This window comes from Alosa pseudoharengus, unplaced genomic scaffold (genome assembly GCF_046254945.1).
Source record: "Alosa pseudoharengus isolate Yale_2024_CS ecotype anadromous, Long Island Sound unplaced genomic scaffold, YU_APseudo_1.1 YU_APseudo_1.1_scf_13, whole genome shotgun sequence".
Classification (NCBI taxonomy): Eukaryota; Metazoa; Chordata; class Actinopteri; order Clupeiformes; family Clupeidae; genus Alosa; species Alosa pseudoharengus.
The window spans coordinates 160,738-449,095 of NW_027468598.1; the positions used below are offsets into that span (position 1 = coordinate 160,738).

Sequence of the window (288,358 nt, forward strand, 5' to 3'; positions counted from 1 at the left end):
TTGAGAGGTTGTTTGCAATGTTGTTGAAGGTTGTTAATTATGTACTTACTACAAGGTTGTTGGAATTGTTTTTTATTGCAATTATATCCCAACCATATTTCAAAGTCCCTCTGATGTTTTAGCCATGTTATGCCTAGGATATTGCAATGCTATTATATATTTATTACAAGTGTTTTGGAATGGTTTTGCCAGGTTATTGCAATGATGTTGCATTGTTATGATATACTTATTTCAAGGTTCTTGGAATGGTTCTGCTAAGTTTTTGCAAGGTAATCACAATGTTATACAATACTGATTTCAAGGCCCTTGGAATGTTTTTGCTATATTATTGCAATGATATTGAGAGGTTGTTTGCAATGTTGTTGAAGGTTGTTAATTATGTACTTACTACAAGGTTGTTGGAATTGTTTTTTATTGCAATTATATCCCAACCATATTTCAAAGTCCCTCTGATGTTTTAGCCATGTTATGCCTAGGATATTGCAATGCTATTATATATTTATTACAAGTGTTTTGGAATGGTTTTGCCAGGTTATTGCAATGATGTTGCATTGTTATGATATACTTATTTCAAGGTTCTTGGAATGGTTCTGCTAAGTTTTTGCAAGGAAATCACAATGTTATACAATACTGATTTCAAGGCCCTTGGAATGTTTTTGCTATATTATTGCAATGATATTGAGAGGTTGTTTGCAATGTTGTTGAAGGTTGTTAATTATGTACTTACTACAAGGTTGTTGGAATTGTTTTTTATTGCAATTATATCCCAACCATATTTCAAAGTCCCTCTGATGTTTTAGCCATGTTATGCCTAGGATATTGCAATGCTATTATATATTTATTACAAGTGTTTTGGAATGGTTTTGCCAGGTTATTGCAATGATGTTGCATTGTTATGATATACTTATTTCAAGGTTCTTGGAATGGTTCTGCTAAGTTTTTGCAAGGTAATAACAATGTTATACAATACTGATTTCAAGGCCCTTGGAATGTTTTTGCTATATTATTGCAATGATATTGAGAGGTTGTTTGCAATGTTGTTGAAGGTTGTTTATTGTGTACTTACTACAAGGTTGTTGGAATTGTTTTTTATTGCAATTATATCCCAACCATATTTCAAAGTCCCTCTGATGTTTTAGCCATGCTATGCCTAGGATATTGAATGCTATACTTATTACAAATGTTTTGGAATGGTTTTGCCAGGTCATTGCAATGATGTTGCATTGTTATGATAATACTTATTTCAAGGTTCTTGAAATGGTTCTGCTAAGTTTTTGTAATGACAATGCAAGGTTATTTTCAATATTATTATGTACATATTACAAGGTTGTTGGAAATGTTTTTTATTGCAATTATATCCCAACCATATTTCAAAGTCCCTCTGATGTTTTAGCCATGTTATGCCTAGGATATTGCAATGCTATTATATACTTATTACAAGTAATTTCGAATGGTTTTGCCAGGTCATTGCAATGATGTTGCATTGTTATGCTAATACTTATTTCAATGTTCTTGGAATGGTTCTGCTAAGTTTTTGCAAGGAAATCACAATGTTATACAATACTGATTTCAAGGCCCTTGGAATGTTTTTGCTATATTATTGCAATGATATTGAGAGGTTGTTTGCAATGTTGTTGAGGGTTGTTAATTATGTACTTACTACAAGGTTGTTGGAATTGTTTTTTATTGCAATTATATCCCAACCATATTTCAAAGTCCCTCTGATGTTTTAGCCATGTTATGCCTAGGATATTGCAATGCTATTATATATTTATTACAAGTGTTTTGGAATGGTTTTGCCAGGTTATTGCAATGATGTTGCATTGTTATGATATACTTATTTCAAGGTTCTTGGAATGGTTCTGCTAAGTTTTTGCAAGGTAATCACAATGTTATACAATACTGATTTCAAGGCCCTTGGAATGTTTTTGCTATATTATTGCAATGATATTGAGAGGTTGTTTGCAATGTTGTTGAAGGTTGTTTATTATGTACTTACTACAAGGTTGTTGGAATTGTTTTTTATTGCAATTATATCCCAACCATATTTCAAAGTCCCTCTGATGTTTTAGCCATGTTATGCCTAGGATATTGCAATGCTATTATATATTTATTACAAGTGTTTTGGAATGGTTTTGCCAGGTTATTGCAATGATGTTGCATTGTTATGATAATACTTATTTCAAGGTTCTGCTAAGTTTTTGTAATGACAATGCAAGGTTATTTTCAATAATATTATGTACATATTACAAGGTTGTTGGAATTGTTTTTTATTGCAATTATATCCCAACCATATTTCAAAGTCCCTCTGATGTTTTAGCCATGTTATGCCTAGGATATTGCAATGCTATTATATACTTATTACATGTAATTTGGAATGGTTTTGCCAGGTCATTGCAATGATGTTGCATTGTTATGCTAATACTTATTTCAATGTTCTTGGAATGGTTCTGCTAAGTTTTTGCAAGGAAATCACAATGTTATACAATACTGATTTCAAGGCCCTTGGAATGTTTTTGCTATATTATTGCAATGATATTGAGAGGTTGTTTGCAATGTTGTTGAAGGTTGTTAATTATGTACTTACTACAAGGTTGTTGGAATTGTTTTTTATTGCAAATATATCCCAACCATATTTCAAAGTCCCTCTGATGTTTTAGCCATGTTATGCCTAGGATATTGCAATGCTATTATATATTTATTACAAGTGTTTTGGAATGGTTTTGCCAGGTCATTGCAATGATGTTGCATTGTTATGATAATACTTATTTCAAGGTTCTTGGAATGGTTCTGCTAAGTTTTTGTAATGACAATGCAAGGTTATTTTCAATAATATTATGTACATATTACAAGGTTGTTGGAATTGTTTTTTATTGCAATTATATCCCAACCATATTTCAAAGTCCCTCTGATGTTTTAGCCATGTTATGCCTAGGATATTGCAATGCTATTATATACTTATTACAAGTAATTTGGAATGGTTTTGCCAGGTCATTGCAATGACGTTGCATTGTTATGCTAATACTTATTTCAAGGTTCTTGGAATGGTTCTGCTAAGTTTTTGCAAGGAAATCACAATGTTATACAATACTGATTTCAAGGCCCTTGGAATGTTTTTGCTATATTATTGCAATGATATTGAGAGGTTGTTTGCAATGTTGTTGAAGGTTGTTTATTATGTACTTACTACAAGGTTGTTGGAATTGTTTTTTATTGCAATTATATCCCAACCATATTTCAAAGTCCCTCTGATGTTTTAGCCATGCTATGCCTAGGATATTGCAATGCTATTATATATTTATTACAAGTGTTTTGGAATGGTTTTGCCAGGTTATTGCAATGATGTTGCATTGTTATGATATACTTATTTCAAGGTTCTTGGAATGGTTCTGCTAAGTTTTTGCAAGGTAATCACAATGTTATACAATACTGATTTCAAGGCCCTTGGAATGTTTTTGCTATATTATTGCAATGATATTGAGAGGTTGTTTGCAATGTTGTTGAAGGTTGTTAATTATGTACTTACTACAAGGTTGTTGGAATTGTTTTTTATTGCAATTATATCCCAACCATATTTCAAAGTCCCTCTGATGTTTTAGCCATGCTATGCCTAGGATATTGAATGCTATACTTATTACAAATGTTTTGGAATGGTTTTGCCAGGTCATTGCAATGATGTTGCATTGTTATGATAATACTTATTTCAAGGTTCTTGAAATGGTTCTGCTAAGTTTTTGTAATGACAATGCAAGGTTATTTTCAATATTATTATGTACATATTACAAGGTTGTTGGAAATGTTTTTTATTGCAATTATATCCCAACCATATTTCAAAGTCCCTCTGATGTTTTAGCCATGTTATGCCTAGGATATTGCAATGCTATTATATACTTATTACAAGTAATTTCGAATGGTTTTGCCAGGTCATTGCAATGATGTTGCATTGTTATGCTAATACTTATTTCAATGTTCTTGGAATGGTTCTGCTAAGTTTTTGCAAGGTAATCACAATGTTATACAATACTGATTTCAAGGCCCTTGGAATGTTTTTGCTATATTATTGCAATGATATTGAGAGGTTGTTTGCAATGTTGTTGAAGGTTGTTTATTATGTACTTACTACAAGGTTGTTGGAATTGTTTTTTATTGCAATTATATCCCAACCATATTTCAAAGTCCCTCTGATGTTTTAGCCATGTTATGCCTAGGATATTGCAATGCTATTATATATTTATTACAAGTGTTTTGGAATGGTTTTGCCAGGTTATTGCAATGATGTTGCATTGTTATGATAATACTTATTTCAAGGTTCTGCTAAGTTTTTGTAATGACAATGCAAGGTTATTTTCAATAATATTATGTACATATTACAAGGTTGTTGGAATTGTTTTTTATTGCAATTATATCCCAACCATATTTCAAAGTCCCTCTGATGTTTTAGCCATGTTATGCCTAGGATATTGCAATGCTATTATATACTTATTACATGTAATTTGGAATGGTTTTGCCAGGTCATTGCAATGATGTTGCATTGTTATGCTAATACTTATTTCAATGTTCTTGGAATGGTTCTGCTAAGTTTTTGCAAGGAAATCACAATGTTATACAATACTGATTTCAAGGCCCTTGGAATGTTTTTGCTATATTATTGCAATGATATTGAGAGGTTGTTTGCAATGTTGTTGAAGGTTGTTTATTATGTACTTACTACAAGGTTGTTGGAATTGTTTTTTATTGCAATTATATCCCAACCATATTTCAAAGTCCCTCTGATGTTTTAGCCATGCTATGCCTAGGATATTGCAATGCTATTATATATTTATTACAAGTGTTTTGGAATGGTTTTGCCAGGTTATTGCAATGATGTTGCATTGTTATGATATACTTATTTCAAGGTTCTTGGAATGGTTCTGCTAAGTTTTTGCAAGGTAATCACAATGTTATACAATACTGATTTCAAGGCCCTTGGAATGTTTTTGCTATATTATTGCAATGATATTGAGAGGTTGTTTGCAATGTTGTTGAAGGTTGTTAATTATGTACTTACTACAAGGTTGTTGGAATTGTTTTTTATTGCAATTATATCCCAACCATATTTCAAAGTCCCTCTGATGTTTTAGCCATGCTATGCCTAGGATATTGAATGCTATACTTATTACAAATGTTTTGGAATGGTTTTGCCAGGTCATTGCAATGATGTTGCATTGTTATGATAATACTTATTTCAAGGTTCTTGAAATGGTTCTGCTAAGTTTTTGTAATGACAATGCAAGGTTATTTTCAATATTATTATGTACATATTACAAGGTTGTTGGAAATGTTTTTTATTGCAATTATATCCCAACCATATTTCAAAGTCCCTCTGATGTTTTAGCCATGTTATGCCTAGGATATTGCAATGCTATTATATACTTATTACAAGTAATTTCGAATGGTTTTGCCAGGTCATTGCAATGATGTTGCATTGTTATGCTAATACTTATTTCAATGTTCTTGGAATGGTTCTGCTAAGTTTTTGCAAGGTAATCACAATGTTATACAATACTGATTTCAAGGCCCTTGGAATGTTTTTGCTATATTATTGCAATGATATTGAGAGGTTGTTTGCAATGTTGTTGAAGGTTGTTTATTATGTACTTACTACAAGGTTGTTGGAATTGTTTTTTATTGCAATTATATCCCAACCATATTTCAAAGTCCCTCTGATGTTTTAGCCATGTTATGCCTAGGATATTGCAATGCTATTATATATTTATTACAAGTGTTTTGGAATGGTTTTGCCAGGTTATTGCAATGATGTTGCATTGTTATGATAATACTTATTTCAAGGTTCTGCTAAGTTTTTGTAATGACAATGCAAGGTTATTTTCAATAATATTATGTACATATTACAAGGTTGTTGGAATTGTTTTTTATTGCAATTATATCCCAACCATATTTCAAAGTCCCTCTGATGTTTTAGCCATGTTATGCCTAGGATATTGCAATGCTATTATATACTTATTACATGTAATTTGGAATGGTTTTGCCAGGTCATTGCAATGATGTTGCATTGTTATGCTAATACTTATTTCAATGTTCTTGGAATGGTTCTGCTAAGTTTTTGCAAGGAAATCACAATGTTATACAATACTGATTTCAAGGCCCTTGGAATGTTTTTGCTATATTATTGCAATGATATTGAGAGGTTGTTTGCAATGTTGTTGAAGGTTGTTTATTATGTACTTACTACAAGGTTGTTGGAATTGTTTTTTATTGCAATTATATCCCAACCATATTTCAAAGTCCCTCTGATGTTTTAGCCATGCTATGCCTAGGATATTGCAATGCTATTATATATTTATTACAAGTGTTTTGGAATGGTTTTGCCAGGTTATTGCAATGATGTTGCATTGTTATGATATACTTATTTCAAGGTTCTTGGAATGGTTCTGCTAAGTTTTTGCAAGGTAATCACAATGTTATACAATACTGATTTCAAGGCCCTTGGAATGTTTTTGCTATATTATTGCAATGATATTGAGAGGTTGTTTGCAATGTTGTTGAAGGTTGTTAATTATGTACTTACTACAAGGTTGTTGGAATTGTTTTTTATTGCAATTATATCCCAACCATATTTCAAAGTCCCTCTGATGTTTTAGCCATGCTATGCCTAGGATATTGAATGCTATACTTATTACAAATGTTTTGGAATGGTTTTGCCAGGTCATTGCAATGATGTTGCATTGTTATGATAATACTTATTTCAAGGTTCTTGAAATGGTTCTGCTAAGTTTTTGTAATGACAATGCAAGGTTATTTTCAATATTATTATGTACATATTACAAGGTTGTTGGAAATGTTTTTTATTGCAATTATATCCCAACCATATTTCAAAGTCCCTCTGATGTTTTAGCCATGTTATGCCTAGGATATTGCAATGCTATTATATACTTATTACAAGTAATTTCGAATGGTTTTGCCAGGTCATTGCAATGATGTTGCATTGTTATGCTAATACTTATTTCAATGTTCTTGGAATGGTTCTGCTAAGTTTTTGCAAGGTAATCACAATGTTATACAATACTGATTTCAAGGCCCTTGGAATGTTTTTGCTATATTATTGCAATGATATTGAGAGGTTGTTTGCAATGTTGTTGAAGGTTGTTTATTATGTACTTACTACAAGGTTGTTGGAATTGTTTTTTATTGCAATTATATCCCAACCATATTTCAAAGTCCCTCTGATGTTTTAGCCATGTTATGCCTAGGATATTGCAATGCTATTATATATTTATTACAAGTGTTTTGGAATGGTTTTGCCAGGTTATTGCAATGATGTTGCATTGTTATGATAATACTTATTTCAAGGTTCTGCTAAGTTTTTGTAATGACAATGCAAGGTTATTTTCAATAATATTATGTACATATTACAAGGTTGTTGGAATTGTTTTTTATTGCAATTATATCCCAACCATATTTCAAAGTCCCTCTGATGTTTTAGCCATGTTATGCCTAGGATATTGCAATGCTATTATATACTTATTACATGTAATTTGGAATGGTTTTGCCAGGTCATTGCAATGATGTTGCATTGTTATGCTAATACTTATTTCAATGTTCTTGGAATGGTTCTGCTAAGTTTTTGCAAGGAAATCACAATGTTATACAATACTGATTTCAAGGCCCTTGGAATGTTTTTGCTATATTATTGCAATGATATTGAGAGGTTGTTTGCAATGTTGTTGAAGGTTGTTAATTATGTACTTACTACAAGGTTGTTGGAATTGTTTTTTATTGCAAATATATCCCAACCATATTTCAAAGTCCCTCTGATGTTTTAGCCATGTTATGCCTAGGATATTGCAATGCTATTATATATTTATTACAAGTGTTTTGGAATGGTTTTGCCAGGTCATTGCAATGATGTTGCATTGTTATGATAATACTTATTTCAAGGTTCTTGGAATGGTTCTGCTAAGTTTTTGTAATGACAATGCAAGGTTATTTTCAATAATATTATGTACATATTACAAGGTTGTTGGAATTGTTTTTTATTGCAATTATATCCCAACCATATTTCAAAGTCCCTCTGATGTTTTAGCCATGTTATGCCTAGGATATTGCAATGCTATTATATACTTATTACAAGTAATTTGGAATGGTTTTGCCAGGTCATTGCAATGACGTTGCATTGTTATGCTAATACTTATTTCAAGGTTCTTGGAATGGTTCTGCTAAGTTTTTGCAAGGAAATCACAATGTTATACAATACTGATTTCAAGGCCCTTGGAATGTTTTTGCTATATTATTGCAATGATATTGAGAGGTTGTTTGCAATGTTGTTGAAGGTTGTTTATTATGTACTTACTACAAGGTTGTTGGAATTGTTTTTTATTGCAATTATATCCCAACCATATTTCAAAGTCCCTCTGATGTTTTAGCCATGCTATGCCTAGGATATTGCAATGCTATTATATATTTATTACAAGTGTTTTGGAATGGTTTTGCCAGGTTATTGCAATGATGTTGCATTGTTATGATATACTTATTTCAAGGTTCTTGGAATGGTTCTGCTAAGTTTTTGCAAGGTAATCACAATGTTATACAATACTGATTTCAAGGCCCTTGGAATGTTTTTGCTATATTATTGCAATGATATTGAGAGGTTGTTTGCAATGTTGTTGAAGGTTGTTAATTATGTACTTACTACAAGGTTGTTGGAATTGTTTTTTATTGCAATTATATCCCAACCATATTTCAAAGTCCCTCTGATGTTTTAGCCATGTTATGCCTAGGATATTGCAATGCTATTATATATTTATTACAAGTGTTTTGGAATGGTTTTGCCAGGTTATTGCAATGATGTTGCATTGTTATGATATACTTATTTCAAGGTTCTTGGAATGGTTCTGCTAAGTTTTTGCAAGGAAATCACAATGTTATACAATACTGATTTCAAGGCCCTTGGAATGTTTTTGCTATATTATTGCAATGATATTGAGAGGTTGTTTGCAATGTTGTTGAAGGTTGTTAATTATGTACTTACTACAAGGTTGTTGGAATTGTTTTTTATTGCAATTATATCCCAACCATATTTCAAAGTCCCTCTGATGTTTTAGCCATGTTATGCCTAGGATATTGCAATGCTATTATATATTTATTACAAGTGTTTTGGAATGGTTTTGCCAGGTTATTGCAATGATGTTGCATTGTTATGATATACTTATTTCAAGGTTCTTGGAATGGTTCTGCTAAGTTTTTGCAAGGTAATAACAATGTTATACAATACTGATTTCAAGGCCCTTGGAATGTTTTTGCTATATTATTGCAATGATATTGAGAGGTTGTTTGCAATGTTGTTGAAGGTTGTTAATTATGTACTTACTACAAGGTTGTTGGAATTGTTTTTTATTGCAATTATATCCCAACCATATTTCAAAGTCCCTCTGATGTTTTAGCCATGCTATGCCTAGGATATTGAATGCTATACTTATTACAAATGTTTTGGAATGGTTTTGCCAGGTCATTGCAATGATGTTGCATTGTTATGATAATACTTATTTCAAGGTTCTTGGAATGGTTCTGCTAAGTTTTTGTAATGACAATGCAAGGTTATTTTCAATATTATTATGTACATATTACAAGGTTGTTGGAAATGTTTTTTATTGCAATTATATCCCAACCATATTTCAAAGTCCCTCTGATGTTTTAGCCATGTTATGCCTAGGATATTGCAATGCTATTATATACTTATTACAAGTAATTTCGAATGGTTTTGCCAGGTCATTGCAATGATGTTGCATTGTTATGCTAATACTTATTTCAATGTTCTTGGAATGGTTCTGCTAAGTTTTTGCAAGGAAATCACAATGTTATACAATACTGATTTCAAGGCCCTTGGAATGTTTTTGCTATATTATTGCAATGATATTGAGAGGTTGTTTGCAATGTTGTTGAGGGTTGTTTATTATGTACTTACTACAAGGTTGTTGGAATTGTTTTTTATTGCAATTATATCCCAACCATATTTCAAAGTCCCTCTGATGTTTTAGCCATGTTATGCCTAGGATATTGCAATGCTATTATATATTTATTACAAGTGTTTTGGAATGGTTTTGCCAGGTTATTGCAATGATGTTGCATTGTTATGATAATACTTATTTCAAGATTCTGCTAAGTTTTTGTAATGACAATGCAAGGTTATTTTCAATAATATTATGTACATATTACAAGGTTGTTGGAATTGTTTTTTATTGCAATTATATCCCAACCATATTTCAAAGTCCCTCTGATGTTTTAGCCATGTTATGCCTAGGATATTGCAATGCTATTATATACTTATTACAAGTAATTTGGAATGGTTTTGCCAGGTCATTGCAATGACGTTGCATTGTTATGCTAATACTTATTTCAAGGTTCTTGGAATGGTTCTGCTAAGTTTTTGCAAGGAAATCACAATGTTATACAATACTGATTTCAAGGCCCTTGGAATGTTTTTGCTATATTATTGCAATGATATTGAGAGGTTGTTTGCAATGTTGTTGAAGGTTGTTTATTATGTACTTACTACAAGGTTGTTGGAATTGTTTTTTATTGCAATTATATCCCAACCATATTTCAAAGTCCCTCTGATGTTTTAGCCATGTTATGCCTAGGATATTGCAATGCTATTATATACTTATTACAAGTAATTTCGAATGGTTTTGCCAGGTCATTGCAATGATGTTGCATTGTTATGCTAATACTTATTTCAATGTTCTTGGAATGGTTCTGCTAAGTTTTTGCAAGGAAATCACAATGTTATACAATACTGATTTCAAGGCCCTTGGAATGTTTTTGCTATATTATTGCAATGATATTGAGAGGTTGTTTGCAATGTTGTTGAGGGTTGTTTATTATGTACTTACTACAAGGTTGTTGGAATTGTTTTTTATTGCAATTATATCCCAACCATATTTCAAAGTCCCTCTGATGTTTTAGCCATGTTATGCCTAGGATATTGCAATGCTATTATATATTTATTACAAGTGTTTTGGAATGGTTTTGCCAGGTTATTGCAATGATGTTGCATTGTTATGATATACTTATTTCAAGGTTCTTGGAATGGTTCTGCTAAGTTTTTGCAAGGAAATCACAATGTTATACAATACTGATTTCAAGGCCCTTGGAATGTTTTTGCTATATTATTGCAATGATATTGAGAGGTTGTTTGCAATGTTGTTGAAGGTTGTTAATTATGTACTTACTACAAGGTTGTTGGAATTGTTTTTTATTGCAATTATATCCCAACCATATTTCAAAGTCCCTCTGATGTTTTAGCCATGTTATGCCTAGGATATTGCAATGCCATTATATATTTATTACAAGTGTTTTGGAATGGTTTTGCCAGGTCATTGCAATGATGTTGCATTGTTATGATAATACTTATTTCAAGGTTCTTGGAATGGTTCTGCTAAGTTTTTGTAATGACAATGCAAGGTTATTTTCAATATTATTATGTACATATTACAAGGTTGTTGGAAATGTTTTTTATTGCAATTATATCCCAACCATATTTCAAAGTCCCTCTGATGTTTTAGCCATGTTATGCCTAGGATATTGCAATGCTATTATATACTTATTACAAGTAATTTCGAATGGTTTTGCCAGGTCATTGCAATGATGTTGCATTGTTATGCTAATACTTATTTCAATGTTCTTGGAATGGTTCTGCTAAGTTTTTGCAAGGAAATCACAATGTTATACAATACTGATTTCAAGGCCCTTGGAATGTTTTTGCTATATTATTGCAATGATATTGAGAGGTTGTTTGCAATGTTGTTGAGGGTTGTTTATTATGTACTTACTACAAGGTTGTTGGAATTGTTTTTTATTGCAATTATATCCCAACCATATTTCAAAGTCCCTCTGATGTTTTAGCCATGTTATGCCTAGGATATTGCAATGCTATTATATATTTATTACAAGTGTTTTGGAATGGTTTTGCCAGGTTATTGCAATGATGTTGCATTGTTATGATAATACTTATTTCAAGATTCTGCTAAGTTTTTGTAATGACAATGCAAGGTTATTTTCAATAATATTATGTACATATTACAAGGTTGTTGGAATTGTTTTTTATTGCAATTATATCCCAACCATATTTCAAAGTCCCTCTGATGTTTTAGCCATGTTATGCCTAGGATATTGCAATGCTATTATATGCTTATTACATGTAATTTGGAATGGTTTTGCCAGGTCATTGCAATGATGTTGCATTGTTATGCTAATACTTATTTCAATGTTCTTGGAATGGTTCTGCTAAGTTTTTGCAAGGAAATCACAATGTTATACAATACTGATTTCAAGGCCCTTGGAATGTTTTTGCTATATTATTGCAATGATATTGAGAGGTTGTTTGCAATGTTGTTGAAGGTTGTTAATTATGTACTTACTACAAGGTTATTGGAATTGTTTTTTATTGCAATTATATCCCAACCATATTTCAAAGTCCCTCTGATGTTTTAGCCATGCTATGCCTAGGATATTGAATGCTATACTTATTACAAATGTTTTGGAATGGTTTTGCCAGGTCATTGCAATGATGTGGCATTGTTATGATAATACTTATTTCAAGGTTCTTGGAATGGTTCTGCTAAGTTTTTGTAATGACAATGCAAGGTTATTTTCAATATTATTATGTACATATTACAAGGTTGTTGGAAATGTTTTTTATTGCAATTATATCCCAACCATATTTCAAAGTCCCTCTGATGTTTTAGCCATGTTATGCCTAGGATATTGCAATGCTATTATATACTTATTACAAGTAATTTCGAATGGTTTTGCCCTGTCATTGCAATGATGTTGCATTGTTATGCTAATACTTATTTCAATGTTCTTGGAATGGTTCTGCTAAGTTTTTGCAAGGAAATCACAATGTTATACAATACTGATTTCAAGGCCCTTGGAATGTTTTTGCTATATTATTGCAATGATATTGAGAGGTTGTTTGCAATGTTGTTGAGGGTTGTTTATTATGTACTTACTACAAGGTTGTTGGAATTGTTTTTTATTGCAATTATATCCCAACCATATTTCAAAGTCCCTCTGATGTTTTAGCCATGTTATGCCTAGGATATTGCAATGCTATTATATATTTATTACAAGTGTTTTGGAATGGTTTTGCCAGGTTATTGCAATGATGTTGCATTGTTATGATAATACTTATTTCAAGGTTCTGCTAAGTTTTTGTAATGACAATGCAAGGTTATTTTCAATAATATTATGTACATATTACAAGGTTGTTGGAATTGTTTTTTATTGCAATTATATCCCAACCATATTTCAAAGTCCCTCTGATGTTTTAGCCATGTTATGCCTAGGATATTGCAATGCTATTATATATTTATTACAAGTGTTTTGGAATGGTTTTGCCAGGTTATTGCAATGATGTTGCATTGTTATGATAATACTTATTTCAAGGTTCTGCTAAGTTTTTGTAATGACAATGCAAGGTTATTTTCAATAATATTATGTACATATTACAAGGTTGTTGGAATTGTTTTTTATTGCAATTATATCCCAACCATATTTCAAAGTCCCTCTGATGTTTTAGCCATGCTATGCCTAGGATATTGAATGCTATACTTATTACAAATGTTTTGGAATGGTTTTGCCAGGTCATTGCAATGATGTTGCATTGTTATGATAATACTTATTTCAAGGTTCTTGGAATGGTTCTGCTAAGTTTTTGTAATGACAATGCAAGGTTATTTTCAATATTATTATGTACATATTACAAGGTTGTTGGAATTGTTTTTTATTGCAATTATATCCCAACCATATTTCAAAGTCCCTCTGATGTTTCAGCCATGTTATGCCTAGGATATTGCATTGTTATGATAATACTTATTTCAAGGTTCTTGGACCTTATGTGAAAACGAAGAAAAACTGAAAAGTTCTAAAAAAAATCAAACCAATTTTGTTACACTTTTTTGCACTTGTTCGTGCATTTCACATGTCTAGACGTGAAATAAAAAATAATTTGGATAATATCTGACATATTTTGAAATTTGTCAAAAATCTGTCTTTTGTCCTGACCCCGGACCTTATGTGAAAACTAAAAAAGTCTGAAAAGTGAGAAACAAATCAAAAAATTTTTTTTCACTTTTTTTGCCCTAGTTCATGCATTTCACATGTCTAGAAGTTAAATAAAAAATGATTTGGATAATATCTGACATATTTTGAAATTTGTCAAAAATCTGTCTTTTGTCCTGACCCAGGACCTTATGTGAAAACTAAGAAAAACTGAAAAGTACTAAAAAAAAATCAGACCAATTTTTTTTCACTTTTTTTGCCCTAGTTCATGCATTTCACATGTCTAGAAGTGAAATAAAAAATGATTTGGATAATATCTGACATATTTTGAAATTTGTCAAAAATCTGTCTTTTGTCCTGACCCAGGACCTTATGTGAAAACTAAGAAAAACTGAAAAGTACTAAAAAAAAATCAGACCAATTTTTTTTCACTTTTTTTGCCCTAGTTCATGCATTTCACATGTCTAGAAGTGAAATAAAAAATAATTTGGAAAATATCTGACATATTTTGAAATTTGTCAAAAATCTGTCTTTTGTCCTGACCCCGGACCTTGTGTGAAAACTAAGAAAAACTGAAAGGTACTAAAAAAAATCAAACCAATTTTGTTACACTTTTTTGCCCTAGTTCATGCATTTCACATGTCTAGAAGTGAAATAAAAAATGATTTGGACAATATCTGACAGATTTTGAAATTTGTCAAAAATCTGTCTTTTGTCCTGACCCCGGACCTTATGTGAAAACTAAGAAAAACTGAAAAGTACTAAAAAAAATCAGACCAATTTTTTTTCACTTTTTTTGCCCTAGTTCATGCATTTCACATGTCTAGAAGTGAAATAAAAAATAATTTGGACAATATCTGACATATTTTGAAATTTGTCAAAAATCTGTCTTTTGTCCTGACCCAGGACCTTATGTGAAAACTAAGAAAAACTGAAAAGTACTAAAAAAAAATCAGACCAATTTTTTTTCACTTTTTTTGCCCTAGTTCATGCATTTCACATGTCTAGAAGTGAAATAAAAAATGATTTGGACAATATCTGACATATTTTGAAATTTGTCAAAAATCTGTCTTTTGTCCTGACCCCGGACCTTATGTGAAAACTAAAAAAAACTGAAAAGTACTAAAAAAAAATCAAACCAATTTTTTTCAACTTTTTTGCCCTAGTTCATGCATTTCACATGTCTAGACGTGTAATAAAAAATAATTTGGACAATATCTGACAGATTTTGAAATTTGTCAAAAATCTGTCTTTTGTCCTGACCCCGGACCTTATGTGAAAACTAAGAAAAACTGAAAGGTACTAAAAAAAATCAAACCAATTTTTAAAAACTGTTTTGCCCTAGTGCATGCATTTCACATGTCTAGACGTGAAATAAAAAATAATTTGGACAATATCTGACAGATTTTGAAATTTGTCAAAAATCTGTCTTTTGTCCTGACCCCGGACCTTATGTGAAAACTAAGAAAAACTGAAAAGTACTAAAAAAAATCAAACCAATTTTGTTACACTTTTTTGCACTAGTTCATGCATTTCACATGTCTAGAAGTGAAATAAAAAATAATTTAAGCCAATATCTGAAATATTTTGAAATTTGTCCAAAATCTGTCTTTTGTCCTGACCCCGGACCTTATGTGAAAACTAAGAAAAACTGAAAAGTACTAAAAAAAATCAGACCAATTTTTTTTCACTTTTTTTGCCCTAGTTCATGCATTTCACATGTCTAGAAGTGAAATAAAAAATGATTTGGATAATATCTGACATATTTTGAAATTTGTCAAAAATCTGTCTTTTGTCCTGACCCCGGACCTTATGTGAAAACTAAGAAAAACTGAAAAGTACTAAAAAAAATCAAACCAATTTTGTTACACTTTTTTGCACTAGTTCATGCATTTCACATGTCTAGAAGTGAAATAAAAAATAATTTAAGCCAATATCTGAAATATTTTGAAATTTGTCAAAAATCTGTCTTTTGTCCTGACCCCGGACCTTATGTGAAAACTAAGAAAAACTGAAAAGTACTAAAAAAAATCAGACCAATTTTTTTTCACTTTTTTTGCCCTAGTTCATGCATTTCACATGTCTAGAAGTGAAATAAAAAATGATTTGGATAATATCTGACATATTTTGAAATTTGTCAAAAATCTGTCTTTTGTCCTGACCCAGGACCTTATGTGAAAACTAAGAAAAACTGAAAAGTACTAAAAAAAATCAGACCAATTTTTTTTCACTTTTTTTGCCCTAGTTCATGCATTTCACATGTCTAGAAGTTAAATAAAAAATGATTTGGATAATATCTGACATATTTTGAAATTTGTCAAAAATCTGTCTTTTGTCCTGACCCCGGACCTTGTGTGAAAACTAAGAAAAACTGAAAAGTACTAAAAAAAAATCAGACCAATTTTTTTTCACTTTTTTTGCCCTAGTTCATGCATTTCACATGTCTAGAAGTGAAATAAAAAATAATTTGGAAAATATCTGACATATTTTGAAATTTGTCAAAAATCTGTCTTTTGTCCTGACCCCGGACCTTGTGAGAAAATTAAGAAAAACTGAAAGGTACTAAAAAAAATCAAACCAATTTTGTTACACTTTTTTGCACTTGTTCGTGCATTTCACATGTCTAGACGTGAAAAAAAAAAAATAATTTGGACAATATCTGACATATTTTGAAATTTGTCAAAAATCTGTCTTTTGTCCTGATCCCGGACCTTGTGTGAAAACTAAGAAAAACTGAAAGGTACTAAAAAAAATCAAACCCCTTTTTGTTACACTTTTTTGCACTTGTTCGTGCATTTCACATGTCTAGACGTGAAAAAAAAAAAATAATTTGGACAATATCTGACATATTTTGAAATTTGTCAAAAATCTGTCTTTTGTCCTGATCCCGGACCTTGTGTGAAAACTAAGAAAAACTGAAAGGTACTAAAAAAAAATATAAACCAATTTTGTTACACTTTTTTGCCCTAGTTCATGCATTTCACATGTCTAGAAGTGAAATAAAAAATGATTTGGACAATATCTGACATATTGTGAAATTTGTCAAAAATCTGTCTTTTGTCCTGACCCCGGACCTTGTGAGAAAACTAAGAAAAACTGAAAGGTACTAAAAAAAATCAAACCCCTTTTTGTTACACTTTTTTGCCCTAGTTCATGCATTTCACATGTCTAGAAGTGAAATAAAAAATGATTTGGACAATATCTGACATATTTTGAAATTTGTCAAAAATCTGTCTTTTGTCCTGACCCCGGACCTTATGTGAAAACTAAAAAAAACTGAAAAGTACTAAAAAAAAATCAAACCAATTTTTTTCAACTTTTTTGCCCTAGTTCATGCATTTCACATGTCTAGACGTGTAATAAAAAATAATTTGGACAATATCTGACAGATTTTGAAATTTGTCAAAAATCTGTCTTTTGTCCTGACCCCGGACCTTATGTGAAAACTAAGAAAAACTGAAAGGTACTAAAAAAAATCAAACCAATTTTTAAAAACTGTTTTGCCCTAGTGCATGCATTTCACATGTCTAGACGTGAAATAAAAAATAATTTGGACAATATCTGACAGATTTTGAAATTTGTCAAAAATCTGTCTTTTGTCCTGACCCCGGACCTTATGTGAAAACTAAGAAAAACTGAAAAGTACTAAAAAAAATCAAACCAATTTTGTTACACTTTTTTGCACTAGTTCATGCATTTCACATGTCTAGAAGTGAAATAAAAAATAATTTAAGCCAATATCTGAAATATTTTGAAATTTGTCCAAAATCTGTCTTTTGTCCTGACCCCGGACCTTATGTGAAAACTAAGAAAAACTGAAAAGTACTAAAAAAAATCAGACCAATTTTTTTTCACTTTTTTTGCCCTAGTTCATGCATTTCACATGTCTAGAAGTGAAATAAAAAATGATTTGGATAATATCTGACATATTTTGAAATTTGTCAAAAATCTGTCTTTTGTCCTGACCCAGGACCTTATGTGAAAACTAAGAAAAACTGAAAAGTACTAAAAAAAATCAGACCAATTTTTTTTCACTTTTTTTGCCCTAGTTCATGCATTTCACATGTCTAGAAGTTAAATAAAAAATGATTTGGATAATATCTGACATATTTTGAAATTTGTCAAAAATCTGTCTTTTGTCCTGACCCAGGACCTTATGTGAAAACTAAGAAAAACTGAAAAGTACTAAAAAAAAATCAGACCAATTTTTTTTCACTTTTTTTGCCCTAGTTCATGCATTTCACATGTCTAGAAGTGAAATAAAAAATAATTTGGAAAATATCTGACATATTTTGAAATTTGTCAAAAATCTGTCTTTTGTCCTGACCCCGGACCTTGTGAGAAAATTAAGAAAAACTGAAAGGTACTAAAAAAAATCAAACCAATTTTGTTACACTTTTTTGCACTTGTTCGTGCATTTCACATGTCTAGACGTGAAAAAAAAAAAATAATTTGGACAATATCTGACATATTTTGAAATTTGTCAAAAATCTGTCTTTTGTCCTGATCCCGGACCTTGTGTGAAAACTAAGAAAAACTGAAAGGTACTAAAAAAAATCAAACCCCTTTTTGTTACACTTTTTTGCCCTAGTTCATGCATTTCACATGTCTAGAAGTGAAATAAAAAATGATTTGGACAATATCTGACAGATTTTGAAATTTGTCAAAAATCTGTCTTTTGTCCTGACCCCGGACCTTGTGTGAAAACTAAGAAAAACTGAAAGGTACTAAAAAAAAATCAAAACCAATTTTGTTACACTTTTTTGCCCTAGTTCATGCATTTCACATGTCTAGAAGTGAAATAAAAAATGATTTGGACAATATCTGACATATTGTGAAATTTGTCAAAAATCTGTCTTTTGTCCTGACCCCGGACCTTGTGAGAAAACTAAGAAAAACTGAAAGGTACTAAAAAAAATCAAACCCCTTTTTGTTACACTTTTTTGCCCTAGTTCATGCATTTCACATGTCTAGAAGTGAAATAAAAAATGATTTGGACAATATCTGACATATTTTGAAATTTGTCAAAAATCTGTCTTTTGTCCTGACCCCGGACCTTATGTGAAAACTAAAAAAAACTGAAAAGTACTAAAAAAAAATCAAACCAATTTTTTTCAACTTTTTTGCCCTAGTTCATGCATTTCACATGTCTAGACGTGTAATAAAAAATAATTTGGACAATATCTGACAGATTTTGAAATTTGTCAAAAATCTGTCTTTTGTCCTGACCCCGGACCTTATGTGAAAACTAAGAAAAACTGAAAGGTACTAAAAAAAATCAAACCAATTTTTAAAAACTGTTTTGCCCTAGTGCATGCATTTCACATGTCTAGACGTGAAATAAAAAATAATTTGGACAATATCTGACAGATTTTGAAATTTGTCAAAAATCTGTCTTTTGTCCTGACCCCGGACCTTATGTGAAAACTAAGAAAAACTGAAAAGTACTAAAAAAAATCAAACCAATTTTGTTACACTTTTTTGCACTAGTTCATGCATTTCACATGTCTAGAAGTGAAATAAAAAATAATTTAAGCCAATATCTGAAATATTTTGAAATTTGTCCAAAATCTGTCTTTTGTCCTGACCCCGGACCTTATGTGAAAACTAAGAAAAACTGAAAAGTACTAAAAAAAATCAGACCAATTTTTTTTCACTTTTTTTGCCCTAGTTCATGCATTTCACATGTCAAGAAGTGAAATAAAAAATAATTTGGACAATATCTGAGAGATTTTGAAATTTGTCAAAAATCTGTCTTTTGTCCTGACCCCGGACCTTATGTGAAAACTAAGAAAAACTGAAAAGTACTAAAAAAATCAAACCAATTTTGTTACACTTTTTTGCCCTAGTTCATGCATTTCACATGTCTAGACGTGAAACAAAAAATAATTTGGACAATATCTGACATATTGTGAAATTTGTCAAAAATCTGTCTTTTGTCCTGACCCCGGACCTTGTGAGAAAACTAAGAAAAACTGAAAGGTACTAAAAAAAATCAAACCCCTTTTTGTTACACTTTTTTGCCCTAGTTCATGCATTTCACATGTCTAGAAGTGAAATAAAAAATGATTTGGACAATATCTGACATATTGTGAAATTTGTCAAAAATCTGTCTTTTGTCCTGACCCCGGACCTTGTGAGAAAACTAAGAAAAACTGAAAGGTACTAAAAAAAATCAAACCAATTTTGTTACACTTTTTTGCACTTGTTCGTGCATTTCACATGTCTAGACGTGAAATAAAAAATAATTTGGACAATATCTGACATATTTTGAAATTTGTCAAAAATCTGTCTTTTGTCCTGACCCCGGACCTTGTGTGAAAACTAAGAAAAACTGAAAGGTACAAAAAAAAATCAAACCCCTTTTTGTTACACTTTTTTGCCCTAGTTCATGCATTTCACATGTCTAGAAGTGAAATAAAAAATGATTTGGACAATATCTGACAGATTTTGAAATTTGTCAAAAATCTGTCTTTTGTCCTGACCCCGGACCTTATGTGAAAACTAAGAAAAACTGAAAAGTACTAAAAAAAATCAAACCAATTTTTTTCAACTTTTTTGCCCTAGTTCATGCATTTCACATGTCTAGAAGTGAAATAAAAAATGATTTGGACAATATCTGACATATTGTGAAATTTGTCAAAAATCTGTCTTTTGTCCTGACCCCGGACCTTGTGAGAAAACTAAGAAAAACTGAAAGGTACTAAAAAAAATCAAACCCCTTTTTGTTACACTTTTTTGCCCTAGTTCATGCATTTCACATGTCTAGAAGTGAAATAAAAAATGATTTGGACAATATCTGACATATTTTGAAATTTGTCAAAAATCTGTCTTTTGTCCTGACCCCGGACCTTATGTGAAAACTAAAAAAAACTGAAAAGTACTAAAAAAAAATCAAACCAATTTTTTTCAACTTTTTTGCCCTAGTTCATGCATTTCACATGTCTAGACGTGTAATAAAAAATAATTTGGACAATATCTGACAGATTTTGAAATTTGTCAAAAATCTGTCTTTTGTCCTGACCCCGGACCTTATGTGAAAACTAAGAAAAACTGAAAGGTACTAAAAAAAATCAAACCAATTTTTAAAAACTGTTTTGCCCTAGTGCATGCATTTCACATGTCTAGACGTGAAATAAAAAATAATTTGGACAATATCTGACAGATTTTGAAATTTGTCAAAAATCTGTCTTTTGTCCTGACCCCGGACCTTATGTGAAAACTAAGAAAAACTGAAAAGTACTAAAAAAAATCAAACCAATTTTGTTACACTTTTTTGCACTAGTTCATGCATTTCACATGTCTAGAAGTGAAATAAAAAATAATTTAAGCCAATATCTGAAATATTTTGAAATTTGTCCAAAATCTGTCTTTTGTCCTGACCCCGGACCTTATGTGAAAACTAAGAAAAACTGAAAAGTACTAAAAAAAATCAGACCAATTTTTTTTCACTTTTTTTGCCCTAGTTCATGCATTTCACATGTCAAGAAGTGAAATAAAAAATAATTTGGACAATATCTGAGAGATTTTGAAATTTGTCAAAAATCTGTCTTTTGTCCTGACCCCGGACCTTATGTGAAAACTAAGAAAAACTGAAAAGTACTAAAAAAAATCAAACCAATTTTGTTACACTTTTTTGCACTAGTTCATGCATTTCACATGTCTAGAAGTGAAATAAAAAATAATTTAAGCCAATATCTGAAATATTTTGAAATTTGTCCAAAATCTGTCTTTTGTCCTGACCCCGGACCTTATGTGAAAACTAAGAAAAACTGAAAAGTACTAAAAAAAATCAGACCAATTTTTTTTCACTTTTTTTGCCCTAGTTCATGCATTTCACATGTCAAGAAGTGAAATAAAAAATAATTTGGACAATATCTGAGAGATTTTGAAATTTGTCAAAAATCTGTCTTTTGTCCTGACCCCGGACCTTATGTGAAAACTAAGAAAAACTGAAAAGTACTAAAAAAATCAAACCAATTTTGTTACACTTTTTTGCCCTAGTTCATGCATTTCACATGTCTAGACGTGAAACAAAAAATAATTTGGACAATATCTGACATATTGTGAAATTTGTCAAAAATCTGTCTTTTGTCCTGACCCCGGACCTTGTGAGAAAACTAAGAAAAACTGAAAGGTACTAAAAAAAATCAAACCCCTTTTTGTTACACTTTTTTGCCCTAGTTCATGCATTTCACATGTCTAGAAGTGAAATAAAAAATGATTTGGACAATATCTGACATATTGTGAAATTTGTCAAAAATCTGTCTTTTGTCCTGACCCCGGACCTTGTGAGAAAACTAAGAAAAACTGAAAGGTACTAAAAAAAATCAAACCAATTTTGTTACACTTTTTTGCACTTGTTCGTGCATTTCACATGTCTAGACGTGAAATAAAAAATAATTTGGACAATATCTGACATATTTTGAAATTTGTCAAAAATCTGTCTTTTGTCCTGACCCCGGACCTTGTGTGAAAACTAAGAAAAACTGAAAGGTACAAAAAAAAATCAAACCCCTTTTTGTTACACTTTTTTGCCCTAGTTCATGCATTTCACATGTCTAGAAGTGAAATAAAAAATGATTTGGACAATATCTGACAGATTTTGAAATTTGTCAAAAATCTGTCTTTTGTCCTGACCCCGGACCTTATGTGAAAACTAAGAAAAACTGAAAAGTACTAAAAAAAATCAAACCAATTTTTTTCAACTTTTTTGCCCTAGTTCATGCATTTCACATGTCTAGAAGTGAAATAAAAAATGATTTGGACAATATCTGACATATTGTGAAATTTGTCAAAAATCTGTCTTTTGTCCTGACCCCGGACCTTGTGAGAAAACTAAGAAAAACTGAAAGGTACTAAAAAAAATCAAACCCCTTTTTGTTACACTTTTTTGCCCTAGTTCATGCATTTCACATGTCTAGAAGTGAAATAAAAAATGATTTGGACAATATCTGACATATTTTGAAATTTGTCAAAAATCTGTCTTTTGTCCTGACCCCGGACCTTATGTGAAAACTAAAAAAAACTGAAAAGTACTAAAAAAAAATCAAACCAATTTTTTTCAACTTTTTTGCCCTAGTTCATGCATTTCACATGTCTAGACGTGTAATAAAAAATAATTTGGACAATATCTGACAGATTTTGAAATTTGTCAAAAATCTGTCTTTTGTCCTGACCCCGGACCTTATGTGAAAACTAAGAAAAACTGAAAGGTACTAAAAAAAATCAAACCAATTTTTAAAAACTGTTTTGCCCTAGTGCATGCATTTCACATGTCTAGACGTGAAATAAAAAATAATTTGGACAATATCTGACAGATTTTGAAATTTGTCAAAAATCTGTCTTTTGTCCTGACCCCGGACCTTATGTGAAAACTAAGAAAAACTGAAAAGTACTAAAAAAAATCAAACCAATTTTGTTACACTTTTTTGCACTAGTTCATGCATTTCACATGTCTAGAAGTGAAATAAAAAATAATTTAAGCCAATATCTGAAATATTTTGAAATTTGTCCAAAATCTGTCTTTTGTCCTGACCCCGGACCTTATGTGAAAACTAAGAAAAACTGAAAAGTACTAAAAAAAATCAGACCAATTTTTTTTCACTTTTTTTGCCCTAGTTCATGCATTTCACATGTCAAGAAGTGAAATAAAAAATAATTTGGACAATATCTGAGAGATTTTGAAATTTGTCAAAAATCTGTCTTTTGTCCTGACCCCGGACCTTATGTGAAAACTAAGAAAAACTGAAAAGTACTAAAAAAATCAAACCAATTTTGTTACACTTTTTTGCCCTAGTTCATGCATTTCACATGTCTAGACGTGTAATAAAAAATAATTTGGACAATATCTGACAGATTTTGAAATTTGTCAAAAATCTGTCTTTTGTCCTGACCCCGGACCTTATGTGAAAACTAAGAAAAACTGAAAGGTACTAAAAAAAATCAAACCAATTTTTAAAAACTGTTTTGCCCTAGTGCATGCATTTCACATGTCTAGACGTGAAATAAAAAATAATTTGGACAATATCTGACAGATTTTGAAATTTGTCAAAAATCTGTCTTTTGTCCTGACCCCGGACCTTATGTGAAAACTAAGAAAAACTGAAAAGTACTAAAAAAAATCAAACCAATTTTGTTACACTTTTTTGCACTAGTTCATGCATTTCACATGTCTAGAAGTGAAATAAAAAATAATTTAAGCCAATATCTGAAATATTTTGAAATTTGTCCAAAATCTGTCTTTTGTCCTGACCCCGGACCTTATGTGAAAACTAAGAAAAACTGAAAAGTACTAAAAAAAATCAGACCAATTTTTTTTCACTTTTTTTGCCCTAGTTCATGCATTTCACATGTCAAGAAGTGAAATAAAAAATAATTTGGACAATATCTGAGAGATTTTGAAATTTGTCAAAAATCTGTCTTTTGTCCTGACCCCGGACCTTATGTGAAAACTAAGAAAAACTGAAAAGTACTAAAAAAAATCAGACCAATTTTTTTTCACTTTTTTTGCCCTAGTTCATGCATTTCACATGTCAAGAAGTGAAATAAAAAATAATTTGGACAATATCTGAGAGATTTTGAAATTTGTCAAAAATCTGTCTTTTGTCCTGACCCCGGACCTTATGTGAAAACTAAGAAAAACTGAAAAGTACTAAAAAAATCAAACCAATTTTGTTACACTTTTTTGCCCTAGTTCATGCATTTCACATGTCTAGACGTGAAACAAAAAATAATTTGGACAATATCTGACATATTGTGAAATTTGTCAAAAATCTGTCTTTTGTCCTGACCCCGGACCTTGTGAGAAAACTAAGAAAAACTGAAAGGTACTAAAAAAAATCAAACCCCTTTTTGTTACACTTTTTTGCCCTAGTTCATGCATTTCACATGTCTAGAAGTGAAATAAAAAATGATTTGGACAATATCTGACATATTGTGAAATTTGTCAAAAATCTGTCTTTTGTCCTGACCCCGGACCTTGTGAGAAAACTAAGAAAAACTGAAAGGTACTAAAAAAAATCAAACCAATTTTGTTACACTTTTTTGCACTTGTTCGTGCATTTCACATGTCTAGACGTGAAATAAAAAATAATTTGGACAATATCTGACATATTTTGAAATTTGTCAAAAATCTGTCTTTTGTCCTGACCCCGGACCTTGTGTGAAAACTAAGAAAAACTGAAAGGTACAAAAAAAAATCAAACCCCTTTTTGTTACACTTTTTTGCCCTAGTTCATGCATTTCACATGTCTAGAAGTGAAATAAAAAATGATTTGGACAATATCTGACAGATTTTGAAATTTGTCAAAAATCTGTCTTTTGTCCTGACCCCGGACCTTATGTGAAAACTAAGAAAAACTGAAAAGTACTAAAAAAAATCAAACCAATTTTTTTCAACTTTTTTGCCCTAGTTCATGCATTTCACATGTCTAGAAGTGAAATAAAAAATGATTTGGACAATATCTGACATATTGTGAAATTTGTCAAAAATCTGTCTTTTGTCCTGACCCCGGACCTTGTGAGAAAACTAAGAAAAACTGAAAGGTACTAAAAAAAATCAAACCCCTTTTTGTTACACTTTTTTGCCCTAGTTCATGCATTTCACATGTCTAGAAGTGAAATAAAAAATGATTTGGACAATATCTGACAGATTTTGAAATTTGTCAAAAATCTGTCTTTTGTCCTGACCCCGGACCTTATGTGAAAACTAAGAAAAACTGAAAAGTACTAAAAAAAATCAAGCCAATTTTTTTCAACTTTTTTGCCCTAGTTCATGCATTTCACATGTCTAGAAGTGAAATAAAAAATGATTTGGACAATATCTGACATATTGTGAAATTTGTCAAAAATCTGTCTTTTGTCCTGACCCCGGACCTTGTGAGAAAACTAAGAAAAACTGAAAGGTACTAAAAAAAATCAAACCCCTTTTTGTTACACTTTTTTGCCCTAGTTCATGCATTTCACATGTCTAGAAGTGAAATAAAAAATGATTTGGACAATATCTGACATATTTTGAAATTTGTCAAAAATCTGTCTTTTGTCCTGACCCCGGACCTTATGTGAAAACTAAAAAAAACTGAAAAGTACTAAAAAAAAATCAAACCAATTTTTTTCAACTTTTTTGCCCTAGTTCATGCATTTCACATGTCTAGACGTGTAATAAAAAATAATTTGGACAATATCTGACAGATTTTGAAATTTGTCAAAAATCTGTCTTTTGTCCTGACCCCGGACCTTATGTGAAAACTAAGAAAAACTGAAAGGTACTAAAAAAAATCAAACCAATTTTTAAAAACTGTTTTGCCCTAGTGCATGCATTTCACATGTCTAGACGTGAAATAAAAAATAATTTGGACAATATCTGACAGATTTTGAAATTTGTCAAAAATCTGTCTTTTGTCCTGACCCCGGACCTTATGTGAAAACTAAGAAAAACTGAAAAGTACTAAAAAAAATCAAACCAATTTTGTTACACTTTTTTGCACTAGTTCATGCATTTCACATGTCTAGAAGTGAAATAAAAAATAATTTAAGCCAATATCTGAAATATTTTGAAATTTGTCCAAAATCTGTCTTTTGTCCTGACCCCGGACCTTATGTGAAAACTAAGAAAAACTGAAAAGTACTAAAAAAAATCAGACCAATTTTTTTTCACTTTTTTTGCCCTAGTTCATGCATTTCACATGTCAAGAAGTGAAATAAAAAATAATTTGGACAATATCTGAGAGATTTTGAAATTTGTCAAAACTCTGTCTTTTGTCCTGACCCCGGACCTTATGTGAAAACTAAGAAAAACTGAAAAGTACTAAAAAAAATCAGACCAATTTTTTTTCACTTTTTTTGCCCTAGTTCATGCATTTCACATGTCAAGAAGTGAAATAAAAAATAATTTGGACAATATCTGAGAGATTTTGAAATTTGTCAAAAATCTGTCTTTTGTCCTGACCCCGGACCTTATGTGAAAACTAAGAAAAACTGAAAAGTACTAAAAAAATCAAACCAATTTTGTTACACTTTTTTGCCCTAGTTCATGCATTTCACATGTCTAGACGTGAAACAAAAAATAATTTGGACAATATCTGACATATTGTGAAATTTGTCAAAAATCTGTCTTTTGTCCTGACCCCGGACCTTGTGAGAAAACTAAGAAAAACTGAAAGGTACTAAAAAAAATCAAACCCCTTTTTGTTACACTTTTTTGCCCTAGTTCATGCATTTCACATGTCTAGAAGTGAAATAAAAAATGATTTGGACAATATCTGACATATTGTGAAATTTGTCAAAAATCTGTCTTTTGTCCTGACCCCGGACCTTGTGAGAAAACTAAGAAAAACTGAAAGGTACTAAAAAAAATCAAACCCCTTTTTGTTACACTTTTTTGCCCTAGTTCATGCATTTCACATGTCTAGAAGTGAAATAAAAAATGATTTGGACAATATCTGACATATTTTGAAATTTGTCAAAAATCTGTCTTTTGTCCTGACCCCGGACCTTATGTGAAAACTAAAAAAAACTGAAAAGTACTAAAAAAAAATCAAACCAATTTTTTTCAACTTTTTTGCCCTAGTTCATGCATTTCACATGTCTAGACGTGTAATAAAAAATAATTTGGACAATATCTGACAGATTTTGAAATTTGTCAAAAATCTGTCTTTTGTCCTGACCCCGGACCTTATGTGAAAACTAAGAAAAACTGAAAGGTACTAAAAAAAATCAAACCAATTTTTAAAAACTGTTTTGCCCTAGTGCATGCATTTCACATGTCTAGACGTGAAATAAAAAATAATTTGGACAATATCTGACAGATTTTGAAATTTGTCAAAAATCTGTCTTTTGTCCTGACCCCGGACCTTATGTGAAAACTAAGAAAAACTGAAAAGTACTAAAAAAAATCAAACCAATTTTGTTACACTTTTTTGCACTAGTTCATGCATTTCACATGTCTAGAAGTGAAATAAAAAATAATTTAAGCCAATATCTGAAATATTTTGAAATTTGTCCAAAATCTGTCTTTTGTCCTGACCCCGGACCTTATGTGAAAACTAAGAAAAACTGAAAAGTACTAAAAAAAATCAGACCAATTTTTTTTCACTTTTTTTGCCCTAGTTCATGCATTTCACATGTCAAGAAGTGAAATAAAAAATAATTTGGACAATATCTGAGAGATTTTGAAATTTGTCAAAAATCTGTCTTTTGTCCTGACCCCGGACCTTATGTGAAAACTAAGAAAAACTGAAAAGTACTAAAAAAATCAAACCAATTTTGTTACACTTTTTTGCCCTAGTTCATGCATTTCACATGTCTAGACGTGAAACAAAAAATAATTTGGACAATATCTGACATATTGTGAAATTTGTCAAAAATCTGTCTTTTGTCCTGACCCCGGACCTTGTGAGAAAACTAAGAAAAACTGAAAGGTACTAAAAAAAATCAAACCCCTTTTTGTTACACTTTTTTGCCCTAGTTCATGCATTTCACATGTCTAGAAGTGAAATAAAAAATGATTTGGACAATATCTGACATATTGTGAAATTTGTCAAAAATCTGTCTTTTGTCCTGACCCCGGACCTTGTGAGAAAACTAAGAAAAACTGAAAGGTACTAAAAAAAATCAAACCAATTTTGTTACACTTTTTTGCACTTGTTCGTGCATTTCACATGTCTAGACGTGAAATAAAAAATAATTTGGACAATATCTGACATATTTTGAAATTTGTCAAAAATCTGTCTTTTGTCCTGACCCCGGACCTTGTGTGAAAACTAAGAAAAACTGAAAGGTACAAAAAAAAATCAAACCCCTTTTTGTTACACTTTTTTGCCCTAGTTCATGCATTTCACATGTCTAGAAGTGAAATAAAAAATGATTTGGACAATATCTGACAGATTTTGAAATTTGTCAAAAATCTGTCTTTTGTCCTGACCCCGGACCTTATGTGAAAACTAAGAAAAACTGAAAAGTACTAAAAAAAATCAAACCAATTTTTTTCAACTTTTTTGCCCTAGTTCATGCATTTCACATGTCTAGAAGTGAAATAAAAAATGATTTGGACAATATCTGACATATTGTGAAATTTGTCAAAAATCTGTCTTTTGTCCTGACCCCGGACCTTGTGAGAAAACTAAGAAAAACTGAAAGGTACTAAAAAAAATCAAACCCCTTTTTGTTACACTTTTTTGCCCTAGTTCATGCATTTCACATGTCTAGAAGTGAAATAAAAAATGATTTGGACAATATCTGACAGATTTTGAAATTTGTCAAAAATCTGTCTTTTGTCCTGACCCCGGACCTTATGTGAAAACTAAAAAAAACTGAAAAGTACTAAAAAAAAATCAAACCAATTTTTTTCAACTTTTTTGCCCTAGTTCATGCATTTCACATGTCTAGACGTGTAATAAAAAATAATTTGGACAATATCTGACAGATTTTGAAATTTGTCAAAAATCTGTCTTTTGTCCTGACCCCGGACCTTATGTGAAAACTAAGAAAAACTGAAAGGTACTAAAAAAAATCAAACCAATTTTTAAAAACTGTTTTGCCCTAGTGCATGCATTTCACATGTCTAGACGTGAAATAAAAAATAATTTGGACAATATCTGACAGATTTTGAAATTTGTCAAAAATCTGTCTTTTGTCCTGACCCCGGACCTTATGTGAAAACTAAGAAAAACTGAAAAGTACTTAAAAAAATCAAAACAATTTTGTTACACTTTTTTGCACTAGTTCATGCATTTCACATGTCTAGAAGTGAAATAAAAAATAATTTAAGCCAATATCTGAAATATTTTGAAATTTGTCCAAAATCTGTCTTTTGTCCTGACCCCGGACCTTATGTGAAAACTAAGAAAAACTGAAAAGTACTAAAAAAAATCAGACCAATTTTTTTTCACTTTTTTTGCCCTAGTTCATGCATTTCACATGTCAAGAAGTGAAATAAAAAATAATTTGGACAATATCTGAGAGATTTTGAAATTTGTCAAAAATCTGTCTTTTGTCCTGACCCCGGACCTTATGTGAAAACTAAGAAAAACTGAAAAGTACTAAAAAAATCAAACCAATTTTGTTACACTTTTTTGCCCTAGTTCATGCATTTCACATGTCTAGACGTGAAACAAAAAATAATTTGGACAATATCTGACATATTGTGAAATTTGTCAAAAATCTGTCTTTTGTCCTGACCCCGGACCTTGTGAATAAACTAAGAAAAACTGAAAGGTACTAAAAAAAATCAAACCAATTTTTTTCAACTTTATTGCACTAGTTCATGCATTTCACATGTCTAGAAGTGAAATAAAAAATAATTTAAGCCAATATCTGAAATATTTTGAAATTTGTCAAAAATCTGTCTTTTGTCCTGACCCCGGACCTTATGTGAAAACTAAGAAAAACTGAAAAGTACTAAAAAAAATCAAACCAATTTTTTAAAACTTTTTTGCCCTAGTTCATGCATTTCACATGTCTAGACGTGAAATAAAAAATAATTTGGACAATATCTGACATATTTTGAAATTTGTCAAAAATCTGTCTTTTGTCCTGACCCCGGACCTTATGTGAAAACTAAGAAAAACTGAAAGGTACTAAAAAAAATCAAACCAATTTTTAAAAACTTTTTTGCCCTAGTGCATGCATTTCACATGTCTAGACGTGAAATAAAAAATAATTTGGACAATATCTGACATATTTTGAAATTTGTCCAAAATCTGTCTTTTGTCCTGACCCCGGACCTTATGTGAAAACTAAGAAAAACTGAAAGGTACTAAAAAAAATCAAACCAATTTTGTTACACTTTTTTGCCCTAGTTCATGCATTTCACATGTCTAGACGTGAAACAAAAAATAATTTGGACAATATCTGACATATTTTGAAATTTGTCAAAAATCTGTCTTTTGTCCTGACCCCGGACCTTATGTGAAAACTAAGAAAAACTGAAAAGTACTAAAAAAAATCAGACCAATTTTTTTTCACTTTTTTTGCCCTAGTTCATGCATTTCACATGTCAAGAAGTGAAATAAAAAATAATTTGGACAATATCTGAGAGATTTTGAAATTTGTCAAAACTCTGTCTTTTGTCCTGACCCCGGACCTTATGTGAAAACTAAGAAAAACTGAAAAGTACTAAAAAAAATCAGACCAATTTTTTTTCACTTTTTTTGCCCTAGTTCATGCATTTCACATGTCAAGAAGTGAAATAAAAAATAATTTGGACAATATCTGAGAGATTTTGAAATTTGTCAAAACTCTGTCTTTTGTCCTGACCCCGGACCTTATGTGAAAACTAAGAAAAACTGAAAAGTACTAAAAAAAATCAGACCAATTTTTTTTCACTTTTTTTGCCCTAGTTCATGCATTTCACATGTCAAGAAGTGAAATAAAAAATAATTTGGACAATATCTGACATATTTTGAAATTTGTCAAAAATCTGTCTTTTGTCCTGAAAACTAAGAAAAACTGAAAAGTACTAAAAAAAATCAAACCAATTTTTTTCAACTTTTTTGCCCTAGTTCATGCATTTCACATGTCTAGACGTGAAATAAAAAATATTTGGACAATATCTGACAGATTTTGAAATTTGTCAAAAATCTGTCTTTTGTCCTTACCCCGGACCTTATGTGAAAACTAAGAAAAACTGAAAGGTACTAAAAAAAACATTTTTTTTCACTTTTTTGCCCTAGGTCATGCATTTCAGATGTGAAATAAAAAATATTTTGGACAATATCTGACAGATTTTGAAATTTGTCAAAAAATCTGTCTCTCATCCTGATCGCAAACAATAAGAAAATCTGAAAAATACAAAAAAAATCAGACCATTTTTTTTTCAAATTATTTCCCCTAGTTCATGCATTTCACATATCTAGACGTGAAATAAAAAATAATTTGGACAATATCTGACAGATTTTGAAATTTGTCAAAAATATTTCTCTTGTCCTAACTGCAGACCTTATGTGAAAACTAAGAAAATCTGAAAAGAATGAAAAAAATCAGACCAATTTTTTCCCACTTTTTTTGCCCTAGTTCATGCATTTCACGTCTTGACGTGAAATAAAAAATAATTTGGACAATATCTGACAGATTTTGAAATTTGTCAAAAACATGTCTCTTGTCCTGACTGCAGACTTTATGTGAAAACTAAGAATATCTGAAAAGTAAGAAAAAATTCAGACCAATTTTTTTCACTTTTTTGCCCTAGGTCATGCATTTCAGATGTGAAATAAAAAATATTTTGGACAATATCTGACAGATTTTGAAATTTGTCAAAAAATCTGTCTCTCATCCTGATCGCAAACGATAAGAAAATCTGAAAAATACAAAAAAAAAATTTTTTTCAAATTATTTCCCCTAGTTCATGCATTTCACATATCTATACGTGAAATAAAAGCAATTGTATTCCATTTTCCTTTCAAAATGTTTCTGTTTTAGCCATGATATTGTAAGATTATTCCTAACGTACGTAACGTCCATACTTATTCAGGATTCTTGGGTTGTTTTTACCATGCTATCGCAATGATATTGCAATCTTATTTCATTCTTATTACAGTTTTGTTGGAATGGTTTTTATTGCAAGGTAATCACAATGTTATACCATACTGATTTTAACCCTTTAGGCGCCAGAGGTTTTTTTCCGAAACGATCAATTTTGACATCTTCATTTCAACAGGCTATATCTTAAAAGTGATAAGAGATAGAGACTTTCTGTAAATCAGAGAAATATTAAGGATGACCAAAAGTTTATGTAGAGATTAAATGTTTATATCTAATTTGCATATTATGACGTCATATGGTGGCGGCCATCTTGGATTATAGAATTTTCATGAAAAGTTGCATGTTTGAATGATAAAATGCACCACTTCTTTCCCCCCAAAATGTCCCTCACCTTCTGTATGCTATATTACACAATACTGAATGCTCAGGTAAATAGTAAGTAGTGAACAAACTGTGTAAATCATTACTAATAAATGGCAGAAACAAACCAAATGCATGTAGCGGTAGACTGGCCTTTTGCTGTAGAGATTTTCCATTTACTACATACAGTAGGCACTCTGATTCCATGTATGGGGCACATATATATTATTCAGATGACACACAAACACAAGTAGACAAGACCTGTTTAGTTCAAAAGACTTTTTTTGTAGTAGGCCTTTTGCTGTAGAGATAATGACTCCCTATCCCTATCCATACAGGGCCGGCATTCCCATCATCTTGTGATAGACTATGCATGACCTAATGTGTGTGTGTGTGTGGGAGAGGCAGAGGGAGAGAGCGTGTCACCACCTCCACCATGCGAGCAGCATGGCCAGATATGCCTTGTGCGCGCCGAGTGGAGAGAATTTGCGCAGCTCGGACTAGGCCTACTGTCATTCTCATTGCGACTCCCCACACTGCCACTACGTTCCCCCCTAACTGTCCTATGAGCACTTCGACCTCGTCTAACATACCCAGTGGCATTAGACAAAGGCTCCACCACGTTACTGTCGCCGCGATTATGGAGAGGCACACGTTCAGAAGACAGAAGCTAGAAGCTATTAGGCTGGACATTAGGCTACCTCCAGCCTCGTTCGCCACACCACTAACACCCTGCTAACTTCCCGATGAACACTCCGAACACGTGAAACATTATTCCCACCAGTGACATTGGGCAAACGATTCAACGTTTGTGCTTGGTGTAAGCTAAACTATGGAGTAAACTCTCACTTTGTCCAGCTGCATCATTGCGAGGCAGGGACGCATCTGAAGCCTCACTAAACGAATCACCGTCATTTTCTGAAGGCAGATATTCCCCTTCAGAATCAGGGTCCGCGAATAGAAGACCCAACACTTCTTTTCAGGTAAACTTTTTTGATGCCATTAGACGATAATCTAATGCAAATACTCGCTGACGTTGACAATATCGCTTTGACAAAGTGGCTCACACGCACACTAGCTCCGGTATTTCACGCACTGATTCAATGGGCTGTAGCTAGAAAGTTTTGTTTAAAGCGTGCCCTTTTTTCGACTAGGGGATGACATATGACATGTCTGCCATCTAGTGGAGTAGAAGTTGAATGAAATATGACACCCTATTTGACTAAATTGGCCGTTTTATTCAGTACCGCATCTTGTCGACTATAGTCGACTGTGGCGCCTAGAGGGTTAAGGTTCTTAGAATGTTTTGCCATATTATTTAAAATAATATTGCAAGGTTATTTGCAATATTTTTATGTGCTTATTACAAGGTTGTTGGAATGTTATTTTTATTGGAATTATATTCCAACTGTATTTCAATGTCCTTCTGATGTTTTAGCCATGAAGGTTATTTGCAACGTTATTAAATACATATTGAAAGGTTCTTGGAATAGTTTTGCAGGTTATTGCAAGGTATTCACAATATTATACCATACTTGTAGTAAGTAAGAAACATTGCAATTTCATAGCAATAACATTGCAAAAACATCACAAGAATCTTGAAATAATTACATCAAATGTTTATAGCAAATAACACTACAATATCATTGCAATAACATGGCAAATCCATTCCAACAACCTTGTAATCAGTTATATTTTACATTAGTGTAGTAAGCATTTATAACTTACCACACCAATACAAGATATGTTTGAAATAACATTATACATGCTTCATTGTGTCCAGTTCTCAATGCTTACAACACCAATTCAAGATATGTTTGAAATAAAAATATTCGTCATTCTGACCTGTAGTGTAGTGAGCATTTATAACTTACCACACCAATACAAGATAAGCTTGAAATGACATTGTCATGCTTTAAACACTGTTTAAACACAATTTTGTTATCTGTTCTAAGTACTCACGACACCGTTTGATATGAAATCATACATCCAACATTGTGAACTCACGACAGCACCACCATTTGAAATAACATTATACATGTTTATTTTTGTCCAGTTACAAATGCTCAGTATATATATTTAAATATATTTATATATATTTGAAATGACCTAACATTCCCCAGGCTTAATTATAACATGCTTCACTGTGTCCAGTTACTAACTTACATTAGTGTTGTGAGCATTTATCTTACCACACCAATGCAAGATATGTTTGAAATAACATTATTTAATGTTATCTGCTCAAACTACTCACGACACCACAAATGTTTCAAATAACATTATCAGTTATAAATGCTCAGTACACCAATGCAAGATATATTTGAAAAGGCAATTATACATGCTTTATTCTGACCTGTTTAGTGTAGTGAGCATTTATAACTGACCACATCAATACAATACAAGTTTGAAATAACATCATACATGCTTCATTGTGTCCAGTTATAAATGCTCACTAAACCTTTTCAAGATATGTTTGAAATGAAATTATGCATTCTTCATTGGTATCTGCTGAAACTACTCACAACACCACATCAGGAATTTTTTTACCTAACGTTACTCAAGCTTAATTATGACATGCTTCACTGTGTCCAGTTATATCTTGCATTAGTGCAATGCGCATGTATATATAACTCACTAACCACACCAATGCTTACCACACCAATGCAAATTATGATTGAAATTACATTATACGTGCATCATTGTGTCCAATTATAAATGCTCACTACACCAATGTTTGAAATGACATTATACATTCTTCATTCTGACCTATTTTGTGTAGTGAGCATTTATAACTTACCACACCAATGAAAGAGAGATTTACAATAACATTATACATGCTTTATTGTGTCCTGTTATAAAAGCTCACTACACTTATTCAAGATATGTTTGAAATGAAATTATACATTCTTTATTGTGCTCAAGCTACTCCCAACACCACAGTAGGAATATTTTGACCTAACATTACTTAAACTTAAATTGATCAATTAATTATGACATGCTTCACTTTGTCCAGTTATAAATGCTCATTACACCAATGCAAGTTATATTTGAAATGTCATTATACATTCTACATTATACATTCTTCATTCTGATCTGTTTAATGTAGTGAGCACTTACCACACCTATTCAAGATATGTTTGAAATGAAATAATACATTCTTCTTTGTTATCTGCGCAATTTCATTTTGATAACATGGCAAAACCATCTTAAGAACCACTAGAATGTAATGCCAGAGGAATTACAGTAGTGGATGGAAAGCTGCTGGCTTAATGTTGGTGGAGAAATTCCTTGAAAAAAAAACATTAAATCACTTAATCTTTGAGTTCATACAAAACCTCATACCAAAAGACCTTGTGTGTCAAGGCGTTCTTGAGATATAACACTCAAGGTGTTTTTGACCTTGACATTTGACCTTTGACCTCCAACATCAATTCACTTTATCTTTGAGTCCATACAAACACTCATACCAAATTTCAGGCATGTATGTCAAGGCATTCTTGAGATATCGCACTCAGAGTGTTCATTGACTTGACCTTTGACCTCCAACATCAACTCACTTCATCTTTGAGTCCATACAAACACTTGTACCAAATTTGAAGAATATGCGTCAAACCGTTCTGGAGATATAATGCTCAAAGCATGAGATATGGCTGTGACTTTTATTTTGACACAAGGGAAACACTTAAATAGGATGTGTAGTTTTAGGGAGCACCAGATTGTATGTATTAGAAGCTGAGACGGTTGAATTCACAGGTGACACCTGTGTCAGTGTTCTAATTAGCCCGGGAACTACTCTGGGAGCTTAACAAGCGCAGCTGCCTTTAGGCCATTATGACATCACAGCCTTTGAAGTTTATGGGGGGAAAATGAGCTTTTTAACATTTTTAATCCCCTATTTCTCAAAAAGTATAAACTTTTTAAAAAATCTGAAAAAATACATCTCTTGCCCCACTCCAGACCTTCAGAATGGTTATTTCAAGATGTCTGTACGTTAAGCGGTTAGAGTCGGATTAATTCTTGAGGTAAAAAGAAAAAAAGGTTATAATAAGAAGAAGAAGCCAGGAGATTTCAAGATAGTGGATTCCATCCACTATAATGAAATAATCTCATAATAGTGTTGAAAATAACCATCCAATATTATTAAATGTCATGTCAAAAACATCCCAAGAAACTTGAAATGACCCAACGTTTCAAATAACCTTCCAATATTATTGCAATAACATGGCAAAACAATGCCAGAGTAACAATTTTATAGCAACAACATCCCAAGAACCTAAAAATGAATTACATAATAAAGTTGCAAAATACAATATCAACATGGCAAAACCATTCCAACAACCTTCTAAGAGTTTAAATTAGAGTGTCAATGTCAAAAATGATATTTCAATGATGTTGCAAGGATATTTGCAATGCTATTCCACACAAGGTTGCCATATTATTGTAATGATAATTGCAATGCCATTTACGATTTCCATACTGATTTCAACGTTCTTGGAGTGTTTTTGCCATGGTAATGCAATGATATTGTAAGGTTATTTGCAACATTATTATGTTACAAGGTTGTTGGAATGTTTTTGCTATGTTATTGCAATTATATTCCATACTTATTTCAAAGTTCTTCTGATGTTTTAGCCATGACATTGGAATATTATTTCTAACGTTATTCCATACTTATTCAGGATTCTTGGGTTGTTTTGCCATGTTATCGCAATGATATTGCAAGGTTGTTTGCAATAGTATTATGTACTTATTACAAGGTTGTTGGAATGTTTTTTCCAGGTCATTGCAATGATGTTGCCTCGTTATTATATACTTATTTCAAGGTTCTTGGAATGGTTCTGCTAAGTTTTTGCAATGATAATGCAAGGTTATTCGCAATAATATTATGTACTTATTTCAAGGTTCTTGGAATTGGTTTTTATTGCAATTATATCCCAACCATATTTCAAAGTCCTTCTAATGTTTTAGCCATGTTATCGCAATGATATTGCAACGCTAGTATATACTTATTACACGTTTGTTGGAATGGTTTTTGCCAGGTCATTGCAATGATGTTGTATCGTTATGATAGTAGAACCATTCCAAGAACCTTGAAATAAGTCTAAGTTTTTGCAAGGTAATCACAATGTTATACCATACTGATTTCACGGTCCTTGGAATGATTTTGCCATATTATTGCAATGATATTGCAAGGTTGTTTGCAATATTATTATGTACTTATTACAAGGTTGTTGGGATTGGTTTTTATTGCAATTATATCCCAACCATATTTCAAAGTCCTTCTGGTGTTTTAGCTATGTTATCGCAATGATATTGCATTGCTATTATATGCTTATTACAAGTAATTTGGAATGGTTCTGCCAGGCCATTGCAATGATGTTGTATCGTTATGATATACTTAAGGGTCTTGGAATGGTTCTTCTAAGTTTTGGCAAGGTAATCACAATGTTATACCATACTGATTTCAATGTTCTTGGAATGTTGCAATGATATTGCAAAGTTAAAATGGATTTTACTGTGTCTATTTCTTCGATACTTTGTACAAAATCTAAGCAAGAAAAGGCAAATAAGATTAAACAAATAATATTAATATTTTGATACGACAGTCTATGGGGTTTGCTATTCTGAGTACCGTTTTGGTCAGTCTATTGTTTTTCGGTGGTGAGCGACGCAGAGACAGGCGACACTGAAATGCACCGCGATGCAAAGCAACCCGACGCAGAACCATAAAATGGTCACGACGCTATAGGAGTGGCGGCGTAGCTACGCTGTGGACTTGATGAGGAAGCATGTTGAGCCCTTTTCACCACCATAATGCTCGGTGTCCCCTGTGTCTGTGTCGCTCACCACCAAGACAACTGTATGACCGAAATGGTAGTATGGTGGTATGGCCATAGACTGTCGTGCCAAAATATTAATCTCATTTGCTTGGCCTTGACCCTAACCCTAACCTTGCTTATATTTTGTACAAAGCATCGAGAAATAGACACAGTAAACCAGCAAATAAGTCTGAGGTATCTGCCAGCCATTTTAAGTTATGTTAAGAAACCATAGACAGTATATGATAAACACGGCTCTGACACCGACTATCAACACACAGGACAGGTTGACCAATCACAGTCCTTGCGATCTATGTTGCCTCGACGCGAAGTTACAATTTTTTGGAGGTGCACTTCGAGCTACGGCGGAGGGGTCGGAAAGGGTCTGCGGGGGTACGCCGTGGTCTAATCTGTTGCTGAGTTTTACCTTGATGTCAATTGCTGTGTCTTCAAAGAAATTCACCTCACACACTAGAGGGCGTATTTATCCCGTGTTAGTCTAATCTTGAAACGGACGTGGTTTAAGGAGAAACTACAGTGGGTCCCAGTTAAAAATTGACACTTCATTCACGATCAAGGTGATTCACGCAGCTGGGTGAAATGTAAGTACAACTGCAGCCGCTTGGGGGCAGCATAGTCCGCTGTGGCGTTCCACGGTCGAACCAGACGGCGCATTCGACAGCAAGGGCTGTGATTGGCCGAGTTTTCAGTGCGTTTCTCTGTGTTTTTAGCAGCCCCAGCAACATGCTAGTGCACTGTAGCCTAAGCTTTGTACATAATGTTAAACATAGTTTTGGATTCAGTGGCAAGATTTCTTGATTGTACAGTGCCTGTCTCTCAGTAGGCTAATGTTTTAAAATGAGAGCTTCGTCAGCTGGCAGTAGGCTACTTTGTGGGTAGTCATGAGAAGTTCGCTTGCTAACAGAACATAAATATGCTGCCCAGAAACCTTGTGAATAGTTCTGATTTTTTTTACTACACTAACGAGGTTGAAATATAGCCTTTGCCTACAGCATCTCCTTAACAGTAATGTTAACAAAATGACAGCATTCATATGACAAAGAAAAACAAATTCGGTCACTCAAGACTGTGCCACAGCAACCAGTGTAGGCTACAGTCCTACACAATAGGCCTACTCAAAGCAGATAGCGTTGTCTGACGGTCGAGTGGGTTAATGCACGTATTTCAGGTCTGCAACTTTCAGGCAGTTCTGATTTGAATCTAGGCAGGAGTAGAGCCATATAAAGGCCTAGGCCTATTGTTATAATTTTTTGCAAGGTGTTGCTCCTGGCAATACTTGTTTATAAGACGTTTGGTGATTAATTGATAGCTGTTTTTGGGACACGTTAAACGTTCTGTAACGATTTGATAGCGAACCACACAGTTGTCCAATCAAATGGTTTATTCACTGGGAACGAGAGCCGGGACACAGATAGACACAGAACACAATGCAAACAGGGCAGGTCAAGCACGCACACACACTACACATACAGGGGAGGACGCAGCCTCCCACACAAAAAGGATCACACACGAGGGAGAACTAAAAGGGAAACATGTTACAATAAAGACGCTAACATTACACACAAAACTAAGGAGAATAACGACATAAACCCCCCAAATGTTCGCTCTCATATCCCAGGATCCCCTGCGCGGGAGAACGCTAACACTGTCTTTTGCGCCGACGTTACATAGCTCCCCCAACAAGCCATTGCTGTCCTCGGCAATGACCACGAGGTAGCCACATGCTAACGTCGGCGCGCGTCGCCCGCCACTCAGTTCAGTGCGACAGTACCGCCAACTCAGGTGGGGTGCACGCGCCGCAGGAGCTCACTCAACGGGGCGCCACGCTGCTAGCAATCCAGTTCGGGCGTGCTAGCAGCCACGTGGCCGACCCCGCTCGTCACCAGCTCCCTCTCAGCAGCCGCCCTCAGGCTGCCCTTTCCGCGGCGTGTCACCACGGCACTCCTCCTCTCCAGACGGGGCCCTAGGTGGCCTTACAACCGTCGACACTGTACCAAGCACCGGGGTTCGAGGGGGGCCAGATGAAGCTGCGCCAACGCCACTCCGCTCCGTCGAGTCGCCGACCAGGACAGACAGGCACCGACTCCACAGCAACCGGACCGCGCTGAGCTCTCCCGCTGCAGCCACCGTCCTCGGCGTCCCTCCTCGTGTTGCCATCTCGCAGAGCCGTACTGCTCTGTTCCCGGCCCGTTCCACTCCTTCGCGGCCTCGGCGAAGGCACGACCCCCGAGATGGTCGTGTTATCGAACTCCACACACAAACTTTTTCAAAAGGCGCCGGCCAACAGGCCAACTAGAACGGGCGCCCACACAGCACGGTGCCTCTCACACGCACCCAAAAGTTTTTTTTTTTAAAGTTCAGACGGCATTTCCGTCAAACCTGCCCCACCGTCGTGAGTTCGCTGCCCTCAGCGGCTCCGCCAACCGTCCATCGTCTAGGAACCTCTTCCTCGCCGCACTCCCTCGGCTCTGCACACGCGTCGCGGCTCGCCGTGGAGTCAGCGCCTAGGCCAGCGTCATCTTCTCCGCGACCACTTCATCTGGCCAGATCTCCTCCCATGGAAGCAGGCAGGTCTCGGCGATAGCTCCTCTCCTCCGGCGGCGGTAACGATAGAAGGCCTCAAGCTCTTTAGTAGCCCTTACAAGGGCTCTCTCTGGATCCTCTTGCGTGGGCCTCCACCCAGCGGTGAGGTCTCCCGCTCCCAGCTTCTCTCGCTGAGCGGAGGCCATGTTCGAAAGTCGCTTCTGACACCAATGTAACGATTTGATAGCGAACCACACAGTTGTCCAATCAAATGGTTTATTCACTGGGAACGAGAGCCGGGACACAGATAGACACAGAACACAATGCAAACAGGGCAGGTCAAGCACGCACACACACTACACATACAGGGGAGGACGCAGCCTCCCACACAAAAAGGATCACACACGAGGGAGAACTAAAAGGGAAACATGTTACAATAAAGACGCTAACATTACACACAAAACTAAGGAGAATAACGACATAAACCCCCCAAATGTTCGCTCTCGTATCCCAGGATCCCCTGCGCGGGAGAACGCTAACACTGTCTTTTGCGCCGACGTTACAGTTCTTTATAATGAGCGCATACGGGGAGTAAAATGACTGTTACGCACTGTTACAACCGTAGGCTACAATGATTGCAATACAAAAATATGCGAGTGTTAGTTTAGTTAGTTTTGTGATGTTTTGCACTTTTGCCTCATGTGTTTTCAGGTTTGAGGGTTTTTTGGCAAGATTGACCTTGGTTAGACTCTGCATATGTTATTTCTCTGTATAAATAAAGTAAATTTTCGACACACGTCTGTTATTAGTTCAATAACAAGTGTTGCTTGTTAAAACATGTGACTAGTGAAACTCAAATGATTTTAGAAATATTTAGCCAAAGCCAAAAAGTGTTAGAGAGAAGGAGAGACGCCGGTGCAGCTCAGATGTCTTCTTAATTTTCTTTATTCTTTAGTAAAAGGTGCAGAACATTATTAAACTTTGACTAACGTTTCGATGTTCGTTAGTCAAAAACATCGACACATCGAAACGTTAGTCAAAGTTTAATAATGTTCTGCACCTTTTACTAAAGAATAAAGAAAATTAAGAAGACATCTGAGCTGCACGCCTCCACGCCATTTTGAACGGCCCACACGTCAGTCCCTCAACAACGAGAGAAAACTTCCCTTGTGTGTGTGTAATGTGTATCACACCAAATTGGCTCACCATACCTTCCCAACTATGCACAGTATCCCATTAGCTGCATGCCATCAGGCTATTTACAATTTTCTATCGCGTAAAGTTAGTGAACACGTTATCAAAATTAACGCAGGCACAACTAGGCTACTTGTTGTTTTCTTTTACTCGGCTATCTATATATGGTTATCAGCACACAATGTTGGGCTAATTCACTAGTTATGGATATCACAAGTTTAAACAACGAAAACAGAAAGGATGGAGGCAGCAAAGCTAGAGGAGTTATTCCAGATGGGCAAGAACAAGGTAGGCAATTGGTGTGCTTGTCAGAACGTTAGATTACAGCTGTTTAAAGCCAGACGTCACCGTACGCTAGAACAAAACTAAAGGTAACTTTAGCTATAGGGCTGTATCAATTTGTCCAAATGAATAGGTCATCGTAGACGTTGTTGTTGTATTATTGCATGTAGATATTGTTATGCTATGTAGGCTACTTTTTTTGCAATGCACGGACCTAAAACCGGGAAACGGACAAATATTGTACACGCGTGAATTTGTTTTTGCAGGGGTGGGGGTGGGTGGGTGTACGTACCATAGCTCTCTCTCTCTCTCTCTCACACACACTCACACTCACACACTCACACTCACACACACACACACACACACACACACAGTACCTTTCTTAGCCACAGTTAATTTTAGTGGTGATATGTGTTTTATGTGATATGGACATTGTTATACACATTATTGACTGCAGTTTATTCTCATCAATGTCAGTCCATGAATGCATATTGATCAGTTGTTAACTAATACTGTAGGCCTAGAAGTTGCATTTGAAAATGTTACTGTTGTAGGCTGTTTGTTTTTTATTTCAGCCACACTGTTTTTAAGTGGTTAGGACCATTATTTCACAGCAATTTTGAATAAGCCATACTGCAATACCGATTTCATGGTTGCACCATGCACATGTTCGCCGATTATGTGGCCCTCAGTAACCTATAAATTCAATGATGTGGCCCTCTATGAAAATGAGTTTGACACCCCTGCTCTAAAATATCTGTCCTGGCCTGGTTGCAACGGATTGTGGCCAAACGACAGAAGCGCGGAGAACCCTCCTTTACCAAAAAGTGTTAGTTTGTGCCCGCGCTCCCCCACTGCTTGTGAAAGAAGGGGGTTGTGGAGGGGGGCTTAACGTGAAAAAGCTTAATGTCTCAAAACGGCAACAAGTCATAATGGTAGGCTACAGGAAGTGGGGGGAGGGTATGGGATGACCAGAGCCGTCTTCGCTGTGCTATTCAGAAAGCATCTTCTATTGTCTTTCCAGGCGCACACAGCTCGTTATAGCCTATTGAGTGCCTTAACAGATAGGCTCTGCTCTTGGGTTTGGCCTCACAGCGAACTCAACCTTCTTGTTGCTTGCAGTTTGTTCAATAAAGCGATGCAGATTACATTATTTATTTCTGATTAATTGCGTCTTTTGATGTCTTTTGCAACATCTGCTTGTTAGGCTGGGCTCCCTCGCCAGCAAGAATTTTTTCTATGACCCTCCAAAGTGATTGAGAAAAAACACATGACCCTCCCCAGTCCCAACAATTTAGGCTATTGATGCCTTCTGTAGGCTACTGAGTCAATTTGGGAGCTTGCATGCTACGACTCCTTCCTTGAAATGCCTTGAAAAGGCTGTCGTTTGCACAATTTCACAAATAATCACCGGGACCGAAACAAACCTGTCAACTTTTCCCGGGTTTATCGCGTATTTTAACTTTTTCCTCGCTGTCTTAGGAGGAGCTGCAGGGCCGTCGCAAGGGGGTGCGAGACCCTGTGCGAACTTGACAGATGCATGAACTTACGTGCATGAAATCATGCGATAGCTTACTTTACACATAGCCAAGGCTACCGTCGGTGCATTTTAATAGTAGCCTATAATAAGCTACACCAGCTTGTCTTTAAGAGGGGAAATTGTATAGCCTATAACATTAGCTGAGTCACATATTTGGCCATATGGTGTTTATCATAGGCTACATCACGAAACCAAATAGTGTAACAAAGGCGAACACTTTAACAGGGGAAATTAATTGGGCATGAATCGTGCTGAACGGTATTTGTCAATGAGCAGAAACACACACGACATTCAAACTGCTGATAAGATGTGCACTATGGAAACTGGTCTGTAGGCTAACATGGACAAATAAATGACACTGACTCGCCATATCTTGCTTTGCCGCAAACTCAGCAATGAAATCATAGGCCAGTTTGCAGGTAGCATAACGTCTTTTTCAATTCATAGAAGGGAGAGCCCAGTCTCTTCTGTGACATTGAGGTGCGCAAATAGTTTTTAATAGCCTGTTCAACTTCGAAAAGCTTCGTTCATCCGATGCCAGTCACAATTTCAAATTTCGGGAAGCTTCGTTCAATCTTTTTAAGTTTTAAGTGCAGTTTGGAATTATATCTCGAGCCTATTATAAGGTCCAGTGCGTTATGTCCTGGGATTCGGACGTGCTTTTTTTATAGACGGTTATGAGGAGCAATATGAGTCTGAACTTCGTGTCATTCAGACTCAACCCTCTTGCTTTGATATCTTTTTCGTTGTCGTTTGAACGTCGGCAAGCAGGCATGTTGCGGTTGCAATTTAAGTGAAATTTCTTCCTACAACATGCAACATGCTTGTTAGGCTGGGCTACTTTCAATGTACTTGTACAGGTAAATGTTCAACAATTGCTGGTGTACAGGCTATAATCAATTAGCTAAATCATTTGTCTAGCTGTTTAAAAAAAAATTAGTGCTACATTCAAACGCAAAAGGTGCTTTGATATCTTTTTCGTTTGAACGTCGGCAAGCAGGCATGCTGCGGTTTCAATGAATGAGGATAATTGGTTTTATCTACGGATTTATTTTTTGCATTATTTTGAATATGACTCGCTCCAGTCTAGTCTCAACAGCACGTCTACTTTTTCCACAGTTCTAACACACATATCCCCTCTCGCTTTCTCTCTCTCCATCCCTGCGCACGGTGCTTTCTTAAAGGAGCTGCACCATCTTACAACAATTGCATCTACATTTTCATATTAGAATGTTTTGTCAAGTGTAAGCTTAAACTACCGTTATCAATTTAAGTTCCCGTGCCCCCGCTGAAAGTCTCATGCGCTTATCGTTACACTATCAAATCTATAAGTAACCGTGACAAATAGGGTATAAGATATCACGCTATTGTATTATCATATATGTTTAGTAATGCCTCAGCTTTCTCTGATTGTTCTACTGACTTGGAAACTGCATCATGGAAGCAGTAAGTCAAGTCGCATCAAAAATAGTAGTGGCAGAACTCCAAAGTGACACCTTGTGGTTGTTTGTGTCAACTGCAGTTTGTGCCATTTCTGCTGAGAAAATGGGGTGCGTGATTCCTGAAGGAACCCGTCCAAACTTAACTGGGACCCACTGTAAACCATAGTTTGCAGGATGAGACCTATATTATATATATTATATAGGCTCCATTATAACTGATACATAGGTTATACACTCTGTTATACACTGTAAGATATTGCTGTAAATTTAAAGCCAATTTTCAACACTAAAATACTGTTTTCATGGTAAACAGTTCAGTACTGTAGTTAGGAATGCATTGTGGGCTGCTTAACTTGGAGCAACAGGCCCTTTTTTATTTGAAATTACAAGCAAAGTGTTTGCTTCCATCCTCTGTCATCCAGACAATTATTGAAGATTTTCAGGAAATACATGATATAAGCCAGTCACATTTGCTTTTAAAACTAAAAGACAAGTTGATTACACTTGGGATTTCTGAAGCTGACACAAACAATGTGATTGAAGTCATGAAAACTGAGGATCTCTGTAGGACCTGCAACACTCAGCCTCTGAAAACTGGTAAAGAGTGTTTTGCCCAGTATGTTCCTATTAAACAGACAATTGATTCTCTGTTCCATTACCAATCAGTGCAGGAACAATATAAGCAAGTACACTCCAGTATTGGTTCTAAGAATATTCTTAAGGTTGTGTGGGATGGCAAAAATATGGCTGAGAATGTGCTCTTCCAGACTGAGAGCTCATCACTGAGCTTGATTCTGTATCAGGATGCATTTGAAATGGTAAACCTACAAGGATCTGGAAAGAAAAAACATAAGATACTTGCGGTGTATCTAACGCTTGCAGATTTAATGCCACATAACAGATCCAGCACTGATCAAATGTAACTTGTTCTTCTCTGTAAAGAGCACGATTTTAAGTATTTTGGTCAAGACTTGGTTATGGGCACCCTCGTCAATGACCTTAAAGATCTTGGTGCTTAAAGATGGTGTTTCCCTGTCTGATGAAAAGGTCTACAAGGGAACTCTGTGTGCCATTGCAGGTGACAACCTGGGCTCACATATCATAGGAGGCTTTGTGGAGAACTTCAGCAGGAGTTCACACTTCTGCAGATACTCTGTGTTTAATATGCTCAAATACTTCCATGTATGTCTGCCAGGGTTGCCTCCATGTCTTGGCCACGATCTTTTTGAAGGCATTGTATCCTCTGATCTGGCACTGTACATTAACCATCTTAAGGTGGATAAAATGTTTAGCTATCTTGAGTTAAATCGACGAATAAATCAGTTCAAGTATCTTGGTAGGGATGCTAATCGTCCCCTTAGAATTATAGGGTTCTATCTACGTTCTGAGTAGTTCTGAGATATTGAGCTTCAAAGTCTTAGAATTCCATAGACCTATACTGATAAGTGGAACAAACCTCTTCAGATATAATGTCCAAAAATGCATACAACTACAAGAAACACCTCACCTTCTTAAGTTGTCACAGAATAAGAATATGTAAATAACTCAATTTTGACAAAAATGTCAGATAGAACCTTATAATTCTAAGGGGACGAAATGACAAACTGTGTGAAGTTAATCCAGAGGGTGGGAAACTTGGGGGACTTGCTGTGCAGAATTGGTATTTGCTGAGAATGTTGCCTGTTTTGATCGGAGACAAAGTACAAAATCCAGGTGACAACAAAGTATGGCAGTTGGTTTTGCAACTAAGAGAAGTTGTGGACCTCAGTTGTGCACCTGCAATTTCAAATGGCCAGATAGCCTATACCTAAGAGTTCTGATTTATGAATATTTGCATTGCCGAATCCAAACCTTTCCTGACAACCCACTGAAGCCCAAAGATCATTATGTCAATCATTATCCTGAGCTCATTATCCAGTTTGGGCCACTTATTCGCCTATGGACTTTAAGATTCAAGAGCAAACACACATATTTTAAGCAGTGTTTGAGAAAATTGCGCAACTTTAAGAATCCATGTTCTACTCTTGCAGAGAGACATCAGCTTCTGCAGGCCTTTCTGAGTGCTGGTACCTTCTTCCCTCCAAGTGTTTCCGTGGAGAGGGGCACACAGTTTTTCTCAGATGACTACAATGATGTAATCAGAGAGGCAGTTGCACATCATAATTTTGAGTCCACAAACATTCTGATAGCCAATGAAGTGACTGTGAAGGGGACAACATACAGAAAGAACATGCTCATTGTGATTGATGATGATGAGGGGCTAAGGATTCAGCAGTATATTTTATTGCTGAAAAGTATCATGTCCTGCATATTCCCGACATGGGAGTTTACAGCCTCACACTGATGCAGATGCTACTGTTGTATTAACCACCAGCAAGGACTTACTCTCCACTCCCCGCACCAGACTCAAGACCTTTGGTGACAGGGCTTTCTGTGCAACTGCCCCTACCCTTTGGAACACCCTGCCCCCTCCTATCCGTTCCGCCACTTTTCTGACACAGTTCCAAAAGCACCTCAAAACACACCTCTCTTGCCTACCCTCCCTAAACCCCCAACCTGCCCCTATCCCCCTACTCCCACTCTTGTAAAGCGACCTTGGGTATCTTGAAAGGCGCTATGTAAATTGAAGTTATTATTATTATTATTATTATTAATCAGGATAAATTGCTAGATTACTATCCCTTGCCTGAGTATACTGTCCATGGCACACCACTGATAATTCTTCACCATTCTTTCCCTCTAGTCCAGAATGATGGCGAACATGAGTGAAAAAATCAAAGAGATAATCTGCAAGACTTTGCCAAATCTGTCTGAAGAGACCCAGTTGAAAATAATATCGAAACTTCAGAACTGAGGCTTGGAGTCAAAAGAAGACTTAAAATATGTTCAACAGGAAGACATTGCTGATCTGTTACCTGTTATCCAGCGCCGAAAACTCCTGGATGCATTCAAATTAGGTAATGTATGGTTAATTTAGTGTGGCAATCTCTTGTTATATTCTCTTGTTTATTCAGCTGTGGAATTTATTATTCTAAAACTACATAATGTACCTTTAAACTTTTCAACATTCCAGGTCCCTTGGGAACAAATGGCACAGGAAGTTCGTTCTGCATTTTGCAGATGGCAAGAGACCTAAACCAGTGGAGCGACTCCAGATGGTACGAGTACTCGCGGATGAAATGAGAAGATATGAAGTTTGCTCTCAACGAAGGCGGTCACATTTTTCTCTCCCTCCCCTCCCTTTATCTTCCCTGCTGTGCTTCTTTGTCTTGTGTAGTCTACTGTCTCATACTTTGAGAGACTCTCTCTGCACTGCTCTCCAACTAAAAAAATCATGGATTTGATCAACTGGTCTCTCAACGCAATTGACACCATCTTCTCGACGAGAAGCTTGGGTTCGGGGGAACCCGACTGCCCTGCCGTTCGCAGCTGGCTACTCGATGGACGCGTGGGAGAAGTGGCGGGTCGTGTGCCTGGCGGCTCTTTCTGTGGAGGACATTGAAGATATCTACCTATTCGGAACCATGATAACAGGTCTTATGCTGATTGGATTAGGCATTGCCCTGGTTTATCGAGGAAATCTAAAAACGGTAACAGCTGTTCAAAGCCCCGTAAGGCTGCCCGTTATGATTGAAGCAGTGGGCAGAGCCGTCGTCACCCAGACTGGGACTATCAAGCATTTGATGGATACCAGGATGGATCAGATGGATGCTAGGTTGGATACTAAGTTGGATAACATCATGGAGAAGCTCACTGCTTTACAAAGGCAATTGGACCAGAATGGACTAATAGGGTAGACGTGTAAACTGGAATGCGGCTACCCGCCCCAAGACCAAACAACTACAATCTTATCTGCTTTTGGCGCCCCTTAACCAGCACTGGCCTTGGCCAAGGCCGCTGCTGGAAAACAACTCCCCCGGAAGAGCACTGCAGCGAGACGCTCTTGCATCCCTTTCCCCACCCCCCACAGACACCTGCTGATTGTGGACTCTGACTGGGACATGACCAAGGCTGTCTCCATAGCAACTTGCTGTGTTATCGCTTTGACAATCCTGCGGACTGAGGCACTAAGACTTTGGGCACCAGGCGGAGCGCTTCACCAGGCCTACACATACATCTAACATATATACAGACATGCATTCACCCCCCCCCACTACCCCCCATCCCGCGCCTTCGCCGCTTGTACCCCCCAGTCTGTCAAGCGGGTCTGTGACCAGCGGCGAAATGGCTGCAGGACCGGATGGCTGCCTGCCTGCACTGGTATCCCTCCACCCACCCACTCCCTCCCCCTTGTTGCAAGCCGTGTGTCTCTCATGTTGTGTAAAGTGTATGTGCTAATGTTGCTGAGGTGTTTTTTTCCTGTTCCCACACTGTACTCCCCACAGGAGCATAGTCTGGGGGTTGCCTTTTTTTTTCTCCTCCCCTCTCCTCATGTTATGCTGTATTCTTCCTCAATGCCCTGTCTTCCTGTCCTGTCTACCCCCCTTGTCATATTATGTATGTTTGTGTAATGTATGGACAGGTTGATGGTTAATTTCGCTGGTTACTTGTGACTATGTGACAATAAAGGCCTACTACTACTACTACATTAACCCCACTCACGCACAGTGCCTAACTGTGGTTCGAAATATCATCAGGCAGTACCCAAAGAGTTTTGCTGATATTGCACCAGATGGGTCACTTCTGTGTGGAGGTTATACATCACCTTTGATTTAACCCTTAGAACCCGATTGACGCAAAGTGCGTCAAAAAACACACCCTTTCTTCTCTGTTACATTGCTCCGGAACGGTTCATCGCAGCGAGATGAAACCTTTATTGCACGACAGAGCAGAAGTGGGGCTTTCCAACGAGACTACACACTTGTCTGTACGATCAAGTATGAACATTTAAAAAAATCATGAAATTAAATCAAATTGCATCATATTTACAGTCTATACTTCTCTGCATTCACCTGCACACACATTACTCTAGTTTGAATTACTCGCGAACCCGTGATCACATCGATATGGCAAGCATATCAGATGAAAGAGGGGGCACAGGGCTATCCATTGGTACCATGTTAATCGATCCTTCTGGCTTATAAAATCAGACGAAGTGACTGCAAAATAATAACGTCATGTACACAAACCAACCATTACTCTCGTTTGAATTAGCTACTCGCGGACCCGTGATCGCATAGATATGCCACGCATGTCAGATGAAAGAGGAGACTCAGAGCTATCATTTGATACCAAGTACATCCTTCTGGGTTATAAAACAGACGAAGTGACAGCAAAATAATAACGTCATATAGCTGGACTTACCCCACGTTTTTGTCTGTTCTTGTGGCAAAGCATGTTTAGAATCCAATGCTATCATGTGTTTCTCTATGGCAAAGCATGTTCATATTCCGGTTTTGAGATCCTAGCAAATTCCTGCATGGCATCCAATTCAAGGCTCACATTGCATCCCAATTTGTTCAACAAATAAACACCTTTTTTGCCTTTACTTTGTTCATGGCAATGCAGTAAAGAGTTGAGAATTATTATGACTGCATACACACAGGCACGCAGGCTAACACGCAACCTCGGGTCAAGTCAGGTCAGATCAGTTCGTGTCACAGATATGGAGCGCAGAAAGGTCATTTTTCATCACTAAATAAAAAATGGCATTTATTTCCGTAAATCACACAGCAAATATTTCTGTAAATTGCTCAGCCCCAGAGTATCCCTCCAACATGGCAATAATATTGCCCGATTCAGGACAGTCTGCCCTACACACACATGAAATGCATGTAGAGCTGTGAGCTTGCAGTGGTGAGATACATGTCGAAATATAAGAATTTTTATAATGCTAGTATTAATACATGAAATGATGGCAGATCTGAATAGCCTAAACTCTCCTGAAAAAAACAATATATAATATATGTGTGTGGCTCTTACAATGACCAGAATAAATCCTTATGAATAAAGGTAGTGAAAATGCCCTAAAAACAGCTTAGGGTTCTAAGGGTTAAGTCAAAAACCGCATTGAGAATGTGAACCGTGACGGAAGCTTCTCACGCCGCCGATCCTGTACAGGCAAGAGGGGTCCATCTGATACATATCGTCCATCTGATACATACGTACAGGCGCGCCTTCAGGTGTACGTCCGTACGCACTGTGCGTACCACCAGGCTACTCAACAAGGAGAGAAAATTTCCCTTGTGTGTGTGTGTGCGTAATGTGTATTCACCCCAATTTGGCCCACCATACCTTCCCAACTATGCACAGTATACCATTAGCTGCATGCCATCAGGATATTTCAAATTTTTTTATTACGTAAAGTTAGTGAACAGGTTATCAAAATTAACGCGCACACAATTTGTTTGAGCAGGAGACAGACTACGCACGCAGGCACGCAACTAGGCTACTTGATTTCTTTTACTCGGCTATCTATATATGGTTATCAGCACACAATGTTAAGCTAATTCACTAACTCAATACTCATCATGGATATCACAAGTTTAAACAACGAAAACAGAAAGGATGGAGGCAGCAAAGCTAGAGGAGTTATTTCAGATGGGCAAGAACAAGGTAGGCAATTGGTGTGCTTGTCAGAACGTTAGACTGCATTACAGCTGTTTAAAGCCAGACGTAACGGTAACGCTAGAACAAAACTAAAGGTAACTTTAGCCTGTATAGGGCTGTATCAAGTTGTCCAAATTAATAGGTAATTGTAGACGTTGTTGTTGTATTATTGCATGTGGATGTTATGCTATCTAGGCTACTTTTTGCTGACCAATGCACAGACCTAAAACCGGGAAACGGACAAATATTGTCCACGCTTGATTTTTTTTTTTTTGGGGTGGGGGTGATGGGTGTGCGTACCATAGCATTAATTCCTGCAGGCGCCCCTGCATACGTACACGATTTCAACCCCAGAAGAAACTGATGACTCTCTGGAGCAGCACCGCCAGAGACTGGAGGAGATTTACAAACAGGAGGATGCAGGTGAAGCAGAAAGAGCAGAAGTGAAAAATCTAATGGAGCTCACATTCTCTCAACAACGTTGTCATATAAATGCACTTCCACCACCAGACATTGAAGATGTGAAAAGAAAGCCTTTTCTTTTCACGCCAAGGTATATATACGCACATTTTGAGCTGCTCACAGACATCAATGAGCTTCGGAGCTTTGAACTCAGTATGGAGGAATGTGGAAGAGCCATCACAGAATACTTCAGGGGAAAACCTACCAACAAAGATGTCAAGGATATCCTCTCTAATGGTGAAGATAATGAGATGGCACTTCGTGTTTTTCAGTTCAGTTAAATGTAAGTTTTATTTTTTCTTTCTAACACTATGTTTTAAAGGGTGACTCCCCCATCAGTCTTAAGTGTCCAGACACCTAATGTGTATACTAGTTTTGGGGAGTACTACTACATATGTGAAAATAGTAGTATAAATTATTTTGTGGCTCAGAGGAAGCTGCATCTAAGATGATAAGTTACCTCCAGTTGCTAAATTGCATTATGGGTAAAGTGGGTGCAAGTTTTTAAAAAGTATTTCACCTGTCTTTGCCCTACTATGACACTGTTGAACATATGATGATGATCAAATCAATACAGCAGAAACTTATCAGATTATGTGCAGTTTCTTCTGGAGCCACAAAAGGGTTCATGCTACGTTTTAGACATTTGCAGTAGAACTCTACAAGACCTGTACAAATGGTTACCCTTTAAATTTTGATTGCCAAATCTATTTAGCAGTTTGACTGTAGCTACTTCAGAAGCCTACCCCATCCTACCTCTACCTACCTACCTCTAGGTTACTCTCACCTACCTGTAGTGTGTTTATATTTTTTCTTATTATGGTAGGCATAATGTATTTGTTCCCTACAGATGTCTGCCACTGCAGCTGACGTTGAGACAACTCTCAGTCTTCCTGCAAGTCCTCGCCTGATACTGCCTACTGTATACATACATTTAATTTAGATTCATTGATAGGCACATTATATATCATTTATCTCGAGTTTAGAAACGTTTCCACAAAGTAACATGCATTCCCATGTTGCTATGACTTGAAGTTTCAGGTGCAAAAATGGCAAGTTACAATTAGAAGTTGGATAATCACCTTTGAGGGCCGTGTAATCTCTGAGGGCATCACACCAACATTTGCAAAGGGACTTGCTGCTGTGTTTGCACTCTACTACATATTCAACCTTCAGTATCAAGATGAGGCAGCCTGCATTCTGGAATTCATTCAGAGGTAAACCCCTTTTATTCCTTGTCATTATTGGATATATCCAAATGAATGTGTTTGTATTTTTTGCATAAAATTGTATTATTACTGTAAATTTCAAGCCACAACACACACACACACACACACAGACTGGGTATTTTGTTGGACTATAGGCTTTAATCTAATTCCATTTGATGAACAATTCATTGCATTTATTTGAATGTACACGAAACAGTGGGTGTGTTCGAAAGGGGTAAAGTTGCTGCCTTTTAAGATATCTAACTGAGGAGCAAGGCAGCAAGTGCGGTTCGAAACCGAAAAAACAAATTCTGCTGCCTTTTAAGATATCTTAGAATTCCCAAATAACGGTCATTTTTGGAGGCAGCATCGATGCACACTTCATGCTCCCTCCTACCCATAATCCCTTGCGGCAACGTCTGAAACAGCTGTGAAAGGTAAACAAACATGGCGGATGACATCAGTAATGGCTGCTGAATCTGTTTAAAATGTCATTTGTGTGACCTTATTTTGCTTAGATTTGTAGATAAGAGATGAAAAAACAACAACTTACTATCTGATTATGCCATTGTTGTAACCATTAATAGCGTCTGGTCTGATATATCTGCCGGCCGTAAAACTAATTTATACCGTTATAGCCTGCTAGCTTACGTAAGCTAATTTAGTTTAACGTTTAAGTTTCTTGCTGTTGTTTGGAATAATGCTGCAGAGAGGAACAGCGGCAACCAAAGTGATGGTCATCTCTACTGGATCCACAACAACTAGCCTAAGACTATTTTTTAAGATGTAAAAACACAAGCCTACCTCACAGGACCATTTTAAGAGGTATAAACATAAGCCTACCTCACAGGACAATTTTAAAAGTTTTTTTTATTATTGATGTATAACATTGATCTTAAGTTTATTTTCCAAATGTTGCCAATTCTGCATATGTTCAAAATGTTATTATTAAAGTATTATTTTCAGACAGCAGAGAATACATTGCAGATAACATAATGTAAATCTTTTAAGTTTACTTTTCAGGAAATGTATCTCACGGGACCATTTTAAGAGGAAAAACACAATCCTGCATGTGGGATTTTTTTTTAAAATGTGGCAAAGATGCTTGTTTGCTGAATGTGTTCTTACTCATGTCATCAAAAAGGTCTTAATGTTCCTTAAATAGTCTTAATAGTGTAGTATAATAGTATAGGGTTCCAAATATTGCTAATGCAGCCGTGGCCTACTGGTTAGCACTTCGGACCTGTAACCGGAGGGTTGCCGGTTCGGACCCCGACCAGTAGGCACGGCTGAAGTGCCCTTGTAGGCACCTAACCCCTCACTGCTCCCCTAGCGCCGCTGTTGATGCAGGCAGCTCACTGCGCCGGGATTAGTGTGTGCTTCACCTCACTGTGTGTTCACTGTGTGCTGAGTGTGTTTCACGGATTGGGATAAATGCAGAGACCAAATTTCCCTCACGGGATCAAAAGAGTATATATACTTATACTTAATGATGTGTATTTGTTGCCTTGGTCCTTTTCTTAGACCCATTGTGTTATTCAAGGTAAAGCTCAAGTTACTGGCCCCAGCCGTGGGGCAAATGGCTGGGGCACCTGCACAGTACGCCGGCGACCTGGGTTCGATTCCCGCCCCGTGGTCCTATCCAGATCCCACCCCGACTCTCTCTCCCACTCACTTCCTGTCACTCTCCACTATCCTGTCGTATTAAAGGCATAAAAGGCCAAAAAATATACTTAAAAAAAAGCTCTGTTACTGTTGGTAAGATAAATAACTTATGACAAGAATTTGTCAGTGTTCAAACATTATGTCTTAAATAAAAAAAAGTCAACTACATTATGCACTTCACGTTTGGTAAGGGTTAGGGGCAGCCTCTGATTTTAGTTTATTACCATAGTCTAAAGCAGACACTACTAGGCTGTTTCTGTTTACTACTAAAAATCTCTTCTCCGCATCGTCCAACAGGGCTCATTTCCATTTTTTCAATTTTTTGAAAGTAGCAATATTCATTGAGGACTTCTCAGAACAAACACCAAACACACTGGTACAAACAAACCGATGGAACATTAGGCGTGTTCGACTTGAGGCAGATCTGACTTGGTCTGGCTTTCTACGTAAACGTGATCTTCAGAGGCTAGCCGGGAGGACAGCTCATCCCGGACAGACAGGCTACAGTCTGCCTGACGTGACTCGCGGGAGACATCACGGGAGATATCGCGGAATTTTGTTTGCAATAAATACAGCAGACCTTTCATTCTTACTCATTAAAATGAGCATGATGACTGACGAAATAAATTCTTATGATGTAGTTTAAATAAACCACTGTTGTCATACTAACTGTGGTCTGTAACTGAACAGGCCTGCTTTGTAGCACATAAATTCAATATCAAGTGTTTTCCCTATGTGTGTCTATTTAACCAATTTAACCATCTATTTAACCAACAGCAGAAAATAACAGAATATCCAAACGTTTTCAGTAGGCTAGCCTACCATTGTTGCAGAAATCACGTATAAGAAGGTATCCCTTTGATTTCTGTTTATTTTCGCATATTCCAACATAAGGAAGCACCATGAGACTCTCGTCAAAATCGTCATGAGGACATTCCTCCCAAATGGCCCTATCACGTCTTTGAACTGACGTCATGAGGGCGTGTTTTAGCTCGTGCAGCTCGTGGAAGGCAACTGCAAGATCTGACTGCAGGCTAAGACTCCCGCGATATTTTAAGGTCATGTGACATGGTGTCACGGTGGTAAGTCCCTCCCCGGCTGACAGAAGTCGGACAGAATTTCTAACCAGCAAGCATTGCGTCCATCCCAGTATGCATTGTGTTCAACCCAGCATGCACAGATCTGCCTCAAGTCGAACACGCCTATTGACTGACTGTGTGTCGTCGCAGCACAGCATGCGCAGGAAGTAGGGTCATATTTCAGCAATACTTTCACGTATAGAAACCAAATTTAGTATATGGACTTGGGACCCTATTTTGAGGACACACAATAAATTTACCAACTTTCGACCACTAGGGGGGTGCTAAAGTTACAGGGTTTTAGCTCATATATCAGCAATGCTTTCACATAGGGAAACAAACTTGGTTCATAGACTCAGGACCACATCCTGTGGACGCACAATAAATGAAGTGACCATTGACCACAACCCAGATAGCAATTTCCTTTGGGCCGGATCTGCATAAAAGCCTTTAGATCCGCCTGTAGCGGACATACGGTATCTGGCTGTGGGCCAGATCTGCTCCTGATAGAGGTTTCAGCTCTGCTAGTAATGCTGTTTTATCACCGGTTTACAGATTTGTCCCAGGTCCGATTTCCGCAACTCAACTGGAAGTCAGGAAATGCGTTTAAAATACAAAACACTGATTTGGCCCAAACCTGTGATACGGATATGAGCCGAAGGACCATTTTTTCACAGCTGACCCAGGTGGTGATGATATTAATTAAGGTGCTGATTCTGCTAAATTGACTGTCCTTTCCCTAGCCTACTTCATTGTCAACTGGCTGCTAAAGGAAAAAAAAGGTAGGCCTATTTTGGAATGGCACAAATTTAGAAACCATGGGGGTGCACTATGTTTCCATGGCCACTTCATTTCTACAGTAAGGCTGGAAAAGAAGATATAGTTGGCTCAATATTGATCATATGCTCGTTTCATTATTTTTATTATTACCTAGCAGTGGTAAAAGTAGTCTTGTTGTTTGTGTCAGATCAAACAGTGCTATGAGACAACCCCATATTCTTGCCACGCATGCAGAAGTCCAAGCAGTAACGTTAATCAAGGATCTTTGGTTTGCGCACTAACAATCTTTTGACATGATTTGCCAGCCTGGGGTTGGACTAGGACACAGCCCAACTTTTCAAAGGATCACTGATGATAAAAAAAACGAGTGTAATTGTGACTTAGCCTATTTTCAAAAAGGAATAAATGGCTAATGTTTATTTTGTGTTGTTTCAGATTGACAATGGAGATGACTGAAGAAGACAGCCAGAATATCGATGGGAACAGTGGAATTAACACAACTTAAACTTTGTCTGGGATTGCACTTCTACAGCCAGGTTGTTGAATAAAAAAAATAAGACACTTATTTGTAAAGTTTTTTTTACCCCCCTATTGTGTTTGTAGCCTAGCTTATGTTTATTAGTTGAGCTGTTGGGAAAACGTTACGCACTTTAGCCTGGGTGAACCTATAACGAACATGTTAGCAAATGTGTAGCAAACAGATTTTTCAGGATAATTAATTACCAATCACATTTCACATGTCAAATAAAGCCAGCTGATATCTGATAAACGGGTCCGTACCACACACAATAAGCGGACCCGTATTGCATATGATAAGCAGATCTGGAACACGTCAGTAACACAGACTATCATAGGAACTGGGCCAGTCTTAGCCCTTATTGGAACCAGATCCGTCAAACGGATCCAGACCAGTTTTGGACCGATGTGCGTTTGGACGCCGGATCAGGTCCATTATGCAGATCTGTGCAGGACGTTGTGGTAGGTGTGGCCCAGTTCCGTCCCAGTGTATGTTGGCTATCTGGGAAGGGGCATTATAATTAGCAACACTTTCTCATATTGACACCAAACTTGGTACGTGGACTTTTGACCACATCCTGAAGACGCACAGTAAATGTAGTGATGTTTGACTATTAGGGACCATATTAACCAATGGATTTTCAATGGGACAGATACAATAATGGGAAGCAGAGGACTAATACAATGACAGAACTTTGAGTTTGGAGAAATCGGAAGCAGAAGACTAGGGATCGACCGATATATCGGCCAGCCGATATATCGGGCCGATATTTGTTTTTTTTACGTGTATCGGCATCGGCCGATAAGCGGCTGCGTTAGCCGATAGTTTTTTCCCCCGCATTATTTACATACAGGCGTCCACAGGCAGGTCTGTGTTGCTGGAGACGCTGCAATTCACGTGCAGACTGCCCCTCCCCCAAGAGAAGAGAGCTGAAAGCCTGCTCTTCAAGACAACAGTAAACTTTAAACTTTCAAAGCATCTTAACTGTTTGACTTAGCTGAAATATTGCCATACACTTTGAAGGTGGAAGCAAGTTTGTGGGTCCAAATGGAAAATGCGAATGATATAGGTAGCCTACTTTATTTAATGCTTAATGCCTCGTTTATAAAACTGCTTGCCATTGTATTTAGGTAGCTGCAAATAGCAAAGTTGTGGGCTAGGCTATCCATATGCATGTGGTAGCTAGCTGTTACAAACACTGATCATATGTAATGCCAACGTTGTTCCGTGGTATTTGTGGGAGTTTTATTCAGCGACCACCTGGCTGAGTGTTGGACGCGTGTGGTGTGTGTCTCCCTCCCTGAATGCCCCTCTTCTATAAAACTGCTTGCCATTGTATTTAGGGAGCTGCAAATAGCGAAGTTGTAGGCTATCCGTATGCATGGGGTAGCGGTGGTCAATCATATGATTAAGTAATGCCGACGTTGTTCCGAAGTATTTGTGGGAGTTTTATTCAGAGACCATCTGGCTGAGTTTTGGACGCGTGTGGTGTGTGCGTCTCCCTCCCCCTCTCCCTTCGAGCGGGCGGAGTTGCCATCGCAGTGATATCAGAGTTTTAATAATGAGAGACGTGTTATATGTAGTTGAATATTAATTTGTGTTGTTTAGAGCCGTTTGCTAATGTTATCATTATCAATCCAGTTCAATGGTGGTTCGTCAGCTACCAAACAGAAGTTTGTGTGTGCGTCTGGTCTCACTCAGTGGGACACACGCATCACAGCGATATGAGAGTGCTGCGCTACCTGAAGGAGAGATTTTAAAACTGAGAGATATGTTTTTATACCTTTTGACGTTGATGCCGTTTAGAACAGAAACATTTGACACCACGTTATTTTCCTCTGCTGATTTATGTTCTGTGGTTGACAAATCTGGCAGCTTTTTTTAGAAAAATATAGACATAGAAAAATTGAAACCATGCAGTCTTAAATTACAAATCAAGCACTTTATTTCAATAGCAATTTTTCAGGCTTATTGTTTTCTTAAATTATTTAAATGTGTTGACAAAGGACATTTTGTGATGACCTGAATTAAGTCTTATAATATGTCAGCAAGCAATGCATCATCAAGGCTGTCTTGTAAGTTGTGGGCTAGGCGTTTGTATGATGTAAATTGAGGGAGCAAAATAAAAGCAGTATCGGCTCCAAATATCGGCTCAAGAAAATCGGCAGCCTGTATCGGTCATCGGCTTAGGCTGATGGAAAAAAATCGGTATCGGCACTAAAAAATCCATATCGGTCGATCCCTACAGAAGACAGATACAATGACAGAAATTTGAGTTCTGAGAAATGGAAAGCAGAGGTCAGATACGATGGAAGAACTTGAGGTTTGGAGAAATGGAAAGCAGAGGACAGATACAATGGCAGAACTTTGAAAGCAGAGGACAGATACAATGAAAGAACTTGAGGTTTGGAGAAATGGAAAGCAGAGGACAGATACAATGGCAGAATGAGTTTGGAGAAATGGAAAGCAGAGGACCGATACAATGAAAGAACTTGAAGTTTGGAGAAATGGAAAGCAGAGGACAGATACAATGAAATAACTTGAAGTTTGGAGAAATGGAGAGCAGAGGACAGATACAATGAAAGAACTTTGAAAGAAGAGGACAGATACAGTAAAAGAACTTGGAGTTTAGAGAAATGGAAAGCAGAGGACAGATACAATGAAAGAACGTGAAGTTTGGAGAAATGGAAAGCAGAGGACAGATACAATGAAAGAACTCGAAGTTTGGAGAAATGGAAAGCAGAGGACAAATATAATGAAAGAACTTTGAAAGCAGAAGACAGATACAATGAAAGAACTTGAAGTTTGGAGAAATGGAAAGCAGAGGACAGATACAATGGCAGAATGAGTTTGGAGAAATGGACAGATACAATGAAAGAACTTTGAAAGCAGAGGACAGATACAGTAAAAGAACTTGGAGTTTAGAGAAATGGAAAGCAGAGGACAGATACAATGAAAGAACTTGAAGTTTGGAGAAATGGAAAGCAGAGGACAGATACAATGAAAGAACTTGAAGTTTGGAGAAATGGAAAGCAGAGGACAGATACAATGAAAGAACTTTGAAAGCAGAGGACAGATACAGTAAAAGAACTTGGAGTTTAGAGAAATGGAAAGCAGAGGACAGATACAATGAAAGAACTTTGAAAGCAGAGGACAGATACAATGAAAGAACTTTGAAAGCAGAGGACAGATACAGTAAAAGAACTTGGAGTTTAGAGAAATGGAAAGCAGAGGACAGATACAATGAAAGAACTTGAAGTTTGGAGAAATGGAAAGCAGAGGACAGATACAATGAAAGAACTCGAAGTTTGGAGAAATGGAAAGCAGAGGACAGATATAATGAAAGAACTTTGAAAGCAGAGGACAGATACAGTAAAAGAACTTGGAGTTTGGAGAAATGGAAAGCAGAGGACAGATACAATGAAAGAACTTTGAAAGCAGAGGACAGATACAGTAAAAGAACTTGGAGTTTAGAGAAATGGAAAGCAGAGGACAGATACAACTAGAATTGCGGTTCCGAGGAACTGCAAGAGTGAGTTTGATCAGGGGATTGGAACTCGGCCTCATCCAAGGATTCCAACGGTACCTCATTTATGAAAATCGGACATACGGGTCAAAAGTTACATGCACACACCTTCATATACACAGACAGCCCAGCCCATTAGAGCTCTGCCAGATGGCTCAGAACTCTGCCAGGTGCAAGCTTAAACAATTAGAGCTGTGATGTCACAATCGAATTAGAATCCTTGAACATTCCGCCATTCATTTCAATGGGGCCCAAAAACGCCGAAAAACGGGAATACCGCGAAAACGACAACGGCCAGCGACACGAAAGTAACAAGCAAGTTACACCGGTTCGGGCCTGAATTTTTGGAGTTCGAACTGCGTCGATAGCTCAAACGGTCTAGGAGCAGTAGTTCGGCCAAAAAGTGGGTGAACAGGAATAATAAATAACTAGAATTGCGGTTCCGAGGAACTGCAAGAGTGGGTTTGATCAGTGGCACGGAACTCGGCCTCATCCAAGGATTCCAACGGTACCTCATTTATGAAAATCGGGCACACGGATCAAAAGTTGTCTGCATTAACGCAACATCCAATAAGCTAAAACGCATAAATAACATGGTTGCTATGCTGGTTGCTATGGTGGTCGCTAGGTTGACATTACAGGGGTGGTTTCTAGGTTGTTGCTAGGGTAATTAGTTAGTTGCTAGTAAGCCATCTTAAGCTGACTGCATAAAGTGATTATTTTAAGAGATACATTTTCAAACCAGAACTGTGTATAGGTCATGGTTAAAAACGTATCAGAATCTCAGAAATAATCACGTAATGCAGCCAGTTTAAGATTTTTTAAGAAGTCAGATTTTTTAAAGGCAATCAAATTTCTGCTGACTCTCTTCCGGCTGCGGTTAAAGGCCAGCGCCTCCTGAGAGGCCTGAAGGGTCAGTTCTGAGGTTGTTGGCTGCTGGAACCGAAAAAAGGACTGCATTTTCTTAAAAGACAATGTGACTGAAGTGCGGGCAAAGTTTGCACAGAAATGTACGATTTTTCCCACCCTCATCGACCTTGTCATAAAACTTGTTTAAATGATCACACGACGCCTCCTTGCTGCTTTGTTGTCTACATCAGCATTTCTCAAACTTCTTTGACCTGAGGCCCAGTCAAGGCATACTTTGGGGTCATAGGGCCCACCTACATGACCCCACCCCCTCCTCCCAACCCCTATCAAATTGTAATGATATCACAATTATTATTTTTATACTATATTGCTATACATGCACTTTAAAACAGTCAATGTTTAAAGTGCTAAGATTGTTCACAAAAGTTTGTGAAAGCATGCACATCAGAGTACTGCTTTACTCAGGGGCGGAGCTACGTGGTGGCCAGGGGGGGCCACGGCCACCACTGGTCAAAGCTTGGCCACCCTGCTGGCCCCCCCAGCTCCGTTCAGTGAAAAGTAAAAAAAAAAGATTGCTGCCGTTTTCAACGGTAGCCTACTTTGAAAGGAAGTGTAGCCTACGGTTCTAATCAAATCGTGAGTAGGCCTAGTGCAGCAGCAGCAGGGGACAATTCAAGTCATCTGTTAAAAACACTTGACAGTAGACTACTACTTACTTAACCTCAGTGACAACAGGTGAGTTGATGATGACTTGGAACATTAATGTTAAAATGTGACACTAATCATAGCAAAGTGAGCTGCGTTGGGCTGTTCTTGTTAGGTAGGCTCTGACATTGACGTGTGAGGCTGATCAAAAATAAGCGGATGCCCGCGGTAACTCTGTTACAAAAATATTTTGATAATATTCGGGTGAAATGCAAGCATATTAGGCACATATCTCCGGATGGCTCCAATAAAAGTAGGCTAATAGTGTCTAGCCTAGGCTACTTTATAAAAACATAATTTGCTGACTGCGTGTGGTTCTTGCCATAGCTGGTCAGGCAGAGGCAGGCTGCTGCGTTGCCTGAGTTCTTTGATACATTGCTCCGGTAATTGCAACGAGATGAAACCTTAACTGCGTGACAGAGCAGAAGTGGGGCTTTCCAACGAGACTAAACACTTGTCTGTGCGATCAAGTATGAAAATACAAAAAATCATGAAATTAAATCAAATTGCATCATATTTAGTTTACCTACGCACCCACACTCTCGTTTGAATTAGGCTACTCGCGAACCCGTGATCGCATAGATATGGCATATCAGAAGAAAGAGGAGGCACAGGGCTATCCATTGGTACCAAGTATATCAATCCTTCTGGGCTATAAAAACAGACAACGTGACTGCAAAATAACATCATGTACAAAAACCAACGCTTCACAGCCATTACTCTCGTTTGAATTAGGCCGTACTCACGAACCCGTGATCGGATAGATAGCCTATGCCACGCATGTCAGATGAAAGAGGAGACACAGAGCTATCATTTGATACCAAGTACATCCTTCTGGGTTATAAAACAGACGAAGGGACATCAAAATAATAACTTCATATAGCTCGACTTACTTACCCCACGTTTTTGTGTGTTGTTGTGGTGGCAAAGCATGTTCATAATCCAACGCTATAATGTGTTTCTCTATGGCATAGCATGTCCATAATCCGGTTTTGAGATCCTAGCAAATTCCTACATGGCATCCAATTCAAGACTCACATTGCATCCCAATTTATTCGACAAAGAAACACCTTTTTCCCTTCACTTTGTTCATGGCTCATTGTTCTTGTTTGTGTATGGCACTTACAATGACCAGGATAAATGCTTCTAACTAAAGGTAGTGAAAAAGCCCTTAAAACAGTCTAGGGTTCTAAGGGTTAATGTCTTGATTCAGAGCCATGTTACTTACAGCCAAGTACTTGGAGTGGATAACAGAAAGAAATATAGTTTTGCCATCAGTATAAGATTAAATATCTGCATACCATATTTGTAGTATTTATTATTGTTCTTTGAGTTAACATCATTTGAATATGACTGATTAAGTAAGGTGCATTATCATAATGTACTTTTTATAGCATTGGCCTATTTATGGAAAATGTGTTGGAGTGGACAACAAACTGTTCAGGTTGTCTGTGAATGGACCTGTGTATCAGTTGGCTTTACACAATTCATTGCCATTATTAAAACAGGGTATCCTAATCTTCAAAACTTTTTGAGTAGTTTTCATATTGTAGTTTTGATTCCCAAGTGCCACCCCAATAAAAAGTCTGGACCCAGCTGGCCCCCCCTATAAAATAATCCTGGCTACGCCCCTGGCTTTACTAATGTAAAATATAATTAGGCCTACACTAGTTTCTTTGTTTTTGCATTGTTGCATGATGCTTGCATGAGAAATACTTCTCAAAACAACAGCAATTATATGGGTGCCGTTGTTTTGGGATGTTTCCCTCATGCAAGCATCATACACTGATAGAGTATATATATGCTATTTAATTACATTTCATTTGAATGCCTGAATGTAAGAATTCAGGAAACACAATACCAGCTTTTAAAATTTCTGTTGTTTACTAGTTTATGTAAATCACATAACACATGAACTGTTCATACTACTGATAGCCCATTACTGTACACAATAACATCAGGCGTCTTGTTTACACATTTAAACCATATTTGCACTTCGAATTTCGCTTCCAAACTGTAATAACTACATCTACGAAGTCTAAAGAAGATAACCATGTAGTCTGTTCATAGATAAGATCAATTTTGACAGAACTACAGACTTCGTGAAAGCAGCCTATAGCCCTACATAAAAGGCTCCATTCACTTAATTGCAAAATCGCGGTTGGTCTGTTTACACACTAAAACCATATTTACACTTCGAAATTCGCTTCCAAATTGTAGTAACTACATCTACGAAGTCTAAGGAAGATAATCATGTAGTCTGTTCATAGATAAGATACATTTTGACAGAACTACAGACTTCGTGAAAGTAGCCTAGAAGCCCTACATAAAAGGCTCCATTAACTTCATTGCAAAATCGCGGTTGGTCTGTTTACACACTAAAACCATATTTACACTTCGAAATTCGCTTCCAAATTGTAGTAACTACATCTACGAAGTCTAAGGAAGATAACCTTGTAGTCTGTTCAACGATAAGATACATTTTGACAGAACTACAGACCTCGTAAAAGTAGTACCTAAAATTAGTGTGATAAATGGCCATCACGTAGCCTAAAGCATATAGCACTAGCATATGACAACAGCAAATAGCTAACGTTTACGTTAGCCTAACTTACTTATCGTTGACGTTGACCCGACACGTTTCTAAGTTAGACCATAGACTGATAAGGACATCCATCAAAATTCCGTGTGTATCCTGTGTATCTTTCGTGCTGCTATCCTGTTGCCTTTTCCCTGTTGTTCCGGCAACAAGGTTTTTACGCGATATTTGCCACATCCCAGAGAGTAGCCTATATGCCAAGTTGGTAAACTAGTTATTAGCCGTAGTGGGTAGTGGTAGTTGATATTGTTTTCATTACGGCTGTCTGTTTAATTGCGCTTAGACTGGCCTTGGTGTCGTGAGTTTTTAGAGGGGGTGGTGTTTTTAAGTGTAGCTGGACTAAGTAGATTGTTAACGTTAGCTTTACTGAACTCAACTGTTTTTTTTCTGGAGCTGCGTCCGCACTTGCTGTAAGTTTTAATTGTATGGGAGTCTCGTGTTGTTAAGGGATTTGTTTATGTAGTTGTCATAGTTACAAGTTGGTAAACTAGTTATTAGCCGTAGTGGGTAGTGGTAGTTGATATTGTTTTCATTACGGCTGTCTGTTTAATTGCGCTTAGACTGGCCTTGGTGTCGTGAGTTTTTAGAGGGGGTGGTTTTCCGCGTGATCAATTAGGACTAGCATTTAAAGTGGTTATTGTGCTGGAGCGTCAGCGGAGGCGTCAGCGCTCGTGTGCAGCCGTCCTCGTGTCAAGACTTACTCGTGTCAAGACGAATCGAGTCTACCTGCGACGAGTCCACCGAGCAAGGACACAAGCAAGGCACCTCTCAGATAAGTTTTACTCTTATCTCACCTTGTCTTGTTAGCTGACAATCCTTCTAATAATGTGCCTTCAACATATCCCTGTATCCGGTCAGGTTAATAAGCGTACTGGTGTTGAAAGGCAACAATCAGTTCAGCAGGCTTGTCCTACTTTTTCTGTAGGGTTGTGGAATTGCCAATCTGCAGTGAATAAAGCGGACTTCATTCCTGCTCTGGCCTCACAGTTATCTCTTCAATTGCTTGCGCTTACAGAGACGTGGATTAGGCCGGAGAATACTGCCACGCCTGCAGCGTTGTCGACCAGTTATGCTTTTTCGCATACCAGTCGTTCGTCTGGTAGAGGAGGCGGGACAGGCTTTCTCGTCTCTGATGATTGGAGGTTTACACAGTTGCTGCCTGCTCAGGTCCACAACTCGTTTGAATATCATGCCATCATGATAACTGAACCATACAAATTATACTTGGTGGTTATTTATCGCCCTCCAGGACAACTTGGGAACTTTGTGAACGAGTTGGACATTCTACTGTCTGCTATTCCAATGGATGCATGCCCATTATTAATCCTTGGCGATTTTAATATTCATTTGGATAACTCGTCTGCAATTGACTTCCTGTCCTTACTCTCCTCATTTAATATCACACGTGTCCACAGTCCTCCTACTCACAAGGCTGGTAAAGATCGATCTTGATTTAATTCTGGTACGTAACTGTAATACAGACAAAGTTTTGGTTAATCCATTACATGTATCGGATCATCACTTTATCAGATTCTCTGTGCGTCTCCTGGATAACCCAGCAGCTCCTCCTCCGATAATTTCGTTCCGGCGTAATCTCAGAAGCCTCTCAAGTGACCATTTTGCAACATTAGTAACATCTGCTTTACCTACTCCTAGCTCATTCTTGACACTTGAGGTTAATGACGCTACAAAGACTCTCTGCTCTACACTGGCATCTTGTCTGAATGCAGCATGTCCTCTTTCCTCAAGACCTACTCGTTCTAAACCTCGCCATCCATGGCTGACGAACAGTATAGTCTCAGTACGAAAGGAACTTAGAGCTGCTGAAAGGAAATGGCGTAAATCCAAAGATGGAAATGATCTTAGTAACTACCAGTCTTTGCTGTCATCCTTTTCATCCACTGTTACACTTGCAAAAAAGGCATTCTATCAAAGCAAGATTGAGAGCGCCACTGACAGTAGACAACTTTTTTCTACTTTCAAATCTCTCCTCAATCCTCCACCACCACCATCAACTACTTCACTGTCAGCAAATGACTTTGCAACATTTTTCACTGAAAAAGTTGCTAAAATAAGTGCTCAGTTTGATGCTCCTATAAGGAGGGCTTTGCCTTGTGTTAGTACGACCCCATCATTTGACTCTTTCTCTCCTCTTGATGAGGAAGCAGTCTCTCAATTGCTTCAGCGATGTCATCCAACAACATGCCCATTAGATCCTGTGCCGTCCACTCTTCTACAGTCTATCTCACCCGCTGTTCTACCAGCAGTCACACATGTATTTAATGCTTCTCTCAGTTCTGGAATAGTTCCTTATTCTTTTAAACAGGCTAGGGTTACACCTCTGCTAAAGAAAAGTACACTTAATCCAACTGAGGTGAAGAACTACAGACCTGTCTCCCTTCTTCCTTTCTTGTCAAAGGTTTTGGAGAAAGTGGTCTTCAAGCAAGTTTGTGACTTTCTTCATCAGAATAATCTACTAGACCCTATGCAGTCTGGTTTCAAGAGTGGTCATTCTACTGAAACTGCTCTTCTGTCTGTGACTGAAGCATTGAGAGTAGCTAAGTCCTCTGCTCAGTCATCAGTATTAATTCTACTAGATTTATCTGCAGCCTTTGATACTGTTAACCATGACATTCTCCTATCTATACTATCTGAACTGGGAATTTCTGGAAAAGCTCTTGACTGGTTTGAATCTTACCTTAAAGCGCGTTCTTTCAACGTGTCTTGGCAGGGACAGGTATCTAAGTCTCATGCCCTCACCACAGGTGTGCCTCAGGGATCAGTATTAGGACCCTTGCTTTTCTCTATTTACACCACTTCCTTAGGTGATACCATTCGCTCCCATGGATTTGACTATCACTGTTATGCAGACGACACTCAACTTTACCTGTCTTTCCCACCTGATGACTCTAGTGTTTCCCACCGGATTTCTGCATGCCTTAAGGATATTTCAGCCTGGATGAAAGATCGGCACCTTCAGCTTAATCTCTCAAAAACAGAGTTTTTGGTGTTTCCAGCTAAAACAGCTATTCCCCAACAGATTAACATCCAGCTTGACTCAACTTCACTGACCCCAACTAGATCGGCACGAAACTTGGGCGTTGTAATTGATGACCGACTTAGCTTCTCTGAGCATATAGCTTCTATTGCAAAATCATGCCGGTTTATGCTTTACAACATTAGGAAGATCAGACCTTATCTGACACAAGATTCCACACAACTTCTTGTTCAGACCATGGTCATCTCTAAGCTGGACTATTGTAATTCACTATTAGCTGGCTTACCCGCTTGTGTAACAAGATCATTACAGCTGATTCAAAATGCTGGAGCACGCCTGGTCTTCAATCAGCCAAAGAGGACACATGTAACTCCTCTCCTAGTTACTCTCCATTGGCTCCCTATAGTAGCCAGAATTAAATGTAAATCTCTCACTTTGGCCTATAGGACACTAACTAGATCTGCTCCTAGTTATTTTAATTCAATAATCAAGCCTTACATGCCCAACCGCCCACTGCGGTCTTCTGGTGAGCGTATGTTGTGTCGACCAGTCATAAAAACTGGGTCTAATTCCAGACTCTTTTCTTCAGTGGTTCCATGTTGGTGGAATGAACTGCCCAGTGCTCTCCGTTCCTGTGGTAGTTTTGGGTCGTTTAAGAGGGGTCTAAAGACATTCCTATTCAACATATACTTAGTTGTTTAAGCGCTTATGTGTTATGGTTTATATAATGTTGTTTTTATTTTAATTGGGCTGTTAATTAATTTGACATTATTGTTTATTATTGATATTCTCCTTAATGTAGTCTTAGCATGTTATTGTTTTTATATTATTGATTGAATTGACATTATTGTTTTATTATTGCCTTTCCCCTTTTTTACATTGCTTTTTTTATTAGGCTATTGATTGAATTGATATTATTGTGTACTACAACTATTCTCCTTACTATATTTGACCTAGATTTTAATCTGTTCCCTGTTCATTTTTAAATATTATTATGTTGTTTTGTATTTATATGTCGCTTTGGACAAAGGCGTCTGCTAAATCCATAACCATAACCATAACCATAACCATAACCATATGCCGCGGACTTCCGTTCGGATGCTTCCGGACTCTTCAGCCCGTAGCAGAACTTCCGGTTTACGTTGACGTTAACTTTAGCCAGAGCCCGCTTTCTCTGCTTTAGCTATGGCGTTTTTCACAAGATCATTGCAGGACCTGCCGAGGATAACGGTAAACGATGTTCACCGAATCATCCAGGCCACATCAAAGACACCAACGGCAAACAGAGATAAAGGATTTAAACTGTATGTGGCCAGCTATATACACAACTACGAAGGTAAGTTAACAAGCCACTGTTTTGAGTTTATCAAACGACGATAGAAGCTATACTAGCTCATTGACTTTTTACTAGCCAAAGTTAGCACAGTGAAGAAGTAGTGTTAACAACGTAAGCAGAGTGATAGGTTAACGTCGTGAATCATTTGTGTTTCTGAAAATGCGATACCCTAACCTCCATGTTAATCACAGTTTCAAACAAGGAGTCAGGAGGAGGACAGGTCACGGTTAGGTCGGAGTGCTTCCGATCTATGAGGAAAAGCCAGAAGCCTCACTGTCTGAGTGTAAGGGAAAGTCAGCCTGCAGGTTCAGTTCAGGTTCAAAAGAAACAGGTTCCTGTTTGTCAAAATCATGTTTCTGTGAGTTATATCATTGCTGTGAATTAGATACAGATAAAACACAATCATTGCACTATATTAATCATATGGTACCTGAGATATCATGTGATATGAATACAGGTTGTACCAGAAAGAATGTAAAATGAATGACTCCCACAGAAGCAAGATTTTGTTAGGAGTTAGCAACTATCGTTACTTATTCTGCACTGCTATTTTAAAATGAGTAAAATGAGATTAATCCTTATCAATCCTATTACATTTGACATGGTCAACTCCAGGCTAAATTGTATCAATCCCTGTATCACTTTACATATTTTAAAGTTCACTAACAAATTTTCACTAACAAAAGTTTCACTAACAAAATGTAGTGTGTGAAAGGCTGTCTGTTTTTAATTGCAGTTTTAGCTGGTACATTTTTTCTAACAAATATTTGGGTTTGTAACAGATTGTGCTAAGGGATTCTAAGCCGGTGGTGTTGGAGAGATGCCAGTGTACCTGTGTGGCCGGTACAGCTTTGTGCTGTCATGTGGCAGCTCTACTGTATCAGACGGCACACTACTCCCAGCTGAGGCTTACATCAGTTCCCCCAGTGTTCAGCTGCACAGAAACTGAACAAAAGTGGCACAAACCAAGGACCCTGGTAGCAAGCCTTTCAAAGACTTTCATTTTAAGTATTGATATCTCTTGAATGTTTCTCAAACATGTTTGTATTTTGATGCAGGGTATTAAACCTGGTCCAGTTAATGACATGGTCATCATATCAGCCAGACCAAGAGAGAGGAGGCTTGCAGAAGGAATAAGGTATGTGTTGTTGTCTACTACTACTATTACTTCTTAACTCATTGAGTGCCAAAAACGTAATATTAAGTTATTGTATGTGTTCATAGCTATAACAGAGAATATGCTGTGGCTGTACAAAAATCATCAACAATGGTTTAGATTGCTGGCACTCTAGGACAAAGCTCCCGAAAACAGCTTGGCATTCAATGAGTTAATTATAACACATTTGTGACCCGCTCTAGCGAAATGAGTCGGAAGTCGCAACGTTCTATTTTGAGATATGGCCGCTTACAGTAATTAACATTGAAAATATCGATTTTTTTTTTTTTACCTTATATGAAAGAAAAGGTCTTCAAAATTAATCTCCCAAAGTTTCATCACCACAGTAATTGCGAAAATGCACTTAAATTGCTGTTTAAGTTGACTTGCAACTCTTAATCTCACAAAGAATATCTCGAATAACGCTGTTTTACCAGCCGGCTCAACAGAGGATTTCGCACGAGGATTTGGGTATTCCCTGAAACGTCATGATCTCAGTTATCCAAATATGGTGTGAAAACGTCAGTCCCTTCTTATTAAACCTATCAAAATGTTCACAGAGTCTCCTCAGTTGCCAATAGGAAGCCCTGTTTACAGCCTTGTGCGACGCGATTGGTCCACCTACCATCCTGTCAGATTAGCAGTGCTACTGTAGTCTAATGCTAGCAACATTTTCTCCAAAATATCTCCTTAAAAAGTTTGCGTTTCACTTAATACTTTGTATTCAACCTCGTCATTTTTATAGTGTAGTGTAGTGTATACCGTGTGTTTAATGTTTAGGGTCATGTCGTCATTTAAAGAAAGTGAAATAGCTAAAGCATTAAACTCCGTTGACGCCTCCAATTTGCGCTCTGCTGCTGGCCAGGAAGACTGGATAAAGCTGGTGAATGACTACTTTGGATGTAGTGATGTGCCATCTGATGACACTGACAGCGATGAAGACAGTGACTTTGACTCACGACCGACTTTGGAGCTTGCTACCCATACTGGCGACGACAACGACGACGACGACAACATTGAGGACTTCTCGAGCGAGCAGCCTGTCACTGACATAGGCGAGGTGGAGAGGGTTATGTCCACCTGTGAAGCAGTGTGTGTGGGTACGGTGAATGAAAACCGAGAAGATGAGATCACAAAAATTCGTGCGTTTTCTTGCAAAGGTTGTAAACTAAACAATGGGCAAGAGTGTTTTAAATCTTTCGAGGAGGACTTCGTTTTCGACCTTCGATTATCCATGGCGTCTCTTTCTGAATACGAGAAAGACCTTATTCTTCTGGGGAAGATCAGCTGTCACTTCCAGAATGATAAATTCACGTGTTCGACGAAGAAAATCCAGCGAGAGCGTCAACATCAAAGGTCGGAATATTACTTGGATGGAAAAAGAATTTGCCGTGAAACATTCAAGTTCCTACATTGGTAAGTAGGCCTAGCTTTACAACCATTACACTTATGCGACTGATCAGAAGTATGTTCTTGATTTTACTGACAGTAGCTTACGTGATGTTCCCGTTAAATTTCAGCATCAGCCAGAATAAACTGACAGCTCTGCTGAAACACTACAAGGAACACGGCTTGACCCCACGAGTTAAAAAGTCTGGAGGTCGCCAGAGAAGAGATCAGAGACTGCTCACACATGACGACATCTGCCGTGTTGTTTCGTTCATCGTGAACTTCGCAGAGCTTCACGCATTGGTTCTCCCTGGTCGCATTCCCGGGTATAAACGTTTCGATGTGAAGTTGCTGCCATCTCATCACACCAAGGCGACAGTTTTCCGTGCTTATGAAAGCGCAATTAAGGCAAGAGGTAGGTGTTATCCAATGTCGTAGTGGTACAATAAGAGGGGGGTAAATGTAGTAGGCTATGCAGAATCAGATGTTTAAAAAGACATGCAGAATATGTTTGATGATGGAAGCTTATTGCTGTGATATTAATCCTGTAAGGCCTGTATACTTGTAAACTTACTCTTAATTATAGTCTGATGGTTTCCAGGACTTAGTGGGTTCAATCTTAAATCAGGATAATGCAGTGGGATTTGGCAATGTTAATAGTTGCATTTGGTACATAAACTCTATTAAGATGTGGATAAACTGTGTTTACTTGCGTTTAGCTACCACTACATCCTTGCTTATTACTGAGCATTTGTGTGCTGAAATTATGTAAATAAGCCTACACTGCAAATAAGCCTATGCTGAAAAAACATAAGTAGATCTACCTTTGATTACAACAGCATTAAAAAACTGAGATGTTGAAAACAGTGCATTGATACAGAAATTAAGCAAGCCTTTCTCTATTTTGTTTTATCAGAACATCGTGTGGTGAGTCTTGTGACCTTTCGACGCCTGTGGAAGACCCTTGTGCCCTACATTGTGCGTACAAAGCCAATGACTGACTTGTGTTGGCAATGCCAAAAGAACAACTCCATCATTTACAAGTCCGCTAACCTGACTGAGGCAGAGAAATCCAGTCGCTGCAGAAAACAGGAGGATCACCTTGTGAAAGTCACCCTAGAACGTTCACTCTATCAAGAGATGGTCCAGAAAGCTAGGGATACCGTGAAAAACAATGCCATTCATGAACTCTGCCCATGTGATCCATGCTCCCAAGACATCACGATGCATTATTCCTTCGATTATGCACAGCAGGTGCATTATCCCTCTGACCCTCTTCAGCCTGGTCCCATGTATTTTTTGACACCCCGCAAGTGTGGCTTGTTTGGCATCAACTGTGAGGCCATTCCCAGACAAGTGAATTACCTTATTGATGAATGTGTATGCATCACAAAAGGAGCGAATGCTGTGGTGTCATTCCTTGACCACTTTTTCAAGCATTATGGCATGGGTGAAAAGGATGTGGAGCTGCATTGTGACAACTGTACAGGACAAAACAAGAACAACACTGTGCTGCAATACCTGCTGTGGAGAGTGCTTCATGGTTTGCATGAAACAATCACATTAAATTTTCTCATAGCAGGACATACAAAGTTTGCACCAGATTGGGCATTCGGGCTGGTAAAACAAACGTATCGCAGGAAGATGGTTTCCTGTCTGAATGACATTGTAGATGCTGTTAGAAGTAGCACACAGACTGGAGTCAACATCGCACAACTTGTCGGGGGAGAAGATGGGAAAGTCGTTGTGAATCAGCGTGACTGGCAGTCATTCCTCAAGCCATTCTTCCGACCTCTCCCTGGTATAACCAAACACCAGCATTACAGGTATGTAGATTACATCAATAACGTGCTGATATATGTAGGTAATTGTTAAAGTGTGTGCGTGTGTGTGTGTGTGTGTGTGTTTGTAAGAATGGATGATTTACTCATTTTTTTTCTCAAACTTCTGTATTTTCAGAATGAGCAAAGACTATCCTGGCTGGGTGTTCTACAAGGAATTTGCCAATTCTGAGGAACGTGGAATATGCCTGCTCAAAGAGGATGCACCACCAATGCAGAGACCCCTTGCTGTCAAGCCTCCTGGTTTGGATTTGAAACGTCAGGACTATCTTTACCAACACATTCGTGAGTTTTGCACTGACAATACAAAGGACATTACATGCCCAAAACCAGCTGGGGAGGTGAGCTGTTTCACTGAGAAAGAACCTAAGAAACGTAGAGTTGAAATATGATTTCAACTATGTGTCTCTGTGTTTATGCCACACACACTCTCTCACTAACTCACTGACTCTCTCTCAGTCTCCCTCTCTCTCTCTCTCTCTCTCTCTATGTAGATACATGTATATAGTCAATGTCTCTCTGCCACACACACACACAGACACACACACACACTGAACACTCACTCACTGACGTTTTGCCACTCTCTCAAAGGCTTTAAAGCGAAAAAATGTAGTATGTCTGTACTGACTCTCTCTCAGTCTCTCTCTCTCTCTCTCTCTCTCTATGTAGATACATGTATATATAGTCAACGTCTCTCTGCCACACACACTCACTCACTCACTGACGTTTTGCCACTCTCTCAAAGGCTTTAAAGCGAAAATGTAGTATGTCTGTTTTGACTCTCTCTCAGTCTCCCTCTCTCTCTCTCTCTCTCTCTCTCTATGTAGATACATGTATATATAGTCAACGTCTCTCTGCCACACACACTCACTCACTCACTGACGTTTTGCCACTCTCTCAAAGGCTTTAAAGCGAAAATGTAGTATGTCTGTTTTGACTCTCTCTCAGTCTCCCTCTCTCTCTCTCTCTCTCTATGTAGATACATGTATATATAGTCAATGTCTCTCTGCCACACACACACACACACACACCGACATTTTGCCACTGTCTCAAAGGCTTTAAAGCAAAAATTTAGTATGTCTGTACTGACTCTCTCTCAGTCACTCTTTCTCTCAGTCTCCCTTTCTTACACACACACACACACACACACACACACACACACACACACACACACACACTGACATTGTGGCACTGTCTCAAAGGCTTGAAAGTGAAAATATTGTATGTTTGTAAAATCTTTGGAGGTATTCATCAATGTTCCTGTTACACATCCAGACTACTGTGTATTTTAGTGTATTTTAGCTACACTACTGTAGCTAAAATGTATGTATGTTTGTATGTGATATTTGATCTACTTGTGTTTTTATAGTCCTTTTTAATATATATCTGTTCTGTCTTTTGTGGTTTTGGACATGAGTCTGTCAAATCAGCTGAATTGAATTGTATTGAATTTAAATGAATTGAATCTCTGTAAAAATCGCCTTAAATTATTATTGAATTATTTGATAAATATTGAATAATGTGTAATAAATATTTTGAAATTATTGATGTTTCAGTCTGATTTAATAGCTTTTTCTAAGTATCTAAATGCCTTTAGTAAAATCATGTTGTAAAAAGACTGGATGCAGCTCTGGATGCCAAGGATTACTGAAGAGGTCATCAAAAAACGGACGGAAAACTTTAAATGCGATTATCTCGGGTTTTCAGTTGGAAAAAGGTGCTGCCACGCCATAATTCAAATGAATGTAACTTCATAACCATTTAAGATAGGACTTTGACCAATACATCATTTTAAAGCTTATGTTCTCATCTTTCCAAAGATACCAATATCTCAATTTTGAGTTCTTGGTCACTGTGACTCATTTTGCTGGATCAGGTCACATTTGTTTGTCTTTTTTTCCACAGAAGCAACTTGTATAAAGGAGTCAGCTGCCCTCTGCCAGACATCTCCACATTAAAAGTTCAGGAGGCATACCATGGACTTAGTGCAGATGAAGCTCCCATGATCACAGCAATGGCACTCTCCAGCAATGTTCCTCTGGTTGAGTCGATGTTCGGTCCGGTGCAGGAGGGAAGTGTGCTGTCCTATCAGCTACCAATAAGGACAGTCCCCATTACCCTTCCCCTCCACAGCTGCCACTGTCATATTACAGACTCGGACCCTCTACCTGTTCATTTGTACTTTCTGAACACCAGCACCATCATTTGGTATCCCTCGCGACATCTTTTGAGACAGCACACCAAGTTGAAAAGAGCACACAAGAGCAGAGTTCCTGCGTTGAGTGGCACCAACTGAGGAGGTGCCGCATCACATCTACCAAATTTAGAGAAGTTTGCCACACCAGGGGGGAAAGTTCTGCTGAGAACCTTGCAAAAAGGCTTCTGGGATCGTGTCATCAGACTGCTGACATGCGGCGGGGTCTTGCCTTGGAGCCTGTAGCAGTAGAGGAGTACTGCAAGGTAAGGGAGGTCAACCACTACCCATGTGGGTTCCTGATCCACCCTGAGGCACCATGGATGGGGTCAACACCTGATGGAATAGTGTATGATCCTGTGGGGCAGCCAGTGTTTGGGCATTTAATTTCTAATAGGCCAAACGTAGCTAGCTATGTGGACTGCCCTTACATTATGATAAGGGATGGGACACAAACACTGAGACAATCCCATCCTTATTACTGGCAGGTGCAGGGACAAATGTTGGTTTCAGGGTGTGACTGGTGTGACTTTGTCGTTTACACAGCAGATGACATGTTTATCCAGAGAATTCCCCGTGACATGGAAGTCATACAAACCATTAAAGAAAAAGTTGACTATTTCTTTTTTTATTTCTACCTCAATGCCTTTTTGGCAAACTAACGAATTGATGGCAGTGTAAATGTTTTTGAAGCTACTGTGTAGGAAATAAATTTCAACCTCATCAGTGAAATGTTGCTGCATTGTGTTTTTATTTGTGATGTAATGTTTAGGGTCAATGAGTAATAAATTACTTGGATCTAAGCATTTCGGTGTTTTGTATGGCTTAAGTTTTAAAAGGTAAGAGACAGTAATTAAAAATGAGACCAAACAAAAGCAGATTGACCAAAGAAGTATTTTAACAAAGTAGCAAAAGGTGTATACAAACAAATATAACAATATTTAAACAAATATACACTCAACTCTATAAACAACTCTATAAACTGATAAGATTAAGGAATTGAAAGGGGTTTAAAAAAGGATTCTTGAACAAAATTAAGCTTTTTAAATGTACATGTTAGAAAGACCTCAGACCTCAGGCTTCTTTGCCCAAGCTTTTACCAGTGGCCCATTTTCATAGTTGGTAAGCAAACAAGCCACTGTGTAGAGTTGGTTAATGCTCCCAAAAACCCGTAGGGGAATCACTGAATCAAAGAACTTGTGCTCCTTGACCCGGCGAATGGAGCGTTCAACATGCACCCTTAAACGGGCTATGGCCTGTGTCTCCGTAACCTCAGAGGCAGACATCTGAGACCTGCCAGAGAGGAAGGGTGGCCTGTAGACCTTGCAAGGCACAATGTCATTGATGAGGAAGCCCCTGTCTACCATGACAGCCATCTCAGGTTTGAGCAGACTGAGGACACCAGACTCACGGGTAATCTGTTTGTCGCTGATAGACCCAGCAAACAGCGCGGAGACGAATGTCACTGGCCCATGTGGCGCGATCCCAATGAGCCCCTTCAGAGTGCAGTGGGACTTGTAGGAGGAAAATACCTCACTCTGGAGGAGAGGGGAAGATGGGCATTGACACCTCAGCTCAGTGCAGTCAAGGATGACTGTGGTGTCAGGGTAGTCCTTAAAGTCTGCAGGCAGATTTCTCCGTATCTCGTCTTCGGGTATCCAGATCCTCACTGAGCCGAGTACTGTGAACAGGAAGTTGCTCCAGGTTGTTATAATTCTGCTGACCGTGGACTGATGGATACTGTACCGGTCAGCAAGGTCCCGTTGCTTGGACCCAAGGGCAAGGTAATTTAAAAATAAGAAAAACTCGTCAATGGGCTGCAGGGAATGGGTAGCGTTTGACTCTGTGAAAGCTCCTCTCTGTGCTTGTCGAACACTGACCATGGATGGTAGAGAGTTTGCAATCAAGCCCCAGAAACGCATCAGTAGATCATATGATGCAAACCTAAAGAAATGGAATACAGATACAGATAATAAATAACTGTGCATAATTAACTACACAAAATGTACACAAATAACTTGAATTAAATGTACCTGGGTGGCGGTGTTACTATTACACCACAAGAGGTTTTTCTGACAGAACACACATACTGCAATCCCCTACATACAGTGTGCTCCTGACTCGTTGCTTATAATCGTCATAACATTAACATAACATTAGTGGTGTAGTCTACGTGATAGTAAGTATACCCACTTAAAAAGCATCACCACCTCAGTATACCCACTTAAAATAGGCAAGGATATGTATCTAGAGTAGACCTACCTTGTAAAGAACCTGATATCCTTGTCCGAGGCCGCAAAACGGTGGATGCCGAACCGCTGCCTCAGTGTAAGGCCCTCGATCTGTTGGCGTAACAGGCGAATTTCCTCCCGGAGAGACGTATTTTCCTCCAACACCAAATCAACGACTGCAGCTTCAGGTTTCGACGCGTAGTCGTGTTGCATGAGGACGTCGAATGCTACGTGATCCTGTGTACCCTCCCGGTCATCCTCTGGCGGCGGTCTTTCCCTTCTCTCCCAAACTCCTGGTCTTATAGGTGGAAGGGAGAAGTTGTTCCACTCAAATAACACAGGAACAGAGCCCCTTTTCAACAGCCGTCGACCTGTTTCTGCTGCTGGTTCACGGATGTCTTCAGTTTTGAAGTGCCGGCTACACACCCGGGTGTGAGGCGTTACACTAAATTTGTCCCTGCGGATAGCGACAATCCACTTACGCCTCAGCTCCTCATCGGCAGGAAAAGTAAAAAAACTAAGTACAGTATTGTACTTTGCAGATGCCTGGCACTGTGGTACACAGCAGTGTTCGGCAGTTGAACCAGACACTTTCTGGTATTTAAAAGTTGACTTTTTCATGTCTTGTCAACTAACGTTAGCGTAGCAGCTACCTACCAAAACAAGTAGACGCCTATGCTACCGGAAGCAATCGCGGTGGCTGACATTTCAGCGGAAGGACGTCACAATAGCCTTTGGCATAAAGCGAGTTGTTGTTTGGTGGGTCAGGTGACGAGCCGTCGAATCACAGCACAGCACCCAGAATGCATTGCAACACACCGTCTAGAAGGGACTCAGCGTTAGGTCGGCTTTAAATAGCATACAGAACCTATAGTAATATAATGTTGTCTGTAAGCTCCACAGATCGTGGCAAGACAATTGAATTGATTGTGGACTTCTTGCTGGGCAACAATGAGTAACTTGATTAGTAATGCTGCGTGGATATGCATGATATCTGTATGAAAGTGTGTTTCTCAATGTAATAATCTATACAACTGTACACATGACTAAGTTCAAATGGAGCTAGCTGGGTATAGGACTGGGCTGAATGGATTGGTGAAATACTTTATTTATTTATTTTTTTAATGACCTATATGAACATGGTTTGGCTTTAAAAAAAAAGAGGAGACAGCGCGAACTGGGCTTCATTCAAGGATTCCAACGGTACCTCATTCATGAAAATCGGACATACGGGTCAAAAGTTACATGCACACACCTTCATATACAATAATCCAGCTTGACTCAACTTCACTGACCCCAACTAGATCGGCACGAAACTTGGGCGTTGTAATTGATGACCGACTTAACTTCTCTGAGCATATAGCTTCTATTGCAAAATCATGCCGGTTTATGCTTTACAACATTAGGAAGATCAGACCTTATCTGACACAAGATTCCACACAACTTCTTGTTCAGACCATGGTCATCTCTAAGCTGGACTATTGTAATTCACTATTAGCTGGCTTACCCGCTTGTGTAACAAGATCATTACAGCTGATTCAAAATGCTGGAGCACGCCTGGTCTTCAATCAGCCAAAGAGGACACATGTAACTCCTATCCTAGTTACTCTCCATTGGCTCCCTATAGTAGCCAGAATTAAATTTAAATCTCTCACTTTGGCCTATAGGACACTAACTAGATCTGCTCCTAGTTATTTTAATTCAATAATCAAGCCTTACATGCCCAACCGCCCACTGCGGTCTTCTGGTGAGCGTATGTTGTGTCGACCAGTCATAAAAACTGGGTCTAATTCCAGACTCTTTTCTTCAGTGGTTCCATGTTGGTGGAATGAACTGCCCAGTGCTCTCCGTTCCTGTGGTAGTTTTGGGTCGTTTAAGAGGGGTCTAAAGACATTCCTATTCAACATATACTTAGTTGTTTAAGCGCTTATGTGTTATGGTTTATATAATGTTGTTTTTATTTTAATTGGGCTGTTAATTAATTTGACATTATTGTTTATTATTGATATTCTCCTTAATGTAGTCTTAGCATGTTATTGTTTTTATATTATTGATTGAATTGACATTATTGTTTTATTATTGCCTTTCCCCTTTTTTACATTGCTTTTTTTATTAGGCTATTGATTGAATTGATATTATTGTGTACTACAACTATTCTCCTTACTATATTTGACCTAGATTTTAATCTGTTCCCTGTTCATTTTTAAATATTATTATGTTGTTTTGTATTTATATGTCGCTTTGGACAAAGGCGTCTGCTAAATCCATAACCATAACCATAACCATATACACAGACAGCCCAGCCCAGCCCATTATAGCTCTGCCAGGTGGCTTAGAACTCTTCCAGGTGCAAGCTTAAGCAATTAGAGCTGTGATGTCACAATCGAAATTTGAATTCTGAACATTCCGCCATTCATTTCAATGGGCCCAAAAAACGCAGAAAAACGGGAATACCGCGAAAACGACAAGGGCCAGCGACACGAAATCAACAAGCAAGTTACACCGGTTCGGGCCTGAATTTTTGGAGTTCGAACCGCGTCGATAGCTCAAACGGTCTAGGAGCAGTAGTTCGGCCAAAAAGTGGGTGAACAGGAATAATAAATAACTAGAATTGCGGTTCCGAGGAACTGCAAGAGTGGGTTTGATCAGTGGCACGGAACTCGGCCTCATCCAAGGATTCCAACGGTACCTCATTTATGAAAATCGGGCACACGGATCAAAAGTTGTCTGCATTAACGCAACATCCAATAAGCTAAAACGCATAAATAACATGGTTGCTATGCCGGTTGCTATGGTGGTCGCTAGGTTGACATTACAGGGGTGGTTTCTAGGTTGTTGCTAGGGTAATTAGTTAGTTGCTAGTAAGCCATCTTAAGCTGACTGCATAAAGTGATTATTTTAAGAGATACATTTTCAAACCAGAACTGTGTATAGGTCATGGTTAAAAACGTATCAGAATCTCAGAAATAATCACGCAAAGCAGCCAGTTTAAGATTTTTTAAGAAGTCAGATTTTTTAAAGGCAATCAAATTTCTGCTGACTCTCTTCTGGCTGCGGTTAAAGGCCAGCGCCTGCTGAGAGGCCTGAAGGGTCAGTTCTGAGGTTGTTGGCTGCTGGAACCGAAAAAAGGACTGCATTTTCTTAAAAGACAATGTGACTGAAGTGCGGGCAAAGTTTGCACAGAAATGTACGATTTTTCCCACCCTCATCGACCTTGTCATAAAACTTGTTTAAATGATCACACGACGCCTCCTTGCTGCTTTGTTGTCTACATCAGCATTTCTCAAACTTCTTTGACCTGAGGCCCAGTCAAGGCATACTTTGGGGTCATAGGGCCCACCTACATGACCCCACCCCCTCCTCCCAACCCCTATCAAATTGTAATGATATCACAATTATTATTTTTATACTATATTGCTATACATGCACTTTAAAACAGTCAATGTTTAAAGTGCTAAGATTGTTCACAAAAGTTTGTGAAAGCATGCACATCAGAGTACTGCTTTACTCAGGGGCGGAGCTACGTGGTGGCCAGGGGGGGCCACGGCCACCACTGGTCAAAGCTTGGCCACCCTGCTGGCCCCCCCAGCTCCGTTCAGTGAAAAGTAAAAAAAAAAGATTGCTGCCGTTTTCAACGGTAGCCTACTTTGAAAGGAAGTGTAGCCTACGGTTCTAATCAAATCGTGAGTAGGCCTAGTGCAGCAGCAGCAGGGGACAATTCAAGTCATCTGTTAAAAACACTTGACAGTAGACTACTACTTACTTAACCTCAGTGACAACAGGTGAGTTGATGATGACTTGGAACATTAATGTTAAAATGTGACACTAATCATAGCAAAGTGAGCTGCGTTGGGCTGTTCTTGTTAGGTAGGCTCTGACATTGACGTGTGAGGCTGATCAAAAATAAGCGGATGCCCGCGGTAACTCTGTTACAAAAATATTTTGATAATATTCGGGTGAAATGCAAGCATATTAGGCACATATCTCCGGATGGCTCCAATAAAAGTAGGCTAATAGTGTCTAGCCTAGGCTACTTTATAAAAACATAATTTGCTGACTGCGTGTGGTTCTTGCCATAGCTGGTCAGGCAGAGGCAGGCTGCTGCGTTGCCTGAGTTCTTTGTTACATTGCTCCGGTAATTGCAACGAGATGAAACCTTAACTGCGTGACAGAGCAGAAGTGGGGCTTTCCAACGAGACTAAACACTTGTCTGTGCGATCAAGTATGAAAATACAAAAAATCATGAAATTAAATCAAATTGCATCATATTTAGTTTACCTACGCACCCACACTCTCGTTTGAATTAGGCTACTCGCGAACCCGTGATCGCATAGATATGGCATATCAGAAGAAAGAGGAGGCACAGGGCTATCCATTGGTACCAAGTATATCAATCCTTCTGGGCTATAAAAACAGACAACGTGACTGCAAAATAACATCATGTACAAAAACCAACGCTTCACAGCCATTACTCTCGTTTGAATTAGGCCCTACTCACGAACCCGTGATCGGATAGATAGCCTATGCCACGCATGTCAGATGAAAGAGGAGACACAGAGCTATCATTTGATAACAAGTACATCCTTCTGGGTTATAAAACAGACGAAGGGACATCAAAATAATAACTTCATATAGCTCGACTTACTTACCCCACGTTTTTGTGTGTTGTTGTGGTGGCAAAGCATGTTCATAATCCAACGCTATAATGTGTTTCTCTATGGCATAGCATGTCCATAATCCGGTTTTGAGATCCTAGCAAATTCCTACATGGCATCCAATTCAAGACTCACATTGCATCCCAATTTATTCGACAAAGAAACACCTTTTTCCCTTCACTTTGTTCATGGCTCATTGTTCTTGTTTGTGTATGGCACTTACAATGACCAGGATAAATGCTTCTAACTAAAGGTAGTGAAAAAGCCCTTAAAACAGTCTAGGGTTCTAAGGGTTAATGTCTTGATTCAGAGCCATGTTACTTACAGCCAAGTACTTGGAGTGGATAACAGAAAGAAATATAGTTTTGCCATCAGTATAAGATTAAATATCTGCATACCATATTTGTAGTATTTATTATTGTTCTTTGAGTTAACATCATTTGAATATGACTGATTAAGTAAGGTGCATTATCATAATGTACTTTTTATAGCATTGGCCTATTTATGGAAAATGTGTTGGAGTGGACAACAAACTGTTCAGGTTGTCTGTGAATGGACCTGTGTATCAGTTGGCTTTACACAATTCATTGCCATTATTAAAACAGGGTATCCTAATCTTCAAAACTTTTTGAGTAGTTTTCATATTGTAGTTTTGATTCCCAAGTGCCACCCCAATAAAAAGTCTGGACCCAGCTGGCCCCCCCTATAAAATAATCCTGGCTACGCCCCTGGCTTTACTAATGTAAAATATAATTAGGCCTACACTAGTTTCTTTGTTTTTGCATTGTTGCATGATGCTTGCATGAGAAATACTTCTCAAAACAACAGCAATTATATGGGTGCCGTTGTTTTGGGATGTTTCCCTCATGCAAGCATCATACACTGATAGAGTATATATATGCTATTTAATTACATTTCATTTGAATGCCTGAATGTAAGAATTCAGGAAACACAATACCAGCTTTTAAAATTTCTGTTGTTTACTAGTTTATGTAAATCACATAACACATGAACTGTTCAAACTACTGATAGCCCATTACTGTACACAATAACATCAGGCGTCTTGTTTACACATTTAAACCATATTTGCACTTCGAATTTCGCTTCCAAACTGTAATAACTACATCTACGAAGTCTAAAGAAGATAACCATGTAGTCTGTTCATAGATAAGATCAATTTTGACAGAACTACAGACTTCGTGAAAGCAGCCTATAGCCCTACATAAAAGGCTCCATTCACTTAATTGCAAAATCGCGGTTGGTCTGTTTACACACTAAAACCATATTTACACTTCGAAATTCGCTTCCAAATTGTAGTAACTACATCTACGAAGTCTAAGGAAGATAATCATGTAGTCTGTTCATAGATAAGATACATTTTGACAGAACTACAGACTTCGTGAAAGTAGCCTAGAAGCCCTACATAAAAGGCTCCATTAACTTCATTGCAAAATCGCGGTTGGTCTGTTTACACACTAAAACCATATTTACACTTCGAAATTCGCTTCCAAATTGTAGTAACTACATCTACGAAGTCTAAGGAAGATAACCTTGTAGTCTGTTCAACGATAAGATACATTTTGACAGAACTACAGACCTCGTAAAAGTAGTACCTAAAATTAGTGTGATAAATGGCCATCACGTAGCCTAAAGCATATAGCACTAGCATATGACAACAGCAAATAGCTAACGTTTACGTTAGCCTAACTTACTTATCGTTGACGTTGACCCGACACGTTTCTAAGTTAGACCATAGACTGATAAGGACGTCCATCAAAATTCCGTGTGTATCCTGTGTATCTTTCGTGCTGCTATCCTGTTGCCTTTTCCCTGTTGTTCCGGCAACAAGGTTTTTACGCGATATTTGCCACATCCCAGAGAGTTGTTGTTTGGTGGGTCAGGTGACGAGCCGTCGAATCACAGCACAGCACCCAGAATGCATTGCAACACACCGTCTAGAAGGGACTCAGCGTTAGGTCGGCTTTAAATAGCATACAGAACCTATAGTAATATAATGTTGTCTGTAAGCTCCACAGATCGTGGCAAGACAATTGAATTGATTGAGGACTTCTTGCTGGGCAACAATGAGTAACTTGATTAGTAATGCTGCGTGGATATGCATTATATCTGTATGAAAGTGTGTTTCTCAATGTAATAATCTATACACATGACTAAGTTCAAATGGAGCTAGCTGGGTATAGGACTGGGCTGAATGGATTGGTGAAATACTTTATTTATTTATTTTTTTAATGACCTATATGAACATGGTTTGGCTTTAAAAAAAAGAGGAGACAGCGCGAACTGGGCTTCATTCAAGGATTCCAACGGTACCTCATTCATGAAAATCGGACATACGGGTCAAAAGTTACATGCACACACCTTCATATACAATAATCCAGCTTGACTCAACTTCACTGACCCCAACTAGATCGGCACGAAACTTGGGCGTTGTAATTGATGACCGACTTAACTTCTCTGAGCATATAGCTTCTATTGCAAAATCATGCCGGTTTATGCTTTACAACATTAGGAAGATCAGACCTTATCTGACACAAGATTCCACACAACTTCTTGTTCAGACCATGGTCATCTCTAAGCTGGACTATTGTAATTCACTATTAGCTGGCTTACCCGCTTGTGTAACAAGATCATTACAGCTGATTCAAAATGCTGGAGCACGCCTGGTCTTCAATCAGCCAAAGAGGACACATGTAACTCCTATCCTAGTTACTCTCCATTGGCTCCCTATAGTAGCCAGAATTAAATTTAAATCTCTCACTTTGGCCTATAGGACACTAACTAGATCTGCTCCTAGTTATTTTAATTCAATAATCAAGCCTTACATGCCCAACCGCCCACTGCGGTCTTCTGGTGAGCGTATGTTGTGTCGACCAGTCATAAAAACTGGGTCTAATTCCAGACTCTTTTCTTCAGTGGTTCCATGTTGGTGGAATGAACTGCCCAGTGCTCTCCGTTCCTGTGGTAGTTTTGGGTCGTTTAAGAGGGGTCTAAAGACATTCCTATTCAACATATACTTAGTTGTTTAAGCGCTTATGTGTTATGGTTTATATAATGTTGTTTTTATTTTAATTGGGCTGTTAATTAATTTGACATTATTGTTTATTATTGATATTCTCCTTAATGTAGTCTTAGCATGTTATTGTTTTTATATTATTGATTGAATTGACATTATTGTTTTATTATTGCCTTTCCCCTTTTTTACATTGCTTTTTTTATTAGGCTATTGATTGAATTGATATTATTGTGTACTACAACTATTCTCCTTACTATATTTGACCTAGATTTTAATCTGTTCCCTGTTCATTTTTAAATATTATTATGTTGTTTTGTATTTATATGTCGCTTTGGACAAAGGCGTCTGCTAAATCCATAACCATAACCATAACCATAACCATATACACAGACAGCCCAGCCCAGCCCATTATAGCTCTGCCAGGTGGCTTAGAACTCTTCCAGGTGCAAGCTTAAGCAATTAGAGCTGTGATGTCACAATCAAAATTTGAATTCTGAACATTCCGCCATTCATTTCAATGGGCCCAAAAAACGCAGAAAAACGGGAATACCGCGAAAACGACAAGGGCCAGCGACACGAAATCAACAAGCAAGTTACACCGGTTCGGGCCTGAATTTTTGGAGTTCGAACCGCGTCGATAGCTCAAACGGTCTAGGAGCAGTAGTTCGGCCAAAAAGTGGGTGAACGGGAATAATAAACTAGAATTGCGGTTCCGAGGAACTGCAAGAGTGGGTTTGATCAGTGGCACGGAACTCGGCCTCATCCAAGGATTCCAACGGTACCTCATTTATGAAAATCGGGCACACGGATCAAAAGTTGTCTGCATTAACGCAACATCCAATAAGCTAAAACGCATAAATAACATGGTTGCTATGCCGGTTGCTATGGTGGTCGCTAGGTTGACATTACAGGGGTGGTTTCTAGGTTGTTGCTAGGGTAATTAGTTAGTTGCTAGTAAGCCATCTTAAGCTGACTGCATAAAGTGATTATTTTAAGAGATACATTTTCAAACCAGAACTGTGTATACACTCTAAAAAATGCTGGGTTATTTTTTCAACCCAAACGCTGGGTTGAGGCTGTTGGGTCGTTTTGTTTGGTTGTTTTTACTCCTATTGGGTCATTTCTGTAACCCAGCTTGCTGGGTTGATAGTTTATCACTGCTGGGTTGATAGTTTAGGGCTGTGCTCCCCCCTGTCCCCCACCTGACGTGGAGTACACTACCCAGCACCAGGGTGACTTCAACACAGCTGCATAGTTATTTGAAGGTTGAGAGAAAAAAATCGGCAGGCAGGCATATTCTTTCAACCGTCCAGTCCAGCAGCTGTCAACATGCAATGGAAATCAGGTGATTTCGGAAGGTATGTATCTGCTTTTATTTATTTTTATCCAGACGGATTTTAAAAGTCCACCCAGAGACATACCCTTCGTGATATCAAGGAATATTCTGCCTGCCATTTCGTTCAGCTTCAAGCAGGTTAGCAGGTGTCATTCATTCCAGCTAATATTAGCTACTGTTAATGTTAAATCTACACAAAGACAGACTCATAAAACATATTTCTGTATTCACTGGGTAGGAACTGCTGAACAGAAACAAAACAAACTTTTACAACGAACTACAATTAGCATACCAGCAGCTGGTAGGTAACGTTAGCAGACTTGGAAACTTTATGCTAATTAAATATGCTTCGTGGCTAACGTTTGTCAACTAGCTAACACAATCGAAGTAGTCTCTTCACAACACACGTAACTTACGATAATAATCATGCCAAACAACATCTTATTAAATCATTCAGGGTAGCCTCATATTATAGCCATGTAACTTACTGGGTGGTTCTTGGTGGTAACATTAACTTGGATTCACTAAGAATGTGTTAACATAGCTAGCTAACGTTAGCACTGCTGACTGTCAGCCTAATGTTAGGCTAACATTAATGGTAATGTTACCTTCTAGTGTTATCAAGCTCATCTGACATAAACGCACGTTTTGTATTACCGGTATTATGTTTAAAACAACTCCATAATATAAGGTGGTCATGGTTTCCGAGTGTGTTGCACTAATAATTTGTCTCCTGGTGGATTTTTATGTCTGTCAACATCATTCACTGGTAATGGTTCATGCACGTCTTGATATAAAGTTTTGTAGGCTAACCGTGATTAAAATGCACTCTTTTTTTCTTTGATTGACAGGACTGACCCCCAAAACGGACTTTGGAATCTGCCTGCCTTCATGGAAGTATCACATGCATTTATACTAGGCTATCTATTCAAAAATAAAGAAAACTATCAAATAAATAATTATGTTTAACTGTTTTATTTCATTGCATGGCTTTTGATGGACATTTAATATAGACTGTCTATATCAGGCCTAAAGCTGTTAACAGAAGGTGTGACTTTCAAGTAAGTAAATACAAACTTTGAGTTATTACAAGTTTGTACAAGCAGAGTATTTTAAAAATCAACCAGTAGTTTTGGGGGGATTTGGTTACATAACCCAAACGTTACGTAACTTTAACTAAACAGTTGTGTCAACATAACCCAACATATTGGTTAAATGTCAACCCAGTTGTTGGGTTAAATTTAGTAACCCAATTTGCTTGGTTAAGATAACCCAATGCTGTGTTGGACCACATTTTACTCAGCGGCTGGGTTGAAAACAACCCAGTTTGGGTTGTTTTCAACCCAGCATTTTTTAGAGTGTAGGTCATGGTTAAAAACGTATCAGAATCTCAGAAATAATCACGCAAAGCAGCCAGTTTAAGATTTTTTAAGAAGTCAGATTTTTTAAAGGCAATCAAATTTCTGCTGACTCTCTTCTGGCTGCGGTTAAAGGCCAGCGCCTGCTGAGAGGCCTGAAGGGTCAGTTCTGAGGTTGTTGGCTGCTGGAACCGAAAAAAGGACTGCATTTTCTTAAAAGACAATGTGACTGAAGTGCGGGCAAAGTTTGCACAGAAATGTACGATTTTTCCCACCCTCATCGACCTTGTCATAAAACTTGTTTAAATGATCACACGACGCCTCCTTGCTGCTTTGTTGTCTACATCAGCATTTCTCAAACTTCTTTGACCTGAGGCCCAGTCAAGGCATACTTTGGGGTCATAGGGCCCACCTACATGACCCCACCCCCTCCTCCCAACCCCTATCAAATTGTAATGATATCACAATTATTATTTTTATACTATATTGCCTACATGCACTTCAAAACAGTCAATGTTTAAAGTGCTAAGATTGTTTACAAAAGTTTGTGAAAGCATGCACATCAGAGTACTGCTTTACTAATGTAAAATATAATTAGGCCTACACTAGTTTCATTGTTTTTGCATTGTTGCATGATTGATATGCTATTTAATTACATTTCATTTGAATGCCTGAATGTAAGAATTCAGGAAACACAATACCAGCTTTTAACATTTCTGTTGTTAGTTTATGTAAATCACATAACACATGAACTGTTTACATACTACTGATAGCCCATTACTGTACACAATAATACTGTGCCCATTCATTAACATATATTAAACATCAGGCGTCTTGTTTACACATTTAAACCATATTTGCACTTCGAATGTCGCTTCCAAACTGTAATAACTACATCTACAAAGTCTAAAGAAGATAACCATGTAGTCTGTTCATAGATAAGATCAATTTTGACAGAACTACAGACTTCGTGAAAGTAGCCTAGTAGTCCTACATAAAAGGCTCCATATTCACTTCATTGCAAAATCGCGGTTGGTCTGTTTACACACTAAAACCATATTTACACTTCGAAATTCGCTTCCAAATTGTAGTAACTACATCTACGAAGTCTAAGGAAGATAACCTTGTAGTCTGTTCAACGATACGATACATTTTGACAGAACTACAGACTTCGTGAAAGTAGCCTAGAAGCCCTACATAAAAGGCTCCATTAACTTCATTGCAAAATCGCGGTTGGTCTGTTTACACACTAAAACCATATTTACACTTCGAAATTCGCTTCCAAATTGTAGTAACTACATCTACGAAGTCTAAGGAAGATAACCTTGTAGTCTGTTCAACGATAAGATACATTTTGACAGAACTACAGACCTCGTAAAAGTAGTACCTAAAATTAGTGTGATAAATGGCCATCACGTAGCCTAAAGCATATAGCACTAGCATATGACAACAGCAAATAGCTAACGTTTACGTTAGCCTAACTTACTTATCGTTGACGTTGACCCGACACGTTTCTAAGTTAGACCATAGACTGATAAGGACGTCCATCAAAATTCCGTGTGTATCCTGTGTATCTTTCGTGCTGCTATCCTGTTGCCTTTTCCCTGTTGTTCCGGCAACAAGGTTTTTACGCGATATTTGCCACATCCCAGAGAGTTGTTGTTTGGTGGGTCAGGTGACGAGCCGTCGAATCACAGCACAGCACCCAGAATGCATTGCAACACACCGTCTAGAAGGGACTCAGCGTTAGGTCGGCTTTAAATAGCATACAGAACCTATAGTAATATAATGTTGTCTGTAAGCTCCACAGATCGTGGCAAGACAATTGAATTGATTGAGGACTTCTTGCTGGGCAACAATGAGTAACTTGATTAGTAATGCTGCGTGGATATGCATTATATCTGTATGAAAGTGTGTTTCTCAATGTAATAATCTATACACATGACTAAGTTCAAATGGAGCTAGCTGGGTATAGGTCTGGGCTGAATGGATTGGTGAAATACTTTATTTATTTATTTTTTTAATGACCTATATGAACATGGTTTGGCTTTCAAAAAAAGAGGAGTCTCCTCTTTTTTTACATGACCTTTACACTTAGTGCTGGCAAGGCATTGAACTGGGCTGAATGGATTTGGAAAATATATATATATATTTTTTTTAATGACCTGTATCAACATGGTTTGGCTTTAAAAAAAAGATGAGACAGCGCTTTGCGCTGTCTCATCTTTTTTTACATTACCTTTACACTTAGTGCTGGCAAGGCATTGAACTGGGCTTCATTCAAGGATTCCAACGGTACCTCATTCATGAAAATCGGACATACTGGTCAAAAGTTACATGCACACACCTTCATATACACAGACAGCCCAGCCCAGCCCATTAGACATTGCCAGATGGCTTAGAACTCTGCCAGGTGCAAGTAATCAACTCTAGCAGCAGAGCTCTACCAGGTGCAAGTAATGAGGTGCTGTGATGTCATAAAGCCCCAGCATTCCGCCATTGATTTCAATGGGGCCCAAAAACGCCGAAAAACGGGAATACCGCGAAAACGACAAGGGCCAGCGACACGAAAGCAACAAGCAAGTTACACCGGTTCGGGCCTGAATTTTTGGAGTTCGAACTGCGTCGATAGCTCAAACGGTCTAGGAGCAGTAGTTCGGCCAAAAAGTGGGTGAATAGGAAGATATAATAATAATAATAATAATAATAAGAAAACTTAAGAAGAACAATAGTGGGCTTGCTGGATCAAACCCACTAATAAAGAAATAAAGAAAACTTAAGAAGAACAATAGTGGGCTTGCTGGATCAAACCCACTAATAAATAAATAAAGTAAACTTAAGAAGAACAATAGTGGGTTTGATCCAGCAAGACCACAGCATGGCTGAAGCAAGCCCACAGCATGGCTTTCAGTGTTCATATTATAGCGACTTGAAATAAGATTGTTTTATAATGAAAACTAAAAAGCACTTACCATGAAATTTCTCGACCTTGATTTCGCCAGCTTCTCAATATTTTTTCGTTGCCAAATTAATGTCTTTGCAGTCCACAGCAGCAATAAGTTGTTATTTATTGCCATCTAGTGGTGAAATGAAAATCCAAGTAGCCTATTTTACATGGGATTTCCAACAAGTACAGTAGCGTTAACATAATCGTGCACCACTGCAGAAGACGACGTTGTGTTTTTGATGTGATGTGTGTGGACTAAATTCACAGTAAAAGTGCAAGGATACAAAGACAGAACCGACTGATGTCTTATTTGTTTTAACTTTACATGGTCTGTTTTACAAGATCACCTTTTTGGTAAGTAGTATACGTAAAACTATTTAAAACTATTTTCTTTGCAGCAGGCTAAGCTAGAACTAGTGCTAGTGGAGAAACATGGATAATTAGCAACAACAGAAGTTCAAAGCCTTTCAATGTAACGTTACATGATCACAACTTTATTTCATACTGCTTGCACAATCAAGATATCGTTTGAAAGCTGTATTCCCATTGTGTTGGTAGGGCTGTTGATTTCAAAACTAAAATGATATATAGCAGAGATATGAAAGAAGTTATGGATGATGGCATTTGATCGCGGCTGCTAGCTGCTTGATAGGGAAATGCAAAGAGCTTCAAAAGCACATACTTTGAACACATCCTACAAGTTTCCAGCAGCTTCATGACCGGGTTGTCCACCCAGGTTGTGAGCCTCAGACATCATATATTTCATTTTTGTATGACAACTTTTTACAGCAGCCCAGGTCTGATTTCCTAAAAAACGGGTGTTTTGCCCCCTGGGTATTAAGAGGCAGTTCTTAATTGGCTTTCCTCCCATCTTACTGGAAGGTCACTTTCTGTCTCTATTGGCAATTTTACATCTGATATAGTTGACATTTTATATGGGGTATCTCAGGGGTCAATTCTTGGTCTTCTGCTTTTCAATCTGTACATGCTCCCACTTGGGCCTTGGAAATCCAGAGTTCTCACAAGAGCACAATGGAAATGTCTCTGTGAGACACTGGCAATGAGCAATGACGCACGTTACTTTTCCCCCTTGAATCCCGGGGAACCAGCTAAACTGATGAAGACAGTGCTGCAACGTTGGAGGACAGTAAACATTGTTCGTAGTGTTATCCGATTGCGTCGAAGTCCGAAATCCTTCAGAGTAAACATGTCTAGTGTTATCTAATTGCGTGCAGTAAGATTTTTAAATGCATGCTTGTTGCCGCCCCTCGAGTTGGGCCATTACATTGTTCGTGGCCAGACCCTTAATCTTTCTAGATTACCAGGGTCTGGATTTTCCAGGCTACTTGGGCCTATCATTCAGCAGTACAATATTTCTTATCATTCATATGCAGATGACACATAATCTCTGTTTCTTCCAACAATCCTAGTCCAGTGAATGGCCTCATCCAATGCAAAGCGATGGCAAGGTAACGTCACTTTTGTTGATGTTCAAACAAAACAGAGACAGTTCTTGTCAGTTATTGGTTGGAACACTTTATTTTGCCTTTGAGTGGTTGGCAACACTTGTTTTTTTGTGTGCAGATCTCAGAGCCTAGGCTGCCTACAGAGACAGATTTTTTTGACAGCCTGCTTATGGGGCGGGTAGCTAGTGGATCATTAGGAAAGATTAGATGAATGTGATCATTTATGTTTCGACTTTTTTGGGCCTGCAATCGCTTAAAGTCTTGAGACATCAGTTTCATTCATTGCTAACTCCCCTGTCTATAAAACCGTGTGAGAATGTCAGAAATTTAGGCGTGATCTTATATGCTGATCTTAACTTTCAGAAGCACATATCTAATATTTCCAAGACTGTATTTTATCATCTTAGAAAAATATCTAAGGTTAGATGCTTTTTAACTCAAGCAGACTCTGAAAAGCTGGTTCATGCTTTTATATCTAATCAATTAGACTATTGTAACACACTTTTTGCTGGACTGACTCAGACCTACGTAAACAAATTCCAGCTTATCCAAAATGCCGCAGCCAGAGTACTAACCAGAACACAAAGACATCATCACATCACTCTAGTATTAAAATCACTACATTGGCACCCAAAGCAATAAATTGATTTTAAATACTTCTGATTATTTTTTAAATCATTGATGGGTGTTAGCTTCCTCCTACATTTCTGACATGCTCATTACACCAGTCAGATCCCTAATATCCTCATGTAAAGGGCTCCTTGCAATACCCAGAATTAATTCAAATTCAGCATATGCCCACCCTTTGGAATTCCCTGCCTCCTGAACTAAGGACTGCTCTAAGGAGCGATGTCATATGTTTTTAGGCCAAATCATTTTTTGCCACTTACAGCAAACATCACCTCACCATCCGCTAGCTGCCTGTATCCTGAATACACTGTAAAAAAAACACGATCTCTCTCTGTGGACAACCCAGGCTCCAAAAACTTGGGCAAACCTTGCCCATAAAAACATAACAAACCCTTCACGCAAATCACCGACGAGATGCGCGTTTAGAAGAGTTTCAGTTGCATGGGAGGGAGGGGGAGGAAGTAGCGAGCTAGCTTTCTGTTTTGTTTGAACATCAACAGAAGTGACATTACCAAGCATTGCTTAGAACGCCTTTAAAATAAGACTAAAAAAACATATTTAGTTTTATTAGGCTTTTAAGGCTATTTAAGGCGAGACACTACAGGTGAATAGGGTCAAATTTTTAACAAGCAGATATCACTATGAAACTTCCCCAGTTGATTACTTACATTAATATGAGAAAAAAATGTATTACAAGTTTACTGTAATTTAATGTGTACATATGCAAATTAGGCATTATCTAATTAAATATGCGCTAATTTGCATACATTTTAAGGCACGAATCCTGAGCATTGGATACAGCCAAAATTATGTTTTCATTGTGTTCAGATATTAGATGGGGAAACATTTACAGAGGGATTTATGAATATCTACTTTTGTTATCCTGTAAATCAGAAAATTATGTCACTAGACCTAAAAAATCGATTTTTTTCCATGTTTTTAGGCATAAAATGTCATGTAAGTCAGGCTAGGAATAATATATCAACAAACCCCTCTGTAGAAATCTTCGACATATAGTTAGGCATAAGTCTAGAAAGTTTGGTGTATGTACGTGCTTCTGAAGTGGAGTTTTTGAGCTCAGAGTGTGAGAGGAAACTAATTTTGAGAAAACAGCCTTGAAAGACAGCCAATGAGATTCCGTTCTCAGCCTAGACTCGCCTTTGAACTTTCGCGATTGGTTGCTGATACAAAGGAAGTGTCCATATATGGATCACATAGCGTGATACAGGGAAAACAGAGCTTTCCAACGGTAGTACACATGATATGTTTTGGACCCAGGTCGCGGGAGTGCATGCAAGGTTAGAATGCTAACTTTTGCTGAATTTAGGAGAAATATACAGGCACGAGTAGACACAATATAATGAAATAAACACCTAAATGTGTAAATCGGACTTTTTTGTTGTAGTAGTGTGATAGAATACATGTTAAGGTAACATACTAGCTCAAAATCTCGAAATTGACCAATGCATGAAAAAACTATGTTTTCACCTGCCGTGTTTCGCCTTAAAGGCACCCTAAACTTAGCCGATGCCTAACCCTAGCACCTTCCAGGCAGCGCTGCCTTGAAGACAACATTGGGGGCTTAAAACACCAATAAACTTTTCCAACATGGTGACCCAAAACATACAGCTAGAAGAAGCCAAGAATGGCTAGGGAAAAAAACGTGGAATATTCTTAAGTGGCCTTAGATACCTGATCTGAATCCTATCAAACATCAAAAAGATGAAACATGCAGTCTGAAGAAGGTACCCTACAAACTCAGACCTCTGGAGCAGTTTGCTCAGGAAGAGTGGGCCAAACTACCTGTTGACAGATCAGCTGTCAGAAGTCTCATTGGGAACTACAGAAAACTGTTGGCAGTGATTGATCGATGCCAATTAAATAGTCAGTTTCAAAGTTTTTCTGGAAGGGCACTAACAAAATGGCCAAACTGTATGTGTAAGATTCCCAAAATGTAACTCATTGAGTGCCAAAAACGTAATATTACGTTTTTCCTTCGCATGCGTTGAGTGCCAAAAACGTAATATTACGTTTTTAGCTTTTTTTTTAAATTACGAAACTAGACACTCTAACACACCTTATATGTGATTTTGGAACTCTGTGATGAATGGAAATGAAATATATGACGATCGTGAAACTCATGAAAACGCACAATCTGGACATTTTATCATAACTCGGTTGCCGCTTTGGGTTGAATCAGTGACGCATGCACGTCAGGTCAAAACCAGGCCATTTTCGTGGGTCTATCACAAGGTGGCAGTCTCGCTAGGTCTCGCTGATCACTTCCCGGAAAGTTTACACAAGTAAGTAACAGGCAACACTTCATATTTCATGAAAGACGTTATATCTCCATTTCTAGAAAAAAAACAGCGATTTTAATGAAAACTAGCCACTGTTTAGCTTGGGATTTCTCAGGAACAGAGGCGTGTAGAAATACACGGTTTGCACCCACCGAGAGCTTAAAGTCTCACCTTTTAATCGAGCTATTGTATGTGTTCATAGCTATAACACAGAATATGCTGTGGCTGTACAAAAATCATCAACAATGGTCTAGATTGCTGGCACTCTAGGACAAAGCTCCCGAAAACAGCCTGGCATTCAATGAGTTAAGATTTCCACATTTTAAAACAAGAGCTGAGATCAACTTACCCTCTAAGCCTTTATTAATGTACATTACTGTGCATATTTTATTGCCTTTAACACTTTATCTACAGTGAAGCATTACAAAAAGGTAGCCTCTTCTCAAATATGGACACTATTTAATATACAAAAGTTCTTCTTCAAACATCAGAATACAGAAAACCAATAAACTCTGATGTTCTTGAACAGTCACCAGCTATTCAAGAAGAGAATGAGTAGGGTAGTTTCCTTTTTAAAATAAATGAAAATATGTCTATTTTTTCTTGCTCTCTTGATGATGCACAACCAGTGCATTCTATCAATGCCCTTACAAAATACAGTTGGGGAAACATATGTACAATTTCGATAAAATTGCTTTGTTGGTGATATCTCAAAAGAAAGAAATGTGTAAGTATAAAAAATATAAATTAAAATGATCATATTTCATGACAAACACAGCAGCTCAATAACAGATTTTTAGAATGGCAAACAGGAGTCAAAACTTACAGGATAGACCCCTTCTGGGCACTGGACCACAACAAAAACACACTGACAAAACCACAAATTACAACAACTAGGCGTAGAGTTAATACAGTGCAGGTACAGATAGGTTAAAACATTTTAAAGCTGAGAGGTTGCTCAAGGCAACAAAGAGAGGACACCTGGGCAGTCAAGTTTACAGATTATTTAGACCAGCATAACTATTGTATTCCTATTTATTGTCATAGTTGGATGAAGTGGCAGTGTACAACTTTGTTATTGTTTATCTTGCTGCTCAAATGTAAATTGACAGTGAGACCCAAATCAATAGCTGAATGCAAACAAAACTGCTACAAGAAAGTAAGCATCGGAAAAGTCTTGATGTAAGGGGCTGTGTCATTTACAGATCAAGAAGGCTCGGGGAAACATTCAAAAAAGATGAGACACTCAAACGTCTCTTATGCAACGAAGATATAGCCTAGGTTACCCTGGTTCTCTGCTGGTGCTGACTGTTTAGAGCATGGCTCTAGTAAAATAAATCGATTTGAACCTGATTTGGTTATTTTAGAAATGCTAACTTTGCCACTTTTCAGCATCCAAAAAAAAAAAATATTTTAACAGTTTGACAAGGAGGGTTGTGGCCCTGTTTCCCTAGCAATGTCAGCAAGCTGAGAATGCAGACCAGGCTGCTGTTTTAAACTCAAAGTGTCATTGGCAAAAAGGGGACGCTGTAGGGTCGAAACCTTTGAATACATCTTTGAGAGAAGCAGCATCCTGCTCTGAAGTGTCTAGTTGTGCTGGACTGTTGCCACCAAAGGGGCTGCCTGAGCCAGGTTTGTTGACCTGCTTAACCATTTGGAAGAGAGATGTGGACACAGGTAAGTTATGGACACCAGACAGCTGCTGCTCAAGCCCAGTAGCTGTACTCACAGGAGTGGACCCTCCTGAATTGGGGGAGGGTGAGGGCTTGGGTCGTGGACGGTTATAACTGTTGTAACGGTCAGTGGTTGGCTCATTAGCACCCCTTTCATTTTCAGGATGATCCAGGGCAGACTTGCGCACAAAGAGAGGCTCTTTGGGTTTGGCCTTGACTACCATATCAGGAGCAATAGGTTTGGATTCAGTTGAGATTGCAGAATTTGCCACCTGCCCTGAACTCTCTAAACTATCCGCAGTTCTGGGGTCATATAAACTGATACTGCTAAGCACATTGCTGCTGGTGCCAGTAACTCCTGCACCACCCCTGCCCACCCCACCTGCAGACAGAAGCCGTGGATCATATGGTGCAATAGGGGGGGCTGAGGGAGTGGGTGGGCTAGGGCTAGAAGAGTGAGAGGTTTGAGATCCAGTCGATTCTGAAGGAGATTTCAAGGCAGATTTCTGGTGCTGTAGCCTGGGATCTGCTTGGACCTTGCGGGCCATACGTGGGTCCATTGGTTTTTCAGGTTGTATGGGGTGAGCAGATGCAGTTCCTGTTTGAGCCGTGGAGACAACAGCAGCAGGACTATTCTGAGAAGGACCAGAAGAAGAATTAACAGTCTTGAGAATGCGAGACAACAACTCAAAGTCTGGAAGGGAGGAAGAAGACTGGTTGTCTTCTATGGGAGCAGGAGGAGCAGGAGGAGCAGGAAGAGCAGGTGCAGCTGTGTGAAGCTGCTGCTGAGCACGTGAGATTCGGGGATCCAGGGTAACCACAGGAGGGATGCCAGGAGGGAGCGGAAGAAAGTCCTGCTTGGGGAAGGGCACAGGAATGAGGTCCTCAGGGTTCCATAACACAGCCTTGGCGAAATTAGGGATGTGAAAGCTTAGGTCTTTTTTGATGTGGCTAAACTGCTGCAACTGAGAACGTGGGTCACGCAGGGTCATGCCCATGAGAGGGTCTAGAGGAATGGGGACAGGTTTGTCCCGCAGAATCCTCTCCCCCTCCTCCTCCTCAGCTTGTGGTGTTACAGGGCCAGGTGGCTTGTATACAAGAACTGTGTCAGATTTGTGACATGGCACAGTGCTGCGTGCCAGGCGCGGGTCAACAGGAGCAGAAGAGGAGGAAGATAGCAAGGCACTTGGATTTGGATCAGAGGCTTGCGCTGACTCTGTGCTTCGGGACAGGCGTGGGTCACGAGCTAGCCGTGGGTCAGCTGGACGAGCTGCTTTGGACAGCCGTGGGTCAAAGGGAGGACACTCAGGTTTGCTGCAGCTCTGGGTCTGTTGTCGCAGTGTTTTGATTATTGAAGAAACACTGCTGCCTCCATCCTCATCTTCACTGGAGTACCAATTTGCAGAGTCACCTGAAAGCACCAAATAATTAAGTAAATAAAAATAATAGACTCAATGGACAGCAACTATGGTTATGCATTAAACACAGCGACAAAAACAACCCTTTTATGATTTTTTGCTCACAAGTGGTACAGATTGGACAAGTTTCAAAACCATTTGAAATCAGATTGAATCTCTGCCTATATTTGTTTTACTTAGACAACCCCATGTGACTGGATTGTAACTTTATGGATATTTCCTACTTGATGAAACTGGCCCCCAATTAGATGTCACAATTTTTCAAAAACAATTTTAACTTCTTCATTGGTCACTATAAATTGCTTTTCATTTGATTTTCAAAGAATACAACATTCACAGATATTTTAAGTAATAGTTTACAGTTAAATAGATGAAACGTATGTTATGCCACATATCTATAACTGCAAAAGAGAAAACACAATGAAGTAACACAGTTAAAGTCAGTATGGTCCTCTGGGGAAAAATGTTGCCCATCCCAGAAGTACACCTACTACTACATGGCCCGGTCAGAAAAAGAGAATTTTTGCATGCCACTTCACAACATGTACTTCCATCCAGGATGGCATTCATTTTTCATCAGCAAGGGCAACAGGAAAAGTCAAGCCATTGCTTAATGTATACTCTAGCACATTTCAAAGACTTTCAATGGGTTTAACGTTCACTCTGTGTTAACCAACTTATTTGTGAAAATGATTCCTCATGCTCCCTGAACCACTTTACCGTTGGAAAGCACTGTTTTTCCTGCATGACGTTGTGCAATCCAAATATGGACACTTCCTTTGTATCCGCAACCAATGTGTGTGTTCAAGACATATGCAAATGAGCTATACACTAATCGAATATGCCCAAAATACACCCAAAAGTAACTTTTTTGTATTACTTGCTTTTTAAAATGAATTTGAATATGCACATGAGCTTGAGCTTTACACTTATTGAATATGTCCTAATATGCATAGGCAGAAACCAGGCTTGTTCAAAATTCCAGAATTGAATTGAAACTGACTCTTAAATTCCAATTCAATTCTTTAATTTCACTTGCATTTCAATTGAGGTAGCAAACAGGAAGCAGAATTGCAATTCGAATTGTGCACAACCCTGGCAGAAACACCATTCATTGTGATTCATTATGATAAATATATCGGCCCAATCTTCATCCAATCATCCTGCTGCTTTAAGACTGGCCTCCAACCTGAAAACTCTAACCTGATAACCCCCGCCGGTATAGTCTTGAACACACACCTCCCCACCACGACAAAGTAGCAACAAAAGGGGAGGGTTTTTTTTGGTTGTTTAAAAAAAAATGTAATGTTTTTTTTTTTTAAATCCAGCCTGGATCCTCAACCCCTTCTCTGTGGCTCTGGCACCCCCTATATCAGTTCCTGGTTTGTTCTTTGCTTAGTTCTCCCCCTCTGGGTCATATTCATCTGATAAATCAGGCAACTGTGAGTTTGTACAGCTAGTACCACGACAGTCTCCGCAAATGTCAGTGCAAGGGAGTCCATGTTTTTTGCATGTGCATCTCTTTGTGCTGCAGTCTTTCTTGCAACTACAGCGGACTGCATCTAATATTTCTGGTGGTGCCGCAGGCTGACCGGTCATTATTGGCATAAATCTCTCATCCAAAACATGCCACCCCCAGTCTTTTGGGTCCATACGTTCACTTCCACCTTTCCACTCCATCATTTGGTAAAAGACCCGAAGACTATGGAACTTTGCAGCTGTTGACGTTGGAGGGAGAGATTGAGGTTTCACTGGAGATGAGTTCTGAGTTACCAACATCGTCTTTATCGCAGGAAAAAAATAGCGAGCAGCCTGATAACCAAATTAAATGCTCTGCGGGCCGGATGAAAGTGCTTGGCGGGCCGCATCTGGCCCGCAGTTAGCCCACCTGGACTAGCCTGACGCATAATTTCTTCACTTAGATTTTTGGGGGGGTCTTTGAATTCTAGTGTTAATTTCGTCAGACGAGACGAGAGGAAATATGTTCGTCAACAACTTTTTTTTTCATGACTAAGACGAGACGATGACGAGACGGCACTAATGTCCTGAAACACTGACTAAGACTATCTTAAGATGCATTATTGTTGACGAAAAAAGACGAGACTAAAATGTTTTGCATTAAATAAAAACTAAGATAAAATCTCTTCATTTTCGTCTAAAAAATGAGAAGACAGAATATCTAGCTGTTACGTTTTCAAAATATTCCGAATGAGTTCATACGCAACAGCTTTCCTGTAGGCTAGTCTACGTGCTGTTGCTGCAACCCTGTGGCTGCAACACGAAACTACATGAAACAAGAACACCGGAGATTTCTGCCAGAGTTAAGCTAACTACCTAAGCTTTATGACACAATGCTACATACCCAGAAGTTGAAGCTTCTCTCATACAAATTAACATCCCCCAGAATTTCCATACGAAAATGTTTAGCATGTAATGTCAACTATTTGACTAGTTATATTGATGATGCAAAGTTTGCTAGCAAGTAAGCTAATATGGAAAGTTCGCTAGCAAGTTAACTATGGCTAAGATGGAGAGTTTGTTTGGGGAATGTGTTGCCTTTGGGCGCATATCGCCATCTAGCGTGGCGGAGTAAAACATTAATACTTAAGTCTACGACAGTGTTTCTCAAACTTTTTCAGACGAAGGATCACTTAACTAACCCTAGCTAAAAAAAAATAAAGATTAGACCTACTTCAACAGTATATTAGTCTACACAATAGGCCTACTCACTGAACCACCTTGCTTATTGTCTTTGCACTTTGCTTATTGTGTCAGAGGATTCATATGATTTAAACTGGCATATCTTACATAGACAGTGTTGCAGAACTGTTTGGATTTACATACAAGTTGGTTCAATATTGCAAACAACTCATCTATATTATATTTTACCACGTCTGCTCGTGGACCACTTGGGATAGCTTGCGGACCACCACACTTTGAGAAACACTGGTCTACGAATATCATGACAGTGGTCCAGTCAAATCTTTTACTGTCTATGGTCAAATCCCAGCCGAGCTATAACTGTAGCTTGACTTACCTGTGCATATAAACATACATACAAAAAATCAGAGTAATTATAACAGACGAGTAGCCCTGTGGACACACAATATTGTTGGAAAATTGAGATGTGTGAAACACTATTTGACTCAAATGGTAATCAGAAATAATTTGTTATAAAAAAAGACTAAAATGTTTTGACTAAAACTGACTAAGACTAAGATACCTTCAGTTTTCATTTGACTAAAACTAGACTAAAACGACGAGACTTTTAGACTAAATTAAAAATAAGTGACAAAATTAACACTATTGAATTCAGCCCTCTGTGTGTTCATCTTCACTGGGCTGTCTACTGACATTATTGATTATAACTGACTATGACATTATAACTTTTTTCTATCATGTGACAAAATCCTGAGGCAGTAACCAAATCCATAAATGTGACAACACTCCAGGTTTTATTATTAGCCTACCTTGGAGATATTAGGCTATGTTTTTGGTGCGGTTTTGTTAGTGTATCTATCTGTATGGACGAGGCCAATTAAGCGGCAGATATCCCGAGTCGAGTCTACCATGAAAAAAAAAAGCCAAAGATGTATAGCCTCACAAACAACTCTCAACCTACTCTCCATTTCACCCATACAATGCCCAACAATCATTGGCTAATTGGAAGAGCCCACTACAATAGGGACACACATTTGACCTCAAATTTTATGGGTGGGATCATTTTTGGCTGGCAACCAGGCCACTTTAAAACATGCCCCATAATCAAATCTAAATGGTGTTACTAGACTAAAATTCTGACAACTTGAATCTGGTTCCTGGGAAACTTTACATGCAACATAAAAACAAAAAATATTTGCACCATCAAAAACCATCAATCTTAAGCTTTTACTTTAAGGTGAATTTGTTTCTTTATGTTGTTTTTAATATTAGGCTGCATTAGAATTCTAACACTAGTCTGCTATAACCAAGGTATCCAAGCATTATTTTTACTGACAGGCATGATTTGACATATATTGTTGTCTGTACTGAAATTCTAATATGAGATAAGACTGTATTCTGGCAGACCTTCTATGTCTTTCTGAGCTCCAACTTCTGCCAACCTCCTGGCCTTTTCCTCATCCTCCTGTTGCTTCTGATGGATCCTCATAAACAACACACGTTGAGCCGGTGGAAGGAAGTCAGGTACTGTCAGGCTGGATATCTGGCTGTCTGCAGATCCATTGGAGGAAGAGTCACCACTGCCAGTGGTACTCTGAGTCCTAGAGGCTTGATCAAGTATTCCTTCTCCAGCACATTCTTCAATTTTTCTAAAGCCAGGGTATTCTTTACCTGTCAGTACAACAGATTATATTCACCACAGTTTACTCATCATCACACAAAAACTGTTCTTTCCCAACACAAGGTATACAAGTATTACAGTCTTTACAGTTCCTTTGGTGCACTTCTCAAATCATCATTAACGTTAGCACATCATTAAAGGGACACCAGGCAAGCCTGATGCTTTTTCTCTACGAAACTCCCCCTCACTCGGTCTGAAGCTCTTTTCCTTTTCTTTGCATCTTCTGTCAAGGGTCTGTCAAGGGTCTTTTTTCGCTGCTTCTTCGCCGGTTCTGCCATTATACACACATTTGCAACAATCGCTAGCGTTTCGTTAGCCTGCCTCTGTGCTGTGGATGCAGGATATAAACTGATCCTGCTTCGGTCGGCGGGTACGATACACTGAACAAGCGGGATATTCTTCCTACAGGCAGTAGGGGCGGGCGATAGAGTCTTCATTCGCCCTGTAATGAGTCATTTAACCATATACCGACTTAAGAAGATGAGTAATTAACACGAAAACGTTGCCTGGTGTCCCTTTAAAGATGCTCTAAGTGATGTAACTAAGCTACAAAATAACAAATAAACAGAATACCCCTAGAGTCAGTGAGGGCAGGGGCAGAGGTTGACTCACAGGCAGACCACAGAGCTTTGGACTTGGTTTTGACTACCAGAAAGGGGAAGAAAACTGATACGGTCAATTTGGTGGATAGTCATTTTGAGGGAAAACTAACTCTTCTGCCTTCCCGTCTACGGAGATCAAGCCTTGCAATTTTATCCCCCTAGATCTGAAGAATCCCAAATTGTTTTACACAGGGTATATACAGAAATTCTTAAGTTGAATTTAATACCTTTTAATACCTTTTTTAATACCTTCACAATATTGTTTAATACCAACACGACTTCGAGCTGCAACTAGCGGCAACCTTTCGAAATTCAGTGTTGGGGGTGCCTAATTATAAAGTAACAGATTGCTGTCATTTTTGTTACTTAACTTTCTGAGTAAGAAAGTGTAGCAATGCTTACAGTGTAGCAATGCTTGATTCAAATCAAGTATCTTATTACAGTTACTGGATACTTTGTTCCTTTTTTGCTTCAATAAAAACACTGGCCTATACACAATTATTTGTTATTTAATCCTAACCCAAGATAAAAAAGTTATTTCATTGTTATGTGTAGGAAGAGCACACACCACTTCTCCAGCACTACACTCTTTCTTTCACTATCATTCTCTCTCAATCAAGACAAAATGACAAATAAAAATAAGAAAAGGTATACTGGACTTTCTTCTAAAAAGGCCCGCGACCATACGCAGTACACACACAGACACCCTTGCTGTCTCATATAATTTGCCAGTCAAGGTATCACATTCAAAAATAGGCGGTCACATTTTACAAAAATACTAATTATTAATTGGGTGCTGCTGGAGAATGTGGGCCCCATGTGATAAAATACTTTTGGGCCTGCATGCTCCCTGTGACGAAAATTTTGAAAAATAACCCCTTAAATAGTGACTTCTGGGGAATTTTGTGGAAACTAATTGACAAATTGACTTAAAATATATAATATTATATTGATAGCATATTACTATAAAGCCTATACAAACCTACACAGGTTCTTATATTCAACTAATTTTAAGCAAGTCTATTGGGACTTTGATCTCATCACATACTACATCAAGGGAGTAACCCTATAGCTCCTGAGCAAGCTTTGAATAATGTAAAGGTAACACCTGTTAAACTAACCTTAACATGACATTTACTGAGGGTAGAAAATGTTAAATCTTATAGCCTAAACCTTATCTTATAGCCTAAACAAAGCAACACTGTCAGGCCTATATTTAACCTCTATTCTGTAGTCAAGGCAGGGGTAGCTCATTGCAAATAACCCCTTATAACATGTGCATATGTTTACATGTTATATTCTTGTTTTTTCGCCTTTCATTTAATTATATATTTGTTTGAATGAAAAGGCCTTCTGCCTTTATGGGGACTTTTAATTTGAAAATGGGTTATTGTGATACTGTATGTAGGCTAGGCCTAGTTTAGGCTATGTCTGCTGCTCTTACAGCCTGTGTGCTGTGTCATTGAAAACGCGATGGCGCAAATGATTACTTTTTTGGATGACAATGACAGCTGGTAGCGAAGACTTACTGATAGCTTCAATGACGCATATCTATGTGGAGACAGTAGCCCTACGTGGCCGATGAGCCAGGCAGTCGACTCTTCCACCTCTGATTACGTCCGCCCATTCTTGTTTGCTGGCTAGTAGACTCCAGAGCGGTAGAAAAACGGCTCTGGTAGACTCCATATGTGACCTGACGGCATTCACTCCCATCCAGGGGCATTTATTGTCTTTTTACAGACGTGGTAATAAGCCTCTTGGCTGTTGCCAACTAGCCTAAGCCAGTCTTTAAATCTCGAGTCCTCTAACCAAATGTCCGAAAAAATAAAATTTCCCATGACATCGTCAATGGTAGCGAACTTTTGGCAACAAGTTTAGGCAGTAAGCCAGCCGTATATCCAGTTTGAGCAGAGTTTGAGGGGGCGCTAAAAGTTTTTACCGCGAATGCACACTGACATATCACTCAGGTCCTACTCGCACATATAAATAATATAATATAAATAAATTCACGCGAATTTTAGGAGATAGGTCTGCACTTAACACAAATGGAAAACATCATAGTTAGTGGTTCGAAAATTTAATACCCTAATCAGATGACGTTTATTACTTTTTAATACTTTTAAATGGCCTTAAATTTGGCTAATTTCATTTACTACCTTTTAATACTTTTTACAACCGCGCGGACACCCTGTTACAGCAATTGTGCAATAGCCTACTACTTGTATGAACTTGTGTAATGTCATTGCCTTGACAGTTGACATGGATCTTTGTCATGTGGATTTGGTAACAAAACGGCAAAGATAATCTCCAAAATGTATAAGTAAGTATAAGTATAAGTATGTATACTCTTTTGATCCCGTGAGGGAAATTTGGTCTCTGCATTTAATCCCAATCTGTGAATTAGTGAAACACACTCAGCACACAGTGAACACTCAGTGAGGTGAAGCACACAGTAATCCCGGCGCAGTGAGCTGCCTGCAACAACAGCGGCACTCGGGGAGCAGTGAGGGGTTGTGCCTTGCTCAAGGGAACTTCAGCCGTGCCTAATGGTCGGGGTTCGAACCGGCAACCCTCCAGTTACAAGTCCGAAGCGCTAACCAGTAGGCCACGGCTGCCCCACAATGTACCAAGGGTGCTAGTGGCATTCACAACAGTTGATCTGATCTAGAGGACTATCTGCAACAGATACATACAACCAGAAGATTTTGTGCTACCTGCAAACATTCCTCTATTTGAAAAGGCCCTGATGAGGTGGAAAGAGGTGCGAGAGGTTGTGCATTACACAAGGGTTGCATCCTCTCCTGGCCAAAGTGGGATACCTTATCAGGTCTATAAAGGAGCGGCTGATCTTCTGAAATGTCTGTGGATGGTGATTTGTATGGAAAAAAGGAACAAGGCTGTAGCGCCGGGCAGATAGTATCTTAATTACAAAGGAGAAGATCACAGCAGCTATAAGCAAGTTTTGATCTATAAGTCTCCTTAACCCTTAGAACCCTAAGCTGTTTTTAGGGCATTTTCACTACCTTTATTCATAAGGATTTATTCCGGTCATTGTACGTGCCACACACACATATTATATATAGTTTTTTTCAGCAGAGTCTAGGCTATCCAGATCCAGTCATTTCAGATCATTTCATGTATTAGTAGTAGCATTGATTTTATTTTGATTTTTAAAGAATTAAAACATAAAAAGCATATTATAAAAATTCTTATATTTCGACATGTATCTCACCACAGCTAGGGATGTAACGGTATGACCAAGTGACCAAAATTATCACGGTTTTCAGTATTATCGCGGTATTTTTAAAAGTCAGAAAGCACTAATAGGCCTACACAAGCTGAAATAGTTTCAAAAAGTGTGACAGCATTTACTATACAAAATATAGGCAAAACCTTATCAAAAGTGCAACATTTAACCAGGGACGCTGGAACTAATTTTCACCTGGGATAATAGAGGGGGTGCTGAGGGAGGGTAAAAAAATTGTTACGGAGTAGATGTGATTCCTTTATTCTGGTGCAGGCCTACATCCTGACTGCACAAACAAACCAGGCTGAGCTGAGCATTCTTAATTCATAGCATAATGTTACCGTGGCTTTTTCCTTGGTCATGTTTAATTGGCTTTGTGCCACAGTTAAATCCATCAATTAGACAGAATCAAAAGGGTACCAGTTTTGTTTCATTGTACCAGGCCTACTGTATGTCAAAAGCAGGCTCGGATGAAGCTGGGAAGGATTAAACACACGGTTTTCACACAGTGGTAATCGCCCGTGATAATCATGATATTTGAAATGAAAAAGGTAATTGTTATCGTCAACATTTTTATCGCGGTTTACCATTATACCGGTAATCGTTACATCCCTAACCACAGCAAGCTCATAGCTCTACATGCATTTCATGTGTGTGTAGGACAGACTGTTCTGAAACAGACAATATAATTGCCATGTTGGAGGGATACTCTGGGGCTGAGCAATTTACAGAAATATATGGTGTGTGATTTACGGAAATAAATGCCATTTTTTCTTTAGCGATGAAAAATGACCTTTCTGCGCTCCATATCTGTGACACAAACTGATCTGACCTGACTTGACCCAAGGTTGCGTGTAAGCCTGCCTGCCTATGGTGTATGCACTCACAATGATTCTCAACTTTTTACTGCATTGTCATGAACAAAGTAAAGGCAAAAAAGGTGTTTCTTTGTTGAACAAATTGGGATGCAATGTGAGCCTTGAATTGGATGCCATGCAGGAATTTGCTAGGATCTCAAAACCGGATTATGAACATGCTTTGCCATAGAGAAACACAGGATAGCGTTGGATTATAAACATGCTTTGCCACAAAAACAGACAAAAACGTGGGGTAAGTCCAGCAATATGAAGTTATTATTTTGCTGTCACTTCGTTTGTTTTTTAACCCAGAAGGATGTACTTGGTATCAAATGATAGCTCTGAGTCTCCTCTTTCATCTGACATGCGTGGCATATCTATCCGATCACGGGTCCGCGAGTAATTCAAACGAGAGTAATGGGTGTGCAGTGTTGGTTTGTGTACATGACGTTATTATTTTGCAGTCACTTCGTCTGTTTATATAAGCCAGAAGGATCGATATACATGGTACCAATGGATAGCCCTGTGTCTCCTCTTTCATCTGATATGCTTGCCATATCTATGCGATCACGGGTTCACGAGAGTAATGGGTGCGCAGGTGAACGCAGAGAAGTATAGACTGTAAATATGATGCAATTTGATTTAATTTCATGATTTTTTAAAATTTGAATACTTGATCGTACAGACAAGTGTGTAGTCTCTTTGGAAAGCCCCACTTCTGCTCTGTCATGCAATAAAGGTTCATCTCGCTGTGATGAACAGATCCGTAGCAATGTAACAGAGAAGAAAGGGTGTGTTTTTTTTGACACACTTTGCGTCAATCGGGTTCTAAGGGTTAATGTTCAAGGAAAATTTATCTTTAGCGTGGTGGTCAGGAGAGCTCAACACATCAAAGACCAAAGAGCTGATCCTGGACTTTAGGAGGAAGCGGCAGATGGACCCACCGCCACCCCTCATAGAAGGGACTAGTGTCGAGAGGGTCCACACCTTCAAATTCCACTCCATCCGACATCTTTTGTCTTGTGTGTTAATGTCTTGTATGTGGAGCGCTTTGGGTTGCACTCTGTGCATACAAAAATGCGCTACAAAAATAAAGGTGGCTTGACATAAGCGGTGTCTCTAGCGTAACAATGACAATGGATGAACTGGAATCACAGTACAGCAGGTCTTTCCAAAAAAGTGTAATAGAACTGGCAAAATTATTCTTTACAGATTATGAGAACTGGTTCAGCACTTATAATGACATAAGTAATTGATTGTACTGTACATAAGCAATTGCATGGATGTATGGAAGGACTTGTTCATTCGAAGCATTGATAAATTGCTGTTGGGCACAAGTAACTAGATGATTCTGATCTGAAAAATGCACCAAAGTGACTAAGGAAAACTTTAAGATAGATCATGGCCACAACACTTCTAACAACACTAACATGTATGTATAATAAAAAAGTACCATTGTCTCCACTTTCCATTCCCAGTTGTTGATGAAAGAAACCATCATAGAAATTGCCTCCAGTAGGTGCAGGCATTTGATGAGTCATCCCCTGATGAGGTGATCCCTCCCCAGGTCCAAAACTGGATATCACAGATGGCACTCCTTGGTTGGGATTACCTCCTGAGGACATGTCCACAGGGCCAGGTGGGATCATTCCACTTGGATTTGGCCCTATATGTCCAGTTGGTGGAGGAGCTGAGAATCGAGGTAGTGGACCTACCTGGGTTACACCCGAAGGGCCAGAGGGGACACCTGCGCTAGGGCCTTGACCCCTGAAACAAACGAAAAATCAAAACATGATTATGGTCATTTATTTAGCAGATGTCTTTAATCTAGGGGTGTGAGATATCAACAATCATGGTAACATAGAAGGTATGCAACTTTATTCTGTCAAAAAATGCTCAGATGTTATCTTGTAATTAGGTTTGGGAATAAAACGGTCCATTTATGCAGATATCAAGCGCCTTCTAATGGTTTTCTAGCATCGACACGAATAATTAATTGCCTTGCAGCCAGTGACTACTCACACAGGCTGCAGTTTCTACCAGAATCTCCTACTCATGTTGTGCTCCAGAGCGTTTACTGGAGATGGATCCATGGAGCCCATACACATTGTGTTGTACATGTTTGGGCCAGAATCGGAGGGGGGATCAGACACTAAGGAAGAACCAATCCCTCAAAGATTGGAATAAAATGTTTCTGAGTGTCAATTATTGTTATTTTGTATATTTTCTCTACTGTCATAATCGTAGCACTTCAGCTTAAACACAATGTTATCTTAACCTTACCCCTTTAGAGCTCACTAACAGTATAACTTTATTATAATCTATCATCCATAAAAATTTACAAATTATTATGCTGTCCAAGAACCTGGACTAGAGGTCCTGCCCGCTCCCGCAATATTCTGTCCCGCTCCTGCATTAATGTGTCATTTTTAGTCCCGCTCCCGCCCGCATCTGTAACATGATGTCCCACTCCCGCCCGCATGCAGGAGGGATAGCCTATTCAGTTTTTCTTTCTGTCTCACAAAAGGAGCACACACACCTGATAAAGACTCCTGATGTCAGTTTCTTGGTTCTGAATAACAACTGAAGTAGGCCTAGTCTCGTGCCCTCTTCCTCTGTCATGCGTTCAATTTTGAGTTTTGACAATGAGCAGGAACAAATTGAACCCACGTAGGCTAAACAATATAGGCTATAGGCCTGCTATCCGTCAGTTATGCTTAAACCCCGTTTTTTAATGCTGCCTAACAGAACATTCAGCTCAACTATAGTTATGAACACTACTTTAATCATTTCCATAGTTAATTTTACGCACATAATCAAAAATGAGGTTGTAATAAACTAGGTGCCATCTTGAACTTCAGTAGCAATTTGTTCAGCTGTGTGTGCTCCGACTGTGTGCTTTGGTTTTAGGCAAGTAAAACTGATGACAACCATGCCCCTGCTCTGACAATAGCCTAATAAGAGTAAACATAAGGAGACACATTTACGAGTAGGCCAGGCTCACACCTCTGCTGTTGATCTTGGAATTTAATTTTGTTTCAGGAAATTAGAATAAGGATTTAATGTGAGTAAGAAAGGATGGCGTGTTAGCAGTTTATTTGTCACGGCACATCACCCTCACAGCCAGGTAGCACTGCTATGCATTACTTTCTAAAATAACTCAACAGATCTGGATAAAAGTGAATTTTTATCACACAAGAAATGTCCAAAGAGTTTACTAACCACCACTCCTCCCTCAGCTGGTCTTTCAACTCTAACCTGACATGAATTCCTAGAGAACCATCAGTCGACAATGAGTATATTCTCAACCACTACTGCTGATATAGTCTGTTACTGCTGATATAGTCTGTTACTAAGGCAACTTAATTACAGTGCATGAAAATGCACTGTACTGTTCTTCCTAGGCAACTTCTTATTACAGTGCATGAAAATGCACTGTACTGTTCTTCCTAGGCAACAACTTCTTATTATTATTATTCCGCTTACCACTTTTTCCGTACGCTATTTCTCTTGAACAGTTTAACTTAGAAACTTCATTCAAACTTTGTAACGTAGGTATTCAAACGGACGAAGCTGCTATGTCTTTTCAACTTTGAAACTTTTATACTTTTTAAACTATTAAAGAAAAACTTTTTAAAAATCCCCATAGACTTAACATTGCCTATTATGACATCATAATACGGCCATTAAGCAATTAGAATCCTATGGCAGGTGTTCAGGCCACCTGCAGCCTCAGGCTTTAAGCATACAATCTGGGTCAATTAAGACTACACATCCTATTCAACTGTTTCCTCTGCCCAAAACTGTTTCAAAATAAAAGTCCTCACTACAATAATCCACTGTTAAACAATGTAACCCATTAAACTACTGAACTTTTTACATTCAACTTTTAAACGGTCTACTTTTAAACTATCATTAAACTATCTATCTATTAAACTAGCTGTCTATCAACAACTTTTAAACTATCTACATTCAACTTTTAAACTTTTAAACTATATATATTCAACTTTTAAACAGTCTACTTTTAAACCATTATTAAACTATCTATTAAACTAGCTGTCTATCAACAACTTTTAACTTGTCATCAACTATGTCAACACTTGTCATCAACTATGACTCCTACCCACTGTAGCTAGTTAGTGTGGTTAACATAGCATGTTAACATTGCTAACATTGTTAGCATTTTTAGCAAAACTGCTAAAAATGATTAGCTAGGTTAGGTAAGTCACGTGGTTAATATAGTTAGCATGTTAACATTGTTAGCATGCTAATTAGCATAGTTAACATAACAACTAAAAATGATTAGCTAGGTTAGCTAAGTCACTAGGTTAGCTAAGTCACATGGTTAGCGTAGTTAGCATTGCTAACATAGTTAGCATTGCTAACATAGTTAGCATGTTTAGCAAAACTGCTAGAAAACGTTAGCTAAGTTAGCTAAGTAACATGGTTAGCATAGTTAAAAATCTTAGCATAACTGCTAGCAAACATTAGAGCCATTTCCAACTTTCAGTTATCGTCAAATATCTACCTATACACAGCCATTAAACTATTTGAATATCAACATTCATTAAACTGCTAGAAAACGTTAGCTAAGTAGCATGGTTAGCATTGCTAGCACTGCTATAAAACATTAGCTAAGTAACATGGTTAGCATAGTTAAAAATCTTAGCATAACTGCTAGCAAACATTAGAGCCATTCCAACTTTCTCATTTATCGTCAAATATCTACCTATACACAGTCATTAAACTATTTGAATATCAACATTCATTAACCTTCCAGTCTGTCAACAACTTTTAAACTATTACCTTCAACTTTTAAACGGTCTACTTTTAAACTATCATTAAACTATCTATTAAACTAGCTGTCTATCAACAACTTTTAAACTATCTACTGTCTATCAACAACCTTTAAACTATCTACATTCAGCTTTTAAACAGTCTACTTTTAAACTATCAACTTTTATTAAGATATGCAACCACCATGTCTATCCTAGCATCACTGTAGTAACCATCTCTGTATTATCTGTTTTAACTATATATTATATTTTACATCACAACTTTAGCATTTTCATGCACTGGTAATTCCTTGGAATTGCATTTCTAGTTTAATGGTTTTTAGCTCACAGGAAAAATTACAAAATCTGAAAGGTGTCTTACTTTGTTAACCAACTTATTCACAAGCCAGTGCTAACGGGTGTTGTTCGGTCCTCTCTCTCACTCGTACGTTATCGTTGTCCATATAGTTGTACTTTTTAGTTAGGGGGAAACACCCAGAAATCCATTGGGTTTTCTAATGTTAAGGATAATTACACACAATACACATGTGTGAACAGCTTTTGTCAACGGAACATGGACATGCCCACCATAATAGCAGAAATTATGGAAGTGAAAGTGAAAGGCTAGCTTGCCTATACAATAGCCTACAGTGGCCATAGCGGGCAGTAATTTACAAGATTAAAGGAAACGGAAACAAAAATATGGATTTGAACTACCTCAATATAAAGTGATCTAAGTGGTCTTTTTTTTGTTAAGATAATATTGTTCTTCAAGTTATGGCGTAATTGTTATGTGTTTTTTTTCTCACAGCCATACTCTGCACACTGGAGATCTAGCACGGTGTCAAAATTCTTTAAGCCCTGCAACCAGCAATGAAAACATGCTTAATCACCCCTAAGCACACTATGTGGATACTGTTTTAGACTTGATTTAGATTTAGTGTTATTTAGTATAACTTGTATTTTGGTATATTCTTTATCTTCTACTGTCCTTATTGCTTAGTTGTGTTTTTTATATTATATACTTTTATTACTTTTTCTACTGTTAGTGAATGTTGTGTGTGATGTTTGTATGCTACTGAGACCTTGAATTTCCCCTTGGGGATCAATAAAGTATCTATCTATCTATCTATCTATCTATCTATCTATCTATCTATCCATCATCTGGCCCATCTTACCATGCTGCCATCTTTCTACTTCGAAAATGTAAACAAAGGCTGAGACAGGAAGTTCTGGCTTTGAAAGAGGTCAGGTATTGCACCGCCCCAATCAAAGGCAATATTGCAAGATGTGCTGAATGATGTAGACTGGGACATGTTCAGCATAAGCTCTGATAACATAAATGAGTCCTCGGAAATGTTGACAAGTTTCCTTTCACTGCTGACTAATGATATCATCCCTATGGTTACCTTAATCAGAAACAATGGGTTGATAGAAAAATCCAGGAGGCTCTAAAAGCAGAGACAGCATCTTAGCTGTGAAAGCATCAAAAACGTGGTACAGACAAAATGGAGACATATTTATGTAACCACAACAACCACAATATGTGGCAGGGACTGAAGATAACAGACTACGGAGGACAATTGTTCACCTCGGCTAATGAATCTTAATTGGTGAATTAGTGATGAAAGCATCAACACTGTCAATACAGCTAGTGCTGCAGTCGGCTTAAACAAACAACTGTGCTACAGTAACATGCAAACCGACCAGTGATGACCATCTAACTCTGTCTATTCTTAGCATGACAAGCTTGCACATCCTTAAAACTAGAATTACGTTATTATTGTAGACAATAGACATCACACACCCCCCTATTTCAATTCCAACTAATTTACACAACATTAAGGTAGAAACCTTTATCAGGTTATCAACAGGAATGGATTTTTAAAAATGGTGTTTAGTTATTTAAAAAATGTGGCATCACTGCTAGAAACAAGAGACAATGAAGGCAGACCTGACACCAAGTTTCTGAGCCAGCTGTCCTGTGGGCTGCACAACAATCTCAAATAAAGATGGAATCTTTTTCCCTGTAGCTCCTTGACAAGGTGGTGGCTGGCCCAAGGGTGGCTGAGGTGGTGTGCCAGAATTTGGAGGCCCTTGAAATGGGTTACTATCTGGACAAGGAGGTGGAGGTCCAGGGCAGGGGCCAGTTCCAGAAGCCAAAAGACTTCCTTGTGGGGCATTATGAGGCATATTGGTCGAAGACGGTCCAGTCAACCCAAAGTCCACAGGGCCAGCACAATCAGCAGAGACTGGTCTTGGTGGTGTTGGGAGAAGGCCCACCCCTGGTGGGGGTTTTGGTAAAGGGTTAATACCCTGCTTCTTCAGCTCCTCTACCTCTTTTTCATCCTCAGCACCAGCCTCAGCATCTTCTGCTAGCATCTTCAGAAAAAAACAAAAGAGAGAACCTATGAATAATGAATAGGTAATGTGATGATCTGATGTTTTCTTAACATGATTATAGAAAATCACCTTGTCCAACAACTCTTGAGTATCTTCTGTCAAGGGCTTGTGAGAAAACATACATTCATCCCCATTCACACAATTTCCGGTGGTATGAAACAGCTTGCAAGGAAAGTCACGTGCTAATAAGTTAAGGACCTTACAGACACTGACTTTTTAATCACAATAAGTGTCACTGTAACAATACGGTTGTTAAAGTTGTGATGCAATAATGTGCCGACAATTCTGTTTCCGGGTCCAACTAAGCCCAGAACTGCTCATTTTTGCCATAGACCTTCGAAACAGCCGTGTCCACCCAACTTCCGGGCGTCGAATGTCTATGGGAAATAACATGGCGTTTCGAAATATCATACCTGTCAAACATCTATAGGTGGCAAAGTAGAAAAAAATGGTGGGCCGATTGGCCTACACCCTTCTTCCATTTAGTTTCCACTGGATTTTTTGATTGTCGGTGCCGTTAAAGTAGTAAATGATTATTAATGCTAACCGGGAGCTAGTTCCGATGTACGTGGGTTATTTCCCATAGACATATGACGACCGGAAGTTGGGTGGATACGGATGTTTCGGAGGCGGGACTTATTCTGGAGAGGTCTATAGACAATAAAAGAAAGACAGTTCCTGCTGTTCAGAGTAATCTACAATAAAAATGGACATTCTACTTCTCACCTCTGCCTCAACCTCATGTTTCATGGAGGTCTGGCCTTGATTATATCTGACTGCACAGCTACACTAATAACTCTATTAGAGTTAAGCGACTTTTTAAACCCTCACTTAAAAAGTGGTGGTGGTGAAGGTTGTGAAAACAGGTTGGCTGTGCTAGTAAACGTTTTGGACGAAGAGTGGTTGGACCCGGAAAAAACTTGTGGCTTTAGACTTAACAACTGGATGATAATAATAATAATCATAATAATAATAACCATCATCATAATGATCATGAGATAAAAAAAAATCACAAGAGAAAGGATATCATGCATATATGGGCAGTTCTCTGCCCTGGCGCAGAAACCAGTGATGTAAAACTTGCAGAGCTCTTTCCTTTTGGGTAGTTCAATGTCATGGCTGAAGTTGCAGTGCTCACCCTGTCAATAAAAAGGAAGATTCGTGGATGATTAAATGGAACAAATTTAGCTTAATAACATACTGGTTAAAGATACAGAACAGGGTATTTTATTTTGTTCTCTGATATTAACATAGAAAGTATGCAACGTTAATAACATATATATTTGGGCTGGGGAATATACAGGCTATTTTAGAAGATATCTAGTGCCCCCTCATGTGAGTGACCACTCACAACACACTCCAGCTAGAGTGATAGACCCATGGAGCCGGAATTGGAGAAGGAATCAGATATTGAGGTAGAACCAGGCCCTCAAAGATTAGAATTAAATTGAGTGTCAAGTATTTTTATTTTGTATAGTGTTTTCTCTACTGTCATAATCATTGCACTTTAGCCTGGACAAAAAGTCAGCATAGCACCATACCTCTTTAAAGGCTCACTAACAGTATAACTCACAAACCCAACCAGCCAACCATAATCAGTGACGCTTGACGCTGAAAGCTTGACTCTCTTTCAGTGTTAGTTTAGTTTGCTGTACTGTTGTATACACTATCTGAATTAGTTCATATGGAAGAATATCACAATCAAATGTTTTGTATGTGTACATCACATTTTGAAATTGTAGAAAATTATTTGTAACTGTAAAAATGACCTGTACAAGTAATTGTCAATATTACAAATATACCCTACACTTAGAGATCTATTCTACGGGTACAGATGAGTTTTACAGCTACAAATCATCCTACAGTTACAAATATTTTACCATTACAAAAATATTCTACAAGTACAATAAATTTTCTACGCACAAAACGTTGTCCTACAGTTACAAATCTTTTCTGCAGGTGAACAGACTTTTGCACCACCTTAGGGATGAGAAGCGTCTCATATGTATTGTGTGTGTATCAGGATTTGTAACTGTAAAACTGATTTGTGATTTAACAAAAAAAATAACACGAACGATTAACAAAGTATTACTCTTTTGCCTACTTAGACTCTGCATAATGAAAATGCTTTGAATGTTCCTTTTCTTCTTTGGTAGCATAGCTGATCTACAGAGCACTTTTGCACATCTCCATAGAACTTTTTATTTATTATTTTTGATTTCTCCTCCATCTACCCATGTCCTTGATTGCCTAGCCTTTCTGGCTTCAGGGCCCAAGGGGTCAGGGGGCCCTGAAGCCCAAGCCTTTGCATGGAATCATTGCCTCAATATCAACAAATCACGATGTAGGCTATGAATCTGATTGAATTTAGTATTGGCCATCCCCAAAATGCACCAGAATACAGGAAATCACATCAAACAAATGAAAAAATTTCTGGGGGAGGACCCCCAAACCCCCCCTCCCACATATACGACAATAAGTGAGGGGCCCTTAATATATCTGGGCCCAGGGGCCTGAAAGTTCATAATCCGCCCATGCCCCTCCCGCCCACACACACATCTTCACTGTCATCACTCACATACATCATACATACAGTACTCTGCTTGCAATAGTAAGTCCCTGCCCCCCCCCCCCCCCTACATACACAGCACATTATTTCATCAGGAAGCTTCTCCAACACACATCCCCAACATACTTACAGCACACTGCACCCCCCCCCAATACACAGCACATTGTCTCATGAGGAAGCTTCTCCAACACACATATTGCACACTGCCCTCTCCCCACATACACAGCACACTATCCCATCTCCCCTGTCATCCCCCCAACACACACACCAAGACCCCTGGCAGTTGGGTTAGCCCCTTGAGCCGTGGATCTGCCCAAGGTTTCTTCCTTGGTAAGGGAGTTTTTCCTAGCCCCTGGTGCTCCTTGTTGGTGCCCCCCACCCAATCCCAATCCTCCCCCACCTTTTTTATGCAGCCCTTGCCACTTAATCTACTAAACCCCTCTTCTACTGCACTTTTTACCCCCCCCCCCCATTAATGCACAAATAGGCTGACACCAGACATAATTTCACTGCATTTCTTACTTCCAGTAACTATATGCATGTGACAATAAACTTCCTTGTATCCTTGTACAAAAAGGGGCAAAATGTGTATGCTGAAGGGCAAAGGGAATATTAAAATGTTTTACTCTGGCTTTTTATCAGGATTTGTAACTGTAAAACTGATTTGTGATTTAACAAAAAAAATAACACGAACGATTAACAAAGTATTACTCTTTTGCCTACTTAGACTCTGCATAATGAAAATGCTTTGAATGTTCCTTTTCTTCTTTGGTAGCATAGCTGATCTACAGAGCACAAAAAGGGGCAAAATGTGTATGCTGAAGGGCAAAGGGAATATTAAAATGTTTTACACTGGCTTTTTTTGGGTTATGTATTGGTAGACACCCTTGATAACTTTTCTGCTTTTCCGCTTTTCTGACAGTGTCACCACAAAGTGAAGTAGACCTTAGGCTATGCTTTGACGCTGTTGTGCGTGTCAGATAAACCTCCTTCGGTTTCAGCCAATCAAACGACAATGTTTCTTTTACTGTCGCCCTGGTCGTTGGAAAGGTCCAGATAGCACAGAGGAGTTCGCTAAAATATTGGTGGGGACAATTTTGTCATCTCATCTGATCTGAAACGCAAGTACCTTTGCGGGCAATTTTGGGCACTGTTGCTATTTTACCGGCGGGATAAATGACTGTTGCGCCCAATGCAACTCTAAAATGGGTTGGTCTGAAGTAGCTACATTACTCATGGGTGTGGTTTGGGCGTAACATGCAATAAACCAATCAGAGCGTCGTCTCACATTCCCTTTAACAACAGGTGCGCTTGTTCCATGGCGAATTGCTATTATGATGGCGGATTTGTCAGGCACAACCAGGAGCGGTTCACAGCAAGGACTGAACAGTTTGCTATTGATTTTTCTTTTTGACAAAATGTAAATACAGAAATGTCACAAAGACATACTTTCCAATGTTTTGGGCTCACTAACTGAATCACTATGAATGCATGGTGATATTTTTGCAATGTTCTTCTGTCAGATAAGCTCTCCTCTCCCGTGCTGCTGCTTGGGCATTTGGGTTAAATGGCATCGCCATATGCAGTTCAACATCAAGTCTCCTTAAGTCCTCTAATATTTCCTCATTTATGTCATCAACACATCCATGATTCATGGAAATGTCGTGTACGCTAGATTTATGCTTATATTCTCACATTTTCATGGACACCACAATGATCCCTCGTATTTTTCCTTGTAATTATGTATGATTTGCAGAAATGGGAACTGATGCGTCCGACCGTGTATATGAGAGGATCAAAGTGTATGTGCTTTGTGCACACGCTACATTATGGCCAAGCAGGTGTGCTTATCATCAGGCAACTCAACAATGAGACAATTTCCTCTATATGAGTCTTCACACCAAGTTCACCTACTATAACTTCCCAACTCTGCACAGTGTCCCATTAACTGCATGACAGTAGTATTTACAATATTTTCTGTAAAGTTTGTAAACATGTTATCAAAATCAACTTAATGCACGCACAACATTTGTTTGAGCAGGAGAGAGCATAACAATGCACGGACGCAGCAATTACAGAAATTGTAGGCTTGCTACTTTCTTTTACCATCTATGGTTGCTGGTTATCAGCACACAATAAACTGATTTAAGCTAATACACTAACTTCAAGGCCATCATGGATATAAAACGTTTTTGAAAACAACGAAAGGATGGAGGGAGCAAAGGATGGAGGCAGCAAAGCTAGGAGTTATTTCAGGTAGGCAAAATTGTGGTGCTTGTCAAAACATTAGCGTTACAGCTGGAATAATGATTAAAGGCTGTTGTTAAAGCTAACACAATGTTTAAAGCCATAAACAACTGTAAATTGGGACAAAAATAAAGGTAACTTTAGCCTTTATAGGGCTGTATAAAGTTGTCCAAATGAATAGGTCGTTATTAGGCGTTGTTGTAAAGATATTGCATGTGGATGTTGTATATAGGCTACTTTTTAGGTGACCAACACACAAACGAAACCGGGAAACGGACAAATATTATCAATGCTTTGAATGTTTCAGTGCGTGCACAGGGGTGTCTGTAGATGGGTGTACATATATTCATTCATTCTTGCCGGCGCCCCTGTGGACATGCATGCGCCCTTAAAATAGCATCTGAATAACCGCCACTGACTTTAGACTAGGTTTTTCCTGGTCAGTGGCGGAATTGTTTTCTGTATCTGCAAAATAGCACCAGGGAACGTTTGCGCCGGAACATGCCTCCTCTTTTCGCTAAACAGCCCCCAGAAGCGCAAGTTCATTTCCTAATTTAACGACCTGCGTCTGTGAAGGGAAAATTCCGCTGTGCGTTCAATACAAAATAGGAATGATTCAAACGCCAGTATATAAAGTCAATTGCGCTACGTGCAAGATAGAGCCCTTAGTGTCATTTTGTGCTACCTCAACGCAAAATATTTCATATTTCACATATATCAATTGAAATCGCTAAGCTAAGATCAAAAACAAAATATTACAAAAATAAAAAAACTATAAACACCCCCTTGGATTTGGTCTCATCACCAGCAATCTTATGTCTAAATGCTGAGATCTGTCATTTACTCTAAGTGCATGGAGTTAGTCTGCATGGAAACAACACTACCTTGTTGAAATTCACGCACTACGTGATTTCAGTGCACTGACAGAAGTATGTAGAATAACACATGGTGCTGGTTTCTACAGTTTGTACTACTTTGGTAGCTTTCAATTGCTCTGGAAGTCAGACTATCAGTGGAGATCTAGATAGGGTGTCCATGTCCATTTGTTTCAAAGGAATCAGGAATTACTTTGCAGCCTAAATGTGTGTGGGAGGGGACAGAACACGTGTAGAATAGTGCTGCAAATGATGGTACACCAGTGATTTTCTATCACGCCACATTCACACTTGCGTATCAAACCGTAGGTGGCGTACCATTTGTTCGAAAATGTGTACCGTGTAATTCCTAACCTTAACACAGATGATTCCAAAGGGCTCACTTACTTTTTCTTGCTACTATACTGTATATCACAAATTCGACAAGTGTAGCCCAGATGTAGGTCAGAGAAATAAGGGGAATAAAATTACGTACCCATGTGCAGCGGCCCTCTATATAGTATTTGCAAATTGCTTTCCCCTTCTTCTCTTGGCCATGCTTATCTTGGTCAGCACGTCGTGGTCCTCCTCCACTATCCTGCAGAAACAATCGATCATATTATAAGAGGAAATCTTAATGCAACATTAATTAAGCACTTTCAAGAAAAAAGGAAAAATATTTATTTGATTCATGTAACTGTGCAAAATCTCAAAACTACTATTGTTTGACAATTCAAATCCCAGGATTCATAGGAGTAGATGTCTTAGATGGGTCTGAGAAATTCAGAAATATGCCTTTGATCTTACATTTTTATTGATGTTTACGCTCTCGTCCATGAATCATTTACCTAAGTTATATAAATTCATGGTGACAAATGTAGTTAAAATACATCATCTGCAAGATATTAGGCTACTCTTCAGGTTATTTCATTAGCATCTATTAAAAAAATAAATAAAATAAGATCAACTGGAACAAGTATGCACGCCTTATTTTTGTTCTACAGGTCAATTATTCTGAGCTTTCTCTACAGCATCTATAAATGGTAAAATAGTCTGTCCATGATCCTAAAGCCAAGGTGCTTGGAACTTAGAGGCAGTGGTAAAATATCCAAACATTATTAAATTGGCTGAGAAAATAAATGGTGACCCTTCCCATGTGTTGAATGAGGAGTTTCAACTCATCCAGTTGGCATTAGTAGTAGGGTTGTGCCGATGGACGATATCATCCAGGCACTAATTCCTGCTGTAACATAGGCTAAAACATAAACAGTCTTTCCCTGGAAATGAAATTGAGCCTACTTTAAAGGCCAAACAGTTATCACTTATTAGTCTACTGTCTTGCAAAAAGACTTCTTTCTGATTGTGACGTGAATGTGTAATTGTCTTTTTGTACATATCTCGCAGTAGGTCTATAGCCTATATTGAACGTGAAATATAGTCCTAATGAATTATTATTGTTACGACTAGGACATTCTAGCGCTCTAATATTTTAGCGAGGCTACAGCACTGAAGCGCCAAATGCATCCTTCTCCTCCGTGTTAAAATAAACCATTTCTATTGTTAGTTATAGGATCAGAAGGTAGCCTATCCGTCTTTCACTGTAAGGCTTGTATTTCATGCATTTAGCAAAAGCCCTTCCAGCAGTGGAGTGGTAATTGGGATTTGTTATTTGTAAAAGTTTTTTACTTCGCCCTCCTATAGCCTGGATCGCAGCCCCTTACTTTCACTTTCCGCCGCCCTCATAGTCGGCATGGCCAATAATATGGGATTCGTAGCGTACTACTGAAGATTTTAGATAAGTGACCACGGTAGTCTTAAGCAGCTTTTTTTTGCTAGGCCCAGCGAAGGCTGGCAATGTGGAATATTCCACTGGTTGGTGCATATGCAAATGTTCAGATTGATTGTCTATCCGATTTTCTTGGAACAGATCTTCCATACAACTTCGGTAGCCTGGTCAGTATGTCTCTTAGCTGTCCACTTTCATCAGGCCATATAGCCTATATATATATATTTTTTTTTTATGTAGAAAATCATACATTTATTTCTGTACAAACATACGGCAATTAGTGTTTACATGATATAGATTTATATGGACAGATTTCCCTTAGGATGCAGACAATGTGCCTCAAAGCTTATATACCTTATCAGTCTAGTGGGACTACATGCCCACCTAGCTTCTAATTTACGTGGTGATATTAAATAGTGATATTAGTATATTATTACATTTCCAGCCTCAGTTACGACATTTTCAAAGGATTTTTTAACTCGCCCAATAATGTAACCAACCAATGACCTTATTCCTTTTTTTGGCAAAAAGTTACTACATTATCCGCTTCATTACATTAGAAAGCAGTGTTTCCCATACATTGACTAATCTGTGGCGGGGCGCCACAAAATAAAAATCGGCCGCCACAGATGAATATTCTATGTTTAATTTAATACAATTTAATTGAATTTAAATATAAGGTTAAATCCTTGCATTGCCATTGAGCTGCGCTTTTTACGCACGCAGCCTTTCCTTGCCCCGCCCCGCTCTCTCTCGTAGCCCGCTGCCACTCCTCTGCATGTGCATTTAACAAAATATTCATGATTGTTGAAGGATTGTTGTTGCCACATAGAAGCATTGCATAGAAGACGTCTGGCTAAATTGCTATTAAATCCGCTTAGCATTGTGACCATGCTGCGCAAATTTGTTCAAAACTGCTGCATTGAAGTGAACTCTGCTAAGGTCTTATCACAACATAGTAGGCTACATTGAAGAGACTAAACTAAGTTAAGTTATGAAATCAAGCAGTATCTCAAAGCTAACGTTAGAATACTGTTTGGATGTCGAATTTAGAATGCTTAGCCTACTTACAGCTGCTTGTCAATTTCGTTGAAGGGCTCATTTTATTGACTCTGACACTGAATGTTTGCAAAATCCCGATGTTATGCTAGCGCCACAAATTGAATCCAATTCTGTGGGAAACACTGGAAAGACATAATGCAAGGAATAACAGCCACGAGGTGTCCCTATATACGGAATTAATGGAAAAGACAGAGGCTAAGAACTCCCACCAAGTTATTATATCGGGACACATCGAAGGCAGTTATCTCGCTTATACCCCGGTTACAACTCATGTATGTAGGCAATAGTCATGCATTTACAGCACACAAAGGGAAAATGTGGCTTCAAATTAAAAAGAAGCTGACTTGATCAGCTTGTTGTACTACTTTCTTCAGTTACTGATAGTAATAGCGGTGTGTTGTTAGCTTGGTTACAGCGGATTTCATTGTTGTGAAGCTTGCTTCCTAGATCAACTGTTGTTTACTATAGTTGTTATAATTACCATTCAAAAAAGCATTGAAAGGTTAACAAACTTTTTACCAGATCTACTTCATAGGTGTCCCAATATACAGAATTAATAGCCACTTTTAATAGCCATCAGAAAAAAAGTAGTTATTGTCTGCAGGGGATAATGGCCATTATTATGTCATTGGCTGTTACAAGCCTTCACTTAACATGCTAGCTGTTCTACTTACTTGCTAATTGTCAAATGTTATTTACTATGGTTGTAGTTACCATTCAAAGCTTCCAGAGTATTGAATGCTAATTAAACTTTTAACCAGGTCTACATTACACATGTCCCTGCCAGCCAATAGGTAAACAGTATTTACTGTCTCCAAGGTGTAAATTATATATTATTTCCCACTCTACATGAATCATGACGTGAAAATCCACGTTTGGGAGATTAAATGATTTTTTACAATGACTTCACTTGTTGGCCTGTGCAAGCCTCAGGGAACTCAAGGGCAGTGTATTTGCTTACTCCAATGTCCATATCCCCAATGTTTTCTTCATCATTTCCCTGATCACTTCCACGACCTCTTCCTCTATTTCTTCCTCTGCCACGGTTTATGCCACGTCCTCCTTTACTTCTACCACGCCCTCTTCCACCTTTACCACCTATATCAAGAGTTGTAGAATTTTCATCAAAAACATACAAAATAAGTTTACATTCAGTAAAAATAGTTTACAAAAAGTAAAATATGTGAAAAATAAGTTTACAAACAGTAAAATATGTGAAGTCCAACCATAATATGTTAATGTCGTAGAACCGTGCAATTAAAGACTAAAGATAAACACTGTTTATCTCTCCAAAACTAGGGTACATCTTAAAAAACTGAAATAGCTAGGCTCAGCACCTCACACTTTGAGAGATGGGAACAATTTCCCTATCATTTCCCTTCCAAAGTAATCTGTCAGTAATTCACATAATTATGAGAGATAACAATGAGATCAAGAATGTACACAGGTTAAACACTTATGGCAAAGTCATTGCGTTGGTGTGATAAGAAGGACGAAGAATAGATTCAGTTCACAAAACTGATCTAATTTTTCTCTGTATTGACAATAATGTAGCCAGCTTCAAAGGGTGGATTGCCTTAAAATGAATAGACAGGGTACCCCCAGAATTGTCAGACCTAAATTTAAGACTTTTTAAGACCTTTTTAATACCACTTCAGATGAAATTTAATACCTACATCGCACCCATTCGGATAGAATAAATAATATTACAGGTAAGATTAAACCTCAAATAATTACTATTTACAAGTGTTTGAACATGCCAACATGAACATGACAGCAGTGCAGTGGCAACGCAAAGCTTTGTCGCGGTAGTAACGTGACTGAATGTCCCGCTTCATGGACAAATTTACACGGAATAGAACCTAGTTGATTTCAGGGATTAAAGTGAAAAAAAAAAATCGTTTGACTGAACTTTTTTCAGGCCATAAGTCATACGTTGTTCATATCTACCTATAGAGATAGCACCCCTTTTGCGGTCGCGACCTATTGGTTTTTAATGTACAAAAAGATGCAAACAGCAAAGTAAAGCACCAAATAAACACCAAAACGAGGCTACAGGGTACTAAGTTACTATGTAATTAATGCCACCTACAGGTGAATGCATAGAACATAACAATCCTATGGTTTGTGTACCCTGTAGCCTCGTTTTAGCCGCCAATGGCCGCCATGTGAATAAGGCGAATTGAGAGTGTTCTTGATTAAGATTGAGTTTTCCTGTTGAACAAAACAATATTTCAGTACCATCCCTGACCATTGCTGATTAGCCATTGCTGTTCTTTTCTACTGCAGCAATATTGTAGAAAGGCTTTAACTTACACTTATTTAATTACTTCAGGCCAAAAGTGTTTAAAGGGGAGATTTTTTTCTTGTTAATATGCAATTCAACACTAAGTAAAATCTATAAAATCAAGTTTGCAAGACTTCACATTTCCTCATCAAAGTAATGAATCAGAACAGTCTAGATATTGTTCATATTTCCATTTGTTGCCTCATCTGCATTTAATGAAAACATGGTAATTTTGAGTTTTACAGACAACTCAAGTTTTCCAATGAGCAGCAATACTGTGTGCGCTCATGCAGGAGGTCTGCGCATCTGATAACGACAATCGTGTTGCGATATGAAAGAACATGCGTAGCCTACTTTCTGAGCGCAAACACGGTCAGCCATAGATAAACGTAGCATATCTCTGTCGTGGTGGCTAGTTGCACCAGGTAGGGAAGATGTCCTGAAGTGCAAGAACGTTAACCTTATGGCGGTCTTCTGATTGTTGGCGTGCTAAAACATTTTCCTATTGCATCCATGAACAATTTTCTTGCAGCAAACCGCGCAAAAGCAAACCCCTGGCACTTTATTTTTTTACACCATGGCTTGTTAGTTCTCCCCCGTTTCCAACAGCCGCCCATCTCCATTTATTTTGTAACTTTTGACACCTGTGCCTTCCTTTATTGGTGTTTATGTAAAGCACATTGATGTTTATGTAAAGCACATTGAATGACCTCTGTGTATGAAATGCGCTATATAAATAAACTTGACTTGACTTTAGCAACGCATCCATGACAACTAGTGGCCTTGTCAAATAGACGCACACAACCTACTGACGCTAATATGCGAGGTTCTGGTAGGCCTACTGGTTATGGTTTTGTGCTATACATTAATAATAGCAAAGTTTTAAATTGACTATTTTAATTGCATGGTTATTTTTTGTCAACATACGCTCACAACCTACTGTCGTTAAAATGAGGCCTAAGCAAAATAGGCTACAAGGCTGTCTGTGCGTCACAAACACGACTGACCCCCTTACTCAACAGTTCGCGATATTTTTATTTTATGTTAACATGCTCAGTCAAAACCTTCCGTCGCAAATTGTGAAAACAGACGGGATAGGCATAGGCTACGGTTTATATTGCGTCGCTTTACACATACTGTTAGTTGCATTGATCAAAAACTGTAACAATAATAGTAGGCTACATCGGGTGGCAGCAGGCTATTTGTTCAAGTCATAGGTGACACCCAAAATCAATGACCTCCCCTGACAAGAGTTCGCGATAGTAAGAAATTTTCTACATTGATGCACGGAAAGAACACAGCCTCCAAATTCGCACAGAGCTCACAATATCATATCCAAAAAAGTTAAACGGATTGGGCAACCTCATCAGCTGTCTCGATGGTGTCACTATAATCCAACTTTGACCGTCCTCCAGACGTGTTCTTTTTTTTTTTAAGCAACCGCCCCAGGCCAATGAGACAAGCGTGTAGCTACAACATAAACAAAGCGAAACTCATGGCTGACGTATCTTCTTGAGCGGTCTCTGATTGAGACACAGAAAGTTCTCAAGAACACTATTAGGTCTTTAAATATTTACCATCACACACATTCATTCATCGGAGCTAATATTTGTAGTTGCCTTAAAAAAAGGAAAAGAAAAGGTGATAGACCCCCCCCTCCTATTTTTTTTCTCACCGGATCTGCATCGATCTCAAATATCACATTTCTAAAATCAAATTGACGGAAATCCGTCGTACGACGGAGAACATTAATCCTTGTCTGATTTACGCTACGTGAGGATATTAGACTAAATCTACTGATCATTTGAAAAATTAAGACCTCCGTGAAAAAATTCCAGACTTTGAGGTGAAATTCAATACTTTTTAAGGCCTTAATTTAGGAAAATGAAATGTAATACTTTTAAGACTCCGCAGGTACCCTGATAGAGTACAGTTTAAAGGGGTGCTTCACGATTTTGGGCATAGGACCTCACGTCCAAGTTTGTTCCAAGTGTGATATTTATCAGTGGAGACCCGTTTTCAACATGTTTCATCCAGTCCTTCTAGTTGCAGAGTTTGCATGTGCTAGGCTAGCGCAAGTCATCAGTATGTGTTAGCCTGCCACTAAAAACAATCTTACCCACTCCACAGTACACCCTAGGCAAATAAATGATAATGCCAGACTATTGATGTAAATGTCTGTGTTGATAGTTTTATTTCTAACATTATTCTATCCTTGCATTTCAATGATCGCATTACATTTTGAGGGACTAATTTCGCAGCAGCAGCGGAATTTTACTTGGCCCAGTTAGTAGTACTGCGCCTAAAAGTAAACAGAGAAGCGCACTCCAATCGGGATACCTAGTAATTAGAGCCCGACCGATTTATCGGCGGGCCGATGTTATCGGCCGATATTAGGCATTTTCCAAACTATCGGTATCGGCATTTATAATGGCCGATAAATGAATATTTTCAAAATAAAATAAAAACGGACGAAACACCCTTCAACCATGTCATGAGTGTTGGCGTTGTATAGTTTGTCCACCAGAGGGCACTCTACACCGTCTCTGCTGGCAACACTCGTGTATAACGCGCCACACATCCTGCAACCTGCTGATCCAGGCAGAGTCAGGCAGAGTCGGGCAGAGTCGGGCAGAGAGAACCAGTTATCCGCGAGTGAGATCATCAGTGAAGTGTGTTCATGGTGATTTGGTCACGAGACATACATTGCTTGAATAACAATTAAAAGAACATCCCCATCAGTTCTCTTAACTCAAATAAGCATAACAAAATTCGTGAAAACAATGTCCAGTTTTGCTGCTGTTAAATAAGCCGAGAGTGAAGCGGAATTAGCTAGTAATTACGTTACGTTGTTACAGTGTAGTTGACTGAGTGGAGGTGCAAAACGCACACAAGAAAAGGAGGTGCTGGCAACCAGTAAAACACTTGCAAAAGGAGAGAAGTGCCGCACACTCCCGAGTTACACATATAAGTCTTTAATGTGACAATGTTTCGGCCTGTCGGCCTTCCTCAGGTCACAGTGTAGTTGACTGTTTGTCCTTTTAACTTTTGACAATGTGACTGAAGATGTATTTCTTTAATAGCGTGACAGTTATAGCAGTGAGACGTACCATCTCTCCCCGGCCTGTTATTTTGAAAGCGTATGTTTTACAATTTGCAGTATGACTATATCCATTGCTAAATTATGGCTCATCAGAGACTAGCTAACCACAAAGCTAGCTAATGCCATGAATATCAGTGGAAGACCGCTAACGTTAACATTAATGAGCTTGGAAACCACAACGAACTTATTCTGCCTAAATAAAGTAATGATTACTGTATTTATAACTAGTATATCTGTAGTTACAGTCCCTGCATTGTAAAATGTAAGTTAGACGTGCGAGGAGTGAACATTTAGACATAGAGGAAAAAGTATCAAACGTAGCTTGTGCAAAACGTAGTTTGTGCATAAAAGTTAGCTTTTCTTTTACACGTGTGTGAAATCCAATGTCGCCAAGTGTGCGTTTCAGACTGTCGTTCAGCCGCAGCATTAACGAGTTACATAATGGATTCAGATCACAAAATAGTAGGTTTTAGAAGGCAGGCAGCAACTGATGATTGAAAATGGTTTGATGTAGCTTATGGAAATAATTTTAAAAGTGCAGGTAAAGGGATAAGCAAGCTGACATTGTAATTATAAGGTAGCTTATAAGGCAATAGGGACTAATTATTACACACGCACACTCAAACATTTTGGAGTGACCTTTATCTTGTTTAATGATAATACAAAATATAGCTGCAAGCAGCAATGAGGGGGCCAAGCAGAAGGTTCAGCAGGCCAGATTTGCCATGTTAGTCAATGCCCTTGCATCAGACATGTAGCCTTAAGCAGTCACAACAAGTTCCATGCCATACAACCCAAGATTGGCTGAGTTAAAAGGTCAAGTTTCACATCAAAACATAACTGAATTTGTGGGGCTGAACCAGGGCTGAGTGTTGCCGCCCCCTCCCCCAACCAACCCACCGCCGCAATCGCCCCTGCCCGTCCCACCCCGCCCCACCCACGCATTAGAATGAACTGGATGGAACTTGCTGTCATCAGTTTCACATCAAAAATAAAAGATCGACTGAAATATGATCACTCTTGCTGTGATTTAAACATAGAGGTCAAACATTTACGTCATAGGGTGTGTTGAACTCTGCTTGGCCCAAGGATTCCAATGATGCCTCATTTTGACATTCGGGTCAACGGGTCAAAAGTTAACTTTGGCCTGTTGGTGGCGCTATATCGCTTGAGGTGCCGGCATGAAACTTGGTGAAATGAATTATTGGACTGTCCCCAATTAGTGTGCAAAATTGTATAACTTTTTACCAGACGGTTCTATGGGCTGCCATTGACTTCCATTGCAAAATAATGCGCATCATCAACTACTGGCCAAAATGCATTTTTGTCAATTACGGTGCCCCCTAGAGGTCAAATGTCACCAAATTTCTTGAGCGTCCTCCCGATGGGGTCTGAGGTACATGTACTAAATTTGGTTTTGATACATGAAAGCGTTGCTGAGATATAAAATCACTTCCTGTTTGGCGGCTTCGCCGCAAATTTCGATTGGCTGGTACAGGTCAATGCTTCTGTTAATTGTTCCAGAAAGCATTGCACTCATCAGGCATGGTCTGAAGATGGTCTCTGCCAATTTTGGTGAAGAACAGATGAAATTTGTGACCTGTGAAAATTTGTACGTGTTTTTGATTAAATCCAATAAATCCAAGATCATGTGTGTCAAGTTTGGTGACGATCGGACAAAATTTGTGACCTGTGAAAGATTAGTTTCACTTTCACTAAAATCCAATATGGCGGAAAATCCATCATGGCGGAAAATGACGTCATAGGGTGCGTTGAACTCGGCTTGGTCCAAGGATTCCAAGGATAGGTAATTTTTCAAAATCGAGCCAACGGGTCAGAAGTTACGTGCGTGAAAGCATGTCCAACTTTGGCCTGTTGGTGGCGCTAGAGTGCTCGGGGTGCGGACTTGAAACTTGGTGAAATTAATCATGGAGTACTGCCTAATTAGTGTGCCAAATTTCACAACTTTTCACCAGACGGTTCTATGGGCTGCCATAGACTTCAATGGCAGAGGATTTATAATAAATATAGCTGCAAGCAGCAATGTGGGGGCCAAGCAAATAAGCAGAAGTTGGGATTGGACTGGACTGAATTGGACAGGATTGGATTGGAATGGAATGGAATGGAATGGACTGGACTGGTCTTTACTGGACTAGACTGGACTGGACTGAATTGCATTGCATTGGATTGAATTGGACTGGATTAGATTGGATTGGATTGGATTGGACTGGACTGGACTGGACTGGACTGAACTGGACAGGATTGGATTGGAATGGACTGGATTGGATTGGATTGGGATTGCTGAGATATGAGCCTACTTCAAGTGATTGTTGATTGGATTGGATTGAATTGGACTGGATTGAAATGGATTGGGATTGGACTGGACTGAATTGGACAGGATTGGATTGGAATGGAATGGACTGGACTGGACTGGACTGGACTGGACTTGATTGGACTGGACTGGACTGGATTGGATTGGATTTGATTGGACTGGATTGGGATTGCTGAGATATGAGACTACTTCATGTGATCGTTGATTGGATTGGATGGAATTGGACTGGATTGGATTGTACTGGACTGGATTGGAATGGATTGGACTGGATTGGACTTGAATGGATTGGATTTGATTGGACTGGATTGGGATTACTGAGATATGATCTTACTTCATGTGATTGTTGATTGGATTGGATTGGATTGGATTGGATTGGACTGGATTGGATTGGATTGGGATTGGACTGGACTGAATTGGACAAGACTGGATTGGATTGTAATGGACTGGGTTGGATTGGATTTGATTGGACTGGATTGGGATTGCTGAGATATGAGACTACTTTATGTGATCGTTGATTGGATTGGATGGAATTGGACTGGATTGGATTGTACTGGACTGGATTGGAATGGATTGGACTTGAATGGATTGGATTTGATTGGACTGGATTGGGATTACTGAGATATGATCTTACTTCATGTGACTGTTGATTGGATTGGATTGGATTGAATTGGACTGGACTGGATTGGATTGGATTGGGATGGACTGGATTGGATTGGATTGGGATTGGACTGGACTGAATTGGATTGGAATGGACTGGATTGGATTGGGATTGCTGAGGTATGAGCCTACTTCAAGTGATTGTTGATTGGATTGGATTGAATTGGACTGGATTAGATTGGGATTGCTGAGATGTGAGCCTACTTCATGTGATTGTTGATTGGATTGGATTGGATTGAATTGGACTGGATTGGATTGGGATTGGGTCTTGAGTCCATGTACAAAGTTTGGTTTCAATCCATGAAAGCGTTAGTAAGATATGAGCCTAATTCATGTCATAGTTTTCCCTAGTGGTCAAAAGACACCAAATGTATTGTAGCTATTCAGGATGTGTTCATGAGTCCACGTACCAAGTTTGGTGTTGATACGAGAAAGTCTTGCTAATTATAGCACCCCTAGTGGTCAAAAGTCACCAAATGTATTGTGCGTCCTCAGGTTGTGACCACGAGTCCACGTACCAAGTTTGAGGTTGATACGAGAAAGTATTGCTAATTATAGCGCCTCTAGTGGTCAAAGTACACCAAATGTTTTGTGTGTCCTCAGGATGGGGTCCCAAGTCTATGAACCAAGTTTGGTTTTGATATGTGAAAGCGTTGCTGAGATAGGAGCTAACTTCCTGTAACTCTAGCGCCCCCCTAGTGGTCGAAGGTCACCAAATTGATTGTGTGTCCTCAGGGAGGAGTTCCAAGTCCATATACCAAGTTTGGTTTTGATATGTGAAAGTGTTGCTGAGATATGAGCCTACTTCCTGTGATTATAGCGCCCCCATAGTGGTCAAAAGTCGCCAAATTTATTGAGCCTTCTCCTAATTGGGTCCTGAGCCCATGTACCGAGTTTGGTTTTGATACATGAAATCTTGGCTGAGATAACAGTTCACTTCCTGATTGGTGGCTTTTCAATTTTGATTGGTCGTCACGGCCGACCTGTTTTGAATAAAGGTCAAAAAAGCAATGCGTTTGTGAGACATGGTCTGAAGATCATCTGTGCCAAGTTTCGTGAAAAATGGATGAAATTTGTGACCTGTGAAAACTTTTAAAGGTTTTTGATTTAATCCAATATGGCGGTCCAATCAATTATGTTAATGTCAAAAGTTGATATGTGTCAGCCTAAGGCCCTCCCAAAGTATTAACAGAGATAACTAATATGTTTTAATTTCAAACACATCACCCCATAGAGGCCAAAACGTACTTTTGTTAATTATAGCGCCACCTGTAGGTCAAAAGTCATCAAATTTATTGAGCCTTCTCCTAATTGGGTCCTGAGCCCATGTACCGAGTTTGGTTTTGATATGTGAAAGCCTTGCCGAAATCTGAGTTCACTTCCTCTTTGGCGGCTTCGCCACCAATTTTGATTGGTCGTGACTGGCGACCATTTGTGAGTATGGGTGTGAAATGCAATGCAATTATGAGACATGGTCTGAAGATCATCTGTGTCAAGTTTCGTGAAAATTGGATGAAGTTTGTGACCTGTGAAAACGTTTAAGTGTTTTTGATGAAATCCAAAATGGCGGTCCAATCAATTATGTTAATGTCAAAAGTTGATATGGGACAGCCTAAGGACCTCCCAAAGTATTAACAGAGATCACTAATATGTTTTAATTTCAAACACATCACCCCATACAGGCCAAAACGTACTTTTGTTAATTATAGCGCCACCTGTAGGTCAAAAGTCATCAAATTTATTGAGCCTTCTCCTAATTGGGTCCTGAGCCCATGTACCGAGTTTGGTTTTGATATGTGAAAGCCTTGCCGAAATCTGAGTTGACTTCCTCTTTGGCGGCTTCGCCACCAATTTTGATTGGTCGTGACTGGCGACCATTTGTGAGTATGGGTGTGAAATGCAATGCAATTATGAGACATGGTCTGAAGATCATCTGTGTCAAGTTTCGTGAAAATTGGATGAAGTTTGTGACCTGTGAAAACTTTTAAGTGTTTTTGATGAAATCCAAAATGGCGGTCCAATCAATTATGTTAATGTCAAAAGTTGATATGGGACAGCCTAAGGACCTCCCAAAGTATTAACAGAGATCACTAATATGTTTTAATTTCAAACACATCACCCCATACAGGCCAAAACGTAGTTTTTTTAATTATAGCGCCACCTGTAGGTCAAAAGTCATGAAATTTATTGAGCCTCCTCCTAATTGGGTCCTGAGCCCATGTAGTGAGTTTGGTTTTGATATGTGAAAGCCTTGCCGAGATCTGAGTTCACTTCCTGTTTGGCGGCTTCGCCGCCAATTTTGATTGGTCGTGACTGGCGACCAGTTGTGAGTATGGGTGTCAAAGGCAATGCAATTATGAGACATGGTCTGAAGATCATCTGTGTCAAGTTTCGTGAAAATTGGATGAAGTTTGTGACCTATGAAAACTTTTAAGTGTTTTTGATGAAATCCAATATGGCGGAGGTACAATATGGCGGAAAGTAACGTAATAGGAGTCATTGAACTCAGGTCCGTCAAGGGGTTCCAACTATTTATCAATGTTCAAAATTGGACATACGGTTCAAAAGTTAAGTGCATGGATGCAACGCCAACTTTGACCCATTGGTGGCGCTAGACTGCCTGGGGTTCAGACTTGAAAATTTGTGAAATGGAATATGGGAATGTATGGAATGAATGTGCCAAATTTCAAAACTTTTTACTGTACGGTTCTATGGGCTGCCATAGACTTCAATGGCAGCGGAAAGATGTGTAATAATAATAAATATAGCTGCAAGCAGCAATGAGGGGGCCAAGCAGTTGAGCAGGAGTTGTCATGGCAACCCAATGTTGCTACATTATACACACACCCAATTAACCCCCCCTGTCCCACACACACACATATACACAGATAAACTTCTTCCCCCACACACCCCAATAACCCCCCACACATATGCATACCTCAAACATCACCAAATTTATTGTGCGTAGTCAGGTTGTAGTCACAAGTCCACATACCAAGTTTGGTGTCGATACAAGAAAGTGTTGATAATTGTAGCACCCCTAGTGGTCAAAGCTCACTAAATATATTGTGCGTCTTCAGGATGTGTTCCCGAGTCCATGTACCAAGTTTGGTGTCGATACGATAAAGTTTTTCTAATTATAGCGCCCCTAGTGGTCAAAGGTCACTAAATGTATTGTCCTTATTCAGGATGTGGTCCCGAGTCCAGGTACCAAGTTTGGTGTCGATACGAGAAAGTGTTGCAAATTATAGCACCCCTAGTGGTCAAACGTTGCTAAAATTATTGTCTGTCCTCAGGATGAGGTCCCAAGTCCATATACTAAGTTTGGTTTCAATATGTGAAAGCATTGCTGAAATATGAGCCCACTTCTTGTGATTATAGCGCCACCTATAGGTCAAAAGTCATCAAATTTATTGAGCCTCCTCCTAATTGGGTCCTGAGACCCTGTACTGAGTTTGGTGTTGATACGCAAAAGCCTTGCTGAGATCACTTCACTTCCTGTTTGGCGGCTTCGCCGCCAAACTTGATTGGTCAAGACGGGCGATGGGTTTTGAATATGGGTCCAAAAAGCAATGCGTTTGTGAGTCATGGTCTGAAGATCATCTGAACCAAGTTTCATGAAAATCGGATGAACTTTGTGACCTTTGATGCCTTTTAAGTGATTTTGATTAAATCCAATATGGCGGCCAGATCAATTATGTTGACATCACAAAATCACATCTGTCAGCCTTAGGACCTCCCAGAGACATCACTAGTATATTAACATTAACATTAACAGACACCAATAGTAAGTTTTAATTCCAAACACATCACCCGTTACAGGCCAAAATGTAATTTTGCTTATTATAGCGCCACCTATAGGTCAAAAGTCATCAAATTTATTGAGCCTTCTCCTTATTGGGTCCTGACCCCATGTACTGAGTTTGGTTTTGATACGTTAAAGCTTTACTGAGATATTACTTCGCTTCCTGTTTGGCGGCTTCGCCGCCAAACTTGATTGGTCGTCTCAGGCAACCGGTTTTGAATATGTCTCCAAAAAGCAATGCGTTTATGAGTCATGGTCTGACGATCATCTGCGTCAAGTTTCGTGAAAATCGGAGAAACTTTCTGACCTTTGATGCCTTTTAAGTGTTTTTGATGACATCCAATATGGCGGTCGAATAAATTATGTTGACGTCACATGTTGGCATGTTTCGGCCTAAGGACCTCTCAAGGTATTAACAGATATCACTAATATGCTTTAATTCTAAACACATGACCCGTTACAGGCTAAAACATAATTTTGCTAATTATAGCGCCACCTATAGGTCAAAAGTCATCAAATTTATTGAGCCTCCTCCTAATTGGGTACTGAGACCCTGTACTGAGTTTGGTGTTGATACGCGAAAGCCTTGCTGAGATATCACTTCACTTCCTGTTTGGCGGCTTCGCCGCCAAACTTGATTGGTCGTCACAGGCAACCGGTTTTGAATATGTCTCCAAAAAGCAATGCGTTTATGAGTCATGGTCTGACGATCATCTGCGTCAAGTTTCGTGAAAATCGGACAAACTTTGCGAACTTTGATGCCTTTTAAGTGTTTTTGATGAAATACAATATGGCGGAAGATCCAACATGGCGGAAATTGACGTCATGGGGTGCGTTGAGTTCGGCCTCATCCAAGACTTCCAAAGATATTGCGATATTCAAAATCGGGCATACGGTTCAAAAGTTAATTGCATGGATGCAATGTCAACTTTGACCCGTTGGTGGCGCTAGACTCTCTGTGGTTCAGGCATAAAACTTGCTCAAATTAATTTTTATACTGTCCCGAATCAATGTGCCAAATTTCACAACTTTTTACTGTACGGTTCTATGGGCTGCCATAGACTTCAATGACAGCGGAAAGATGTGTAATAATAATAAGAAAAGGTAGAATCACTAAGGGTTGCCGCGCAGCTTCGCTGCTTGGCCCCCAATAAGAAAAGGTAGAATCACTATGGGTTGCCGCGCAGCTTCGCTGCTTGGCCCCCAAATATAGCTGCAAGCAGCAATGAGGGGGCCAAGCAGAATAGGCCGGAGTAGCTACGGCGACAAGATAGAACTCAGCAGGCATCCGCGATTAACACTTTCAACAACTTTCACATCAAAACATAACTGACTTTGTAGGGCTGAAACAGGGCTGAGTATTGCCACCGCCTCCACCAGCCAGCCCCCCCCCCCACCTAATCACCCCAGCCCGTCCTACCCCGCCCTGCCCTACCCTGCTCTTGCAAGCACGCATTAGAATTAACTGGATGGAACATGTTTTCATCAGTTTCACATCAAAAAATAAAAGATTGATAAAACACAACTACACATCAAAATGCAATATTGCTAATTGCAGCACCCCCTACAGGTCAAAGGTCACCAATTTTTTTGAGCGTCCTCCTAATGGGGTCATGAATATATGTAGTAAGTTTGGTTATAATACATGGCAGGGTTGCTGAGATATGAGCTCACTTCCTGTTTGGCGGCTTCGCCACCAATTTCGATTGGCTGTTACGGGCGAATGCTTTTGTCAATTGTTCCAGAGAGCAATATATTGATAGGTTATGGTCTGAAGATGGTCTGTGCCAATGTTGGTGAAGATCAGATGAAATTTGCGAAGTGCGAAAACTTTTTGATGTTTTTGATTAAATCCAACATGACGACCGAATCAATTATGATGACATCACAAGTTGGCCTGGGTTGGCCTAAGGACGTCCAACAGTATTACCTGAACCCACTAGTGCATTTTAATTCTAAGCACAACTGCAGCTTCAGGCCAAAAGGCATGTTTCTCAATTACAGCGCCCCCTAGAGGTCAAAGGTCACCAGATTTATTGAGTGTCCCCCTGATTGGGTCCTGAGTCCATGCACCCAGTTTGGCTTTGATACATGCAAGGGTTGCTGAGATATGAGCTCACTTCCTGTTTGGCGGCTTCGCCACAAATTTCGATTGGCTGTTACAGCCGAATGCTTCTGTCAATTGTTCCAGAAAGCAATGCACTGATAAGGCATGGTCTGAAGATGGTCTCTGCCAATTTTGGTGAGGATCCACTGAAATTTGTGACCTGCGAAAACTTGTACGTGTTTTTGATTAAATCAAATATGGCGGCCGAATCAATTACGATGACATCACAAGTTGACTTGGGTCGGCCTAAGGACCTCCAACAGTATTACCAGACACCACTAGTGCATTTTAATTCTAACCACAAGTGCAGCTACAGTCGAAAAGGCATGTTTCTTAATTACAGCGCCCCCTAGAGGTCAAAGGTCACCAGATTTCTTGAGCGTCCCCCTGATTGGGTCCTGAGTCCATGCACTAAGTTTGGTTATGATAGGTGAATGGGTTGCTGAGATATGAGCTCACTTCCTGTTTGGCGGCTTCGCCGCATATTTCGATTGGCTGTTATGGGCAAACGGTTTGAGTTCCGAAGACGAAAAGGAATAACTTTTGTGCGGCTTGATGTGAAGATCAAGTGTGTCAGATTTGGTGTCGATCGGACAAAATTTGTGACCTGTGAAGACTTTTAAGTGTTTTTGATGAAATCCAAAATGGCCGAAAATCCATCATGGCGGAAAATGACGGCACAGGGTGCGTTGAACTCGGCTTGCTCCAAGGATTCTAGCAATACCTCATTTTTGACAATCGGGTCAACGGGTCAAAAGTTACGTGCGTGAACGTACGTCCAACTTTGGCCTATTGGTGGCGCTAGAGCGCTGAAGGTGCCGGTATGAAACTTGGTGAAATTAATCATGAGACTGTCCCCAATCAGTGTGCCAAATTTCAGAACTTTTTGCCAGACGGTTCTATGGGCTGCCATTGACTTCAATGGCAGAGGAATAATAATAATAATAATAATAAGAAAAAATAGAAAAACAATGGGTGCCTTCGCAGCTTCGCTGCTTGGCCCCCAATAATAATAATAAGAAAATATAGCTGCAAGCAGCAATGAGGGGGCCAAGCAGATAGGCCGGAGTAACCATGGCAACGAAATGCTGTTAGCTCAATGCTGCAATCAGACGTATGGCCATAAGCTGTCAAAGCAAGTTTCACGTCTAGCACGTCAAAAGTTACAAGGCAAAATGCATTTTTGCTCATTGCAGTGACCCTAGAGGTCATAGGTCACACAATTTCTTCGGCATTCACCTGCTGGGGTCATGAGTCCATGTACCAAGTTTGGTTTTGATACATGCAACGATTGCTGAGATATGAGCTCACTTCCTGTTTGGCGGCTTCGCCACAAATTTCGATTGGATGTGACGGGCGAACGATTCTATCAATTGTTACAGAAATAAATGAAGTGACAAGGCATGGTCTGAAGATGGTCTGTGCCAATTTTGGTGAAGATCAGATGAAATTTGTGACCTGTGCGAAATTGTTGGTGTTTTTGATCAAATCAAATATGGCGGCCGAATAAATTATATTGATGTGACAAGTTGTCCTCAGTTGACCTAAGGACCTTTCACAGTATTACCAGACACCACTAGTACAATTTAATTCTAAGCACAGAAGCAGCTACAGGCCAAAAGGCATGTTTGTGAATTACAGCGCCCCCTAGAGGTCAAAGGTCACCAAATTTCTTGAGGGTCCTCCTGATGGGGTCATGAGTCAAAGTACTAAGTTTGGTTTTGATACATGCAAGGGTTGCTGAGATATGAGCTCACTTCCTGTTTGGCGGCTTTGCCACAAATTTTGATTGGCTTTTACGGGCGAACGGAAATACTTCTGAAGACAAAAAGTGATAACTTTTGTGAGGCTTGGTCTGAAGATGATCTGTGTCAAATTTGGTGGGAATCAGAGAAAGTATGTGACCCCTGATACATTTTAAGTTTTTTTGATGAAATCCAAAATGGCGGAAAATCCATCATGGCGGAAAATGACGTCATAGGGTGCGTTGAACTCGGCTTGCTCCAAGGATTCCAACGATACCTCATTTCTGACAATCTGTCATACGGGTCAAAAGTTACGTGCGTGAACGCACGTCCAACTTTGGCCTGTTGGTGGCGCTAGAGTGCTTGAGGTGCCATCATGAAACTTGGTGACATTAATCATGGGACTGTCCCTAATCAGTGTGCCAAATTTCAGAACTTTTTGCCAGACGGTTCTATGGGCTGCCATTGACTTCAATGGCAGAGGAATAATAATAAATATAGCTGCAAGCAGCAATGAGGGGGCCAAGCAGAATAGGCCGGAGTAGCCACGGCGACAAGATAGAACTCAGCAGACCCACGCAATCAACACTTTCAACAAGTGTCACATCAAACATAACTGATTTTGTATGGCTGAAACAGGGCTGATTATTGCCACCGCCTCCGCCAGCCAGCCCCCCCACCTAATCACCCCTGCCCGTCCCACCCCGTCCTGCCCCGCCTCGCCCTACCATGCACTCATTAGAATGAACTGGATGGAACATGTTGTCATCAGTTTCACATCCAAAAATAAAAGATCGTTAAAACACATCGCAACTACAGATCAAAATGCAATATTGCTAATTGCAGCACCCCCTACAGGTCAAAGGTCAACATATTTTTTGAGCGTCTTCCTAATGGGGTTCTGAACCTATGTAGTAAGTTTGGTTATGATACATGGCAGGGTTGCTGAGCTATGAGCTCACTTCCTGTTTGGCGGCTTCGCCGCAAATTTCGATTGGCTGTTACAGCCGAATGCTACTGTCAATCGTTCCAAAAAGCGATGCACTGATAAGGCATGTTCTAAAGATGGTCTCTGCCAATTTTGCTGAGGATCCACTGAAATTTGTGACCTGCGAAAACTTGTACGTGTTTTTGATTAAATCCAATATGGCGGCCGAATCAATTACGATGACATCACAAGTTGGCTTGGGTCGGCCTAAGGACCTCCAACAGTATTACCAGACACCACTAGTACATTTTAATTCCAAACACAACAGCAGCTACAGGCCAAAAGGCATGTTTCTTAATTACAGCGCCCCCTAGAGGTCAAAGGTCACCAGATTTATTGAGTGTCCCCCTGATTTGCTCCTGAGTCCATGTACCCAGTTTGGCTTTGATACATGCAAGGGTTGCTGAGATATGACCTCACTTCCTGTTTGGCGGCTTCGCCGCAAATTTCTATTGGCTGTTACGCGTGAACGGTTTTAGTTCCGAAGACAAAAAGCAATGCATTAATGAGGCATGGTCTGTAGATGATATATGTAAAGATTGATGTCGATCGGACAAAATTTGTGACCTCTGATACGTTTTAAGTGATTTTGATGAAATCCAAAATGGCGGAAAATCCATCATGGCGGAAAACGACGACATAGGGTATGTTGAACTCGGCTTGGTCCAAGGATTCCAACGATACCTCATTTTTGACAATAGGGTCAACAGGTCAGAAGTTACGTGCATGAACGCAAGTCCAACTTTGGCCTGTTGGTGGCGCTAGATCGCTGGAGGTGCCGGCATGAAACTTGGGGAGATTAATTATTGGACTGTCCCCAATCAGTGTGCCAAATTTCACAACTTTTCACCAGACGGTTCTATGGGCTGCCATTGACTTCCATGGCGGAAGAAAGTATAATAATAAGAAAAGATAGAAACACAATGGGTGCCTTCGCAGCTTCGCTGCTTGGCCCCCAAATATAGCTGCAAGCAGCAATGAGGGGGCCAAGCAGAATAGGCCGGAGTAGCCAGGGCGACAAGATAGAACTCAGCAGACATCCGCGATCAATGCTTTCAACTAGTGTAACATCAAAACATAACTGACTTTGTAGGGCTGAAACAGGGCTGAGTATTGCTGCTGCCTCCGCCAGCCAGCTCCCCACCTAATCACCCCTGCCCGTCCCACCCCGTCCTGCCCCGCCCCGCCCCGCCCTTGCACGCACGCATTAGAATGAACTGGATGGAACATGTTGTCATCAGTTTCACATCAAAAAATAAAACATCGATAAAACACATCAGCAACTACAGATCAAAATGCAATATTGCTAATTGCAGCACCCCCTACAGGTCAAAGGTCACCAAAGTTTTTGAGCGTCCTCCTAATGGGGTCATGAATCCATGTAGTAAGTTTGGTTATGATACATGGCAGGGTTACTGAGATATGAGCTCACTTCCTGTTTGGCGGCTTCGCCACCAATTTCGATTGGCTGTTACGGGCGAATGCTTTTGTCAATTGTTCCAGAAAGCAATATATTGACAGGTTATGGTCTGAAGATGGTCTCTGCCAATTTTGGTGAGGATCCGCTACAATTTGTGACCTGCGAGAACTTGTACGTGTTTTTGATTAAATCCAATATGGCGGCCGAATCAATTATGATGACATCACAAGTTGGCTTGGGTCGGCCTAAGGACCTCCAACAGTATTACCAGACACCACTAGTACGTTTTAATTCCAAACACAACAACAGCTACAGGCCAAAATGCATTTTTGCTGATTGCAGCGCCACCTAGAGGTCAAAGGTCACCACATTTTTTGAGCGTCCCCCTGATGGGGTCCTGAGTCCATGTACTAAGTTTGGTTATGATAGATCAATGGGTTGCTGAGATATGAGCTCACTTCCTGTTTGGCGGCTTCGCCGCATATTTCGATTGGCTGTTACGGGCGAACGGTTTGAGTTCCGAAGACGAAAAGGAGTATCTTTTGTGAGGCTTGGTCTGAAGATCATGTGTGTCAAGTTTGGTGACGATCGGACAAAATTTGTGACCTGTGAAGAATTAGTTTCACTTTCACTAAAATCCAAAATGGCGGAAAATGACGTCATAGGGTGCGTTGAACTCGGCTTGGTCCAAGGATTCCAACGATACCTCATTTTTGGCAATCGGGCCTACGGGTCAAAAGTTACGTACGTGAACGCACGTGCAAATTTGGCCTGTTGGTGGCGCTAGAGCGCTCGAGGTGCCGGCATGAAACTTGGTGAAATTAATCATTGGACTTTCCCCAATCAGTGTGCCAAATTTCACAACTTTTCACCAGACGGTTCTATGGGTTGCCATAGACTCCAATGGCAGAGGAAAGATGTTAAAAAATAATAATAATAAATATAGCTGCAAGCAGCAATGAGGGGGCCAAGCAGAATAGGCCAGAGTAGCCACGGTGACAAGATTACACTCAGCAGATACCCGCCATCAACACTTTCAACAAGTGTCACATCAAAATATAACTGACTTTGTAGGGCTGAAACAGGGCTGAGTATTGCCGCTGCCGCCTCCGCCAGCCAGCCCCCCCACCTAATCACCCCTGCCCGTCCCGCCCCGCCCCGCTGTTGCACGGACACATTAGAATGAACTGGATGGAACATGTCATCAGTTTCACATCAAAAAATAAAAGATTGATAAAACACATCAGCAACTACTGATCAAAAGGCAATTGCTAATTGCAGCACCCCCTACAGGTCAAAGGTCACCAGATTTCTTGGGCGTCCCCCTGATTGGGTCCTGAGTCCATGCACCAAGTTTGGCTTTGATACATGCAAGGGTTGCTGAGATATGAGCTCACTTCCTGTTTGGCGGCTTCACCGCAAGTTTCGATTGGCTGTTACAGCCGAATGCTACTGTCAATCTTTCCGAAAAGCGATGTACTGATAAGGCATGGTCTGAAGATGGTCTCTGCCAATTTTGGTGAGGATCCGCTGAAATTTGTGACTCGCGAAAACTTGTACGTGTTTTTGATTAAATCCAATATGGCGGCCGAATCAATTACGATGACATCACAAGTTGGCTTGGGTCGGCCTAAGGACCTCCAACATTATTACCAGACACCACTAGTCTGTTTAAATTCTAAGCACAACATCAGCTACAGGCCAAAAGGCATGTTTCTAAATTACAGCGCCCCCTAGAGGTCAAAGGTCACCAGATTTCTTGAGCGTCCCCCTGATTGGGTCCTGAGTCCATGTACAAAGTTTGGTTATGATAGATTAATGGGTTGCTGAGATATGAGCTCACTTCCTGTTTGGCGGCTTCGCCACAATTTTTGATTGGCTGTTTTGGGCAAACGGTTTTAGTTCCGAAGACGAAAAGGAGTATCTTTTGTGAGGCTTGGTCTGAAGATCATGTGTGTCAGGTTTGGTGTCGATTGGACAAAATTTGTGACCTGTGAAATCTTTTTAGTGTTTTTGATGAAATTCAAAATGGCGGAAAGTCCATCATGGCGGAAAATGACGTCATAGGGTGCGTTGAACTCGGCTTGGTCCAAGGATTCCAATGATACCTAATTTTTGATAATCGGCCATACGGGTCAAAAGTTACGTGCATGAACGCACATCCAACTTTGGCCTGTTGGTGGCGCTAGAGCGCTTAACGTGCCGACATGCAACTTGGTGACATTAATCATGGGACTCAGCCTAATTAGCGTGCCAAATTTCACCAGACGGTTCTATGGGCTGCCATAGACTTCAATGGCAGAGGAATAATAATAATAAGAAAATATAGCTGCAAGCAGCAATGAGGGGGCCAAGCAGAATAGGCCGGAGTAGCCATGGCGACAAGATAGAAGTCAGCAGACATCCGCGATCAACACTTTCAACTAGTGTCACATCAAAACATAACTGATTTTGTAGGGCTGAAACAGGGCTGAGAATTGCCACCGCCTCCGCCAGCCAGCCCCCCACCTAATCACCCCTGCCCGTCCCACCCCGTCCTGCCCCGCCCCGCTCTGCCCTTGCACGCACGCATTAGAATTAACTGGATGGAACATGTTGTCATCAGTTTCACATCAAAAAATAAAAGATTGATAAAACACATCAGCAAATACAGATCAAAATGCAATATTGCTAATTGCAGCACCCCCTACAGGTCAAAGGTCACCACATTTTTTGAGCGTCCTCCTAATGGGGTCATTAATCCATGTAGTAAGTTTGGTTATGATACATGGCAGGGTTGCTGAGATATGAGCTCACTTCCTGTTTGGCGGCTTCGCCACCAATTTTGATTGGCTGTTACGGGCGAATGCTTTTGTCAATTGTTCCAGAAAGCAATATATTGATAGGTTATGGTCTGAAGATGGTCTCTGCCAAATTTGGTGAGAATCCGCTGAAATTTGTTTTCTGCGAAAACTTGTACGTGTTTTTGATTTAATCCAATATGGCGGCCGAATCAATAATGATGACATCACAAGTTGGCTTGGGTCGGCCTAAGGACCTCCAACAGTATTACCAGACATGACTAGTGTGTTTTAATTCTAAGCACAACAGCAGCTATAGGCCAAAAGGCATGTTTCTAAATTACAGCGCCCCCTAGAGGTCAAAGGTCACCAGATTTCTTAAGCGTCCCCCTGATTGGATCCTGAGTCCATGTACAAAGTTTGGTTATGATAGATCAATGGGTTGCTGAGATATGAGCTCACTTCCTGTTTGGCGGCTTCGCCGCAAATTTTGATTGGCTGTTACGGGCGAACGGTTTTAGTTCCGAAGACGAAAAGGAGTATCTTTTGTGAGGCTTGGTCTGAAGATCATGTGTGTCAGGTTTGGTGTCGATTGGACAAAATTTGTGACCTGTGAAAACTTTTTAGTGTTTTTGATTAAATTCAAAATGGCGGAAAATCCATCATGGCGGAAAATGACGTCATAGGGTGCGTTGAACTCGGCTTGGTCCAAGGATTCTAACAATACATCATTTTTGACAATCGGGTCAACGGGTCAAAAGTTACGTGCATGAACGCATGTCCAACTTTGGCCTGTTGGTGGCGCTAGAGCGCTCAAGGTGCCGGTATGAAACTTGGTGAAATTAATCATGAGACTGTCCTCAATCAGTGTGCCAAATTTCACAACTTTTTACCAGACGGTTCTATGGGCTGCCATTGACTTCCATGGCGGAAGAAGGTATAATAATAATAAGAAAAGATAGAAACACAATGGGTGCCTTCGCAGCTTCGCTGCTTGGCCCCCAACAATAGAAACACAATGGGTGCCTTCGCAGCTTCGCTGCTTGGCCCCCAAATATAGCTGCAAGCAGCAATGAGGGGGCCAAGCAGAATAGGCCGGAGTAGCCACGGCGACAAGATAGAACTCAGCAGACATCGTGATCAACACTTTCAACAAGTGTCACATCAAACATAACTGATTTTGTAGGGCTGAAACAGGGCTGAGTATTGCCACCGCCTCCGCGAGCCAGCCCCCCCACCTAATCACCCCTGCCCGTCCCACCCCGTCCCGCCCTACCACGCACGCATTAGAATGAACTGGATGGAACATGTTGTCATCAGTTTCACATCCAAAAATAAAAGATCGATAAAACACATCGCAACTACAGATCAAAATGCAATATTGCTAATTGCAGCACCCCCTACAGGTCAAAGGTCAACACATTTTTTGAGCGTCCTCCTAATGGGGTCCTGAACCTATGTAGTAAGTTTGGTTATGATACATGGTAGGGTTGCTGAGATATGAGCTCACTTCCTGTTTGGCGGCTTTGCCGCAAGTTTCGATTGGCTGTTACAGCCGAATGCTACTGTCAATCGTTCTGAAATGCGAGGCACTGATAAGGCATGGTCTGAAGATGGTCTCTGCCAATTTTGGTGAGGATCTGTTGAAATTTGTGACCTGCGAAAATTTGTACGTGTTTTTAATTAAATCCAATATGGCGGCCGAAGCAATTATGATGACATCACAAGTTGGCTTGGGTCGGCCTAAGGACCTCCAACAGTATTACCAGACACCACTAGTGCATTTTAATTCTAAGCACAACTGCAGCTACAGGCCAAAAGACATGTTTCTTAATTACAGCGCCCCCTAGAGGTCAAAGGTCACTAGATTTCTTGAGCGTCCCCCCGATTGGGTCCAGAGTCCATGCACCAAGTTTGGCTTTGATACATGCAAGGGTTGCTGAGATATGAGCTCACTTCCTGTTTGGCGGCTTCGCCGCATATTTCGATTGGCTGTTACGGGCGAACGGTTTGAGTTCCGAAGACGAAAAGGAGTATCTTTTGTAAGGCTTGGGCTGAAGATCATGTGTGTCAAGTTTGGTGACGATCGGACAAAATTTGTGACCTGTGAAGAATTAGTTTCACTTTCACTAAAATTCAAAATGGCGGAAAATCCATCATGGCGGAAAATGATGTCATATGGTGCGTTGAACTCGGCTTGGTCCAAGGATTCCAACGATACCTCATTTTTGACAATTGGGCCTATGGGTCAAAAGTTACGTGCGTGAACGCACGTCCAACTTTGGCCTGTTGGTGGCGCTAGAGCGCTCAAGGTGCCGGCATGAATCTTGGTGAAATTAATCATTGGCCTGTTCCCAATCAGTGTGCCAAATTTCACAACTTTTCACCAGACGGTTCTATGGGCTGCCATAGACTCCAATGGCAGAGGAAAGATGTTAAATAATAATAATAAATATAGCTGCAAGCAGCAATGAGGGGGCCAAGCAGATTAGGCCGGAGTAGCCACGGTGACAAGATAGAACTCAGCAGACACCCAGCAGACACCCAGCAGACACCCGGGATGAACAGGGCTGAAACAGGGCTGAGTATTGCCACCGCCTCCACCAGCCAGCCCCCCCCACCTAATCACCCCAGCCCGTCCCACCCCGTCCTGCCCTGCCCTGCCCCTGCACGCACGCATTAGAATTAACTGGATGGAACATGTTGTCATCAGTTTCACATCAAAAAATAAAAGATTGATAAAACACATCAACAACTACACATCAAAATGCAATATTGCTAATTGCAGCACCCCCTACAGGTCAAAGGTCACCACATTTTTTGAGCGTCCTCCTAATGGGGTCATGAATATATGTAGTAAGTTTGGTTATGATACATGATAGGGTTGCTGAGATATGAGCTCACTTCCTGTTTGGCGGCTTCGCCACCAATGTCGATTGGCTGGTAGGGGCGAATGCTTTTGTCAATTGTTCCAGAGAGCAATATATTGATAGGGTATGTTATGAAGATGGTCTGTGCCAATGTTGATGACGATCAGATGAAATTTGCGACCTGTGGAAACTTTTTGATGTTTTTGATTAAATCTAACATGGTGGCCAAATCAATTACGATAACATCACAAGTTGACCTGGGTCGGCCTAAGGACTTCCAACAGTATTACCAGACACCACTAGTACATTTTAATTCCAAACACAACAGCAGCTACAGGCCAAAAGGCATGTTTCTTAATTACAGCGCCCCCTAGAGGTCAAAGGTGACCAGATTTCTTGAGCGTCCCCCTGATTGGGTCCTGAGTCCATATACTAAGTTTGGTTATGATAGATTAAGGGGTTGCTGAGATATGAGCTCACTTCCTGTTTGGCGGCTTCGCCGCAAAATTCGATTGGCTGTTACGCACGAATGGTTATAGTTCAGAAGACAAAAAGCAATGCATTAATGAGGCATGGTCTGTAGATGATATCTGTCAAGGTTGGTATCAATTGGACAAAATTTGTGACCTGTGAAGACATTTAAGTTTTTTTGATGAAATCCAATATGGCGGAAAATTCATCATAGCGGAAATTGACGTCATAGGGTACGTTGAACTCGGCTTGGTCCAAGGATTCCAATGATACATCATTTTTGACAATCGGCCATATGGGTCAAAAGTTACGTGCGTGAACGCACATCCAACTTTGGCCTGTTGGTGGCGCTAGAGCGCTTGAGGTGCCGGCATGAAACTTGGTGAAATGAATTATTGGATTGTCCCCAATTAGTGTGCAAAATTGTATAACTTTTTACCAGACGGTTCTATGGGCTGCCATTGACTTCCATTGCAAAATAATGCGCATCAGCAACTACTGGCCAAAATGCATTTTTGTCAATTACAGTGCCCCCTAGAGGTCAAATGTCACTAAATTTCTTGAGCGTCCTCCCGATGGGGTCTGAGGTACATGTACTAAGTTTGGTTTTGATACATGAAAGCGTTGCTGAGATATGAAATCACTTCCTGTTTGGCGGCTTCGCCGCAAATTTCGATTGGCTGGTACAGGTCAATGCTTCTGTCAATTGTTCCAGAAAGCAATGCACTCATCAGGCATGGTCTGAAGATGGTCTCTGCCAATTTTGGTGAAGAACAGATGAAATTTGTGACCTGCGAAAACTTGTACGTGTTTTTGATTAAATCCAATATGGCGGCCGAATCAACTACGATGACATCACAAGTTGGCTTGGGTCGGCCTAAGGACCTCCAACAGTATTACCAGACACCACTAGTGTGTTTTAATTCTAAGCACAACAGCAGCTACAGGCCAAAAGGCATGTTTCTAAATTACAGCGCCCCCTAGAGGTCAAAGGTCACCAGATTTCTTGAGCGTCCCCCTGATTGGGTCCTGAGTCCATGCACCAAGTTTGGTTATGATAGATCAATGGGTTGCTGAGATATGAGCTCACTTCCTGTTTGGCGGCTTCGCCGCAAATTTTGATTGGCTGTTACGGGCGAACGGTTTAAGTTCTGAAGACGAAAAGGAGTATCTTTTGTGAGGCTTGGGCTGAAGATCATGTGTGTCAAGTTTGGTGACGATCGGACAAAATTTGTGACCTGTGAAAAATTAGTTTCACTTTCACTAAAATCCAAAATGGCGGAAAATCCATCATGGCGGAAAATGACGTCATAGGGTGCGTTGAACTCGGCTTAGTCCAAGGATTCCAAGGATAGGTCATTTTTCAAAATTGAGCCAACGGGTCAGAAGTTACGTGCGTGAAAGCATGTCCAACTTTGGCCTGTTGGTGGCGCTAGATCACTCGGGGTGCGGACTTGAAACTTGGTGAAATTAATCATGGGGCACTGCCTAATTAGTGTGCCAAATTTCACAACTTTTTACCAGACGGTTCTATGGGCTGCCATAGACTTCAATGGCAGAGGATTTATAATAATAAGAAAACTAAGAAACACAATGGGTGCCTTCGCAGCTTCGCTGCTTGGCCCCCAAATATAGCTGCAAGCAGCAATGAGGGGGCCAAGCAGAATAGGCTGGAGTAGCCACGGCGACAAAATAGAACTCAGCAGACATCCGCGATCAACACTTTCAACTAGTGTCACATCAAAACATAACTGATTTTGTAGGGCTGAAACAGGGCTGAGAATTGCCACCGCCTCCGCCAGCCAGCCCCCCACCTAATCACCCCTGCCCGTCCCACCCCGTCCTGCCCCTCCCCGCCCTTGCACGCACGCATTAGAATGAACTGGATGGAACAAAAAATAAAGGATCGATGAAACACATCAGCAACTACAGATCAAAATGCAATATTGCAAATTGCAGCAACCTCTACAGGTCAAAGGTCACCAAATGTTTTGTGCGTCCTCCTAATGGGGTCATGAATCTATGTAGTACGTTTGGTTATGATACATGGCAGGGTTGCTGAGATATGAGCTCACTTCCTGTTTGGCGCCTTCGCCATCATTTTTGATTGGCTGTTACGGAAGAATGCTTTTGTCAATATATTGATAGTTTATGGTCTGAAGATGGTCTGTGCCAATTTTGGTGAAGATCAGATGAAATTTGTGACCTGTGAAAACTTTTTGATGTTTTTGATTAAATCCAATATGGCGGCCGAATCAATTATGATGACATCACAAGTTGGCCTGGGTTGGCCTAAGGACGTCCAACAGTATTACCTGAAACCACAAGTGCATTTTAATTCTAAACACAACAGCAGCTACAGGCCAAAAGGCATGTTTCTTAATTACAGCGCCCCCTAGAGGTCAAAGGTCACCAGATTTCTTGAGCGTCCCCCTGATTGTGTCCTGAGTCCATGCACCAAGTTCGGCTTTGATACATGCAAGGGTTGCTGAGATATGAGCTCACTTCCTGTTTGGCGGCTTCGCCGCAAGTTTCGATTGGCTGTCACAGCCGAATGCTACTGTCAATTGTTCCAAAAAGCAATGCACTGATAAGGCATGGTCTGAAGATGGTCTCTGCCAATTTTGGTGAGGATCCGCTGAAATTTGTGATCTGTGAAAACTTGTACGTGTTTTTGATCTAATCCAATATGGCGGCCGAATCAATTACAATGACATCACAAGTTGACATGGGTCGGCCTAAGGACCTCCAACAGTATTACCAGACACCACTAGTGCGTTTTAATTCTAAGCACAACAGCAGCTACAGGCCAAAAGGCATGTTTCTTAATTACAGCGCCCCCTAGAGGTCAAAGGTCACCAGATTTCTTGAGTGTCCCCCTGATTGGGTCCTGAGTCCATGTACTAAGTTTGGTTATGATGGATCAATGGGTTGCTGAGATATGAGCTCACTTCCTGTTTGGCGGCTTCGCCGCAAATTTTGATTGGCTGTTACGGGCAAACGGTTTTAGTTCCGAAGACGAAAAGGAGTATCTTTTGTGAGGCTTGGTCTGAAGATCATGTGTGTCAGATTTGGTGACGATCGGACAAAATTTGTGACCTGTGAAAACTTTTTAGTGTTTTTGATTAAATCCAAAATGGCGGAAAATCCATCATGGCGGAAAATGATGTCATATAGTGCGTTGAACTCGGCTTGGTCCACGGATTCCAACGATACCTCATTTTTGACAATCGGCCATACGGGTCAAAAGTTACGTGTGTGAACGCACGTCCAACTTTGACCTGTTGGTGGCGCTAGAGTGCTTGAGGTGCCATCATGAAACTTGGTGACATTAATCATGGGACTGTCCCTAATCAGTGTGCCAAATTTCACAACTTTTCACCAGACGGTTCTATGGGCTGCCATTGACTTCAATGCCAGAGGAATAATAATAATAAGAAACAGTAGAAACACAATGGGTGCCTTCGCAGCTTCGCTGCTTGGCCCCCAATAATAATAAGAAATCATAGAAACACAATGGGTGCCTTCGCAGCTTCGCTGCTTGGCCCCCAATAATAAGAAATCATAGAAACACAATGGGTGCCTTCGCAGCTTCGCTGCTTGGCCCCCAATAATAATAATAATAAGAAAAAATAGAAACACAATGGGTGCCTTCGCAGCTTCGCTGCTTGGCCCCCAAAAATAGAAACACAATGGGTGCCTTCGCAGCTTCGCTGCTTGGCCCCCAATAATAAGAAATCATAGAAACACAATGGGTGCCTTCGCAGCTTCGCTGCTTGGCCCCCAATAATAGGAAAAGCTAGAAACACAATGGGTGCCTTCGTAGCTTCGCTGCTTGGCCCCCAATAAGAAAACTAAGAAACACAATGGGTGCCTTCGCAGCTTCGCTGCTTGGCCCCCAATGATGATGATAGTAATAATGTCATCATTATTTTTTGTAATTATTAAGTCTTAGTTCAAAGTTATATTTATGAAGCTTACCAAGTCTTTTAATACTGGTAACTTTGATTTGGTTGTTGTTATTGTGTTTTTGTTCAAAAGACTAAGTTTCATATCAAGTTTCTATTTTTATACATTTTATTTATCAGAACTTTAATATATTTTGATGTTCCTCTATTCCACTGTGACAATATTATTTAAAAAATATAGCTGCAAGCAGCAATGAGGGGGCCAAGCAGTATAGGCCGGAGTAGCCACGGTGACAAGATAGAACTCAGCAGACACCCGGGATCAACAGGGCTGAGTATTGCCACCGCCTCCGCCAGCCCCCCCCGCCCCCCACCTAATCACCCCAGCTCGTCCCACCCCGTCCTGCCCTACCCTGCCCTTGCACGCACGCATTAGAATTAACTGGATGGAACATGTTGTCATCAGTTTCACATCAAAAAATAAAAGATCAAAACACATCAGCAACTACAGATGAAAATGCAATATTGCTAATTGCAGCACCCCCTACAGGTCAAAGGTCAACAACGTTTTTGAGCGTCCTCTTAATGGGGTCCTGAATCCATGTAGTAAGTTTGATTATGATACATGGCAGGGTTGCTGAGATATGAGCTCACTTCCTGTTTGGCGGCTTCTCCACCAATTTCGATTGGCTGTTACGGGCGAATGCTTTTGTCAATTGTTCCAGAAAGCAATATATTGATAGGTTATGGTCTGAAGATGGTCTCTCCCCATTTTGGTGAGGATCCGCTGAAATTTGCGACCTGCGATAACTTGTACGTGTTTTTGATTAAATCCAATATGGCGGCCGAATCAATTATGATGGCATCACAAGTTGGCCTGGGTTGGCCTAAGGACCTCCAACAGTATTACCTGAAACCACTAGTGCATTTTAATTCTAAGCACAACAGCAGCTACAGGCCAAAGGCATATTTCTTAATTACAGCGCCCCCTAGAGGTCAAAGGTCACCAGATTCCTTGAGCGTCCCCCTGATTGGGTCCTGAGTCCATGGACTAAGTTTGGTTATGATAGATGAATGGGTTGCAGAGATATAAGCTCACTTCCTGTTTGGCGGCTTCGGCGCAAGTTTCGATTGGCTGTTACAGCCGAATGCTTCTGTCAATTGTTCCAGAAAGCAATGCACTGATAAGGCATGGGCTGAAGATGGTATCTGCCAATTTTGGTGCAGATCCGCTGAAATTTGTGACCTGCAAAAACTTGTACGTGTTTTTGATTAAATCCAATATGGCGGCCGAATCAATTACGATGACATCACAAGTTTGCTTTGGTCGGACTAAGGACCTCCAACAGTATTACCAGACACCACTAGTGTGTTTTAATTCTAAGCACAACAGCAGCTACAGGCCAAAAGGCATGTTTCTTAATTACAGCGCCCCCTAGAGATCAAAGGTCACCAGATTTCTTGAGCGTCCCCCTGATCGGGTCCTGAGTCCATGGACTAAGTTTGGTTATGATAGATGAATAGGTTGTTGAGATATGAGCTCACTTCCTGTTTGGCGGCTTCGCCGCAAATATCGATTGGCTGTTACGCGCGAACGGTTTTAGTTCCGAAGACAAAAAGCAATGCATTAATGAGGCATGGTCTGTAGATGATATCTGTGAAGTTTGGTGTCGATCGGACAAAATTTGTGACCTCTGATACGTTTTAGGTGATTTTGATGAAATCCAAAATGGCGGAAAATCCATCATGGCGGAAAATGACGTCATAGGGTGCGTTGAACTCGGCTTGGTCCAAGGATTCCAACGATACCTAATTTTTGACAATCGGGTCAACAAGTCAGAAGTGCGTGAACGCAAGTCCAATTTTGGCCTGTTGGTGGCGCTAGAGCGCGGGAGGTGCGGACTTGAAACTTGGTGAAATTAATCATGGGGTACTGCCTAATCAGTGTGCCAAATTTCACAACTTTTCACCAGACGGTTCTATGGGCTGCCATAGACTTCAATGGCAGAGGAAAGAGTGTGTAATAATAATAATAGGAAAAGCTAGAAACACAATGGGTGCCTTCGCAGCTTCGCTGCTTGGCCCCCAATAAACAAGTTTGTTTTTAAAATGCATTATCATATTATTTTAGTCAATACTCATAAATAACTACAAATAACTAATATTCGGGAAATCTGTTAATGTTTTGTTGCGCGTTTCTGAAAAAATAAAAAAATATATATCGGCCAATATATCGGATTTTTAAATCAACAAATATTTGTATCGGAATCGGCCTTCAAAATCCTTTATCGGTCGGGCTCTACGAGTAATAGCCTAGGTAATATCAGTCTGCTGCTGCCGTTACTTACAGCGGGGAAAATAAGTATTGAACATGTTAACATTTAACATGAAAACTTATTTTTTCAGTAAGTATACTTCCAGTGAGGCATTTGCATGAAATTTTCACCAGATATTAGTATTAACTTAGGTAATGCACACATATAAATATAATGTCCGTAAGTAGAGTTATGAGTAAACAAGTGGAATGCCACAGGAAAAAAAGTATTGAACACGCCTACTGAAATTTTTTTAATACTTTGTGGAAAAAACGTTATTTGTAATGAGAGCTTCAAGGCATTTCCTGTATGACGAAACTAATCAGTCGCAGTATTCAGATGTGATTTCGGTCCATTCTTTTAAACAGATAGTCTTTTAATATGGAAGATTCCAGGGGTCCCTCTTGTAAATCCTGATCATTACTTAACTTCCAAAACTGTTCAATTGGATTTAAGTCAGGGCCTTGATTTCCTTTCTCTGAAACCAGTTGAGAGTTCTTTGCTGAATGCTTTGGATCATTGTCCTGCTGGAAGGTCTAGCCATGTCTCATCCTCATCGTCCTGGTGGATGGCAAGATTCTCCCAGAAAAAAATGGCTTCATTCATCATTTCTTCAACTGTATGAAGTCTGCCAGTACCATGAGATAAAAAACAGCCCCACACCGTGATGCCTCCACCTCCAAACCTCACTGTTGGTGTGGTATTTTTAGGGTGATGCACAGTGCCATTTCTCCTCCAAATATGGTGTGTAGAGTATGACATCCAAAAAGTTACATTTTGCTCTCGCCTGACCAAAATACATTCTCTCAGTATTTCATAGGCTTGTCCAAATGTTGTATAGCAAACTTTCAACGAGCTTCAACATGTTTTTCTTCAGTAATAGATTCATGTGGGGTGAGCGTGCATAGAGGCCATGCTTTCACCCATCATGAAATGTTTCTTGTGTGACACCTTGGTAACAAAAAACCTTTTTATAGCCCATCAATATGTACTAATTGTTTTTATATAGCAGTTCTACTACCAACTAATCAAGTTTAAATACATAAAATTTTGTTTTCTAACGTGGATCTTGCCTTCCCCAAAAGATAGTTACTACTAAACTACCAAATTCTACTTTCATTTGGCCCACAACACTGTGGGGAAAAAACAAACAAATACTGTGCCACGTTATTTTCTGCAAACCTTAAAGGAGAATTTTGGCCATTTTTCACATAGTTCTCGGATTCTCGAGGTCACCGAGTACTGTCGGTACGGAAAACAATCTGTCCTACCTAGCTCGAGTTGCTGCAGTCAACAGCTTACACTCTGGGGCATGTTCATGAGCCCCCATGTTCATGCCTCCAGAGTGTAGCACTGAGTCGATCCAACAGAGGGCACCATCTAAAAAAGACCTATGCACATCACTCTTCAAACTTCAAATGACAGGTTTTAAGATAGCACTTGGGAAATCTAAATATACCAGAGAAAAAGAGGACTGAATTTCAAGGGTGGAAAATAGGAAACTCAGTATTTTGTGACTAGTCTCAGTTCAAAAATAATATGTTTAATACATCACAAAAGTATTGCTGTTTTCAACACATTTTTGAACATTTTGTACTTAACACACTATAACACTCATTATCTCAAGTTCTACATGCAGCACAATGATCATTCAGGGCTTAAATTGAAGAAAACAAATGGGCCAAGCTATAAATTCATCTCCAGGGTTTTTATTGACTTCATTAAGTTCGCTTTTATATACAGAACAAAATGTCCTGTATAATTCTATAGATGTTGATGCCCCACTGGTGCCTTCTGCAGATGTCATCATTCTGTCATCATTATGATGAGCATGTTGAGGTGAGAGAGAGACAGGCGGAGGGAGAGCTGCCAGAATCACAGCGCCAGACCGTTTTATCACTGCAAGAAAAAATAATTATATGCAAAATGAAATGCAAAATTATATGCAAAATTAAATGCAAAATGCAACTAATGTAACTAATAATAACGAAATGTTCTCATGACTTAATTGTGTAATGGATTACAGTAAACTTTTGCTTCAAGCTATTAAATTGAGCAAGCACTATAATTTAAATGGCTACCAGATTTCAGAATTTCAGAGGATTTCAATCCAACATTGGCATTCCAACAGGTATATCATTACTATGCATTTCTGATCCTTCTAGTGTAACTTCAAACATGGTCCTCAGCAACATGCTAACCTGTATTATAATCATTACAAATAGGCTACTCTAATATATTATGAACAAAACACACATAATTTAATAATATTATACATTACTGTCCCCAAGCAAGCACACAGTGGGGTGTCAAGCTAGCTCTGCTATGTTGTTTTACACTGTAGTGTTCAGCTACATGCAAGGCTATTACAGGCATTGCTAATAAGCTACACTAATATGCTAAGGACAAATACTGAAATTATTATTACTATGCATTACTTCATGCACATGACGTGAATCAATATGTATTTAAGTCACTTACACACCGAGGTCAGCATGAATTCCAAACTCCAACACATCCAACCACCAAGTTCATGCTAGCGGCCATAGGGCTAGCATTGCTGAGATAATCCTCCTTATCCTCCTCACGGTCTTTTCTGAAAAGCTCCTCATGAATTTCAACCATAGTCAGGCTTCTTCTTGTCATGATGACCACAGGCAATGTAGACCAGCTACAGACTGTATATTGCTCTGACAAAGTCACTACGAATGCAGCAGACCGTGTCACCTGCACGGTATCCGAGCTACTGTACAAAAAAATGGCTTCCGAGCAGATGTGGAAATTGTTTTGGAATCCTGAGTTAAGCACCAGTCATGCAAACTCAATTACACAATCAAACATGACAAATGACCCACCTACGTTTTTGTTAGAGTGAGTACTATTTGTTAGGAAAGGTGTCAATCCCTTCTGGGATGCCTGACAAGAACTAGGAAGTGATATGATAGGACACATTTGAACATGATGTAGTGCTGATACCATAGGTGCAAAACTGTCACTCATGCCAAATAGTTGGTTGACTGCCAGTACAAACCACAGAATCTAGGAGAGGACATCTTCAGCTTTGTATTCATGTACAACTTTACGTGAAAAGACACATTATGTGGTCGTGAAAAATTAGAGAACATTAGCTTGTGTTTACATATGCTTACGGTTACCATTTTCCTCTACCTAGTGAGCAAGAAAAATAAACAACTTTATAGGCATCCACTTCAAGCTGGAACTTGTGATTCAGATGTTTGGAAGGTAATTTAATTTCCTGTGACAAAATCTAAGGTTATATATTACATCTTAAACATGTTTAAAGGGCTAAGTTTTGGGAGTTTTCATAAAGTTAACTTTGAAAGTCACAACTGGCCTTGCAGCGGGCCCACTAGGGGGCGCTTCTGCAGTAACAGATTAATAAAAATTTGGTTATGAAGCATGCATAATGAATTGTAGCTTTGTGCACGAGAGGGAAAAAAATGAAAATGTAGCTACAAGCAGCAATGAGGGGGCCAAGCAGTCCAGCAGGCCGGAGTTGCCACGGCAACTCGATGCTATCAGACACATGACTGTAAGCACTCACAGCAAGTTTCATGTCAAGCAACCAAAGATTGCCTCCTAAAGTGACTTCTTGTTCAATTTTAGCTGTGATGGGCGAACACTTACAATTAATGTCATAACTATTTTGAGGCTTAGTCTGAAGATCATCAGACCTGCACTTTCTAAATACATTATTTTCAGTGCAGCAAAGCTGTACATTTATTGAACAAATTATTTAATTACATAATTTCCAGGGAAGCCTGGGAGTGAATGGGGTAGTGATCTGGCCTCAAAGCTGGGCAGGTAAAGTCAAAAGGCAAGCTGCTGCTTAAATTCTCACTTGCCAGTGGATTAGATTAGATTCAACTTTGTTGACATGCATTTCAGTGCAAATTTAGTGCAAAGAAGCATTAAATACCAAGTGCAGGTAGAGTATGGTTGTGTATACAATAGAGTAATATAATAGAGTACCGAAGTCTGACGTAGCGTTTCCATGACGGCAGAATCACTGGATCTAAACAAACTTTCGAAGTGGCTTAAATAGCATTGAATGTAGACATGTGGCATAATTTCTAGCTAATAAATTGTTTTAAATGTAGGCTATAGCCATTTAAACGTGCTTTACCTGCTAGGCAGCAGCTTACCCACATAACACGGATTCCCTGGCAGGTGTAATATAAAGAAACAAAATTCCAGTGGATATTTCACGTCTTCTCAAAGACTGGCGGCTGTTAAAAGTGACGTTTTTTGCTTAAAAAATAAAGCCAAAATACGTCCGTGAATTTAAGGATTTTAACCGCATGCTGTGAAGTTACATGGAGATCTCTTTTACGGAGGAAACCCATGCTAAAATAAAACTCTGTAGTCACAAATTTGATCGTGTTGGTATGAATATGTTGTAGTATGTGATTACTATGCATGACTAAATGCAGAGGCCAAATTTCCCTCACGGGTTCCCTCACTTATACTTAAATTACCTATCAATACTGTTTGGTCTAAACTAGAGCTTGGGATAACCTTATCCCTTATCCAACTGTCAAATGTGACATTATGAAATTGCTGCTCTCTTACTTTAAATGAATGGAGCGTACCTGTCTGACAATTCAATGCTAAACAACTCTTACCACGTCCACGGTCTTTAGACTTTCTATACTGGTTCATCTCTTTAGAGTAATCTTCAAAATCATCTTCTCCCATGTTATCAAAGTCATCATCTGCAAACTGAACAAAACAGAAATATTTGTTAGAAAATACACGTCTTGAAAATTCAGTCATTTATTTATTATACTAATTCATAAAATCATAAAAATGAGGGTGTAACAATGTGATGGTAATTTTGATACCACAGATGAATAGAGACCCAGTCAGACCAATAGCATGAAAAATCAGGAACAGAGTTTATTTACAATGATGTGCATCAAGGGAGAGACAGCATGACTTCACCTAAAGATCCATCAGCTGCTCTAACTAGACAATGAATGGATTAGGGTTTAAGTATCCTTCCAGGCTGACGGGAGATGTCGTTGGTCATCCCATCTCACGTGGACTACACTGAATCAGACTCTGATTAGTGGCAACCTGGCAATCCGGAGCAGATAGCTACTGACGCAGCCATGCAGAACAGTGAAACACTGCAAAGTCATAATAATCCCGCTTATCTCTAAATAGAGTCACACATCGATATATACACAGGGACAGTACAGATATCATACAGTCATTGCATAGACTCATATTTTTAGTATCAAAGTGACCCACTAATGAGAAATGCAGAAGATTAATATTGGACATAATGCTCTATTCCACTTTCTCTCAAATGTGAGAGATGTGACTCATTAAGCATCAACACATGCATGCTTATTTTTGCACCAACATTTTCTCCACATGAAATTTCTCTCTTGCCCTCCTAAACTGTAGATGGCGGCATGCAGCCTTGTTGAAGTCCACCTTACATTTGATTGTTTACACCAGGGATTCCCAAACTGTGGTACGCGTACCCCCGGTGGTACGCGAGCTGCTTCTAGGGGGTACGCGAGATGCAAAGGGCTATGGCGGACAGGTGTAAAATGAAAATTTTAAATCTTTTGTAATTAATTCATGAATAAATACATAATTTCGAATCAGGTCATAATGATATGGAAACATGAAATTAAAGGATATCATTTATAAACTCTGTATGTGTTCATCAAAAAAAGGGCAGTTTATTATGACGCCTGGAATAGCTAATAGAATGCGTTACTTTTGAATGCGTTGGATGGTCCGTGGTCCGTGGGGGGAAAGTTTCGCGGATATAACAGGTTTTTGAAAACAACAAAAACAGAAAGGAGGGAAGGAGCAAAGCTAGGAGTTATTTCAGATGGGCAAGAAAGGTAACATTAAGCTAGGCTTTACATTTAACAAACTAAAGGTAGCCTATACGTTTAGCCTTTCTAGGCTTTATAGCCTAATGTTGTCCAAACGAATACACCCTTGTCAGGCGTTGTTGTAGGCCTATTATAAGATATTGTATGTGGATGTAGTTAGGCTATATGCAGGCTACTTTTCATAACTTTTTAACTGATCAAATGCACGCACCTAAAACCGGGAAACGGACAAATATTGTCAACGCGGGGGGGGACACATATGCGTGTCGGATGGTGGGGGTACGCGAGCCGAGTCGGAATGTAGGCGGTGGTACGCGGGGGGAAAAGTTTGGGAACCGCTGGTTTACACCATAGATATACATAATAAAGGCTAGATGTCTTATGGCGGGGTCTCTAACCATGGAGGTATTATATATAACTGGAGAGAGTGACTAAGTCCCGCCCTCCATACAAATGAATGGTGGAGTCTAGGCTAGTAAATCCGGCCAATTCATACTCAATGCCATCTTGAACACTGGGGTTCGGATCCAGCGCCAGTCGACTCTGACCATGCGCCAAGTTACAAAGCTGGAAATGACGCATGGACCAACGTCGATTTTTATTGGATATTCTGTAAAAAGAGAGTCGTCCTCCAGTAAGAGGGTGGCGATACTGCACATAAAGTCCTTGCCTCATAAAACAAGAAGACGAAAAAGTTGCTCGGGAACGCGCATGGAGTCCGAGTGGAGTCGCCCTGAAGCGCAACTTAATTTCATTGGATAACACAGCGGCTCTAACTAAGAGCGGTCTGCCTGCTGTCCTGCTGCAAATATGCATTCGAACATGATGTGAAATATCCGTAGTCGAACTATAAATAAACTATTCGGTTTTTAGTGCCAAGTGTAGCGCATTTTTACAGTCTATGATTAGTTTGTTTTTTATTTTATTGTTTGCCATCTCATAGCGGGTGCTCTAAACGTATTCTAGCGTTGGCCCATGACCAAATCAAGCCAATAATAGCCAGTAGCCACAATAATGACTGGAGCCAGAGCCCTCAATAGCCACCCTGTTTTGAAAATAATATTAAAGATATTCAATAGTATTGAAGATAACGCACAGAACGGTCAGCCTAAGCGGACAATTACGTCCCCAACTCATCTAAAATGTGGTGTCTTTACTTTGAGTTGTACACCGCAGATGGTAAAGTAACGGTTAAAGAGAATGTTGTCTGCGGACTCAGCAAAAAACAGTTTACTTACGCATCCACGACATCCAATCTTCGCGCTCACCTGTGGAGTTACCATCCAAATGAGGCAGCGGTGTCAGAGGCACAGTAGACGGCCAGAGCATCGCCAGGCGTCCAACATCTTATGATTGCATACTTTCCGTAAATCCTAAATTATGTCCAGGGTCTGCCATTTACTTGAGCACAGGTATTTTATCTGCACGAACACAAATACTCTTATCTCGCTGAAATCTTGACGGATTTACAAACGGTTTGGTTTCTTACAAACATTATTAACGTAGCTATAATCTGGACTCGACTTACCCACGTGAGTTCCTCAGTGTTCGGTTTATTAAACTTTACTTTTACCACATACATCCGCTGTATCTCTTCTACTGAAGGCAGAACAATGCCCCCACAGTATGCACCATTGAATCACAATGTTAGCGAGCTGACTGTGACAAGATGGCCGCGAGGTGCGGATGTCGACCTCCATTGGCCAGCAGCGCGGACGAGACATCTAAGCTTTATTATATATATCTATGGTTTACACACCTGCTTCGACTTTTAGCATCAATCTACTAGTTGTCACTGTCGTAGTAGTGGCAGAACTTTGGTAGCAAAGGAGTGGTAGATAACCTAAGGTAACGATCAGACAGGATGCACTTTGCCACTTATAAAATGCAAGGTGCACTTAGGCCTGTCACGATAACAAATTTTGCTGGACGATAAATTGTCTCAGAAATTATTGTGATAAGCGATAATATTGTCGTTCTGAGAATTTTCCTCGGGAAGAGGAAGACGGCCCACTTGTTGTGTTTTTTTTCCCCAACTGGGAAAACTGCAACGGATGATTGTGTTTGAGATGCATATGCATGTTTGTTGTGTTTCCGCTTTTAATTGCGACTGTTTTCCAACAAATGCGACACACCGACTCGCACACGTTCAGTGATTCACCACAGGCATTCGGTTTAAATCCGAAATGCTCCCACACTGCAGCTGTCGCGTTTGGCTTAGAAACCAATTCCATCTTTTTTGTCTTTATTAGGCGTAGCCTACTGGAACTCGCAACTACAGTGGGCATCGCTTTCAAATGGCCACTTCAGTCGCGCATTACGAGGCGTGAAGCTGCGTGAAGCTTTAGTACCACTTTCAGCCACTGTGCGTCGCTCTGCCACTGTACATCGCTCTGTCAGTAGCCTGACTGCCGCCCCTTCTGAAAAAGCAGGAGGCTACCAAACATAATTGTTACCGAGAGGAATCCCAGCCTACGAATTCAATAACAAAATAAATCATGCATAATTAAACATTACCTCATTAAGGCTACTTGGGTATGGCTTAAGGCTTGACTACACGGTGGTAGCGAAAATCGAAATCTGCTATGTTATTGTCAGTGTTGGGGGCAATGCAACTACGCAAATCAAAACAGTGTCTTAATTTACCCTACTTCTTGACTGCAATGTAGTCAGTTGACTGCTTGACATGTCATTTTTATTTTTCTGTTTCTGTACAATAAACAAATACATCTGCTTTATGCCGCAGAATTACATTCATATTTGGCTGACTGCAGACGCGCCACTTCCCTTCCCGATATTCCAAGATTAAGATAGTAGCCTATACAAAAAGCATAGGCTACTATCATAAAAATTCGTTAAAACGAATAGCTATTTGCAATTTGACAAAACACTGGTCCTCATTTTGCGAATGCGAGGACGATATGAGCCTGTTGCATTTAGTTAGATGTCCGAGTCACGCATGTTTGAAAACCACTGGCTCGTAATCACAATAATTTAACACACGACAGTTGGATAGCCTACTTCATCATGTCCCCATGCCTACATTTTTGTGAGTAGCATAGAGATCGTTAAAAACAATAAAGTAGCCTATGTCTCTCCGTTTGGGACATCGAAAACGTATAGCCTATTTTTAATAGGGTAGACTACCGTCGGAGATGCTGACTGGCAAAGGCCTCGGGATAACACGTTATCTCCACTATCATCAGTAATGCCCCTTGATCAAAGTGGGGAATTAAATAAAAGTTTGAGAACCACTGGGTTAACAAGTTACCTGCAGTCCAGAGCAATATTCTGATGATCGGCGATGATATCGGCAAATGTTTGTTTTCCAAAGTAAGAATTTCACTTGACCATGCACCTTCGACAATGAATAGCTCATTACACTTGTTACTGTTAAACGTAGGCCTAACTGGTATCATTACAAACATTATTCTGTGTCCTAAAACTGGCATATTTTATGGCATTGTGTCATGTAAATTCGTTGCAAAATCTAGAGAAATGTGTGAGGTGGTCTGGTCAGCGGGGGACAATTGAGACACACATTGGATTGTGTTATTACTTGAACATTCCACACATATCCACAGCTGTGGTAGGCCTATCAGGGGCAGGAGGATTACTGTTAGCGCAGGCTTTATTTAAAAGTCTTCAACAGAAGGCCTCGAATGCAGGCTTGCCCTGTGGTTTGCGCAGCCTACAGTAAATAACAGACCCGCCACAATGTGCGGTATGATGCTTTTTTACGAGCAAGATGTTTTTGGTGCCCTACGCACACTGCATGTTCTTAAATAACAATGATCATCAGTAATATTCGACCATTCATTTGTGTAAATGGGCAAGCGTGACCACCTTGATTGGCTGATGATTGTAACGCGGGCATGATTCCAAACACCTCCCTTACGATAATGAGTGACAGGTGACAGGTCTCAGAATGCGTGCGCTACACAAGGACGGAAGATGATGAATAACTGGGGCCGTAGGCTATTCACAAAGGCTTTTATCTTACCACTAGGAGTAGGCTACTCCTAAATCGCACTAAAAGATTTTAGCTTGGAGTTTTCTCTTAAAAGTTATTCACAAAGCCTTTCAGACAACTCCTAAACTAGGAGTGAGTCTTCGTTGCTATAGATGACGTCATTACTCATGCACGAGCTTGACTGAAGTGACCACCTTGATTGGCTGACGATTGTAACGCGGGAATGATTCCAAACACCTCCCTTCCGATGATGAGTGACAGGTGACAGGTCGGAGAATGCGTGCGCTACACAAGTAGTGAGAAGGAAGATGATTAATAACTGAATAAAAAGGCCTAGCCTAAATGAATAATGAGTAAGGCAAAACAAATAGCCTAGTAGCCTAATGAAACATACGGATTGATGTAGTATCTTTGTAAGATTATTAAATTATTCTGTTACTATGCCTATGTTTGCAAAAGAGAACATTTTAATTTGATGCACAATAATGTTACATTTAATTTACATTTTGACAATGATTAGCCTAGTTTTGGTTGTTGTTGGTGGCGTTATTGCATGTTAGTTACGCCTACAATGCAAAATTGCTTCCTCACTATTGAAAGCTGCATAGGATTTCAAAACACGGCAAAATGCCGCAGGTTTGTGAATAGGTGTGAGTTCTTTTAAGCTGTCAGAGGTGGGAAGGTGTGATTTGTTGGGGGCAGGGCCGAATTAACTGGTCACAAATGTCTGATGGCCCCCCTTCCCCCCCAGCCAACGTGAATCGGGTGGTCAGTTAATAGGCTGAAGATTTTTCCTGCCATCTAAGGCAGCGGTCCCCAAACACCGGGCCGCGGCCGGTACATTCCTAACCGGGCCGTAGCCTACGACATGAGTTTAAAAAAAATGCATGCAAACTAAACTCAATTTAATTCGCAATAATGTCACGTTTTTACATGGCATAGGCCTATATGCAGTTGTTTGATTGCACACATGTTTGCATTTTGCCAGGTCTATTTTCTTACGTCTGTCCCGCCTTCAACACTTTACATATTGCCTTCAGCGCTGCGCAGCCTCAGGTCAGCTCACTTCACTTGATCAGTTCTTGGCGAACGGTAGTGTCACACGAAGTTAGCTAAACTGCTAGAATGAGCATCAAAAAACAAGCATCTTTAGCAGACACTGGCCAGGGTGTTTAAGTTGCGAGAGCCGCTGCAGAGATTTCTTACAGAAAAAAAGTCACCGTTAGCTGCACATTTTAGTGATGAGGACTGGGTGTCAAAACTCGCTTACCTATGTGGCATATTTGGGTTGCTTAATGACCTCAACCTGTCACTCCAGGGGAGAATGACGACTGTCTTTAAACTGGCAGATAAAGTCGCTGCATTTAAAGCCAAGCTTGATTTGAGGGGACGAATGGGGACGGGGTGTATTTGATATGTTCCAAACAGTAGTGGGGGTTTTGGGAGAGACTGAGGTAGGGCCCTTTCTCTTGCAGCTGGTGCGCGATTACCTTGTTGCGCTTTCAAATGGAGTTTGAGCGTTAGGCTACTTCCCATCCTCCAAAGATCCACGGCAAACCAATGAGTGGGTCCGCAACCCATTTGTCAATATCCCGAATAGTCCTAACATGTCAGCGCAGGAGGAAGAGCAGTTGATCGAAATTGCAAATGACGGTGGTCTTAAAAGTGTGTATGAGGAAACCTCTCTGGCGGGTTTTTGGATCAAAACCAAAGCAGAATATCCCGAGATAGCCGTAAAAGCGCTGAAAACGTTGCTACCATTTCCCACCACGTATCTATGCGAGGCCGGGTTTTCTGCAATGACTGCAACTAAAACCAAATTGCGCAATCGACTGGACATTTCAAACACACTGAGGGTGTCACTGTCTTGTTGCAGGGAACAAGCACAGGGCTCCCACTGATTATATTCATAATGCATGTTTAGTTCCAATGTTTTGTTCCCATATTTTGTTAAGCATGTTCACACTTGATAGATGTAGCTTCAAGTTGTTCAATTTTCATAGTTCATATTGTTACATTTTCACTTCTTCACGTTCACGTTTTTCACGTTTTTAAGAGTTCGTTACCTTCACTGTTCATACATAACTGGAGCTAGTTCTTTTCAAGTAATGCATGCACAACACATATGGAACATGGAACCCCCGAACCCCCAATACCCCCCCCCCCCCCCCCCCACGGTCCGTGAAAAAAAAAATGGGAATCAAACCGGTCCATGGTAGGCTACGTAAAAGGTTGGGGACCCCTGATCTAAAGCACGAGCGCATCTGTGAGGCCAAGCCTCACCAAGTAGCTCGTTTGTTTACAACTACATTCCATTTAATTAAACTGCTTTATAGGCTATGCCGAAATAGTTGTCAACATTTTGAATATTAGTGTCGGGTGAATTGAAATGTTCTCAAAGTAGCCTTATGGCTGAAAGCTGCTTGGGATCCCCCCGTCAAGCAATATAACCATACAAACGCGCTTCCTGCACTCATTGTTTCAAAAAACTGAACTGAAGAGCTGTGGACGGCACGGCACGGTATGCCCAATGAAAATAAATTAACGCAACGCAATGCAACACAACACAGACACCGCTTCTCTCGCGTCAGTCACTGACATGAACAAAACACAGAACCCGCTTCTCTCACGGCAGTCACTGCAGTAGCCTAGAATAAATGCATGGGGAAAAACACTTCCCCATGACAAAGACATCGTAAAACACTGAAAGTTAATATTTTGTCACTAGCAACATATCGGAACTCCCCCTATTACCGTCGGTCCCGTATTTCCACCGTCTTGCGTGTATGTGTAACTTATATCCATTTCTATACAAACCAAGACAGCGGACTCCTAAAGAGACGCAACCACCAACACCATAGGTGTATCTAAATTAGCTATGTACCAAAAATGACATTTTACCGTGACTCAAAGAGCTGTAAACAGTGTTGTAAGGCTGCGTGTACACAACCGCTTGGAGCTCCAGTGGAATTTTTATTTCACGACAAGAATTCTCGGTCTAACCGTCCATGTGCCGTTAAGAACCAAACCAGATTTTGTTCAAATCTACACACCTATGGCTACTGAAAAATGTAAGGTTAATTTAGCAAATGTTATTTTGAAGTGTTAAAAAACATCGTTGTTTTAGAATAATGGTGATAATTGGGGGTGTTACGATACATCTGTCCTTTGTCAATGTGTTATGTTCCAAGTAGCCTATGCGTAATTCTGCTGTCTAAAGTTGTATGTTTATGACATTCAAGCAAGGAAAACGATGATTTGAAGACATCTGTTTCGTTGGAATGGCAAGGGGTAGCAACAGGGCAACACAGAGACAGGCCCGATGGCAGGGTTGTTATGAGAGTATTAAAATCTGGGATAGCCTATTCTACGGCAAGACAGCGGGGGAAAGTTAAAATACGTGATAAACACGGAAAAAGTTGGCATGCATTGTTTCGGTCCCCATGCACAGGGATTATTTGTCATATTATAATCACATATGATTATTTGTGAAATTGTGCAAACAGGCGCAACACATTTGAAAAGGAAGGACTGGTAGCATGCAAGCTCACGAAAGATTGATTTAAGAACGTTATCACAGTGTGTGGCTGTGGCGCAAAGCAGCGCGGGCGGAAGACGGCAAGGGGAGGGTCATGTCTTTTTTAACAATTCTGTCGGAGGGTCATTGAACAATTTCTAGCAGGCAAGGGAGGGTCATGCAACTTTTGACTGAAGCACTCAAAATTCATCCGGTGGCCCCTTCAATAAATAACGAACAGCCCCTAGATTGCTGCTGGGCTATATGTCTTGGTTCATGTCCGTTCACAACTCATTGCCGTCAAACGCGTAGCCTATCTCGCGGTTGCATCCATTACAAACAAACATGCAATGTGAACGTCTGGGATTGGGAAGAGCACTAAATGCTCTACTGAATAAGCACGAAGTCAAACCTTTAAATGAAAAACACTCTTTAATAATCAAAAAAATAAACCGCTAATGAAGTAAACTTGTGACCTTAAAAAATCGTTTATGCCTGTAACTCCGTGATAACAGGACGTAACAGGAAGGCATTTGGCTGAGCAACGAGGTTAATATGCTCTATATTTTGTCCAAATGATGTCTGTCTATCATCGTTGCACTCGGAGAAAACCAGAATGTTTAATTTGTCCTGCGTTTCTTCTACGGCTGCAAACGGGATTCACTTGCAGTTAACCAAATATTTCTTTATTAGGGCAGGGCAGGCATATTTCTGGCTATTAAATTATTTCTAAACCAGTCTGCTAAAGTCTGTAGTGAAGTCTGTGTAGGGTTTTCCAGGCTCCATTTCTTTTTACGAGACACCCTACTCACTTGAGCCATCTACCGGTTGTTTGGGTTGTTGCAGCGTCTCACTGGGAAAATACAAATTAAAGTCGCGTGATCCCACGCGCGGACCGCGAGTGAAGCTGGCCAAGTCGAAGCACTGCCCACTGTAGCTTTCTCTCTGCCTAGTGCCTACCGGTATACTTCTCACGCGGCTCTTTAGCTGCACTCTGTGGTAGGCTACGCCAGTAGTCCCGCCTCCCCACACACCATGCGACTGACAAGTGACTGACATGAGGGTTCACTCATCGTTACTCTAAGGACCCGAGAGAGGGAGAGAGAGAGACGAGGAAAACAAACAAGCAAATGGCATTTATCGCAGCCAGAAAAATTATCGAGCTAATTTTAATTATCATGCGATTAATTGATTTATTGAATATCGCGACAGGCCTAGGTGCACTATGTTTTCATAAACATAGGCGCTTTTCCGCTTGGAGTTGAACTTTTTTCAATTCGAGGCGCTCAAGGCGCTTCCGCAAAAACGCAAGACACGGCAAGTGCAAAAAACACCAAACGCTCTGGGTGCATAAGCAGCGTGCAGAACACTTACTGCCAATACAAAACAACATAAAAAAAAATGGGAATGGGAATCTGGGCATTTTGATACTACATCATGTCCAGCCCACCACAGGAGATTGCAAATCTGACTGATCAAAAGCAGCAATAGCAGAGACAGCACATTATGACAATCACAAAGTCTCCAGTCATTTAAGGCCTGCTAGAGTTGACTGTAGCTCGGAATGCAATCGGTTGCCATTATAGGCTATCCTAAAATCCAGTGATAAAACAAAGCATGAACTCATTAGCGTCTGTCCTATCTGTCCTATATGTACAGCGGGGAACACGTCAATATTTTTTTCAGCAAGTATACTTCCAGGGAGGCTATTCGCATGAAATTTTCACCCGACATTAGTATTAACTTAGATAATCCACACATATAAAAATCCAAACATTAATGTCGAAAGGTAGAGTTATGAGTAAAAAAGTGGAATGGCACTGGGAAAAAGTATTGAACATGCTAAGAAAAAGCAGTACACAAAGGCAATAAATGGCAGGGAACAAACTGGAATCTATAAGTAGTTAGAGAAATTATCCCTCCTATCTGTGCAAATTGATATAAGCTGGGTTAGTACACACTGGTGGGCTATAAAAAGGTTTTTTGTTACCAAGGTGTCAAACAAGAAACATTTCATAATGGATAAAAGCAAAGAGCTCTCCCAAGACCTTTGCAATCTTATTGTTGCAAAACATATCAATGGAACTGGTTACAGATGCACATCAAAACTTCCGAAGCATCCAGCAAGCAGTATTGGAGCCATTATCTGCAAGTGGAAGGAACATCACTGCATCATCACTGTCCATGCACAGGATCTCCTTGCAAGATTTCTGACCAGGAAGTCAGAAGAATAGTCAGAAGAGTAGCCCAAGAGCCAAGGACCACTCGGAGAAAGCTCCAGAAAGACTTGGTACAGTTATTACAGAGAAAATCATAGGTAATGCACTCCACCGCCATGGCCTCTATGCACGCTCATCCCGCATGACTCTATTGCTGAAGAAAAACATGTCAAAGCTCGTTGAAAGTTTGCTACACAACATTTGGACAATCCTATGAAATACTGAGAGAATGTATTCTGGTCAGGCGAGAGCAAAATTGAACTTTTTGGATGTTATACTACACACCATATTTGGAGGAGAGATGGCACTGTGCATCACCCTAAAAATACCATACCAATAGAGGTTTGGAGGTGGTGGCATCATGGTATGGGCTGTTTTTCATCTCATGGTACTGATGAATTGAGTCATTTTGGTCTGGGAGAATCTTGACCATCCACCAGGATGATGAGGATAAGACATGGCTAGACCTTCCAGCAGGACAATGATCCAAACCATTCAGCAAAGGAAACTCTCAGTTGGTTTCAGAGAAAGGAAATCAAGGCCCTGACTTCAATCCAATTGAACAATTTTGGAAGTTAACTAAAGATCAGGATTCACAAGAAGGACCCCTGGAATCTTCAATATTAAAGGACTATCTGTATTTAAGAAATTTCAGCAGGCGTGTTCAATACTTTTTTCCTGTGTCATTCCACTTTATTACACATAACTCTAATTATGGACTTTAATGTTTGGATTTTTTTATATGGGTGGATTATCTGAGTTAATACTAATGTCTGGTGAATGCAAGTAGCCTCATTGGAAGTATACTTACTGAAAAAAATGTTTTTTCACAAACATTTATTTGGCCTATAAAATTGTGTATTAAACAATTTAAACACATTGTGAAACCTAAACCCCAAAGTTGGAGACATGCATATAGACATTGCTGCAAATGTCTGCAAAAAACGGATTACTCTGGAATGGCTAACTGTACAGGGGAATGCTATACACCTTTGTGTTCGGTAAGGTCTGCTGTTTATTCTGATACATGGTTGGTCATGTGTTGAGGGAAAGTTCGTGAAGTATTCCACCGAGATGAATGGGTAGGGAGACGGGCGCAGAATGTAATATGATTAAATTAAAGTTACTTTTCTAGCAAACCGTTTACCATAACAACTAGCGACTAACATTGTTTAAAAGTTGAGAAAAAGCTCTTTCGTGTGATACATGTGATGTCTGTGTGATGAGGAGTAGGCTACTTCGCGAGTAGCCTAGTTCAGCAAAGAATGGGTGAATTTGGACGCACTCTTTTTTTGCCATGCGCTGTCACTTTCTCCACTGCGTAAAATACTAAATTAATTTGCCCTGTGAATGCTAAGCTTAATTTGCCAGGCCATAGGCTAAATAAAAATCGCTAGTCGGACGTAACACAGAATATTGAAAAAAGGGGCCACCAAAGCCTGTGAACCTCCGATTTTCAATGGGGCATCACGGCCAATGCAGGGGGAAACTCTTCTCTTCAATTTCCCTTCCAAATTACTTTTTATTGTCTGAAGACATCGATCGCAAGAATCTAACATTATACGCAACAGCAAAGCAAAGCAACTTCACTTGCATTTGTAGTGTACTACTTACTCGTGTCAAGACGAATCGAGTCTACCTGCGACGAGTCCACCGAGCAAGGACACAAGCAAGGCACCTCTCAGATAAGTTTCATTCTTGTCTCACCTTGTCTTGTTAGCTGACAATCCTTCTAATAATGTGCCTTCAACATATCCCTGTATCCGGTCAGGTTAATAAGCGTACTGGTGTTGAAAGGCAACAATCAGTTCAGCAGGCTTGTCCTACTTTTTCTGTAGGGTTGTGGAATTGCCAATCTGCAGTGAATAAAGCGGACTTCATTCCTGCTCTGGCCTCACAGTTATCGCTTCAATTGCTTGCGCTTACAGAGACGTGGATTAGGCCGGAGAATACTGCCACGCCTGCAGCGTTGTCGACCAGTTATGCTTTTTCGCATACCTGTCGTTCGTCTGGTAGAGGAGGCGGGACAGGCTTTCTCGTCTCTGAGGATTGGAGGTTTACACAGTTGCTGCCTGCTCAGGTCCACAACTCATTTGAATATCATGCCATCATGATAACTGAACCATACAAATTATACTTGGTGGTTATTTATCGCCCTCCAGGACAACTTGGGAACTTTGTGAACGAGTTGGACATTCTACTGTCTGCTATTCCAATGGATGCATGCCCATTATTAATCCTTGGCGATTTTAATATTCATTTGGATAACTCGTCTTCAATTGACTTCCTGTCCTTACTCTCCTCATTTAATATCACACGTGTCCACAGTCCTCCTACTCACAAGGCTGGTAAAGATCTTGATTTAATTCTGGTACGTAACTGTAATACAGACAACATTTTGGTTAATCCATTACATGTATCGGATCATCACTTTATCAGATTCTCTGTGCGTCTCCTGGATAACCCAGCAGCTCCTCCTCCGATAATTTCGTTCCGGCGTAATCTCAGAAGCCTCTCAAGCGACCATTTTGCAACATTAGTAACATCTGCTTTACCTACTCCTAGCTCATTCTTGGCACTTGAGGTTAATGACGCTACAGAGACTCTCTGCTCTACACTGGCATCTTGTCTGAATGCAGCATGTCCTCTTTCCTCAAGACCTACTCGTCCATCCATGGCTGACGAACAGTATAGTCTCAGTAGGAAACTTAGAGCTGCTGAGAGGAAATGGCGTAAATCCAGAGATGGAAATGATCTTAGTAACTACCAGTCTTTGCTGTCATCCTTTTCATCCACTGTTACACTTGCAAAAAAGGCATTCTATCAAAGCAAGATTGAGAGCGCCACTGACAGTAGAAAACTTTTTTCTACTTTCAAATCTCTTCTCAATCCTCCACCACCACCATCAACTACTTCACTGTCAGCAAATGACTTTGCAACATTTTTCACTGAAAAAGTTGCTAAAATAAGTGCTCAGTTTGATGCTCCTATAAGAAGGGCTTTGCCTTGTGTTAGTATGACCGCATCATTTGACTCTTTCTCTCCTCTTGATGAGGAAGCAGTCTCTCAATTGCTTCAGCGATGTCGTCCAACAACATGCCCATTAGATCCTGTTCCGTCCACTCTTCTACAGTCTATCTCACCCGCTGTTCTACCAGCAGTCACACATGTATTTAATGCTTCACTCAGTTCTGGAATAGTTCCTTATTCTTTTAAATAGGCTAGGGTTACACCTCTGCCAGGGCTGTACAGTGCGACATATATGTCGCACATGCTACAAAAAAAATAGTTTGTGCGATGGATGATTTACCAACGTAGCACTGGTGCGATACAGTTTTGCTTATGGCAATACAATGCATGCGTGTGAGACTGACAGGGAGGCTAAAGCAATTACCTTCTACTGTGATCAGTCAGTGCAACTGGCTACACCAGATGTGATAGCGCATAGGCTACGTTAAAAAAATAGACCCGTCTTCTGTTTTTGCGCGTTGCGAACGGAGCGCTTCAGTTACGAGACCGTGTAGGCTCCCTGTGAAACGCTTGTTTGTTTGTTTGAAGTGCGTATGTAGGCTATAGGCTGTGAGAGGGGAATCGATGTAGGCTACTTTGATTTCAACTTGGTAGTTGCAGTCTACGCTATTAAAAAGCATGTCTACTTGTTTGTAGGCCTAGTATACAAACAATCCAACTCCAAATCAAACAACACCTTGCAAATTATCCTCGCGAATCTAACAAGTGATTCTATGTGAGGCTATGTTTAGCCTAAAGCGAAAGTATCTTCCGACCGGGCTGAGGTGAATTCAGATTAGGCAAGCAGAGGTAGAAGTTTGTGGCAATCGCCTTGTTGCTTTGCACTTTTTAGTTCAGTTTAAAACGAAAAACTTAGTATCCAAACAACACCATTCAGATCTAAAACTTTGAAGAAAAAAGTCCTCCGGGACATTCGCTTCTATCTATGAGCCACTTCATGCTTTATGCGCAACATAGTCTCGCTTAGTAGTGCTCAATAACCTATACAAGAACATGATCGGTTCCGAAAAAACCTTCACGACACTTTAATTACGAATGCGTTAGCCACAGACCTTCAGCTATCTTCAGTAGGCTATCTACTGTAGCCTATGTGTAGGGATGCATTTCATGGGTGCACTGTTTGACATGTCAGTTAGCCTACTCATTTGCACCACTGGTTAGATGTAAAACGGTATTTCACTCGTGGATTGACAATAAGGTTGAATGTAGGCCTACTCTAATCTAAAAACGTAGAAATATGAACTAAACGTGAATTAAATGTTAGTGGAATAATAAAATCTTCAGTATATATTCTACTTATTCAAAAATAAATGAACTGACTTCCAATGCATATGTAGGCCTATAAGAAAAATTAACAAAAAATCCATGGCATGACCTGTCTTCCTGATACCTGTTGAAAAAAGTCTAACTGCATGGAACTGTCAGGGATTGTTTTTTGTTGTTGTTTTTTTAACCAAATAACATATCATGCTGATAGCTTTTCTTCATCTCAAACACAATGTAGCCAGGTGAGATGTTTGCAACTACATGACCTTTTATCAATCCAGTTGCAGTACGCCTAGATCCCAACCACAATTGATGAATTGTGTTGAACTGCCCTACTTGTGATTGTTTTTAGAGATTTTATATTGATGCTACAGAATTTGTGGCTGGTGCTACAAAACTTTTAACCTCGTAGCACCAGTGCTACTTGCAAAAAAAGTTAACGTACAGCCCTGTCTGCTAAAGAAAAGTACACTTAATCCAACTGAGGTGAAGAACTACAGACCTGTCTCCCTTCTTCCTTTCTTGTCAAAGGTTTTGGAGAAAGTGGTCTTCAAGCAAGTTTGTGACTTTCTTCATCAGAATAATCTACTAGACCCTATGCAGTCTGGTTTCAAGAGTGGTCATTCTACTGAAACTGCTCTTCTGTCTGTGACTGAAGCATTGAGAGTAGCTAAGTCCTTTGCTCAGTCATCAGTATTAATTCTACTAGATTTATCTGCAGCCTTTGATACTGTTAACCATGACATTCTCCTATCTATACTATCTGAACTGGGAATTTCTGGAAAAGCTCTTGACTGGTTTGAATCTTACCTTAAAGGGCGTTCTTTGAACGTGTCTTGGCAGGGACAGGTATCTAAGTCTCATGACCTCACCACAGGTGTGCCTCAGGGATCAGTATTAGGACCCTTGCTTTTCTCTATTTACACCACTTCCTTAGGTGATACCATTCGCTCCCATGGATTTGACTATCACTGTTATGCAGACGACACTCAACTTTACCTGTCTTTCCCACCTGATGACTCTAGTGTTTCCCACCGGATTTCTGCATGCCTTAAGGATATTTCAGCCTCGATGAAAGATCGGCACCTTCAGCTTAATCTCTCAAAAACAGAGTTTTTGGTGTTTCCAGCTAAAACAGCTATTCCCCAACAGATTAACATCCAGCTTGACTCAACTTCACTGACCCCAACTAGATCGGCACGAAACTTGGGCGTTGTAATTGATGACCGACTTAACTTCTCTGAGCATATAGCTTCTATTGCAAAATCATGTCGGTTTATGCTTTACAACATTAGGAAGATCAGACCTTATCTGACACAAGATTCCACACAACTTCTTGTTCAGACCATGGTCATCTCTAAGCTGGACTATTGTAATTCACTATTAGCTGGCTTACCCGCTTGTGTAACAAGATCATTACAGCTGATTCAAAATGCTGGAGCACGCCTGGTCTTCAATCAGCCAAAGAGGACACATGTAAATCCTCTCCTAGTTACTCTCCATTGGCTCCCTATAGTAGCCAGAATTAAATTTAAATCTCTCACTTTGGCCTATAGGACACTAACTAGATCTGCTCCTAGTTATTTTAATTCAATAATCAAGCCTTACATCCCCAACCGCCCACTGCGGTCTTCTGGTGAGCGTATGTTGTGTCGACCAGTCATGAAAACTGGGTCTAATTCCAGACTCTTTTCTTCAGTGGTTCCATGTTGGTGGAATGAACTGCCCAGTGCTCTCCGTTCCTGGGGTCGTTTAAGAGGGGTCTAAAGACATTCCTATTCAACATATACTTAGTTGTTTAAGCGCTTATGTGTTATGGTTTATATAATGTTGTTTTATTTTAATTGGGCTGTTAATTAATTTGACATTATTGTTTATTATTGATATTCTCCTTAATGTAGTCTTAGCATGTCATTGTTTTTATATTATTGATTGAATTGACATTATTGTTTTATTATTGCCTTTCCCCTTTTTTACATTGCTTTTTTATTAGGGCTATTGATTGAATTGATTGATTGATTATTGATTGATACTATTGTGTACTACAACTATTCTCCTTACTATATTTGACCTACATTTTAATCTGTTCCCTGTTCAATTTTAAATATTATTATGTTGTTTTGTATTTATGTGTCGCTTTGGACAAAGGCGTCTGCTAAATCCATAACCATAACCATACTAAAAATGTGTGTAGCAGCTAACCAAAGTGTAGTCGGTTCTCCCGCCATGGTTTTGGAAATCACACACCTGCTGCATCTGAAGGCCCACTCCTAATAAGGGCTACGACTATCACTCTGCCAATTTTCACCTCATTTTCAGACAGTATAAAGGGCTCATGATTTCCAAAAAGAATGGCAAATTTTGATTGATCTAACCACGGGACCTTTTTCCATGTTACCTCAGTCAATTTGAAATATTTTCTATATCATGTCTCAATACAATTTTGGCTATTTTGGCTGCAGTTTTTTGAATTTGAATTGAATATCAAATTGAATATCAAACTGTATAAGTATAAGTATATATACTCTTTTGATCCCCTGAGGGAAATTTGGTCTCTGCATTTATCCCAATCCGTGAATTAGTGAAACACACTCAGCACACAGTGAATACACAGTGAGGTGAAGCACACACTAATCCCGGCGCAGTGAGCTGCCTGCAACAACAGCGGCGCTCGGGGAGCAGTGAGGGGTCAGCCGTGCCTACTGGTCGGGGTTCGAACTGGCAACCCTCCGGTTACAAGTCAGAAGTGCTAACCAGTAGGCCACCTGCCCCTAGACATAGACAATGGTTACCAGAGGTTTTCCTGAGCCCATACAATGACAGGTCTGGAGTTGATGCAGTGCCATCTGGATCTAAACAAACTTTCGAAGTGGCTTACATAGCATTGAATTTAGACATGCGGCATCATTTCTAGCTAATAAAAATAAATATAGCCATTTAAACATGTTTTACCTGCTAGTAACTAGTAACTAGTACTCGTCCAGTGTATAACTGGCGCTCCTGTGGCAAAAGGAGGTTGCATAGTGCTCTGTCACCGGTAAGCTCATGCACAGCATCTTTGAGATCATCATTACATGAGGCATTAATTGTAAGCCTATATTATGGGGCTACTAACTATCCCAGTTTTCCCAGTTGGTCGAAAATGTTCTTTACTTCATAGTGCACATCATTTCGGGACCCCCAGTTTAAGCACAACTGGCATAAAGGATACATCGCAGCTGCCTTCAAAAACTACTGTTTGGGTAGTTCAAAGGTATCTTAGGAGGTATGAAGAGATAGTTTGATCAGTTTGGAAGAGCACTTGTTGCCTTCTGGCCTGCACAGACAGTTGCTGCACGCAAACAAAATGTAAGTTGCCAGGTTCCAGTGGCAGCTTTATTGAAATTCTACATAATTTGTGAATTGTGCATGAAGAACATGTTTCATACATGATCAGGCAACTTGGGTAATCGTAAGTTAGAGGGAAATGGGAGATGGACGCTACAACTATAACTCGCAATCAATAAAAACATTGCAAACATGCGTTTCTCAAACTATGGGCCTTGCAAGGAAACTACTGGTCTGTGGAGGCTTCACTGCTGAAGTCAAATTATGTTTGGTACTTCCATCACCCGCTTGATGACTTGTGGCACAACTGAATGGAATCATTGAACCACAGACCGAAAAGAAAACACAATCAGTTAATATACTTGCTAATTTGGCATCAAGCATAGAAGAACACAGCTTAGCTTACCACCCAGTAAACAAAATAAAGTCCTGGCGACGTCCCCTAAAGGTCCCCTGGCGAACGTCACCTCCTCGACATTGTGTAGGGTTCCCTTTACGTCCTGCGGACCTCTGTTCGGGAGGTCTAAAAGACGTCCACGAGACTTTGAGAGGACGTCCTGTAATGGTCACCGCGACGTTATGCGCGCGACGTTTATATTTAGTATGGTAGGCTATTACATCCTGCAAGTCCCAGCATTGCTAGGAGAGAGGTAGACGGAACATGAACACGCATTAACGACTTGTTCTACAACTAGCCTACACAATCAACTTCTCACCTCATATTTTCACACATGTATGAAATCACGTCCTCCGAATGCATTACACTAATGATGAGTAGACATGGACATTTATACCGGGCTAGGATGTGCTGCTTTCACATCTACGGTGTCATTTTCTTAATAAACTAATACGACGTTTTAATGGGCATATCCCGTAGTATATTAGAGTAGGCCTAGGCTAGCCTAAGATAAATTGTTCAAACCATATCGTTTCAAAATATTAAAAACTAATAATAGCCAAAAATACTAAATGAATCGCAATGCATGCTGGGAAGCAAAACTCAACATGAAATAAAGTACATGAAACATAACTAGAATGCATTGACGTTATATCCACTCGTTTTCTTGGACCTGTGATCAAACAGGGACAGCCTATACATGTAAGCCTATCTTCCTGGAACATTGCAGATAAAGAAAAATGTATCGTTTTCTCTGAATGCTCTTTGTAGCCAACTTTAAGATGAAATAAATAGATTCCAGATGTTTCTATTCTATATCATTGTTTTATTAATAAACAGTAAGGCTCTGGTGAGGCAGAGAGCTTGTTCCTCGTCAGAAATCTCATCGGATATGTGCACTCTTTGCTGTTTCCACAAGGAGCTGCTGTAACATCGGGGACAGCTATGCGTGGCACTTTTAAACGCGAGCATGCGTCAAATAAATTACAATGACATTTAAACAAGTCATGAAGAAGCAGTATCCTTAATTCTTCTGCTCATAGACGCACAACTTCATAAACTGTATGATAAGTTGCCTTAGACTACGGTAGGCTAATGCAGCTACTGCTAGACTAGATAGATAGATACTTTATCCCCAGACGTGTAACGTGAAGTCGTGCATGGATGTGATGTCTCCGTACTGCAGGCGGTAGCCAGAGCGCTCTCAACTCCGCTGCCATGTGTGAATAAACAAACGTCCCCCCCCATGTCCCCGGTATAACGTTATTGTCGGGTCCTTAGAAGGTATTTGAAATGACCAAATGCAAATGTCATCCGAGGGACCTGACTGTGACGTCCCCAGAAAGTCCTGCACCAGACGTCACGCAATAACTAAACGATAACTTGCTCCGGACGTCAATAAGGTCACCGGAACGTCCGCTAGAGAACATGACGTTCGGGACCAATCGGGGACGTCGTGAATGTCGGCATAAGGTCCGGGGGACGTCTCATGTTTGTCGGGCAGTGCATGATGCTGGAAAACTTATTCATGCACAATTTTAACCGTTTAAATAAGAAATACTTACTGTTCACTCGCAATTAGAATAGACAGTTTTACATAAGAAAAGCAGTCCTCTGATGAGCATGTTTTCATTAAAAATTGTTTGTAAAATCAAAGCATTTTTCAAATGTATTTAGGAAGTAAAGTCCTACCCTGTATTGCATCTACCCACACACACATTCATTAATTAGCTGATCTACCTATCTGGAGAATTGGGCTAATTAGAGTCAGCTGGAGCAGTCACAAATGGTGATAGGACTTCCACTTTCTGACTGTATGTACACACCGCCACCGACTTCAGCTTCCAAAGAAGCTCGGGTCGCCCTGTCAAGGACGCTTGTCAATCAAAAAGAGGCCAGCCACTTTGATGGTTCATTCAATAATCATACAGTGGCTCGGCATCTGGGCCATTCCACTGCCCCATTCACTGCCAGACGCCGGGCTTCCCTGGAAATTACGATTTTTGAGTGTTTGTCCAATAAACGTCCAGCTTTGCATCATACATCATACTAACCTCCAAATCGTCTCCATATGTGCCTTCATCATCGTTGTCTGCACCCATCTTTGCCCGTCCTCTTCCTCTGCTTCCTCCACCACCTCGCCCACCGCGACCCCTCATACCACCCCGCCCACGACCTCTCTGGTTTTTGAGTCTGCCTTTCCCGCCTGTCAAGAGAACACAGAACACAGAACCCCAAATAATTAGCTAAATGTATATCATTTTGGGCATGACATGTCAAAATCAGTCCAGACAATTAAAAAAATGAAGACATGCTTTATTGAGTATCCTAAATGTACAGTTAATCATCTTTCAAATGATGTTGGTACAACCAAACAAGAGATAAGGGTACAATGTTTCAGGTAGTCTGTTAAGCTTGACAGAAACTCTAATCATAATTAACCGTGTAATTTATAATAAATGGAGATGAATGCATAGCAACCAGATACTTCCTTATATTCCTTCCTTATATTAATTGTGATGGTAGAGCCATTAACCCTTAGAACCTGATTGACGCAAAGTGCGTCAAAAAACACACCCTTTCTTCTCTGTTACATTGCTCCGGAACTGTTCATCGCAGCGAGATGAAACCTTTATTGCATGACAGAGCAGAAGTGGGGCTTTCCAACGAGACTACACACTTGCCTGTACGATCAAGTACCGGTATGAAAATAAAAAAAAATCATGAAATTAAATCAAATTGCATCATATTTACAGTCTATACTTCTCTGCGTTCACCTGCACACCCATTACTCTCGTTTGAATTACTCGCGAACCCGTGATCGCATCGATATGGAAAGCATATCAGATGAAAGAGGGGGCACAGGGCTATCCATTGGTACCATGTTTATCGAGGCTCACATTGGATCCCAATTTGTTCAACAAATAAACACCTTTTTTGCCTTTACTTTGTTCATGGCAATGCAGTAAAAAGTTGAGAATTATTATGACTGCATACACACAGACATACAAACACGCAACCTCGGGTCAGATCAGTTCTTGTCACAGATATGGAGCGCAGAAAGGTCATTTTTCATCACTAAATAAAAAATGGCATTTATTTCTGTAAATCACACAGCACATATTTCTGTAAATTGCTCAGCCCCAGAGTATCCCTCCAACATGGCAATTATATTGCCCGATTCAGGACAGTCTGCCCTACACACACATGAAATGCATGTAGAGCTGTGAGCTTGCTGTGGTGAGATACATGTCGAAATATAAGAATTTTTATAATACACTTTTTATATTTTAATTCTTTAAAAATCTAAATAAAATCAATGCTAGTATTAATACATGAAATGAGATCTGGATAGCCTAGACTCTCCTGAAAAAAACAATATATAATATGTGTGTGTGGCACTTACAATGACCAGAATAAATCCTTATGAATAAAGGTAGTGAAAATGCTCTAAAAACAGCTTAGGGTTCTAATGGTTAAGCTAGAGAATTTTACAATTTATGCAGAAACATACTACTACCCCTAGTGATCCAACAGAAATTGACCGTAAAATTTTCACCACCTGTCATGTGTCCTCAATTTCTAACTAACTTTTTGGTAAAACCAACATCAGCCAATTTAAAATTCAAGATTTTGAATATCTCTGTTAATCAAGAACCAATTCCACAATTTTAATGTCAATGTGATGGCATCTTTCAGGGTCATCAAACAGCATCCATTAAGAGGCATATCTTACTATTATCTTGTATGAGTAATATGTAAGAGTAGGTTTCTATCAGACTGTGAAGCAATACTTCACCAAAAAACAAATTACAATTTTTAAAAAAAAAAAATCGAAGTGGAAAAGTGGATTGTTTCACTCGCATATATATCTTTTTTCCATTACACTGAATGATATTAGAGATTAAAACCTAGCGGCTCGTGGTTTTCTGTAACTGGCTGATAGGCCTACAGCACGTCTCCTGCGACATTCCCAACAGTTAATCAAACAATCCTGAATTACTGGTAGGCCTAAATCCCGAAGCAAATGGAAAATCTCCAAACAAAATGCAGTCTCACGATAAAACTTGTTATTGTTTATGAAGGTGTCTTTGTTATTTTATGAAGAGGCATCTGGCTGTTTTGTTTATGTTTGTTTTACTTTCATTAATGGTTAATCTCATGAAAATTTGACTGCTAAAAACACCATTTTAACGCAGTTTTCGGAGGGACAGAAATACCAACAAAGAAAGCAGTGTCCATCTTCTGTCTGAACATTGTCTACCTGCAATAGGCTATCACTTTACTGATTGACACTACCCCACATGGAGAATTGTCGCAGGTTAACAATGGAGAGAACATATAATATATATAATATATAATTACTATAGGCTTACAACAGTCTAATTTTGTGTGTCAATTCAAAGACCTGTTATTTCCATTTTTGGATTATAGCCTCTGTGCTGTTTTCATGGACAGCAGGGATCCGCTTTGTTTGTTGTTTTAAATAACGTTGTTTGTTGCTTCGGTCTTTGTTGTTTCTTTGTCTTTCGGTCCGCAGTTCCTTAATAGGCTACCATTCAATTGTGCCGCAAATTATCTGCGGAATAGCAATCTCTTTGTCGAGGAGGCCCTAAGCCTGCAGATCATAGACAGAGAAAGCATGCTCTGGGAACAGAACACAGTTGCCTGTCTAGTGTACCCATGGGTCTGTCTACAAGGTAAATGACAAGTGTCTTAGTGCGCTTCGGGGGAGGGGGGCGGTCGCACCCCCACTTCCAACGTCAATAGGTCATGAGGCCAGTGGTTACCCCATTTTTCAGGAAAAAAATGAAAAATAAAATGTCTCATTTTCCGACGCACCATAAAACCTCTTGCCTATTCGTCTGGGGCTTTCTATAGTTTCAGTAAGGGCTGTATCATGAGACAAACAGTAAGAACAGAATAGGTTGCTCTATTTCACTTAACCCACTGTCCAAACCCCCTGTGCGCAGATAGGGCCTACCTACATCGCGCGGATACCTAACATTTCATTCGTTGCCTTCATATTTTTTGTCTTATTTGAAACAATTCTTGTAGGTATCCATTACTCTGCTACCACCAGGAATAATCATCACTTACACGCACGATCTTTATCTCCCTCTCTCCTAGCATTTTTGTCGGAAGATCCTGCTTGAGTTCGAGTCGAATTTTCAGTGGTGTAGCGGGGAGTCACACTCGCACTTCCATATACATCGGTGTGTAAGGCCAAGGCCCAATTGTTACCAGCTTTCGTGAACATGAAACTGCATTAAACTACACTTTTCCACCAAAGTCTATGAATATGGTCTGTAGCTTTTGATTTTGTTGTATCATACAATAAACAGACAAACCATAATGTAGAGTAGCCTATGTAATCTAGCCTAGTCTACACATAACATGCGGCATGGCTTCATTCATTACCACATGTAAACCATGGCAATAACAATAGCACACGAAGGATTCACACGCATTCAACACGCTGTGGGCAGTGTAGCTCAATTTGATGGGGCGTCATATCAATGTCATTGCAAATTGTTAAAATGCAGAGGTGCACAGTCAATAAAACAAAACAAAAAAAATAACAGAAAGAACATTGGGCAGGCAAGTTTTGAAAAGTTTGTTTGGATGAAAGTAGCTGCACCAATCGTAAGTTTTTCCTAAAGTTTTTCAGGTTCAGTGTTGGGTCATTACTTATGGTTAAATAGCCTATCACTTATATTGGAGCTCCCTCAATAAAAATCAATCGTATTACTCACATGCTTATCGTGTCATTTTGACCACTGGATTAGCCTACCTGCTTTCTGCAAAACACAAACGAAGGAATTGCAACAGTGGGCAATGAAGATGCTTGCTAGATTCCGATACAGGCAGCTTGTTTTATTAATAAATGCATATTAAAATGCACAAAACAATGCTCCAAGAAGTGGGGGACGGCGTTCCCCCTGGTCCAACGCCCACTACACAAGTGAATGAATTGAAATGCGTGTGTCTCACGCATTGGGCGCCCTGGTTATGCCTATCTATATCTTCATATAGAAAATGGTTTTGCATTAGGCTTATAGCCTAGCAGATAATAAAACTACCAAATTAATTAAACAAGAAAACGCCATGTGTCTTTCTTTCCTCCGATTGGAATTAATGAAACTACTGTGCAAAGTGGAAAGGAAAAAAAGTGTGAGATTTTGCCAAATTTGCTTTTACTCATTTTGAGTAGGCCTAAACTGTTCGCCAAAGGCCATCATCTCTTAGCCTGGTGTTACCATCCTACGTACTTCCGGCCAAAATTAGATTTCAGCCTCGCACGTAGTCTGGCCCAACCGACAGTATGCGGTTCGCGTACGACCGCGCCAATCAGCGAACAGTTGAGTGATGACGCGGAACTTGCCTGCCGAGTTGCTTGTAGTCCAGCGAAGCTTGTAGTTCAACAGCATAGCAACAATGGCAACGGAGGAAGAGACGCTAGAAGCTATCCACAAAGTTGTCTCAACTCTCGAGGGCATTACGCAATTAAAGCAGGAACAAGAGGCTTGTCTTGTCAATTTTATAAATGGCAAGGACGTCTTATAACTCTCCTTCCAACTGGCTTTGGGAAAAGTTTGATTTATCAGATGGTGATAGCTAAACCTAAACGCACAAGTGTAGACTACATGCATCACTACTTATCATGTTTTCAAATAAACGTTTGCTGCTCGTTATTCTCCCCCCTACTCTCAAATTACCTTAACAAAATCAATGCGACATAGGCCTAGGCCTACTTAAGGAATGGAATGTTAGCTACTAGCTACCCTACCCTACCGAGCGGGGCTCAAGGCGAGGCGGTGTGTCTTGACGTGAGCTAGCCGGTTACCGAGCGGAGCTCAAGATAAGGCTGCTGTGATTGTGCTTGACTGGGACTAGCGGTTACTGAACTGGGCTCAAGGTAAACCGCTCCGTGTTTGTGTTTGACAGAGGCTAGCCTGTGGCCGAGCTGGGCTCCAGGCGAGGCTACCGTGCTTGTGGACAGTAACGTTAGCCAGTCACCGAGCGTGGCTCAAGGTAGGCTGCGTTGTTTTATGCCGAGGCAAGCTCCAGGTTAAATAACACGTAGGTCGTCAGTACAATCCAACTTATCCGAGAGTGTAGTCTGAACAGCCCGTGGAGAATAAGCTCCGACGAAGTCACCGGGCTGCGTAGAACAACAATCGTCTGATAAGCGGCGAGAAGAGATGAGAGGGAAAACTGGCGTGTGACAAGAGCTGATATAATCTCGGCGATGTGACGCTTTTGGTATACAACTCTCGGTCTGTGGCTGGCGCAAGTTAGAGATATATCCACTACGAAGAGACTGCCCTAGCGGTCAGGTAGCCTGCATACTAGCCAGCGGTCTGTTTACTACTGAGAGCAGAAGAGCCTGAAGTGGAAGTGGTAAGCGTAAAAGCCTGAACTCCGGCGCACAGCACACGTCATTACCAAACGTTGCTGATTGGTTAAGGGAACTCCAATGATTTTAAACCTCAAAATAAGCATCCGCCCATTATGGAGACAGATTATTATTACTTTGTTCCAGACTGTATGACGAAGAGAAACGTAGTCACAGGCGGTAAGGACCAGGCTAATCATCTCTGGCCCCAGCTTGAGAAAAAGAGTAAGCTCTCATTTAGCCTAGTCTACTGTATGACTTCAACGAGGTGATCTTTAGTATCGTTCTGTAGCTTACAGCAGTGTTTCCCAAACTTTTTTTTCTGGGGACCCACTTTTATTTTTTTGGGGGGGGGGGGGGTGGCATGGTGCAACCCTAGCGGCTCCCCTGAAACTACCGGTAGGCTACCTGCAGCCTATGATGCAAATGTAATAGCCTTATGTCCTGGTCTATGGATGTCTGCTTACTTGTTGACAGTAAATTTTTTTACAATTTAAAATTATACTGTTTAGATTTTAACGGGCCAAGTTGAAGAGTTGTTGTCCATTATTGTTCGTGCAAATATAGGCTGATTCATGTCCCCTTGCATTTTGCAACTGTGAGGTCCATGGTAGGCCCCAACAGAAATATTATTTCATTTTGCGAGTGAGATCCACGCTTTGGCATCCCCTCTGCGACGTGTTCGCCCCCCAGTTTCAGAGCTATTCTAAATGCAAAAATGCACAGAGGGAGTTATGACAAAACCGTGACTGTTAACAAACTATATCCTAATAGAAAGCTGTTAGCTTTCCTAAGCTATATAAGGTATAAGCTAGGCCTATTACACAACATACATTTTCACTAGGCTATGCTGGCGACTCAAATAAAATCTCCTTTGGGAACCAATGGCTTACAGCATTAATCACACTGCCGCTGAATTCAGTCCGCTGCCCTGTTTACCAGCAATGCTACAGCGGACCAGTGTTCATTTCATTGACTAAGACTATGACGAAAAATATTCGTCAACGAACCTTTTTCACAGATGAAAACTAAATAAAAACTAAATAAAAAGTCAGATATGATGACGAAGACTATGGCAAAATATAACTGACACTTAAGTCAACAAATAAAAACGAGACGGAAATGTTAGGGAGGGACAAATGGAGAAGAGATCCAATCAAAACTACTCTTTTTGTCGGACAAGTTGGGAAGAAATCCAATCAGAGCGAATCTTTGAGGGTAGGTTGATCTATGCAGAAGCAGCAGAGCCATTCAAAAAGCCGCAGCAAATGAAGGCATAACAGCTAAAGAAACGCAGCAGCAAGTTGCATGGGAGGAGAACAAAGACGAGTTTGCAGAACTTCGCACAGTTTCGAGGACGTTTTCACAACAGTTAGATTGTTTACATTAATATGCACAGACTTAGTTACACAGCTGTGACTGATTTCAGCTGTCTTCGCTCATTAATCACATTTCATAGTGACATTTGACCCAGTGCAGTCTGGCTATCGTGACTGAAGCAGGCAGACCAGAAAGCACTGCTTTGAATGAAACATTTAGCCTACGTTTTAAAAAGAACACCCAGACCAGTACTGTTGACAGGAGCATCAATCTGCTATTTCTGAATCTGCAGTAAGGAATTTCTGTTGTCTACCGTAGCAGTTCTCACGTCTGAAATGCTAGCTGCCAGCCTTGTCAAAGGTAACTTAGCTAACGTTTTGCTGAGCCTACCTTAACTAACAGACAAACTCCCTTAATAAATTGACTACATGTGTTGCAGCTTGAAACAAAATGTCTTCAAAAGTATGTTGAAGGTGGTTACATTTATTTCCATTCCAATAACTTCACAAACTACATTTCCGTTTGCACTTGTAGGCTCGTTCTCTCATTTTCCTACTGTACTGTTTTGAACTTCTCTATTTCTTATCCTGGACTGCCATCTACTGGATAGAAAAGGCAACAACCTAGTCATTATGTTAATTAAAATCTACAACATGTTTGAATGGCCAAAAAAGGAAAAATCATTGGGGGTATTCCAAACATTACTCTGGTGTTAGGGTAGTCTACGCTGCACATGTCATAGACAGTGAGTGGTAACTTCAGTCATTTGCATTTATCATGCTAAAAATCTGACACCAGGCACTACACTGATGCCTGAGCCAAAGAGAAAATTATAATACAAGAGAGAGATGTTGAACTTTAGTCTATAATGTTGGTTTGGCTCTTCATTGATTTGCTCATCTGCCAAACTTGTTTTTAATATGTTCATAGCAAAAATGGATACATGTGATTAATTTGGATTAATTAATCACAGAGTATGTACGGTCAGTGTTTTTGACATTATAATAATAATAATAATAATAAATATAGCTTCAAGCAGCAATGAGGGGGCCAAGCAGGCAGCTCAGCAGGCCAGATTTGCCATGTAAATCAATGCCGTTGCATCAGACATATAGCATTAAGCAGTCACAGCAAGTTCCATGCCAAACAACCCAAGATTGGCTGAGTTACAAGGTCAAGTTTCACATCAAAACAACTGATTTTGTGTGGCTAAACCAGGGCTGAGTGTCACCGCCCCCTTCCCCAGCCAGCCCACCGCCGCAATCGCCCCTGCCCGTCCCACCCCACCCCACCCTTGCACGCACACATTAGAATGAACTGGATGGAACTTGCTGTCATCAGTTTCATATCAAAAAAAGATTGACTGAGATATGATCAGACTTACTGTGATTTAAACATAGAGGTCAAATATTGACGTCATAGGGTGTGTTGAACTCGCTGCTTGTCCCAAGGATTTCAATGATTCCTCATTTTGACATTCGGGTCAACGAGTCAAAAGTTACGTCTGTGAACACACATCCAACTTTGGCCTGTTGGTGGCACTAGAGCGTTTGAGGAGCCAGCATGAAACTTGGTGAAATTAATTATTGGGCTGTCCCCAATCAGTGTGCCAAATTGTATAACTTTTTACCAGACAGTTCTATGGGCTGCCATTGACTTCCATTGCAGAATAATGCACATCAGCAACTACTGGCCAAAATGCATTTTTGTCAATTACAGAGCCCCCTAGAGGTCAAAGGTCACCAAATTTCTTGAGCGTCCTCCCGATGGGCTCTGAGGTGCATGTACTAAGTTTGGTTTTGATACATGAAAGCGGCAGACAGCTATGACCATGCAGGATCATCCAGACCAAATGTGACGATTTTGCTACATACTATTCCTATTTATGTACCAGCATGCAAAATTTGAGTCTCTTACATGGTTTAATTCTTGCTCTATGGGCTTGTGAACTTTGACAAAAAAAAGAGGCCGAACAAAATCGACACCCCCCTCCCCCCGTAAAACTGTCTGTATCTTGGAAAGTATTGATCTTACATAAAATACATTTTACAGTGTGTCTCCTGGGTAACATAGGTACACCTGGAAAGGTTTTCAGAATTTTTTGAGACCTAAGTGTGTGGGCCCTGGTTGAATTGATGTGGAATGACCCTAGTAGAAAACTACAAATATCTGGATGTACATCTGGACAACAAATTGGACTGGAAGTGCAACAGTGAGGCTGTTTACAGAAAGGGTCAGAGCAGACTATACTTCATGAGGAAGCTTAGATCTTTTAATGTGTGCAGCAGGATGTTGTCTGCTGTTTCTAATGCCATTTTCTTTGCAGCCATCTGTTGGGGCACCAGTATCAGAGCAAATGACACCAAAAAACTCGACACGTTGATTAAGAGCTGTCTCTGTGCTTGGAAGTACACTTGAACTCCTAGATTTGGTTGTTGAGAGAAGGATGTTGCAAAAGCTCCTTAACATTATGGACAACACCTCACATCCACTGAACGAACTACTGGTCAGACAACAGAGTGTTTTCAGCTGGAGGTTGCTTCAATTTAGCTGTAACAAGGACCGTTATAGGAAATCATTCCTGCCCACTGGCAACTATTTTATAACAACTCCCCTTTGTGTCGTGAGAAGAAAATCTTATGCTGAGAGACAATGCACAGTTTGCAACCTCTTCAACGCAGACCATATCCAATTGTATTTATTTTTTAACTTGTATGTATGTATATGTGTGATATATGTTTATATTATTAATTGCTGCTGTAACACCATAATTTACCTTTGTGGATGAATAAAGTAATCTATCTATCTATCTATCTATCTATCTATATAAATGCATGAAATACAAGCCTTACAGTAAAAGACGGATAGGCTACTTTCTGATCCTATTTTAACACGGAGGAGATGGACGCATTTGGCGCTTTAGTGCTGTAGCCTTGCAAAAATATTAGAGGCTACATATCTTACATCAATGTTCAATGTAGGCCCATGATTTTCAAAGTGGTGGCCGGGGGCCCCCTGGGGGGCCACGAGGGGGTGCCAGGGGGGCCTCAGCAAGTTGGAGGGAAAAATAAAAGCAAGAAATAAATACATTTGAAACATTTAAAAATATACTATGAGGGTTGTTATACAATGCCATTATAATAATGTGACGCATCTGAACATATTTCCCATGATAATGACTGGGAATAATAGTAGAGTGATGGCTCTCATATAGCAGAAAGCCCCAAATAAAATTTTTACACACTGTATGCTCCATCGCGATGTGGTTGTGGCTAAAATAATTATTAGATTAGCTTAATGTATTTTTACATTTGCCGTAGTATTGTCGATGGGTTTAATTAATAAAATATCAAGGGGGTCTTTGGCCAGAACCTAGTGGTATTTGGGGGGCCTTGTCGTGGAAAAGTTTGGGAACCCCTGATGTAGGCTATAGGCCTACTGGAAGACATGTACAAAAAGACAATTACACATTCACGCCACAATCAGGAATTATTTGAATAAGACAGTAGACTAATAAGTCTTTTATTTTACAAAACGCTAGGCTAATAAGTGATAACTGTTTGGCCGACAGTCTTTAAAGTAGGCTCAATTTAATTTCCAGGGAAAGGTTTTTTTATGTTTTAGCCTATGTTACAGCAGGAATTAGTGCCTGGCATGTGGGGGCGTTGGCATCACGATGGTTGCTTCCCATCGTGATGTCTGTCAATGATTATATCGTCCATCGGCACAACCCTAGTTGGCAAGTGCAAGTAGTCACATATTGCGTACATAGTGACCCTGTAAATCTTGTTTGATCACATCATAATATTATCGCAAATGCAATTAATCATTTGGCTCTATTCCAGTCTTACTTAAAAAACACTCCAATTAACATTGTTTTGGTCCGCAACGAAAATGTACTGTTATCATACAAAGTTTTCTCGTTTAATTATATATGATTTAATTATGTTTATTGACAAATGAATCAATAATAAAAAGGTTGATCATGTTTACATTCATAATTTAAATGTCCCTATGAATAACTTAATAAATACTTCAAAAGTGTGTGCGTGTGTGGGTCCTTACCTCTGCCTCCACGGTTGCCCACACCTCCTGTGCACACTGTGCTGTTCCCCTCTTTAGCTTTGCGATATTGGTTGAGCTCCTTGGTAAAGTCATCGTATTCATCCTCGACCATTTCTTCATCCTCTTCACCCTCATAGTTTTCTTCTTCATATTCATCATAGTCTCCATAGCCCTGCTTCTCCATCTTCATGTAACTGCCCTTTTTAGGCATAGGAACCCCGTGGCCAGAAGGAGGAGCAGAGGCATAACCTCCATGAGACTGAAAACAATTAAGATGCAACTATAAATTAAAGAGATACATTAACCCTTAGAACTCCAGCCATTTTTGCAGGTTTTTGCATTACTATGTTTTAATGACTTTATAGAGGTCTCAGGAACTATCTTATATCCTTTTTTTCAACATAACCTAAGCAAAATGATTATTAGTGGGTTTGATCCAGCAAGCCCACTATTGTTCTTCTTAAGTTTTCTTATTATTATTAGTGGGTTTGATCCAGCAAGCCCACTATTGTTCTTCTTAAGTTTACTTATTAGTGGGTTTGATCCAGCAAGCCCACTATTGTTCTTCTTAAGTTTACTTTATTAGTGGGTTTGATCCAGCAAGACCACAGCATGGCGAAGCTCACTATTGTTCTTCTTAAGTTTACTTTATTTATTTATTTATTAGTGGGTTTGATCCAGCAAGACCACTATTGTTCTTAAGTTTTCTTATTAGTGGGTTTGATCCAGCAAGCCCACTATTGTTCTTCTTAAAGCAACACCAAAGAGTTTTTTGTACCTTAAAATAATGTTTCCAAAATCGTTTCAGTGGTTCATCAACTCGTAACAGGGTGAACGGCACTTTCTGCATTTGCTTAGCGGCTCTCTATCGGCTATAACCGCACTATGTAAGTTTGCTGGATCGGGTAGCGGTTCTGTAGTTCGATGGAATGAGACATGAGAAACTACAAATTTGACTTGCATCCGATGTCGCAATACATCGTACTTTCATAAAATCATGCAACATATTATACCTTGTCTGTGGACATTGTTATTTGCAAAGCTGGTGCTGGATAAACAAATAGGGCATGCAACAGAGGAAAAGTTCTTTGGTGTTGCTTTAAGTTTTCTTATTATTAGTGGGTTTGATCCAGCAAGCCCACTATTGTTCTTCTTAAGTTTACTTATTAGTGGGCTTGCTCCGCAAGCCCACAGCATGGCTTACACTATTGTTCTTCTTAAGTTTTCTTTATTAGTGGGTTTGATCCAGCAAGCCCACTATTGTTCTTCTTAAGTTTTCTTATTATTAGTGGGTTTGATCCAGCAAGACCACAGCATGGCTGAAAGCCATGGCTGAAACGCTGAGTCCCTTCTAGACGGTGTGTTGCAATGCATTCTGGGTGCTGTGCTGTGATTCGACGGCTCGTCACCTGACCCACCAAACAACAACTCTCTGGGATGTGGCGTAAATATCGCGTAAAAACCTTGTTGCCGGAACAACAGGGAAGAGGCAACAGGATAGCAGCATGAAAGATACACAGGATACACACGGAATTTTGATGGACGTCCTTATCAGTCTATGGTCTAACTTATAAACGTGTCGGGTCAACGTCAACGATAAGTAAGTTAGGCTAACGTAAACGTTAGCTATTTGCTGTTGTCATATGCTAGTGCTATATGCTTTAGGCTACGTGATGGCCATTTATCACACTCATTTTAGGTACTACTTTTACGAGGTCTGTAGTTCTGTCAAAATGTATCTTATCGTTGAACAGACTACAAGGTTATCTTCCTTAGACTTCGTAGATGTAGTTACTACAATTTGGAAGCAAATTTCGAAGTGTAAATATGGTTTTAGTGTGTAAACAGACCAACCGCGATTTTGCAATGAAGTGAATATGGAGCCTTTTATGTAGGACTACTAGGCTACTTTCACGAAGTCTGTAGTTCTGTCAAAATGTATCTTATCTATGAACAGACTACAAGATTATCTTCCTTAGACTTCGTAGATGTAGTTACTACAATTTGGAAGCGAATTTCGAAGTGTAAAAATGGTTTTAGTGTGTAAACAGACCAAACGCGATTTTTCAATGAAGTTAATGGAGCCTTTTATGTAGGGCTTCTAGGCTACTTTCACGAAGTCTGTAGTTCTGTCTAAATGTATCTTATCTATGAACAGACTACATGATTATCTTCCTTAGACTTCGTAGATGTAGTTACTACAATTTGGAAGCGAATTTCGAAGTGTAAATATGGTTTTAGTGTGTAAACAGACCAACCGCGATTTTGCAATTAAGTTAATGGAGCCTTTTATGTAGGGCTTCTAGGCTACTTTCACGAAGTCTGTAGTTCTGTCAAAATGTATCTTATCTATGAACAGACTACATGATTATCTTCCTTAGACTTCGTAGATGTAGTTACTACAATTTGGAAGCGAATTTCGAAGTGTAAATATGGTTTTAGTGTGTAAACAGACCAACCGCGATTTTGCAATGAAGTGAATATGGAGCCTTTTATGTAGGACTACTAGGCTACTTTCACGAAGTCTGTAGTTCTGTCAAAATTGATCGATCTTATCTATGAACAGACTACATGGTTATCTTCTTTAGACTTTGTAGATGTAGTTATTACAGTTTGGAAGCGACATTCGAAGTGCAAATATGGTTTAAATGTGTAAACAAGACGCCTGATGTTTAATATATGTTAATGAATGGGCACAGTATTATTGTGTACAGTAATGGGCTATCAGTAGTATGTAAACAGTTCATGTGTTATGTGATTTACATAAACTAACAACAGAAATGTTAAAAGCTGGTATTGTGTTTCCTGAATTCTTACATTCAGGCATTCAAATGAAATGTAATTAAATAGCATATCAATCATGCAACAATGCAAAAACAATGAAACTAGTGTAGGCCTAATTATATTTTACATTAGTAAAGCAGTACTCTGATGTGCATGCTTTCACAAACTTTTGTAAACAATCTTAGCACTTTAAACATTGACTGTTTTGAAGTGCATGTAGGCAATATAGTATAAAAATAATAATTGTGATATCATTACAATTTGATAGGGGTTGGGAGGAGGGGGTGGGTTCATGTAGGTGGGCCCTATGACCCCAAAGTATGCCTTGACTGGGCCTCAGGTCAAAGAAGTTTGAGAAATGCTGATGTATACAACAAAGCAGCAAGGAGGCGTCGTGTGATCGATCATTTAAACAAGTTTTATGACAAGGTCGATGAGGGTGGGAAAAATCGTACATTTCTGTGCAAACTTTGCCCGCACTTCAGTCACATTGTCTTTTAAGAAAATGCAGTCCTTTTTTCGGTTCCAGCAGCCAACAACCTCAGAACTGACCCTTCAGGCCTCTCAGCAGGCGCTGGCCTTTAACCGCAGCCAGAAGAGAGTCAGCAGAAATTTGATTGCCTTTAAAAAATCTGACTTCTTAAAAAATCTTAAACTGGCTGCATTACGTGATTATTTCTGAGATTCTGATACGTTTTTAACCATGACCTATACACAGTTCTGGTTTGAAAATGTATCTCTTAAAATAATCACTTTATGCAGTCAGCTTAAGATGGCTTACTAGCAACTAACTAATTACCCTAGCAACAACCTAGAAACCACCCCTGTAATGTCAACCTAGCGACCACCATAGCAACCAGCATAGCAACCATGTCATTTATGCGTTTTAGCTTATTGGATGTTGCGTTAATGCAGACAACTTTTGATCCGTGTGCCCGATTTTCATAAATTAGGTACCGTTGGAATCCTTGGATGAGGCCGAGTTCCGTGCCACTGATCAAACCCACTGTTGCAGTTCCTCGGAACCGCAATTCTAGTTAGTGGGTTTGATCCAGCAAGCCCACTATTGTTCTTCTTAAGTTTACTTATTAGTGGGTTTGATCCAGCAAGCCCACAGCATGGCTGAAAGCCATGCTGTGGGCTTGCGGAGCAAGCCCACTATTGTTCTTCTTAAGTTTTCTTATTATTTATTATTCCTGTTCACCCACTTTTTGGCCGAACTACTGCTCCTAGACCGTTTGAGCTATCGACGCGGTTCGAACTCCAAAAATTCAGGCCCGAACCGGTGTAACTTGCTTGTTGATTTCGTGTCGCTGGCCCTTGTCGTTTTCGCGGTATTCCCGTTTTTCTGCGTTTTTGGGCCCCATTGAAATGAATGGCGGAATGTTCAAGGATTCTAATTCGATTGTGACATCACAGCTCTAATTGCTTAAAGTGGAAATGAAGCAGTGAGAACTGTGACCATTTTTTGGCTGCTTTTTCATTTTTGAAGATACATGGATTTTCATTAAACCTGAAATTCAAGTGGTTTCACTGGAAAATGACATGTCAATAACGACTTTCGCCACTAGGGCGCGGCCATGTTTTAAAAATGCAGGCGCTACGTCATCAGAATGGTTAGCGTTTGTTCGTGGATGTTTTATCCATTAGCGGACATTCACTTTATTTCAATATGCCAACGCAAATTCTGTTGATGTTTGTTTTTGTGTTTGTACCAGAACAAGGGCCGCTGTAATGTAGACTGTAGGCCTATCAGAGACAGTACTTAATTAGATTTAACTTCAGTCGCAATAATGTGTTTGGATGTTCTCGCACAACTTTGTGGATTACCGCGACCTGAAAATGCAGTTGCATCGTTGATGAATTGGTGAATAAACTCGGGGGAGCGAACTTCTCATGTGTGAGTAAGAGGTTTCTTTTTGTGATTGATTAGTATCAATGATTGCATTTGTTTCACTCAAGTAGTAGTGGAAACTATTTGCAGAGACTTTCTAACCTGGTGAGAACCTGTTGTGGGTACGCCAGCCTACAGTACGTCTGACTTGTGTAGGCTACTCTGCAGTAGCCTAGTTCTGTGATTGTGACAGGCATGGTTTTGTGGGTAGACGTTGTTTATGGACTGTAAGGCATCTGAGTTTTATTTGTTTATGTAAGCTAACATAAAATAACCTGCTGTTCGCTTTAAGTAAATAAATGCACGGATGTGCCGCTTGTAGCAAGATTTTAGGGTTAATGCTATGCTAGTTACAGTATGTGCTTGTTATGCTATGCTAGTACTGTATCGCAGCTTCTACCATGATAATACGTTGCAGAACAACTGAGTATGGGTGTAAAAATCAGTGTAGTCTCAGGCGATCAGTGTAGTCCCCTAGCCTACCTACCCCCTCTGCACAACCTATCAAGAGTGTGTTGGTTGGTTAACTGCTGTTTATTGGGCGTTCCAGTGTTTCGGCTCGGATGTCCCTCAGCGACCGCATTGCAACCTTCAACGTCTCGCTTTAATGACAGCATTTGGCACGTAGGATTGGACGTTATATATCTGTTATTTTGGATGAGATGTCCCAGGTTCATTTCCTGGCAGCAGACACTCTCCATGTGTGGCATGTCAGTGAACATAGGGACACAACCCCCACATAAGCACCACCGATTGTTTTCTGTGCGCTCAGATCACCTCTCTCTCTCTCGATCATCTATTTCTCCTCCATAGTCAGGCTCTGGGGGCACTAAAACTCCCACTGCTCTTACTGGCTCAAAAGCATAGGCAATTGGATGCCTGTCCTCATTGGTGGGTCTATCCCATTCGTCCATATCCATTTTGTTGAGGCAGTAAGCTAACTGAGCCTATGACAGCCGCTATATAAACAGCATAGAATGTTGTACCAACCATTCTTGTGATGTCATCATTTTCTGAAAACAAAGATGGCGGCACACAGCTGAAATTAATGCAACTTGTTTGTTCTTTATTCTGAATAACGGGTCATATTTCTGACTTAATTTGTATTTAAGGTATATTTAAATATTTAACTAGTGCTATAGACATCTGTTTTATTTGACTGCTTCATTTCCACTTTAAGCTTGCACCTGGAAGAGTTCTAAGCCACCTGGCAGAGCTCTAATGGGCTGGGCTGGGCTGTCTGTGTATATGAAGGTGTGTGCATGTAACTTTTGACCCGTATGTCCGATTTTCATAAATGAGGTACCGTTGGAATCCTTGGATGAGGCCGAGTTCCATGCCCCTGATCAAACCCACTCTTGCAGTTCCTCGGAACCGCAATTCTAGTTATTATTATATCTTCCTATTCACCCACTTTTTGGCCGAACTACTGCTCCTAGACCGTTTGAGCTATCGACGCGGTTCGAACTCCAAAAATTCAGGCCCGAACCGGTGTAACTTGCTTGTTGATTTCGTGTCGCTGGCCCTTGTCGTTTTCGCGGTATTCCCGTTTTTCTGCGTTTTTTGGGCCCATTGAAATGAATGGCGGAATGTTCAGAATTCAAATTTCGATTGTGACATCACAGCTCTAATTGCTTAAGCTTGCACCTGGAAGAGTTCTAAGCCACCTGGCAGAGCTCTAATGGGCTGGGCTGTCTGTGTATATGAAGGTGTGTGCATGTAACTTTTGACCCGTATGTCCGATTTTCATAAATGAGGTACCGTTGGAATCCTTGGATGAGGCCGAGTTCCATGCCCCTGATCAAACCCACTCTTGCAGTTCCTCGGAACCGCAATTCTAGTTAGTGGGTTTGATCCAGCAAGACCACTATTGTTCTTCTTAAGTTTACTTTATTTATTTATTTATTAGTGGGTTTGATCCAGCAAGACCACAGCATGGCTTTGCCATGCTGTGGGCTTGCGGAGCAAGCCCACTATTGTTCTTCTTAAGTTTTCTTATTATTATTATTATATCTTCCTATTCACCCACTTTTTGGCCGAACTACTGCTCCTAGACCGTTTGAGCTATCGACGCGGTTCGAACTCCAAAAATTCAGGCCCGAACCGGTGTAACTTGCTTGTTGATTTCGTGTCGCTGGCCCTTGTCGTTCGCGGTATTCCCGTTTTTCGGCGTTTTTGGGCCCCATTGAAATCAATGGCGGAATGCTGGGGCTTTATGACATCACAGCACCTCATTACTTGCACCTGGTAGAGCTCTGCTGCTAGAGTTGATTACTTGCACCTGGCAGAGTTCTAAGCCATCTGGCAATGTCTAATGGGCTGGGCTGGGCTGTCTGTGTATATGAAGGTGTGTGCATGTAACTTTTGACCAGTATGTCCGATTTTCATGAATGAGGTACCGTTGGAATCCTTGAATGAAGCCCAGTTCAATGCCTTGCCAGCACTAAGTGTAAAGGTCATGTAAAAAAAGATGAGACAGCGCGAAGCGCTGTCTCATCTTTTTTTTAAAGCCAAACCATGTTGATACAGGTCATTAAAAAAAAAATATATATATATTTTCCAAATCCATTCAGCCCAGTTCAATGCCTTGCCAGCACCAGTTGTAAAGGTCATGTAAAAAAAGATGAGACAGCGCTTATCTTTTTTTTTAAAGCCAAATCATGTTCATATAGGTCATTAAAAAAAAAAAAAAAAAAGTATTTCACCAATCCATTCAGCCCAGTCCTATGCCCAGCTAGCTCCATTCGAACTTAGTCATGTGTACAGTTGTATAGATTATTACATTGAGAAACACACTTTCATACAGATATCATGCACATCCACGCAGCATTACTATTCAAGTTACTCATCGTTGCCCAGCAAGAAGTCCACAATCAATTCAATTGTCTTGCCACGATCTGTGGAGCTTACAGACAACGTTATATTACTATTGGTTCTGTATGCTATTTAAAGCCGACCTAACGCTGAGTCCCTTCATGACTGTGTTGCAATGCATTCTGGGTGCTGTGCTGTGATTCGACGGCTCGTCACCTGACCCACCAAACAACAACGATGCTTGAACTAAACGTAGTACAAATAAATCGCTATCAAGGCTCCAAATAGCAACACACTTACACCGTAGCATAATGAGGGTATCTACATGTAAACCGAAGCATTGAGAACTGTGTAAGTCTACAGGCAGTTTATTAAAAAGAAAAACAGTACCGTTCACGTCTCGTTCACATATACAGACGGGCGAAAACAGAACTCTCTGGGTAAATCTCGCGTGAAGCTGAGAATGAGAACTGAACGCAACAGGATATACACGGAAGAGATGGCGGGTGTGTTTCTTGTTAATAAATTGCCTGTACACTTGCAACGTTCTCAATGCTTCGGTTTACATGTAGAGACCCTCATTATGCTACCGTAAGTGTAAAACTTTTTAATAAATTGCCTGTACACTTACAACATTCTCAATGCTTAGGTTTACATGTAGAGACCCTCATTATGCTACCGTAAGTGTAAAACTTACAGCAAGTAGGCTACGGACGCAGCTCCAGAAAAAACACGAGTTGAGTTCAGTAAAGCTAACTTAGTCCAGCTACACCTAAAAATACCACCCCCTCTAAAAACTTACGACAAGGCCAGTAGCAGTGATATAAATGCTGTAACGAAATTCGAAGTGTAAATATACAAACTTTATGTTGAAAGTGTAAGAACCTTTTCCCATATGAATGATTGGGAAACCGCTTTCATAACAAGACCTCCGAAATTCAGAAAAACATGCATTAAAATGTGCATGCATTCGACATGATTCTGGCGATTTATAACATGCCCAAAGACGTAGATGTAATCAAGTCAGATGCTACCTCACAGATCTGTGGACACAACGGTGCCACATATGATACACTAGCCCACCTCCACCGCTGAAGTGTCAACGTTAAAATATTCAAAACTCCACAAGGTACATATTGTGTATAGTAACATCTTACCACTGTGATAAAATCCCTGCACTGTTAATGGTGTGTTTAGCTGTAGACATGTTAGTTTCACAATGTATCTAGTACAACACAGGAAGAAAATAAACATGGTATAATATCACATCATAAGGTTTATTGAAGAGATGGACTCTAGGTAAACATTGTAATGTTCTTCTCCTAGCACCCTTAACTGCAGGCAACACGTGTCAAATGTCCTCAACAAACTGGATGTTTAGATGTCAGTGGATGTAAAGGTTAAGGCTTTATGGTAACTGTGGCATTTCACAACAGCAACAGATGTAGTCAAGTCAGATACATCACTGCAGATGCAATAATCAGCCTTATCAGAAGGCTCTGTCCATTAATTTGTCTAGATGAGTAGAACTTATGTGCAGATGTCAAATATTGAAATTGATATAAAATACAGTAGGACTTTAGTGACATAGGAAGAATGGAACAATTTGAGAGGCAATTCACGAAGTGCATTCAAAGTGCAAATATGGTTTAAATGTGTAAACAAGACGCCTGATGTTTAATATATGTTAATGAATGGGCACATTATTGTGTACAGTAATGGGCTATCAGTAGTATGTAAACAGTTCATGTGTTATGTGATTTACATAAACTAGTAAACAGCAGAAATGTTAAAAGCTGGTATTGTGTTTCCTGAATTCTTACATTCAGGCATTCAAATGAAATGTAATTAAATAGCATATCAATCATGCAACAATGCAAAAACAATGAAACTAGTATAAAAATAATAATAATAATTGTGATATCGTTACAATTTGATGGGGGGGTGGGAGGAGGGGTGGGTTCATGTAGGTGGGCCCTATGACCCCAAAGTTTGCCTTGACTGGGCCTCAGGTCAAAGAAGTTTGAGAAAGGCTGATGTAGACGACAAAGCAGCAAGGAGGCGTCGTGTGATCATTTAAACAAGTTTTATGACGAGGTCGTTGAGGGTGGGAAAAATCGTACATTTCTGTGCAAACTTTGCCCGCACTTCAGTCACATTCAGTCACATTGTCTTTTAAGAAAATGCAGTCCATTTTTCGGTTCCAGCAGCCAACAACCTCAGAACTGACCCTTCAGGCCTCTCCTGGCCTTCTAACCTAGTGACCACCATAGCAACCAGCATGATTGCCCTAGCAACCAGCATAGCAACCACTATATTTATGCGTTTTAGCTTATTGGATGTTGCGTTAATGCAGATAACTTTTGATCCGTGTCCCCGATTTTCATGAATGAGGTACCGTTGGAATCCTTGGATGAGGCCGAGTTCCATGCCCCTGATCAAACCCACTCTTGCAGTTCCTCGGAACCGCAATTCTAGTTATTTATTATTCCTGTTCACCCACTTTTTGACCGAACTACTGCTCCTAGACCGTTTGAGCTATCTACGCAGTTCGAACTCCAAAAATTCAGGCCCGAACCGGTGTAACTTGCTTGTTACTTTTGTGTCGCTGGCCCTTGTCGTTTTCGCGGTATTCCCGTTTTTCGGCGTTTTTGGGCCCCATTGAAATGAATGGCGGAATGTTCAAGGATTCTAATTCGATTGTGACATCACAGCTCTAATTGTTTAAGCTTGCACCTGGCAGAGTTCTGAGCCATCTGGCAGAGCTCTAATGGGCTGGTCTGGGCTGTCTGTGTATATGAAGGTGTGTGCATGTAACTTTTGACCCGTATGTCCGATTTTCATAAATGAGGTACCGTTGGAATCCTTGGATGAGGCCGAGTTCCAATCCCCTGATCAAACCCACTCTTGCAGTTCCTCGGAACCGCAATTCTAGTTATTAGTGGGTTTGATCCAGCAAGACCACTATTGTTCTTCTTAAGTTTTCTTATTAGTGGGTTTGATCCAGCAAGCCCACTATTGTTCTTCTTAAGTTTTCTTATTATTATATACCCACTTTTTGGACGAACTACTGCTCCTAGACCGTTTGAGCTATCGACGCAGTTCGAACTCCAAAAATTCAGGCCCGAACCGGTGTAACTTGCTTGTTGCTTTCGTGTTGCTGGCCCTTGTCGTTTTTAGCGGTATTCCCGTTTTTCTGCGTTTTTGGGCCCCATTGAAATGAATGGCGGAATGTTCAGAATTCAAATTTCGATTGTGACATCACAGCTCTAATTGTTTAAGCTTGCACCTGGCAGAGTTCTGAGCCATCTGGCAGAGCTCTAATGGGCTAGGCTGGGCTATCTGTGTATATGAAGGTGTGTGCATGTAACTTAAATGAGGTACCGTTGGAATCCTTGGATGAGGCCGAGTTCCATGCCCCTGATTAAACCCACTCTTGCAGTTCCTCGGAACCGCAATTCTAGTTAAAGTATCGTCATTTCATTTTAACCAACTATGAAATGACTTACATACAAACATCCCATAGTCATTTCAGTTTACTTCCTGGTTGGTTTGATGGACATAGTCAGTTTTTTTTTTGTACATACAATACAGGGCCTAAATTTCACTGCGGGATTGCGGGTATTGCGCATAATTTGTTCAAGTCCCGCAACTCTAGCCATCATAATGCGAGAAATTCCCGCATACACTTTTACAGCCTGTCTGATGACGTTAATCTAATCATGAAGTGGCGTAAATGCGGTGCTATTGACCAGACGGATCAACTACCGAGTTGAATTGAACATAGCCTCAATGAAGACGCAGACACACGCACACACAGAGAGAGAGAGAGAGAGAGAGAACCACTTTGCGCTTACGCAAATAGGCTACGCAACCATGGCAAACTTTTACATCTGGAGAGAGCTCATTGCTAACTATGCTAGCTCAGATCACGTCTGCCAGTAATGCTCACTAAAATCATTAGTGAACATTGCAAAACACTTGATCCCAGAAAGATTGTCTTCGACTTGTTTGTTTTTTGAACATTTATTTTATCTAATGACATAGAAGACATAATGAATTGCATCCACATATCCTTACGCTCCATGCGCAACTTTTATTCACTAGCCTAAAACCGTCAGGATGAAGGCTAATTACTCTCACGTATTTCTTAAAGTGACAGGCACTCAATTACACCTACACATCACCAATGTGCACTCAATTAGACCTACACACCACATTAAAGATATGCCTAAGTGTAATAGTTTAAAAATCAATATGAAGCATTCAAATTACTAAATATGTTTAGCTACTAGTAATTACTAGTAAAATACTATACATTATTAACTAAATGCACTCTATATGAATTTAAAAAGATATGAAATAGAAACATATCACTAGGGTTGGGCACCGAAACACGGTTCTAATATGGCACCGGTGCCGACACAAACGGTAGTAACTGCATCGAATAACAACGTGGATTTCGGTGCCTCATTTCGGTGCTTAAATAGCGTTTAAAAAAAAATTAACAAATTATACGAGGCATCACTGCATGTCATGCGCCATCTCTAACGTCTTGCTCTGATAGCAACACATCCAGATACAGTTAGCTAACATATGATAAACACTGGATGTATAAACCAGAGGGGTGCACCACATAGGCGAGTGGACAGTGTTTGACAGCTTGCGTGAGCCCAAGTTGCTTACTTTAAAGCGACATGCGAGCTCCTGACAAACTCTAGCAGTGGGCCTAACTACACACAAGCAAAAGGCTATGAAACAACGTCAACAGTAGGCTAGCCTATACATTACACAATATCCTTGCTAATGCGCTAACTGACATTTATTTGAAATGTTATCAGCAAAGTTGTAAGGTGAAAACTTTATTTCACGGTGTGTTAAACAACATAATGGCATGATATTAATCTTTCATGTGCATGAGGCCCATATAGCATCACAATGAATATGAAGATCATGTTAAAAGTTATCTGGCAAAAACATAAATATGTAGCCTCATGAGACCATCCTGATCTCGCGAGCTTCAGGGTTTCACTCGCAGATCAGTCTGGATACTTTCCGTTAAAGAAAATTTGGAGCCGTTCACCAAACGAACGTCCAATCAGCGTTGGCTTGCATCCACAGAGATGAGCATAGCTATCGCGCAAGTTTTATTCAAATTAGAAAGTATTCCTGGGTAAACTGTGAAGCTATGAGTCTCAGCCATGCAGCTGGGAGGAATGAACGACACAGACATCCTCCACGGCTGATTCCAGTTCATAATGGAGGAATATACTATCTTCAGAAGTGTAGGGCCTACCGTGAAAACTTGATGGGAATTGTCGTTGATTAGGTTCATAAATGGTAAGTTAAAACATCTTAACGTTTGTCACGTTACCTAACTTAATTGTATGTTAAACGGCATTAGAAGAATACTTTGTTCATCTAATTGGTTGATTTGGCCCGTCGATAACCAACAAAGGTGGTGATCGACAGATGGTTTATCCAATCAGCTAACCAGTATGTCCGCCCCTTCCCAAAAGTTCTTCAATGAAAAGTTCCCAGATGGATATGCGGAGCAAATTCATCTGGCGGAGTCAGGTTAATAAATATGTAGGTTACATACCTGATGTCACTGAGCTGTCAAAGAGGCTACGAAACCATCTCCGTATGTTATCGCTAATTAAACTCAGCTGACTGGTGTTAGCGAATAGCCATAGTTGCTGTTAAAATACTAGGCTAGCACTAGGAATCTAAACACTTCAACACCGACATATAGCCTAACATGTTCAAAACTACTGCGTGTTATGGGTTAAGACAAGAAATGTCTTGAAGCATTTGGGAACACACTGAATTAACTGGAAAATAGAGTCCCTGTTAGATTAGCTTGCTTTCAAATGCCGTTGTCCATGACCTGGCAGTTTTATGGCAAGCGGTTTTAACATGCATTATGGCAAACCGCCTACACTGGGTAAACCATAGACTCTTCTATATACAGTCTATGGGGTAAACTTGAAAGCAGAGCTCACCATTGTGTGTGCATGCATGGCAAGCTGTTTTAACATTTAAATGTATTATTCGTAGGAACAATGAGATATTGATAGTAAATTGAACATAACAGTTCAATTTCATGTTCAAAATTGTCTTATCAATAAAAAAAAAGCAATTCATGCTTTAGACCATTTTAATTTAAAACATTTTAAAAACAAAGTACCGGTTCAGGCACCGTTTCGGCACCGGCACCGTTTTAAAAGTATTGATTTAGCACCGGTATCGGATAAAACCCAAACGATACCCAACCCTACATATCACATAAGCCATCATTTTCAGTGTGTGTTGAGAGAGTAAAGCAGAATCTAGGATGACCACTGTTGTGAATGATCCCACTACTATATTCAATATTATTGATGACGTCAAGGTGGTGGGGGCCCCCAAATCAAGTACATTTTTAAGAAAGTATCGAAATCACAATTTTTGACTTGGTATCAGAATCACCCCCCCCCCCCAATTGTGTAAATCCCCCCCCCTATATGAATAACCTAAGGGGGGAATTCCCCCGATTTTGAAAAATGTTAAGCCCTGCAATAACTACAAGCAACTACCTCAATTACCCAAGCAACACTGTATCAACCACTTTGTAAGCACTAGTAATTTCTTGGAATTGCATCACTTGTTATTGTTATTTTTCCCTGTTCATCTCCTGTTTTCATTCGTGTACTCCTACTACTCAACATCATTGCAAATGAGGGACATGTTTTTTTCCGACAGTGCATCAAGCATGGATTCACTAGCTCCAAAGAATGTATGAAGATTATACAATTAAAAATGTTTTAACTTCACATGCGTGCGGTTCTAGGAATCGTGCTAGCCTACTCTACGTCATTTACGCTTGGTGGTGGTGTAACGTGCAACGAGACGGCATAGGAAAGGAATTACAATCTTGCGTGTTCGCAGGTTCGCTTCCCATACAAAGTATTAAGGCTACATTGTTTATCACCTTGATAATAGCATTTTTAGTTATAATCTTTGATGAAAGACATATGTCTACTGCTGATAAAGGGTCATGCACATTTGGTAGACTGTCCAGTGACAGCTTTGCCAGTGGGCAATATTATATCTGATGCAAGCCAAGGGATAATTATTCTGTAGCCTAGACAGCTAATAATTAAAACTGCTTCATGTGTCGACGATTGTTCATGAATGTCAAATCAACTGTGTGCTACATAGATTAAATACTAGGCATAAATTAAATTGAAAGCCATTGCATGGGAGACAATAGGCTATTATGTTGATAATAATGTATTTTATGACCACCTACACCTAGACAATAATTTGGAGTGAACTCTTTTAATATAAGAACGTAGGCTATAGATAGTTTTGAATATATGCCAAAGTTGTTTTTGACTTTATACTATGTATTCATTCACTCGTTTTGTTCAAGCATAGACTGTAGTCTATGTGTTCAAGAGTGAAGCCAATCAAACTCGCAACTGATTTCAAACCATTAGCATTGCTGTTTTAAATGTATGCTTTCATTATTCTCCCATTTCTGTAGGCAATCTATTTTTTTCTCTCGATGTTAAATTTGATGACTTTCGATGAAAATCCTGTAGATGGCGCTTGCCTATCGAACATAAATCGTCTAGTATTGTCTTAATTTTACGACATATATCGTCTTTTCTTCAATCTACTGTTTTGGTCTACTTTCCTACCTCGTGCACAAGCAGAGATGAAGCTGAACTAAACCTCGCTTGAATAAACGAGGCCAAGACGCCGCTAACTTGAGATAATGGAACGGCTTCAGCCCCAAGTGAAAGTCTACGCTAGTTCAAGCCAGGCTATTTCTGTTAAGCGCTGCCTTCATTAGCGAGGTTGATGGAATACCCCCCTGTTTGCTCGAAGGGTTTGCGACACCAGTCCCCAGCCCCAACATATTAGCATCGGTGTTCAATTATTTTTAAAAATGAAGGAGGGGAAATATCCGTTTTTCCTAATAGCCTACCCTGCTACGTATTTAGTTGTCTTAGATTTCGCTATCGGGTGTTGTACAGTGGGCAGTGCTTCGACTTGGCAGCTTCCCTCGCGGTCCGCGCGCGGGATCACGCGACATTAATTTGTATTTTTCCAGTGACGCTGCAACGACGCTGCAACAACCGGCAGAGGTCTCAAGTGAGCAGGGTGTCTCGTAAAAAGAAATGGAGCTGGAAAACCCTACACAGACTTCACTACAGACTTTAGCAGACTGGTTTAGAAATAATTTAATAGCCAGAAATATGCCTGCCTGCCCTAATAAAGAAATATTTGGTTAACGGCGAGTGAATCCCGTTTGCAGCCATAGAAGAAACGCAGGACAAATTAAACATTCTGGTTTTCTCCGAGTGCAACGATGATAGACAGACATCATTTGGACAAAATATAGAGCATATTAACCTCCGTTGCTCAGCCAAATGCCTTCCTGTTACGTCCTGTTATCACGGAGTTACAGGCGATAAACTATTTTTGATGGTCACAAGTTTACTTCATTAGCGTTTATTTCTTTGATTATTAAAGAGTGTTTTTCATTTAAAGGCTTGACTTTGTGCTTATTCAGAAGAGCATTTAGTGCTCTCCCCAATCCCAAACAAACATCACATTGGATGTTTGTTTGTAATGGATGCAACCGCGAGATACGCTTGTCATAGGCGCCGATACCGTGGCTGCTCCGTCTCTCGGGCATCCACTGAAAACATCGAGCACCCACGTATGCCAGCTTACAGTCCCGGCTAAATTTACATTAATTTAAAATCAAACATCGCAGTTTATGTTAAATTCAGCATCTCTCATAATGTGATTGGATATGTTGCTGTCAATTCTCTACTTCATATACTAACCACCAATGAGAGCGTCTCTCGTATGAAAATTCCTGACACTTCCCACCTGAAGAATTAACGCAAGGCTTTGTCGGGTCTTCAGCCCCGAATGTTTAAAATGTATATAGCCCTGAATATCATTTTAAAAGTAGTCTGACAAAGCTTATTGTTTTGTGACACAGCTAAACACTGGTACCTCATAGAACGTCTATAACATAGCCTAGGTGGTCGCAACTCACAAAAGTAAAGCAGATAGAAAGAACTAAAGCAAATCTAGCCTACAACACGCAGACAGCTTTATGCGCAGGGGAGAGAGCACGCGCGCGCACTGTGCTTTATGATTGTTGCCTTCTGATGGTATCTTGCTAATTCACTGAACTGCATTAGGTGACACAAATGGTATTGCCTTTATCTTATAACTCCTTGTCTGAGCGACTACCAGGCCTATGGTTTTTAAAAGTCAGATGTTCCCTGACAAAGACATTCGAAAATTAAGAATGTTTATTGACTTGAAAAATACACTAATTTTTGCAAACTCCCTTCATTCAACCCTTGAAGACATTGCGGTCTGGTGTGCTATGTAGATCGTTTCTTGTACCATTTAATTTCTCAGAATTTAGGTCTACTAGTCCTACAATAACGTCATCACCAAATACATCTTTTATTTTTAGTTGATCAACCACAAAGAGTAGCATAGGCCTACTGTGCACAGTGCACTGACGACTGTAGCAGCCTAAGGTAACCAGTTGTTGTAGATGAGAGGCAACCCCTTGTTTCAGATAGCCTGGACAACATGTTACCTGGGTGTTGCCTACGTTATTAATTAATGGTAGCCTACAATAGTTAATTGATTCGCGTAACATTTTACATGTCTTTTGTCCGAGTGTTTTCTGCCTTGGGAATTTTAAAATATGGATGTATGGTGAATATCAATTAGAAACCTAAATATATTTATAATTATTAATTTGCAAACAAATAACTGGTGTCAGTGACGTCTTTGACATGAAGATCCCTGGAACTATGCTTCTACTAGCATTCTACCACAGGTCGAGAGGTGTAGTTGTAACTACACAACTTTACGATAGTGGTTGCGAACGTTCGTTGCTACTATGGTTTTGGGAAACACTAACGTAGTGTAACGATGCATTGGACTATGTAAGTTCCAAATATGAATGTAATTCTGCGGCATAAAGCAGATGTATTTGTTTATTGTACAGAAAAATAAAAATGACATGTCAAGCAGTCAATTGATTACATTGCAGTCAAGAAGTAGGGCAAATTAATTTACGAAACCAAAACGTGGGTCATAGTTGTCTAAGCCTCTATAGCGTAGCCTGTTAATTATCACACCACTGTTTTGTTTTGCGTAGTTGCGTTAACCCAACACTGACAATAATGTAGACAGCAAATTTCGATTTCCATTACCACCGTGTAGTCAAGCCTTAAGCCATACCCAAGTAGCCTAAATCGAGGTAAATCGAGCTTTTCCAGAAGGGGCGGCAGGCAGAGCGATGTACAGTGGCAGAGCGACGCACAGTGGCTGAAAGTGGTACTAAAGCTTCACGCAGCTTCACGCCTCGTAATGCGCAACTGAAGTGCCCATTTGAAAGCGATGCCCACTGTAGGAGATACTTTTACAAAAGACCAGAACACAATGTTAAGGCATTTGTGAAGAAGAAGGATGGTTTGTGTGTTTTTCCTCCAGCTCACGGTAAGCTATTTCATTACTCTGATTGGTTAATGTCTATCCAATTGAGTTCAAATTCAAGTTGAAGTTTATTTATATAGCACATTATCATACAAAATGTCACTCAATGTGCTTAAAAGAAACAAAAAGAAAAAGAAAAGATTAACAGTAATAATAATAGTAATAAAAGTAAGTATAAAATAGATCAAGGGGGAAATAAGACTGAATGAATAGGAGGTAAAATAATAATAATAAAAACAATAATAAAAAATAAACCTAAAAACTAAATCAATAAATGCAGAATGAAAAAGTTAATTTTTTAGTTTCTTTTTAAAACACTAGTGTTGGGGAAAATCTAATATCTATTGGAAGCTGATTCCAGCGCTGTGTGGCATAATAGCTAAATGCCATTTCTCCTTGCTTGGTTACCCTGGCGACTATTAATTGACAGCTCCAGTAGATCTTAGCTCTCTACCATGTGTATATTGAGGAAGCATTTCAGAAAAATATTTGGTGCCAAGTCCATTCAGTGACTTATACATGGATTTCTATGCAACGTCACGAAAACATGCATGCGCAACCGAGAGGCAGAAAGCACCATAGAACAGCATAGATCAATGCAAAAGAGCAAAAGAATAAAATGAGTTTTTGTGCTGAAAACTGCACTAATTCGAAATCACGATGGTTAGAGAATGTTAAATATGTTCAATATCCCTAACGGAATGCATGTCTTCGCCAAAAATGACAAAATACAATGTTATATTAATAATGCAAATGAACGGCAAACTTTGACATATAGTCTGAAATGAGATGTTATTATCATTGAGACAACAGGGGTATACAAAAAAATCCGATTGTAGCTTACAGCAGCCGACTATTTAGGTTAAGTTTATAACATTGTGGACGGCCACCAAGCGTCTTCTACCCCACGGCTGCACGCGCATCTAGTTTTGTTAGTAAACGGGAAACCCGTGTATATAATAGGAGTAGAACCTTGAAATCAATTCTGAAATTAACTGGGAGCCAATGTAAAGATTTAAGAATGGGTGTAATATGTCTCTCTTTTTAGTCTTAGGGCTGTATTTTGGGTCACCAGCGCATGGCGTAATACTCGTTATTCACCCGCGGAAAGTTGAATTCGGTATTTTGCACGTTTTTTTATAAGCATTGAGCCCAGGGGTGTGGCAATTAACAACCTAGGGAGGAGACTCGCGCATTGTCTAAAAATCGCTATCATACACCACCTAAACCTGGTCAGAAGTCAATGGCGAGTTGTTCATATGCTATTTTAAGAGCGCATGTCAACAGTCATATTGGCAGGTGCACGCACCATCCTTCTATCATTCATGAACGCTCACCAGCGCACGTCCACGCAAAGCATTAAATTGCACGATTACAATGGGAAACATAATTAGAATAAAGATATTACGAAATACTGTACATCTCATGATGAGTAGTTATTCACCATCATTTGCAAATTGGTAATGACGGTTAAAAGTGATTAGGGGAGAGGGGAGAGACACGTATGGAGCACAGCTGAAGACGCACTGTCACGAGATATAAGCAACTCCTCTGCAGAATAAATGTTGTTTTATTCAGTCATTTGAGCAACATTAGGTTAAGTGTTGCTTTTTCCAGCCTATGTTTTCGATGGTAACCCATTGTCAGTCAATAGTGAAAGTAACTGCATATAACTGTCTTGTCGTTGACTGACTCCTTGGTGAAGTTAGTTTCACTTTGCCAATGAGTTCAAATAATAGACGAGTGCAAATGCGTGAAGGCTATGCTAGGTTTTAGTAAAGCATGGTTTAAGAATGACTATTCCATACGGTCTCGCAAGCAGCCTCCTTCAAATGCGCCGTTGAATGCCAAAATACCGATGCATTTATTTGACATATCGCGTGTTGCGCCGTTAAAGGGAATGACAGATGTCATTCTCATTGGTTTAAAATGATGTTACGCCCCAAACACACCCATATGACTGATTAAAAGACCTAGGAACACCTTGTTACGCCATGCGCTCCACTTTTGAGAACGAAACCCCTCCCAATGTGAACTGGACATCCTACTAAATTTGAATAGACTTTTGACGAGTGACGATGCACTTTAGAATGTCATGATAGGGCCCTCAGAGTGCAGAGGCATTCCCCCCCTGTATCGGTTGAAACACACCCCATAATTACGTCCCAATGGAGCAATATCAGACTCATCTTCTGACTAGAATCTAAGTATGATGCGTCAGGCTACTGAAATGTATGAAACATATAATACATTAACATTATGTTAACAATTTAATAATACATTAACTTAAATTGACTAAATGTGTTATATGTATGAAACTTAATAAGTAAGACAGTCATAGCCATTTTATTCTCAGCAAAACATTTGAAATGAGTTTTGAGATATGAAAATGACATCCCTCCAACAGATATTATTTATTTATTTTAAGTATGTTGCACGTGCATTTCTCTGGAAAACCTTGAGTATCATTATGAATATAAATCTCAGTTTTACCCAGTACTTACAGAGGCAGTGTACTGCGGGCTATAGTCTCGATATTTTCTCTTCTCGTTAGTGCTGTAGTCAGAATCATCGCTGTAGTCAGAACGGTCATCACTAGAGGAAGCATGTCGCTATAATGCACAAACACAACGTAATTGCATTGGAAAATCCCGTAATCGAATCAAGAGGACATTTTATGTGGAATTGAAAAATCCAATGTGACTAATGATGAAATGGTAAACAAACTAAACTCTTACTTTGTGCTTAGATGACTTTCGCCTTTTTTTTGCCCTTCTTTTCTCCTTATCACGCTCCTTTTCTTTCCTTCTCTTCCTTTTGCGGCGATGAGTTTTCTCATCATCTGAACCACTGGCCTGATGGTCCTTGTTGTGGTGAGGTTTTCCCACTGCTTCAGACCCTTCTCTCTGAGGAGAGTCTGGCTCTGCCCCATCATCCTCTAGTTCACCCTCCTCCAGCTCACCCTCCTCACGTCTGTACAACACAATATCAGCTTATCATTACATTGGTGTTAAAACATCAACCTGTTTCAGATTAGCAATATGCATTTCAGGCAAAAATATTATTTGATAATCATAGGTCATGGCTCTTTAAAGCATATTCTTTCTGGTAGTAAAACTTGACCCAAGGCTTTCTGGTTGTAAAACCTGACCCAAGGTTGGTACTCCTGGAGACATAATCAGGTTTTAAAATTACTGGCAGGTTTGTTCTATAAACAGCCTTAAAAACGTAACAAAACAAACAAAAAATTTATAATTAAGTGACATTTTGGTGCACATGAACAGATCAAGAGAACATTTTGTTTTTGCCTGGTTGAAACACCTCATTCATATTTCAACTGAGCCCTGGCACCAGGTATTATGAAGCTGTGTGTAAAAGTGTAGTATTCGATGAGTATTTTACACAGTTATTTGTAAAGGTATGTCCACGCGTTTTGCTCAATGTCTTATGGAGACTCCACCTAGACATTTTTGGTTACCCAAAATACCCATACTAACAATAAAAGGCTTACTGCATATGAACCGGTTGTTGTAGAAGCATAATACTGGTCTCAAAAGAAAGGTAACACTCTGAAGTTTCTTGTAGACTATACTGGACTAGATGTCAGTTGTTCTTATATAGAATGACTACACAAAATATGGAATTATTACATAAAAGTACTATTTGCTAGTTCAATAGATGTGTATAAGATGCACTATACATTTACAGAACTTATATTGGATAAAACATGGATATTATATTCTATGGACATTTCTTGTGGACATTCCAAGACCCAATATGCTGCATCTACAGGGCTCTAGAGTGCGACCAAAATTTTTAATGGTGCGACTAAATTTTTTATATACTTTTAAGAATGACAGTCGGTGCTTCCTGTAGCCTATGTGCAGAGGCGTTTCAAGCTTTTTAAAAGTGGGGGTGTTCTGGGATAGGGAAATGAAATAATCCAGCCTAAAGAAGGACAAACATCAGTGCATCACTCCACCAATCAGGCCTTTATGGTAGAGTGGACAGATGGAAGCCATTTTTTTGAGATTCCCAAAAAGCACTTGAACGGCTTTCAAACCATGAAAAGTAAAATCATCTGGTCTGATGAAACCTAAAACCGTGAGAATGAAAACTAATTACTTTCACATTCTTCTTAAAGTGACTCAATTTAGACATACACACCACCACTGTAATGACATTTACTCATTGAGTGCCAAAAACGTAATATTACGTTTTTCCTTCCCATGCGTTGAGTGCCAAAAACGTAATATTACGTTTTTAGCTTTTTTTAAATTACGAAACTAGACACTCTAACACACCTTATATGTGATTTTGGGAACTCTGTGATTAATGGAAATGAAATATATTAGATAGATTAATAATATGAAATATGACGATCGAAAACTCATGAAAACGCACAATCTGGACATTTTATCTGGACATTTTATCATAACTCGGTTGCCGCTTTGGGTCAAATCAGTGACGCATGCACGTCAGGTCAAAACCAGGCCATTTTCGTGGCTCTATCACTAGGTGGCAGTCTCGCCAGGTCTCGCTGATCACTTCCCGGAAAGTTTACACAAGTAAGTAACAGGCAACACTTCATATTTCATGAAAGACGTTATATCTCCATTTCTAGAAAAAAACAGCGATTTTGATAAAACTAGCCATTGTTTAGCTTTGGATTTCTCAGGAACAGAGGCGTGTAGAAATACACGGTTTGCACCCACCGAGAGCTTAAAGTCTCACCTTTTAAACGAGCCATTGTAGTATGTGTTTATAGCTATAACACAGAATATGCTGTGGCTGTACAAAAATCATCAACAATGGTCTAGATTGCTGGCACTCTAGGACAAAGCTCCCGAAAACAGTTTGGCATTCAATGAGTTAAAGACAAGTGTAATACTTTAAAAATCAATATGACAATATGTGTAATATTCAAATTACAAAATATGTTTAGCTATTAGTAATTATGAAGATCATAAAATACTATAATTAACAAAATATATAAAGTTTCTGAATTCCAAAATATGAAATAGAAACATATGACAACCCATCATTTTGCCGTGTGTGTGTGTATCTATGGAGGGTCGAGCAAAGACTAGGATCAGCACTGATAATCACACAGAATTCAATATTGCTGATGGCGTCAAGGCGCACCTGTGCAACCAATGGAAAATAGTCAGGGGCCATGATGAAGGTAGGGAAGCACAGAGGGAGAGGGAGGGGGACCCTTTTGAATTGAGACACTGAAAGATAAATTTAAAAACGTACTATATAAAAAAACGTACAAAAAACATACTATATAAGCACTATATTTTACATAAAAAGGTGTATCGATTCCCAAGAGTCTAAAGCTTTCAAATGGAGTAAAATATGACTATGCTACATAAAAACATGACGCGTAAAATTGATCTGGAATGTTGGGGGGAAGTATGTGTGGGGGGTACGGGGGGTCAAATGTAAAATGACATGACTTTTCCCTGACAAAAAAATGACTTACTATGGGTGTGTTCGAAACGGGTAAAGTTGCTGCCTTTTAAACTGGGGAGCAAGGCAGCAAGTGTGGTTCGAAACCGAAAAAACTAGTTCTGCTGCCGTTTAAGATATCTTAGAATTCCCAAATAACGGTCATTTTTGGAGGCAGCATCGATGCACACTTCATGCTCCCTCCTACCCATAATCCCTTGCGGCAACGTCTGAAACAGCTGTGAAAGGTAAACAAACATGGCAGATGACATCAGTAATGGCTGCTGAATCTGTTTAAAATGTCATTTGTGTGACCTTATTTTGCTTAGATTTGTAGATAAGAGATGAAAAATAAACAACTTACTATCTGATTATGCCATTGTTGTAACCATTAATAGCGTCTGGTCTGATATATCTGCCGGCCGTAAAACTAATTTATACCGTTAGCCTGCTAGCTTACGTAAGCTAATTTAGTTTAACGTCAGGCCTTTGCTAACGTCATACCGTAGTGTTAACCAAAGATTCTAGAGTGCTACGCTCATTTTAAAAAGATGCATTTAATCCAAAGTCATGTCTAGTGAGACAGCTCTCTATGTAGGGAGGGAGGCAGTAGGCAGCTGTGTCCCGTTTCGAACACACCCTATATAATGACTATATAATGAATAGTACTATATACTATACAATATAGAGCGGGAGATGAATAAATGGGCATTGAATAAACACAGTTGGGCTACTCAAGCAAGCAGCTAATAAGCAGAAACACAAATTCTGCGTAGAAATATATTTGTAAATATAGCTGCAAGCAGCAATGAGGGGGCCAAGCAGAATAGGCCGGAGTAGCCAGGGCGACAAGATAGAACTCAGCAGACACCCGCGATCAACACTTTTAACAAGTGTCACATCAAAACATAGCTGATTTTGTAGGGCTAAAACAGGGCTGAGTATTGACACCGCCTCCGCCAGCCAGCACCCCCCACCTAATCACCCCTGCCCGTCCCACCCCGTCCTGCCCGCCCCGCCCTTGCACGCACGCACGCATTAGAATGAACTGGATGGAACATGTTGTCATCAGTTACACATCAAAAAATAAAAGATCAATAAAACACAACTACAGATCAAAATGCAATATTGCTAATTGCAGCACCCCCTACAGGTCAAAGGTCACCAACGTCCTCCTAATGGGGTCATGAATCCATGTAGTAAGTTTGGTTATGATACATGGCAGGGTTGCTGAGATATGAGCTCACTTCCTGTTTGGCGGCTTCGCCACCAATTTTGATTGGCTGTCACGGGCGAATGCTTTTGTCAATTGTTCTAGAAAGCAATATATTGATAGGTTATGGTCTGAAGATGGTCTCTGCCCATTTTGGTGAGGATCCGCTGAAATTTGCGACCTGCAAAAACTTGTACGTGTTTTTGATTAAATCCAATATGGCGTCCGAATCAATTACGATGACATCACAAGTTGGCTTGGGTCGGCCTAAGACCCTCCAACAGTATTACCAGACACCACTAGTGCATTTTAATTCTAAGCACAATAGCAGCTACAGGCCAAAAGGCATGTTTTTTTAATCACAGCGCCCCCTAAAGGTCAAAGGTCACCAGATTTCTTGAGCGTCTTCCTGATTGGGTCCTGAGTGCATGCACCAAGTTTAGCTTTGATACATGCAAGGGTTGCTGAGATATGAGCTCACTTCCTGTTTGGTGGCTTCGCCGCAAAATTCGATTGGCTGTTACGCGCGAATGGTTATAGTTCCGAAGACAAAAAGCAATGCATTAATGAGGCATGGTCTGTAGATGATATCTGTGAAGTTTGGTATCAATTGGACAAAATTTGTGACCTGTGAAGACATTTAAGGTTTTTTGATGAAATCCAATATGGCGGAAAATCCATCATAGCGGAAATTGACGTCATAGGGTGCGTTGAACTCGGCTTGGTCCAAGGATTCCAACGATACATCATTTTTGACAATCGGCCATACGGGTCAAAAGTTACGTGCGTGAACGCACATCCAACTTTGGCCTGTTGGTGGCGCTAGAGCGCTTGAGGTGCCGGCATGAAACTTGGTGAAATGAATTATTGGACTGTCCCCAATTAGTGTGCAAAATTGTATAACTTTTTACCAGACGGTTCTATGGGCTGCCGTTGACTTCCATTGCAAAATAATGCGCATCAGCAACTACTGGCCAAAATGCATTTTTGTCAATTACGGTGCCCCCTAGAGGTCAAATGTCACCAAATTTCTTGAGCGTCCTCCCGATGGGGTCTGAGGTACATGTACTAAATTTGGTGTTGATACATGAAAGCGTTGCTGAGATATGAAATCACTTCCTGTTTGGCGGCTTCGCCGCAAATTTCGATTGGCTGGTACAGGTCAATGCTTCTGTCAATTGTTCCAGAAAGCAATGCACTCATCAGGTATGGTCTGAAGATGGTCTCTGCCAATTTTGGTGAAGAACAGATTAAATTTGTGACCTGCGAAAACTTGTACGTGTTTTTGATTAAATCCAATATGGCGGCCGAATCAATTACGATGACATCACAAGTTGGCTTGGGTCGGCCTAAGGACCTCCAACAGTATTACCAGACACAACTAGTGTGTTTTAATTCTAAGCACAACTGCAGCTACAGGCCAAAAAGCATGTTTCTTAATTACAGCGCCCCCTAGAGGTCAAAGGTCACCAAATTTCTTGAGCGTCCCTCTGGTTGGGTCCTGAGCCCATGCACCAAGTTTGTCTTTGATACATGCAAGGGTTGCTGAGATATGAGCTCACTTCCTGTTTGGCGGCTTCGCCGCGAATTTCGATTGGATATTACGGGTGAATCGTTATAGTTCCGAAGACAAAACACCACAACTTTTGTGAGGCTTGGTCTGAAAATCATGTGTGTCAAGTTTGGTGACGATCGGACAAAATTTGTGACCTGTGAAGTTTTAGTTTCACTTTCAATTAAATCCAATATGGCGGAAAATCCATCATGGCGGAAAATGACGTCATAGGGTGATGACGTCCAAGGATTCCAACGGTACCTCATTTTTCAAAATCGGGTAAACAGGTCAAAAGTTACGTGCGTGAACGCACGTCCAACTTTGGCCTGTTGGTGGCGCTAGAGCCATCGAGGTGCTGACATGAAACTTGGTGAAATTAATCATGGGACTGTCCCTAATCAGTGTGCCACATTTCACAACTTTTCGCCAGACGGTTCTATGGGCTGCCATAGACTCCAATGGCAGAGGAAAGATGTTAAATAATAACTAGAAAAGCATTTCTTGAAGGAAATACAGTGCATGAAAATGCAAAAATATGATGAGTTCATATGGTTAAATTATTTGCTTGGTAGATAAGGTTTAATATAGTTGGAATGACTAAACAGTTAAATAGGTTGATAATTGAAATGGTTCAATTATTTAGGCAGATAGTTGATAACTAACAGTTGGAATGGCTCCAATGTTTGCTAGTAGTTATGCTAACTATGTTAACAAAGATAATAATGTTAACCAAGTTACTATGCTAACTAGCATGCTAACAATGTTAAAATGTTAACTATGCTAACCATATGACTTAGCTAACCTAGCTAATCATTTTTATTAGTTATGATAACTATGCTAATTAACATGCTAACATGCTAGCATGCTAACCATGTGACTTAGCTAACTTAGCTAATCATTTTTAGCAGTTTTGTAAAAAATGCTAACTAGCATGCTAACATGCTAGCATGCTAACTATGCTAACCCTGTGACTTAGCTAACTTAGCTAATCATTTTTAGCAGTTTTGTAAAAAATGCTAACTAGCATGCTAACATGCTAACTATGCTAACCATGTGACTTAGCTAACTTAGCTAATCATTTTTAGCAGTTTTGTAAAAAATGCTAACTAGCATGCTAACATGTTAGCATGCTAACTATGCTAACCATGTGACTTAGCTAACTTAGCTAATCATTTTTAGCAGTTTTGCTAAAAATGCTAACTAGCATGCTAACATGCTAGTATGCTAACATGCTAACTATGTTAACCATGCTAACTAGCTACAGTGGGTAGGAGTCATAGTTGATGACAAGTAACAGTTACAATGGCTGAACAGTTAAAAAGTTCAGTAGTTTAAAGGGTTAAATTGTTCAACAGTGAAATATTGTAATGAGGACTTTTATTTTGAAACAGTTTTTGGCAGAGGAAGCAGTTGGACAGGATGTGTAGTCTTAATAGGGCCAGTTTGTATGCTTAAAGCCTGAGACTGGCAGTTGATGCAGCTGGCCCGAACACCTGCCATAGGATTCTAATTGCTTAACGGCAGTCTTAATAGAGCCATATTGTATGCTTAAAGCCTGAGACAGAGTATATAGTTTAAAAGTTAAATGTAGATAGTGTAATGGATGTTGATAGACAGAAAGTTGAATGGATGTTGATAGGCAGATTGTTTAATGGATGTTGATGGATAGTTTAATAGGTGGATGAGTGAATGGTTTGAAGAGGATGAATGGATAGAAAGTTGGAGGAAATGTGTCTTATATCCTTGTAGAATGGAGAGACAGAGAGAGTTGGTCTAGTTCAGTAGAAAGCAGTTGATACAGGTGTAATCAGTTGAACTGATTCTTTGATGGGGCCTAGATGAGCAGCTGGAAGATGATACCAGGTGCAAATCAAGTTAATTAGTCCATTGTGATGTCATCAGCCCATGTTAAGTCTATGGGGAAATTTTGAGCAGTTTTTAATTAATAGTTTAAAAAGTATAAAAGTTACAAAGATGAAAAATACAAAGCCCACATGTCATAAGTAAGACCTACGCAACGCAGTTTGAATGAAGTTTCTACGTTAAACGGTTGAAGCTGCATTAACTGCGTTAGAAGAAGAAGAATAATAAGAAGAAGAAGAAGAAGAAGCCTAGGAAGAACAGTAGAGTGCATTTTCATGCACTCTAATAATAAGAAATCATAGAAACACAATGGGTGCCTTCGCAGCTTCGCTGCTTGGCCCCCAATAATGTATTTTGGCAAGAAAATGTTAAACTGTTACAACAAAGTTCTCTGACATTCCATGACTTTGTCCCACAAATAATAAGATTCCCTGACTTTCCAAGTCTGGAATAGACTTTCTAAAATTCCATGATATTCCAGAAATTCCATGACCCGTGGGAACCCTGAAAAATAAAGCTATAACCAAGTTTTCGTGAATTTCAGAACAGCAGAATAATATTCTTTGTAAAACTATTCAGATGCGCAAAAATATTGACATTTTAAAGAACAGGTCAGGTTAACAACCGTTAATGAATGTTAATGAATGTGTACATATGGCGTATTGAAGCTCATAGGACAGCAAACTAAACTCATCGTCTGATATCCAGTGAACGGTGATTGCATCATAGGACGCTGTGCACAGTTCCTCTTTTATACTAGGAGGGTCCGGATCTAAAAGGGAAAAAGGTGTGAAACAGATCACTATTTCTGATTCAGACTGTTTGTCCAGTCTCAGTCTCCCGTTTGAAGTGCCTTTAGAGTCTGGGATGTAGATGATCATAAGGATGGAGTAGTGTGGGCATAAAGACAAAGATCCCCTGTACAGTTACATTATTTTGCTCCTAATGCACACAAATGAAATGGTTCAGCCTAAATCTTTAACCATCTAGTTGATTTAGTTAGTGTGTTAGGGTCAGGCCAATTACATTATTGCAAAACATGGCATTAATTTTAAAGGACCCTACCTGAAAAGTAAGAGCACAACTACTATGATTAAGCACACTGCTGTACTTTGCAAACGGCAAATCATAGTGCATGATATATTAACAAGCATGTATGCCTGTTGCCAAAAGGCCTTCGAACTCTATTTTTCAATATCAACTGTGGTACTCTAAATGCACTACAACAACATTTGACCATTTCTGTCAAGATCGTATTTCAAAACACAACTGAGTGATGACATCATAAAAGGAAGAAAGACACACATGGTGGCTAGTGTGTTACTATAGGGAGGGAAAGTGAAAACCAGCACCCCAAGTGGTTGCGTTCCTATCGAAGAGCAGCTCCAATGTTAAGTCCCATAGACCTATTTTAAAAAAAATATTGTGAAGCCAAATCAGCGATCTTATCCACCAAAAATATTTTGCAGTGTCTATACAGTAATAATCTTCTAACTGTGAAAATGTCAGACCCTATTCTGCCTTATTTAAAAAAAATCGAAATTGAACCTTTTGTTTCATAAACGAACTACAAAAAAGCCACGTGACTTTACCCTTCAACGTTACTCACGTAGCATGGTTTGTTTATTAGCCTGGTTAGCATTGCCACTTAACACTTACTGCCAGCTCTTCATGTGAGTAGAAGCATAACACCAGTTATCCAGACATAAAGGTTATTATCACGCGGTTTACATCACCTTCCGTTATTACAAAAATATGTAAGCCAGTTAAGCAAATTGCCGTATTGGTCATTTAGAGATTAAGCGCCCAAACCTGTGACGTCACATGCAACTGTAGTTTGTTATCACCATGTTACGACAAAAACTCAAAACAATTCAACTGATCCTAAAAATAAGGTATGACCACTTGAAGCAATAGAGGTGACCCCAGTGCCTAACATATGGAAGGCATTAAATTAAGATCCCAATGTGCACCGAGATATATTTTTTCTAAAAAAAAATCCCATCCCCTCCGCTAAACTCTAGGAACGCAACCACTAGATGGCGATGAGATTACTTTCCCTCCCTATAGCACAGGGTTTCACAAGGTGTGGGCCGTTAAGGTGTACTAGCTATACTAGATACTGAAAAAGTTAATGATTAAATAGCTTCAAAAGTAGAGATGTTGAATTTAAATTAAACATAAACTTATTTATCAAACGGATGTTTGATGTTTATCCGGAACATATTTGATGGTGTTGTCATTGGCGGACTGCGGGTAACGCTAGACTAAAATGTCTTATAATGGAGTGGTGGTTGTAATAGGCTTAGTTTATTGCATCATGACACATGTATGTGTAATTGTTCAAATGCCATTAAATAAATGTTAAATAAATTAAATACATTTGTAACTGTTTTAAGTTATAAGTTGCCATTCAGCGAACAGTTCAGTGATGACGCGGAACTTGCCTGCAGAGTTGCTTGTAGTCCAGCAAAGCTTGTAGTTCAACAGCATAGCAACAATGGCGATGGAGGAAGAGACGCTAGAAGCTATCCGCGAAGTTGTCTCAATTCTCGAGGACATCACGCAATTAAAGCAGGAACAAGAGGCTTGTCTTGTCAATTTTATAAATGGCAAGGACATCGTATAACTCTCCTTCCAACTGGCTTTGGGAAAAGTTTGATTTATCAGATGGTGATAACTAAACCTAAACGCACAAGTGTACTACATGCATCAGTACTTATCATGTTTTCAAATAAACGTTTGCTGCTCGTTATTCTCCCCCCTACTCTCAAATTACCTTTACAAAATCAATGCAGCAATGTTAGGCCTACTTAAGGAATGGAATGTTAGCTACTAGCTAGCCTACCGAGCGGGGCTCAAGGCGAGGCTGCTGTGATTGTGCTTGACTGGGACTAGCGGTTACCGAGCTGGGCTCAAGGTAAACCGCTCCGTGTTTGTGTTTGACAGACTGAGGCTAGCCTGTGGCCGAGCTGGGCTCAAGGCGAGGCTACCGTGCTTGTGGACAGTAACGTTAGCCAGTTACCGAGTGTGGCTCAAGGTGAGGCTGCGTTGTTTAATGCCAAACAACTGTTACTTTAACCGAGCAAGCTCCAGGTTAAATAACACGTAGGTCGTCAGTACAATCCAACTTATCCGAGAGTGTAGTCTGAACAGCCTGTGGAGGACGAAGTAAGCTCCGTAGCTCCGACGAAGTCACCGGGCTGCGTAGAACAACAATCGTCTGATAAGCGGTGAGAAGAGATAAGAGGAAAACTGGCGTGTGACAAGAGCTGATATAATCTCGGTGACTTGACGCTTTTGGTATACAACTCTAGGTCTGTGGCTGGCGCAACAGAGATATCCACTACAAAGACACTGCCCTGGCGGTCAGGTAGCCTACAAACTAGCCAGCGGTCTGTTTACTACTGAGAGCAGAAGTGGGAAGCGTAAGAGCCTGAACTGGAAGCGGAAGTGGTAAGCGTAAGAGCCTGAACTCCGGCACACAGCATACGTCATTACCAAACGTTGCTGATTGGTTAAGGGAACTCCATGATTTTAAACCTCAAAATAAGCATACGCCCATTAAGGAGACAGATTATTATTACATTGTGCCAGACTGTATGACGAAGAGAAACATAGTCACAGGCGGTAAGGACCAAGCTACATATTAGCAGCATGCAGCACTTACAATTTTTTTTTTACTTTATTATTATTAAGTATATGACTATGTCAGTTTCTTGAAACATTGCAAGCAGTCCCATTCTCAGACACGAATGTCAGCAACCTCAAGCAGATGCGCAGACCCACCATTTAAAAAGTGCTGCAATAGATTATCACCAATGAGAGAGCGCAACATCAAGCGCCTTGTGTCTGTCATTGAGTTTTTATAAGTGAAGACAAGTAAAAAAAAAAAAACCCGAAACAACTAAAATTAAATCCAAAAAAACGGAATTTGAGAAAAAATAAAACGGAATTTGGAAAATAAAAAAAATGGATTTTATAGGGCCCTATCAGATCAAGTGAGCATGCTAGCTAATGGAGACGTTAAGTGCCTGTCACTTTAAGAAGAATGTGAAAGTAATTAGCATTCAGTCTCACGGTTTTAGGCTAGTGAAAAACAGTTGGGCATAGTGCATAAGGATATGTGGATGCAATTCATGATGTTAGATATGTCATTAGATAAAATAAATGTTCTAAAAACTAACAAGTCAAACAAAAATCTTTCTGGGATGCATTAAAACATCTCGACACCGCTTTAACTTGGTACGAAGTTCTGGAAGAACCCAGACCTTTTCCCATCCCTTCTCCCCTCTAGTCTAACGGTGACCATGTCAACTGACCTCAAGGAGACCACTAAAGTTTTGGTGGAGGAGACTCAAGCAGTTGAGGACTTGCTACAGTTTGAACCTCAAATCAAAATGGTTTCTTTTAAATTGAATTTTCAAAGTGACCCACCACCACCACCCAACATAAGTGGATAAGTGAGCACTCACGGCTCCCTCAAATAGACCCCGTCCCCCGATCACAGATTCACGGTTTGTGCCCACTGAGAGCTTAAAGTCTCACCTTTCAAACAAGCCATAGTGTCCATTGCTATAACATAGAATATGCTGTGGCTCTATTGTCAACAATGATCTAGATTGCTGGCACTCTGGGCCAAAGCTTCCGAAAACAACGCAGCATTCAAAGTTTTAACTTAAAAACACTGACAACATTTTGAGTTTTCTATTTGTGAGACATAATATTCTGATGTGAAATCTCATAATGCTTAGAACAACAAAAAATGATATAGGCTTACATTTGTTGGAAAAGGCTACAAAGTAATCTTAAAAGAGTGTAAATATTCATTAGCCCACAGTTCAACAAAGTAAGTGAACATAAAACATGGAACAGGACAGTGTGTCTTTAAAAACATAGCTATGCACAGGAAGTTTGCTAGCCTGGGAATACCCATACGAACTTTCGGCAAATTTGGGATTTGTTCGGCAGGTCCGTTTGGCCAAGAGCCCATTGAAGCCAATTTCCAATGTCCCTAAAACACAGGCACGCAAATATAATCGCTAATCCGGCACGAATATTTCTTTAGAATTGAGTAAACAATTGCATTAAAAACCTTAGTTTACAAGATTACTACACTTTAGAAACTATTTGGTAAGACTTTAATGCACCATTTTAAGTTTAATTTCACTGCTAGTTACGCCCCTACTGGAAGTCGTAAGTCAATGAACCTTTTCCAGACCCACTCTCTTGAGAAGGGTCTGGTGTTAACCAGGGTTGTGCACAATTCGAATTGCAATTCTGCTTCCTGTTTGCTACCTCAATTGAAATGCAAGTGAATTGGAATTTAAGAGCCAGTTTCAATTCAATTCTGGAATTTTGCACAAGCCTGGTGTTAACGAGGCTAGAACAGACATTCCACAAATGCTACTGGGAAAATGGTTTGAGGACTGATGAAATATAGATTGAATTGCTTTAAAAGAACCCACAACATTGTATGCTGTAAAAAGGGCACCATGAAAGCATCATCCTAGTGCTGAAATACAATGAATCAACAGTCTCATGGACAAAACAGCTAGCATTCATTAACAGAAAAATTCCATTCTCATGTTTATATGTCCCATTGTATTTACCTAATTATGATTTACGATCAGATTACATTATTTAACCAAATTAATGAAGAAAACCAGGTAGACCTAATTCCACAGGTACGCTAATTCTTGTCACTGTAGGACAGCATGTGACTCATGACCCTGGTTTGTTAGGCCTACCTGGTAAGCACTTTACCACTTTATGGACAGCAAGTCACAGCATGTGAATTATGCAAATTTGAGCTGTTACTTAAGCCACCAAATATTACATAAAGCAATTTTTCTCAACAGGAGGAAGAGGAGGAGGAGATGGGGGGAGGAAGGGGGGGTCCTCAGGGAGCTGCAAGCAGGGCCATGAGATTATATGAAATTATTTCAGACAATGAGCCTAATTTATCAACTAAAATACACATTGTAAAGAGAGCTCATGAATATGTTTGTTTAAATAAATACAACAATAGCATTTAGACTATAACGTAAGGGAATAGAAAAAATGGAAATGGCTGATTCTTAAGAATTGCTGAAATGGTTAAGCAATTCTTTAAATATTTTAATGGGGTCTAATGGAGCTTGACTAACAGCATTGGACTTCTGAGATGGAGTCATAAAATTGAAGGGTGGGGGGAAATCTACATGGAGACAGGGGGGTCTTGAGGGCAAAAAAGTTAAAATCCCCCAAAAGTTGATTTCGTAACAACAATTAGCCGCCTCACGTGGTAGATTACTTGTATTCTCAGAATATTATCTTTAACGATATTCTTCCTTCATTGATAAGAGGCTAGGCTACCTAACACTACGTTTATGCGTGGAAAGTGCCACGGCAATTAACCAACGCCAACCTTCTTGATACAGCTATGAAATTATGTAACATTAACTTATTACACAATGTAAACTCCATTTTGATATTACATTAGTCAAGATTCGGCTTAGAAATGGTGAAGGGGGAAATCAAACTAGCTGCTAAAGTTTATTATGTAAAACATCCCATTGATAGAAGCTAAACTGAAACTAGCATACATATAACGGTAATGAGATGTTTGCCTTTTGTTTCACTGCCAAGATTGGACATTTAGCAAGTGTAGTGCTACCCGTTAACGTTACTAAAGAGCAACGTTAACACCGCAATTCTAATCCATGACTGTGTTAGCTCACCAGTTGCCAAGAAGACCGTACAGCACTTTTTATTCAAGCTGACTTGGTGAAGACTAAGGTTTATATAGTTACAGTTGCGTGCGATGTTCCGTGTATTAATGAGATGGTGGTTCGCAGTTAACTTAGCTAAGTTGATCACTTAGCTAACGTTGACTGGTCATGGCTAACTTTAATGGTGTCTGCTAGCCTGTAGCAAGATGGATCCTAACGTTAACTAATTGCCATATAGCTCTATAAGTTAACATCTAACGTTAGGCCATTTGAAGTTCTCAGTAGAGGCATAACGTTACTCAGTGTGGATCAGATACGTTTAAATGGTCACCCCTTTCACAAATTACCTAATTTCAACGTCCCATATACTATGATAGTTGATGGTAATAATCTTCTGAAAATATTCTGAGCTCATGTTTGTCTTTCCGTGCTGTGCAACGTTTCAAGATGGCGTTCGTTACCTCTGTACTTGTTCCCCAGAAAAGGCGACTTTAATCCCTTTTGTAAGAAAAAAAAATGAAAACAAAACCCAGGCTTTTTATTTCTAAAAAGCACGTGGGAAAGTAATTGTTGGATAGAAATATGATTGTAGAATTACTCGACCTTTCGTCAGTGAGGCTGTTGTGTTCGTGGTTGGTTGTTGTTGGGGAGTTTGGATGGACAGTCATGCTTTCCACAGCCATTTCCTCTAACGTTACCTAAGTTATATTAAAGGCTAAAATCGAGGCAGGATTCTACTTGATCATGCGTAACTTGACTTTGCTCTAGATGATGAATGATTTAAGGAAGAGCTTCAGATAACAGTCAGTTCCCTACTAATACTTTAGAAGAGAAATTAGTTGAATTGGTTCCAGTTCTCCGTCCTATGCGCTGTAATTGAAACTCGATGACTTAAAATGGCGGCTATGTGGCGCCCCGTCAGAGAATGGGAGGAGCACGTGAAAAACGGCGACATTGCGTCATTCTCGCTACCTCCCCCGGAAGTAATTTTGTAATTTTACTGTCTCGTGTTCATCTTCTTGTTTTGTGAAATCATTATACATGGATTTCTATGGAACGTCACGAAAACATGCGTGCGCAACCAAGAGGCAGAAAGCACCACAGAACAGCATAGAGCAATGCAAAAGAGCAAAAGAATAAAATGAGTTTTTGTGCTGAAAACTGCACCAATTTGAAATCACGATGGCTAGAGAATGTTAAATATGTTCAATATCCCTAACGGAATGCATGTCTTTGCCAAAAATGACAAAATACGATGTTATATTAATAATCCAAATGAACGTCAAACTTTGAAATATAGTCTGAAATGAGATGTTATTATCATTGAGACAACAGGGGTATACAAAAAAATCCGATTGTAGCTTACAGCAGCCGACTATTTAGTTAAGTTTATAACGTTGTGGACGGCCACCAAGCGTCTTCTGCCTCGCGGCTGCGCGCGCATCTAGTTTTGTTGGTAAACGGGAAACCCGTGTATGGGCTGATCCCGTTCGAGATTCACAAAGATTCAATAAGTCATTTTGCAGTGCTGTTCAAAATCGCAATTCACATTCACTCACAGGCACATCAAAATGTTGATTAGCCTACAGGCAAGGCACGGCGGTATTATGAAGATACATAAAAGTATTTTGATTCGCATAACATGGTAAGACTACATTAAGGAGAATTGACCTCTCCAGAATAAGTCCCGCCTCCGTAACTTCCTTATCCATCCAACTTCCGGGCGTGGATTGTCTATGGGAAATAACATGGGGTTTCGAAATATCATACCGGTAAAACATCTGTAGGTAGCGAAGTTGAAAAAGCTGGTGGGCAGATTGGCCTACACACTTCTGCCATCTAGTTTCCACTGGATTTTTTGATCAAAAAATCCAGTGGAAACTAGATGGCAGAAGTGTGTAGGCCAATCTGCCCAGCTAAGCAGCTTTTTCTACTTTGTCACCTACAGAGTTTGACAGGTACGATCTTTCAAAACGCCATGTTATTTCCCATAGACAACCCACGCCCGGAAGTTGGATGGATACGGAAGTTAGGAGGCGGGACTTATTCTGGAGAGGTCTATATCAATAACATGGTAAGACTACATTAAGGAGAATATCCTTTCATGGGGTTGAAATAGGTAGTGCATACCAAAATGTTGAAACATACAAATTCATGTCCAGCATGACCAGAGATTTTTTTTCTTTGCCATTGTTTGGCCCTACCATGGTTAACAGATCACAACCATTTCTCTCCCTTATCACCTCACCATGGGGCAGGACTCTTCACCACCTCAACTCCCTGCACCCGCATTTAACATGTGGAGAGTTAGTCAAGGTAGGGACTGATCTCTGAAATATTAGTGAATAGAAAGGGCCCCATGTGTATTACCAGTCATGGTTAACAGATGACCACCATTTAATAAAATGTCCCCTCCTCTCGCACATTGCCCACCTCACTATGGGCCAGGAACGGCAGTCCCTCCCCAGATAGCAATTTCCTTTGGGCCAGATCCGCATAAAAGCCTTTAGATCTGCCTGTAGCGGACATACGGTATCTGGCTGTGGGCCAGATCTGCTCCTGATAGAGGTTTCAGCTCTGCTAGTAATGCTGTTTTATCACCGGTTTACAGATTTGTCCCAGGTCCGATTTCCGCAAATCAACTGGAAGTCAGGAAATGCGTTTAAAATACAAAACACTGATTTGGCCCAAACCTGTGATACGGATATGAACCGAAGGACCATTTTTTCACAGCAGACCCAGGTGGTAATGATATTAATTAAGGTGCTGATTCTGCTAAAATGACTGTCCTTTCCCTACTTCATTGTCAACTGGCTGCTAAAGAAAAAAAAAGGTATTTTGGAATGGCACAAATTTAGAAACCATGGGGGAGCACTATGTTCCCATGGCCACTTCATTTCTACAGTAAGGCTGGAAAAGAAGATATAGTTGGCTCAATGTTGATCATATGCTCGTTTCATTATTTTTATTATTACCTAGCAGTGGTAAAAGTAGTCAATTGTTGTTTGTGTCAGATCAAACAGTGCTATGAGACAACCCATATTCTTGCCACGCATGCAGAAGTCCAAGCAGTAACGTTAATCAAGGATCTTTGGTTTGCGCACTATCAATCTTTTGACATGATTTGCCAGCCTGGGGTTGGACTAGGACACTGCCCAACTTTTCAAGGTAGGCTATCTGCTTTTTATCTCTGTTGGTTTATTCAGAGACAACAACAAGCAGCCAAGCGAACTTTACTGTAAGTTTATACTATTATTTTCCAGCAATATAGGCTACTAGCTTAGCTTTAGCAAAACAGCCATCACAATAACTAGCCTATTTTGGAAAAAACAGTGATAACGCTAACAGGATCACTGATAAAAAAAACGAGTGTAATTGTGACTTAGCCTATTTTCAAAAAGGAATAAATGGCTAATGTTTATTTTGTGTTGTTTCAGATTGACCATGGAGATGACTGAGGAAGACAGCCTGAATATCGATGGGAACAGTGGAATTAACACAACTTAAACTTTGTCTGGGATTGCACTTCTACAGCCAGGTTGTTGAATAAAAAAAATAATAAGACACTTATTTGTTAAGTTTTTTTTACCCCCCATTGTGTTTGTAGCCTAGCTTATGTTTATTAGTTGAGCTGTTGAGAAAACGTTACGAACTTTAGCCTGGGTGAACCTATAACGAACCTGTTAGCAAATGTGTAGCAAACAGATTTTTCAGGATAATTAATTACCAATCACATTTCACATGTCAAACAAAGCCAGCTGATATCTGATAAACGGGTCCGTACCACACACAATAAGCGGACCCGTATTGCATATGATAAGCAGATCTGGAACACGTCAGTAACACAGACTATACGGAACTGGGCCAATCTTAGCCCTTATTGGAACCAGATCCGTCAAACGGATCCAGACCAGTTTTGGACCGATGTGTGTTTGGACGCCGGATCAGGTCCATTATGCAGATCCGTGCCGGACGTTGTGGTAGGTGTGGCCCAGTTCCGTCCCAGTGTATGTTTGCTATCTGGGTCCTCATATATTGTATTGTGTAAGCATACTTGGCTTTGGATGCTACATACTATAAAACATAAACATATGTCTGTTTGATTACAGGTGCAGTGAGGAAAAACATGGTGACACGGTCAGCCAGGACTTGGGGGTCACCAAGCATGCAATCAGGTGTTTCAACCGGCAGCGGATTGGGCAACGAGCAGGAGGGAGTGGCAATCGGGACGGTCGGGAGTTTTCCCGGTCGACCGGCCAAGGTGCGGGCCGGCCCATAGAGGGCCCATAGAGCTTTTCATTTGGCCGTGAGTCGTACATGAGAAATGCATTAAGAATTTTCCGCGAAAATCTCCGAGATCTACACTTTAAGAACTTTAAGAAGTCCAACCCATTTTTATACCACTCACTCACTGTCTATATGTCGTTCATGGTTACCCTGCACACTCATCTCTCCCATGCTGATTTGTGTGTTGGCTAGCCTTAATTTTTTTACCTTAATTCATTTTTGTCTTATTCAGGCGTTACAGAACTTTCATGGTCACAAATAAAAAATAAAAAAAACTATTTCATTTGTTTGTTAGTTCTTAAATTAACGCAGGCCTAGGCTAGAATGAAGCAAAGCCTCCTGAGAATGGGGAATGTGTTTCTGGTTTATCCAATGAACCGATTGCAGGTCAAATCTATTTACAGAAATGTAGGGGGATAAATGAGAGGCCCCTCGTCTAATGGCATGACCCTACAAGCGATCAAGTTTGAGGAAAACTACAGGATTTTTGACAGTCGACGGATTTGCGTGGTTGCTTGCTGTTTTACACATGGATGGAAGGCAGAGAGAAAGTTTAGCGGAGCTAAAGCATTGCCGTTATTGCTAGGCAGAAACTAGCACAAGCTATGTTGATATGTAGCCTAGGCCTAGACTATGACTAATTAATGGACCACTCAGGCTGATAAAATGGTTTGTGGAACTCATTGGAACTGTCTATGTAAGCCTAGGCCTACTTTAATCATTCTTGACAAACCTATTCAAAGTGCCTGGTTTTTCAATTATTTAATTACCTGTGTTATTAGGTTGACATTGTCTGTAGGCTAGGCATTTTTTAAATTTATACAGGTAACTATTGTTGTGCTATGATACCCAGATATGTCCTTGCATGATGCTTGAAATTTCCATCCACCCACAAAGCTGTTTTTATACTGCACTTAAATATCTAGTTCCTTACACATTTGCATTAGCACAATAAGCATTAAAAAATATTTTTATTGAACTTCTTGTCATTCACCAGTTATTCATTTTCTGATTTCTGATTCATTTTTCTGGGTTAGGCCCTCCCAGGAACTAATTTAGAAACCTTTTGGTCAGTTGAGACCCCTTTGGGCGCACAGGTTCGCAACACTGAGACTGTAGAATGGTTCTATAAAAAGAACATTTTATTGACACATGACAACCGGTCCATTATGGACTGCACAGAGACAATACAAACAGGAATGCAACCACAAGAGACTAATCATATACAGGATACACACACATACAAGCAGGTTGCACACAAATATTGCACAAGGCCCTATAGGCCTACTATTACTGCATACAGGGCCAGGAACAGGGCAGTAGGACAAGGGGTAGGATCCAGGCACAACACACCACAGGTGAACACAACACACACTTGATGCACAGCAATTACAAAGGACAGTGAAGGGAAACCACCACCTGGGAATCAGCTTGCCACCCGCTTTGGCCGCCACCTGGGCGCAACCACCTGGTCAGCTTTAATGTCACGACCTGCACAGGGAGGGCGTTGCATTTGCTCACAAACACTTAAGACGAGGACAAACACGATGCAAACATAAAACATAAGCAGCAGTAGAAGACAGGGCGACAGCATCAGGTGACGTGGGCGCAGCAAGCTTGAAGATGGTCAACCACAAGTTCCGGGTTGGCTGAAATACCGTTGTCCCCTACGGGTGGAGGGGCACGGCCACAGTTCTACACTGGCAAACTAGCAGGGAATTAGGGACACTAAGGGCACAAACAAAACATTAACAAACACTCGGGGTGAGGTTGCCTATTTGAATAGGATATAAGGCTGCCATAAACAGAGGCTCAAATCAGAGCAAATAACTCACCGCTGAACCACGAGACAAACGTACTACAACGCAAAAGAGGGAGAGTAGATGTAGTGCAAATAATGTGCTGAAGTCACATCATACAGATTTAAATAGTGTTGTCAAACTATTACATTTTTTAATCACGATTAATCGCTGAATTCCTATAGTTAATCACGATTAATTACATATTTTATCACATGGTTAAAATTCTATTATTACAGTGCATGAAAATGCACTGTACTGTTCTTCCTAGGCAACAACTTCTTCTTATTACAGTGCATGAAAATGCACTGTACTGTTCTTCCTAGGCAACAACTTATTATTATTATTCCGCTTACCACATTTTCCGTACGCTATTTCTCTTGAACAGTTTAACTTAGAAACTTCATTCAAACTTTGTAACGTAGGTATTCAAACGGACCAAGCTGCTATGCCTTTTCAACTTTGAAACTTTTATACTTTTTAAAAAGAAAAACTTTTAAAAAATCCCCATAGACTTAACATTGCCTATTATGACATCATAATACGGCCATTAAGCAATTAGAATCCTATGGCAGGTGTTCAGGCCACCTGCAGCCTCAGGCTTTAAGCATACAATCTGGGTCAATTAAGACTACACATCCTATTCAACTGTTTCCTCTGCCCAAAACTGTTTCAAAATAAAAGTCCTCACTACAATAATCCACTGTTAAACAATGTAACCCATTAAACTACTGAACTTTTTACATTCAACTTTTAAACGGTCTACTTTTAAACTATCATTAAACTATCTATCTATTAAACTAGCTGTCTATCAACAACTTTTAAACTATCTACATTCAACTTTTAAACTTTTAAACTATATACATTCACTAGCTGTCTATCAACAACTTTTAACTTTTCATCAACTATGACTCCTACCCACTGTAGCTAGTTAGCATGGTTAACAAAGTTAGCATGTTAGCATTGTTAGCATTTTTAACAAAACTGCTAAAAATGATTAGCTAGGTTAGCTAAGTAACATGGTTAGCATAGTTAGCATGCTAGCATGTTAGCATGCTAGTTAGCATGTTTAGCCGCATGTTTAGCCACATAGTCACATGGTTAGCATAGCATGCTAGTTAGCATAGTTAGCATAACTGCTAAAAATGATTAGCTAAGTTAGCTAAGTAACATGGTTAACATAGTTAACATGCTAGCATTACTAGCATGTTTAGCAAAACTCCTAGAAAATGTCAGTTAAGTTAGCTAAGTAGCATGGTTAGCATGTTAGCATTGCTAGCACTGCTATAAAACATTAGCTAAGTAACATGGTTAGCAGAATTAAAAATCTTAGCATAACTGCTGGCAAACATTAGAGCCGTTCCAACTTTTAGTTATCGTCAAATATCTACCTATACACAGCCATTAAACTATTTGAATATCAACATTCATTCAACTTCCAATCTGTCAACAACTTTTAAAATATTTACCTTCAACTTTTAAACGGTCTACTTTTAAACTATCTATTAAACTAGCTGTCTATCAACAACTTTTAAACTATCTACTGTCTATCAACAACTTTTAAACTATCTACTTTTAAACTATCAACTTTTATTAAGCTATGCAACCACCATGTTTATCCTAGCATCACCGTAGTAACCATCTCTGTATTATCTGTTTTAACTATACATGATATTTTACATCACAACTTTAGCATTTTCATGCACTGGTAGTTCCTTGGAATTGCATTTCTAGTTATTCCGCTTACCACTTTTTCCGTACGCTATTTCTCTTGAACAGTTTAACTTAGAAACTTCATTCAAACTTTGTAACGTAGGTATTCAAACGGACAAAGCTGCTATGTCTTTTCAACTTTGAAACTTTTATACTTTTTAAACTATTAAAGAAAAACTTTTTAAAAATCCCCATAGACTTAACATTGCCGATTGTGACATCATAATACGGCCGTTAAGCAATTAGAATCCTATGGCAGGTGTTCAGGCCACCTGCAGCCTCAGGCTTTAAGCATACAATCTGGGTCAATTCGCTACTTGCACTCGGCTTTGTTACGTATTTCCGTTTTGATATAGTGCTGCCCGGACGCTTCCGGTACATTTTGTTTACAGTTCGGTCACAGCCGGAGTTCCCATCCCATTCATTCATTGAAACGTTTTTAATAATTACATACAGCAAAACGAGTGTGCGTCGTAAATTAATGAAGACCATCCACCTATTTAAACAGCTAAAGTATTCTAAACATTGTTGTATCGTTGTGTAGGCTAATGCTTCAGCGAAATTTAACGGTGTACGTTTCCATAGTTTAGGCCTACCAACCCAGCCCGATCTGTGGCGAAAGTGGTTATGGTTATGGGATTTTGCAGACGAAAGTGGGTGGCAAACATTCGCCGGGATGAATTTAATATAACATCCCACACTAAGCCGTCGTCGTTAGATTTGTGTTGTGCGGTAGGCTAAACTAGGATTTAGCCCGTGAAGTGGAGGAGTTAAAAAAGCAGATGCAGGAATTACGGCTGCAGTGTGGTTTGAAGGATCCGATGAGGATAAGGTTTTACGCTAGGTATGCAAATTGCAATAGCCCAAAGGCCTCCTTACATCATACGATTGTCCAGCGATTTTGATATCAGTATAGGCTATCGTTTGAGTTCCTGTTGATATCTAGTGCACTATGGAAAATAACGTTAAGGCTGTGTTGCAGGTTAACCACCACCGTCGATTAATGGGTAGGCTATAAGCAATAATCTAGTTGCAGTCATTGAAAAATCATAGCCCACATCTTTATGTGAGAGGGTCTGAGACTGTAGTCTTTCAAAAATCTTCAAAACCTTTTCAGTCTTCTGGTGTAAGAATGGCACCTACCCCAAAACACCACCCATAAAAATCTCAACAGAGGATAAACACATACACTACTATAATTCGTTGTTATGAGATATTATGAAGTAAATATTTACAATTAACAGCTATTATCATTTAATGGCCTTCTGGAGACTCATTGAGCCATCAGTCCACAAAATGGTTATAAATCACAAGAGCCAGAGCAGCTGCTAAGAGAATAGATAGATAGATAGATAGGTAGCCTACTTTTTTGATCCCCAATGAGAAATTCATGCGTGTCAGGGGTAGGTGTCAGGGTTAGCTAAACACTGTGTATTATTATAAATCAGCCATTTGGTTCTGTGGATTGAGAGACAAATTTACAATACAAATGCTATGATACACCCTCCTTGGGTCTGTCACCTGAAGTTAGGGCAAATCTCCCAGCAGCTTCCAGCGACTTCCCTGACACACAGGTATCATAGATTGCACCGAATTTAAATGCCAGACTCCATCCTCACTGCTGTTGCAGAGCGAAATGAGTGTAGTGTTAAGTCACTGCACCATGAAAGGCCTGTTCCACATGGTGCAGTGACTTTTGTCTTCTTAGTACTGTATATGCAGGGACAGTGAGTGATAAAGAGTTGTTCAAAAGATCAGGCTAGCAGAGCTACTCACAGAGGACATGACAGTGATGGGTGGACAAGGGTTTCATAATTACCGACTGTGAATTCCAAGGTGTACTGCCCATCGTTTTTGTCCAGGAAGGCTTGCACATTATGTAATTGCAACACAAGCCATAGCACATCTCAGAGTACACATGGAGTACACGTAATCAGGAGGATAAAAGAAAACAAGTTCTTAGCATCATCCCCCTAACCCAAACAGTAAATATCAGCCAAATGTTCAGGAATGCCTGTTATCCAATTATCATAACAAGGCATTAGTGAAGGCCTGGCTTAAATAAATACATACCATCTCAATAAACACATAAATAATGTTACTTGTCATATATTTTTAATGTAAAATTTGATGTACAGTACATACAATATAGTACAACATAGCTCAAAAGTAAAACAGTGGGTACTGTACACATGAATCACATAAATACATTTTCTCACATTGAAAAAACTACCTATAATATCATTAATATATACATTATTTAGTCTCTTTTACAAATAAAATGTATAACACGTTTGAACCATGGGGTCTGTCATGTCTTTGACTCAATAATTAGTGTTGTACAATTTTTTAGGAGTGTCAGTCCATTACAACAATCATTAGGCCCCTTTGTATAGATTTGTAAAAATGAGCAACAATCATTAGGTCCCTTTGTATAGATTCTGTGCAGGCTATTGATATGACAGGACACTTTCCTTTTGGAATAACCCGATACCAATCTCTACAAGGGGCTGGTTAGATGTCAGGTTCATGCTAGTCACGAGTGGCTGTTCCTCAATACTGAATCTACTGTATGCCTCTGTTATTCTGAACATGCAGGGATCAGGTAATGGCCAGACCAGGCCTCTGTAGAATCCACTCCTGAAAAAAAAAAATATATATATATAAAATAAGGGAGGAATACAACAAATGAAAAAATAGCAGCAACGTTATCAATTTCTCTTATGTAATGACAATCTACACTGTTTTCAGACGACAAAGGTGTTGATGAAAACCTAAGCAAGACTAGCATTTTCCACACAGAAAATTGGTAAGGAGTTAATGAGAGCATTGATGAAGAATTGGGCCAATAAGCATAATTGGCAATGTCATAAATGTTGATTGTATGAGCCATTTATATCCACCATTCAGTAAGTCTTACTTATTTTGGCTATTATTTAAGCCACTTGGGGGAGAATTGCACTGGGAGTGGCACATGGGATTTAGGCAGATGTGGTGATCAATTATGCCTGGACCTAGGATTATGTCCTCGAGGGGGAATCATCTCTAATTAATTAATATTTTTATTTTATTGAGATGACTATAATTTTAACAACCTTTTTGTTTTTGTTTGTGAAGTGACCTTGGGTGACATGAAAGGCGCTCTAAATAAAATGTATTATTATTATTATTATTATTATTAATTACTCCAGTCTGTACCCTTCGCTTTGGTACTGGCTTGGTGAAGACCATGGAGTTGATGGGTCCGGGCGTCACACCCTATCACACAAAAACAATTACTAAGACTGGGATCTCTTCAAATCAAAGCTCTGAATAGTGTGCAGTTTGATAAAGCAGGGCCACTATGTGGCTGCATAAAGCAGTACCTGCCACACAGGAACATTTGTTCTGTGTCATTACCACAGTTGTGGTACATCTGCAAAAGCCTAAACTGCTGAATTCTTAGATCATAGACAAACTTTCTCACCTTATCACTGTTGATTACATTGAACAAACTACCATTACATTAACATTAGGAAACATTGGGGGATGGGGGGTAACTGAACTAATCCCCACTGAATGGGGATGAATAAAACTGGAACTCCTGCCTACACTTTAACGGTGTGGCATCTCGGACTTCCAGCATAGACCTGTAGCACAATGATCTGACGGCAACTTGCCGTCATCCTGTCTTTATTGGACACTGTATAAAACAACAGATAACGTTGTTAGCGTTATGTGTTGCTGCTGTCGCTGTATATCAACAGCTATGTAACGTCAACACATCCCACAAGTAGCTAGCCTGACGGCGGTTACATGCTACCTTGCGCGCCTTAACGTTAGGCATAACGTTACAGTTGACAGAGAACACTGTCAAAGTAACCTCACTAACGCTAATGTTGTGAATTCAACATAGATAAAGCATACAGTGTTTACTACAGTGCTACTCAGATAGCATACTCATCATGACACTCACACCGAAAAGATAAACGACCTTTGCTAGATCAATTATCAACCCTCTATGAAGAGACCTAGCTAGCGCTAACATGTATTTAGTCAGTTAGATAATGATGTTCTTACCTTCATAGTAAGTGCCCACATACAGTTGAAAACCCTTGTCCATTTTGAACGATGGGACCTTTGATCTCTTGCAGATCCAGGTGGACGTCTGCCATACATATTTTGGGAGCTCTTGAAAGCAGGTGTAAAATAGCTGTCGCCATCGTTCCACCGGAAACAGCTGAGCAGTATTAAGTAGAACGCGGAAGCGATTGTGACTGGTTGTGCAAGTAGCCCATTAAGACTACACATCCTATTCAACTGTTTCCTCTGCCCAAAACTGTTTCAAAATAAAAGTCCTCACTACAATAATCCTCTGTTAAACAATGTAACCCATTAAACTACTGAACTTTTTGCATTCAACTTTTAAACGATCTACTTTTAAACTATCATTAAACTATCTATCTATTAAACTAGCTGTCTATCAACAACTTTTAAACTATCTACATTCAACTTTTAAACTTTTAAATGATATACATTCACTAGTTGTCTATCAACAACTTTTAACTTGTCATCAACTATGTCAACATTTTTCATCAACTATGACTCCTACCCACTGTAGCTAGTTAGCATGGTTAACAAAGTTAGCATGTTAACATTGTTAACATTTTTAACAAAACTGCTAAAAATGATTAGCTAGGTTAGCTAAGTCACATGGTTAGCATAGTTAGCATGTTAGCATGCTAGTTAGCATAACTGCTAAAAATGATTGGCTAAGTTAGCTAAGTAACATGGTTAGCATGCTAGTTAGCATTTTTAGCAAAACTGCTAAAAATGATTAGCTAAGTTAACTAAGTAACATGGTTAGCATAGTTAGCATGCTAGCTAATCATTTTTAGCAGTTATGCTAAGTTAGCTAAGTAACATGGTTAACATAGTTAGCATGCTAGTATTGTTAACATGCTAGTTAGCATAGTTAGCATAACTATTAAAAATGATAAGCTTGGTTAGCTAAGTCACATGGTTAATATAGTTAGCATGTTATCATTGCTAACATAGTTAGCATGTTTAGCAAAACTGCTAGAAAACGTTAGTTAAGTTAGCTAAGTAGCATGGTTAGCATAGTTAACAATGCTAGCATAGTTAACATGTTTAGCAAAACTACTAGAAAACGTTAGCCAAGTTAACTAAGTAACATGGTTAGCATGTTAGCATTGCTAACACTGCTATAAAACATTAGCTAAGTAGCATGGTTAGCATAGTTTAAAATCTTAGCATAACTGCTAGCAAATATTAGAGCCATTCCAACTTTCAGTTATCGTCAAATATCTACCTATACACAGCCAAACTTCTAGTCTGTCAACAACTTTTAAACTATTTACCTTCAACTTTTAAACGGTCTACTTTTAAACTATAATTAAACTATCTATTAAACTAGCTGTCTATCAACAATTTTTAAACTATCTACTGTCTATCAACAACTTTTAAACTATCTACATTCAGCTTTTAAACAGTCTACTTTTAAACTATCAACTTTTATTAAGCTATGCAACCACCATGTCTATCGTAGCATCACCGTAGTAACCATCTCTGTATTATCTGTTTTAACTATACATGATACATTTTCGTGCACTGGTAATTCCTTGGAATTGCATTTCTAGTTTTGCATTTCTTAACTTTCCAGGAGTCCATATTGACAATATAAAGCAATTATTGTGTATCTTAATTGGGATTCAAATGAAAGCAAAGCAAGTTAGCCTACTTTATTAACTTAACTTTAGACGTAGGTCTATTTGATTATTTCAAATAAAATTTCAAAAGATGTGCAGCAGGCCTTGAGGCAACACAATATAGGCCTAAAAAAACTGACAGCACTAGATTTAAATAATCTCTTACCTCAGAATTGTTCCTCAATCACCCAACAGGACAGCACCAGCCCAAACAGCCTGCTGCTCCCACGCCACTACCACAAAGTTCCCCACAACAGATGGAGAATTGGGAGACATGCAGTCAGCTGCCTAGATATAAGGTGGCAGGTGCCACCTGGTAATTAGCAAGATGGTCTTCAGCTAGTCAACAATTAAGACTAACAAGGGGCAGAGACCTATCCTGCTACAATCATAGCATTTCATTGAAGTTGTAGCCTATTAGATAAAATATTTTATGTCTGCACTGACCTAGGCCTATAAATTGAGTAGTGATCCACTTTGTACAGTAGCCTAAATTGATGTCTTGACTTGAACCTTTTCTGTTAGGCCTAGTGACAATATTGTTAAAGGGGTGGTTCAGGATTTTGGATATAGGACCTCATTTCCAAGTTAGCAAGTGTGACATTTATCAGTGGAGACCGTTTTCAACACGTTTCATCCAGTCCTTCTAATTGCAGAGTCCGCAGGTGCTAGGCTAGCGCAAGTCATTATGTGTTAGCCTGCCACTAAAAACAGTCTTACCCGCTCCAAAGTACACCCGAGGCAAATTCCAGATAATCGATGTAAATGTCTGTGTTGATAGAATAGTGTAAGAAATACTACTACCCTCGCATCGCGTTGCAATAGTTATACTATGTTCCCTGAAGTTGGTAGTAGGCATTTAAGCAACGCAGCGGCGGACTGATATTACCAAGGCTACTACTAGGTATCCCCATTGGAGTGCGCTTCTATGTTTACTTTTCGGCGCAGTACTACTAACCGGAGCAAGTATAATTCCACCCCTGCTAAGAAACTAGTCCCGCAAAATGTAATGCGACCATTGAAATGCAAGGATAGAATAATGTTAGAAATAAAACTATCAACACAAACATTTACATCGATAGTCTGGCGTTATAATTTATTTGCCTCGAGTGTACTGTGGAGTGGGTAAGACTTTTTAGTGGCAGGCTAACACATTCTGATGACTTGTGCTAGCTTAGCACCTGCAAACTCTGCAACTAAGGACGGGAGGAAATGTGTTGAAAACGGTCTCCACTGATAAATATCACACTTGCTAACTTGGAAATGAGGTCCTATAGCTTCGTAGCGGATCCGTTCCTCAGAGCAAGAAACGAGTCCGTATACGGGTCCTTTCCGGAAGCCGCAGAGTCCTTTTGCTGTGTGGGAAGTGTTACCACAATATTATACAAACCATAATGCATAAGAAGTGCTTAAAGAACTAAGTGCATGTTGAATGAATGTCTTTAGACCGCTCTTAAAGTGGAAATGAAGCAGTCAAATAAAACAGATGTCTATAGCACTAGTTAAATATTTAAATATATCATAAATTCAAATAAAGTCAGAAATATGACCCGTTATTCAGAATAAAGCACAAACAAGTTGCATTAATTTCAGCTGTGCGCTGCCATCTTTGTTTTCAGGAAATGATGACATCACGAGAATGGTTGGTACAACATTCTATGCTGTTTACATAGAGTCTGTCATACTGTAGCTTCACAGTTAGCTTACTGCCTCAACAAAATGGATATGGACAAATGGGATAGACCCACCAATGAGGGCAGGCATCCAATTGCCTGTCCTTCTGAGCCAGTAAGAGCAGTGGGAGTTTTAGTGCCCCCCACAGAGCCTGACTATGGAGGAGAAATAGATGATCGAGAGAGAGGTGTATCTGAGCGCACAGAAAACAATCGGTGGTGCTTATGTGAGGTTTGTGTCCCTATGTTCACTGACATGGCACACATGGAGAGTGTCTGCTGCCAGGAAATGAACCAGGGACATCTCATCTCATCTCAAAATAAGAAAAAGGAAAATCTCATAAAGAAATAAATATTTTTAACAAAAACACTTCGCTCTGCAGGAAACCCACCTTTCACCAGGCGAGCATCTCAAACTACATAGAGACTGGGTAGGACAAATATATTATTCCTCTTTTAAAACAAATAGTTTTGTGGCTATCCTGTTTCACAGGCACATACATTTTGAATTAATCTCTGACTCAGATGGAAGATGTTCTGGTAAATGGTAAAATTGGTGGCAAACACTTAACGATACTTAATATATATATGCCCCCAACATAGACACTCCTACATTTATCGCTGAAACAATTACTCTGTTTAACACATACTGTTCTGGTAGGTATAATGGGAGGGGACTACAATCTAACAGTTTCTCCTCTGGATAAGACCCCACACTTAGCAAGATCTAATCCTAAATCAGCAAAGGTGTTGCAAGGTCTATTGGCAGAAACAGGATTAGTGGATGTATGGAGAGAAAGGAACCCCGCAAAGAGAAATTACACTTTTTACTCACATAAAAGCTATTCCCGCCTAGACTATTTCTTCCTCCCAAAAAGTTGTATGAATCAGGTCTCCTCTTGTGAATTACATGAAATTTCATTATCCGACCATGCAATGGTTACTATAGAAATTATCTTACATGCAATCCCTAAATCCAAAATGTGGAAATTCAATAACTCATTATTGCAAGATGATATAATATATATACAAAGAGCTATATATGCTAAACAAAGAATATATGAATTTGGAAATAGGCCAAGTAAACCATTAGAACATTATCTCAAGAAAGAATAAACTCAAAGAACAATAATGGCTATTAAAACTGATCTGGGGCTAACTTATGACCCGTTAGAAATCTATAGAAGCTTCCATACTTTTTACAGCAATATTTACACTTCCGAATCGGACTCCAGCCCTGGCGTGGAAAACTTTTGGGGTGGTCTGTCCTTGCCTCAAACTTCTGTAATGGATCAACATGACCTCAATCAGAATTTTACTGAAGAAGAAGTATTTTCCACTATTAAATCATTACTAAAAAATAAATCTCCAGGCCCAGATGGGTTTACTGGAGAATTCTTTCAAATGTTTTGGCCTAAGCTTAAATCAATTTCTATGTTGATAATGAATGACTTATGTGTGACCGGATGAAGCGTGTTGTTAAGACTGAGACACCTAGGCTATCTATACCTACTTCCCTCCGACAGAGGGAGTCTGTTGCAGGCTAACCTCCTCTATTTGGTTTTCCACTCAGGTACTATAGGGCGTGGTTGGGACTAGGACGTAGATAAGAAGCAGCGTGTAGAGTTGCTTAATTGTTTGGTTGGCCCGGTCAGCGTGCGTCAAGTGCGAGCTGGTAAAAGTTAATTCATACTGGAGTCGGAATCCTCGTCTCCCGCGTCAAGCACAACTTGTTAAAAGTTGCACGAGAGTTCATTCATACTGGTCGGCGCATAGCCTTTGCTCTCAGCGTCAAGTGTCAGACCGTTGCTTATAGGCTTTTGATTGATTGGGCACCTTGAATGTTTATTGTGATAAAGGGCACCTTGATGCGTTTTTCAGAATTGCTGTGCTTATTGTTTTCATGACTATTGTAGTGCGGTGACATACATGTGTGGTTTGTTTACACGGGGAAGGCTCAGGCTCGCTGTGATGTGATGGTTGAACCACTGACGGAAAAAGAGACTGGCTGGCGAGCTGCCCATGTCCTTGCTGAAGTACAGGACGGGCGGGTACTACTGAGGCTGTGCAACCTAAATCCGTTTCCGGTGGAGGTCCCCCAACGTCGACCATTGGCTGTAGTGACCCCAGTCTCGCCGGAGGATATAGCCGGAGGTAAAGACCTTGTGCTGACTCCAGGTAGCCCGGGAGTGGTGGAAGTTGGGGTTGGCACTATCAACACCAGTGATCCAGCCTTACCACCCATGCTGGAAGAACAAGGAGCCGAATTGACTCCAGAACAACGCCGGCGGCTGCACCAGCTCCTGGCAAAGTGGGAAGGCATCTTTGCCCGGCATGATGAAGATTTCGGGCGGACCAGTGCTGTAAAGCATCAAATTCCCACAGGGACAGCTCCCCCTAGTCGAGGACGCTATCGCCCAGTGCCACCGATGCTGTACCCGGAACTGAAAAGCCTACTGAAAAACATGATGGAAGGGAGATTAGGGAGAGTTCAAGTCCGTGGGCAGCGCCGATCGTATTGGTGAAGAAGAAGGATGGTTCATGGCGCTTCTGCGCCGACTATCGGAAGCTGAACTCTGTCACCCACAAAGACGCATACCCACTCCCCCGTATTGAGGAGTCGCTGACCAGTCTGAGGGGTGCCCAGTGGTACTCCACTCTGGACCTGGCTAGCGGCTATTGGCAGGTGGAGGTGGATGAGCGTGACCGAGAAAAGACTGCCTTCGCGACTCCACTAGGACTATATGAGTTCGACCGCATGCCTTTTGGGTTGTGCAATGTCCCGGCCACCTTCCAAAGGCTTATGCCTGGGTGAGTTTCTTAATGAGTCCCTGCTGATATATTTAGATGATGTCAACGTGTATTCTTGCAGCTCTGACCAAGCGACATCTCCACGACCTGGACCAAGTCTTCCGGCGACTGCAAGAACATGTCCTGGAAACAACAGGGACGGGCACCTGCTCCGACGCAGCACACCACTGCAAGCCAAGCTCTCCAGCAACTCCTACGTGAATGGGACCAGATTGTACTTACCCAGAATGTCCTACGGCGAGAGGTCCAATCCACCAGAGGTGCTGAAGGGCTGTAGCCAGATCTTGGTTCCAAAGAGCTATGCCAAGGTGGTGTGGCAGGAGTACCACGAGAAGGGAGGGCACCCAAGTGCTGAGAGGACTCTTGCAATCCTACGGACCCACTATTTCTGGCCTGGGATGAGGCAAGACTTGATGGCTTGGGCCACCGACTGTCCTAGGTGTGTGCTATATAAAGCTGGACCGGAGGTAAGTGAGGTAAATTGAGACTTCCTACCCATTTCACATGGTTGGCATTGACTTTTTATCTTTAGGCCGCCTAGGAGATGTTTTCCCTTATGTCCTAGTAATGACAGATTTGTTCTCCAAGTTTGCCGTAGCGGTCCCCACTAAGGACCAGACTGCTGCAATGACAGCAAAGGCGGTGTGGGAGAACCTGTTCCAGGTTTACGGGAGCCCAGAATACATCTTTTCTGACTGTGGGGCGGCTTTTGAATCTGAACGCTTCCACCAGCTCTGCCTCCTCTATGGCTGCCGCAAGAAGCGCACCACGGCATACCACCCGCAAGGCAACGGGGCCTGCGAAAGATTCAACCAAACCCTCCTTAACTCTTTCCCGACAGGGCCAAAATAGGCCAAAAAGGACTCCTTTGATATTTCATTCTGCTGTGGGTGACCTAAGCATATCTCAAAGAAACCATCCATTTTCTCTTGAAGCCAGATAGGTAGGCTACACAAATATATGTTTGACATGACAATTATGTATTATTTATATATGCTAATTAGCATAAATTAGCATACAATTTGCACATTTTTTGAGTTTGTGAAGTTCTACAGCTTCAACTTAACATGTTATAAAAAAAGTGAAATAGCAGAAAGTTGCATTTACCTGTTGGCTAAATAAATACCAAGTTTGGTAGCAATTGGGTGAAAGGAACTCTAAATAACTAATTTTGAAATTATGTATACAGACGAGTCTAAATAACCATTATATAGTTTTATTATCAAAATTAGTTGCAATATCACATTTGTATCAAAAAAATTACTTACAATTTCATCTCATACATATTATTTTGGTTAATAATCATGTTTTTTTTTTGGTCAATGTGTAATAATCATGTTAACACAGTTTAGACTGTTAAAACAGATGAACAGTTAAAATGACCCAACAGAGTCATTGTTGCTGAAAATGACCCAACAGATTCAGATACCTCCCACAGAGAGTTACACTACAGATTTGGCCCCTCCCCTTTCATACCACACAGTTTCATATCACTAGACAACATGGGCATATGTACTTTTAAAAACAGATGAACAGTATGTCATTACTACCACTGAACCTCGGTCGATTGTCATTACTCGCCATGTTGAAATATCGCGATCAGCGCTTGACAACCAATCACAAAATATAAAGCAAAAATTCAACACATATCCAAGGAAAACCCATTTATTTGATTGGCTTAGACACTCATTGACATACAAAGACGTTTTCGCGGGGTTTCAGTGAAGAAAAATGATACTTTTATTAATTTCCGTCATCAGTACGTACGTACTGATTTCTCTATGGGCTGTCGGGAAAGAGTTAAGCTATTGGGCACGCTAACTGAATAAACGCAGGTGCAATGGCCAAGTAGGCTACCCGCCTTGGTACAGGCATACAATAACACCCCACATAGCACCACTGGCCTAACACCTTACTACATCGTATTCGGAGGGCATGCACGACTCCCCTCAACTGGATACATGAGGCCGGACCCTCAACCGAACGGCAGAACCTCAACGGCTGGGTCCGCATCCACCATCAGGTGTTGAACCAGACCTGGACAGCGGTCCAACAGCATACTAAACAGCGTCAAGCTGGAGACAAAGCTCGCCGGGACCGTCGGGCCAGGGCCACAGAGCTACAGGTGGGAGAACGGGTCTTACTCCGGCACTTCCGCCGCCAAGCCTCCAGGAAGCTGGCCCCAAGGTGGCAACCCACACCATACGTAGTGGTCTCCCAGCTGCGTCCAGGGCATCCAGTGTACCTAATCTGTCCCGAAGGTGAGGAAGGCCCTGTACGTACAGCATATAGAAATAACTTGCGTGTCTGTCTATTGAACTTCTCACAGGCATCCGGGGCCCGCCAGTCATCTTCCACAGTACAACCAGAGCAGCCCCAACAAGAAGACTTGAGGGAAACCCCGGGTTATAGACCACTGGTATTTTGGAGGAACCCGCTCCCCCCAGTGGCCGAAGAGTTGATGCACACCCAAGTGGAAGCCCAGCAACCAGGTAACCTACCTCAGAGGCCCGGGCAGACTAGCACTCCTGGGGATGTCCCAGAAGCAGAACATCAGGCACCTACTGACCCACCAGAAGTCCACAATGCACCGGAGGAACAGACGGAAACACCCGAACCCCGTCGCTCACAACGGAGTACACAAAGCATCGGGCCACTGAGGTACCAAGCGGGGACATAGTCGGGACGACTATATGTAAAGCGGGGGGTAAATGTCAGACGGGATAACATGGTAGCTGTTAAACGTTGCTTATAGCCTTTTGATTAATTGGGCACCTTGAATGTTTATTGTGATAAAGGGATATCTTGATGCGTTTTTCAGAATTGCTGTGCTTATTGTTTTCATGACTATTGTAGTGCGGTGACATACATGTGTGGTTTGTTTACACGGGTGATGTGGGGGGAGTGACGATTAACTGCTACAGGTGTTCCCCATGAACTGAACTATTACCACGCCTCCTAATCATCCAAATTACGGGACCGCTGCCCGATAAAAAGTCACCGAAAACTTATCTGGCCGCTGACCCCGGGTGCCGACGAGCCGCCTCTTCGCTGTTGTTGCTGTGACCACCGTTGGACCTCCGAATACGCCGCTACTGACGCCGACAACGGTGGTGCTCCTGCTGACCGTCCGATCGTTCTATGCATGCAAGTATCCTCATTCAGGAACGTTCTTTTTCTGTACCCTCTTCCTGTCCATTGGATGCTTGTTTAGAAGCCCAAGAGGCATTGTATTGAAGAGTTTGTTCTTCTCCTTTCCGGACTGTAGTGTCAACGCTGCCGAACTGTTGTATCCGGGCATCTCTGTCGGAGGTTAGTCGTGGAACAGCTGATGAGCACATGGCCTCGGCAAAAGAAAGTAATCTCCCCAAGCTGTGTGTGTGTGTTGGCCTACTGTCTAGCTCCTCGGCCTGCTTGTTGGGTGTTGCTAATTATCTTGCTGGTCTTCTGTCTCCCCGAGGTTCACGCTGCGTGGTGGCACTTCCGGGTTAGCGCCGAGGGCCCTCGACGTCCCTCACGCAGAAACGTAGAACCACGCCCCCACAAGGGATTCCCCGTGCTAACCACGCCCCCGGCTGGGGACTGCAGCATTGCCCTTAGAGTGAATGGGTTTTATTCGGACTATTTAATGCAGATGCATGTATTACTGTTTCCTGTTGTATCTGAGGTGGAAATTGTGTATTTATTATAACTGTTATTGCTACTATTCTACTCATTCAGGGTGCCCTTTTATTCTGAATATTTAATAAACTGTTTGTTTTTATATCTTAAATTTGCTGTTTGACTCATGCTCTTGGGATTCATAGAATGGAAGAGGGTAATTCCGACACGTCAAGCACAACTTGTTAAAAGTTGCAAGAGAGGAGTTCATTCATACTGGTCGGCGCATAGCCTTTGTTCTCAGCGTCACGCCTAACTTGTTAAAAGTTGGACGAGAGTAGTTTATTCATACTGGTCGGCGCATCGCCTTTGTTCTCAGCCGAAAGCAGAGACAGTAAGCGCCTTTTATATACAAAGCACGATGCCTTGAACTGTTGTAGTTAAGTCACACATTAACGTCTCACTTCTTGTTCTCAGTCGTGAGCTGGAGCAGCGAGAGTTTTTCATTCACACTGGCGAATTGCTGTATTGCTGTAAACAGGAACAGTAAGCATCTGTTTATGGACTGTTGCGTGCAATTTAGGAAGCCCGGTAACAAAGGCCGCATTTTAACAGAGCGGGGACCATTAGTACAAAGTAGCAGTTAATGTGGGATGTACAGTGGGCAGTGCTTCGATTTGGCCAGCTTCCCTCATGGTCAGAATAGCCAGAATTTAATAGCCAGAAATATGCCTGCTCTAATAAAGAAATATTTGGTTAACTGCGAGTGAATTCCGTTTGCAGCCGTAGAAGAAACGCAGGACAAATGAAACATTCTGGTTTTCTCCGAGTGCAACAATGATATACAGACATCATTTGGACAAAATATAGAGCACATTAAACTCCGTTGCTCAGCCAAATGCCTTCCTGTTATGTCCTGTTATCACGGAGTTACAGGCAATAAACGATTTTTGATGGTCACAAGTTTACTTCATTAGCGGTTTATTTTTTTGATTATTAAAGGTTTGACTTTGTGCATATTTAGTACAGCATTTAGTGCTCTCCCCAATCCCAGATATTCACATTGCATGTTTGTTTGTAATGGATACAACCGCGAGATACGCGTTTGACAGCAATGAGTTGTTAACAGACATGAACCAAGACATATAGCCCAGCAGCAATCTAAGGACTGTTCGTTATTTATTGAAGGGGCCACCGAAGGAATTTTGAGTGCTTCAGTCAAAAGTTGCATGACCCTCCCTTGCCTGCTAGAAACTGTTCAATGACCCTCCGACCAGAATTGTTAAAAAAGACATGACCCTCCCCTGCCAATTGTCGCTGTCTTCCGCCCGCACTGCTTTGCGCCACAGCCACACACTGTGATAATGTTCTTAAATCAATCTTTCCCGTGAGCTTGCATGCTACCAGTCCTTCCTTTTCAAATGTGTTGCACCTGTTTGCACAATTTCACAAATAATCATATGTGATTAATAATATGACAAATAATCCCTGTGCACGGGGACAGAAACAATGCATGCCAACTTTTTCCGTGTTTATCACTTATTTTAACCTTCCCCTGCTGTCTTGCCGTTTTAATGTTTTCCCGTAGAATATCCCATATTTGAATACTCTCATAACAGCCCTGCCATCGGGCCTGTCTCTGTGTTGCCCTGTTGCCCTTGCCCTTCCAATGAAACAGATGTCTTCAAATCATCGTTTTCCTTGCTTGAAGGCGAACTTAGAGTGATGTTAACCTATTTAAGTTTAACCGCGTAATTGTCGTGAGAGCATGATTCATTGGCGCTTGCATGTTTGGCCTTATGTCTATGTGCGCACCTGCCTACCATCAGGCTACTCAGCAACTAGAGAAAGAATTTCCCCTGTTTGTATGTTCACTCCAAGTTGGCCTACCATAACTTACCAACTCTGCACTGTAGACCTTAAATTGGCTATTTATATTTTTCTGTGTTTTGTTCATTTCAGTGACTGACGCGAGAGAAGCGAGGTCTGTGTTGTGTTGCGTTGCGTTAATTTATTTTCATTGGGCATGCCCTGCCGTGCCGTCCACAGCTCTTCAGTTCCGACAAAACCGAATTTACTCCTTTTGAAACAATGAGTGCAGGCCGTGCGTTTGTATGGTTATATTGCTTGACAGGGGGGAATCCCAAGCTGCTTTCAGCCATAAGGCTACTTTGAGAACATTTCCTAATTCACCCAACACTAATATTCAAAATGTTGAAAACTATTTCGGCATAGCCTATAAGCAGTTTAATTAAATGTAATGTTAGTTGTAAACAAACGGGCTACTTGGTGACGCTTGACCTCACAGATGCGCAAAATCTTCACGATATAGGCCTATTAACTGACCACCCGATTCACGTTGGCTGGGGGGCAGGGGGGGCCATCAGACATTTGTGCCCAGTTAATCCGGCCCTGCCCCCAACAAATCACACCTTCCCACCTCTGTGACACCTTAAAAGAAGTCGAGAGGACTCCTAACTCACAGAACTATTCACAAACCTGTTTTTGTGGCATTTCGCCGTGTTTTGAAATCCTATGCAGCTACTGGAGCTTCCAATCGTGAGGAAGCAATTTTGCATTGTAGGCATAACTAACATGCAATAAAGCCACCAACAACAACCAAAACTAGGCTAAAAGTAGCACCTAAGTCTGTGACAGCTTAAAAGAAGTCGAGAGGACTCCTAACTCACTAAGACCTATTCATGTACAGCTTTTTGTGGCATTTCACGTTGCAATGTTTTGAAATGCGTAGCCTATGCGGCAACAGGAGCTTCCAATCGCGAGGGAACAATTTTGCATTCATAAAAGGGATGCAATAACGCCACCAACAACAACCAACACTACTCATTGTTAACATGTAAATTGATGGCCACCAGAGGCTAATTTGGGATATCTGAAGCATTATTCATCCTAGGAAAGTGTTTTTCGTGTTTAATCAGATTTAGAGGTCACTGATTCATATATGTCAGACTAAAGTATCAGTTCATCATTTTCAAAGACTTGTCATTTTCAAGATGGCACCAAAGATGGCCACCAGAAGCAGATATATGTGTTTAATCAGATTTAGAGGTCACTGAATCATATGTCACACAATCCTTGCCAAATCATGCCACCCTTAAAAAGATGGTTGTGGCATAACATGAGGTCATGAATTAATTATAATCTATTGAATTTTAATTAGCCCCTTCTTAACTTTCCAACCATGCTGCCAATTCAGTCTACTTAAAGCATAGAGAATGATAGACATCATTTAATTCTACTTTTTTTCACGACTTTCTGTCAGTTCAGTCACATACATATGACAGACTATTAGGGCCACACATGAAGAAAACAAATATTTTTTGCCATGATGAGAAGCCAAACCCAACATGTCGTTTAAAGTCGACATGTCAACATTAAACACAACATTTTGAGAATAAAGTTGAAATATCATGTCAACTTTAATCTCTAGGATCTTTGGTGTCAGCAAAAGACAGCATACCAGAAAAGGGGATTTTGTCCTTCAGTCATGTGCCAATGCCTTCACTACTCCCAATCAGACAACAGAGGTGATTGGTGAATTAAGATGCCAAGTGATGGCTGTACTTTTTGGTGGTAAGTCCACAGACTCTCTTACAACATTACGGCACAACACCCCGAGTAGAAAGGGTTTTCCTTGCGTTATTATTTGTGACTCCAGAACATCTCCCTCCAACTGAATCTGCTAGTTAGCTTCACAGCTTTTGAAAGTTATCCGCTGTAACTGTGTGCATTGCTGCAAGACACTCTTATAAAGACATTGATGACAAATAATTTCCTGCTTTTGAATTCCGATAAAACAGAAGTCATGGTTGTAGGTCCTAAAAAGATGAGGGATATCCTATCCTCATTACAGGCTACATTTTCTGATCTTCGACTATCCTCATCCACAAGTGTTAAAAATTTAGGAGTTACAATTGACCAAGACCTATCACTAAGTAATCACATAAAACAGATTACCAAAACTTCATTCTATTACTTCAGGAACATTTCAAAGATAAGGAAGTCCTTATCCTTACCAGACGCTGAAAAATTAATCCATGCTTTTGTAACCTCAAGGATTGATTATTGCAACGCTCTGTATGCTGCCTGCAATAACACCTGTCTAAAGAGCTTACAGCTTATACAAAATGCAGCTGCTCGCACACTCACTAGAACTAAAAAATATGAACATATTTCCCCTATCCTGGCATCTCTACATTGGCTGCCTGTTACAAGTCGCATTGACTTCAAAGTATTACTTCTAACGTACAAAGCCATTAATGGCCAGGCATCATAATATATTAAAGATCTCCTAGTCTCTTATAACCCGCCCAGACCGTTACAATCACAGAATACTGGCCTTTTTGTAATTCCAAGAATCTCAAAAACGACAGTAGGTGGCAGAGCTTTCAGCTATCGCGCACCCCTCCTCTGGAATAATCTCCCTTCCTCAATTCGATTAGCAGACACCCTCTCTATTTTTATGTCTAGACTTAAAACATACCTCTTTACTGCCTCCCATAGTTAGGTATGGTGCGATGTGGAACTTCTCGGGGATTTTGGAATGGACCACCCTGCTGAGTCCTCGTCTGGCACCCCAGCCGCGCGTGAGATGGTGGTCACTGACCATACCTGCGCTGGTGTCGACTACCCCTCACCATGCCTTAGTTATGCTGCTATAGCATAGTGCTGTCATGGACTTCTCATGTGCCACGCCGTACAACCCCCCCCTCCTCTCTCCTCTACCCTCTTTCTCTCAACTCTCCCTCTCTTGCCCATTCTCACTATGATTTACTGTAACAATATATAGCACCACTGATCACTTCTTGACATTAACTACATTGATTTCAAGTAATACTAACCCATTCTACATTTCTCTTTCTTCTCCCTTACTGTACCTCACTTGTGAGGTATATCATCACCAGTCATCAACCATCCGTGTGCCTGGCCCTCCTCTTACCCATCCCACCTGAAGTCCAATCCTTGACTGCTGTATTACTGTCCCCCTACCTGGATTCCTGGCCCGTACAGCCCCATCACCTGCCTATGACAACTCTGCCCGGATTCTGGCCTGTCTGCTGACCCACCACTTGCCCCCTCACAACTTTCTTTCCTGGACAATTCCGACGCCGGACTATTGCACTTTCTCTCACTAAATCATGATTAATGCTTTATCATACCGGATACGTAATCATCCCACCTCTTGTAACTTTCACCTCAGGTGCTTTAAACACCATGTCCTATTCTCCACACCTGACTGTCATATGCATTTGTCATTGTTTACAGACCTTACTGTCCGTATTGACCCTAGGCAGATGGGTCAGGCCCTTGAGTCGTGGATCTGCTCGAGGTTTCTTCCTATATGTATCTCCAATTCTAGGGAGTTTTTCCTCACCCCTGTTACCCATGGGCCTTCCTTCTTTCTTTCTTCCTTTTCTTTTCTCCCTCTTTTCTTTTTCTCTGATTGCCTACATTCTGTAAAGCGCCATGATACATGTGTAATGTTTTGCCGCTATATAAGCACAATAAATTGAAATTGATATTCTGTATAGGCGAATCTAGTGTAAAAAAAGGGCAAAAAAGATTAAACACCCAAAACTATATATTTTCTAAAAGTATATAACCTCTAGATGAGAGATAACACCAGTTAAGACATGTCTTATCTTCCTCCATGCCATGGAGATGGATATGGAGATGCATTGATTTTAATATATGGCTGGAAAATGGAAACATTTTCAATATTACCATTTAAAATCATATTCTTGTTTAATATGACCACAATTTGACATCAATTTCACCCCTATAGGCTGAATAGTAATTGAGATATAGCCATAGCCATGGTAATATTGAAAATGTCTTGACAGCCATTTTGGTGGCCATTTTGAAAATGACCCCTTTCCCAAGGTCAGATTTCACTAGATTTTAGTATGTTATTCAGCGTGTCCAACAGTACCAGAATCCATGAAAAAACCTTTTGTATCAATTTTTTTGACATTGAACCCTATATTGATCCACCTATTTACTAAGAGTAGGTCTGAAAGGCTTTGTGAATAACTTTTAAGAGAAAACTCCACGCTAAAATCTTTTAGTGCGATTTAGGAGTAGCCTACTCCTAGTGGTAAGATAAAATCCTTTGTGAATAGCCTACGGCCCCAGTTATTCATCATCTTCTGTCGTTGTGTAGCGCACGCATTCTCAGACCTGTCACCTGTCACTCATCACTGTAAGGGAGGTGTTTGGAATCATGCCCGCGTTACAATCATCAGCCAATCAAGGTGGTCACTTCAGTCAAGCTCGTGCATGAGTAATAACGTCATCCATAGCAACGAAGACTCACTCACTCTTGGTCAAAGATTCTAGAGCGCTCTGCTCCAGAATCTTTGCTCTTAGTTTAGGAGTTGTCATTTTTCCTTACTAAGAGTAGGTCTGAAAGGCTTTGTGAATAACTTAATAAGAGAAACTCTCTTAACTTAATAAGAGAAAAAGAGTAGGTCTGAAAGGCTTTGTGAATATGACCCCTGGTGTCTAACCCAATGCATAGCCCATTTACACAAATGAATGGTCGAATATTACTGATGATCATTGTTATTTAAGAACATGCAATGTGCGTAGGGCACCAAAAACATCTTGCTCGTAAAAAAGCATCATACCGCACATTGTGGCAGGTCTGTTATTTAACCTACTTACTGTAGGCTGCGCAAACCACAGGCCTTTATTTTGGGCAAGCCTGCATTCGAGGCAGGCCTTCTGTTGAAGAATTTTATATAAAGCTTGCGCTAACAGTAATCCTCCTGCCCCCGATACCACAGCTGTGGATAGTGTGGAATGTTAAAGTAAGTCACACAATCCAATGTGTGACTCAATTGTCCCCCGCTGACCACCTCACACATTTCTCTAGATTTTGCGACGACCTTACATGACACAATGCCATAAAATATGCCAGTTTTTAGGACACAGAATAATGTTTGTAATGATACCAGTTAGGCATACGTTTTACGTTTATATACGTTTGTTTAACAGTAACAAGTGTTCATTGTTGAAGGTGCATGGTGAAGTAATTACTTTGGAAAACAAACATTTGACGATATCATCGCCGATATCATCAGAATATTGCAACAGATTCTGTGTGTTCTGGACTGCAGGTAACTTGTTAAGCCAGTGGTTCTCAAACTTTTATTTCATTCCCCACTTTGATCAAGGGGCATGACTGATGATAGTGGAGATAACGTGTTATCCCGAGGCCTTTGCAAGTCAGCATCTCCTAGCCTATTAAAAATATAAGTTTTCGATGTCCCAAACGGAGAGCCATACTTTATTGTTTTTAACGATCTCTATGCTACTCACAAAAATCTAGGCATGGGAACATGATGAAGTAGGCTATCCAACTGTCGTGTGTTAAATTATTGTGATTACGAGCCAGTGGTTTTCAAACATTATGCGAGATTCGGACATCTAACTAAATGCAACAGGCTCATATCGTCCTCGCATTCGCAAAATGAGGACCAGTGTTTTGTCAAATTGCAAATAGCTATTCGTTTTAACAAAATTTTTATGATAGTATGAAGTACTTTTTGTATAGGCTACTATCTTAATCTTGGAATATGGGGAGGGAAGTGGCGCGTCTGCAGAAGTCAGCCAAATATGAATGTAATTCTGCGGCATAGGCCTAAAGCAGATGTATTTGTTTATTGTACAGAAAAATAAAATTGACATGTCAAGCAGTCAATTGACTACATTGCAGTCAAGCAGTAGGGCAAATTAACGTGGGTCATAGTTCTCTAGCCTGTTAAAAACGTCGCTAGATAGTATTAAATTGCCAATAACATTGTTTTCTGCAGAAGCCTACCCAAGGCTACAGATTAATTCTGAACAGTTATTTCTCTACTGGCTCAATTATCACACAAGACACTGTTTTGATTTGTGTACTTGCGTTACCCCCAACACTGGCAATAACGTAGACAGCAAATTAAGATATTTTTTCGTTTTGTGGAGCGGCACCGGTAGGCTATCAAAAGCAGATTTCGATGTTCGGTACCACTGTGTAGTCAAGCCTTAAGCCATACCCAAGTAGCCTAAATCGAGGTAATGTTTAATTATGCATGATTTATTTTGTTATTGAGTTTGTAGGCTGGGATTCCTCTCGGCAACAATTATGTTTAACTGTAGCCTCCTGCTTTTTCAGAAGGGGCGGCAGTCAGGCTACTGACAGAGCGATGTACTGTGGCAGAAAGTGGTACTAAAGTTTCACGCAGCTTCACGCCGTGTAATGCGCGACTGAAGTGGCCATTTGAAAGCGACGCCCACTGTACTGTGCTGTTTGTTTGTGTCTTCCCTGCTTCCCTGCAAACATGTTGCACTATTGCTGTGGGTAAAAAATAGATTTTATATATTTATTATGTGTGGTATGTTGTAAGTGGGACATTATACAGTGTGAACACTATTTTGTAACCCAGGGAAGGACAATACAAATAGAAAGAAACCTGTGCAGTAGAGATGCGCGGATGGGCTATTATTTCAACCGTAACCGCATAGCAAAACTTATCATCCATCCGCCATCCATCCGCAACAACGTTTTTTGACCAATTTTCAAAACCGCACCCGCCCGCCATCCGCTGGTTGTTTTAATGTATATGGGTGATGCGGTGCTGCTGACGTGAGGCTAGAAAGCCTGTTCTAGAAAGACTGATCCAATGCAGCAAATATATTAAAAGGCTAAAGTCCTACATTGGCTATGTTGTAGCCTATCCCCAGAATATCAGCAGCAAACTCAGTCTCTGTCTCGCAAAACAGTCTCCAAATAAAATGCACATCGGCCTGTAGCCTACAATTTTATCATTGTAATAAAAAATGCAATTTGGCACATCATTTCAACATGCTGCTATTTAGCCTGTACTTTATTTTTTGCAAAATGAAAGAAATCCTTAATAAAATAACAAGTCATTCACATTATAGGCTACTTTACGCACTGTCATGTCAGGGTGACACTATGACAAGCCTGTTCTGAACAAGACTCCCATTCATTTTGACTGCATGGGAAGAGAGCGCGTCTTTTTCAGACAGACAGCGCAATTCATTTTATACCAGCAGGCCGATCAGACAAACTATGGCGCCTCGATATTAAAGAAACGCCGACTCTATTCATTCCGAAAGTCCACCGCACAGCAGTGCAACGTGCATGCAGGGCTTGAAAACGAAATTATTTTTCAAACGTTCCGTTCCGAACGGTTCAGGTAGGCCTATGTTTAACGTTTTCGTTCTTGCATGCGTTCGGCCACCAACATATCGGTCCTGAACCGGTTCGGAATGCAAAATATCGTTCGTTCTTAAAGTTCCGGCAGTGTTTGGCGGGCCTATCAAGTCTATTTTTGTGGACTTTACCTTAGAATAGACGTACTCATTATTTCCCCTTGATTTAGCCTATACCGTAGCTATGCCCAAAAATAATAAATCACAGGCGGCATCCAAAACATTCAGATGGGCTATCCATCCCATAGCCTACAGACTTACTGTAGGCCTAACCTATGCCTATAAATAATTTCTTATCAAAAATATTTCTGGATACGTGCTAAACTCCTTACCTGGTTGTAGCCTAAGTTTTATCCATATGGAGATCTTCAAAGGCTTGCGCTATAATTCCAACCCTGTTTATAAACGAACCTGTCTGTTGCTGACAAGGCCTATCTCAAATTTCCCGTTTAACTCTTCTACATAGAATAGGCTATAAATGCGCAAACATTTCAAATCCCGACTTTAAAACGACAAGGCGTGGACAGGCAAAATAGGCTATTATGCATAGGCTACAAACAATTTCCAAATCAGTTTCAGTAGCCTACGCTACAAGCTGGCCTAAGATCCGAAGTGGCAGACGGATAGGTTACATTACAACAGCAAGACAAAATATACACATTTGGACCAAAGGTCCATTTATTCGTTTTTTTTTTTTCAAACTGCAGAAATCAAATTATTAGGCTGTTCGCCTACAGTAGTTGGCTACATAGCGGCTTGTTAGCTCACATTAACAGTGTAGATGCGGGCTTGTTTTTCGCACAACCGGAAATAGTCTCCCTGACATAGGATATGATTTTGTGAAATTTTATAAAATATATAGAGAACGAAAAAAAAACGTTATTAACCGGTTTTGTGGATTTCAGAATAACGTTTCTGTTCCGGAACAGTTGAAGACCGTTTTGTTTTCGTTTCCGTTTCTGCTCCTCGTAAAATTCCGTAAAATTCCGTTCGTTTTCGGTTTTCGTTTTCGTTCCTTGAACCGGTTCGGAGCCCTGCGTGCATGTTCACATTTTTAGTAACAACCACCAAACTTGCTTGCTTGCCTTACACATCTAAGTTTTCCGACTATTTTTCTTACCTTCTTTATTTTCTGCTGTGGATGTTAGGCTACTGAGCTTGTAGAAGTTTTAGCTCTTACGTTCTGAACATCTCGCACTGCCATTGCCCGATGTCAGTTCTGAGTCATATCACTCCATAATCTGTCTCTCTTTTAAACAGGGCTCAAATGATCTTTTTGTCTTAAAGGGGGTCTCTCTATCTCATAAAAAATTGGCACACCCAGTGCATAGCCTAACAAGGCGATGAAATAGCCTAGGCGTACAATATATGCGCACGGTAGGCCTATACTTTACATTGACACACGCATACAACAGACATAGATTTTTCATAGAAATTGCATAGAATAGAGCTCTGAATGGCAGAGGATAGCTACAGATCATCAGACAACACAATCATTGTAGGCTGCATTATGGGCCATAATTTATGGCTGTCAATCAACATAAAAGATGTGAAGCGCAAGTTCAACAGCAAACAGGACTTTTCAGCACATATCAAACATATAGGCTAGCCCAATGAACGCCTATGTAAATAGACAAAACACTCGCATCAAAGCAGGGTGACTTCTTCAGATTTGCGAGTGCTGTCAAAACGATCGTATACGGTTTGCTCATATAGTCTAGTGATGTGGTGGTGAAGTGTCATGCTGCGTTCAAGAGCGTAGGGTAGGTCTACGTCCCGTAGTAGCCTATATTTTAATTTAACGTCTTTAATGGTAAGAGATCGCACAGGGATGGATAATAAGCGGTTGTTTAAGATTAAATTGCAATGCCAGACACCTTCAGATATGAGCCCCCGTCAGGTTTTTGACTTTGTTGCTTTCATGGGAGCCAGTCCTCACTCTATGGGAGCTCGGCTCCCTGCTGGCTCCCCTGTAATTCGAGCACTGCTTTTAAATGCCTATTCCCTGAATGGTAGGCTACAATGACTATGTGTTTTATATATAATATCGAAACAAAATAACCCAGTCAGTCTCATCTACGAGATGTTTAGGCCTCCTCCAATACTGGCAGCTGGGCTCATAGGTTGCAGATTTGCTTAGTGGCCTACCAAGGCTCTGCAACGAGACGCGACATGAGAGATGAATCATCGGTCAACTTGCACTGTAGTCTATTCTTTCTTATTGCACACTGGAGAGGAAAACATGCTGGTAGGCTACGATAGGCTACTTAATTTAAACTTAGTTACCTTTAGTGTGTGTGTGTGTGTGTGTGTGTGTGTGTGTGTGTGTGTGTGCGCGTGAGGGGTTGCTCAGTGAAACATCGGAATACACCAATTCCGCAACACAGTCTCTGATAGATAAACAAAGCAGCATGCATAGAAGCAACTAGGCCAAACTGCCTGATGAAAATTTGACTATTTCAAAGTGTGCTCGTTTTTTTCGGATGTAGGTAACACAATTTAACAATGTATAGGCTATACTTTTTTCATTTGATTGGTTCAACCGCCACCCGCCCGAATTTAATTAAAATATTATATTTCTTCATGTCATCCGCCCGATCCGCGGTTTAACCGAGTGCTCCTAGGTGTAATTGCCGCTTTCCCCCATCGTAATTTTAAGAATTGTACTGTACCTCCAAGGCTTATTGTACATTTTGTGTATTTGTTTTGTTTGTTTCTTTTCTTTCCTTTTTTAAGGGATGGTTGTTATTTTGAATGGTTTGACCAAAACAGTATTATAACATTGCACAACACTTGTCCGAAGTTAGCCTCTAACATAGATGTGTTGTGGTTTCACATGTATAACCCAGTTTTGAGCTTGCATGCTTATACAGAGTTTTCCTGTGGAAGGGAACTAGGCAATGCTATTCATGAATGGTTCCATTATCTTACATATGTAACAATAATTCCCTCCCTGACTCTATGCATACTGCAAGAATCTCTGTGATTTTAAAAGAAGGGAAAGACCCTCAAAATTGTGCCTCTTACATACCGATTAGTTTGCTCAACTTTGATTACAAAATTATTACCAAAAAGACTTGAAAAGGTACTTCCTAAGTTAATACAATTAGATCAAACAGGGTTTATCAAAGGCCGCCGATCATCAGACAATACTAGACGGTTGTTTAATATCATACATCATTTAAATCAGAATAAAACCCCCACTCTTTTAATATCCTTAGATGCAGAGAAAGCATTTGATCGCATCGAGCGGCAATTTTTTTTTCAGTTTTAAAGAAGTTTAAATTGGGGTCAAAATTTATTGAATGGATTAAAGATTTATATAACATGCCAAATGCAACAGTCTGTACAAATAACATAGAATCTACAAAGTTTCAGTTACATAGAGGCACTAGACAAGGATGTCCTCTGTCCCCAATGTTATTTGTTCTTGCATTAGAACCTCTTGCAGAGGCAATCAAAGGGTGTCATAATAGGTAAGCAGCAACATAAAGGGCTCTATCTTGCACCCCAGCGCAATTGACTTTGTATACTCGCGCTTTTGTCTTTCCTATTTTGCAGTCAGCGCATATTGGAATTTTCCCTCCACAGGTACATGCCTGTAAATTAGGGAATTCGATTGCGCCCACGGGGGTGGTTCAGCGAAAAGACGGGGCGTGTTCCGGCGCAAACGTTCACTGTTGATATTTTGCAGTTTCAGAAAACAATTCCACCACAGACCAGGAACTCCCTGGTCTAAAGTCTGTGGCGCAAATTCAGATGCTATTTTAAGGGCGCATGCATGGCCACCACAATTTTGCCTACCTTGTTGTAGCCCATCTGAAATAACTCCAAGCTTTGCTATGTTCCCTCCATCCTTTGGTTGTTTTCAAAAAACGTTTTATATCCATGATGGCCTTGAAGTCTTGAGTTAGTGAATTAGCTTAAATCAGCTTATTATGTGCTGTTAACTAGCAACCATGGATAGTACAAGAAAGCAGCAAGTATGGCTACAATTTCTGTAGTTGCTGCATCCATTCATTGTTATTCTCTCTCCTGCTCAAACAGATGTTGTGCATGCATTAAGTTGATGATAACGTGTTTACAAACTCTACAGAAAATATTGTAAATAGCCTACTGTCATGCAGTTAATGGGATACTGTGCAGAATTGGAAAGTTAGGTCAACTTGGAAACTGTTTCTCGTTGTTGAGTTGCCTGATGGTAAGGAGCCCTTGCTTGGCTGCCTGTGCTGCACAACGCACACTTCGCTCCTCTCATCTATACAACGTAGTTCCCATTTCTGCAAACCATACATAATCACAAAGGAAAATATTACCACACGAGGGAAATCAGTGTGGTGTCCATTAAGATGTGAAAAAATAGGCATAAATCTAGCTTTCACGAATCACAGATGTGTACATACAGACATAAATTAGGAAATATTAGAGGACTTGGAGACATGATGTTGAACTGCATCCCGATGCCATTTAACCCAAATGCCCCAGCAGCAGCACAGGAGAGAAGAGATTAACTGACAGAACAAATGCATTGTCTATAGAGAGGTAATGTTAGATTACATTGTACATTGCAAAAATATCACCATGCATTCATAACCTCGTGATTCAGTGAGAGTGATCCCAAAACATCGGAAATGATGTCTTTGTGACAATTCTGTATTACATTTTGTCAAGAGGAAAAATCAATAGCTAACTGTCCCCAACTGAACAGTGATTATAGTGCTGTGAACGCTCCTGGCTGCGCCTGGCAAATACGCCACCATAATAGCAATCAGCTATGGAACAAGCGTGCCTGTTGTCAAAGGGAATGTGAGATGACGCTCTGATTGGTTTATTGCACGTTACGGCCAAACCACACCCATGATTAATGTAGCTACTTCAGACCACACCATTTTAGATTTGCGTCGGGCGCAACAATCAATTATCCTGCCGGTAAAATAGCAACAGGAAGATCCACCCACAAAGTGACTTGCGTTTTGCACAAAGACACTTCTGTTTTAGACCATTAAAATAGAGCCCAAAATTTCATTATATGCAAATGATATTTTATTATTCATCACTTCACCTACCTCCACTTTACTTCACATCCTGGCAACGACTGATATCTTTAGTCAAGTCAAGTCAGATTTATTTTTAAAGCGCATTTAACATGCACATAGTGCAATCCAAAGCGCTCCAACAAACAAGACACATAACAAGACAAACGATGCCGGATGGAGCGGCGTAGTCGCCAGCGTGCCCATGACATCAAGACATACATTTAAAAAATAACAAATACAAAAAATGCAGGACGGAGCGGCGTAGTCGCCAGCGTACCCGTGACACGTGAAACATACAACATATGAAACATTCAAGACGGATAACAAACAAACAAACAAAAACAAATAATAAAATAAATAATTAATAAGACATTTTAAAAAGAAAACTCATGTTATTTTAGTCCAGTTGGTTGAATCTAGTTAACCGGCTGAAATAGTCCAAGGGCAATGATGAAGGCGCACAGCTGTGTCCAAACCGGAGGATTTAACGTTATCGTGGCAGTCTGGAGAGCACTGGAAGCAATGAACACTCTGAAGTCGTAGGTGATGCTACAGATCAGCAACTCGGTGAACATTGACAGCGACCATTTCTTGTTCAGTGAGATCGCTGTCGTCAGAGTTCTTCAAACTTGCTTCTAACGTTAACGTTAGCTTACTCAATCCAGACTCCAGGCAGCAGAGCATGGCAGCTCGCAGGTCAAACCAGTGGTCGCGGCAGCGGCACATCACATATAGCCCTCCACAACCGTCCTGAGAAATCCCTTTCCGAAGCGCAGCGCCGTTCACGGATGGAGTACACCAGAGGCCCAGGACAAAAGCCAACGTCAACGTTAGCCATGGCTCAGCTCAGTTAACTTAACGTCACAACGTCACTTTAGTACCTTATCGGGTTATAAAATTAATGTACAAAAATCTGTGGCCTGCTCCATCAATAATTCCCCTTGGGGATTAATAAAGTATCTATCTATCTATCTATCTATCTATCTATCTATATTTCCTGGGAGGACAAAAAAACAGAGAATGCCCCTTCCATTGGTCCATAAATGGACTTAAGTATCTTGGAATACAAGTAACAGCTTAGGGGGCAGCCGTGGCCTACTGGTTAGCGCTTCGGACTTGAATCCGGAGGGTTGCCGGTTCGAACCCCGACCAGTAGGCACGGCTGAAGTGCCCTTGAGCAAGGCACCTAACCCTTCACTGCTACCCGAGCGCTGCTGTTGTTGCAGGCAGCTCACTGCTCCGGGATTAGTGTGTGCTTCACCTCACTGTGTGTTCACTGTGTGCTGAGTGTGTTTCACTAATTCATGGTTTTGGGATAAATGCAGAGACCAAATTTCCCTTCAAAAGAGTATATATACTATACTTACTTATACCTAAACGTGATATGTTATACAAAGAAAATTATATGCCACTATTTGATGATTGCAAGAATAAACTCCACACTTGGTCTTCCCTTCCATTGTCTCTCATAGGGAAGATTAATGTAATTAAAATGAGTATACTTCCTAAGCTCATATATGCTTTCCAGATGCTTCCCTGTTATCTCATTTTAGTGTCTTGTCAGATATTGGCAGATTTCCTTTGAAAATGTTCAGGTTTTTCTTAAAAAGGTGTTCATGAAACCATGCACCTTGATTAGGTTCCCAAGGCCTTTGGGAATAAAAACAGCCCCACAATGGCACAGCCCCTCCACCATAATTCTCATTAGGTATGGGGTTCTTTTCAGTATAGCGATTCTTCTATGTATGTCAAACACACCTAAAGTGTTTCTAGCCAAAGAGCGCAATTTTCATTTCATTTGACAATAGACCACACTTCCAGACAAAGTCACTGTACCATTCAGTAACTCCTGCCGTGGTAATTAAATGACTGGACAGGCTTTTACCTGGCATGCCCTCTAAATAATCTATTAGCAGTGAGGTCACTTTTGAAGATTTTTTGGGGGTCTTGGTGACCCCAAGATGATACCTTTGTCTGTAACTCTCCAACAGTGGTTCTTATGGAATTTTTTGCCTATCTTACCATCCTCCATATTGTACATGGGGGCAAGATAACCATGGGTCTTTGTCCAAGCATCTTTGTGCACCTCTTCTTCCACTTCATCCTTATTGGATATCTTTGTGGTTGGCTGTCCTGTAACTGGTGACCCTCTGTCTAGTGTTTGAAAGTAGTGCACTTTTTGCCTTTGGAAGTACTATTTGGTTGCTGCTTGAATTTGGTGAAATTCAAGGGAGGTGGGTGTAACAGAGTTAGACATGTAGTTTAGTGTTTGTATGTGATTTTCGTCATAATTAAGCAGCTTTATTGAGATTTGTGTTTTGGAGCCCCCTTTGGAGAAATGGTATACTGCAGCTCTGCTGCGTTTTGTCCTTGTATTGTTGCCGTACCCGATCAGAAGCAGTATGCTTTGCATTGGGTAGGTTGACTGTATAAAGCACTCCCCACTTTGTTTTAATTTTGTAACTGTAAAATGTTGTTTAAGTTGAAAACTTCGATATATCACCTCCTGTATTATATTACTTTACATGTATTGTTAGGATTTGGGTGCAATTCTAGCATCTTAGAGAACGTTTATTAATGTTTTTATTATGACCACGAGTTCATACACACTGAGTCTTACGTGACTAGCTGTAAACTCCGCTAGCAAGTTTCCATGCATTCAAGTGTAGTTTAGTTTAGTGTGCATGGAAAGTGCAATTCAGTCTAGCAGGAAATTAATGTACATTTAGTTTAGCATTATGTTTATGCATTACCTCCGTATGGTCTACGTCTGTGAATGTTTAGTGAGTCTAAGAATATTAATTAACTGTCGTTCTGTGCACCTGAACATTCCATGTCGCATGTCTCCCTTTCTAGTAGGGCTGACAGTGATGGTATAGGAATGATGCAGGTGTAACATGGTTAATAATGCTTCCACTTGCCATTGCACCAGAAATGTATATGTGTATGGGGAAATTCTGTTCTGTCACTTTAAAGGACAATTCCGGCGCAAAATGAACCTGGGGGTTAATAACACATTTGTACGAGTTCGACCGTTCGCTGGGATTTATTTTCATGCTAGTCGAATGTGACCAGTTTTATTGCAAACCGCTAATTAGTGTTTAACGCTAGCCTTCGGGGCACACGTACAGTAGAAAGAAATCGCTATTTCTATACCACTAACAAGGCTCAAAATAGCACCACACTTACACAGTAGCATAATGAGGGTCTCTACATGTAAACCGAAGCATTGAGAACTTTGTAAGTGTACAGGCAGTTTATTAAAAAGAAACACATTACCGTTCACGTCTGGTTCACATACAGGCAGGCGCCTTGGGAAAACGAAACTCTGGGATGTGAAGTGAATCTCATGTGAAACGTTGTTGCTGAAAGAAAGGACTGTGCAAAAGAGAAGCACTGAACGCAACAGGAGACATAAGAGATGGCAGGCTATTTGAACGAATTTGAAGACATCGAGGATGAACCCTTATTGGACGTCGGAATATAGCCTACCAACGAAGAGCTGCGGAGCTCCGTGAAAGGGCTATGAGAGAGAGAGAGCTACCTGTAGTCAATGCTGCACACAGCCTCGCACTTCTAGAAACTGTAGGCTACCTGCGGACATTGTGAAGCTATAGCCACCGAAGAGGAGTGCCTGTGTTGCATGGAGTGGGACCTGTTGCGTCTTGACCCCCAAGAGACGCAGTGTTTTGTAGAGTCTGAAGATTCCCCCTCATTGATAAACAGGGCTGTAGTTGAAACTTTTTTCCATGTCCCGAAAAGAAATTGGAGGCGGCGATCCATACCAGAGAGACCAGATGGACATCCACTAAGTAAGTACACTATACAAGTTATGTTACATCGGAGCTTATTTCTGATAGGCCTATATTGAGCAAATTACATGATTTTAGTTCACATCGCCTGCCTGTATATGTGAACAACCAGACGTGAACGGTAATGTGTTTCTTTTTAATAAACTGCCTGTACACTTACAAAGTTCTCAATGCTTCGGTTTACATGTAGAGACCCTCATTATGCTACTGTTTAAGTGTGGTGCTATTTTGAGCCTTTTTAGTGGTATAGAAATAGCGATTTCTTTCTACTGTACGTGTGCCCCGAAGGCTAGCGTTAAAAGCTAATTAGCGGTTTGCAATAAAACTGGTCACATTCGACTAGCATGAAAATAAATCCCAGCGAACGGTCGAACTCGTACAAATGTGTTATTAACCCCCAGGTTCATTTTGCGCCGGAATTGTCCTTTAAGTGACCAAGCTTGCTCTTATAATGGGAATGACGTGCTTTTTGCTCTTCCCAGTTTATCTTGCCTGCGCAAGAGGTAGGTCATGAGTACATGCACACTGTAGATTATTTTAATAATAATGGTTGTCTTGGTTTCAAAAATGTTCTTATATCAATGTATATGTACCTAGGGATACTGATAGACTTTTGTATGATCAGAGATTTGCACATTCATTGTATTTGTTTTGATAATGACATGTAGGCTGCGTAGTAGGTTAGGTTAGCTAACTACTATGTAAGATGTACTGTATATGCTAACATAAGTGTTTCTATATTTCTAGCTGCAGCATTGCCAATCATTACTCAAGACCGTTGAATGATTGCATTTTGTCTATTACCAGGTACATATCTTTGTTATTGTTAAACCCAGTTTATCTTGCCTGTGCAAGAGCTGCAGCATTGCCAATCATTACTCAAGACCGTTGAATGATTGCATTTTGTCTATTACCAGGTACATATCTTTGTTATTGTTAAACCCAGTTTATCTTGCCTGTGCAAGAGCTGCAGCATTGCCAATCATTATTTAAGACCGTTAAATGATTGCATTTTGTCTATTACAAGAATAAAAATACTTGACTGGGAATCCTCGTGTATGGTGCTTAACTACACAACGCAAGATCACACCTGTTACACATGTAGCCTAATATAGCCCATTCAACTACTTCTTTTAACTTTTCTATTAACATATAGTTTGTAAATAAACATTTAACATTTAAATGATGTAAGAAATAACTGTTAATTAGTGCCAAAAAGACATTTAGTTAACTAATAACAAATATTAATACAATATTAGTGAATAGATTTGTTAAAACATTAAAGGAGAATTCCGGTGTGATATTGACCTAAAGTGTATTGAAACATGATACAGAGTGTGAACGTATGTCTCATAGCCCATCTCGAGATACATTGAGCGTCGTAAATGGTGTAAAACAGTGATTTATTTGCATGGCTAGCCCGATGCCGAAACACCACCATTGAAAAAGCTGTTGGTAGCATCGGCTAACTAGCGCCAGATTTTTGGAGTGCAGGGGACAAGCCGAGATGGGCTATGAGACATACGTTCACACTCGGTATCATGTTTCAACACACTTTAGGTCAATATCACACCGGAATTCTCCTTTAACATACAGATTTTATGCAAACAACTAATATTTAATTAATGATGAAAAACTATTAACTTGTGCTAAATAGATATTTTAGTAACGATTAACACATATTAACAAAGGGTTAGGTAATTACATTGCATGTAAATGCAATGGACTATTATCACTGTTCTTCTTATTACAGTGCATGAAAATGCACTGTACTGTTCTTCCTAGGCAACAACAACTTTTTCTTCTTATTACAGTGCATGAAAATGCACTGTACTGTTCTTCCTAGGCAACAACAACTTTTTCTTCTTCTTATTATTCCGCTTACCACTTTTTCCGTACGCTATTTCTCTTGAACAGTTTAACTTAGAAACTTCATTCAAACTTTGTAACGTAGGTATTCAAACGGACCAAGCTGCTATGTATTTTCAACTTTGAAACTTTGAAACTTTTTAAAAATCCCCATAGACTTAACATTGCCGATTGTGACATCATAATACGGCTGTTAAGCAATTAGAATCCTATGGCAGGTGTTCAGGCCACCTGCAGCCTCAGGCTTTAAGCATACAATCTGGGTCAATTAAGACTACACATCCTATTCAACTGTTTCCTCTGCCCAAAACTGTTTCAAAATAAAAGTCCTCACTACAATAATCCACTGTTAAACAATGTAACCCATTAAACTACTGAACTTTTTACATTCAACTTTTAAACGGTCTACTTTTAAACTATCATTAAACTATATATCTATTAAACTAGCTGTCTATCAACAACTTTTAAACTATCTACATTCAACTTTTAAACAGTCTACTTTTAAACTATTATTAAACTATTTATTAAACTAGCTGTCTATCAACAACTTTTAACTTGTCATCAACTATGTCAACACTTGTCATCAACTATGACTCCTACCCACTGTAGCTAGTTAATATGGTTAACATAGTTAACATGTTAGCATTGCTAACATTGTTAGCATTTTTAGCAAAATTGCTAAAAATGATTAGCTAGGTTAGCTAAGTCACATGGTTAACATAGTTAGCATATTAGCATTGTTAGCATGCTAATTAGCATTACTACTAAAAATGATACGCTAGGTTAGCTAAGTCACATGGTTAACATAGTTTACATGTTAGCATTGCTAACATAGTTAGCATGTTTAGCAAAACTACTAGAAAACGTTAGCTAAGTTAGCTAAGTAACATGGTTAGCATAGTTAAAATCTTAGCATAACTGCTAGCAAACATTAGAGCCATTTCCAACTTTCAGTTATCATCAAATATCTACCTATACACAGCCATTAAACTATTTGAATATCAACATTTATTAAACTGCTAAAAAACGTTAGCTAATTTAACTAAGTAGCATGGTTAGCATTGCTAGCACTGCTATAAAACATTAGCTAAGTAGCATGGTTAGCATAGTTAAAAATCTTAGCATAACTGCTAGCAAACATTAGAGCCATTCCAACTTTCAGTTATCGTCAAATATCTACCTATACACAGTCATTAAACTATTTGAATATCTACATTCATTAAACTTCCAGTCTGTCAACAACTTTTAAACTATTATCTTCAACTTTTAAACGGTCTACTTTTAAACTATCATTAAACTATCTATTAAACTAGCTGTCTATCAACAACTTTTAAACTATCTACTGTCTATCAACAACCTTTAAACTATCTACATTCAGCTTTTAAACAGTCTACTTTTAAACTATCAACTTTTATTAAGCTATGCAACCACCATGTCTATCCTAGCATCACCTTAGTAACCATCTCTGTATTATCTGTTTTAACTATACATGATATTTTACATCACAACTTTAGTACTTTCATGCACTGGTAATTTCTTGGAATTGCATTTCTAGTTATTATTATTCCGCTTACCACTTTTTCCGTATGCAATTTCTCTTGAACAGTTTAACTTAGAAACTTCATTCAAACGTTGTAACGTAGGTCTTCAAACAGATCAGGTTGCTATGTCTTTTCAACTTTGAAACTTTTATACTTTTTAAACTATTAAAGAAAAACTTTTTAAAAATCCCCATAGACTTAACATTGTGATTGTGACATCACAATACGGCTATTAAGCAATTAGAATCCTATGCCAGGTGTTTAGGCCACCTGCGGTCTCAGGCTTTAAGCATACAATCTGGGTCTCTTAAGACTACACATCTCTTCAACTGTTTCCTCTATTCAAACTGTTTCAAAATAAAAGTCCTCACTACAATAATTCACTGATAAAAAATGTAACCCATTAAACTACTGAACTTTTTACATTCAACTTTTAAACGGTCTACTTTTAAACTATCATTAAACTATCTCTCTATTAAACTAGCTGTCTATGAACAACTTTTAAACTATCTACATTCAACTTTTAAACAGTCTACTTTTAAACTACCATTAAACTATCTATCTATTAAACTAGCTGTCTATCAACAACTTTTAAACTATCTACATTCAACTTTTAAACGGTCTACTTTTAAACTATCAACCTTTATTAAGCTATGCAACCACCATGTCTATCCTAGCACCGTAGTAACCATCTCTGTATTATCTGTTTTAACTATACATGATATTTTACATCACAACTTTTGCATTTTCATGCACTGGTAATTCTTTGGAATTGCATTTCTAGTTATCTGTTATTATTCTTCTTCCGACCAAATTTGACGTTTAATGACACTAAAACCACTGAACCGTTTGACATCATTCAAACACTCCTACAAAAGGTCTTGTAACGGACAATTGTACAATATAATTTTTACGTTTGTGAACTATATACTTTTTGAGATATTTATGATAAAAGAGCAATAAATTCTAGGGCTGTCAATCGATTAAAAAAAATAATCTAATTAATTACATACTCTGTGATTAATTAATTTAAATTAATCGCATATATAATTTTTGCTGTGAAAGTATTTTAAATATTTAAATTCAAATGAATCATTGAATAATCAGCATTAGTGACATTAAAGTTCAAAGACTCTTTTATTATTATTTTCACTGTTCAAATAATTGCCATAATAATCTATGATATGCCCTAATATGCTGAGGAAATAAATTCAAAAGTGCTTAGGGAAGAAGTTTTTTTTCCACATACAAGGCATTTCAGGCCACAGATATAACCTAGGGGACACAATGAAAATAAATTAACACTCCCCTCAATGTCATCACTTATTTCTTTGCATTGATGTGCGACTACAGAGTTGATGAACTCCGGTGATATGCAAATCCTTGCTGCAGACATTGCAGAGGACTTTATTTTCAACACTTTATTTTTTATCAACACCATCAGGCCGTTTTTGTAAATGTTCCAATCAATGATCCAGGCAGCACGTTTTCTTCTCTCTCCTTCATTTTAAAGTCTAAATTTTACTGACTAGAACGGCTCGGGGTCAAAAGTCATACGGAATCGATTAATCTGCACTAATTTTTTTAATCAGTTATTTTTTCTCAAATTAATTAATCAAAATTAATCAGTTATTTTGACAGCCCTAATAAATTCCCATTGACTTAACATTGACCGCCGTGGCGGCAACTTTTAGCATTATGATGTGACCTGCAGCTGAAAGCAATCACCAGCTGAACGCGGGCTACCGCTGGCGCTGGAGCTGTGAATCTTCTGAACGTCTTCGCCTGCTGTGCCGTGGTCACTTTATTTGCTCGTAAAACTCTCCTTCAGAGGCACATTTCTCTAATTACAGACAAGGTAAGTGTTCCGGTTTTTGGTATTTGAGTCATTTATGTCGTCAAACATTATGTAACGTTAGCGTTATATGTATGAAATGATGGGTCACAAATAACTAAACTAACGTTATAACGTTAGGTAACGTTAACGTTAGTGAAATAGTTAACGTTAGCACCTTGCTACGTTGATATGTATTATGTAAGGAAACCCACTGTTAATCAATGTTAATATGTCGTCAACTTTACAGTGACCGATTAGCTGTAGGTTTCGATAGCTAGCGACAATCAAACATAATGCACTAACGTTACATTTGTTCATTAGGCCTACCTACCAGGAGCGTTTTAACTAGAACGTTAATGTAAACCAGAGAAGTAGGCCTACAGATAGTAGGCTCTGGTTCTATTCAACACCAGGTCACTTTCCACAGGTGTATAGAATCAAGCACCTAGAATAGATTATGAATGTAGACTGCGTGGTGCTTGATTATAGCCTAGGCTACTGTGTGAAGGGACCTGATGAAACCCATCATGGGTTTCATTCATGGCATGAATAACGTTAAAGGAGAATTCCGGTGTGATATTGATATTGATTGAAGTGTATTGAAACATGATACCGAGTGTGAACGTATGTCTTATAGCCCATCTCGGCTTGTCCCCTGCACTCCAAAATCTGGCGCTAGTTAGCCGATGCTACCAACAGCTTTTTCAATTGTGGTGCTTCGGCATCGGGCTAGCCATGCAAATAAATCACTGTTTTACACCATTTACGAGGCTCAATGTATCTCCACACTTCATTGGTAGACTTCCGAGGGCCCTGACATTTAAAACGAGACATTGAGAACTTTGAAAAAGCACTGGTAGTTTACTTACAAGACGATTTATACAGACAGTATCTTCACGAAGTTTAGCGTTTGCAGCCATCTTGAATTTAGTCACGATAAGTCGAGCGACGAGTAAGAATGAACAGGTATGATAAGGGATCAGATTCCAAAAATAATTCAGTGGAAATGCATGGATTCCAGTTGCTGCTACTGGAAGAAAGAATTCTCCTTTAAGCTACTTATTGATGGTCATAACGTTAAAGCTTCTACCGTTTTAGTTAAAGCTAACAAATATGCTCCTGTTTTTATTTGAACAAATGTTTAACGTTGTACACGCTTGTTTGTGTATCAAATAGGCCAGGCTACGTTTTCATTCTACGCTCCTGATTCTTACATAGCCTAAGTAAACACTATCACGGTATGCTATAGTTCGTCTATTGATGGGTTTCATCAGGTCCCTTTCCACAGGTGTAGCCTATACAATCAAGCACCTACATGTAGATTATGAATGCATTGGTGCTTTATTAATACTCCTGTGGAAAGGGACCTTATGAAAGCCATGAATAGGCTACTGTTAGGAAATGGACCATATGACTAAAGTCTTGTTAAAACACACTAATTTAGTTCTAACGTGTTCATAGAGATGTGTACGACAAGCTGTTTCTCACGGTCAGATCCTTGGAGTAGATACGTCCGTAAGTGTTCTAAGCAATTATCGTTCGAGATATTGTATGTAAACATTCATGAAAATGCCTCTGTTATAATTCTAAAAATAAGGAAATATAAAAAGTTTACTTTTGATTAAGAACGCATGCACGACTAGCGTGCTAATTTCTACTCATAGCTTGCTAATGTAGCTTGTGGTTATCGTCGGATATAATTAGCATGTTGCTTGTGATATGAAAAATACACTTAAAACACATGTTGATGAGATAGTAATTTGACATATGCTAATTTGATGTCTTTCTGTTTATTTTTATAGTTTTACGAGAAAAAAGAATGAGCAACAATGTAATGAGTGAAAGAACTGGACAGGCATGTTTTATGGATCAGTAAAATTCATTAAAGAAACGTTCTGGAGCTTTATTCATTCCACATTCTTCAGTAAGCTATCTGTCGGCGCCTTGCAAGGACGCAATTGCTAGGACAGAATAGTAAAAGGACGATACACAGCGGGTGAAGACAACGGAGAAAACTCGTACCACTCAGCTTGTCAGAAATGCACAGCGACAAAATGGCGACTTCTCAAGAAGAAGATCCAGGACATGTGACTTTAGAAACGAGGTCACACATAGGCAGTTTTAGGTCCAGCACATCAACAGCTACCAGTGCTGCCACAAAGGCAAGAGCCAGGGCAGAGGCATCTAAAGTAAAATTTGCATATGCTGAGAAGGAAGCTGCTATGCTTAGGGAGAAAGCTCGCATTGAAGAACAAAAGCAGAAAGTATTAGCCGAAGCAGTACGGCGCGAAGCAGAGGTGGAGGCTGACCTTCACATGCTACAATTAGAGAAGGAGGCAAAAGCAGCGTCCAGAGAAGCAGACGTCTACCAAGCTGCAGCAGAGTGGGAAGACGACCAGCTACTGGATTTGGGAGATGAAGACAGAGCTCAGCGCACCAGGGAGTACGTGCGGAACACTCCAGGGCAACACGCTCCACAGCCATTTCTTGGATCACGGCAGACGCACGAAGAACCAAGTCATCCTCCACAAACAACCGCTCAGCTGCATCCTCCTCAGCCGCACCATCCCACTCGATCGTGCCCTCATGCAGCCAGCCACGCACAGCCAAGCAGAGCCAACTACACAGGCCTACACGACAATCCAGCATCAACCAAATTCCCCCTTAAGGCCCCCTTCTCCGGCAACAACGGAAGGCTACACTGACGCGCCACCTACGATGCCTGATTTCGCCACGTATTTGATAAGAAGAGAGATGGTGAGCTCAGGATTGACCCAATTCGATGATCAGCCAGAGAACTATTGGGCATGGAAAACGTCCTTTCAAAGCATCACACGAGATCTCAACCTTACACCCAGAGAGGAACTCGACCTACTCGTCAAATCGCTTGGTCCAGAGTCAGCCACTCAGGCCAAACGAATCAGGTCAGTCCATGTCACAAGTCCAGATAAAGCAGTGCTGATCATATGGCAGCGCCTAGAGGACTGCTACGGATGTCCGAAAGTCATCAAACATGCTCTGCTGAAACGGCTGGAAGATTTTCCTCGCATCTCAAACAAAGACCCTCGCCAACTGAGAGAGCTGGGGGATCTGCTGCAAGAGCTGGAGTCTGCAAAATGGAGTGGCCTAACACCGGGGCTTGCATATCTCGACACGGCTAGGGGTGTGAACCCCATAGTTGAAAAACTCCCATACAGCCTTCAAGAAAGATGGGTAACACAAGGTTCCAGATACAAAGAAGAGCTCAAGGTATCCTTTCCACCTTTCAGTTTTTTTGTGAGATTTATCTGCAATCAAGCAAAGACTCGAAATGACCCAAGTTTTGTCTTCTTCTCATCCAACTGCTCAAACAGCATGAAAACGGACAGAGCAGTCAACGTAAATAGTAAACCGTCCATCTTCGTCAAGAAAACTGAGGTGTCAGCAGCACAAACTCGAAACTTTGCCAGCAACCAATCAGACAAGCAAAGCAATGAGCCAGACAAACATTGTGCCATCCATAACAAGCCCCACGCCCTCTTCAAGTGTCGGGCCTTTAGAATTAAGCACCTGGATGACCGGAAGGCCTATCTTAGAGAAAATTCCATTTGTTACCGTTGCTGTGCCTCCACTAAAAATATTGCAAAGGACTGTAAACTGTCTGTGAAATGCAGAGAATGTGGCAGTGAAAAGTATGTATCTGCCCTCCATCCTGGACCCGCCCCCTGGTCATCTGAAGAGACCAGAAGTGAACCAGAACAAAACGGACAGCAAATCGATGTCACTTCAAAATGCACAGAAATATGCAGCACATCTCCTCAGCCCAGGTCGTGCTCCAAAATATGCCTGGTGAACGTTTATCCTTCCAAACATCGTGAAAAAGCCCTGGGCGTGTATGCAGTATTGGATGAACAGAGCAATCGGTCGCTGGCCAAGACAGAGTTCTTCGACCTGTTCTGCATTGAAGGTGACCCCTCTCCCTACACTCTGAGGACGTGCTCAGGCACAGTTGAGACGGCGGGGAGAAAGGCATGCAGCTTCACAGTGGAGTCACTCGATGGGAAATCTGCAGTAGCGCTTCCTCCCCTCATCGAATGCAACACGATGCCAGATGACAAATCAGAAATACCGACGGCAGACATCACACAACACTTTGCTCACCTCTCTCCGGTACGAGACAAGATACCACCTCCAGATCCTGAGGCTCAGATTCTTCTTCTCCTAGGGAGAGACGTCTTGAGTGTGCACAAGGTACGTGAGCAGTACAATGGACCCCACAACACACCGTATGCACAACGCTTAGATTTGGGCTGGGTCATTGTAGGGGAGATCTGCCTTGACGGTGCCCATCAGCCAGCTGAAGTTAACGTCTACAAGACTAACATACTTTCTAATGGCAGAACCTCATTCTTCACACCGTGCACTAGAAGCATCCAAGTCAGAGAGCGATTAGGCCCTCATTCTCTCCTGTGCCTCCCTGACTCACTACATGACGCTCGTCACTCATGCACTGCCCTTATTGACCCAGACCACCTCGGAGACAACGTTTTCGTGAGAAAGACAGACGACGAAAAACTAGCCCAACTAGTTCCAGAAAAAGCCAGGTATGAAAGAACATTTCTTTGAGTTCATGCAGAAGGTGATAGAAAACGGTCAAGCCGAACCCGCTCCGAACATGCAGCCTGGTGAGGAGTCGTGGTACCTGCCAATATTTGGAGTTTACCACCCCCAAAAGCCGGACAAAATTAGAGTAGTGTTTGACTCAAGTGCCCAGTATCGCAACATCTCACTCAACGATGTACTACTCACGGGGCCCGATCTTAACAACACACTGATTGGCGTTCTACTGCGCTACCGCAAAGAAAAGTTTGCCATTACTGCCGACATTGAGCAAATGTTTTACAGCTTCAAGGTAAAAGAAGACCACCGCAACTATCTTCGCTTTCTGTGGCACAAAGACAACTGCGCCAGCAAGGAAATCATTGACTACAGAATGACTGTACATGTGTTCGGGAACAGTCCTTCCCCAGCTGTAGCGATATACGGGCTGCGGCGCACAGCAGAACGCGGCGAAGCAAAATATGGCACAGACGCCAAAGAATTTGTTCTGCGCAACTTTTATGTTGACGATGGGATTACTTCTGTCTCCAGCGAAAACCTGGCTGTTGACCTTGTGAGGAGGACGCAACGAATGCTGGCAGAGGCAAACCTGAGACTCCACAAAGTGGCGTCCAACAGCACCACAGTCATGGAGGCTTTCCCACCTGAAGAGAGAGCAAAGGAACTTAAGGACTTGGATTTGAGTGCCGACACATTACCTCATTACCAGCCTTGGCATTAGCTGGGATTTAACAACAGACTGCTTCACATTCAGAGTGTCACGAGATGTCAAACCATTCACACAGAGAGGGACGCTCTCAACGGTCAACAGCCTGTATGACCCTCTGGGGCTTGTATCTCCCATCAGTGTGCAGGGAAAGGCTCTTGTCAGAGACTTTACCTCTGTGCAGCAAGACTGGGATGAGCCTCTCCCTGCAGAGAAGAGGGCTCAGGGAAGCATGGACGACATCCCTTACTGACCTTGAGCATCTGCACATCCCAAGACCTTATGTTCCAGTCTCGCTCTCTCAAGCCCACGACAGAGAGCTGTGTGTCTTTTCAGATGCATCCATTCTGGCCATAGCCGCAGTGGCGTATCTGCGGGTCACAGACTCAAAAGGTCAGTGCCATGTAGGGTTTGTGATGAGCAAGGCTAAGCTAGCCCCATTTCCTGCTCACACTGTCCCACGCTTAGAGCTGTGTGCTTCAGTGCTCGCTGTCGAGCTCATGGAGCTCATAAAAGAAGAATTGGACACAGAACTGTGTGTGAAATTCTACACAGACAGCCGTGTAGTACTTGGCTACATTCACAATACAACAAGGAGATTCCATATGTACGTGGCCAACAGAGTAGCACGTATACGGAAATCCACATCGCCTCATCAGTGGCATTATGTCCGAACTGATGAAAATCCAGCCGACCATGGCACCAGACCTATGCCACCAGCTCACCTGCTCCTCACGAACTGGTTCACCGGACCTGCATTCCTGCAAAAAACAGAGGCAGTAGAAAACAGTGAGGTGGAGCATTTTCAGCTCATAGGCCCAGATCTGGATGTGGAGATTCGGCCCCAGGTAACCACACTTACAACCAAAGTTACAAGTCCGTCGCTAGGCACACACAGATTCCAGCGCTTTTCAAGCTGGAAATCTCTTGTGAGAGCTATTGCCACACTTACCCATGTAGCGAGGTCATTCTCTCAATCCACAGACTCACAGACCTGTAAGAAATGGCATAACTGCACGAAAACTGCCATTGCAGAACTTTCACAAGCCAAGTCTACAATCATCAAAGCTGTACAACGAGAAGCGTACAAGGGTGAGTTTGAAAGCCTAATACAGCATCAAAGTGTGTCACGAGACAGCTCACTCAAGAGACTAGATCCCTTTATCGACAGTGAGGGATTGATGAGAGTGGGTGGTCGATTACAAGCAGCGGACCTCTCTGACCAAGAAAAAAATCCTCTGATCGTGCCACCAGATCATCACGTAACCAATCTGCTCATTCAGCATTACCACAGTCAAGTAGCACATCAAGGCCGCCACTTTACCATGGGCGCGATACTCAGCGCAAGACTGTGGGTCGTCCAAGGTAAAAAACGCATCTCTAGTTTGATCCACAAATGTGTCATGTGTAGGAAGATGAGGGGAAGGCTTGAAAATCAGAAAATGCCAGATCTGCCAGCAGACAGAGTGTCTGTTGATCCTCCATTCACACACACAGGGCTCGACGTCTTTGGTCCTTGGAGCGTTGTGACACGCCGAACCAGAGGTGGCAGCGCTGAGAACAAAAGATGGGCGGTCATGTTTAGCTGCCTAAGCACCAGAGCTGTTCACCTGGAGGTGATAGAGTCAATGTCAACTTCAAGCTTCATCAATGCCTTCCGTCGCTTCCTAGCTATCAGAGGACCAGTTCAACATCTGCGGTCAGACAGAGGCACAAACTTTATCGGGGCCTGCAAAGAGCTTCAAATCAATACAGAAGACCCAGAGATCAAAAGCTTCTTACAAGATCGAGGCTGCACCTGGTCATTCAACGCACCGCATTCCTCCCACATGGGAGGAGCGTGGGAAAGAATGATTGGAGTCGCACGACGCATTCTTGAAGGGCTTTTGTTAAAAAACACCACACGACTCACACACGAAGTGTTGACCACACTTATGGCCGAGGTCATGGCCATCATGAACTCTCGACCTTTGGCCCCCATATTGTCCGACATGGAGGTACCTCAAGTTCTCTCACCTGCGATGCTACTGACCCAGAAAGCAAGCGTCGCCCCTGCTCCTCCAGGTGACTTCAAAATTGATCATCTGCACAAAAGTCAGTGGCGACAGGTCCAGAGCTTGGCGGACTCCTTCTGGAAAAGATGGAGGCAGGAATACTTGACAACACTACAACCAAGAAGGAAATGGACAGAGGACAGGCCGAACCTTCAGGAAGGTGACGTTGTCCTACTCAAAGACTGTCAGGTGAAACGCATCGAATGGCCAGTAGGACTTGTCACAAAGGCCATATATATAGCCTATTCTATTGACCCAAAAGGTGCGTTGGCTCACCAGGAAAATGCCCAGTATGCCAGATGGCCAGTCCGCCCATGAAACTGGATGTTAATCTGTTGGGGAATAGCTGTTTTAGCTGGAAACACCAAAAACTCAGTTTTTGAGACATTAAGCTGAAGGTGCTGATCTTTCATCCAGGTTGAAATATCCTCAAGGCATGCAGAAATCCGGTGGGAAATACTAGTCATCAGGTGGGAAAGACAGGTAAAGTTGAGTGTCGTCTGCATAACAGTGATAGTCAAATCCATGGGTGTGAATGGTCTCACCTAAAGAAGTGGTGTAAATAGAGAAAAGCAAGGGTCCTAATACTGATCCTTGAGGCACACCTGTGGTGAGGTCATGAGACTTTGATACCGGTCCCTGCCAAGACACGTTGAAAGAACACCCTTTAACCCATTTACTCTTAAAATGCCTGCTAAAAACGCCTATAGAATCCTATGGCATTCTAGACTAAATAACACCTAGAAATGTTCAATGTTGCGCTATGCAGCAACCGGCGGGAGAAAGAATGTTGCATCATGCAGCATCCGGCGCGAATGGCTTAAGGTAAGATTCAAACAAGAGCTTTCCCAGAAATCGCCAGTTCAGATAGTATAGAAAGGAGAATGTCATGGTTAACAGTATCAAAGGGTGCAGATAAATATAGTAGGATAGATAGATAGATACTTTATTCAGTGTTGGGAAAGTTCACTTTCTACATGAACTAGTTCAAAGTTCAGTTCACAAATTTTAAAATGAACTAGTTCAGTTCATAGTTCATAATTAAAAATTTTTAACGAAGTTCACACTTTCCAAAAATGAACTAGTTCATAGTTCTTTTTTTATTATTCATATGTTGCTGCGAGCTATTATTTTTCAAAATTATTGCCACAGCCCATATAGAATGCAGTTCATTTGGGTTGAGGATCTGTCTTGACAGTCTTTTGATGTTTTATTGGCTTGCACATAGCTTGAAAGGCTAGCCAGGTACTTCAGTTCAATGTGCCGTTTCAGGTTTGCTGTGGATGTGACTGAAGTGCGGGCAAAGTTTGCACAGAAATTTAAGTTTTTTTCCCATCCTCATCGACCTTGTCATAAAACTTTTAATTTTTAAATGATCATACGACGCCTCCTTGCTGCTTTGTCGTCTACATCAGCCTTTCTCAAACTTCTTTGACCTGAGGCCCAGTCAAGGCATAGTTACATAAGTATATAATATAAAAAACACAACTAAGCAATAAGGACAGTAGAAGATAAAGAATATACTAAAATACAAATTATACTAAGTCAAGTCTAAAACAGTATCCACAAGTGTGCTTAGGGGTGATTAAGCATGAGGCGCTTGCAATGACTGAGGCAGGGACTGAGCCAGGCCCGGATCTAGGCTGCTCAGATTGGGGGGGCAAATAGAAATTTGGGGTGGGCACAATGAATACCCCCCCCCCCCCTTTAAAAGAACCCTTATTTAATATCAAACATGATATGTTACATAGAACTGTTAATCATAGAACTGATTTTAATATTTACAGATATCTAGGCTATATTTAAAGGAGAAGTTCGGTGTGAAATTGACCTTAGCTGTACTGAAAGATGTTGCCGAGTACTTACATGTGTCCAATAGGCACCTTCGCTCACCCCCTAGCATTCCGAATTACGCCGTTTTTAGCCAAGTAGCTGTGGGGGGCATAGCGTAGCCTATGCAGCTAAATCACTATTTTTACACAATTAAAAAGGTTCCAAGACCCTCAGAAGTCTACCAACGCAGTGTGGAGTTACTTGGAACCTTTTTAATGGTGTAAAAATAGCGATTTAGTTGCATAGGCTACGCTATGCCCCCACAGCTACTCGGCTAAAAACGGCGTAATTTGGAATGCTAGGGGGTGAGCGAAGGTGCCTATTGGACACATGTGAGTACTCGGCAACATCTTTCAGTACAGCTAAGGTCAATTTCACACCGAACTTCTCCTTTAACATTTATTTTCTATGTGGCCTGTTGAAATCATGTATTGAACAATTTAAGCACAGTTCAGCTTTAAGAATAGTCAAATAGTCTACATGCATGCTTAGCATTTTGTGATCATTAAGGCTACTTTGACAAACTCTTAGTCAGCTGGTTTTAATATTTACAGATATCAAGGCGATATTTGTAACATTTATTTTGTATTTGGCCTGTTATGAAATCATGTATTGAACAATTTAAACACACTGTGAAACCTGAAGCCCAAAGTTGGAGACATGCATTTAGACATTGCTGCAAATATAAAACCGGATTACTCTGGAATGGCTAACTGTACAGGGGAATGCTTTACACCATTGGTTCCCAAAGACTGGAGATTTTTATTTGGGTTGCCAGCACAATTTATGTTGTGTAATAGGCCTAACTTATACCATTTAACCAGGAAAGCTAACAGTTTTCTATTAGGATCTAGTTTGTTAACTACAGTCACGGCCCTATGTGCAATTTTGCATTTAGAATAGCTCTGAAACTGCGGGGCGAATGCGTCACAGAGGGGACAACGTGGACATCTCACTCACAAAATGAAACATTTCTGTGGGGCGGCTGCCATGGACTTCGCAGTTGCAAAATGCAAGGGACATGAATCAGCCTTTTTGCACAAACATTAACGGACACCATGTCTTCAGCTTGACCGATTAAAATCTAGTCAACTAAAGCAGACATCCGTATACCGGACATATGGCAATTCAATTTGCGTCATAGGCTGTAGATATTTTCAATTGTAGATGCACTCTTTAAAGTTAATAGCGACCTCCTCACATTCCTTAATATTTCGGATTTAAAACACACTACAGCACATTATATTAGGCTAAATTTAAATGGACATTTTAAACACTATTATTTCCTCTCGTTTTCCACCTTGTGAACTCTACTAGGCTAGCCTACAATAAAGGCACATTATCTTTTGGCTATTGCGCAAAAACCTCTTGTTCCATTCTTACAACATAGCCTGTCACAACATACCGTGACAGGCATATCTTTTCGGTAGTCATTTCCAACTTTCCACGCTAATGATGCTCAAAATGCAACACAACTGCGCTCAAAGCATGAGAAAAAGCTGAGGTTGTGTGTTTATACAACACTTTTTTACAGCTTTGAAAGTATTTAACATTGTTTCATGTGTAATTGAGATTGCAGAATTGTGGGAAACTGAAGAGTCAGTGCATCACCAATCCCTGTAATAGTAGTGGTAGTAGGCCAGACCTAGTAGGTATGGCACTGTAGAATTGTTTGGGGGGGGGGGGCATAGAAAAGTTTAACAATATTGGTGGATGATTGTTTGCTCTAAAGTGAATGGGTCGCGATGGTCTGTCATTTTTAAGAAGTGGGTCCCCAGAAAAAAAGTTTGGGAAACACTGCTTTACACCTTTATATTTGGTAAGGTCTGCTGTTTCTTCTGATATATGGTTTGTCATGTGTTCGGGAAAGATTCGTGAAGTATATTTACCACAACAACTTGCGGCTAACATCGTTTTAAAAGCTGAGAAAAAGCTCTTTTGTGTGATGTGATACATGTAATATCTGTGAGTAGGCTAGTTCAGCAAAGAATGGGTGAATTTGGACGCACTTTCTTTCTTGCCGTGCAGTCACATTCTCCACTGCGTAAAAGACATAGGCTAAATTAATTCGCGTTGTGAATGCTAAGCTTAATTTGACAGGCCATAGGCTAAATAAAAATCGCTAGTCGGATGCAAAGCAGAATATAGAAAGAAAGCCAAGAATACCAAGGCCACAGTGGCCTGTGAACCTTCGATTTTCAAAGGGACATCACGGCCAACGCAAGGGGCAATGACGTGGCAGCCGTAAAATTCCCACCCTGCTTATAACACAGTTAAGGAATGACCAATGTTAACAAACTAACTGGCTGGATCACCTTAGAAAGCTAACATGCACATTAGCTAAAAAACAAACCTTATTCAAAATGAGAATAATACAAACACTTACACTACAGTTAAAGGTCTTTATTTAAACCAGCAACAAGAATCTATATTACATCTAGTAGCCTATAACCTTTATGGAAATATAGCTAAGCCCTCTCTACTGAAGTATGAAACAGCAAGTGATGCACACAGTGTGGAATGGTAGGGGACGCTTCTGCTCCGGTATTTATACTATCCAACCAGCAAATCAGCACCCTCGAAATTCAGACGGGACGAATTAGAAAAGTGTGATTGGCAGATTCAATAGCTGTCAATTCAGTTATCAGTTATCAATATCAGTTTGTCATGTCATACATATGCATTCATGGGAGGATCCAGGGGAAAGAGGGAGTTTAGCGTAAAAAGATGGTGTCAGAATCTGGCCCGGACCGTTGAGTTTGTGCCACCCTGGTGGCCATTTTGTGTATTGTCCTGTGTTTGTTTTTGCCTGTTCCCCATGTGCTTTGTGTTACCTGCCTGTCACCTGTCTTTGTCTCCGCCCCATCTCCTTATTTGGTCTGTGCTTTCTATCTTGTTTGTTTTCCCTCCATTTCTGCCTCCTCACCTGTGGGGTGTACTACGAAGCACGTTAGACATATCTAGGCTATGTAGACATATCGAGGCTTGACAAAGCCTTGACTCAGGGGTATACGTTAAGTGATACTACGATTGCAGTTATGTGATATATTTGTCAAACTAGGCTTTCAGCTCAGATCTGTGCACGTTCTCGGTGTTGGGATGACTTTGGCCAATTGTGTAACGTGGAGACGCACAAGACCGCCTCTATTTAAAAACAATTACTTCCACATTCATGAGCGATAGCTTAATCTACACTGCGGTCATTTTTTGTGTCTAACCTATAACATCAAATAAATCAATTGTCATCAGTAGTTGTATGGTATGCACGTCCATAGTGGGATATTTGCACGCACAGCACTATTAAAGCACATTCGAGATCCAAAATGTTAGTAGAGGCGGAGCTCCACCTGTAAGATATATGACAAAATCCTACACGTGAGAGAACTTCGTTTTTAAGACAATTGATTGGTCAGTGTGCAGTAGATTACACGATTTCAGCTATAACTTAGCACATAACCTCCTCCCGACCAGGTTTGGTTGACCGCATAAGATACCATGGTGATATAGCGACACTAAAACAGATCCACTTTCGTGTCACAGCATAGCCTGGCTTTGAGCACAACACACCTCGCTAACCCACTAATCGAGATTCGTAGTACACCCCACTGTTCCCTGTTATTGTCTCGTTGGTTTTGTCCAGTCCTCTGTCTTTCTGTTAATTGGTATGTGTATTTCTACCCTCCTGTTTCTCTGTTTCTTGTGGGATCGTCTCTCTGTTTCTCCTTGTCTAGCCCAAGTCCTGTTTGTTGTCTTTAATTCTTTAATTGTTAAGTTTGTGTTAAAATAAATCGTGTTTTGTCCGTAATTCTGCCTGTTGGAGTCTTGCGCTTGGGTCCACCTGCACAACCCTGACAGTAGTGATGGCGAACTGAAGCTTTCTGAACCAGTGAAGTTTTTAATCCAATTGTATCGAAAAAAGGTTCAGTACTCGAAGCTTCAGAACTCTATGAGGACCTCTGCTGGTGAAATTTAAGGATAGCATTGTGTCACGAAGTGTTTCAGACATTAGCCATGAATGTCTTTGAGTCAAAGATGAATAAATGTTGAGCATGAATTAATGGATAAATAAATAATGTCATAAATAGGCCTAACTAAGGCTATTTTGTACCCTGTATAAATACAAATGTCTTCTCTACAAAAACAATAAAGGTAGTATTTTGGCTGTGAACATTTCTTGTATTTGTAAACAAATACATCAGTTTAGGAGGGAGATGAATAAAGAATGGGCATGCACATTCTTCAACTTCAGATCCACTATGAAATCCATAAAGAGATGCTCCGAACATCTAACATTATCAATAGAAGTTCAAATAACACTCGTATTCTATTCTCAACTGTTGATAAGTTAACAAATCCCCCCTCACAATTAGCGCCTGAACTTCTCTCAACTAATAAATGCAATGAGTTTTCATCTTTTTTTTTAAAGGTAAAACTGACAAACTGTTCTCAGATGCTTTCTGCTAACTGTGCCGAGTTACAAATTCTGAATCTGCCTTGATAATTATTCTACTTTGTCTTTTATTACTTTTTTTTAATACTTTTGCCTTTGTTTTTGCTTACTAATTATTCTTTATTTTTAAATGATTTTACCTTGTGTTTTATGTTTTTGTTTTTATTATGATCTTTACCTTTTAACTATTCTTTGACTATATTGCCCTTCTATGCTTTTATTTGTTATTATTGTTTGGTTTTGTTTATGTAAAGCACATTGAATGACCTCTGTGTATGAAATGCGCTATATAAATAAACTTGACTTGACTTGACATTGCACACACATTTCTGTGATTATATTGAGTACGTAGCCTAGACCAATTGTAATCTGGGTTGTGTTGAAACTGCGATTCAGTCCTGCACACGCCTGGACTCGAACCTGCGAAACAGACGCACCTAAGAACGGGAGTCGAGCGTGCTAACAATGGAGCTAAAAGCCCGGGCTATAAGCTTTCGTGTCAGCAGCACTATTGACTCTGTTGGCTCTCCTTTTTCAACAACCCACAACGGCGCCCCCCGTGTCGCGCAACTTTAATGCTTTGAATTAAATTCCGAAGCAGTCACGTGGGTGTGTGGGAAACGAAGCTTCGGACGTCACTGATCACGTGATTATCACAAAACGAATCAAGCTCCGATACAAAGCTTCACTCCAAATTGGTTCATGTCTTTGATACACGCTTCGAAGCAGGGGGTTCATAGGTAACATCACTACCTGACAGTACGATCCGACCACAAATGGACCCAGCAGACTTGGAAGTGACTAGTGAAGTCCACTGACTTGGAGCGCCGGCATGCCATTTGTTCCTTGATGGAAAGGACTATTTCCTCAAGGCCTTGGCTACAGAAGGTTCCAGGAATGGCTACCCTGGCCGACCAGCTCTCAGGTCTGGGTAAGAGCCTTCAGTCCCTCCTTGTTCCCTCCAGTAATCCGTTTTTTGAGGCTGCAAGCCTCCTGCAAGCCTCCTGCCTGACCCCACCCCTGTATCCCATTGCCAGGGGCTTAGGGTGGGCCTGCTGCGCCTTCAGCCGGCCGCTTCAGGTCCAGAACCCCAGCTCGATGAGTTCCCGTCCCCTGAACTCACACTCATAAAGGTCCCTCAGGTTCCTTCCAGGAGGAGACGTGGTGCCAAGCGTCGGCCAACCCAGTCATCCTACACCATGCCTCCTGTGCCCAGCCCAGAGGCGTCTGCTCCTGTGCCCAGCCCAGAGACGCCTGCTCCTGTGCCCAGCCCAGAGACGCCCCGAGTCCGCTCCTGTGCCAGCAGCCGAGTCCGCTCCTGTGCCCGCAGCCCAGTCGCCCGATGCCACACCTGCTCCTGTGCCCGCAGCCCAGTTGCCCGACGCCACGCCTGCTCCTGTGCCCGCAGCCCAGTCGCCCGACGCCACGCCGGCAGCCCAGTCGCCCGACGCCACGCCGGCAGCCCAGCCTCTGCCTGTCTGTCCAGCCCCGCTTCTGCCTGAGCCGGATCCGCCTCCCTCTGACTTTCCGGTCCCGCCTCTGCCCGAGTCGGTTCTGCCTCCCTCTGACTCTCCGGCCTCGCCTCTGCCCAAGCCCTTCTCTGTCCCCGTTTACCCTGTGTTGGCTGTGCCTGTCTTTGTTCCGGTCACCGTGCCCGTCACTGTTCCCGTCACCGTGCCCCTCTCTGTCTCTGTCTGTGTCTCTGTCCCAGTCACTGTCCTAGTTACTGTCCCTGTCACCGTCCCAGTCACCATCCCAGTCACTGTCCCTGTCACTGTCTTTGTTCCTGTCCCTTCCCCTGCCCTTGTGTCTAAGTCTGTCGTGTCTGAGTCTGTCGTGTCGTCCTGCCCGAGTCAGTCCAGTCTTTGTCTGTTTGTTCCCTGCCAAAGCCCTCTGAGTCTGCCCCGTCTGAGTCTGCCCCGTGGTCACGGTCTCTCGGACCAGTCCCTCCGTCCAGTCCCCCTCCGCCCACCCTGGTTGGACTTTTCAGGGGATGCCAGGAGGCGTCCGTAGAGAGGGGGGTACTGTCAGGATCTGGCCCGGACCATTGAGTTTGTGCCACCCTGGTGGCCATATTGTGTATTGTCCTGTGTTTGTTTTTGCCTGTTCCCCATGTGCTTTGTGTTACCTGCCTGTCACCTGTCTTTGTCTCCACCCCATCTCCTTATTTGGTCTGTGCTTCCTGTCTTGTTTGTTTTCCCTCCATTTCTGCCTCCTCACCTGTTCCCTGTTATTGTCTCGTTGGTTTTGTCCAGTCCTCTGTCTTTCTGTTAATTGGTATGTGTATTTCTACCCTCCTGTTTCTCTGTTCCTTGTCGGATCGTCTCTCTGTTTCTTCTTGTCTAGCCCCAAGTCCTGTTTGTTGTAAGTAAGTCTTTAATTGTTAAGTTCGTGTTAAAATAAATCGTGTTTTGTCCGTAATTCTGCCTGTTGGAGTCTTGCACTTGGGTCCACCTGCACAACCCTGACAGTAGTGATGGCGAGATGAAGCTTCTTGAACCCTTGAAGCTTTCCAGCCAAATGTGTTGAAAAGTGGTTCATTTCTCGATGCTTCGAATGCACCCTAGGACACCTACTGGTCAATAAAAATACAACACATACAAATTCCACACACAAGAATACAAAAAGCGCCATTTGGTCTGCAAATGCTTGATACATTCATAAGTACAGTCATTGGGGAAAACAAGCGATTCCCATGTTGAAATATTTCCTCTCTTTGTAGCCTAACAATTAAAGTAGTAGCTATAGGCGATCTGTGAAAATTCATGAAAATCGAGACAAGGATCGAACCCAAGTTGCAAGATCCCTAACCTAACGCCTTGCCCAGTGTGCCAAAGAGTGACTTCATTGCAGTGAAATATTTTCTCTTTTTGTAACAAATGAAGTAGAAGGTGATCCGCGAAAATATATAATATCGAGGAAGGATTGAACCCAGGACGCGCGATTTCTAGTCCAACGTCTTACCCAGTGTCCTATCCTACAATCAGCGTTTTTCCATAGAAAAATAATCTATATTAAATTGTAGGCTGACATTGGGTAAAATTACAGAAGAGAGCAAAGTGCTTTTGTAACTGATTATGTTTGAAGAACAGAGGGCAGTGAAACTGCTTTGGGAACTGGGTAGTATTTTTAATGAACAGAGAGCAGTGAAATATAGGCCTACAACCAACCAACGACTGACAACTACCCGCAAGTAGGCTACGTATCCGAGTATGGGTCATCATAATAGTCGAAGTGTCCTGCCTAAAGTGAACCACAACTCGAAGCAGTGGAGCCAAACGAGGCCTCGAACGTCACGCCTGACGTCAAATTACCAATACAACTCAAGCCTCGATACGGGGCTTTGCTGGGAATGGCTTGACGTTCTCGACACACGCTTCGGAGCCTCGG

The 288,358-nt window shown here is 40.0% G+C and overlaps 2 protein-coding genes and 2 long non-coding RNA genes across 4 annotated transcripts; 2 read left to right on the forward strand and 2 right to left on the reverse strand.

Moving 5' to 3' along the window:
* The first annotated feature begins 69,760 nt into the window (after window positions 1-69,760).
* LOC143121008 (uncharacterized) lies at window positions 69,761-71,297 on the forward strand. The gene is made up of 3 exons (XR_012986346.1): window positions 69,761-70,016; window positions 70,799-70,993; window positions 71,075-71,297. It is a non-coding gene; the product is annotated as an uncharacterized LOC143121008 (long non-coding RNA).
* Window positions 71,298-71,512: 215 nt separating this feature from the next.
* LOC143121439 (uncharacterized) lies at window positions 71,513-75,946 on the forward strand. The gene is made up of 4 exons (XM_076281797.1): window positions 71,513-72,588; window positions 72,693-72,976; window positions 73,478-74,387; window positions 74,521-75,946. The coding sequence occupies exons 1-4, from the start codon at window positions 71,945-71,947 to the stop codon at window positions 74,792-74,794; spliced, it is 2,112 nt and encodes a 703-aa protein (XP_076137912.1). The 5' UTR covers window positions 71,513-71,944; the 3' UTR covers window positions 74,795-75,946.
* Window positions 75,947-96,898: 20,952 nt separating this feature from the next.
* On the reverse strand, window positions 96,899-227,277 carry zc3h4 (zinc finger CCCH-type containing 4). The gene is made up of 14 exons (XM_076281798.1): window positions 226,998-227,277; window positions 212,335-212,569; window positions 212,101-212,208; window positions 191,572-191,830; window positions 180,842-180,993; window positions 159,823-159,919; window positions 125,350-125,486; window positions 122,037-122,138; window positions 116,898-117,009; window positions 115,940-116,049; window positions 115,422-115,849; window positions 110,146-110,459; window positions 103,713-103,976; window positions 96,899-99,637 (listed from the first exon to the last, which is right to left on the reverse strand). The coding sequence occupies exons 1-14, from the start codon at window positions 227,075-227,077 to the stop codon at window positions 98,061-98,063; spliced, it is 3,975 nt and encodes a 1,324-aa protein (XP_076137913.1). The 5' UTR covers window positions 227,078-227,277; the 3' UTR covers window positions 96,899-98,060.
* Window positions 156,698-159,798, reverse strand: LOC143121442 (uncharacterized). Its single transcript, XR_012986477.1, has 2 exons — window positions 157,658-159,798; window positions 156,698-157,075 (listed from the first exon to the last, which is right to left on the reverse strand). It is a non-coding gene; the product is annotated as an uncharacterized LOC143121442 (long non-coding RNA).
* Window positions 227,278-288,358: the final 61,081 nt, after the last annotated feature.

Excerpts from the sequence above, each read along its gene's own strand:
- LOC143121439 (XM_076281797.1), top strand. The coding sequence starts at position 71,945 with ATGTTTAGGGTCATGTCGTCATTTAAAGAAAGTGAAATAGCTAAAGCA. Across the intron at positions 72,977-73,477 it reads AAGCGCAATTAAGGCAAGAG|AACATCGTGTGGTGAGTCTT; the intron begins GTAGGTGTTATC and ends TTGTTTTATCAG. Across the intron at positions 74,388-74,520 it reads ACCAAACACCAGCATTACAG|AATGAGCAAAGACTATCCTG; the intron begins GTATGTAGATTA and ends CTGTATTTTCAG.
- zc3h4 (XM_076281798.1), bottom strand. The coding sequence starts at position 227,077 with ATGGCTGTGGAAAGCATGACTGTCCATCCAAACTCCCCAACAACAACC. Across the intron at positions 212,209-212,334 it reads GAAAGTCATCTAAGCACAAA|CGACATGCTTCCTCTAGTGA; the intron begins GTAAGAGTTTAG and ends TGTGCATTATAG. Across the intron at positions 125,487-159,822 it reads GTCTAAAGACCGTGGACGTG|GTGGTAAAGGTGGAAGAGGG; the intron begins GTAAGAGTTGTT and ends CTCTTGATATAG.